The sequence below is a fragment of the Asterias rubens genome, chromosome 10 (genome assembly GCF_902459465.1).
Source record: "Asterias rubens chromosome 10, eAstRub1.3, whole genome shotgun sequence".
Lineage (NCBI taxonomy): Eukaryota > Metazoa > Echinodermata > Asteroidea > Forcipulatida > Asteriidae > Asterias > Asterias rubens.
In genome coordinates this window covers 10,161,356-10,390,488 of record NC_047071.1, presented here as the reverse complement: position 1 = coordinate 10,390,488, position 229,133 = coordinate 10,161,356, and the positions used below count along the sequence as shown (strand labels likewise).

The 229,133-nt window shown below is 41.4% G+C and overlaps 6 protein-coding genes across 11 annotated transcripts; 1 reads left to right on the top strand and 5 right to left on the bottom strand.

Annotated features, from left to right (window-relative positions):
* Positions 1–1,756: 1,756 nt before the first annotated feature.
* LOC117295660 (kelch-like protein diablo) lies at positions 1,757–5,200 on the bottom strand. The gene is made up of 4 exons (XM_033778371.1): positions 3,877–5,200; positions 3,320–3,505; positions 2,737–2,889; positions 1,757–2,193 (listed from the first exon to the last, which is right to left on the bottom strand). Exons 1-4 carry the CDS (start codon positions 5,198–5,200, stop codon positions 1,757–1,759), a joined length of 2,100 nt encoding a protein of 699 aa, XP_033634262.1.
* A 4,406-nt stretch (positions 5,201–9,606) lies between these two features.
* LOC117296166 (survival motor neuron protein-like) lies at positions 9,607–19,153 on the bottom strand. Of its 3 annotated transcripts, none has more exons than XM_033779051.1 (9): positions 19,083–19,153; positions 18,442–18,613; positions 16,453–16,533; positions 15,693–15,815; positions 14,708–14,914; positions 13,924–14,097; positions 13,007–13,075; positions 11,767–11,916; positions 9,607–11,294 (listed from the first exon to the last, which is right to left on the bottom strand). In XM_033779051.1, exons 2-9 carry the CDS (start codon positions 18,478–18,480, stop codon positions 11,181–11,183), a joined length of 957 nt encoding a protein of 318 aa, XP_033634942.1. In that variant the 5' UTR covers positions 18,481–18,613; positions 19,083–19,153; the 3' UTR covers positions 9,607–11,180. The 3 variants fall into 3 exon arrangements, with proteins under 3 accessions (XP_033634942.1, XP_033634944.1, XP_033634943.1); XM_033779053.1 differs by lacking the exon at positions 19,083–19,153 and adding an exon at positions 18,785–18,834; XM_033779052.1 differs by lacking the exon at positions 19,083–19,153 and having other exon boundaries at positions 18,442–18,746.
* LOC117296165 (SURP and G-patch domain-containing protein 1-like) lies at positions 18,932–27,332 on the top strand. The gene is made up of 12 exons (XM_033779050.1): positions 18,932–18,991; positions 19,876–20,126; positions 20,596–20,789; positions 21,119–21,364; positions 21,867–21,990; positions 22,694–22,800; positions 23,181–23,512; positions 24,073–24,256; positions 24,798–24,965; positions 25,317–25,401; positions 25,994–26,129; positions 26,819–27,332. Exons 2-12 carry the CDS (start codon positions 19,897–19,899, stop codon positions 26,843–26,845), a joined length of 1,833 nt encoding a protein of 610 aa, XP_033634941.1. The 5' UTR covers positions 18,932–18,991; positions 19,876–19,896; the 3' UTR covers positions 26,846–27,332.
* A 150-nt stretch (positions 27,333–27,482) lies between these two features.
* On the bottom strand, positions 27,483–76,586 carry LOC117296164 (tetratricopeptide repeat protein 37-like). Of its 2 annotated transcripts, none has more exons than XM_033779049.1 (44): positions 76,103–76,586; positions 74,170–74,337; positions 72,984–73,127; positions 70,071–70,238; positions 69,255–69,386; positions 66,848–66,931; positions 66,279–66,396; positions 64,937–65,077; positions 63,749–63,850; positions 62,983–63,119; positions 56,420–56,521; positions 55,128–55,231; positions 54,255–54,381; positions 53,258–53,337; positions 52,105–52,204; positions 51,466–51,590; positions 50,749–50,784; positions 49,477–49,561; positions 49,076–49,107; positions 48,306–48,406; positions 47,795–47,897; positions 47,140–47,232; positions 46,483–46,572; positions 45,854–45,986; positions 45,133–45,211; positions 44,290–44,351; positions 43,673–43,873; positions 42,588–42,732; positions 40,602–40,695; positions 40,200–40,277; positions 38,825–38,952; positions 38,227–38,350; positions 37,227–37,401; positions 36,410–36,456; positions 36,208–36,280; positions 35,033–35,083; positions 34,794–34,908; positions 34,293–34,424; positions 33,847–33,953; positions 33,410–33,565; positions 32,168–32,308; positions 29,988–30,115; positions 28,637–28,766; positions 27,483–28,250 (listed from the first exon to the last, which is right to left on the bottom strand). In XM_033779049.1, the coding sequence occupies exons 2-44, from the start codon at positions 74,266–74,268 to the stop codon at positions 28,173–28,175; spliced, it is 4,680 nt and encodes a 1,559-aa protein (XP_033634940.1). In that variant the 5' UTR covers positions 74,269–74,337; positions 76,103–76,586; the 3' UTR covers positions 27,483–28,172. The 2 variants fall into 2 exon arrangements, with proteins under 2 accessions (XP_033634940.1, XP_033634939.1); XM_033779048.1 differs by having other exon boundaries at positions 76,129–76,586.
* A 3,454-nt stretch (positions 76,587–80,040) lies between these two features.
* Positions 80,041–128,007, bottom strand: LOC117295722 (28S ribosomal protein S11, mitochondrial-like). Of its 3 annotated transcripts, none has more exons than XM_033778440.1 (7): positions 127,934–128,007; positions 103,618–103,957; positions 89,425–89,555; positions 87,769–87,794; positions 84,299–84,373; positions 83,570–83,635; positions 80,041–80,743 (listed from the first exon to the last, which is right to left on the bottom strand). In XM_033778440.1, exons 2-7 carry the CDS (start codon positions 103,947–103,949, stop codon positions 80,636–80,638), a joined length of 738 nt encoding a protein of 245 aa, XP_033634331.1. In that variant the 5' UTR covers positions 103,950–103,957; positions 127,934–128,007; the 3' UTR covers positions 80,041–80,635. The 3 variants fall into 3 exon arrangements, with proteins under 3 accessions (XP_033634331.1, XP_033634332.1, XP_033634330.1); XM_033778441.1 differs by lacking the exon at positions 127,934–128,007 and adding an exon at positions 123,100–123,127; XM_033778439.1 differs by lacking the exon at positions 127,934–128,007 and adding an exon at positions 118,836–119,225.
* A 3,956-nt stretch (positions 128,008–131,963) lies between these two features.
* On the bottom strand, positions 131,964–143,181 carry LOC117296187. Its single transcript, XM_033779078.1, has 7 exons — positions 143,101–143,181; positions 138,022–138,282; positions 137,288–137,470; positions 136,548–136,595; positions 134,587–136,209; positions 133,709–133,856; positions 131,964–132,286 (listed from the first exon to the last, which is right to left on the bottom strand). The coding sequence occupies exons 2-7, from the start codon at positions 138,257–138,259 to the stop codon at positions 132,271–132,273; spliced, it is 2,256 nt and encodes a 751-aa protein (XP_033634969.1). The 5' UTR covers positions 138,260–138,282; positions 143,101–143,181; the 3' UTR covers positions 131,964–132,270.
* Between the last annotated feature and the right edge of the window lie 85,952 nt (positions 143,182–229,133).

Here is a 229,133-nt window from a genome sequence, read left to right as displayed (position 1 = left end):
ATGACTTCTTTCGGCAGGCTCGGGGTCGAAACGTTGAGACCAACTTATCGTATTATAACGTCATGAACGCATGGTCCATTACATTTTTGGTAGGCCTAAATCTCTTACCGATATTGTTCAAAAATTACGTTTATTTATTTACATTAATTGTTCTTTCCTTCAATTAGTTTACATGTCAAGATGTATAGACAAATAATAGTACAGTAGGCCTGTCATCTTTCTCGTTGCAGCTAGTGTTTCAATTTAAAGACACGGACACTATTGGTAATTGTCAAATCCAGTCTTCTCACTTGGTGTCAACGTTATTATGCATAAAATAACGAACCTGTGACAAATTTGAGCTCAATGTTGTCGAAGTTGCGAGATAATAATGAGAGAAAGACACCCTTGTCACACGAAGTTGTGTGCTTTCAGATGCTTGATTTCGATACCTGAAAATCTAATTTTGAGGTCTCGAAATCAAATTCGTAGAAAATTACTTATCTCTCGAAAACTACGTTACTTCAGAGGGAGCCGTTTCTCACAATGGTTAATACTATCAAAAGCTCCCCATTACTCGTTAGCAAGTAAGGTTTTATGCTAATAACTATTTTGAGTAATTACCAATAGTATCCAAATTAATGACTACCAGTTATAATGCCTAGATATTTATTTGTATAGCGTGCATCGGCGTGCATTCTAAGGGGAATCAGTTTAGAAGGGAAAAGCCTTTTTCCCTTATACATTTTCTTGAAACAAATCTCGGCCACCAGTGTCAGCAACAGCAGAAGCATGCGACATGACTTTTGTTTTTACCCCATTTATTAATCCTCAACCAAAATAAAGCCAAGCACGTTTGTTTGAATCATGAAAAGGGAGCAGTGTCCTTTGGGACATTAATTTTACTTGGCGTAAACGACATTAAAATTGTCAGTGTTTGCAACAACAACAACACGTTTTTGAATTTTCGAAACAATCTGCGAACAAAAACCGATGCCGGTGTCGCATGCAATTATGTCCTCTATGCAATACTATCCGGAGGACATTATTGCATATGCAATAATGTTCGCCGGACGGTTTCGCATATGCAATCGTGTCCGCCCGGACGCTGCTGCATAATGCAATTGTGTCCGCCCGGACACATTTGCATATGCAGTTGTGTCCGCCCCGTGCAAAACTATCCTTGCGGTAAATTAAACGCCATTGATCAACGGAACACATTCGCCCTTCTTTTACAAGCTAAGTGCATGTTACGAATGACATGGGAAATGTTCGGCCGTTGGGTATTCGCTGCAATCATAAAATACGTGAATATTCATGCTGCATAATATACGTTCGTAGGTTCAGTGCATGCACGCTCTTGCTTACGCGCACACACAGTCATGTACATGTCCGGGGACGGATTTATAGCCCCGGACACGATTGCATATGCAGGGGAGTCCGGAGCGGACAGTATTGCATGGTGGACACAATTGCATCTGACACCGGCAATAAACTTTTTTCTTGCCCCTTTCATTGATTGGACTTCGCTCATCGGCGGATCCAGGGGTTCGTGAGTATGTCTCGATTTTCATATCAGAATTGTAGTCAATTACCGGTAATCAATTTTAGAAAACAAAACCAAGTTTTGAAGTCAGTTCGCAAACCTCCTTTCCCATAGTCCTGGACCCGTCAACGACGTAACCATCCCCATTGCCCCCAAATAGGCCTACCACATTAACTACCGTTGTGGCGGCATAATGGAGTTTCATTTTGTTCAAGAAATATTATTTAACTTTCAGGGAAGTTTATGAAGTGTTAAACAGCAGCAAGCCATTCCAGTGTAAGCGTTTGTGCAATCCTCAACGTCTGTCCATTCGTCCGCCTCTACATCGTAACACTCGGCAGACCGAAGCCAGGATTTCTTGTCCCAGCAATACCCCCCTATGACGTAGATGCGGGTACCCACTACGCAGCTTGCCGCCTCGGCCCGGGGCTGCCTCATAGCTCTCAGTTTGGTCCACGTGTCCTTGACAGGGTCGTAGCGTTGGATATGCGGGACACACCGAACTCCTCCCCCGGTAGGGTCGACTTCGGCACCGCCAGCCAGGTAGAGGTAATCCCCAACGGATGACAAGTGGGAGAAGAATCGTGGTGACTTCAAGTCTTTTTTCGTCTTCCATGTGTCGGAGCGGGGCAAGTAAACCTCAACCTTATTGGATATTTTCTTGTTTCCTGTGTTAAACATAATACAAAAGGCATAACTAATTGCATCTGATGAAATAGTTGTTGCTACGAAAGCCCATGAACTTTGTTATGTAATTAGTTTAAGTGCTACCTTCACCATCATATTTTAAGTATTGCAAATTACTAGTAGGCCTACAAATGGTATTGGATCACTCTATACACTCATCCCGGGTCAGAATTGACCCGGATTTTGGGTCCAAGCGTAGCTGACCCTTTCCTTGGTTGGGCTAACCCGGAAAATTGCTCGCGGATTAAAAACCAGCAAAGTGACGAGATTTGAAAAGGCCCGTGGTTATAAACCAGCTTAGTTTTTATAAAACCGGCATAGTGACGAGTAAAAAGGTGCGTGGTTTGAAACCGGCATAGTGACGAGATTTTAACGAGCCCTTGGTGTAAAACCAGCATAATAGTGACGATATTATTTCAAAAGGCCCGTGGTTTGAAAACCCTTGCTTTGAAAACCGTCAAAGTGACGAGTTTTAAAAAGTTTCTTTCAACATAAAAATAATTTTTTATTTTAGTTGTTGTCACCTGATCCACCCACGGCATACAACTTTCCATCATGCACAGCGACAGCAACACATCGTCTAGGAGTTGAAAGTGGTGCCCTGTCTTCCCATTGGTCGGTGTTTGGGTTGTATCTCTCCACGGCAGCCAATGACGAATCGCTATTCATACGTCCTCCTAAAATTGGTCCATAAATTCGTTGAGAAACTGGTATGAGTAAAAACAAAATAACACCACAAGGGGAGGAGACAAACCCGTGTCCCCCGTGTACAGTGGCGAAATTGACAAGCCACCCATGCCATCATCATACAAATCACACAGTGCTGAGTAAAAAACATTTTGGAAGATGGAAGTGGATTGGTCACGTTTAAAGGCCACTGCAGGAAAGCAATGACACTCATGAAGGCAAGAGGAAGGTAGGACGGCTGAGAACAACGTGAAGGCGTACTGCAGAGAAAATGGAAGTCATGGAATATTAATCCAAACTTGTAGTGTAAACTGGAGAGTCTCTGCAGCCCTACCACACTGCCCGAAGAGGAAAAGTGAGGTGCGGGGTTGAAAAATCAAAACATTGACAATGGAAATCTAAGAGACAATGACCACTCACCAACAGCATAGATCATTCCATCCACCACTCCCATCTGGAAGCTCTCCCTCGCGTTGCGCATGTCTGCAATTTGAATCCACGAGTCCGTACGTGGGTCGTATCTATGACCTGATTTCAACGGGGCGTCTGGGCTGTTAAGAACCTCCCTCCCACCAGCAACGTACAGAAATCCGCCCAGGACGGCAGCTGAAAATGGGGGACAATGGAATAATGATAACAGTCTCCGTCGGTTAAAGGCCGTATTGCACAATATGCTAGAGTTTGCAAGCATAAGTTGGCTGATCCGCCTGCACCCTCGCGTATTATAACTAAACTGTGCGTTTTAAATTAAGTTGTTCATCATTATGTATTGTAAGGTCGGGTAATCACCTTAAGTTATAGTCAACTTACAGTTTAACCACACATGTATGGTCTGTGTTTCTATTAAAGAAAATATATTACCAAAAGTTTACCCACCACCTTGCTCATAATTTTGTTTACCTTTAATTTGGTGGCATTTGGGTTGGGATCCCGTGTACATCGCTTGTACACATTCGGAAAAAGGTCAGATAACTTACCAGCATGATGATGTCTCGGGTGAATCATTTTGGAAAGCATTCTCCATTCATTTGTGTTGGAGTTGTAGTACATCAAGACATTCCCCACTGGTTGTTTAGCCAGACGAGGATGTCCACCCAGCGCCACCATGGTGGTAAGGTGTACTGTAGACCGAGGAGTAGTCCGCTTAGACTGCATAATGCTCTGCCGTAGAGGCAAGCAGTAATAGTGAAGTGCCTCCTTCACCAGAGCCTCACATTCGGGGAGTCTCATGAGGTACTCAACGCTTTCCACGTGGTCCACGAGGTCCGGAGGCTTGATCATCGGGAGACGGACATTCTCAAGGAGCAGGGAAGCGTGGTCCAGCCGTACCTCACGGTAAACGTCAATCCAACGTAGCATTGCTTGGAAGACACTCAGCTCGGTGTCCACGACCAAGTCATCCCGGGATATAAGAGTCATCAGAGTCTTCTCTGGTAACTCCAAGAAATCCGGAGTATCAGCAACCAGGGAGAAATTTCTGGACGCCATTTCAAATGCTTTATCAATCACTCGCGTCAAGCCGAATACAGTAGCCAACCCTAAAGTTCTCAAGCAGGTGTGCGTATTCAAGCTTCCGATCATGAAATCGCTACAAATTTTGAGTGCAAAGGACAGTTTGAGATAGACGGCTGCCGAGAGTATCTCCTCGAGTCGAGAAGAGTCTACGGAGAAGTGACCCGTGTACATCGCCTCCAGGAGCAGTTTGAGAGTCTCGAAGGAGATACCATGAAGCGTGTACAGGAACTCGTCATCGCTGTCTCCAACTCCGTCCTTCGTAAAGAGTTCCAGAAAGTATCCACTGCAAGCGGCAAGGATTAGTTTATGGGTTCCAATCCGGTGTGGTCCAATGGCCAGCACCACGTCGTTCAGTTGTTTCTTCTTCCACAGTGCGGCCATTGCCACGAGCACGTGCTCGGAGTGAAGAGCGTCGGACGATGGGAGTACAACATTTGGATGAGATACCTCCAGCAGCGTGCTAAGTTTCAATTGCAACTCTGGTGGCTCTGACAACACCATTCCTTTCGGTGGGTTCGATACTGGCGCCTTGTTGGGCTGGGATGGTCCCGACGTGAGATCATGTTCTAAAGATTCTACTTGCGGAAGACTCACAGACTCCTTGGTGTTGACAGAACCCTTCTTCAACTTGCTGACAGAACCCTTCTGCAGCTTGCTGACAGAGCCCTTCTGCAGCTGGGTAACAGAATCATTCGGCCGTTGGTTGGTGGTGGTAGAATTCTTCGTCTGTGCTGTGTTCCCTTGTTGTGTAGGGGCATTTCGTTTCCTGTTTTTCCACCTTCGCATTGCGGACAATAGGCTTCAAATTGGTAATGACCAGAGTACCGGCATTTAAGCTTGTCGCATCGTATTTTGCCACCATTATTATGGTGAATAAAGGTGTTGACATCGAATTCACATGTTACTAAACTTGTGTTTTGCTAAGATACCAAAACAAGAAATAACGTCATAGCAACAATGAGCTAGAGCATGTGCGCGTACAATCACTGCGCGTATATAGATCGTATAGATATAGATCCTGTAATGTACGTCACACGCGCGCGTACAATCTGCTGACGCAATAAATGGATTGCACATGACGTCATTAACCACAATGTTTGATGACAAACAATGAAAAAGTGCATGTGTATACAACACACCGCAACATTGTGATAGTTCAAGATCGATCTTGCTTAGGCGCGAATTTCTATAACAAGAAATGTGTTTTTTTATACAGCATAATAATAATATTGGACAGGGCTGAAAATCTCTTTAAAATTATGGCTATGCGTATTCACATCAACAGTGGCGCCAGGCAGGGCCGGGGATGTAGGCCTAGCTACCACTAAAATGAAGACGCTGAATAAGTTGAGAAATATTCAGCACTTCAATGTTTCCGCTTCAAAGTTTCCAATGGAGTGCTTTGGAAGTGGTCCTATTTCAGCCTCTTTTTACACGTTCTTATTTTTGCTATGGATATGGCAAAATAGATTGTACTTTACCTTTCTCAAAAATTCATTTTGACCTTTCTCAAAAATTCATCTGCGCTTACAGTGTTCACAAGCATTTGTTTGTATAGCCTACACGAAACTGACACAGAGTAACAATAAAATGCACTTATGATCGGCCGTATCTCCAAGAAAAAGGATTGGATCTTGGAACATTTAAAGGTCTTCCTAAAGGGCTCTCATCTGACAGTGCTTTAGTTTTGAGGATGTGAAATCTAATTTCGACCGCTCAGGAGGCTACCACTATTGTATGCATTGCTTAAACATGTCTGTGTATCCTCATATATGTTACTTATAACCTCTATTAATATCCATTGTTTTTACCGTTTTTATAAAAAGCCCTTATTTTAAGGGATTTTCAAGAAATCCCTTCTCAAGCCCCACTTTCCTCACAAAAAGGCTCATCATAGTCAGAATGACTCCCAGTCGTCACAAGCAATAATTAGTTTTTCACTTATGACTGGCGATGAGGGCGCCCTTTTACTATTTTAATCGTCTGGTACCCACTCTCCTCGGAAACACATACCACGTTAAAATTAAACCGAACAGTGAGGACAAGAGTTTCGGTACCATGCACTAAATATCAGATAGCAAATAATTGGCTATTGAAACGTCAGCGATATATGCAGTAAGCCCGGTTGAAATTGTCATTTTCCGGTGATATTGTGACATAAACTCATATCAGAATGACACGTAAGTAGACTCGGGGAGATTTCCGTATCCTGCCACCACTTTTTCGCTCATTTTTATCAAAAGATTATCTCATTTGATTAAATAACTGACAGGATCGGTATCGGACACGGAAATGTGTACTACGTACGGGTATTCATGTGTACACACACAGAGTTTACTTCACTAAACACTAAACATACAGTTACATAGTCCAGTGCACAGTTACACAAAATAAAATAGCACCGACTCATGGTTTTAAAACTGATTTTGTATAAATCTCGTGTTATCCCTGATAATTACTTTGTGTGTTATTTCACTCTGGAGTATAGCGCCATTTTTTGCAATTTTTTTGTATGGAATGTTTGCTTATTTGATTTAAATTATAATAAAAAAATCAAAAAATCAATATATAATAATTATAATGGTGTAATCACCAAGTCAAATCAATAAATAATCATCGATTGAATTGAATGAAATTGTAAATTTTGTTTGTAATTTACAAACAAATTTACAATTTCATTCAATCATTAATGAATAAAAAGTTATCGTATTTAATGTAAATACAATAACTTTATTCATTAATGATTGTTACTTGCACAATTATTGAATGCTTGTTTACAACTGAACAATTAATATTATATGAGTGACTGACAGTGACACAGCCACAGTTAAAAGTCATTTACTTATTTATGTTTGATCTGCCATCCTGGCATGCTGTAAAAAGTAATCTTGCCAAGCTTGGAGTTGGACTTGAATATCTCCATTGGCATCGCACTTTATGAATGCATTGTTATGATAATTAATGGTGGCAGTCAGTCAGTGTTGTACTCCATGGTTGTATCTAGACCAATTTTAGTGGTGGGTCTTAAATCCAATTTGGTACACCAAGTTAGATATCATATAACACTGTATAGGGCCATCATTGCTGTAACACTGAGTGACTGTAAGTGCAATCTGGGGGAAATCTGCGCTCTTGACAGCACAGCTTTTTTGCTCAGAGTGCTGTGCGAAATTTGTTAGTCCTGGGCAGGCTTGCCAAGCATTGCCCACCGTGGCTACAACACTGCCCGAGTGTCCATTCTTGTAAGCCGCCTTTGTATAAAAAGACAAAGGTCTGGAAGTTTTGGGATTACACAACGACCACCTGAAAAGGGAAATAATTGGAATGGGTGGGAGCATAAATTTCAGGACCTGCTGTCCCTCTGTGATTGGGTAAAACAAAGCATGGGAAATATATCAGCCATCCATATAACAAAGAAATTGAGGTCACTTCGAAGTGAAGTTATTCCAGGCCGAAAAAAAAATAAACCTCTGCTTTAACTTGTAAGCTAGTTTAGAAAAATTTGCAGATATATACATCATAAATTATGTGTAAGTGGTTTTGCAATGAGAAATGGTAAAGTTGTATTGCACACTGATTGAAAGCTCTTAGAAAGACTATCTTTCTATCTGTACTCATTACTTTTACACTGTGTGTATGTTTTGTTTGGTTAAATTCAGGTGGAAACCAGAGAGAACTTGCGAGGGCGAAAAATCAGAAGAAACAAGAACAAGGAAAGAAAAAAGGGGATGGGAAAAGCCTGGAGGACAGACGTCACAGGTAAACAAAAATTAAGATTCTTGTCACACTTTGTAGTTAAATAGTTACAGTGTAGGTTACAAATATTTTATTCCCATATTCTGCCGATTTCTTTCCCAAATCTTTCATCGCTTTGACTTGTCAGGATTTTTCCTGGGTTTTATATTTCATTGAGCTCCCTGCGCCATCAAATAGCAATATAACCAGTGTTATAAAGGTGTTATACAGGATTGGTGGTGAGCTGACCAATAGTTGCATACAGTATTCAAGTTTTGTGTGATCAAACATAAGAATACATGAATAACAGACCTGTGGAAGTTTGGGCTTAATCCATTGTGTGAGTCATGAGAAAATGGTGCAAAACCATGCACCATTTTTGTAAACATATTGTCAATAATATTGGTTGTAACAACCGATATCAGCTGCAAAATCTTATTTAGGTTTTCTGATACTTTTTTTTTAATATGACTTCATTTCACATACAAAACATGGTGTTTATATGAACAACAAAATAAACAGAAAGTTTTCAGACTAAAACTAATTTTTGTTTTAGTTTAAAGTCTGAAAGCTGTCTGATTGTTTCGTTGTGTTTCTTGTTCTTACCAATCCTGTGTAATACCTTGAAATAACATAATGCACTTTTTTGTTTGTTCTTTCAGAGATGCCGAGGCCATGCGTTTGAAGCAGCAGAAAGCAAATGAAAAAAAAGAGGAAGGGGCCAAACCCCCAAAGAAGTAAACGCTAAGCTCCTAGATGAAATCGGCAGAGAAAGGGCAGCAACAACAAATATCCCTGGCAAAACATTCACCCTTTGTCTACTGGGAGCATCTGGGTGCGACTATTGTACAAAGAAAGATGGGCAGACGAAATACTTTTATATCTCAACGGATGAACCAGATAAATTTGCTGTTATTAAGCTTCAAATAAATCCCTTTGATTTTCACGTTTACTTCTTGTACAAATATAGATAATTACTCTTCTATTTCAAGCCAATATTTGGTGCCTTGTGTTAGTTCTATGTCATGTATGTGTTTGTGTTTCTGATGCAAGTTCCCTTGTCCCTCATAATATGGTAATTCTGAGGTCAGTTGGGTATTTTGAAACAATAAAGCAAAACCTCAATCATGAATGCTTAGTATTAGTTATGAAAAAAACAATTGGATAAGTCAATTTGGAAAAAAAAAAGCACTGGGTATAAAACCTCAATCCATCCACACCTGAACGATGGCGATCACGGCACAAACTACAATCTGTTGGTTGAATCGCTCCACTAGAATACGTACGCACACACTCGGCCTTTACTCTAGCAATCTGTTTTATTTGAACATGTTGGACTGAAGACTGCTCTGAGTGGAAGTCTATGGTACCTGTTTGTATGAGGGTTAATGCCAGACATTTTTGGCAATGATCTGATCATTGAGTGTCCAAAATTGTTATGCATGTAAGTACTTTCATGTTCTACCAATTTCTTCTTTTTTTGCATAAAAAAAAAAGGTCCGTGGTGCTGGTTCATTATGGCTAAGGGTCAATCTCGTATTACAAGGGAAAACAATAATTTCTTGACAAATTCTGTAAATATTTTGCTTTTCATAACCGAGTTGTATTCATCTCTGCAATCAGATATGTAACTTGGTACAAAACATCACCGCAAGTAGCTTTTTGACTTCAGTTTATACCCCTGTACAGATTTAACACGAAATAAAAATAAACAAATCAATAATTTTTGTACCGTAGTTTTATTTCACACAAACGCTTATTAAAAATAGTATTAAGTTAAACATTACATGTAACTGGTTTTACAATGGTATGAAGTCCACAGGCCGATTTCACTAAGAGCTACGATTGATCTTAACTGCAAATCAATTGTAGTTGCTCACTGGCGATACTGACAACTTGTCTTACGATGAACCTTGGTGCTTTGCGAAATCGAGCCCAGGCCTCCTACCAAACTGAAACACTTGCCTCTATGCCCCTAATATCACTGCCTTTGTGCCCTTCACAAACATGTTCCAATGTTGTTCCCTTGCACTGCATGGAACGCACAACCGTACAGAGCGTAGTACCATTTTGGGAATCCAATTATTTTTGACTCGCAAATTGGTGGACAGGATAGCTGTGTGTAAGTGCGTTGTACAAACGGTCAAGAGATTTACACATCCCTCATAGAGGTGCCCTTACCAAGGAAAAACTGCCTTGCCCTCTCAAGCACAGAATTCAGGCCTGACACCGTGGGTCCACTATTTGAATTAACTTGTTACTAACTCGTCTCCAGTTGACAGCACAAATAAATGACCAGACAACAGCAGACCCCCCCTTCCTTCACAATATAGATAACAATGTGTGAGATATTAAGAAATATACATTCAACATAACGGGGGAAAGGCTTCCACGATCAGGGCGATTGTCAAACTAGCTCAACAGAACACGGAAAGATTTGCTTTTTTTTGGAATATTTTCTGCAGAATGAGGGAGAGTTGGTAGCTCTGATGGAGGGCTAATCTCGTCTTATTGTTGTTGCATAGGTTGCAAGTGGAAAATAATATAAGTGATGCGCTCGAGCAAAATAAGTCGCTTGTCGACTAAGAACATTCAATATCTTTCTTCAATACATTTGAAACGAGCATAATGATTTAATACCCTTAAAACCCCATGCTGATACCACCTTTAGTTCAAAAGTTACACATGTATGAGAGTAGAAACAACCAGAAAAGCTAATTTTAACCTGTTTTTGATATTATTTATCAGAAAGGAAGTTGAAAAAAGTAAAAACAAATTTTGCATTAAAATAAAATCATTTTTTTGATGATGACAATTTCACATCCATTTGCTTGTTTTGGCCTGTTTCTTCTCCAAGCTGATATTTTCACAGCCAGTGACTCATTTAGCTCGATCGCATCACATACAGTACTCTTTGCAATTCAGTTTTCTCTTCAAGATTTGCCTCTTGGGAGTATCTTTGAAGCTCCTGGTTAGAAAAACACTGTGAGATGAATGTCAGTAGATGAGACAAGATGAGATGAGGCCATTGCTATCTAGATTGAGCACCACTATTTCTTGGTCTTGACTGGCGCTCTGATTGTCTTCTACTTTCTGGCATTCTAGGAGAGGCGGAATGAAAGGATGATCTCCCTTGTTTCAATCCCTGGGGGAAAACAAAAAAAATTAACAATTGGGAAATTATAAACCAGCTGATCACCCATAGTCTTAACTTTGTTCTTCGTCATAAGTTCATTTAGAACCCTGCAGTGAGGGACACTGTCGGCACATGCTGACATATTTTAATGGTGGATAGATAAATAAATAGATAGATAAAATGGATTTTAAAACCTGTCCTCGCAGTACTAAGGCTGAATTACAAAAAATTTACATTTAAAAACATTACAAATATATAATATTTTTATTTATATTTCCATTGTCTTAATCACATCGTACACACTGGTTATCTCATTATGCCACCAAACTGGCCCCTCACTGGATGATTTTATAGGAACACTTTGGGAATACAAATTAACACCTTATTACTGAGAAAATGAAATAGGAGTATTTTTCATTTTAAAGATTTTCTGGAATTGGTTGCTAGTGAACTGCTGAGAATTCCACGAGTTCTAAATTACCTGGTAGTAACCGGTGTGATACCCACTCATATACCAAGACATTAGCATGGAATGGAGAGCCTCCTCATTACCCTCTTGGTGTACCTCGGGAGGTGTAGACATCGGTGGTGGAGGAGGTATCATGGAGGGTATATGAGGCATTCCAAAACCCTGTAAGGAGGAGACATAAAAACAGTGTATGTAGCAATTCATGGCTGTTTTAAAATGGAGAAGCCAGACATCATCAAGAAAGTAAAAAAATATGTTACTGCTGTTAAATAGGCCTAGGTGTTAAATTTAGTTGATGAACTAATTAAAGTCACCTGGAAATAAAATTGTTTTTCTTTCAAACATAAGAGTATATGCTTACGAACAATAAAACAATTTTTTTAGTAATTGTTTGTCACAATTTATATGTTTAAAAAATATATGAAGTTGTTTGGGGGGCTGACTCCGCCTACCCCTTTTGTGACGTCAATCGAGGCAGACTTTGCCTGCAATGCATATAGTAAACACACGTGCAAAGTACATGTACGTCCAAGTCGTGAGTTGGTACATTTCAAAAAGTGTTTTTCTGCATTCAGCAGCAATACACCTGGTCGGCATTGCCGAAAAAAACCCAATTTTTTTGTTGTTGAAACTTACAAACTCACGACTTGGTCCGTACATGTACTTTGCAATTGCGTTTACTCTACGCATTACAGGCAAAGTCTGCCTCGGTTGACGTCACAAACAGCGCCCTCTCGGGTCGGGGTCTACTCTTAAATTTGTAAATAACATAAGAACTGATTTTTTAAAACCTTAGTTAACTGTTTATTCACATTCCACTCATCAAAACACATATATTAGTGACAAAAGCTTTATTTTGAAAAAATACCACTTCCAGGTGACTTTAAGTGTGTGATTTCATACTCACAAAACCTTATGGAGAATGGAAGAAAAACAAGAAAAAAAAAACAGAAAAGGGAACACACAAAATCTCAATAGGGGGATGCTAAAGACGGGTCCCTCGCAATGAATTTGGGGACATACATTGTATCTATGGGAGTTTATCAACTACAGGGACAAATGAAAGAACAAAAGATGTCTCCACAGGGATGCAAAAATGCAAGTGTGCAGGCCTACATGTATGTGTGTTTCAAAAAACAGATAACTGTTATGCAAGTTCATCAAAAACAAGGCTAAAATGCTATAATTAATGCAAAACTTTTAACAAATGACTTATATGTTTGCTTGCAAAGAGTGAATTATGTTTATTTACCTGGGGCATAAACCCACTGCCAGGATAGTAAGGAAATGGAGGCATACTCGGTGGAGTGAAGCTAGGTTGCTGTGTGATTTAAAGGACAAAATGTTAGCTTTTAAAGTACAAGTAGTGTGTGAATCTGGTAATAAATGCTTTCTGCTGGCACAATATGTACACTGCTGGAATAATCCCCAAAATAACACATTTTTGTTATACTTTTTGATATGAAAACTGGTCTCACAATACTTTTATTTGTACGAGTTACAATAAAACGTTTAAGACCTTCCGCAACAATCAATAAGACCATCAACAATTTGGCATATGCCTGCCAGGAAGTGCCCTGGAATGCACAACATCACTCATTTTACAAGCAACGTGACAAGGGCCCAATTTCATGGCTCTGCTTACCACTGAATTCTTTGCTTACGATCCCTGTTATTTTTAATTTTATTTATATATTTCCAGGTATTTCCAAACAGTACACAGAAAAATAACACTAAAAATAAGACTACAGAGAACGGGCCTGCAGATAACCAAAACGCGAAATAATCACTATCTAAAGGTGATCCAGACAAAAACAACCTACAAAAGCACATACAAATACAAGAGATAACACAAACTTGAACATTACATAGAAAATATAAATAACAATTATATAATTTCTACTGGCAGGCAAGCGCAGAAGTTCTGCGCTAGCTGTGTAAGCGAGAATGCCTAGGAGTTCGCATATAATTTCTACTGGCAGGCAAGCGCAAAACTGGCAAGCGCAGAAGTTCTGCGCTAGCTGTGTAAGCAAGAATGCCTAGGAGTCTGCACGCCCACCAGCCAAAGTTCCCTGCTAACCCATGAAAAATGCTTGACGTGACGTAAGCGCAGAAAATAGGTCATGGTCAGTAGTACATTGTGCGTGTCTGACTGTAGAACAAACTCACCATTGGATGGGGCGGCCAATGCATCCGAGGGGGGCCAGGCGGAATGAATTGGGAGTGAGGTTGGTGCCAGGCCTGTGCACCTTGATACGAGTTGTAGTTTTGACCCCTGAACTCTGACCCAGAATGAGCGGGGCTTTGGGTGTGGTTAGGGTAGTCCATTGATTCATAGCCTGCCTGTTGAAGAAACAAAGAAAAGGTAGATTTCAAAGTTTTGTACACTCACAAAATTCTGGATGTCCTAAGTTTTTGTTGTGGTATTTTAAATAATAAATGCATGAATGGAGTTTCATCTAATAGACCGATCCATTAAGCTCCGCCCCATTGCATATTGACCAATTACAACGCAACAAAGGTCCGACAATAAGGTCCGACATGAGTGCGCGTATGCTTGGTGCGTGCGGCAGAGTTGTGCAGAAAGGCATTGGAGAACCCCACATGTTCTTGCTCACACGTGCGTCGTGGGTGGAGCCTACTGGATCAGTCTATTGAGAGGGCAAGGCCATTTCTTAAATCATCTCATCAGCTCTCTGAGGAGTGTGCAGCCTACGCAACAAATACATGTATGTGCAACTAATCACAATAACTATCTCTGCCATCACAGGTACCCATTTACTTGGAGAGAAACACAAATAGTTAAGTGTCTTGCTCAAGGACACAAGTGTGATGACCAGGACTCGAACCCACACTTTGCTTAACTGAAACGCCAGACCTTGAGTCCAGTGCTCTTATCCCCCCCATCCACGACACCCCATCTACAGTAAAGTCAAACTCATCCCGAACCTACCTCAAAGTCTCCATTAACTGGTCTCGATGGGGAGGCACTCTCCGATCCAGCAGACATGAGTTCACTCAGTTCTTTCTCCTCTTCATTGCCGTAGCCGATGTACGTCACCCAACAGGTAGACGTGTCACTGTCGATGAGCTTAATCACGGCGTCGTAAATGAACTCGTCCTCCGTGTATGTCGCACGGCAACGATCACCGACTTTCCACTGGTGATATTTTAATAAAAATCAACGTACCATGTAACGGGTTACAAGAAGAGCCATGGGCTTCCTGAAGGTTCAATTCGCACACAACTTAATGCAGAAAAACATCTTACATTTAACGTGGACAATAAAATAATTCTAATTCTAATTCTAATTCTAATTTAAGCGATGTTTGACATGTTTGAAGCTTTGCAAGGTGTGGATCATATGAATTTTTTTTTAGTAATTTGTCGCATTTACAGTTTTTCTTATGTATCTTAAATTGGATGAAAAATGCACGTTAATAATTTTATAACTTAAATGGGCCCATTCCATTAAATCCATACAAAATATTTAGTCAGTGATTAAAAAGCTACATGTTGTAACATCTGGTAAAAGCAAGAAAATACCACAATCCATAAAATAAATCACAAGATGCTTTTAATACAGGACTTCCCAAACAGTTAAAGCCAGAAGACACTAAAAATGCATCGATATCAAGATAGTAGATACAACATTGACATTAAAGAATGCATAAAGACAGTAGATAGAACAGTAAAAATACTGACAAAAATGCAGTAGCAGGCCTACAACAGTTAATTAAAATGCATTGACATAACGGTAAAAATGCATTGACATAAACAGCCCTGTAAAAATGCATTGACATAAGGACAATAGATACAAATATGTAATTAGGAGAGGAAAAATAGAAGCACATTTAGTAAAAAGCTTGTTTAAAATAATAAGTCTTTGTTGTTTTACAAACTGTTACATACAAACAAAACAAACAATCATAACCCACCCCTTGTTTCTTCCGGTTCATCTTGTGGTGTGAGTAATATTTCCTCTTGCGACGTCTGCTGGCATTACTGGCACTGCTTCTGCCATTCTCTACCTCACCACTTTCTTCATTGCTGCCTCTACCCTGTAAAGAATGAAAATTGTGTTGACATTAACCCTCCTACGCCTACTCTTAGTCATGTTTTTCATTTGAAATCATTCAAATTAATGGGTTGTGCATGGTGGCATAACTGTGCACAGGACTAATGCGCCTTATTTTTGACCGCGTGAGGGCGCTATAAATAGTATTTTGATCACTTCCGGGAGTAAACGCGATTCGCCCTGCACAGATTAATAGGCATTCTGTCAGTTTTGTTGTGCCGTTGTTTCAATTTGCTTTAGAGTTGGATTATAACAGCTCCTTTTAAAAGTCTTACTGTCCATGTTGGATTAGATGTCTGTGTTGGTAATGTGTAACAATCTTTAACAACTGTTTTGGGTATGAATGAATAAATATACCCCATTAATCTCCATTATACTGACGAGTTATAATGGCGATCAATGATATACCCCCGGAAGTGATTGAGAGCGCCCTCATGCGGTCAAAAATATGGCCCATTGTGCATGCACATATGCATTGACCACATGCAGCAGCCTGGCATTGTCTGTATCATTCAAAACTACAATGGATGATACTGAATGGACATACAGTAGGAGGGTTGACTGTGTACTCTGTATGCATTCACCACATGAATCTACTTTAACACTGGACATGGTCTTACCTGGATGGACTTAATGGCTTTGTCGTATGCTTTGATTAAGGCAGTGTCATCCCAGATATCAGATGCATCATTGTCATCACTCTGAAACAAAAAACAGAGACAAAGAAAATAATCAGCACCTGTCCAGTTTGCCCACCTACAAGCTCACTTCTTACCATGGTTCCTTCCTCAATGCTTCTACCAAGAATGCTTGGACTTAGACAGTTCTGTTGGGTTAATTGCAATTATTCATCATTTCAAACTCAACCACAATCAACTCATCAAGCACAAACGGAACTTATAAAGCATATGACTACTGTGTATGTGTAGGATGCCCTTGCATGGAAAGAGGTGGCTAAAGTTGATTAGTAAATGAGGCAAGCTAGAAAAGTGGATCTGTGGGGAGAAGGAGAAGTCATCTCCTTCTTGGATGTTCAGACCATGGGGTTGAATGGTCTGAAGGCGCCTTATCCACAGTTTCTCCCTACTCTAATGAACAGGTGGGCGTCTGTACGCAACTATGGGTTCTTCCTGTACCGCACCTTGATGAAGTCGATCGGATGTGTGAAGAATTTGATGTTTAGAACTGTTTATTCTTCGTATGGGAGGAAGTTCAGGGGTGGAAAGTCATAACAAAATTAACTTTCCCCTTGGAACTCTGTTGTTGCTTGGGTCCTTTGGAAAGTACTGACTCCCTAGAACGAGCCTTGACTTTCTGGATCGCTCGATGGACTGCTAGGGGGATATGACCCCTGGAAACAAAGCGCTTCTTAAGTTCCTGTGTGAGTGGTGGATAAAATAAGAATCATCAGAAAAGATTTGACGATGTCTGAGGTCCTAACTCCCTGAATTAGGCAATGAGGGTGACAGCTAGTTGAATGTAGAATTGATATTTATCTGTGTGTTTAACCAAGGAGGAATCTGTGATTAAGCTGGCACACCTTGGCATACTGTACTCCTTTTTTCAAAATTTTGTTATCGATTGTACCAAATGGTTGTATATTCTACCGATAAACAAAGTTTCGAAAAAAGTAAAAAAGTACAGCACGGCCGATAATGACAACATAATAAAAAAAAATAGGAGTACAGCGTCCCAGTTACTGGGCCTATGATTAAAGTGACTCGTTGCCTTAGATCGGACGAGTTGGTCTATAAAAATCGTTTGTTATAAAATGCATTGGTAAGATGTAAAAGTAGAGTGCTATGATCTGCACAAATATGCCTCAAAATTGTGGTTTCCTTTTTACTTTGCAAAATAACACGGTCAGCCATTTATGGGAGTCAAAAATTTGACTCCCATAAATGGACGACCGTGTTAGTCGACGATGTTAAATGAAAACCATGCAATTTCAAGGCGTATTTGTGTGGATCATTATATTTTACTTTAAGTTGTACAACATCTTTATGCATTTTGTAACAAACGGTTACAAACGCTTTTTTAGACCAACTCGTCCGATCCAAGGCAACGTGTCCCTTTAAACCATTATCTGTAGTGTTAACTCTGACACGGGTGGGTGGGTATCTTTGGTTGAGAGTCGCTCGTAAGCTTGAGGGTCCTGTGCCTGTGGAAGGAATTTATGAGATAAATGAACGCTGTGAAGTGTGAGGCTTGCATCATCACTGCACTGGTCCAGCAGATGAAAAAGATGTCATCCATGTACATGATGATGAGTGCCACTACACACAGTGACGGCACAGGGGCGGGGCTGACCAAATATTAGTTAGAATCTATCATTCAAAGGGTTCACAAATAACTATTTTTAGGAGATTTTGTTTGGTTAAAAAGTGGTGGCAGGATACTGAAATTTTTTCAAATAAATTAATAATGCTTAAATTCTCCTAAAATTTAATAAAATTGTTTAAAAAATAAATAGGGGCCTATAAAATGGTATAAATAAGGCGTTTATATAAAAAAGCAGTAACTTCCAATTGTTCAAAGAATAGTCGAAGAACAACAATGTCAATAATTCTCAAATGTAAAAAAGTATCAAAAACCATAATAATATGTACCTTTTCGGTACGAAAGACAAGTGCAGAAGCTTGGTTCATTTTCAACAATTTCAACTTCAAGAATTGCTGTGCAGAGAATTAAAGTGACTGCTGATCACCGCCTGAGCTGGTGCTGCTGAACACGTTTCTTCGACTTTGAGAGGTTTATGACGAAAACGTATCCGAAGTACGACTAAGAATGCATCAGTAAATTAACATAAAAATCCTGCCTTTAGTAAGTGACGAAAAACAGTTTTTTTAGCTTGATTGTTTTTTAAAATCTCGCAATCTTAAGCTGTGATTGATAAAGTAATGATCAAACTTGACTCGTGTTTGTTACAGTCAACAGTTTTTGAACACTTACTTGTAAAATCTGGCATTATTTTGTTATGATTTATGTGCAGCTAGCTTGCGATTGGAAATTCCGACAAACGCCCTCTAGCGGCAGTAGGTTGAAACAGTAATTTCTTCGGATACGAAGCGAAGAGCGACATAATAATGAGGCACGTAACACGCAATCGAGTAAACAGCGAAGGCTCTCGGATTTGAGTAACTAAAAAGTTCTTCCAAAGTAAGTAAAACGGCCATTTTCATCAAAAAGTAGACTTTCATTATTAATATAAGAAATGCCTGATAATATCAGTGATATGTGCAAATCAAACCTCAAACTTTATAGCAGGCGAAGATCAAAATTGCAAATGTCAACCCTTTTCAACTCACAATACAATCAACGCAATGCACAGCTAGCTAGCATAGCATGCATGGGGCATTGACTGCAGATGGCGGACGTGATAGGAGTGTACTGTGTGGTGGGCCCGGTGCATACAGCCAATGGCATAATATGTCCGCCAATGTTGGTGGTGTATGTAAACATTGCAATGTCCATGTGAGTGTGACATAGTGAAAGTGAAATAATGGATTGAAAAAAGAAAGAAGTCGATGCAGTGATGTTAATTTATTCAATTATTGATTAATTAAAATAAAAACTAAAGTTTGCATTGTTATAAAGTAGGCCTATACTGTGGCTAGATATAAACTAAACATACTTGGGTCTACTAGTAACTACTATCACTATTAATAAGTTAACTCATTTAATTTTCAGCAGGAAACCCCAACCCAACTTCACATTTTTATTTTTTTATTTATCTACATTCAAGTTTTTGACATGTGTGTGTTCAGTCTCTCAGCTCAGCAGAATCAATGATTCTGCTTCCCAAGTTTTTGCGCATCTTGTACATGCTTGCGTAATAAGCGCGTGAATGTATCTAGGAAAATAATATTTTGCTTTGAATGGAAATAGTACACAAAAAAACCTCTGGCTAAATTGACACTCACCCATATCCCTTCGCAAGAAGAATATTTCTACCACTCGTAAGAGAATGGTTTTATCTTTGTATTACAATAAAATAAATTGGCTAAAAAAATTATGATTTTTTCCCCTTACATGGTCTTTAGCTGTGACCAGATTCTTTCAGGATGTCATTCCGTAACACTGGAGGAGCTCGTTGGCATGGTTACCAGGCCCAGGGTAACCAGCAGCCAGATCTGAGCCAGTCTAAGGCGGTGTCGATCAGCGAACAAGAGCGTCTTATTGAGCAAAAGAAACAAGAGATTCAAAGAAAAATGGCAGAAAAGAAGAAACAGAAGGCTGAAGAGGCAGCCAAGGCTGGCACTACCAAGAAAACTTCAACAGGAAGCATAAAATTGTTAGTCTCTTGTACTTTCATTTATAAATTTTTGGTAATGAAGCCAAAGATGCCTCATAAGTGAACTTAATCACAGTACTAGATAAAAAGCCTGAGGAAACCTGTAAACAAGCGTGCTTGCTTTGTGAACCAGAAACACCAGGGTTAATCCCTACTCTTCGACGGTGTGTGCTCCGGGCACTTTCATATGAGCACAATCAATTCTATTACACAGGACCTATGGCTTAATTTCCAGTCCGAAGGACAAACCAGTTATAGGATACAAATTCCATGACGAGGAATTAAATCAACACTCTGGTGATCAGAAATGTCAGAGCTTGAGTCCCGAGCTCTAAACCGCTCAGCCACGGCACGCTGCAGAATAGTTGGTCTTTTCCTCAATTTATGGCACGCTGCATCTTTTTTTTTTTTTCTCAAGAATGACTTCTGATAATGGCAAATAACGTAAAAAATATAACTTTTTTTCCAGCAACATTGGGCAACCTAAACCTCCGGCTGCTGCACAACGTCCCCCAGCACCAGCTGTTCAATCACCAGCACCTCCGCCACGACCGGCAGCACCGCCCAGCGCCCCCGCGCCTGTACGCAATATTTTCTCCAATGACGGCAGTTTCTTGGAGCAGTTCCGCAAGATGCAAGAGCAGAGTGCAGGACAAACTAGAGGTTGGTGTAGAATGCTTGAAATGCTTCAAGGAATGGTTTGAAAATGTATAAAAAAAATTCTGAATGCTTAAATCTTTTGTCTAAAAATTTATGTCTGAAATACTGCCATGGATAAGAACACAGTTAAGCAACACACAGTTTATTGACTCTTATACATGTATTGTGCAATTATAAAGAAGGATCGTTATGTTTTTCGGACATTATTACATACCCCTTGTAACTGGGCCATATATTTCATTCCTTAAACCATCCCAGCTCCCTGGGACTATACATGTGGGGTTACCATCAAATTCATGTCATTTTTTCCCCTTATTTTTGTGTGTGTAAAGGATCCAGTATTTCTAGTGCACCAATGCTAAACCAAACTCTAGATCTAAAGGATATCCCACTGCCAGATTCCCCGCATCCAGCACCGGATACTTCTCCGCCCCCTTCCACATTGTATGCCCCAACCTCAGCCCAGCCTATAGCCTTCAGCGCAGCACCTACTCAAGCTCGCAAGATGCCGTTACCGGTGCCCAAACCAAGTGCCTTCAGAGATTCAGATGAGGAAGAGGAAGAAGGGCTTAATGCAAGTAAGTTGATTGTCCACTGCTGTGCCTTGAATGAAGACAACCCTGTTAACCAAAGTTTTTGTCAGATTTAGTAAAAAGGGTGTCAAAATTTGCTGTTAATTTTAAAACTGAGAAGCATTACTGTCTTAGATTGTGTATTCCAATTATGGATTATTCTTCCAGCGTGGACACAACCACTCCAGATTGTTAGTTTTATTGTAAACATCTGCATTTCGATATGATTAAAACAACCAAACGGTTCCAAAAACCAAAGGTAAACTTTTCCTTGAATGTTGGTTAATGGCAAAATCTATCAAGTCAAAACTAAAGATCTCTCCTTATTTTACCACTTGGCACTTAAGTCTTGAGACCAAAGTTAATTTGTTTTGGGTTCTTTGATAACCTATAAGTTACAATAAAGACATCAAGGTTAATGTGTTCAAATTGCAAGACTTTACGTACGGCTCTTCCTGCGGGCGTTTTCCCTCCCACCTCCAATGCCGATACTTATAGGAGCCTTTAGTCTTACCGCCAGAAGATCCTGAACTATTGCAAGCCATCAACATACTGGCTGAAGAGGTTGCAGAGGGAGGACTGACAGTTGAAGAGACAGCCAAGAAGAAGCACAAACGTGATCCTATGTTTGAGTAAGTTCATACCAAGGCAATCAGCAGCTTCGTCATTTTTGTTTTTTTACCTTAATTTCAGTAATTTCAATTTTCAATGTGGCTCCCACTTTTTCCGAATTATGGATCTCCTATTTCCAAGGTCATATCCATTGGTGCCCCTTCAAAAGTTTCTCATAGACTTTGAGATTTTCAAACGGAAGTGCCCTTTGCTTTTAAAAGAAACATTACAGAATTGTTTTATTGTTAAAACTGATAATATGTTTTGCATGACATCGTTTTACAAAAAATTAATAAAACGCTCACTGAGCGATAAACTCCAAACAGGAAATTCACTCACTCACTCAGGCGACCGAAGTTGTCACGTTGCCGCATGTTCGAGTCTGGCTTGATGTCTGACGCGCCAAACAACTCTATCCTGCATACAACTGATAAGCTCTTCCTTGTAAACAGGAAATTAGTTTTATTTATTTCTCATCAAATATTATGACAATTAGGGACAGAAATATTTCAAGGGATTTTTCTACTATCATCATTAGACCGTGTAAGTTTGATGTAAATCTGTGATCTTAGACGATACTTTTTCTTACCAGTTCTGTATGTTCCTTTAATAAAAAATAGCCTTGCCCCCTCAAAGATAAAATTCCAGGGCTGATAAGACGATAAGGTAACACATACTTTATTGTAACAGAAGAGTCTTTGTATGAATCTTGTTATTTTCTAGGTTCCTGTTTGACAGTGACAGTCTTGATCATAAGTACTACCAGAAGAGACTTGTTGAGCTGAGACTAGCTAAGAAGATACGCTTTGTTCAGGAAATGAGAAAATCAGGTAAATACTTTGAACAAGGGAGTGGTCTAAATCAAGAGATAGTCTCCAGTCAAGCCTGATAATAAAAATATTTGAACCCAAATGCCCTACTCTGAGAAGCTGAATTATGAAGTATGCAGCGACAAAGTGGTCAAGCTGCAAAAATTAAAAGGCACTTTTAGCAGCCAGCCACATCAACCAACATAGTATTTCACAGGTTAGCACTGAATTGCTGCTTGTGCGCAATGGAGGCCATGTTACGTTCTTTGCATGTACAGCTAGCACAGAAATTTGTCAATTGCCCGAGTAAGCGCAGAATGTTGATCACAAGCGCAGAATTCATGTGATGAAATTGGGCCCACTGTGATAACCTCACTTTTTGTGCGTGTTTGATGTTTCAGCCGGAGCCACGAGCCAGTCGCAGGGACGCAAACGTAAAAGTCGTTGGATAGACAGCGGACCCGGAGAGAGTCCAGCAATCCCTCCTCCGAAGATCACCATCATCGCTCCGAGCTCCGTCGGCGGAGGGGCAACACCATCCAAGCTCCCTGGGGTAGCTGGGGTAGGGGGTACAGGGACCGGACTAGAGGGGGTCGAGGATAATGATTGGGGGTTTGGGGCAAGTGGAGGGACGTCGACATCGAGCCTTGGGAGTGGAGTTAATTCCTTTGGGATGATCGGAACGACTGAGCTGAGTGCGGCACAGCTGAAGCAACTGAAGGAGCAACAAGAGGTTTGATATCATTCTGTTTCTCTTATTGCATTTTATTTTTTAGGCAATACAATCGGGTGGGATTCAAACCCAAGACCTTTGCATAGAGCAGATGTCTTACCACTAGACCACTGAGCATGGTCGATGGCTAAAAGCAGTACGAATCCTTAGCATTTCATAGATTTTGCATTAGGGGATAAAGCATACGATTTGGTTTTTCCCTTACACGGATGTGTATTAAGCTCTTTATTAGTTCTGGTTGTGAAGCCAAGGTCTCTCAGAAAGGTGAACTTAATCACTATACTAGACAAAAACCCTGTGGGGAGAAAGATAAAGAAGGAAGTGTCAGTTTTAGATGTGTAGGCCCAAGGTGATGCCAAAACCACGACTATGCCCGAAGGCAGGAAAAACCAGCTAGAGAATTACTCCAGGAAAAACCCATACAATATATGCAGTGTTATTTCATACTGATCTAACAGCCTGGCAATATCATGATAATATCGTCAGATTAGATATTGAAGAAAACATTGAAGTATAATAAACAGACTTTTTAATATTTCTATCTTCACTAAACACACAAGATGCAACGGATGGTAGACTCCATGGTAAAATACCACAACAAGATTGCGTCAACCGCGCCGAGACAGGAAACCACAGAGGGCAGCACGAAGAAGAAGAATAAGTATGCGTATGACAGTGATGAAGACACACATGGCGGAACGTGGGAGCATAAACAGCGTACACAAGAAATGACGGAAACCAGAGGTACGCATTTCTCCATGATACCATTAAGTTGTAGCAGCTCGTTTGAAATAGTTTTTAGATGAGAGTTCAACAATTTCTTTCTGTTAATGACACAAAAAGGTCATTAAAAGCAGTGAGCAGTGTGACCCTTAGACCTGAAGATACCCACGTAGAGAAGATGATGAAGAAATATCAGTTAAAGATGCTAAAGGAAAGCCCTAACCGGGGAAAATAGTGGCTTCTTGTATAGCACTCGTATTCCATCCGAAGGATGAAGCAATCATGGTTAAGTGCATTAAGTGCATGGTTAAGTGCAAGGACACAATAGTCTCAACTGGGACTCAAATCCACACTCTGCTGACCAGAAAATCAAAGCTCAAGTCTAGTGCTCTTCACCGCTAGACCATGACTTGCCACAGAATCTTGTAGGGACTCAATATCACAGCCTTTCCTTCCACGTTTCAAACAGTATGTGGTTGGCAAGGAGCGAGTCATCCCAACTTCATTGTATCAATTTCGCTATCATTTCTCATTGGCTTTTATTCTTTTTTTAAACCTACAGAGCGGGCAGAGATTTTGACTCAGATGGGACGTGGCAAGCACCATCTTGGTGACTTCCTCCCTCCAGATGAACTAGAGAAATTCCTTGAGACGCTTGAAGCATTGAAAGAAGGCAGGACCCCAGACTTCTCCGACTACCAGAAGTTCAAGATTCAAGCTGATAACATTGGTATGTATCAAAGGCCCACCTTGTTTTTATTTTAAAAAATTGAGAAAAACTTGCTTAACTAAAGGGAGGTTTGTAGTAACACCATGTGGATATCTCTTTTTCAGTAGTGTTGGTTCTGAAAAAAAACGGTGGTTAAAACGACTCAACGTTTCGATCAGTATGCTCTGATCGTCTTGGAGAAAAGCTTGAGCTGTGACCTGAAATAAAAATGTCTATGTCAAGTCTGGATCACCTTTAGATAGTTATTTCTTTTGCTTTTTGGTTATCCGCAGGCCTGTTTCTCTGTATGTACTGTTTGCCTGGAAATAAATAAATAAAAAATAAAATATATACGGTCTTGATCCTCAACAGGTTATCAGATGTTGAAGAAGCTTGGATGGGAGGAAGGCCAGGGACTTGGTACCGAGGGGCAAGGTATCACAACACCTGTCAATAAGTAAGTCATCTAACAACCAGGCAATAATCTACCTTTACAAAGTGGTTTTGAATAGATTATCTAGATATTGAGAAGGAACTACACCGCCTTCTTTGACCTCAGCCTTCTAGTTTTGGAGTTACACAGTCTTGGTACATGTAGGGTCCTTTCTGTATAAAAATCTTCACTGCAAAGGTCGAACATGTACTTTATTTTTTCCGAAAGCACCATTATCAAACATGTACGATACTTGTTCGAGTGTTGTACATGTACCCGACTCATTCTATTGATGTTTAAGTCGAGTGAATGCAGCTTCTCCGCTCAATCCCGTTTTCATGAAGACGGAGTGCCATAACCTTCAGGAAGACACCTCTTTGGGCAGACAGTAATGATGTGATCTGACGTCTTTAATTTGGCACCAGTCACATTTTTAAGACTCTTTCAGTCCCCGACAAAACATTATTTCCGGTGTGTATATTGTCCAGTTAACAATCTGTTCAGTCGACACCAATTTTTCCTTCGTAAATTGCCCCCTGTGGTAGTTGGATTGCAGGCGTACGCATTGAATCCTGATTCGTCACTTATCTCCATTCCTTCATTTTGATGTTCATAGAGGCAGTGCATCTACTTCAACGACAGGCCTGGGCATCGACAAAGCTTCCAATCTCACACAGGAAGATGCAGAGGACGAGTTCTCAGCATATCGCAAGAGGATGATGCTTGCTTATAGATTCAGACCAAACCCACTGGTGAGTTTAAATATCATTTTAAAACATGATCACATCAAGTTCAACACTATTTCGTTGAGGAGTTATAGGTTCCACATCTGGAAAAAAAGCAAACTGTGAAAGATTTAAACTTCATTGGGTCTGGCTCCTGTACACTTTCAGGACAATTTGACACAATCATAGAACTGGAACCAAAGGGGTTTTCAGTGATGATGAACTTTCATCTCAATTGACAGTGTCACAGTCAAAGCACTGTAACCAAAGCTAGTCTGGTCGACTGTTGGCAGTAGACATCCATGACGGTGTGTCGCAACCGTAGACCTGGAACCAAGTTGGGTCTATTGGACTGTAGACATTTATGACAATTGACAATGTGTCCCAGTTAAAGAATCAAAAGCAAAGCAGGTTTATGTGACGGAAGACTTTCTTGACAACTGACAATGTGTCACACTCGGTCAAAGAACTGGAACCATAGCGAGTCTGTAGGACTGTAGACATTTATGACAATGTGACACAATCATCAGATCATAGAACCGGAACCAATGCGGGTCTGTAGACATTCATGACAATGTGACATACTACTAGAACTGAAATCAAAGTGGTAAATTCAGCACACGACGACAAGCAAGCTCATTATACTTTAGATAACAGACTTCTCTTTGTTCAACCAAAAAAAATATTTAAAATGTTTGTTTGTTTGTTTTCTGCAGAACAACCCCAGAAGACCGTACTACTGAAGGAAAAGGAATATTAGTGACAAGTGGATATCAGTCAATAACATACAGGTTGTACAAATGGACTAATGTAAGATAAATCACTCCTTTGAATTGTGTATCACACCTTTTTTATTTCAAGACAATTCATTTATAAGTGTAATCATCACGTTATTTCTAGGCATGGCTAGTAATATTGTAAAGTTTTGAAAAAATGTTATCCACTAAAATTTTCTGGAAAATCATTTTTTTATTATTTGTATTCAAATGTAGATGGTATGTTAAAATGGGAAACCTTGTAAAATATCACCTCCATACATGACCTTTGCTTTGGAAATCTTGGTTGATTTGGCGGTCATTTGTGGCCCCAAAGGGTATTTGATACCAGTCACTTGCGGCCATGTGGTCTCTTGAAGGGAAGGTATGCTTTTGGTAATCATTCTTAAAATTAATGGCAACAAAAAAACGTTTGGTTAGAAGCCTACAGCAGCTTTCACCAGAATAAAGCATTTTGAGAAACAATTCACTTTGAAAGTAATGTGGTTATGTAAAAAGATGTTAGTTTTATGCCCCGAAGTTAGGAATTATTCTTCCTGCATGGATATTATTCGCTCCCAATTTTCAGTAATATCTCAAAAACATGGAGGAAAGTTTGCTTGTGGAGGAAGATTTAGTTTGACACAAACATGGAGTTATGCTGGCTCTAACATGTCTAAGGTTCTTAAGCTGTCAATGTACAGTGCTTACTATAGGAATGGAAATTTAAATCAGATTTTGTGTTCTTTACTTCACAAAATGAAAATATGATAATATCAAGTTATAGAAAGTTTATATGCATAATAGCCGTCATTGTTGAAGTTTAATACCACATTTTCACATTTACGTCACGTAGTTAGACTTGCCACGACTTAGACTTGCCAAAAGTGTACGTTTTCAAAATGACCAACAGAGCAAAGGTTGTGGCCATTGTCTCTACTTTAACTCCAAAAGTATTGTTGAGAAATATCCTGTCTCCCCCCCGCCCCCATTGAAAACCGCAAAGTTCTTGTTGGGAATTTCTTTCTTTCTTTCATAAACAACTTCCAACTGACCATTCAGTAACTTCATAGTATGTTTCTTATTTTGTACTTTTAAATAATCACTTTGTGGAAATAAAAATGGTAGTGAATGTCCGAAAACAGCAACCCAATTTCTTGCTTTCAAAAAGCAACCCCTTTGTCATTATTTTAAATCAATTGTGTGAGAACATTTTGAGGAAAAAACCGTTATGCCAACCCAACCACCCCACCAAGCTCTTTAAGATTCCTGTCGGACACAGATAAAGAGCTATATAAGAACTGTATATTTGTTATTACTGAGCAGTAGACATGAGATCTTGAAGCTGGTGAAGGTTGAGATCATTTTCTTGAGCAGCTTCGTCAACCAGAACCTGCGTAAAAACAGACAAGAATATCTCTTATTAAAGGTAGGGTTGTAGATTGGTTTTTCTCAACAAGTAATGCTGATTTATAGGACAATTTATCAAGAAAGATATAAGTTGCATAGTGAAAGTGTCAGCTAAATACAGTCGGTGTCTATTAGCTGAGAAAGCGGCAAAACTGTCGCAATATTTACACACGAACGTTGAATCCATCTAGTTGGCCAGGTGACAGCCATTACCAACTGCATCTCTGGTTGCAACATTCATAAACAGACGCCAACCCTCAGAAATCTGTGCCCCTTTAAAGTCAGTGGAAAACCTTTTTAAAGGGCACCAAGCACCAAGGGCCAAGACTAGGGCAATGGTGGCAATTCCAGGCCTACATTTGATCTCACCTGAGCTGAACTGAGATCTTTCTTGTCCAATAAGATCTGAATCATGTGAAATCTGGCCACAGATCTAGCGAGATTCATCTTATCATCCGAGGAGATGGCAAGAACTTGCTGAAAACATCTCTTGGAAGGCCTATTAAGACCAAAATATAAAAAAGATAGTTTAACCCCTCAAACACCAAGTGCCTTGTGCCTAAAATGCACATAGTGGCCGCAAGATTTATGGTTGGTTTATTGTAGTAAAAAAAAAAAAGACTTCAAATCAAGCAGGCAATAGGTCAAAACAAATGAAAATCTACAAATGTTAAAAACGCTATACACAATACAATATTGAACCAAATGTTTTCAGTGAGCGTCAAATATAATACAATACAACTGAAGTAAGGCAAAACTAAAGGCTAAGTAAGTTCTGCGTTGACACCATGTAAAATCTCCTTGTGAGTAGTGGTGGCTCTGAGGATAGCCAGTTTGTACTGCATTCTCCAGAAGACGGTCAGAGCACACTGACCAAAATGTTGAGCAGTACAACCGGCTCTTCTCAGAGCGACCATTACTCACCAAGAGATTTGACATGGTGTCACCGCAAACTTACTTACTAACTACAATTGAAGGTTCGAATCAAAAATTTAAAACAAAACGGACGATCTAAAGAGAAAGTTAACACAAAAATCAAGTGTAGAAAGAAAATATGCAAATTAGAAAGATACAACAACACTGAGGAGCACACAATAACAAATATCTACAGTGTATAACATTAAATTCAAAAAGACAATGGACACTATTGGTAATTGTCAAAGACCAGTCTTCTCACTTGGTGTATCTCAACATGTACATGAAAAAAAAAAAAAAAACTGTGTGAACATTTGAGCTCAATTGGTCATCGAAATTGCAAGATAATAATGAAAGAAGAAACACCCTTGTCACACGATATTGTGTGCTTTCAGATGCTTGATTTCGAAACCTCAAATTCTAAATCTGAGGTCTCAAAATAAAATTTGTGGAAAATTACTTCTTTCTAGAAAACTACGTTACTTCAGAGGGAGCCGTTTCTCACAATGTTTTATACTATCAACCTCTCCCCATAACTCGTTACCAAGTAAGGTTTTATGCTAATAATTATTTTGAGTAATTACCAATAGTGTCCACTGCCTTTAAGACAATATGTAAATTATTAAGTATCATGAACAGTGAGGGCACACTTGATACCCCTACAATAACACAATTATATATACAATTCAATTCATCTTCACTTAGAGATTAAACGAAGATGAGTCAACCGAATACTTTCATACAATATTTAAAAATGTAGAGGACAGGAAATTGTTTGTTCTTACAACCAACTGTATGGCCTTACCTTGTATTGCCTTTATGATGTTGTAGAAGTCCCTGTAGTAGCAGAGCTATAGCACAGTGTGGTATAATCTTCAAGACTTCAGTAGTTGCTTCCAGTCCAAGAAGTAACCATCGCTCATCACTGCTTACCTTGAATGCAAACACAATGTCAATAATACATTGTCGTTAACAACTTGAGCCAATAGTCAATAGTTTGTTTTATTGTACATTTATGACCAGTAAAAAGTGTTGAAACATGAGCGTGACACGCGAGCTTGCACCTGTGATTATAAGACAGTTTCTTCATTCCTATTGGTCGAGAGCAATGGCCGGGACAGTTGTGCCACATTACGCAATATGCGCGACGCGCACATCATTCCTTTATAAGGAGTTGTTTACCCTTTCGGGCCGAGGGCCTCACCATTTCGTAGCTCGAGGGGTGTTGTGTTGAAAGAAATCATTGAAAAATTATAATTTTGCATTTATTTTACTTTTTGACCAAAAAGTGTTGATGTTTTTTGACCGAAAAGGTATTTATGAATGGGAATCAAAGTGTGTTGAATCGGTTTTCAACTAGTGGTTTAAACCCGTCTCGGTAAAATTATCAAGAACCAGGCCTCATTGGGCTTAAACCACTAGTTGAAAACCTCTTCACCACACATTGATTCCCTTAATAATCATTCAATTACCTAATTGCACTGGGATAAAAACTGTTGTGAGTATGGTTAGAGTCACCTCTTTAGTTGATAATGAAAACAGCTGTTAAATATAAGCAAATTTGCTGCTTGTTGTTTGGGCTCGGCTGGTTTAAAAAGCTAGATGAGCCAATCTGAGAAACAGAACAACCTGCTGCCCAGGCTGTGAGTGTTAAATATTCTGTCTACTGCCTGTAGCCTGGACCTTACCTTAGCTGCTCTTAATGCTAGATGAGCCAATCTGAGAAACGGAACAACCTGCTGCCCAGGCTGTGAGTGTTAAATATTCTGTCTACTGCCTGTAGCCTGGACCCTTACCTCAGTTGCTCTTAATGCTAGATGAGCCAATCTGAGAAACGGAACCACCTGCTGCCCAGGCTGTGAGTGTTAAATATTCTTTCTACTGTCTGTAGCCTGGACCCTTACCTTAGCTGCTCTTAATGCTAGATGAGCCAATCTGAGAAACGGAACCACCTGCTGCCCAGGCTGTGAGTGTTAAATATTCTTTCTACTGTCTGTAGCCTGGACCCTTACCGTAGCTGCTCTTAAAGCCAGATGAGCCAATCTGAGAAACGGAACCACCTGCTGCCCAGGCTGTGAGTGTTAAATATTCTTTCTACTGTCTGTAGCCTGGACCTTACCTTAGCTGCTCTTAATGCTAGATGAGCCAATCTGAGAAACGGAACAACCTGCTGCCCAGGCTGTGAGTGTTAAATATTCTTTCTACTGTCTGTAGCCTGGACCTTACCTTAGCTGCTCTTAATGCTAGATGAGCCAATCTGAGAAACGAAACAACCTGCTGCCCAGGCTGTGAGTGTAAAAAATTCTGTCTATTGCTGTAGCCTGGACCCTTACCTCAGCTGCTCTTAATGCTAGATGAACCAATCTGAGAAATGGAACAACCTGCTGCCCAGGCTGTGAGTGTTAAATATTCTGTCTACTGCCTGTAGCCTGGACCCTTACCTCAGTTGCTCTTAAAGCTAGATGAGCCAATCTGAGAAACGGAACAACCTGCTGCCCAGGCTGTGAGTGTTAAATATTCTTTCTACTGTCTGTAGCCTGGACCCTTACCATAGCTGCTCTTAATGCTAGATGAGCCAATCTGAGAAACGGAACAACCTGCTGCCCAGGCTGTGAGTGTTAAATATTCTGTCTATTGCTGTACATGTAGCCTGGACCCTTACCTCAGCTGCTCTTAAAGCTAGATGAGCCAATCTGAGAAACGGAACAACTTGCTGCCCAGGCTGTGAGTTTAAAATATTCTGTCTACTGTCTGTAGCCTGGACCTTACCTTAGCTGCTCTTAATGCTAGATGAGCCAATCTGAGAAATGGAACAACCTCCTGCCCAGGCTGTGAGTGTTAAATATTCTTTCTACTGTCTGTAGCCTGGACCCTTACCTTAGCTGCTCTTAATGCTAGATGAGCCAATCTGAGAAACGGAACCACCTGCTGCCCAGGCTGTGAGTGTTAAATATTCTTTCTACTGTCTGTAGCCTGGACCCTTACCGTAGCTGCTCTTAAAGCCAGATGAGCCAATCTGAGAAACGGAACCACCTGCTGCCCAGGCTGTGAGTGTACTACACTTTGTTTGTAGGCTGACTCTGCTGCAGCCACCATGCCTTCTTTCTCATACAGCTTGGCTAATAACTGAAATCAAACGAAAACCAAAACAACTCAACATAGATATTCTCTATAAAAGTTAAGTTTTATACAACCCCCCATTTTTGTTTTTAGTTGAAAACTACTTTCTCATTTTATTGACAATAAAGAGTTCTAATTAAAGAACAGTTTGCACTGTTGTGGATACCTCACAGCATCCGCCACTCTAGCTCACTAGCAGCCTTCAAGAAATCTCTCAAAACCCACCTGTTCAACTGATTTGCTTGCTTTTATTTATTCTTTGCTCTTTGTTTATTTTGTGTGTACAGCGCTGTGGTACTTTCCCCTGTTAGTTAGAGCGCTTTATAAATACCTTGTATTATTATTATTATTATTATTATTATTATTATTATTATTATTATTATTATTATTATTATTACATGTATAAATACCAATAAGTTTTAGTAGCTAACAGGGCAAATTGGTGTCTACTACATGTAGCCCATAGCAGGTTTTAAATACATATTCATAAATAACTCAGACAGTTTCGCTATTCCTATTGGTGGAGAGCACGCCATGTGGTGGTGTTTAAACCGTTGATAATGACCAGTGTTTATAACCGATTGTCCGCGCTAGTCTTGATACAAGACGTTTCTTGTTACGGGCGATGCAGACACTGTCGGTGATTTGGCCGCCCTGTGTGTGAAAGGAAAACCAGCGAATATGCACCAAGACTATACGCGCATGCGCATGAACGGAACCGGAAAGCACACGCGTACGGACATCGTACATGTACATTCAACACACGCATACTGAACATACCATGGAGGTGGAAACATACAGAGCTCACGCACTCGGAAACGGATAAGTTTTACAGAGTTTCTTACTTTATAACGCCTTTTAACCAAAAAGGTATTTATGAATGGAAATCAAAGTGTGTTGAATCGGTTTTCAACTAGTGGTTTAAACCCGCCGAGGCCTGGTTCTTGATAATTTACCTCGACTTCGTCTCGGTAAAATTATCAAGAACCAAGCCTCATTGGGATTAAACCACTAGTTGAAAACCTCTTCACCACACATTGATTCCCTTATTGTACGATAAGTGTACGGATAGTGTTAAATGCAAGCCCTGAACTCTCTCATTTGTACCTGCCACGCTGCAGATGACTGATGAGAGGTCATCGTTATGACTCTCCTCAGGAACTCAATACTTTGATGTGAGTCATGCTGCATGCAGACTGCCTCTGCTTGTAGAAGCTGTAACGTTGACTTCATGATGGCATCTGACTGATACACAACCTCCAACTGTTGGACAAAATCAAAAGGAGGTCTTTATCTTGAAGGCAAAGTATACCTTTGGTTTTTGGAACCGTTCGGTTGTTTTAATACTATGTGTAGATGTATAAAATTAAACTATACATGTACATGTAACATGTGAAATTTTCATTTCAAAAAGCGTTTTCAAAATCTGTAAAATAGAGAAATAAGGTGAAAACTAAGGAGGAAGCTCTGATCAAATTCACTTTTCCAAGAGTCATTGGCTTCACAACCAGAATTAATGAATGAAATGAACCAAATGTGATTACCTTTCTGGTGAGTGCATCTGCTCTCTCTATCTTGCCTTCATGTAGTAGACTAACAACAATCTGTAATGCTGACCATTTCTGAATTGCAGCATTTTCACTCTCCTTACCTGAGGAGAAAACGAATAAGCAAAACCCAATCATACCAGATAGATAACTATTTGCAACTGGTGTATTAAAAGGCTTTCTTCAAGTGTTGTTTTCAAAACATTGTTTTACTCATTTCTCAAAAACTACAGCATCTAAGCAAGTAATATTTTAAGGGAATCTTTCTACTACCATTATCTTCAAAATGGGTAAGTTTAATGTAAATCGGTGGACGTTTGTGTTTTGTGTTGTACAAAAAGTACCCAAACCCTTGAAGTAAATCAGAAGGGAAACTGTAAAAGGAGGAAACTTTGCTAGCACATATCACTAGTGTGTCGGATGTTCGGATAGGACATTCTCACCCCAAGAATGCACAAATGTAGCCAGCTTGGACGCCATGTTGTTTTCCACGTGCTCAGAATGTGTCTGCGCTGAGTTCCATATTCCATGTAACAGATAGCTGGCACTCAGTGCAGCCCAGTTCTCCAGCGAGTCTGTGCAAAAGAGAGAAAATAAGTTTCCTCACACAAATAGCAATGGTACAGAGAACTATAGAAGTTTATTTGATGGACGTAGAAAAAGATATCTGTGTTTGAACAAATAATAAAACACGTTGATCCGGAGGTCGTTGGTTGGAATCCCACTCTAGTCAATTCTTTGTTCAACCCCAAAATAATAATACAAGACATTTATATTGTGGTTTTTTAAAAATGACCAAAGCGTAAACAGGGAGAGTTGTCAGCTCTGGGGGTGTCAGTAAGAAACCATTCTAAAATCTTTATCCAACCCCCACAAAACAAATCAATAATGTACAACAACAACAACAACAACAACAACAACAACAACAGAAAGCATAGTCTGACCTGGGTAGAGATGGACAGCTTTCTGAGCGGCATTCACACACCTCTGACTGGTGGGTGTAGACTTGCTGTGTAGACCCATCGCTAGAGTAGCCAAGGCATACACTGAAACTGAACCCTGGTGAAGAAGACATCATCAATATCATCACCAATAACACAGTATGTATGATTACAAATGGATAAGTTACACAGGCCTGACCTGTAAAGCTAAATGTATGTAAAACAAAATCAATGGTGCTTACCTTTGTAGCCTTTTTGTCTTGTATGGATGCATGACTGCATTTAACGGCTGCCTATAATAAAGAAACAAATCAAATACAATTCTTGCTCAATATTAACTCCTCTTTTTCCCGACCTAAATTATCACAGAGCATCTTGATCTGCAGTTGTAGGCTTTTTGCACTCCAAAACGGATCAATCAAAATGCAAAGATTTGAACCATCACAGCTCAAAAAGTAGTTATGCACAATAATATTATGATAAATTAATAAATACCTTGAACAGTTTACAGACTCTGATTTGTCAAAATCCAATCACGTGGGGATGTATTAACAAGTGCTAAAGGACTGGCTCTGGAAAACTAGCGAATAAATTGCTACTAAACCACCATACATTTTGTACCACTAGTGTTTGCGCTTTGCACTGTATCGCACGTGTATTCATCTTAGTTTCACTGGCACTTCGCGCACATGCTGAAAATGTATCTATAGACCCTTTGCATACTGTGACAAGCTACAGGAACGCTGTGCTCATGCGCACGTTTTACACACAAAAAATGTCTGTCTCCAATTTACAGCGGCCAGCCACCAACCCGGTCATTGCGGGTGAAGACCGGGTCCTCTCACAGTTAATCCCTACACAGTAGAGGAAGATGATGACGATGATGATGATGATGTATAAACATCATCAAAGTTAATATGATTTATGGCATTGCATGGTTACATGCAGGTATCAAATATATCTGTCAAGCTTAATTGCTCTAGTCATCCTCAGGAGACTGAAGTGATAAGAGAGAAGTGGGCCTATTTATAGGGGTTCAGAGGTTTCAGTGTTGAGACCAATTTCCGCAGTAGTGCAGTTACTAAAGTATTAGTCGCAGCCAATTTTCTACACCTTCCGCCCCTTCCGGTAGTAGTTAAAAAGCAGGACAGTTCTTTTCAGAAACACCTTCCGCCCAGGTAGTACATGTAGTTAAAAAGCAGGACAGTTCTTTTCAGAAACAAGAATTCTCTCGAACAATCCGAAAAAATCGACTCCGCGGTAGTAGAATATATAGCAAGACAGTTCTCTGAAGAACAAACTCTACCTGGCAAGAAGATACACACATGGTGTTACCGCAAACCAAATATAAATCATTAAAGTCATCAAAACCTCAGACAAGTTGGGGCTGGGGGGGGGGGGACATAGGGTAACCAACCTGAGCTTTCTCTGGTATAAGTTGAAGAATAATCTCAGCCATCAGTCTCCAGAGTTCAGGCAGTCCAGGATGTCTGATGGAGAAAAAAGGTGACAAGGATCAAATCAGAATTTACTTTCATGCAGCTTTTTACATACCCTAGATTTTAGGATGGACAAATTCGCCATGACACACAGAACAAAGATTCTATGTTTAAACATACCTTCTTATTGCCTTTGCAACCTGTCTGTACGCTAGGTGATATTGGCCCTGTACATGTAGATGAACCAAACATGATAAAATACATTAATAACAGGTTATTACAAGATAACATACAAAACGACTTATACAATTGAGACTAGTAACCTGTCATTGGCCGTTATATTAGCCGGTATTATTGTTGGGCGCAATCTTTCAAGATGGCCTTTTAAAAAATTCTGCAAGCCAATTTTATAATTTGAATTAAAGTTTGCGCTGCCAAAAGCTGGCAGCTTGCATGAATTGTTAAAAGGTCTGTCTTTAACGATTGCGCCCGAAATTGTTATTATTATTGCAGGCAACAGCATGGCCAGTAACTTTGTTTTTAGGTACGGTCGGTACGTTTTTTGCTTGTGTAAACTACAGAACACGAACAGGGTACATGTACAATTACCCTGGACGAAATAAAGGTATATTTTTACAGTGTAAATGTAAAATTTCACACAGTGATCATCAAAATGAACTCACACTGTGAACAGCCTGAAAGTGATTTTTCCACAAAAATGGTAGGATGTGATATTGGATCCCTACCAATATCACATCCAAGTGAGCCACCTTACCATTTTTGTAGAGAAATCATAGCCAGACAGTGTCCACAGTGTCAATTGGTATCTGATAAGGCGCATCGGTAGATGCAACGCCATGATTTTTTAAATCTTTGAAAGTCAGGTAAGACGCATCTTATGCGCAGGAAATTACGGTACCAGTACGCTAATCTGGAGGTCATCGGTTCAAATCCCACCCTAGTCAATGGATATGGATTATAAGCCAGTTGTAGATACCTTAAGAGCATGAATCACAGTCCCTGCAAAAGACACATCAGCAATGAAGCCTTGTTTGTCCTTGAACTTCTTGAGTTCCGTCACAGCTGCCTCTGCTAATGTGAAGTCGCTAAGGTGCACACCCAGCGCTAAGAGAGCTAAGAGACCTTCTGGAGACGGCTCAGACTCCTGAGAACTGTGCCATAGAAGAATCACGAGAAACAGGTCAGATTGAATGAATTTCATTTTGCTTGAACTTTAACACCAATCGACCGATCCATTAAGCTCCGCCCCATTGCGTATTGACCAATCACAACGCAATGAAGGTCCGACACAAAGGTCCGACATGCGTGCGCGTATCTTGGCGCGCGCGGCAGAGTTGTGCAGAAAGGCATTGGAGAGCCCCACGTGTTCTTGCTCACACGTGCATCGTGGGCGGAGCCTACTGGATCGGTCTACTGCCAATATAGACTTGTAATTTTTCCCATGTGGACTCAATCTGTTGGGAAAACGAGTGCAATACAAAATTCAATTTGAACTTGGAGCCCCTGTTTTTGTTCTTTTGTAAAAAAATTTGTTTTATGAGAGATCGCCTTACATCACAAGATCACTGACGGCCACGCCAACTTGGGGGGCTACACTTAACCGATTATGCAATCAGCTGGTTTGGGAACCAGGGGCAAGTTGCCACCTATTCTCCTGGGGCTGAAACAGGATTATCCCCTTCACAGCCCGTAAGGATGTAGACATGGGTATCATCCACTAGAAATAGAGCCTGGCTGGTAGAGCAGAATGCACTACCTTTTTACTGAGCAGTTATGGTTAATTAGGCTGCCCAAGAGCACAAGTGCCATGACCAGGATTTGAACCCACACTCTGCTGCTGACAACACCAGAGCTTGGGTTCGCTGACCTAGACTGCTCGGCCGTTAAACGCCACAAAACATACACCCTTAATAGAAAATCTCTGAAACATAAATATGTTGGAAACGTTTTGATGTAGACAATGGGTGTTGATTTACCTTTGGAAGAGTAACGTTTTGGTTCGGTCCTGGTCCCCACACTGGAATGCCACCATACCGAGACACGTCAACAGTTGAGACCGAATTAAACCATCAGTAGCCAATTGCAGAGCTTGCTCATAAGCTGCGTCACATAGAAATAACACATTCAGGTCAAAGATCAATCAAGAATCACTTCCAATGAAATAGAGTGCAGAGGTGAGAAAAATTGCTGACAAAAAGGGTTGAAACCTGGGCCAATTTCATACAGCTGCTTAAGCAGAAAATATTGCTTAATAGTTTTCTGCTAAGCACAAATGACCAAGATACCCGTCAATAATGGTGCATGTGACATGGAAGTTTGGCTGGTAACAACTCTGGTAACAGGCTCTCCACAACCAGAAATAACTGTTTTATGAAATTGGCTTCATGAAATTGCCATGATGTCAAAATGCTTGGGCCAGATGACAATAAACATACCCTCTCCCGTTCCACCACTTATTATTGTTAACCCCAGCTGGAGCGCAGACCGCACACCGAGAGCTAGCATTGAACGAGGGCCAAATAAGATTGAAGATAACAGAGAGCGTAATTAATCCAAGATGTTAGTAGTATTTACCCTGAAAGCTGGCCTGTAGGTTGCCCGTCTTGTAGAGAGACAGTGCTAAGCAGCAGATGTCCTCCAGTCTAATCAGAGGTGTCACTGACTGAAAATGCTTCACTGCTTCCTCGTACTGACCAACGGAGCTGGAGAAAAAATACAAGAAAATAGAATTAGCTGTTGCAAACTATACTCAACAACCAAAAGGACATGTGGTATAAATGCAAAAATAGTTAATGACTTGACGTGTCGACTCTAGCAGAGTCTTTCTCAAAGGCTAATATAATGACAACACAACAAACATACAATGAAGTGGAAATACATAAATAGAGAGAGAGAGGCAGAAAGGACACAGACAAAATCAAGGAGAAAAAACAACACAAACAGCATATGAAAATAACAGGGCTTGAAATTAACACTGGACCGCAGGCACAAAGCCAGTGACTTTAGCTTCGGGCCAGTAAAGATCAAAGCCAGACAAACCCGGTGGCATTGTGTTTTTTAATTGAACAATAATAGACTGCCTCATTGTGTTTTATCTTTGTGACAAAATGTTGACTTTATGAATCTGAAAAATATCTTTCAATTCTTTAAGAGTATCAAAGAAGGCTTTATACACATAAGACAAATTAGATCCAGTAGAAAAGACATAGAGGCTGGCTACAGACTTAAAGCCATTGGACCCTTTCGGTACAGAAAAAAAAAAAAAAAATCACAGATTTACAAATAACTTACAGGGTTTACAGAAGGTACTGGTGAAATACTTCTCTTGAAATATTATTCCATGAAATGCTTTACTTTTTGAGAAAACAGTAAAACAATATCAATTCTCGTTAACGAGAATTACGGATTTGTTTTAAACACATGTCATGAAACGGCGAAACGTGCGGATACAAGGGTGGGTTTTCCTGTTATTTTCTCCCGACTCCGATGACCGATTAAGCCCAAATTTTCACAGGTTTGTTATTTTATATATAAGTTGTGATACACGAAGTGTGGGCCTTGGACAATACTGTTTACCGAAAGGGTCCAATGGCTTTAAGATGAGAAAAAGGTTGCAATAGTGATCCCAATCCAACTCTTAGTCAACAAGATTAACAATACGCTGCACTCTATAAAATGTATTAAATTTAAGGATTTCAGAAACCGAATTTCAAATTTTACAATTAACAAGGAAAAGAGCTTTTATTATCTCCTTTACGGGCATGATACTTGGTTCTTGGAAAAAAATGTGGAATATTTTATCGAGTACAAGAGCTGAGCTACATATACACGTGGTGTGGACTTTAAAAGACTTTTCAGACTATTTAATCACAATTTTTCTGAATTTCCCAAGAAAACAAAATCGGAAAACAGACTCAAGTAGGAAGAATATCATGCCTGGTTGACTTACCATAGACTTCTTGCATAATTTGCCAATGCTATACTCATGACATCCTGGTTACGGTTGTTATTTACCAGCTCCAATGCCCTGTTTATATATGTAAAAATCAAAATGAATTTTAAACAAGAATTACTTATGGTGTTATCAAACATTCAATAAGGTTGTCACAGGCAGAGATACATTGAAATGACATTCAATAAATCAAATTAAAAAAGAAAAGTTGTTTGTTTTAGAAACTTAGATACTTTAACCTTAAAGGTACAGTAGGTATTAAAATGTTGTAGCCATTTGTGGCCGCTATGGGCATTTTGATACAAGCTGTTTCTGATCGCTATGGTTCCTTCTTAGTTGACTGCACCAGATTATCGAGTGGCATGTTTAAAGAAAACTCATGAGTCTATGAAACAGTACCTTGCAAATGCTTTGCAGGCACTTTTGTGCAGACCTTGCCTCTCCAGAAGTAATCCATGCATGGTATGTGCACAAGCATCAGTTTGAATCCGATCTGGAGGAAACAAAAAACTCCAGTAAGGCCCATATCAGGAATAAATTTCATGACTTAGCTTAAAGGCAGTGGACACTATTGGTAATTACTCAAAATAGTTATCAGCATAAAACCTCACTTGGTAACGAGTTATGGGGAGAGGTTGATAGTATAAAACATTGTGACAAACGGCTCCCTCTGAAGTGACATAGTTTTCTAGAAAGAAGTAATTTTCCACGAATTTGATTTCGAGACCTCAGATTTAGAATTTGAGGTCTCGAAATCAACCATCTAAACGCACACAACTTCGTGTGACAAGGTTTTTTTTCTTGCATTATTACCTCGCAACTTCGATGACCAATTGAGCTCAAATTTTCACAGGTTTGTTATTTTATGCATAATATGTTGAGATACACCAAGTGAGAAGACTGGTCTTTGACATTTACCAATAGTGTCCATTGTCTTTAAAGGTTATTACTCAAAATAATTGTAACTAGCAATAAAGAGCTGTTGATAGTACAAAACATTGTGAGAAACGGCTTCCTCTGAAGTAATGTAGTTTTTCTCAATAATAAAAGACTTCAGCAGAAGCCTTTTATTATGCATCTGAAAGCACACAAAGTAATGCAACAAGGGTCAAGGGTGTTTTTTTCTGTCGTTATTCTCTTGCAAATTCGATGACCAATTGAGCCAAGTTTTTCACAAATTTGTTATTTTATGCATATGTTGGGTTCAGCAAGTGAGAATACTGGTATTTGACAATAAGCCATTTGGGTGTTAGATTTGAATATTGTCTGGTACAATGATGTGCTTGATCACAGGTTACCACTTAAGATTGAACTCACCAGACTATAGAGATAGTTGCTACATGTACATGTGTGTCACATAATTTGGGGCACGCTTTTGTATAGCAACCTCCAGATGAGCAAATCCTGGTACCATTGTGTCATACACCTTTATTTAAAAAAATGGTATGGGTGTTCACTAGTGCTGGGCGAATAGTGAAATTTTGGTATTCGGATACCGCTGGCCAACTATTCAAAATTAACCGGATATTCGAATAGTTTTTTTCGCCGCTAAATTAAGGGCGCTATTTAAAAAAATATCAAAGTGTCACTCGGTTCATTCATAAAAATAACCGGATCTAATTTAAAGATAGATTTTGCTGTTTCTTTTGATCGTGATTGACTCTACGTGAAGGAAAACTTTCGTAATCTTTGAACAAATTACGTCAGAAATGTCATTGTTTTAACTCTTCAAGAAGGTGAGCATAGTTAAATACTTAATTTATGCTGTTTTATGCTGTCTTAATAGAAGTTTCATAAGGATTCAGACAAAACCTTCCTATCAGTTGTCGCCCGACGTCCGCGGATATTCGGATATTAAAGAATATCCCGTTACTTGGTTGTAATTACAGAACTATCCGGTTTATAAATAGCTATTCGCGCCCTATGCGGATATCCGGTTAAGAAAAAAAAGGCATTCGCGGTTACGGATAGGAAAACCTATTCGCCATTAACCAGATATTCGAATTATTCGCCCAGGCCTAGTGTTTACCGCCTCTTACGTGACTACGCAAAAGCTTGCCCCGAATCATGTGACAAAGCAACTGTCTCTATAGTCTGGTGAATTCAAATTTGAGTGGTAACTTGTGATCAAGCACGTCATCGTACCAGAAAAAATTAAAATCTAACACGCAAATGGCTTATAACCAAACATGTCCAGTGCCTTTAAGGAAAGTTTATTTTACAGGTTAGCAGGTACATGTAGTTTGAATTGGACACAGCATTATTTAATCTAAACACTCATCAATTTCTGAGTAATATCTGAAATCTTTTTGATAAGAACCATGGGTGGCTAGTGCATAATACACTCGCCTCTTAAGACTGCTTTTTCATACTTTTTTTGCTCACCTGTGACTTTATCAAGACCTACAGTTGCCAGGGAGACAGCGTTCATCTGAACGATGTTATAACGATACAGCTGTGATGTCATATCCAGAGATGAGTCCAGTAGTGTCTCGCATACCCAATGAGCATAGCCAACAGCGCCCTCGCTCTACAAAATGACACAAGGGAGAACATGAATCATGAATGTTTGTTGTTTGCTACTCTGATTATATGATGTCACACTTCGTGGCTCGTGATTTACACCAGAGATCTGCCGTTGAGCCCACGTACATATTCACCTTTGACCTCTTGTCATTTCTCATTGCCTGCATTATGGTTCTGGAGATTCGCACTTAAATCTGGCGTACATGTGTATGCATAAACTAATACCTGTCCTTATCCTTGAAGATAAAAGAGGAATCGGTAACCCTACTGTACATAACAAAATGAAACACAAGGGGCCATTCATAATTGTCGATGTTTTTTTTTTCAAATTAGAGGGTGGGTGGGTTGAGGTAAATAATTGAAAATCGAAATTCACTTTTCATAAACAAAATTAATAAATAAGAATAAAAAAGCGAAGTTTGACTTGCCTGCGTACCAGCGTCCGATGTTGAAGCGAGGCAGAATGTACGTACATGTACATGTACATACATGTACAAAATAATGTAAAAAATGCGCGACTAAAAAAAAACATGCGTGTGGCCGGCCCCACAGTGAAATACCATTGGGAGGACGAAATCCAAAAGAAACGGCCTTTTCAACTGCTCAGCAGCAATGGAAAGGTTTCCTGAAAGACTTGCCCGCTGTACAGCTAGCTACGCCATTGGGAAATTGTTTGGTCAAAAGTTTGCTGGCCCCGCACCGGGCACACATGTAAAAGTACATGCAAACAACGTGTAGTTTTATAATACTGCATAAACAAATCAATGTTTTTATAATCGAAATTGGGGGTGGGTGGGTGGGTCAAAAATCTTTGGAAAAGAAATCGAAATTTTAAAACATCGACAATTATGAACGGCCCCCAACACTAACCATAAAACTTGACTTAACAACCAAGGCTCAGAGAAAAGTGCCCTCTAGTGTTGATAATTACTACAATTACTTACATGGGTGGCCAGTTCAGTTGTATGGCGGAATAAGTCCATAGCCTCTTCACGTACAATAGTCTCAGCAACAAGAGCCTGCCCAATCCAACATTGTACATAGCTAGGCTCCAAAGACTGGGCTATCTTGAAGGCTTGGTGGGCTAGTTCTTGGTTGCCTTGGACGAGGTAAAGTGCTCCAAGATTGGTCCACGCCACAACATTCTAGACATGAAAAAGCAAGCTTAAATCCTTGAGTCTGATTGGTCGATCCATGACATGGCACACCTGGTGTATAGATGGATTGCAATGATGTCATGTGTAATCCATCTATCGTGTTGATGTAACTTCATGTCAACTCTTAAGATAAATCTTACAAAAAAAGATAAACTTGTCCCAAGTCCAACGTAGCCTTCGGCCTAATTGGACATGGGATGCAGAAGCGCTTATTTTCCTAGCATCCCACTCTAGCTTTTTTTTAAATTATAACTATAGCACTATAAAAAACTGAAACTTCACTAACAATAAATTCTCTCAAGGAGGGAGCCAATTTCTTTTTCACTTCATAACATGGAAAGTATATTTTATTCTGTTTACAAATAAATTACAAGTTTGAAGTGAGCATGCCAGTGACTTCTTACATTGGGTTCAACTTGAATAGATTTGATGAATGCGTGTTGTGCGAGTGCAGGATCATCCACACCTGAAATAAAACACCAGAAAAGTTCAGCACTACTTGATTTTTCTGCAAAGTTGTAAGTGATCAATTTCCCTTTTTTTGAATGAAAGGTTTGCAGAACTATGTTTGAATACTGGGGCATACATGTATTATGTTGTAGAGGGTTTACAAGTAAAGGGTAAAGTGTCGATGCGATGCAATCTACAGCCAACCATGCCAGAAAACACCAGTGCAAACCCCTTCTCTTAACAATAAGTGTACTGCAGTATACTGGGTTCTTTAAACCATAGAGATGCACAGCGGCCGCAAGCAGCTTTACTAAAATGCCAATAGTGGCCAAGAACAGCTACAGGATTTGACCTACATGTATTTCAGCTCAAACAAGAGGGTCAAAGAACAGGCATTGGACAGATTGACCATGTACAAAAACCACGTATTTCTGTTTCTTAATTATTTTTCTGATATTTTTGCCTGAAAATTTCAGGCAAAAAAAATTAGCAATGTCTGGCCATATGGTGAAGATCAGGTTGATCGTACTGATATGTGACAATCATACATAAATGAATGGTCAAGCATTACATGACAAATGGATTCTACGGCTGAACATCCAATTGTAAGGATGAAGCCATTTGCGGTCAAGCTTTGCTCAAGGACAGAAGTGCCACGACTGAGACCCAAAACCAAGCTCTGACAAAACCCGACCTTGCATCTGGTGCACTTAGACCACTCAGCCTGACATTCCATCCCGTCTAACAGGATTCACAATGTACACAAAGTTGACCACTGTTGGCTTTGACTTGCTCACCTTTGCCTGATGCAATAACACCCAGAGCTGTCCAGTGACTGTGGTTAGAGCTGTCCACAACTATGGCTTTCTTCAGACACTATAGATGTTGATGATAAAAACGAAAGAAGAAAACAAAGAGAACAAAAAGAATAATGAACAATCTGCAAAGAGGGATTTTATAATGCATTGTTGGTTTTTGAAACCCCAAATGTACTGATATCCTTAAAAAAAAAAAATCATTTTAAGTAAAACAAAAAGAGGAAAACAATAGTATACAAAAATTCAATTTAAAAAAAGGTATTTGTTTTTCATCTCACTGCTGTTTTCATGACTTTCACAGTAAGTGGCGCCCCATACCAAAGCACATCGGTTTCAGGCACTTCTCGGAAATGTTGAAACAGTATTTAAAGTGAAGACATCAGACATGATATTAATGTGGTGAGATGTCTTAAACATTCTATTGTTGAGAAACACTGGCCTTATAGACCCTAATTAGATGCTACTTGAGTGCTTATTCTTATCAATGGGTGAACAAACAAACACAGGTTTGTTTTAACAATAACATTACATGAAAAAAAAACAATCCGAGTAGAAATAGTGCCCCCACCCCCAAGAGTGATTTGAAACACGGTCCTAGAGGTGGATGGGGACGAAAGACACAGGGTACATGTGCCACTGTAGCAACCTGACTGCCCATATTATTATTTCAGATGTTACTATGTCTAGTGTGGATCCTTACCTGCAGAGCCTTGTCAGCAAGCTGAACGACGCTCGTTGCATCATCATTGCGAGACTGATGGTAGTAATTCATACCTAGATCATGCCATAGACTGGAACAACCACTCTGAAGGCGTAGTGCTCTCCCATAACACCTGCATTACATGGGAAAAGTCTTTCAACTTTACTATTTTATATTTATGGTAATGAAACCCAAGTTGCCTCTTAAGTGAACTTAATTCACTTCGGCACGCAAGCCTGAGGCAACCTGTAAACAAGGGTGCTTGCTATGTGAACCAGAAAAACCAGGGTTAATCCCTACTCTACGAAGAAAAGATTTCTGTTTTTTTTTTTAAAACTTGCAATACCAATCCTAGTACGCAGGATCTACGGTTTAATGTCACATCCGGAGGCCAAAGCAATTATGGTATTTAAGTATCTTGCTAAAGGATACAAGTGGCAAGACTGGAACTGGACTTTTCAAGAAATAAATCAAATTTAAACCATTATTTCTCATAGAAAATAAAGTCTTCATTCGAGTTGGTTTTCTCGTTTTTTCGATACGAGCGAGACTATACGCACAGTCTATAACAAGCAATCAAAGTTCAAACTAATTACTACAGCTGTCGGCAAAAGTTTTATTTTACTCACCGTGCTCCAATGGCAAGCAATTGCTTCTTACTCTGTGCCTTCTTCCCGCGTAGTGACTGGTCTACTATCAGGTTACTGGGCACTGTCACACTGTAACAGAAAAGCAATCTGCCTTTAGTTAAAAGCATTGGACACTATTGGTACTTACTCAAAATAATTGTTAGCATAAAAACTTTCTTGGTAACGAGCAATGGAGAGCTAATGATAGTATAAAACATTTTGAGAAGCAGTACCCTCTGAAGTAACTTAGTTTTTGAGAAAGAGGTTATTTCTCACTCAAATATAAAATTGAGACCTAAAGTCTTTTTAAGGCATCTAATCGGAAAGCAAACAAACTTGTGCAACAAGGGTGTTTTGTCTTTCATGACTCTCTTGCAAATTCGATGACCAATGAGAGACTTTGGGACGCTTTGCGCTTTGTGGCAGCAGACTTACCAGGTAAGTTTCCATTGGTTATATTGTTCTGAGCATGCGCACATTACCGTGAGCAATTAATGGATTTTACCTGGTAAGTTTGCTGCCACCAAGCGTCCCAAAAGTTCCCCATTGATTCCAAATTTTCAAATTGAGTCCTTCTTTCTAGAGAGAAGGCTCAAGAGGATTCTGAGAAAATTTCCTAAAATCGGAAAAAAACATCACACGTCTGATAAACCTAACCTGATGAGTGAGTCGCTGAGAGGATGTAGTAATGTGCAGGCATCACCTAACAGCTTCCACACACAGCTCAGATCAGGCCTCAATGACGACGCCCTATCAAAAGAAACACATGTACATCATCAACTTTAACATAAAAAGCAGGAATATTAGATTAGATTAGATTAGATTAGATTATAATTCTTTATTGTCCGCATAACATATACAGATAATTGTAGTATAGTAGTCATAATAACAATAGAACAATTGAATATTATTGTGGAAGTGTCGTTGCCGAACAGTTAAGACCAACGAATTCAAACTCTGGTGTTTCTGATCAGCAGAGTGTGAGTTTGAATCCCCCAGTGTCTTTAAGTGAGACACTTAATCATTGCTTCGTCCTTCGGATGGGACATAAAGCCGTTGGATGTGTTGTGTAAAATTGGGTCTCAGAATTCATCTCTACAATAACCTATCTTTCTGAAAGTTTGAGTACCTTGTTTGGTAGATACGTGCACTTTATAAGACTTTGGTATTATTATTATTATTACTTTTTCTGAAGAAACAACAATTGACAACAGTTATTAGCATCAATTTTTGCAACAGGCAACAAACCACAGGCTGAAGTTTTTCAATGGCTCAGAAAGAGTGAGCTGTCATGCCAGAATAGATTGCTCACCTCGCCAAGACCTGAATGGCTAGCTTGACATAGTCCACTGCTCTTCCATTGAAGTACTGCTGGAGCGAGGATTTAGCAAGACGGACGTACGTCTCCCCCTGACCTGAATATACAGTTAATTTAAAGGGAGCATTGGCCACCGAAGTTGCAAGAAAATAATGACAGAAAAAACACCCTTGTTGCACAAATTTGTGTGATTTCAGATGCCTAAAAAGGCTTCAGGCCCGAAGTCTTACAATATTTAAATGAGAAATTACCTCTTTCTCAAAAACTGTGTTACTTCAGGGGTAGCCGTTTAACAGCTCTCTATAGCATGTTACCAATTAAATTGTTATGCTAATTTTATGCTAAATTTATTTTGAGTATTACCAATAGTGTCCAATGCCTTTAATAAGTTTTTATAACAACTGAATCATTAATGTTTTATAGCACAAAAAATAGGTAGTGAATCACTCACAAATGGTACAAATGATAATGTATTTTGGTAGGTAACTTTTTTTTTGGTTTTTACCTTTTAATGCGGGGATATAGTCTGGGTCACTGTCTAAGATGAGTTGGTACTCCACCACAGCTTCGGAGTATACTTCAAGCATTTGCTTTATAGCCGCTATCCTAATTGAACAAAGAAAAAAGGAAACAGAATGCACTATTGGATTTGCAAATTCATTCTGATTCCTAAGAAAGTTTTCTTCATTCACTTCAAAAAATCATCCGAATACATAAGGCAAACTGAAAGTGGGGAAGAAATAGTTGCTTCAAAATTATAACTTAAATAACTTTTTTTTTTCTTTTTTTTTTCAGAAGGGAGCTGAGCTGCCTCACTTGCAACTCGGAAGCTGAATTGTTGAGGACCTGTCAAGAACAATTTTGAGCAACAGGCATGCAAGGGCACCATGCAGCCGACCATATCAACCCAAATATGACCACGGGGCACAGCCAGAGATTGCATTTGTTTGATTTTTCCGGAGGGTGGAAATTGGAGGTTCCAGAGAGAAACCCTCATGGCACAGGAGAGAACCCTACTCACAAATGGCCTAAGCCAGGAATCGGACCAGAGCCACAGTGGTGATAGGCAAGTGCTATACGCACTAGCCACCAATGCCACCCCAAAATCAAAAGTCAGAGTCACAATCAATCATGCGAAATCATTTTTAGAACAAATTTAGAATCAAGTGATTGGTGAGATTACAATTACAATAGTCATTGTGAATGGACGATTAGTAGGAGGGTTAATAAATTAACTCACAAACATCTTCAGCTTATTTAGAAATGTGTACTTACTGATACAAACAGTATGTTGCAGATGGATCAAGCTGTGTTCAAGAACAAGAACAAATTATAAGTTAGACCTGCATATATGCTCCCCAGGGAGTTGAGAAAGTTAGAGGAATGGTCCAGTATGCCTGATGAAGAGGAATAACAATACTAAAGACTTGTACTGTAATGCGCAACTATCCACTTTCCTGGGTTTTTAAGCAGAGGGCATACAAAAAAGACTTTCATATCAAACCCTGTGACATAAGATAAGTTTTAAGAAGAGATTTGAATGTTGTGGCCTAAGACTAAGTGGTAGAGAGTTCCACATGTGTGGCGCAGATGATGAAAAAGACTGTAATATAATGTATAATGTTGTAAACAGCCTTATAATTCTTCTTTCCAGATGAAGTTGAAGAAGTTCCTACCTCTACTCCTCTTGTAAATGCTTTGAGTGCTGCTGTATAGCTCCCTCTAATCATATACGCATCCCCAAGACATTCCCAACAATGCCTGCACATACAAAACACATCTTGTTAGTGAGTTCGTCAGGATATAAAAAAAGAACGTTGTACTGTAAAACCAAAAGCAAAAAAATAGCTAATGGGCTGATTGTTTTAATAATATAATAACGAGTTCTTATATATAGCGCATTTCACAATAAACCGTATCAATGCGCTTTACATTAGTCCCCTGGTCATTGGGCCAATGAACATCCCTTTTTAATCTTTCTCAGCTCCCATTAAGGAGTATACAGCCCCGAGCTGCCGCGGCGCTCCGAAAGCTTTTTCATTCACAATATCAACCTCTACCCTCACAGGTACCCATTTACACCCCTGAGTGAAGAGAAGCAGTTATAGTAAAGTATCTTGCTGAAGGACACCAAGTGTCACGACCGGGATTCGAACCCACACTCCGGTGAATCAGCACCAGAACTTGAATTTGATGCTCTTAACCACTCAGCCGCGACACTCTTTTGACCCTAGCAGAGTCTTTTTAGCCGTTGGGAAAGACTCTGCTAAGGTGAAAATGTCAGACCATTCATTATGTTTTGCGTTTATACCATATATCCTTTTGGTGCAGAAGCAATAAATATGTATTTCTATTTTCTCATGCTGTAAAAATCTGACAAATTTGACTTAAAACAACTTTGTGTATAACGAAGAAAACAACCTGTGACCTCCATATTAACTGGTGCTCTACCAACTAAGCTCTCTAGCCCTATGTTGCAGTCTCCCTATTTGGCGTTTGTCCCGTGTTTTGTGTAACGCATGTAAAACAACTCAGTGCACTTATCATAAAGAGAAGGGGTTAGCCCCGATGTTCCTGGTTTGATTGGCTGCATATTATATGCCACAGCCCCTTGTTAACCATTAGATGTTGCTACGTCTCATAAAAATTCAAACATACATGTACACATACATGTAGCCCCACTTACAGAAAATATTGTATGTTAAAGTGCCTTATCATCAATATCTTTGTTCAGGATACCAGTCAGTATAAGCCATTCAACATGTTAAACATGTAACAGCCATACATGTATAGCCAGGGAACACACCCAAGTAAACGATACAACATGGGAAGCAGCAGCCAGGGGATCAGTTTAATCTTGTTTTTACAAATAAGTTCCTAATTTAATTAACATATACCCTGTACATTGTAATTAATATTAATTGAATAAATAATCAATATCAACCCACCTGTCTTTAGGATCAGTTCGTAGTGCTGCCTGGAAGCTGTTATTATGAAAAACAAATGAAACAGGTGAACATTTTGTGTCAACAAAACTTCTCAAAAATCTTCCCCTTTTCTAGTTCTGTCATTAGAACTTCTGTTACAGATTCTACATGTAGGTGTCTGTGTCTTTTTTTGATCGCGCGTCAAGACCATTGCGCCACCGACTTTAAACCGGCCTTGGTCTACCTCATTGGGATAGTCTTGATAGTCATAGTAGTGCACCCTTAGTTTTTCCTCTCAGGGCGCTATTCTCAACAATAATCTGTCTTCAGCCTCATTAGAACTGTCTTTTGGGCATAGTAGTGCACCTTAAGACCACTCTCAAGGCACTATTTTCAACAATAGCCTCATTTTGACTGTTTTCTTTGGTAAAAGTAGTTCATCTTTAGTCTTAATCTGAAGGCGCTACTCTCAACAATTACCTGTCTATAGCCTCATTGTGACTGTCTTCATGATGAGCACTGCACTCTTGGTCTTACACTCAAGGCATTATTCTCAACAATTACCTGTCAATAGCCTTATGCCTATTTTTTGGTGATTAGTAGTGCACCCTTAGTCTCACTCTCAAGCCATTATTCTTAACAATTACCTGCCTTATGATTGTTTTTTTTTGGGGGGGGGGTGAAAGTAGTGCGCCCTTAGTCTCACTCTCAAGGCATTATTAATTCTCAAACGTTTACCTGTCTATAGCCTCATTGGGACTGCCTTCATGATGATAGTATAATCCCAGCCTCAGCCACGCCCACTTGACAGTTCCAGCAGCGGCAGTTTGGGTCACATTTCTGTATAACTGTACAGCAGATTCCTACGGAGAAGCAGATAACATTGAAACAGTCAGTTCTTAATGTCCAAACACCATAGAATGTAATACAAAAATAGTTTTTTTTCCTGCTAGACCAAGTTGAATCTCTTCTGGAAAATGGTAACTTTTTCACAACATTTTTGATACATTTGAAGAGAGTATGTCAACATCTCATACTGATAACTTCTTTGGCTCAAAAGTTGTGAAAGTAGAAACACCAAGAAATCCAATCGAGAGAAAAAAAAATTACAACAAAATAAGGGATTTAAGTAGAGTTGTTTATTGAACATGTACATGTACATTGGCACATTTTCATTCGATGCTAACTTTAACACCTTTGTGATGTTATTTACCAGAAAGAAAGTTGCCAGTTAATGTAATATCCAGGCACTTAATATTATGAAAAGAAATATTATTGAAAATTGCCTATTTTGGCTTCTTTCGCCATAAGAATATTTCTGACTAACTAATTTAACTTGATCGCATCACAAATTTGATAAGATGAAGTCATGCTTACCTTATCTCCCAAGTCAACGCAGGCATCTCCTAAAGACATCCCTGCTTCTTCGTTACTCGGCTTCAACTCAAACGCTTTCTGGTAGCATTTTCTCCCTTTGCTAATAAAACAAAGGAACAACAACATTACTGTTCTGAGCATGTGCACAGATTGAACATAAAAAACGCACATGGTATGAAGATGGTCATGGTGGAAAACTTCCCAAGAAATATTTTTGCCTTATAATAAACCTGTGAAAATTTGAGCTCAATCGGTCGTCAAAGTTGCGAGATAATAATGAATGAAAAAAAAAAAAAAAAAAAAACTATCACATGAAATTGTGTGCTTTCATATGCTTGATTTCGAGACCTCAAATTCTTAATCTGAGGTCTTGAAATCAAATTCGTGGAAAATTACTTCTTTCTCAAAAACTATATTACTTCAGAGGGAGCCGTTTCTCACAATGTTTTATACTATCAATACATGTAGCTCCCCATTACTCGTTACCAAGAAAGGTGTTATGCTAATAATTATTTTGAGTAATTACCAATAGTGTCCACTGCATTTAAAGCCATTGGACCCTTTCAGTAAACAGTATTGTCCAAGGCCCACACTTCGTGTATCACAACTTCTATATCAAATAACAAACCTGTGAAAATTTAGGCTCAATCGGTCATCGGAGTCTGGAGAAAATAACGGGAAAACCCACCCGTGTATCCGCGCGTTTCGCCGTGTCATGACATGTGTTTAAAATAAATCCGCAATTCTCGCTAACGAGAATTTATATTGTTTTACTGTTTTCTCAAAAAGTAAAGAATTTCATGGAATAATATTTCAAGGGAAGTCTTTCACCGCTACCTTCTGTAAACCCTGTAAGTTATTTGTAAATCTGTGAACTTTTTGTTTTGTTTCTGTACCGAAAGGATCCAATGGCTTTAAAGTGGTCCAAAATTTATCGTTTGAAAACATACATTCCCAATTTTCTTGTGTGTCTGATGACCACTTAAACTCTCACATGTTTGCTATTTCTTGTGTAGTAGGTGCCATTAAGAGTGGCTTCTGCATGGTCTTCGACAATACATACCAATTTTCTAAACCTTATCTTGAAAGAAATTAATCCAGGTATCTATGTCATGATATTACATGTAGCTTGTAGCACCTCAAAGTATTTTACCTTTTGTCACCGACAACTTTCCAGTAGAAGTGGCCAAGGAACAGAAACGTGTCTGAATAGTAAGGATCCAACTTTGCAGCCTGGATGAAAAGAAAACAATCATTAACTAGTTCACAGACACAAATCTGAAATATTTTTACTTGAGAAAAAAAATGCTCTAAGTCCAAAAGGTAATGTTCACCGAGATCACTGCTTTTTTTGTATTAAATTTCAGCTAAATTAATATTTTGTTATTACAGTTTTTGGGGTATAGCAACATTTCAACTACACTCTCGGCCATAACTCGTTGGGCCCCCACACCACGTCCCCCTTTCAGTGTTGTTTCTCATTGCGCGATCTTCGCTGCCATCAACATTGAGTGGGGGAAATGAGGGAATGTTTATAGTCATATTGCAAATGGGTGGTCCAAGCATTTTGGCCCGGATTGTAGCTTATTCTAGTCATGGTCATCGTCAGTCTTCCTGAAATGTTTTGACAGGTGAGGATTAGAGCAAGCTAATCAAAACATAGCGACCAATGAAGAACTAACTCCATGACAGTGGAGTGAATAACGAGAAGTCCCCTTGATCCACTAAAGCAAAAGCTACTTCCGCCTACATGTAGGTAGTAGCTAAAAAGCAGGACAGTTCTTTCCAGGACTACTTAGTCTCTTGAATTCCGAAATCTCTTCCGCAGCAGTAGCAATACCTACATCGTTTGTAGTACCCGCTGCTAAAACATAGGATTCGAACTGCCTCTAGCTATCGGGCAATCCCCGTGGTCTAGTTGGCATGACACTGCTCCAGAATTGCAAAGGTCGTGGGTTCGAATCCCACCTGATTAATATGCCTGTGATTTTTGTTCACAGAACTTTGGTAAGTTCTGAGTATACAGTGTTTAAACACATTGGTGTTTATGGGTAAAAACCAAACTGAATATACACATGGTGTATTAGCGAAAAACACAATATACAAAAAACAGTTTGTTCCCACTTTAAACTGAATGGTGTTACATGTACCTTCAACAGTGACGCCAGTATCTTTGACTTGTCACTCCTTGTTGTCTGTCCCATCTCCCAGTAAACCTTTCCCAGCCAGAAATGGTAAAGTCCACAGTCTGATGCAAGACTCAAAGTGTCAAGAAACCTTACCAAATTAAACAATCATATCATGGGTGTGTTACATGTACAATTAACTTCCAGAGAAAATATTAGTCAAGAGAAGACGTTTTTTCATGGAAGCCATTTTGATTTCTCAATAACTCTTAAGTCAGCAGCTGATTTCACAAAACGCTAGGATTAATCTTATCTCAAGTTAGGACGAGTAACTCAGGATGGGTTCAATGCGTCCTAACGTCTATGGTTTTGGAACGCCACTCATCCTATAAAAAGTCCCAAGATTAATCCTCAGTTAGGAGAATTTGGTGAAACCGACGACAGGTCCGAAAAAACTGGGTGTTTTTCTCATCAAATATACGATAAGAAGAGCTTTCAGATAACAAAAAAGTTAGACTTTTGTATATTACAAAAGCAAGTACATGTACTTCCCAACATATATAATGTTTATGACATTAATAAACCACAATGTCATAGCTGGTGTTGCAGCTTTGTAAATTCCTCAATTGACCCCAGGTCACATCATTTGCCTGCCATGGTTTGCCCAGAAATGCAGGCATGATATTTGGTCCTTGGAAAAAAAATATAGGAATGTGGTTGAGTACAATGGCTGACCTACAATAGAGAACATGAAGAAGCTTCTTAGAGTGACTTTTATCAAGCTACTTTATCACAAATTTACCGAAGAGCAAAAAAGTCATAATCGGAAATCAGACTTAAGTAGGGAGAATATCTATGCCTGAAAGATTATCTATAGTTGCAGTCGGCGATAATTACCTCTGTTCCGCCTGTTGGAATTGACCTTCAGCAATACAGATCCTTCCATGGAGAGCCAACACCTTGTCATCTTGACTGTTAACCACTTTTGCTTTCTCATAAAACTGGAAAATAAAACACATCAAAAGCAGCTGGATTTTGTTTAATTTAGTCTGGTGGGGAAGCCAAGGACTGTCCGAAAAATGAACGTAATCACCATGCTAGCCAAGAACTGAATGGAGAGAACTTCAGTCACGCTATTGATGGCAGGATTTCATTCAGTAATCACCATGCTAGCCAAGAACTGAATGGAGAGAACTTCCAGTCAGGCTATTGATGGCAGGATTTCATTCAGTAATCACCATGCTAGCCAAGAACTGAATGGAGAGAACTTCCAGTCAGGCTATTGATGGCAGGATTTCATTCAGTCGACAAAATGAACGTAATCACCATGCTAGCCAAGAACTGAATGGAGAGAACTTCAGTCACGCTATTGATGGCAGGATTTCATTCAGTAATCATCATGCTAGCCAAGAACTGAATGGAGAGAACTTCCAGTCAGGCTATTGATGGCAGGATTTCATTCAGTCGACAAAATGAACGTAATCACCATGCTAGCCAAGAACTGAATGGAGAGAACTTCAGTCACGCTATTGATGGCAGGATTTCATTCAGTAATCACCATGCTAGCCAAGAACTGAATGGAGAAAACTTCAGTCAGGCTATTGATGGCAGGATTTCATTCAGTAATCACCATGCTAGCCAAGAACTGAATGGAGAGAACTTCAGTCACGCTATTGATGGCAGGATTTCATTCAGTCGACAACATTCGGACTTCATGCCTTCAGATTGGAAAACTTTAGCCAGAAATTACCTCTTTCTCAAAAACTATGTTACTGCAGAGGGAGTCCTTTCCCACCTTGTTTATTCTATCAAAAGCTCTTTGATGCTCATTACCTATATCTTCTTAAACAATATGTATTTGTTTAGGATATACCAAGTGTCCAGTACCTTTTAGGGACGCTTAAACCCATTTGCTTCAATTTCTGTTGTTTTTCCTCATAACATCTTGATTTCTTTGGCAATGACATGATGCCCCTTTAAGTTCCAGTTATTATTCATTTGATTGATGTATTTATTTGTAAACAAAAATATCCACATTATTATTTAAAAATTGTAGTTTATTTACTCTGTGCATATTATGAGAGACAAGGAGTGTGTAGACATTTTCTGTTCGCTTGCAATAAACTTAGAAATCTCAAATCAAAGGTTTCTCTTTTAGGTATATAATTCATTTTAAGCTAGAACTTTACCTCTTTGGTCTTCTCAGCATTTCCCAGAATAAGATATGTTGAGCACAGTCCACAGAGGATGTCCAACTTATTGCCATCATCCTGCTGTTCGTCACAAAGTAACTGAAATAATAAACAAATTTTCATATTGGTGATGTAAAGATATAAATGCTCACAGAAGAGCCCTTTAAGTTTATAATAATATAGGTTTTATTCATTTTGGTTTCAAGTATGCTTCATCCCTGAGGCAAATTCGACATCTGTTAAATCATTGTAGTACTTGCTGCCAAAACATAGGGTCTAGCTCTAGATACCGGGAAATCTCGGGCAATCTCTAGTTGGTATGACAGTCTGCTCTAAAAATGCAAAGGTCATGGGTTTGAATACCACCTGAGTATTATGCCTGTGATATCTTCAGAGAACTCATGGAAAGTACTGAGTATACAGTGCTAACACACATCGGTGTATATGGGTAAAACCAAAATGAATATTTTTTATCCCTGATGCAAATTTAACACCTTTTTGTATATGTACATGTAGGTTGTCACCGCCAATTTTATCTTTCAAGGGGGGGGGGTTGGTTACCAAGACCAAGACTAGGACAAAAAAGGCTACTGCCTCCATGTTAATCCAATCCTGTGGTTTGGCTGATTAACAAAGATCATAATCAATTAATTGTTGCAGTCATTTTATAGTCCAGGCCTGTGGTCAGTGTTATATTATAGATACACAAATTTTATTGGTGGGCTCTAAATCCACCAAAGTCATGGAGATCAACAAAATTATTCATGTTTAGAAATGTGGCTTTCATTGCTGAAGTGCGATCCGATCCGGGGGCCATCATTGCTAAAGGGAAATCTGTGCTGGGCAGCAGAGTGTATTTTTGTTCAAATTTTGTATATTTGGACACCATAATCTCTGTTGATTTTGTAAATAAAAAAAACGCTGTTGAAAGAAAAAAAGAAAAAAAAAACAATTAGCAAAATCAAAATCCAGAATAAAAGAAAATTGACAAGACATGCTGGTGCTCTATACCACCTGAGCTATCTAGGCCTCGGTTATCGCTTATCGGTCACCCTATTTTGTCAACATCTTTGTTGATTAAAAGTGAACCTGGGTTGAATGTACATAAAGTGTTTAATCAAGGGTCAACAGTCAAGTTAAGTCGACCCTTATCATTTACGTACATGTAGGTGACCCTTAAAGCCCTTATACACTTTCGGAACAGAAAACAAAATAAAAGTTCACGGATTTACAAATAACTTACAGGGTTTACAGAAGGTAATGGTGAAAGACTTCTCTTGAAATAATATTCCATGAAAATGCTTTACTTTTCGAGAAAACATTAAAACAATTATCAATTCTCGATAGCGAGAATTACTGATTTATTTTAAACACATGTAATGACACTGCGAAACGTGCAGAAACAAGGGTGGGTTTTCCCCGTTATTTTCTCCCGACTATGACCGAATGAGCGTAATTTTTCACAGGTTTGTCGTTTTAATATGTAAAATGTGATACACGAAGTGTGGGCCTTTGGACAATACTGTTTACCGAAAGTGTCTTATGGCTTTAACCATCAACTAACACAAAGTTCCCCCACTCAACTCAAAGATCACTGGTTCCAGTTGAATGAGCTAAAGTAATGAAAACCTTAAATGTCATATCTTCATACTTGTCAATGTCCCCACCCCTTTGAGTATCAGTTTAACAAATGATGAGGTTTTTGGTCAGTCATTGGTTCTATCTGGTGATCAGCAGCTCGCCATGGCAGCTTTGCTGTTCTAGTTACATACACGTGTACTACCTGGGCAGCAGGTAGAAAATCGGCTGGGACTACTACTTAAGCTTTTCGGAGCGTATTTAACTGCACTAAGTGTTACTGAATTGAATTGAATTAGAATGGAAGCCTCTTTGAGTTTTATCTTTTCATATTATACATGTACATGTACATCTAAGCAGCAATAGTTATTTGATTAAAACTTTGCACTCTTCAGTGATGCACTCTTTGAGTTTTATCGTTTCATCATGCATCTTTATGTAAAAACTAATATATTTTGATTTAGGTTTCAAGTCAGTACATCATGGAAATAAGGAGTTATGCCTATTCAATTTGTTCATTGTTTTAGCTCATTCAAATAACCAGTGATTAATTCTTTAAGTTTTATCTCTTCATAATAATCTACATGTAAGAAGCAACATTTGACTTAAGTTTAAAGTCAGAACATCATTGCAATCAGGAGTTTAAGGTTTTCATTTAAGGTCTTCATTGTTTCAGCTCATTCAACTGGAACCAGTGAAATGCACAAAGAGAGGTTTATCTAATCTATAGGAAAAAAGCGATAGTTTGAAGTCAGTTCATCATTGAAATAAGGAGTTATGTCTATTTTAAATGTTTCAGTGCTTTAGATCATTCAACTGAAACCAGTGATTAAGTCTTTGAGTTTAAACTTTTCATATGAGTATACTTTTTAGACATGTTACAAGCAATGTTTGACTTCAGTTTCAAGCCAGTTCATCATTGCAATGACCATTTAATGTTTTTCATTGCTTTAGCTCATTCAACTGAAATCTGTGATTAATTAGTTGAGTTTTATCTTTTCGTATGAATCTAACTGTAAGAAGCAATGTTTGACTTTAGTTTCAAGTCAGTACATCATTGCAATAAGGAGTTATGACCATTTAATGGTTTTCATTGCTTTAGCTCATTCAACTGAAACCAGTGATTAATACTTTGAGTTATCCCTTTTCATATGAATCTACATGTAAGAAGTAATGTTTGACTTAAGTTTCAAGCCAGTACATGATTGCAATCAGGAGTTATGATCATTTATGTTTTCATTGTTTCAGTGCATTCAACTGGAACCAGTGACTGAGAGTTTGATTTTGGTTTTAACAAATTATTTCAAAACTTTAAGATTTTAATTTGAGTTTGTTTCTTTTAAACATGGTCAAGGGTATCAAATGCTATCGATAGGTCAGTGATAACAACAATGCTACATGGCCTTTATCTACATGTGTAAAGCAAACATTATATAATTTTTGTCCATATAAGTACAAATTAGGTACTTGAGTAGCGACCCCATCTTTCAATGTAACTACAGTACAAGTCGTGCCTTGACTTGATCACACTCTATCAGGATTCAGATACTTCAGGTTGTATAGACTGGAGGTTGACGCAGCAAAAGCTTTCAGACCCAGACACCGCTACTGAGATTGATAATCTTGCGTACAAGATTACACTTGGTTTGGGTTAACGACAAGCGAGGTAGGTCTCACAAGCATGAACTGTTTTTGTGTATTTTTTTTTTTTTTTTTTAAGCAAGTTTGCCCAAAAGAAGGATTAAAGCCCCTGGACACTTTCTGAACAGAACAATATTAAAAGTTCACAGATTTACAAATAACGTACAGGGTTTACAGAAGGTAATGGTGAAAGACTTCCCTAGAAATATTATTCCATTAAATGCTTTACCTTTTGAGAAAACAGTTAAAAAAAAATATCAATTCCCGATATCGAGAATTAAGGATTTATTTTAAACACATGTCATGTCACAGTAAAACCTGAGGAAACAAGGGTGGGTTTCACCGTTATTTTCTCCCGACTCCGATGACCGATAGATTCTAAATTTTCACAGGTTTGTTATTTTATATTAACTTGTGATACACGAAGTGTGGGCCTTTCGACAAATATTGTTTACCGATGTTGTGCGATTGCTTTAAAGGACTGGACACTATTGGTAATTGGCAAAGTCCAGTCTTCTCACTTGGTGTATCTCAACATGCATAAAATAACAAACCTGTAAAATTTTTATCTCAATTAGTATTTGCAAGATAATAATGAAAGAAAAAACACCCATGTCACACGAAGTTGTGTGCTTCCAGATGCTTGATTTCTCTTTCTTGAAAACTACGTTACTTCAGAGGGAGCCGTTTCTCACAATGTTTTATACTACCAACAATGACCAACAGCTCCCCATTACTCATTACCAAGTAAGGTTTTATGCTAATAATTATTTTAAGAATTACCAATAGTGTCCACTGCCTTTAAAAAGCTTAACACAACATTTGATTTGAAGCCACTCAGAGTCCATACTGAAATGCTTTTTGCTTTTTCAAAAATTTCTCCTTAGTTTGATTTTGATCATGATGAGTGAGCCAGTACCGACAATTATCTGGGCTGTCCCTAGATCACGCTCCAACGCCCTCACGAAGAGCCTGAGTGGGATCCAAAACTCTAAAATCTTTCATGAATTGTACACCACTGCTTTCTACTTTGGACCAGATAACCGCGTCGGTCCGGCCCCGCCAAAACTGTCCACAGAAGCCACTTCTGAAGTAGACGGAAAAATTGTTGATGGAGGCTGCGTATTCCCGAGCTCAGTCGCCTCATACGACTGGGTTAAAAACACCTTGGCTAGAGACTATCCCGGAAAAGTTGTCCTCTCCAAAGAGATGGCTTTTTGTTTGGATTACAAGTATGACAGTCTTCCCAAGGGTTACCGTCATGTCTTTCTGATAAGACATCCACGAGACGTCTTTCTGTCTTTTAAGAGAATAGAGTACGAGATCGCCCAAGCACAGTCAAACCAAGCACCAGTGCCCTTCAAAGATTATCAATTGGACAACGCAGAAACAATATCATACACAACAGTCTTCAAGCAATCTTACGAGTTGTACCAGTACCTTAAGGAGAATCATTTGGATGAAAACCCCGCTATCATTGATGGGGACGACCTAATGAATGACCCAGCAGGGATGCTGGCAGCTTTATGCGATAAATTGGGTCTTCCTTACTCTGATCGTCAGCTCACTTGGGACAAAGGTATCAGTGATACTTGGACGATAAACGATAAATTTAAGCTAATAATTGAAAACATTCCAGCCTTTGAAAGCTTTCGTGATAGCACAGGCTTCAAGAGGCGCTCGCCAGGCAAGGGAGCAAGTTCTGGTGATGCCGACATCACTGCAGATATCCAGCGCTGCATTGATCCCAACATGCCATTTTATCTGAAGATGTATGAGCAACGTCTTAAGGTTGAGCATGCTTGATTGAATGTCAACTAGCTATCATTTAATGCAAGTTTGCTTTACAATATTGAGATACTGGTGGTTGCTTTAAAAAAGTAGCAACTTTTTTATTTATTTTTTACTTTAACTCATTCAGTAAATGTTGAACATTTTGAACTTCATATGAACAGTTTATTTTGCAGTTCCAACTGCTAACCCTTCTGGTCTGATCCAGTGACAACCGGTTTGCGCCAGTTCTCATTTTGTCACTTGCCATATTTGTTTCATTTATTTGTAGTCTAAACATTACGATGGTATTGCTTAGTTTTTCTTTTGTTTTTCCGCATGTACAGAGTCACTCAATTTCTTTGTTTGCTTTGCTACATGTATGTTATATATTGCGCTTTTAGAATACCTAGTCACATGTAAACATGTATACCCATTTTTGAATTCCTTTACCTTGTACTCCGTCGATTTAATATTAGTGCCACATTTAATATTCTTCAGTGGCTCCCTGTCGGCCTCAATTATGTTCATATTTTGATTTATCTAGATGATTACATTTTTTTGTTTCACTAATTTCTTTATGCCTCAGTAACCAGCGCTTAAAAATCACTGAGGCCAACTTCTCCCAAAAGTAAAGCCCTTGTTTGTACTAATTAAAAAATGAAATTAATCATTATTGTGTCATGGAAAAAATTGTCTTTGTTAAACAGGTAGTTGAGGGAATTTTTTTTGACGGGAATGCTATTTAATCTTGTTTAAAACGTGTTTGTTTACCATTTAAATGTAATTTCGATACTATTTTGTACACTTCTGATTTTTTTGTATTTATAAAATAAAAAATCAGGCCCCAACCTCAAGGTTTTGAAAAACTAAAAACACTGCGTGCATCAAAATGACAATGCTTTGACGTCATGTCTGGGAGGTTTCTTAGTTATACCAAGCGGCTACATGTATACCAATTGGAGCTCCCAGCTATGACATAACATGAGCAATGAGTGATGGCGCAACAGAGCTTTTCCCGAACCTTTCGGAATACCACTGGAAAAGGGTATTCGAAATGACTGGTTTTTTTTTACACAATTAAAATCTACTTGAACCATTTTAAATGAATTTCAGCTATGTACATTGCTATGTACTCAAATGCCATGCACACAATTTCATTTTCTATGCCATTTGCTTTTTTTTCGTATTGCCACGCATACATTACAGTTCTAAAAGAAGTTAGTTTTACCACTAATTTGTGTAGATTTTATATTAAAGTTTTTAAATTCAAGTAGTTTGAATAAAGTTCCTCCTCCAGAAAAAAAAAAAAACTCTCGTCGGTATCCTTATGTAGTCCTTTGATAAAGTGCCTTGCTCAAAGAATGAAGGAAAACATGTGTCACAAATTGACCAGGCGAGGGTTTGAACTTAGGTCAACTGCTCTAGACAGTTGGACCATGACATCCCACTTGTGAGAGCAGCTTGAAACTTTACTAGAAAAACTAAAGACGATAGGCGATTGATGAAAAAAATCAGAAGTCATGAAAAATCCTGATAAATAACAGGCCTGAAATAAAGAAGAAACTTACCTTTTTGTAGATCTGTAAAGCTTCCTCCGCTTCACCCACAGAGGCTCCATCTAAAAGTGCTTTGGCTTGTACAATCAAGAGAGCCCTCTTGAGTTGAGATGATGCCAGGTTCTTTTTTACTTTCAATATCTTGATACCTTTAAATATCGAAAAGAGGAGAAAGCAAAAGCCATGTGAGCCTTCTTCTTGACTCTGTCAGCGCATCGTATTCTGGAAATGATTTCAGCAGTCTATTCAGGGATTTCGTGCATGTTTCTAAATGATGAGGCTTACAACAATTGGCAGCGCACTGCGTCAATACATGTTAGGCCAAATAACAAAAAAATATCAGTTGATCGTCCCCTCCCACATCCTTTTTCGAGGCCGCGTCTTATTTTTTTGCTTTTTTTTATTTAATTTATTTCTTAAAAAAGACAAATTTTCTTTGTATTTCTCATTTGAAATAATAATCTTTAGGAACTTGTAACTACATAAAGTAAGATGTGGACTTCAACTGATGAATTGGTGACCAATTTGAATTAAAGTGCTTTGCGGACACCTTTGAAATAAATGAAAAATAAAACATAAAAAGGACCTCATCCTCCTCTTTTTGGAAACATCCAGGCGATCAACCATTTCAACCATGACAACTGGTATTTTTTAACTTGGCCTTATCACTGAGTTTACTATTGATGCTTGTTATCATATCGAAACAATAAAGGTTATTCAACCCCACAGTGAACGGTATTGATTGGTGGGAGGGTTAATATGCAATTTTGTCTCGTACCTGTTTTCGTTGAGTCCACTGATGCTTGACTGTCATGCGTATACAATTGGGTTCTAGCTAAGTAGAGCCAGCCATGTACATTATCTCTGCAGGTCTGAAGACCTATGTGAAGAACACATACAGTTAACATTCTTTATCTCTGATGCAAATTTCAGCATCTATCGAATTGTTAAGATTCAAACTGCCTCTAGCTGTATGTCTAGCTACATGTACTGCACAATCTCCGGGCTAAAACAAAACATACGTGTACCGGGCTATCTCGGTGGTCTAGTGGTAAGACACCTGGGCCCAAATTCATGGCTCTGCTTACCGCAAGCACAGAATCGGCGCTTACGGAAGCAGGGAATTCTGTGCTTACGGCAAGCGTGTTTCACGAGTTATCAGCGATTTTTAACTTCTGCGCATGCGTACTCCACGTCACTAGGCATTCTACGCTTACAAGGCTAGCGCAGAAATTTGGCGCTTGCACGTTAGCGAGGAATTGTGATCATAAGCGCAGAATTCTGAGGTAATTGGGCCCAGCTCTAGAAAGGCAAAGGTTATATGGGGTTCCAAGATCAAATTAGGTTTTACTTTTCCAATATGTTAAGCCCGTGAAAGCAAATTACCAAGTCTCAAACCTCAAGTTAAAATGGAGTCCAAAAACTACTTCAGTACTTTCATGAGGACTCCTTCTGTTGGAAATGAGTGGAGCACACAACTCAATTTGACCTTGGAGCCCCTCTTTAAAGGCACTGGACACCAATTGGCAATTATACTCAAACTAATTTTCAGCATAAAAACTTACATGGAAACGATCAATGGTGAGCTGTTCATACATGTAGTATAAAACACTGTGGGAAACGGCTCCCTCTCAAGTATCATAGTTTTTCGAGAACGAGGTAATTTCTCATTCAAATGTAAAATGACTTCAGGCCCGAGGCCTTTTTAAGGCATCTGAAACCACAGAAATTTGTGCTACTGCACATGTACATGTATGTACATTGTACGTGGGTGTTTTTTCTTTCACTATATCTCTTGCAACCTCGATGATCAATTGAGTCCAAATTTTGACAGATTTGTTAACTTATGCATATGTTCGGATGACACCAAGTGGACATACTGGCCTTTTGAAATTACCAAAGGTGTCCGTTGCTTTTAACAACTACGGAAAGGAAGTAAACAGGATGACAGAAAAAAAAAACTCACCTCTTTGAAGACTGTCTCTCGCAGTGGTGTATTCCTTCCGTGCTAGAAACACCTGTCCAAGACCGAGTGATGCAATGCCGGATGCTCCATCCAGTTCTTGCAGCTTGGTGTAAATTTGCAACGCTTCATCCTCCAATGTTTCTGTCACAAAGAGTAACACACACATTGTCAAATTTTTTAATTGATTTATAAATTACTTTATTCAGCACCATTAGGCGTGACATTTGGCCCTAAGTTGAACATCCATGTACATGTATAGACTGCTATACAGTAGTTGTTATGCTGTTTAAAAATACCACCATTTTGCTGACATTTATGAGAGAAAAAAAGAAATCCCAAACAGACTAAAATTAAAAATTATTGTGCTCGAAGCTTACAAGTTTTTTCCCTAGTTAACTTAGACTAAGTGCGAATTGGTCGCTACAGCTACGGCTATGGCTAGATTTCCACGTCACCATGCGTTAAGGTATAGGACGTCCTTAGCAACATCCTTGGCAACAGCCGTAGCCGTAGCCGCCAATTCGAATTCAGCCTTACTTCCTGACAAGTGTACCTTTGACCTCACATTAATTTCACAAGGAGATTCTCAGTCAATTAACAAATGTACATGTACACATACATGTATAACAAAGTGAATAAAACAGCGTGATGTACACAACATTATGCACATGTACGCTGCATGCAGACGGTCAAAAGTTCAAGCTGATCGCTACATCACCTCAGACCAACCATAACACAGATATGGAAAGTTTACGACACAGCACAACAAAATCATTGTCTCCAATAAAATCACTAGGCCTGTAAGACTAGGGCCCCATTTCATAGAGCTGCTTATAGCACAAAAAGGAAATAGGCTCAACAAAAATATGCTTTCCAGATCAGGTTTACCAGCTAAAATACCATGTCACATGTACAAATTGTGACTGGTATCCTGCTCATTTCTGCTAAGCAGAAAATTGTTAAGCAATACTTTTGGCTTAAGCAGCTGTATGAAATTGGGCCCAGTGCCTGTCTTTATCCTTGCGGATGCAGATAAAGACAGGGGACCAGTTAGTCTAGGTTCCAAGACCATGTAATGCACGGTCACATACAACCAACGTTCCGATCTATCAGCATAGCAAAAAACTGTACACGCTTGTAAAGAACGAACGTAGCGGGCACTCTGTTTCTCTGATTTCCGTATCTGGAAATCAGAGAAACAGAGCGCCAGCTCCTACTTTCGTTCTTTGCAAGCGTGTACAGTTTGCCATGCATAGATCGGAACGTTGGTTGTATTGTGTGTGACCGTGCAACACCAATGGTCTTGGAACCAAGACTAGGGACCAGTCCACATAATACCCACCTGGCTGATGCGTCAAGAATAACTCTGAGATGACTGTGAGGGGGTAAGGGTCGAGTGGAAACCGGTCATGCATCTTCAGACATTCTGATTGGACAATGTCGCTGGTGATGTCATCTCGCTATTAAAAGGCAAGGAAAAACACCACCAAATTAGATTCAGTTTTATTATTGATATTTGAGTGAGAAATATTAACATTTAAGTAAAAAATTACCTCTTTTTATTTTAAACTATGTTACTTCAGAGGGAGCCCTTTCTTACAATGTTTTATAATAGTAATATCTACTAACAAGGTACTTAAAGGCGCTGAGTATAAACTTTCAGAAAGAACGGTTATTGATGTGATGAATTATGTAGCACCTTACAAGGGGCTACGGCGCGTTAAGCAGCCACAGCCAGGAACACAGGGGCGAACCCCTTTTCGATAAGTGAACATATATCATGTATATCATGTATATTATCGACAGCTCTCCATAGCTCCTTACCAAGTACATTGTAAGTCTTTATGCTAACAATTATTTTAAGTAATTACCAATAGTTTCCAGTGCCTTTAATAAGTATGAATTTTTTACCTTCTTCAAAAATTTGATGTAGCCACTGAAATGCTGTGGTTCTGACGCTTCAGTTTCAAGAATAACTTTGTAGGCTTTGTCCAACTATGAAGCAAAAATAAATAAATTATACAGGGTGGGGAATGAATATTTGATGATGAACCAGAAGCAGCCAATTCAAAGAGACTACATTATGTAAATGCACTGACTCATTTCAAACTCGTTCAACCAGACAACAATTAAGTGCAAAGAAATTAATTGCACAGAAGTTTGTCTGTTGTCAGTGTCTCAAGTTGGGACATCTAGCATCTTGGAAAAACTAGTTAATGGCCCGATGTATCAACCCTAACAGAGTCTTTCTCAAACCCATGAGGAAGGCCCTTTTTTTGCATCATGTCCTTTTGGTTGGTAAGTAGTTTGCAACAGCCAACTCTATTTTCTCAATTTTGGTATGTCGTGGCCGAGCAAATTGTAGTTCACTGAGCCCAAGCTCTGGCGTTGTCGTCACCATGCTGGCAACAGCCAATCTCTTTCATACAAACATTGGTTTAACATCTACGATAGAAATGCACAAATCAAGAGATTGCGATTCAGTAACTAGACGACAATACATATTTTAGTCATTGTGAAATCAGCGGTTAGCTTGATAAGATTCGAACCAACAACCTTGTGAGGGCAAGTACATGTACTGCAGTCTAACCACTGGACCTAAAAAATAGAAACGTGTGTGTAGCACACAACACGAGCGCGCAGCGACAAGTCTGTCTTTTGTTATGTTTTCAACTCGAAAATGAGAGGCTTTAAAGCACAGATATTGTATAGGTGATCGACGTCCACTATACATTATTAAATTCTATAAAATGTTTATGGGTCAATATTAGGCCAGTTCAAAGCAGTTACTTGGACCATGGAGCTGCGCTTGGACCCATTTAGCCTGAAATGATTCAAACGCGATCAAATAATGCAGTACAAGTTTACTGTCAACAAAATATTCTTTGGGCATGTGTTACTCTTGATACAAATTTTTGCTTAACGACTACAAAAAAATGAGGAGGTATTGAAGAAATTAAGAGTTATCATTTACTAATGTAAATTTTCTATCCATTCTTGTCCATTCGATTTCAGAACTATAGGCCTAAGGTCAAGAAGCTGATAATAGTTGTTGTATTTATTTTAAACAAATCAATTAATTAATGTAAAATAATGATTCACACAAATATTTGCAACCAACCAAAATGCCAAGAGTGATTAACATGTACATGTACCATAATTGTTTGCTTAATTTAAACTGACTGATCATGGTAATTTATATTTTCCTTAGTATTTGTTAAGTTTTCATCACGTTTAAGTCTTATAGGTTGTTTAATTGTTGAAACTGGGTCAAAGGCAATTTGTAAACATTCTGCGGAGAATAAATAACAGACAGTTAAGAAAGACAGTGCCATTTAAGTAGTTCCACTGGGCAAAAAAACGTACCATGCATTGACAAATAAATTTGGGAGGTCTACAGCAAAACCGACTTGAGATTTGAAAAGAAACATGAACCAGTTTTTGAACCTTTCGAGCGGAAAATAAACATCGTTTTGTCAACTGCATCATGGAGGTATGACTGCATTACCACCCAAGAGATGCAAACATTGAAATCCAAAAAAGTCTTGATGTTTCAAACAAACTCTACAACGAACAAACGATGTGAAAAAAGGAAAAAAGATTGTCATGTTTGCCGCCGTCGAGTTGGGAAAAACTGCGGAACCAATCTACAAAGCAAATGCAGATTGATGCGGTAAAAGGTGCACTGTGCCGCGTGTCACTCAATTACCGATACTGACGTCATAGTAGACAAATCCGGAGCGCGGTGGTTTGTAGGATCGTGGAGATGAGATTGGTACCTAAAATAATCTGAACGAAAACGCGTGTGAATTCGCCTCTATCATACCACGCGTGCACGGAGTTCATGCTGCCAGCTGATGACGGTCGATGATGACGATTGACTGTTAAAACGAAGTCTGCGTGTCTCGCTTGCGTTGTGTAATTTGCACGTGCGTTGTATATGTATTGTGTGGTTTGTGCATTGTTTTGTGTGGTCGCAATGTGGTCAACGTTTTCGAGGCAACTTCGAGTGATTGTTTTATGGTTGCGTCGTTGAAATTTTGATTCAAAAAGAAGAAGGAAATCTGGTAAAACCAAATCTAATTTTACTCACTGCTGTTCTTAAACAAAATAATAAAAGAAGTTAAGTAATTTTCACTGAAATTATTAGACAGCACGGCTTCACCCAAGCCGTGCATCAAATTTTTGTCTGTGTTTTCAGCACAACTGGCCATGCTAACACGGCGTGCACGGCTCGCTAGCTAGGTTTACAGAAAGTGTCCAATTACTTTAAATGACTTTGAAATTTATGCGAACTATGAACTAGACTACAACTTACCAGGAAGACGTCATCCTTTGATAACACCTTGACTCCAGCCAAGAGTTCAGTAATCTGTATCCAGGATCTCAAACAAGCTGCTGGGTCCGATGTTTCTCCTGACTTTATGATGGCCTTCAGCACTTGAATTGCCTGGAAAATTAGTGTGATTTAACCCACTTTTAATTCCATTATAACATGGCCACAATGTAAAGTGTAAATGCAGTTTATTTTCCTTAATTGTTGAATGGAAGTTGTGGCTTCCTGTTAACTGTTTTAACCATGTGGCGTGGTTGGCGCAGTGCCTAAAGTGCTCGCCTCTCACCAATAAGGCAATGGTTTGATTCCCAGCTAAGGACGTTTATGGGAGTAGAGGCGTGCTTTGATTCTCACCTATGTCAAATTCACCTATGGTAAATTTTAAATGGGTTGAACAAAGAAAATTTACTAGAGTGCGACTCGAACCAACGACCTCCAGATTAACATGCCGACGCTCCACCAAATTAGGGAGACCGCCAACATAGGACTAGATAGCTCAGTTGGTAGAGCGCCGGCACGTTAATCCAGAGGTGGTTGGTTCCATTCCCACTCTAGTCAATTTTCTTTGTTCAACCCCAAATCTTTTTATCTCTGGGGGTAATCCGTGTTCAAATATGGGTTTATGTGGCTGACTGCATGCAACTTGGAGATGGATTTTAACATTGTTTTACAATTAAACCGGGTAACCGGGTAAACCGGTAAACGTTCCAGCCCTATCATGTGCACGTTGTATTTGCTGTGGTACACGTTTGAGTTTATTTACGTGAAACAGAGAGAGAGAGGTACCCCTTGGCTTACCTCTTGAGTCTTGCCAAGTTGACAGTGGAGTTTGGCAAGTTTCTCCGATACATCAAGCCATTTCTTGTTGTCTTTTGTAACCAGCAGCTCTCCCAGGTGACTGTAAACATCAACCAGTTCTGTCTTAAGGTCGGGGTTCTCACTTTTCTCACAGAAGCCTGCAAGGCCCTGAAGGAATGTAAAAATAATAATAACAATAATATTGAAGTCTTGTTTAGCACACGTATCTACCAAACAAGGTACTCAAGGCGCTGAGTAAATACAAACTTTCAGAAAGATAGGTTATTGAAGTGATACATTTTATGAGAACCAATTATGGGCATTTCCACGGTAACTCGTGCTACAGTTTATGGTGTCCTTTTTCATAATCCAGGCTCCAGTTATTAAACAATATTTGATTTGAATCTTAATGTTTTGTATTTTGAAAGCCAACATCCAAGGCTAGATCCTCATAGTAATTTGACGAGAAAAAAATTAATTGTTGTATGCATGAGACAGCTCTGAATATCGGTAACTCGTACTACGAGCAGAGGACATGCTAAAAAATTACCCATTTTTATTTTGATCGTGTCCTAAAACAAAAACCAATCAAGTCTAATTGATTATATGATGAGTAACTACATGTACTATGCCAAAGTTTATTATGGTATACCTTAGAAAGATGTGCTCTTCTTAATTTCACATTGACATGCAAAAAACATCGTAACTCATGCTACGGTAACTCGTGCTACAGTTTGTCCGGCCATTAACGAAGTACTATTGTTTCACAAAATGTAAAAGTTTGTTAAACAGAATTCCTCAGCAACTTGTAAAATGATCAAAAAAAATCTTTTTTAAGTAAAAATAAACAATTTATAACACAAAAACAGTGTATTTGTGAATATCGGTAACTCGTGCTAAGAGCAGAGGACATGCTAAAAAAATTACCCATTTTTTATTTTGATCGTGTCCAAAAACAAAAACCAATCAAGTCTTATTGATTATATGATGAGTAACTACTATGCCAAAGTTTATTATGGTATACCTTAGAAAGTATGTGCTCTTCTTAATTTCACATTGACATGCAAAAACATGGTAACTCGTGCTACGGTAACTCATGCTACAGTTTGTCCGGCCATTAACAACTTACTATTATTTCAAAAAATGTCCAAGTTTCTTAAATAGCATTCCTCAGCAACTTGTAAAATAATTTTGCCCAATTTGCACAACTTCACCGGGAAAGTGGTCTCCTTTTATAAAGCTTCATATTCAACCACAATATTTACAAACCATCGACCATCACAAATCTCAGTGTTTAGGTCTTTAGTAGTTTGCCTGCCACTGCCTACCATAGACCCCAGGCTTTACTATTGCATTTATGCATATCATTATATGCAGAAGAGAGCTCTCAGTTGTTGCCAAGTAATACTTGGTAAAACTAACTGAATCCTCCTGCTGGTTTAGGGGAGAGTGAATTGCGGTAACTCGTGCTACATCGGTAACTCGTGCTACCGGTAACTCGTGCAACAGTTTTTAACGGATCATTATAATGTAGTAGATAATGCTTGACAGTTCAATTTCTTATAAATACTTGAGGCACCAATGGTAGAAGATAGATATTCATTGGCATCAATTAAAGTGTCACCATTTTGTAGTAAAGTTAAAAAATGTGTGTTTCGGTAACTCGTGCTACACTATATCTAAAGTATCTGAAGGTAAGCGATGAAAGGAAAAGTGGAGGGTGATGTTTAAACATGGATGAATATTTCTTGTACACCATATTTCATGGATATAAAATGTAATGACTTTTATTGAAAACTGCTTATGCTGAAAACATTGGACCCATTTGAAGTTTTTTAAGTTTTCCCACGGAAAAATACACTTTCCGAACAAATGATATTTTAATAATCAAACTGTGAAGCAAATCCTAAAAAAAGTTTTGAAGTTGATCCTGGCATGTGTTTGGAATAATAAGAAAGTGTAAAGAAACATGTAGGCACAATTTGATTTTTTTTGTGTCATGTCCACTTTGGCTTGGAAATGCCCTTATGTACATGTGTAGCACCTTAAACAATAACAATAATAGTGGCTTCTTATATAGTGCTCATAGCCCTCACTCAGTGACACTCATGGCGCTTCAACATTAAGTATTTTCCTGCATTAAGATATGTGGGACTACATGCATGTTTGAATTATAAGAACTACTCCTTTTACATAGCACCATGTAATGGTTTACAAGGTGCACAACACACGGGACCAACGGCTTTAATTCCATCCGAAGGTCGAAGCATCATGGTTAAGTGTCTTGCTTAATAAGGATACTGGAGTCACGATTGGGACTCGAACCCACCTTCTGCAGATCAGAAATATCACAGCTCGAGTCCGGTGCTGTTAACCGCTAGGCCATGACACGCCACAAAAGGGTGTTTGAAGTCTTGTAAGTAGGAGTGTTGGGAGTATAATCAGGCGAGGTTTGCGGTACAACCAAGTGAAACTCTCTTGTACATTTAGTAATGATTGACAACTGAACGTTTCAATCAGTATGCTCCGATCGTCTTCATACTGATCGAAACATTGAGTTGTCAACAACCGATTCTTTTCAGAACCAATCCTACTCAAAAGATTTACACATGGTGCTACCGCAAATCTCACCTGAAGGAACAGGGTGTTATGCTGGTTCTGACCTGCCAAATAACTGCACTGCAGCATGAACTAAGGCCCTGTCACACCGACCTCGATAAAGAGAATGCTAACAATGCACACCCTCGATTGGTTGAATAAGCGTGGGCATATTCTGCGTGTAAGCAATTCAACCAATAGAATCCGTTCTCTTTGCGCCGTAATCTTTATCGTTTTCGTTATCGCTGCAGTGTGACTCGGCCTTTAGGCCCTTGTGCTGTTAGGGTTAAATTCCCTTTGCATCAATTTAGTTACCTGCCAAGCTAGGAGTTGTTGCGAGTCCAACTTGATAGCCTTCCTGTAAGCAGCCAGTGCCTTGTCTGGCTGGTCCGACTCAGCTGCAGCCACACCAACAAACACAAGAGCATTGTAGTTATTCTTGTCCAACTTAAGCACTGACTGTAAGCAAAAAGGCACATGAGTTTGTGAGTTTTTAAATCTTGAGTAAAATTCATCATTCGGTATTAAGCTTTTGGGTAAAATACCCCCTACAACTACATGTAACCCTTACAAATTACATCACAACCAGGGCCCAATTTCATAGAGCTTCTAAAGTACAAAAAGTAGCTAAGCACGATATTGTTGTGCTTATCAGCCAAAATACCATGTCACATGTACCATTTGAGACTTGTATCAAGCTCATGTCTGCTTAGCAAATACTTTCTAAGCAACATTTTCTGCTTAAAGGCACTGGACACCTTTGGTAATTGTCAAAGACCTGTCCACTCACTTTGAGTATCTCAATATATGCATAAAATAACAAACCTGTGAAAATATGAGTGGTTGTTGAAGAGAGAATAACGGAAGAAAAAAACACCCTTGTCCCACAAGTTGTGTGTTTTCAGATGCACTTGAATTTGAGACCTCAGCTGAGGTACAAAACACTACATGTAGGGTGGGGGTTTCTTTGAGACAGAGAGGAGAGGGGGAAAATGCATGTGGGTTGTCTTTTTTTTTAGTCCATACCTACATGTAGCTGGGTGGGTTTTCAAAAACTGAAATTTCTTCTTCATTGTATTTTTGTGACGTTTCCATTACATGAGCACATGTAGGATGCTTTGCCGAATATAATTCAGATTCAGAAACCGAATCAGATTTCTTTCTTTTTCCAAGTTAAAAAATAAAAATATATGGGTGGGGGAAGGGGATGTTTCTAAAATCTTACATTACTCCCCTCCCCTTTCCCCCCAAATGCAGCCTCAAAATCTGATACTATAATATCATTTGGGAAACAAATCTGTGGCCTCTCTCAAAGCAATCCCCTTGTTGCAACCCCCTTGCTGCAGCTACAGCTGCCCTTTTCACTCATTTGTACCACAAGGATCTCGTTTGACTAAATGAGATACATAATTTCATAACAAATGAAAAAGTGGTGGTAGTATACGCAAATTTTTCGAGGCCTCTCCCACCTGCATCCCTCCCCCACTCTACTTTCAATTACCTCGCAGTGTTCCAGGGCTTCTTTGTAGTCTTTAGCTTTGATCGCATCTCTGGCATTCCTCAAGGTCTGCTTGACTTCCTTGCTGCTCCCACTTGCCATCCTGATGCTTTTAGACTCCAGGCGATCTCTTTAAGGAACCTTTTAACTGTCTCAAGAGCTGGCAGAAACCTTGTGAGTTAAGAAGTTTTGATTTATTGTTTACCCTTTGCTTTTGTCTGTGTGCTTTCCGACTCTCTTTCTCTATACTCATGTACATGCACCACTTTACTGCATAAATGTTATACTTGATGTATGTTTGTTGTGTTAGCCTTCATGTGTTTTACAAGTATACCACGAGTTGAAAGAAAAGTTTTACATTCTTTCGCGTCATTGAATGGAATATTCAGTCTTTTAGGGAATAAAAAAATCATCTCCATTGCACGAATGCAAACTATTTATTATGTTTTATATTTATACCAAGAAGGTCTTATGTCATTTGGAGGAAAAAAGCCACCGAATCCTAACCCTCAATTTTTGCCCATGATAATTTGCGGTCCTACTTCTTGCCGTCAACGCGCCGACTTGCCGTCAACTCGCCGTCAACTCATTTTCGTGCCGTCAACTCATTAAATTTACATGAAAAATCTATAAAAGGGGCACGGAAGTGTTAAGTCTGGGCTAAACTACATATTTCTCATGGTTTTCGGTAAAAATTCATTCACAAAAACGACTTTGTGCTGATAAAAAAAAAAGTACCAATCATTGACATCTTGGGCCACGACTAATCAATGTGAAAAAGCAAGATGGTGGCCAACGGTTTTGCTGCTTCGAGATAATTTTTTCACGAGAAAAAAACTCAATTTTTATTCCAAAATATGACCTTAAACTAACGCCAATGCTCTTTGAGCTGATACTTTACAGTTCTATGCTTCTTTTGTGGATTTTAAATGTATATTGGAGGAGTTGACGGCGAGTTGACGGCGCAAGTGAGTTGACGGCGAGTTGACGGCAAGTAGTAGGACCCATAATTTGGGATGATGTTCGTTCTGTTCTATCGTCTCCCCCTCGTGGAGACGATAGCGGAACAAACCTCTCATAAGTAAATCTTAGGAGACGATTTGCTCGAACTCATAGAAGTACAAGAAGGTTCAATTTGCTCGTACATGTGATCGTTCTTGTTGATCCACACTTCGTAGATATTGCTTAACTCATGGATGGTTAAGCCCACATCACCTGGGCCCAATTTCATTGCTCTGCTTACCGCAGATTTCTGCGCTTACGATCAAGAATCCCCACTTCAAGCAAGTGCCAAATTTCTACGCTAGCCTCAAGCGTAGAATGCCTAGTAACGTGGCGTGCGCACGCGCAGAAGCCAAAATTTGCTGCTAACCTGTGATATGCTTGCCGTAAGCTCAGAATTCCTTGCTTCCGTAAGCGTCAATTCTGTACTTACGGGTGACAGTAAGTAGAGCAATGTAACCCCTGCCTCACTCATCCAGATCATAAATCTGGATCCACCCTCAGATGGTTATCATAACTACTGCCAAACATGCCAATTCATTACGAAATAAAATAAAATAGATTATTAATCATTATATCATTTGGAACCTATCATTTTTACCTAACTAAACCAAATGAAATAATCCTTTATGTAAAAATAAGTTCAGTGGCAGGATACAGAAAGTTTTTCAAATTGTTTATTTGTTTACCTGCAAAGCAAATAATTATGAACGACCCCCCGTATGACGCCACCACTTTTTCATTCGATATGAAATAATATAGTATCTTATTTACCTCAATGATATATCCCTTTTTGTAAAAATGAGTGAACAAGTGGTGGCGCCGTACGGAAAGTTATCCGAATATAAAATTGAAAACTTAGTTTCCGTGTGGCTTGGGCGCCACCACCTTTTCACCCCATTCGATATGAAATATATGATTGATAGTAGCCTACCTAATTCCCCACGTTTATTTGATTACCTGCAAGCAAATGGGAGAAATGTACATCCCCGATCAAAAGTCTGGCTATCAACTTCGAACTTCACTGGAAATACACTGCTGCTGTCACTAGTGTCAGTGTCAACTTCACAGAGCAATGGACACGTGAATAATGGCTGTGTTCTATTTTGTGATGGCGCCCTCTCTAGGTGAAGCTAAGCCAACGTAATTATGAAGTGAACAAGTTCTACATCGATATTTTATTTGTTTTCTTTGTGCAAAATAATATATTACACAGATATCAACAACTCTGAGATAATAGTTTACTTAAGAAACTTTTCAGTGTTTTGTGTAAGTAAATGGGGGAGCTGAACGTAAGAGAAATAATCATGATCCATAGCACATTGGATGCATGGCAAAATAATGGCAAACCAACCAAGTGATGAACAATGGAGGTAGAATTCTACCTCGCATGAACACAACTACTTCCAGGCTTTCACTCTCGGGGCCGCTAACAACTGTGTACAAACTTATCATGTATAGCGCCCTCTTTTGAATCCTCCTCCTCCAACAGCCAATGTTAAATTTCCTTAATTTTTGGTTTTTATGGGGAACCGAACCTCCCGGCGGACAAAATTCCCTAGGACACCCCTAAAACTGCCCTTGACCACCAAAGTTGTCATCTTTGGGTTACACCAGCCAACTCCTGTCTATCCCTCCCCCGAGTCCCCGTCTCCTGCTACCCCTCCGCGGCTCCTACTACCCCTCCCTAAACCTACCACCCCCTAAACCTACCACCCCCTAAACCTACCACCTCTCTTTAGAATAGTGATTAATTTTGCTCTAACCTGTTAGTTCTGTTCTTCTTTCCTTTGTGTTCCATCTGATAAGGGCTACATTGTATATAGCTGATTAGCCCACCTTGTTGAGCTGTTAATGGCTCCGCTTTTAACATCGGTCTCATCACTGTCACCATTAAAGTGATGAGACCGATGTTAAAAGCGGAGCCATTACAGCTCAACAAGGTGGGCTAATAGCTGATCTGTTGTACTACTTCAGTTGTATGCAGTGTAACCACAGTTGCTATGGCGGGGAGGGGTAGGTTTTTTTGGGGGAAATTAGAAACTTTTTTGGGGGGAGGGATCGAGGGTGGCGGTTTTAACCTTGGATGAGGATGGATGTGGCAAGATTTGGTTTCTCCGAGGGCCAAAATATCAATTGGAGGGAAAAGGGAGAGGGCCAATTAATACAATGTCTGTGTTGTTATTCTAGACTTTCAGAAGGTGTTGGATCAAAGTGACAGGCATATTATAAACAATTGAAAAAAAACCCAAATAAAACAAGTCCTTTTTCGGAACCAATTAAAAATAAATGGCAACCACAACTGTTTAGTGTTTAATAGCCTATTGATGCCATTATGGTGTGTTTTGTAAACATCTAGAAAATGGCAACCAATGTACTTTTCCCAATATGGAAATCTTTACCCCAGATTTGTTTTCAACATCTGACAGTATTCTAAAGGCGGTTGAATCTTCCTGGTGATCCGATGAAGTGGTTGAGATGTGAACCCCAGTCTCCAGTCAATCTCCTCTGAAGTCTTTGGCTAGCCCAAGAATGTGCCACTAACTCTTTATGCTCAGATTACTTTCAGCATGGTTAAGTGGTGACTGCAGGACTTGCAATCACAAGGTTGTGGGTTTGAATCCTTCCAAGCTAATTGCTGATTTCACAATGCCTAGAACAAGCATTGTCATCTAGCTACTGAATCACAATTTTGTTTTAATTGTGCAAATTTGTATGCAAGAGATTGGCTGTTTTGTCAGCTTGGTGTTTTGCATCCAGTTGTGGGAGTTTGCCGAGTTCCCTAGCTTAGAAGATCATTTACAAAATAAACTATTTACTGACAGGCAACTTTATAGGGGACCACTTTGCATCCATCATGTTGTAATTTTTTCAATGATTGAAAAATTAGGTCTAAGCCCCGAAACCAACCCCCAAAAGTTCCGCACATAAATGAACATTGTACTGAAAATAATTTGACTAGCGTTAATTGTAAACAACATATACAAAATAAATAAAAATGGGTTGAACAAAATTATTTAGGGCTGGACTTGAGCCTGCAACCTTCGGATCGAACACGCGCCGGAGGTCGCAAGTTCAAGTAGTACCTCTCTAATCAATTTGTTCAAGCTATAATTATATAAATTTTACCCATTCATCTTCCCTCTCTGGTTGTTAAAAAACCGCCCCCCACATTTCCATAAAGAATCTGGTAATTTTGTTCATAATTTGTTTTCAACTCAAACTGTTTTTCGTAAAATCCTTAGCCTGCTTGTCTATACAAAATATGTTAAAATACTTTGGGTTGGTTTCAGGTACTTCAAAAAAACTGATATCATTGGAAAAACTGCGACATGTATTGTGTAGGTAAGTGTACAATTTATTTTGTTTTCGTGCCACTGGAAGTTGAAGATTGATCACCTGACAGAGATTTTGGTACTATTTTGTCAGAGTTAAGCACCAAAGGCCCGTTCAGACTTCCTTAGCGTATAAGCGTAATATGGCTGTTTTCGCTGCGAATGTTTCACAGCAGTTCTGCACATTCAACCGATGCGAACTATTTGTTGCGATTTTGCGAACTATGTGTTGCGAATTTGTGATGTCAGAATACATAAACATTCGCAGGAAGTATGAACCGGCTTTATGCTTCACACAACAAGCAATGTAGACAACAACTTCCTTTGGCTCTGGCCATTGCCTTGGTGCCCCTAGAATGGTTCCAGTAGAAATTTAAGTTTCCCTATTGAGCCCTTGCATGCGCGTCACACGCAGCGAACTTGCAAACGCCACGTCGCCTAAAATGCGCACTTCACTGAATAACACATGTTGACATCGACCACCAAAATGGCGCATCCAAGATATTCTGATGATGGCGTCAGGTGAATTGGGTCAACAGAGGTTCCCTTAATCAATGGGAGACTTTGGAGCGCTAGGTGGCAGCAGACTTACACAGTACCAGGTAGATTTCCATTGTTTAAGAAGTTCTGAGCATATGCGCACATAACTTAAACAATTGATTTACCTGGTATGAATTATTAGGCCAACTAATAAACTGCAAGTCTGTGGCGAGCACCAGGGCCAAATTACATAGAGCTGCTTAAGCACAACAATTGGCTAAGCACAACAAAATTATACTTACCAGAATAAATTAACCAGCCATACTACCATGTCACATGAACAACTTGTGACTGGTATCCTGCTCATTTCTGCTTAAAAGACAAGTTGTGAGCAATATTGTCTGCTTAAGCAACTCTATGAAATTGGGTCCTAATGTTGTGTTTTTTCCTGGTGCCTTGAAGCAGTACCAGCCGAATCGTGTTGTATTGACTTAGATACCAAACTTCCTGTGGTTGTGTGTGAGGGTTTTATCATCTGCCTTACACTACGACCACAGAAAGACTGGTGCCAAGACTAACTTCAGCAGTCCGATGGCCTTCATCCGTCAATGTCTTTGTCCACTGAGAAGCTTTGGAGTCGGACATCTTCATACTGGTTAGGGTCCAAGCTCACAAGTTCATGCATGAAGGCACAGCAGGGGGTAACCCCAGGAGCTAAAAGCTAAAAATAACAATAAATTTGACAAACCCACCCAACCACCCCCCCCCCCCCCCCAAAAAAAAAAAAAATCAATGAAAAAACAAATTGAGGATTGAGGGAATGGAGTTATTGAGGAGAAATAAGATTCCCTGAGCTTGTAGAAGAGAAAAAAACACAAAAACCTACAATCCAGATTCCAATTTTCAAATTCACCAGTTCATCATTTTCAATCAAGTTCAAAACGAAACAAGCTTAAGTCATCTTGAGAACGGACACTCATTAAACTTGAGGAGGTTCATACATCTACAAACTGAGACGACAGTACAAAACAAAAGAAAAACACGTCAAGACTCAGAATTAGAAATGATTCTTTTTATTCCGATATTCTTTTGTTTATTTACAGATGAGTACAAACCAATGCACACTTGTTCTCTTTCACACATGATTGCTAGTTGACAACAGAATGCCTGTTCTATCATTGAGAAAAGATTTTATGTTTTAGCAAAAGATCTGTGGTCTAATGGTAAGACATCTGCTCAAGAATGGCAAGGGGTCAAGTAGTTTGACTATTGAATTGTGTCTGCAGGACACCGGGCAAAGTACAGAGAGTATCCAGTGCTTATCACACATCAGTGTAGGGGTAAAAACTAAAAGAATATTTTTGTTATCCCAGATGGAAGTGCATGTATGACACCTGGTCAACGTTCACAGTGTTCAGCGTTTTTACAGATAGTGGTTGACATAAAATTATGATCAAACTAAAGCTTTACAATGTTGTTTCATCTTTATCTTTGTCTAGTGCAATATTAAATTTCAAATTAGAAATTTGCGCGAGGAACTTTTAAACAATGCAATTCACAACCCGAAACACAAGAAGTCGTGTGTTTCATTCACTGGAGTAAAAAAAAAAAAAAAAAAACTATGGTGGTTAGAGTGCCTACAAATTGTACGTTTATAATCTTCTAGCTTTGCGTGGCCGGCAGCCATTGTGCGGTGTTGGTGTAACATCGGTGATAGAGACGATATCGAGACCACCCATCTGAAGACCCTTGATGGATGCCTGAAGAAGAGACAAAGGTAGAGAAAAAGAAAAATGATGAATGCTGAGCATCATTTTCAAAGAGTTGTTTTAATATTGAAAAGATTGTGTAATTACCAATATGGGCCATTGCCTTTAACAGGACATTTTGAAACCTTCCGTTATCTAACTCCAATAGATGTGGATACATACAATAAAACTAAGCCACGAAAATCTCATTTCAAACGGTGGTAGAGTTTTCAAGATGTCGCCTACAACGTATAATCCAGAGCGGTTACACAAATGTATGTCCACGCAGGAAGAATAATTTGTGAAAGGAATACACTATCTGAGACACATATCTGACAGAAACACTTCTCAGATTCAATTTTTTTGTGATAAAAACTGATATTTATATATTTTTTCATACCCACATTACACGTACTATGAAGTGAAATGTTTCTCAAAATGATCTACTGTATAGCCTACTGTCAAAAGCTCTTGTACTTCTAACCACATGAGCCAAGTAAGTTTTTATTGCCACTCATTTTAAGAGTAATTACTAAAAGTATACGTTCCCTTTAAACAACATAGTAACCAAATTTCTCTAACCCAGAAAGTTATGTACAATAAAGTTCCCTTACTTCAAAGAAGATTTCAATTAAAAAACAATGTGAGAAACTAAACTTGTACAAATAATCTCTTTGAAAGAAAACATAACTTAAAAAAAAAAAAAATCCTCCCATTAATAAGCGTTTTGCCAATCCAACCAGAAAATGCTACCAACAAAATGAAAACTTTCTTGAGTGAAAAGCTTCTGGAATAAACAAAAATAAAAAATAAGCAACTGGAAAAACCATCAATTCAGATGAGTTTCTGTCAGTAAATTATGACAGATGTTTTCCTGGATAAAGACTTGATACTCGAGACACATTTTATGTATTTGAAACTTTATACATGAAACCTTAAGACTACCCACTCTGGATTTTTAGTTGTAATGGAAAGATCCTTTACTGCTTCCTTGTCTACATGTTACTTATTTATTTCATTTTTTTTATTTGGGGGTGGCTGAGTGGTGTAATTTATCCGTTATTGAAAGATGTATATGCTCTTGCCGTAGAATGATGATCTTTCCATCAACATATCAGGTTATGGTCAGAGTTTCCAATCAGGTGCTGTTTACGAACAAAAAGTAGCTTAGTGCAACGAACTATGCTTACTGAAATATAGCTACCAGCCAAAATAGCATGTCACGGGTACAATCATAAGCAATCAGTGACTGGTATCCTGCTAACTTTTGCTCAGCAGAAAATTGCTTAGCAGAAAAAGATTTTGGTTGGAAGCCTTTTACTATGCATCTGAAAACGCACATATTTGCGCAACAAGGGTGTTTTTCTTCCATTACTTTCTTGCAACTCGATGACCAGTTGACATGGTCGAGCCACATTTTCACAGGTTTGTTATTTTATGCAATGTTGGGATACACCAAGATAAGTCTTTTACAATTATGAAACGTGTTCCATGCTTATAATTTTTAATAGTTTTAAAACACGTTGAGGTCATGCTCTGGAGGAAGTTCTTGACATTATTACTGTTTACAACCGCTTATGTACACATTACTCCATGAACCAAACTATTAGCCGATACCATTGGTGTCACATGACTTGGCACCGAGCCAGAATTATCTTGGACTTCAGCCAAAAAACAGATGATAAATCAAGTTTCAATAGGCCAAGCGTTATCAGTATTTTCATAATTGCATTGACACACGGCACTCAAAAAGGAACAAATACATACTACAGCATTGGGGTTAGATAATCTAACAATGGCACTTCCCTTTCAATGTGTTACAAACAGGACATTGTCAAATAGCAGCATTCATTCTCAATTATTATCAATTTATGAAATAAATAAAAAATAAATTATATAAATACCATACACGACACAAAAATAGCGAGGGCATGGTTATGCCCAATCAACTTTATACACCATTTCATATATATGGCACTATATTTAAAGTAGAAAAAAAAACCTGTCTGCTTAGGATTATAAGATAGTAAGTGTAGATTGTATGGATTTGATAATATTGTCTTTGTACGGTTTTTATTTCCTGGTAAACGTAGTTTAAGGGACTGTATATTTTTGGTAGTCACCTCTTAAAACTGATGGCAATAAAAACCTTCGGTTAGAAGCATATCAGCCTTGTTGGGGTATGGCAGACGTGATAGGAGTGTACTGTTTGGTTTGGGTGTATACATACAAATTTACCCAAACCTTATAGTGTTGTAGCATTGTGTCCACCATATCTCAAAAAGGCTTATAGCAGCTCTCGATAGTATAAAATTATTTTGAGAAACATTTCACTACAAAATAATGTGGTTATAATGTGAAAAGATATCAGTTTTTATGCCCCAAAATTTGAAGCTGAGAAAGTAACGCTTCTCAGATTGTGTATTCCTATTAGAGATTATTCTTCCTGTGTGGACATATCCGCTCCAGATTTTTTGCAATATATCTTGAAAGAAACTCAAACACCTTTTGAAATTCCGTTTTCACATGTTAGTTTCATTGTATACAATGCTCATCTTCAATTCTGACATGATTAAACCAATCGAATGATTCCATAAACCAAGGTTATTCTTTGCCTTTAAGCGCAAGGCCCAAATCCAGATTTTTCTTGACCTGCCCAAAATCCTCCGCCCTCTACACACACACGCAAGTGTGTAAACACCTGCGATCGAGGACCCTCCTTTGTTTAACTCTTTGTGATAGCAACCGTGGACCCATTGTCCCTTTTGTTTTAGGTCCCCGGTTTGAACAAGGATACAAACCGTACCCACACAGACCCCTTGTACCCTTCAAACTCACCTGTCTACCTGGACCAATACCCTTCACCATGATTCTCACTGTGTTCAGACCCTTGTCTTTTGCTTTCTGAAAAGAAAAAAAAAATAACATTAGAATAAAGAAAAAGAAATAAGAAAGATAAAGACAAAATTTGGTAAACGGGCGACACCAAAAACTCTATTTGAAAGAACTCTGGTTTTCAAAACATTTTCTGTTTTGCGAGAAGTTTTTCAATTCAAATCAACGGTTCTCTACTACGTGTACATACAGCAAAAACATAACCAGTACAGTTAACATAATGACAATTATGATCAAGTGGTTAGACTGAAGGACTTGCAATCATGATGTTCTGGGTTCGAATCCTACTAAACTAATTGCACGTTGACTAGAACCAATATTTTCAAGTGCAGTTTTGGAATCACAATTTATTTATTTGTGCAACATAATCAAATATGCAAACCCAAGTTTGTATGAGAGAGATTGGCTGTTGGCATCTTGGTGTTTATATATCCCATCCCATTGTGTGAGTTTGCCGAGTTCCCTTGAGGGGAAGATCATCTAAAAAAAAACACTTAAAAAAAAACAACAGTGGGTATACAAAGTACAAAAAGTGAAAACATGCCCAATCTTTTCTACTTTCTGACCCTTTTACAAGAACTTTATATCGGTAAAAACAAACTTATGAGAAAGATAACTTTGAAAGTTTTCTTGTGGCGAAATATCGAGTGAAGCTAGTTTGAATGTACTCACAGCAGCTATTGCAATGCCTACGGTCTGAGCAGCTATTGTTGTTCCTTTCTTTGCATTCTTGAAGCCTTCAGCTCCCTGAAAATAAAAGTAAAAAGAGAAAAAAATGATAAATCAATTGAAAACAGACAATATTTAAGACACACATCACTTTCATGTCAAGGATGATGTTTCAGTTGTCTAGTATTTTTGAGAGGTGTCAGATTATGGCGTCACACATACACATGTATTTCACACCATTTTATTTTACTCCAGATAATAGGTTTTTTATTTGAACTCTGATTTATGTCCCTAACTTTTTTGCCCACATAGTGCATGGCTTCTACTTGCACTCTTTTGAGAAATGCATAGAAATGTTGTTGAATGGAAAAAGAAAACACGAGATGAATGAAGGAGGCTTTTAACTCAAGAGTTATTGGTGAATCTATGAAACTAGAAACTAGTACTGACGTGCATGCATGCATGCATGGGTTGGTGCGTGTATGTTGGGGGGGGGGGAAGGTGGTAGGAACGAGGTGCTGGTTTGATATTGGCATTGGAGAGAAGGAAGGAAAACAAAAATCAGTCAAGCAATTAAGCCACATTCAAATCTCATCAGGTATAAAGTATTTAAACAAATAATAAGATTTGGGTTTGAGGGTATGGGATGATTTAAGTCCAAATTTGTTTCGGTTATTTATTTTTTTTTTCAAGGAGGAAATTGAACCAGGTCGAGCGAAAAAGCCACATAGTGATTTCATCATGAAGAGTCCCTTTCAGGCATGATGATTCAAAAACATAATATGAGGAAAGGTGGGGTGGGGGGATAGAAAATGGCTGTCATAAATTTAATATGGGTTGATCGGCTACAGATTGATGGGCTTTGCCTTTCAAATCTGAAAGGTTAGTAATTGCGATTTACACCTTCTGGTCACACTTTCCTCCTTGCCAAGAATTCCCAAGGGGGGGCTACCTGATTGATAACAACTCTTCACAACCATTTTTCCAAATAGGACGGACGATGAAGACGATCCTGTAATACTAAAATATTCTCATAATTCTTCTTCCCTCCCCACTCCTTTTTTTTTTTTTTTCCTACTGGCGACTATATTTTATTCAACCATAGCTGACAAAGGAAGCGTAAAATGATTGTCGTTCTTCAAATGAAACTTTAACTGATTGAAAGAAGCTGGTCGGGGGATTTAAAAACGAAGATAAAAAAAATATCAAAATCTGACCACCCGTCACAAATTAATTTCTAACATTATCCCCAGATGAATTACCCCTCTTTTAATTTTTTTGTAATATTGTTTTTTTTTTTTTTTTTTGGGGGGGGACAGGGGACCAGGGGGTTGGGGGGGGGGGGGGGGCGTTATTAAGAGCTTCAGCGTAGGTCAGGGATGTGATCCCAACACTATGCTGTTACTGAGATGGCAATTATTTCTATGAGTAAGCAGTCGCTGACAGTAAAAGATCCACCCACCATAAATTGCACTGGCTGGCCAACACAGCCATATAGTTCTTGGCTGGTGTATCATCGCGTCATCGGTTTTTAACACTGGCCCCAAGAAGCCAATTATATTAACTAGGTCATGGGATGTACTCTCTCAACAACCCCCCCCCCCCCCCCCGACCACCCTCCTGACATTAGATGTTCCGACATTCTTTTCATGATTCTGACGCCATTTCTTTGATGTACTGTGCAGCTATTTGTGGTGTATTTCAGAGCGGGCGGAGTGTGAGAATTCTTTGTGTAAATTTAAATGTGGCAGCGTATTGCTTGCCTGATATGATCTCTCTGTTGTTCATTTATAAATTATTTCAATTTCTCATTTTGCTTCGGTTATTTTCATCTCATCTCATTCTATGTTTTCATTAATTTACTTTTTAGAATTGGCTTAAAAACCCACCATTTTTTGACTTTTTAAAATCTATTTATTTGTTTGGCCCTTTAAAAATAATTTTGTTTTTGTTATTACAAGTGCCATTAATTTGAAGTATTTTTTCCAGTTTTGATAATTTATGCTTGTATCTAAGTTTATTTCAATTAAATTTTCTTTGTTAAACAACTTTTTGGAATTTCCTTTTTTAAATTTTATTTGTATCAATTTTTAGGGGGTTCTGACATGTCGGACATGTTTGGGTCAAACGTAAACATCCTATTTCTTTTGACTTTTTTTAAAACAAAAACTCATCATTCTATTGTAATATATCATTTAGTAAATTTGCTTATAACTTTTTAAACATTAAATTTGTTTATAATATATTTCTGAATTTTTAGTTGTATTTTAGTTATTCATTTTGCTTGTATTTATTTTATATAACAAAATATTATTTACAATGAATTTTTGTATTTCTTGAATTAAGTTTTTTTTGTAATCTTCATCTACATACATTGTTTACAGAATACACGTACTTTTGGGGTTGCACTTATTTATTTATTTATTTATTTATTTATTTATTTACCTATATAATAAGGGGGGTCAGGATTTGACATGATATGGTCATACCAAGTGATTACAGAAATACCCAATCCAATATGAGCTGTATCCACTTCCAACAAGCAAGAGTGCCAAGTGTAAAATCCAATTTGGTTGGGTGATTTGCCGTGAATATGAGTGAACCAAAAATGAACTCCGCTAAGCTGGAAGCAAACCAACTTGACCTCCTGGGTGTACTATGTATGTGTAAATTCAAGAACACTTTACCAACTCTGATCGGCTTAGGGTGTGGGTGGTTGTTTGAGGATAGCCGAGGGGGTGGGGGGGATTGTTAACAAATATTGACACAGATACATATTCATGAATTAGTAATGAGGATTATGTCATGGTGTATTTTACTTGGTTCTATTTTTGTTGTTGTGTTCTCAACAATAGGGCTTTTAAATTAATTTTAATTTTATATCTCATGAATAGGACTATATATACACGAAGGGGTCTTTTACCATGTTAACTAATACTGTCAATTTTTGCACTTTATGATTTGTTTTTAATGGATCTTCGGCATAAAATACTACCTTAACCTACAAAAATATATCTAAAGCAAGATAAGCAAATTGGCTTATTGTTTCTTGATTGGTTAATTTTGAATGTTTCTTGCTTCTTGATTGGTTAATTTTGGAAGATTCATGCTTCTTGAGTGGTTAGTTTTGAACAACACTTGTACGGCACTTGTGACATTTGCGCCTAATGTCCAAGCTCTGAGAGTCCACGTAGCACCAACCTTAACAGTGGACAGTGTTTGACCTCAGCGAACATGGCCAAAGTCTCTCAAAATAGCCACAATGAACATAAGTGAGTAGACCCTTACAATGGCCGCCTTTGCTAAAGACAAACATTGAAAAAAGTGAAACAATGCAAGGGTGCGCACATGTTTCAGCCACTGATACTATGAAAGTCTTCTTTCAACCTCGGTATAAGGGCGCTGCTTGATGGGCTTGTTACGCACCATACGCAAGGAGTCTAATAAGATGGAAAACTTAATATAATACTTACACATGTACTTCTTGTAAAGCTCCGCCCTGTTTGTTGGGGGGGGGGGGAGAAGAAAGGAGAAACAGAAAGAGATGAATTGATGACAGCTGGTCTGTGTTATTGTATATCGACTCCCCACGTCAGCTCATCATTCCAACATCGCTCTAATGCGTTCTGACATTTGAATCTTTGACCTGGGTATTCTGGGGTTTTTGTTTTCAGACGCAGGCAACATATGTTACACATTTCCAGTTGCGGGGTTGGTACAAGTAAATGTGATATCGGCCAGGGAATGGAAGAGGAGTAGGTTGGTAGGGGGGAGGGAGAGGGAATTGTAGAATGTAATTACCTTTGCTATGACGTCAACATAATTGAGCGGGAAAATTTATTATGGGAGTGTATGCTGAATGTTTATTGTAGAGGTTTAGAATGGTTGGAATGAATACTGTGGCATTTTTGGAATTCTTCCTAAAGGGAGGGGGAGCTCTACATGTATGTGTATACAATTTTGATTTAAAGCAGACGAAAGAAATGAAAAAACCAAACAATGACAGACAACCAATTACAAATATGAAGCAAAGTATGACAGCGTTCATCCTGCAGACAATATTATGTTAAGAATCAATATGGATAGAAAGAAATTTTAAAAGTAGAATATAACGATCCACACGAACATACCTCGAAATTTCATGGTTTTCCTTTACTTTTCGAACTAACACGGTCACAGCAATTTTATGGAGTCAAAAGCTTTCCTCCAAAAAATGCTGTGCCATGTTAGATGTATAAGGAAAACCATGCAATTTCGATGCATATTTGTGTGGATTGTTATGTTCTACTTTTAAAACATCTTTCTGACCATATGCATTTTATAACAAACGGTTTCAATGCTTAGTAGACAAACTCGCCCAACATGTCCTTTTAAAGGGAAGAAACACGTTTGGTAATTACTCAAAACAAATATGAACTTAAAAACTGACTCAGTAACGAGCAGTGGCGAGCTGCTGGTACATAAAACATTGTGGGAAATGACCCAGCCTGAAGTAACGTAGTTTTTGAGAAAGAGGTAATTTCTCACTAAAATAATAAAAGACTTCTAGCTAGAAGTCTCTTATTCTTATCTGAAAGCACACAAATTCGTCCAACAAGGGTGCTTTTTCTTTCACCATTTTTTCGCAACTTCGATGATCAGTTGAGCCCAAATTTTCACATGCTTGTTATTCTATGCTTATGATGGGATACACCAAGTTAGGACACTGGTCTTTGACAATTACCAAATGTGTACAGTGCCTTTAAGTAAAGATTACCAGCCGCATAAGGATTCTAAAAAAGTTTTAAAGTTTACGTTTAATCAAAATTTTGTTTCCAAAGATATGATGGATATCACAAACAAAGCGCTTTACTAATATCACTTTTGAAAGTTAGTGTAGTTCAAACTTGTATAGCTATTTTATCTTAAGCGATGACTAACTCTTTTAAGTTTAAATTTAATAGTCTGCAATGTGGAGGGGAGGGGGGGGGGGGAGTGAAATGCCGTTAAAAAAAAATAATCAATCCAGAACAGCATGAGAACAGATGTTCATATAGTTATGTCCATGACAGACGGACATGTACATGTTTGTTTATGTTATTGAATGATAGCTTTAAATAAACAAACAGGGGAGTATTTCCTAAACTCACGTCCTGTATGATCCGTCACATTGATGTGCGTGTTGTTGTAGGTCGCCTTTATATGAATCACGGGCAACTCGTAGAAAGGGATTCCCCCAAATATCAGGCTGTCTGTCGATGACGGTTGAATGTAGGTTTTCCTGCAAATTAGAAAAACAAAAACAAAAACATTTGAAACAGTTGTGTGGTTTTTTTGGTGTCCTCCGGATAAAAGGAAAAAGAAAATAATTATGCATTTATTCCGGTAGACAGTAGCAATCGTTACCATCTGTGCTAGAAAGAAAAAAAAGTGAATAACTGAATGAAAGACACATGGGATTTTGGGGTAGGCTGTTGTACCATGGCACTATAAATACTATATAGCTACTATTTGAGACACCCAACACCTAAAGCAGGCGCCTTTTGGCGATATAAACATGGTGAGGAGTGTTCGCAATCTTGCCAATCGTGAAACAGAACCCAAAGACATGATAGGCATTGTTGAATTTTTACAGCTTTTTCAAACTTATTTTGATTTTTAAAATAAAAATGGCATAATGACTGAGAATAAAAGATTTTAAAACCCTGCAGGTCCATGGTTGTGCAATAAAAGAACCTTGCCTTCAGCTCGATCAGTCCTATTACATGTATCACACCACCACAACCCGGCTTTAAAAACAATTTCAAGACCTTGCCGCCACTCTTTTATTCTCTCATTAAATATTCCTGAAACCAGGCTATTAAATGCTTTGTTTACTTCACACATGGCCAGTGCAGTGTGCATTTTTCAAGCTTTAGTTAATAATTAACTTTATAATAGCAGGGTACCAGCACCAAACCTGTTTTCATAAAATTGTATGAAAATGGGCAAAAAAAACAAGCGAGGAACAACCGAGTGGTGTGCAACTTTTTGTTCCACAATGAATTTTGTTTGTTTAAAGTACCGTAAAAATTCTCGTCATGTTTTTAAAGTTACATTTTTTCACAAACATGTAGATCTGTCTTTATGAAAAAAAAAAACGAAAAAACATGCAACCCCCTACCCCACAAAATAAGTACTTATTAAAAAAACCTTGAATAAATCTTTATGTTAGGCCAGACAATACATTTTCTTTCCAACCTAAAATTCAACTACGCTGAATAGAAACCTAAAATCATCAGTCTTGAAAAACAAAATACGTCCATCGTGCAGTTTTATTCAAGATCTTGTTTGAACTCAACTAAAAAAATGCGGGGCGCAATTACAAGAAGCCCACAAGAAAACTGAGAAAAAGCCCCAAACCATGCGTCAGCTGACATTTTGAGCCTTTGCAGATAAAATGTCAACCGACCGCACTTGTGGGTGTTCACACCCCCAGTTTGCTTTCTTTGTAACACTAGAGAATTACACTGTGTGCGGAAGGCAAAACCCAAGAAACAAGTGGATTAAAGAAAAAGGACTTGTAAAAAATAAACATGGTTGGTGTAAAAACATGTTCTATAACGAAAGTTATGAAATGAAATTAGTTATTTTTGACAGCTTGAATCATGTCTAGTTATATTTAGACCAGTGCTTTAGTTGCTAATAAGCCTGAATGCCGACATGTAGCTCAACATGTTGATTTAATTTTTTTCCTTTAACTAAAATTTTATTTGCAAATGTATTTTTATTGTACTTTGTGCAATGGCAAAAAAATGACAATAGTAACAACGACAAAACTGGGGGAGGGGTTGTCAAAGGCTGTGAATGACTTAAGCCCGGTTCATACTTTCTGCAAGTGTTTTGTTCGAAACGAATTTGACGTCACATCTCTGTTTTGCTGCAAATGTTTTGGCAGAACTCTTCCCTATTGTTCGCTGCGAATTTGTGATCGAACTTGCATCGCATTCACATACGCAGGAAATATGAACCAAGCTTTAAGAAGTGTTGGTTTTAAAATGTTGTCATCTCCATTGGAATCAACATTTTTTTTGGGGGGGTGGAGATACTTAATTCAGCAATCACTTATGATTATGATAATTTGTTTATTTTGATTTTTGTACAGAAATAAATGTTGAAGAGGGGGTTGTTCTTACTGCACGTTGCATCTCATCAAAGGATGTCGCTAGATACACTGTGAACGTAGGATTCGTACTGACACTAGCTACTATGCAGTCTTGGTGGTCCAGTGGTAACTGGTAAAGACATCTACAATATACGGGTAAATGTCCCGAGTTTAAATCCTACCCAAGTACGTAATACAAATGTATGCCTGTGAATTGTTCTTCACGTGACTCATGGACAATTCTGAGTATACAGTGCTTTACACCATGGGTATAAAACCTAATAATATAGCATTTGATAAACACATAAATGTTGATAATACTACTTAAGGCTGAGGGACTAATGGGCTGAGGAGTGGGTTACTTAAAATGTAGCCCTTTACCATGTTAACTAAAACAAAACTTCTGCAACCCCTTATCAATAAAACAACACTGTAGGCAACATTCTGGTTCAGCTGTCAAGTATGTCATGTGCATAAACTGGGAGGGGGGCGGGAAGGAGGGAAGCTAACCTCATTAACCTCAATATCGGTCGCAGATACATGAGTAAATCTATCATCAATGCACAGAACGGGGTTGATGAGCTGCCGTTGTGACTGAACGCTCCTTTCAGCAGGCAGCGAGTTGCTGCTTTTAAGACAGGCTTGATGATTGGGGGGGGGGGGGGGGGGTAAAGCGTGGCGCCTGTGGACCCAGGAGTCCTTATTGACAGTTCTTTAATGCATCTTGTGCAAACAAAAGGCCTGATTTTCTTTTCAAAGCACTCTCTTAGAGGCGCATTCTCTGAGGGATTATTACCCCAGGTTACAAAAAAATTAAATAAAAATATTGGAATATGTAATGTTTGATCCTGGAATGATTAGACTGATCGACTAACATCGTAAAATGGTTAATAATTTCATTTTCATAAACTAAACCTAAAGCCTACGTATTTGCGTTGGAGTGTACTTATTACGCAAAACTACGCAAACATCAAGGTTCCACATGGTCTGGTTTCCACGCTCCATATGGTTGATAACAAACAGTAGTTCATAATTATAATGAAGCAACATCCCGATGGCGCTTTTCAATTACTCCATTTTGTGCACGTGCATTAAACAAGGCTCGATGTAATCCTACAGCAGCCTTCGCCAAAGAAAAACACATCAACCCTTCCAAAAGAACTCCCTCATCCAAAATTCATAGAGTATATTAAAACCAGGCCATCTGGTAAAATGCATACATAAATAAAACGAATGGGTAGGTTCATCAACTTTGCCAGGCTGCACTATGGCAACGTCTGTGTACATGTTGGTCTACAAAACAAAACACTTTCTTTTTCTAAGTGGAGACCGATATTTTACAAACATGAATTTTAAAAGAATAGCAGCTCTATAAAACTGGGCTGTGGTTCTTTAAAAATTGATTTTTTTTTTAAATAGAGCTACAGTGTAATAACAAGAACAAAGATAAAACAGCTCTTTTTTTCTTGAGGGTTTAACACCAAACTAGTATTCAATGATCCTTTTAAAGGCATAAATTCTTACTTGGTGACAAGTAATGGGGAGAGGTTGATGGTATAAAACATTGTGAGAAACGGCTCCCTCTGAAGTGCCATAGTTATAGAGAAAGACGTATTTTGCCACGAATTTGATTTAGAGACCTCAGATTTAGAACTTGAGGTCTCGAAATCAACCGTCTAAACGCACACAACTTCGTGTGACAAGGGTGTTTTTTTCTTTCATTATTATCTCACAAGTTCGATGACCGATTGAGCTCAAATTTTCACAGGTTTGTTATTTTATGCATATGGTGAGATACACCAACTATTACCAATAGTGTCCACTGCCTTTAAAACGATTTAACCCCCCAAAAAGAGTACGGAAATTGTAAATTAAAGATACATGCTGACACTAAGACAGTCTATGTGGCTGACCAAACAGGGGAAAAGAGTTCCACACGTGCAAACTTGACACCTTGTTACAAATGTTTAGCCTCATTTGTGGGTAAATTGATTGCCTTAGTTTGGTCAGGAGGTTGTTATAAACAAAGGTTGTCAGACACTCAGCAGTTGGTTTGTTGTGGTTTTACTGGCATATGACTGGCGACATTAGAGTAAATTGAATGTGAAAAATAGGCCGCCTACTTAACAAGAACGTGCTTGGACCAGGTAGACTATTTTTTCACAGTGAATAATCTGGAGCATGAAAAAGATACGATTTCCACAGGTATTCATGGGGTTTGTTAGCTGTTCATCAGCCATAGTTTTACTTGTTGATGTTGTAGGCCTACTGGCCTATTGAATATTTTCCAATACGTGCAAGTAGTATCTCTGATTTTACAAATATTGTGAAGGTATTTTAATTTTTAATTCAAAATACATACATGAAGTACACATAATGAGCGTAATATTAATGCTTCGACCATCACATGGTAAATGTTGTATCGATGAACTATTCTTGTGATAGACCATCACGTTGAATAGGTTCATGCAGCTGGATGGGATGGGTTTTATTGTCATTTATTAGCAAACAAGTGTTAGTATAATGTTTGACATCACAACCAACATTAGCTTTGAACTTCATTGTCAATATCAAAAACATGTGTGTCCACAGCGCTGACATTTCAGCGAGATCATCAATCTGTTTTATAAACACTGTATGGTGCTTGCATACATGAACATGTCTGAAACACCCAAAAGAAAAAAGTCTCTGACTTGAACTGGTCTGTGTGTCTTCCTGCAAAATAACAAAAAATCATTTCCCTTTGGGATATCTTGCACTAATTAAAGATGAAGTCTGGTACTAGCCTCCCGAAAGAATAAAAACATTCCAGTGGTGCTTGTCTAATATCCTTGGAGAGCCTAACTGTAAAAAAAAAAAAAAAAGAAGGGAAAAAAAACGCTCAAAGTATTTGGGTATTTTTTAAAACCATTAACCGTTTAACGATAATGATAGTAAAAAGCTAAACCTTCAAATAGTAGTTGCTGAGGTGCTGTAGTTATAGAGAAATGAGTAAAACAATGTTATTAAAATTTGTTTTATATGCTGAAATAATCTATGTGACTTGTTTTACTCATTTCTCAAAAACTACAGCACCTCAGCAAGTAATATCTTAAGGGAAGCTTTATAATATCATCTCTTCAAATTGTGTGAGTTTAATGTAAATCTGTGGACATTGTGTTTTGTGTCCTACACAAAAAAATATCTATACATAAGTATGCAGACCCTTTAAAAGTCGGGATCATACTGTATCCGCATCGCATTCTGTATGACAGCTGTAACATGAATACATGTTGCATCTTTCCCATAACCTCAGACCACAGTGGAGCTTCCTTAGGGAGCAGGTTAAATATTCTAAAAACCCCAAACTTCTGTTCAAGCAATCAGTGAGACTTGCCCTTTGACCCGACCCCTTTGACCCCTTAGAACATCAGCGAGCCTGGAGTATTTTTTGTGGGCCGCACTCTTTTACAACATCCTATGGGGCGCCGTCTGTCAATTAATTGTTTGGCACTTTTAAGGCATGTTTTTACCATGGTTTATAGCAATTAGATGTAAACCATAGAAAGTGTTGCCAAATCCTTTTTATGGTTTATATACCAGTAGTATTTGTTGTGTGTAGGTTTATGGTTTACAAACCATGAACATGCAATGTACATTTATAAATTATGGTTCATAAACCATGGAAATTTACGCATCTTGAAAACATAGTTTATAGACCAGAAAATTGAAGCATCAAATTCATGGTTTACAAATCATGGTTTATAAACCATGAAAATTGGGTCATCTTAAAAACATGGTTCATAAAACATGAAAATTGAAGCATGAAAATCATGGTTTATAAACCATAAAAATAGGAGCACGAAAATCATGGTTTAAAAATTATGGTTTATAAACCATAAAAATTGAGGCATTTAAAAAACATGGTTTATAAACCATGAAAATTGAAACATGAAAATCATGGTTTACAAATCATGGTTTATAAACCATAAAAATCGTAGCATGAAAAATGTGGTTTACAAATCATGGCTTATAAACCATGAAAGTTGAGTCATCTTGATAACATGGTTTATAAACCATGAAAATTGAACATGAAACTATGGTTTATAAACCATGAAATCGTGGAGGCATTGTAAAAACATGGTTTGTAAACCATGAAAACTGAAGCATCAAATTCATGGTTTATAAACCATGAAAATTGAGGCATCAAATACAGTTTACAAATCATGGTTTATAAACCATAAAAAAATGTGCACTCACGCCCCATAACATCCTGGTGTATTCACAGAGGGATCCTTGTTGAAGACGGATGAATAACAACATCGCTTGGCAAAGGAATGAGGACAAAGATTGAGGAAAGTCCTGTTCTATTTGGCTATAAATCTTCTTCCTTTAAAAACAGTTAAAGGGGAAATGTTGGTTTTTGAGGTGGGGGGTTTCAATTCTGTCCAATGCTTCAAATTTTTAGTCTGACCTACACATACATGTACACACCATAAAACAGGGAACCTTTTAAAGTAAATACGTGTGGGATTTTTCTCACTTGAAATATTGGCTACATGTATACACTAAGTACATGTAAGCTATATTTATATCTATTTCAGTCATAATTAATTGAATTTGGGTTTAGAAGGTTTGGCTCTTTGCATATATGTGAATAAACTGTTCGATTTCAATAAGATTTGTAGTTGGGCATCTTGCTTTGCCAAGCAATCGCATTCTCTTTAAAATGAAAATGGAATCATCAAAAGCAACCCAATGTGTTGTACGTTGTATAGAAACTGAACATTATCAGAAACACATGTTTTTGTAACAACAAAACAGAACAAACAAAACATCAGGAGACCTTGACATTGTGAGGTAATAACAAAATATCGTTTCTTTTAAAAGCCTCATAAAAATATGGATGTGATATTTTTGTTTCTAGATAAAGTACTGCCGCAACTACGTATGTGTAGTTCTTTGGCTATACTACCTAATAGCTAACTGTGTATGCTTTTAATCTACACAGTGTTTTTTACTGTGTTGAAGTTTCAGTATTAAGTTTTATGGTTTATGCAAAATGGAGCGCAAACTCACAATTTGTTCAGTGGCGTTTCACCACACCCTCTAGCTAGTGGCTTCATCAGACTGGAAACTCATCACAGCTGGTTTTCTCCTTTATAGTTGCTAGATTTGTGTTTAAAGTTCTTTGTAATTATGATTTATGAACATCATTATACAAAGGAATGTCTGCAAAGTATCTGCAGCACAGAGCTGTGCTTGTATATTTGTGTGTACGTTCACATGTGTTTCCTCAATCCTACAACTGTTTAAAAACTTACGTTTGTTGAATTTGATCCCCCCCCCCCAGACAAAAAATAGTGGATCCACATAAACTAAGTGTAATAACCAATCACAACGGAGTCTTCAACCATGCAACAATATGAATGCTATCTTAAGTTATTCCATACATAATGTAAATAAACACCATGTTCTATTTTTGTCATCAAGGCCCAGAGTTCTAACCAACTTCACTTCCGCACGGCCCAAAACTCAAGGACAGAAAGAAAAAATAAATAGGTCAGCTCCTGTTTGAATCCATTGACATATTTACAAGATATCAGACATTTGCAGACATTTTTTTGCTCTTAAAAAAAACTGGAGAAACTCTCAACATAGTCTCCCGTCTACAGTACACATGTACCTGTATCTCCCAAGAGGTATTGGTCAGGCCTGGAATTTCGTTCTTTGAGAGGGCAAGGCCGATTTCATTCTGCAAAGGGCACTGTCAAATGTTAAAGTTTATGGGAAACTTCTAAAGGGGCACCAAGGCCAAGACCAGGGGCACCAAGGCCAAGACCAGGGGCAACAAAGGCCATCGCCTCCCTGGCCTCTGTGTATTACATGTACAAGGCTTGATTGCTTACTTCACTGAAATGAACAAGGTTTCTATACCGGTACATTCTTTTTTTAAAACAAGTTTGTTGTTTATTTCTCAGCAAAAGAAAGAAAAAGAGAAAGGGAACAAATGGATGTTCCACAAGTTAAATACATTTAGAAAACACGATTTTGGTATGAGAGTTTGCCCAATTGGATTGCAGTGTAAGATACTGTTAGAGTGCCTTTTCTTGTTTTTACTTTTATTATTAGGGACTTTTCGTTTTCGACGACGGATGGTTCTGCGACGGTTGTTCAGCTAAACGTTGTCGTTTTCAGCACAACGAAGATTCATCCAAAGTACTGTCGTAGAAATTGAGGGACGACCGTCCTCAAAGCCGACGCATGCGCAGATTACGCCAAATGTCATCTTACCCGTCGCAGAACCATCCGTCGTCGAAAACGAAAAGTCCCTATTATCTTCAGTACTACGACGAGGGCTAACAAACTCACTGAAGTTACTCTGGGTTTGTAACCTATATGAATGCATATACAATGTACATAAACATGGGTGAGTAGGCCTACTTGTTTGTTAAAGTTTTGGTTTCAGCGAAGCAAATCTGTATTATAAATACTTCTTCTTAATTTTTGTATGCGAATCGAAGGCAGAAATGTGCGTGTATTGGCATGCAGAAATGTGCGTGTATTGGCATGCAATTCGGGACAGCTCAATATGCTATGTGTTAGCATTGGGGGAACCCAGCTACGTATACATGTAGGTTACATAATGTAACCATAGAATAGTGGGGGGGGGGGGGATATAGACACTCATGTAATTGTAATGGTACTACCATTCATTTCTTGAAAAGAAATACTAATGGATTTGTGATTGTTGGCTAAAAAAAAACTAAACAATATTTTTTACACACCATGTACATGTACATGTATGGCCAGTCGGACTTGACTAATTTTATCATTTTGTAGTACACAACAATCTCCAGTCACATGATACCCAGGGTTGTCTATTTATAGCCAGGTACCATTACCTTCCCTCACATGACTTGGTTTGTTTTGATGATCTGTTGTGTTGTGTCACACAACTGCAGTAGGCCAATTAAAGTTCATACTTAGGACCCAATTTCATAAAGCATGTAGTGTAAAAGCACAAAAACTTGCTAAGCACAGAATAGTATTGCTTAGCAGAAACAGGCTACCAGCTCAAATTACAGTCAGTTTGCATTGTTGTGGCTGGTGCCTGACTAAAATTTAGCTTAGTATAGAAATGTTGTCAAGCAGTCAAGGCTGCAAAATTTTAAATGTAAAATGACAACCTCTTTAAAGCAGCGCTACAAACTTTTCCAGGGTCAACTAAGGTCATTGAAATCTTACACTGATGGGAATATACAGTGTACAATGTTTTCATTCTGCTAGTGGCATGTGAGAGGTTGGCTAGGGCCAAATAGCCCACAGTGGGTGAGGCTGATGCTAGACCTTGCTATGAAATGCCAATGGAAGGTCAAGGATTCTCCAGGTTTACTCTTACATCTAGAATTGCTCAACAAATCTTTCAGAATGTAAAGCAGACTATCACTTTCACATTGGGGTCAAGATGTTTTTTTGGCATACATTGTACTGTATTGTACATTACATGTACTACGTATGCATGTACTATGTACATATGACACACTTTACCAACTTGGGGGCCTAAGATGGCACAACCAATTCTTTGGTTTCATGTTGTCAGAAAACAGAATAACATGTTTTTGTTTTTGTCAGTTTACACTGCCTGATGACAGACTTGTATTTTTGTTTGGATGTTTGTTTCCCCCTTCGAAGATCAACTTATAAACAATGTTCTAACCTTAAACCATCCTTGTGGTCAAAATAATTGCCAAGGAATAAATGATGGATACCTTGACATTGATGTATACATGTAATGTATGTGAACACAGAGGTCATAGCCTCCATTGCCCATTGTCTTGGCCTAGGTGCACCTTCAAAAGTTTCCCAATCCCATTGACATTCACTTCAGATTTTCCAATGGCTGAAAAATATCGATGGATCAAACAAACTTCAGTTATGAATGAGCGTATCCCAGGTTAATGATCGGTAACAAATTTGCAAAGCGCTGACAAATGTTGACCATTTCTTCAAAAGAAGACACATTCTTACAAATATTCTTTATACCCGATGCAAATTTAACATCTGCAAAATGTACTAAGACACATTATTTTTTCCCCTAACTTCAACCCAAGAAAAAACCTACTTAAATCAAAATGTGATAACTATAATTATTGCTCTTATAAAAGGTCACTGTGCAAAAGGTAGCTAGCGTGGGCCACTGTACGATGTAGGGCCTATGTGAATGCACTCAGCCAAAATCAAACCTTTTATTGGATTCTTTGATTAATGATGACACGATGATTAATAACATTGGAAGCGAGAAGAGGGGAAAACAAGTCCCACGGATGCAAATTGCCAAATCCAATTCTCTATTTTTTGTAATACTCCCTGAGCTTTGGGAACAGTAGTCGGCACATTCATAGAGAAAACGAGAACACGCAAAGTACGGGACAACCATTAACCAAATGCAATTTGAATCTTTTTTGATGAACTACACGTGCCTCGTACACGTATGCTATGTACACGATGTGACAGCCACCATGATAAATTGGGAGCTCCTCTCTGAATGTAGTGCAGCAGCATCACAAAAAAACCACACCATTACACACTCTCTCTGCTGCAAGGATGGAAATGGCTGAGAACACTGCCCAAATTGTTGTGCTAACTGTTGCAGGAAAATTTGCTTTAAAAGCGTATTCCACAGGTTCCAAGAAAATTAGGCTGCCGTCTCCCACGTTCAACACTGATTTGCATTATTTTCGTGCAGTAATCACTGGAAGCTTAGCAGGCCTTTTTGTGTACTTACGGTAAGCAGCACTATGAAATTGGAATCGTGCAGTTAGCACAACATCGGCCGTTATCAGCTCTATGATATTTGACCCATTTCACAAGGAGTGACACAAACAGTTACTAATGGTCAAATATAGCTGCACTGGAAAAACAACATTTTAAGAAAGGATTACCATCTAAGTAAACATGGATAACTTTTCACACCCCAAAACACTTAAATCTGATAAGCAATTCATGCATTAAATAGTTCACCAATTTCTTAGGGCTAGTATTTGTTCACCAATACTGCAGCCAGAGATGCAGTTGGTACCCCCAGTGTCATATCACACTTCATGTACATGTACATGTAGATAAATTGGACCTTTCGTGTGAGAATGCTCCGACAGTTTTTTGCTGTCTTCTCAGTAAGATTCAGTACGATCAGCTTTTACATGTACGTTGATAACAATAATGAACATACATTAAAATGTACATTTACAGACCTTGTGGGAACATTAAGGAACACATTTTAATGCATCACTTATTTAGCACATGAACAGAATACCAGCTGACAACTCTCTTGAAATTGGAAAAAACATCATCAGGCCCAACCGGTCTTCAGTCACGCAGATGCTTCGAACATGTCTGCAGCAGAGACAATTTTTACAGTCAACGCGGAGGCGGCCAACTGTACAACAAGCAGCAAAACTGGAATTCCTAAGATCTACTTTTCTAAACAGTGTCTCCAACAATCGTCTGGAAAATGAAATCAACTTAACATGCTTAAAGGAGAATACGTTCCTTCTTGGAGATTGCCAGGATCAAGCCATGTCACGTCCTTTGTGTGTTTCGGAATAAAGATGAATAAGGTCCATACTACGTGTACATACATGTATGACTTGCTGTAGTCACAACTGCTTTAAATTTGAATTGCTCAGACTACAGAAACAGTTGCTACACTGTACATCATGTTCACGTGTACACCATGCCTCATGGAGCAGGGCAGTCCTTTGTAACAAGTCTAAAAAAATATTTTATTTAATACTATCTAGCAACTCATCAATCGGAAAGCAGGTCTGATGGCGCCAGCCTCCCCCCCCCCCCCACACACACATCTACATGTAGGCACCAGTTAGATCAAAAAGGAAGAAAACAATCCCAAAGTATTCAGGGAGGGCATTCACAAACGACCCACTTATCCCTGACCTTTAATATTTTCCTTCCCAAATTGTCTAGTGGTATCCTGCGTCCTGTAATGAACGGCTCGGATGGAGTCGTGGCCTCAAACTCAGCTGTTAAAAGAAAGGGAAGATGGCCCTCCCTTGACTTCTGCAGGCACCTTCCTATTTACCCCGGTGTATCTCATTAGGCATCTTCCTTGGGATGAACATCTCATCTCCTGTTTTGCTGGAATGGAATTCTCTCCTCGCTTGTTGGCGCTTGCATGCCCTGGTGAAAGTTTTAGGATTCTACATGTAGGTCTGAGGGTTTTAAAGGAGCTTTAACACATCAAAGGTCACATTGCCTTAAAATTAGGTCTTTACAGGTCAATCTGGGGACAGCTACACATGTGGGTGCATACCTTGTCAAAAAATGGATTTCAGTAACATTATTCTTTTATACCTGGTGGGTGGCATTGAGGTTTTAGGGTTGAGGAGCGAAAGGGGAAAATCTGCAAAATATACATTCCGTTGCGCATTTACGTAGGTGTGCCAGCATTTTGGGCATTCTAACTCTTGGAATCAATTCCTTCCCTAATGTAAACACCACTCTACAGTGTATGCCCCTCCCTGCTCCAGGTTGAACAGCAAAATATTTGTAAAAAATTGCAGTTACATGTATTGCAACCAACTTGAAAGAGCTATGTACGCTCCACTTCTTGGGTCAAACTTTACAGAATGTTTTTCAGCTTTTGGAAGACTGGTTTCAGCCAACCTACATGTACAATACATTGTACAATGTACATCCCCAGACTGTACAATGGGGTGCAAGTACAATAAACTATTTGAAAGACATTTTATGTAACATTTTAAAAGATGAACTAAACTCTGCCAGCACTATTGTACATTGTCATGTATGGATGAAAAAATGTTTTACAATACCAACCGCAAATTTACATACACCTGTACACTGTTATAGTGCTCTACGCTCATTGAAAAGTACCAGTTTATAGCTTTGGTCCCAGAAAGGCGTTTTACACTACAGTGTGTATGTTTATGTGTTTGAGTACGGTTGAGCACTGTATCTGCCTTGTGCTCATGTTACATAGTGTTAGCATTTTCCATACGCTGTGGAATAATTTATCACTGAATCAATTTAAATCTGTCAAAATATAATTTATATTACCTCAGGTGTGCTTACTTGGCTTTATATTAGCAAGAAAATTAATTTTCTTGTTCATATATTATTTTAATTATCTTTTAACATTATTTTCCTTAGGCCTGTCAATCTGTCATGATTTCATGTCTGTCCATTATTTTATCAACTTCATCAATCAAGTGAATGATTTCATTTGTAAAAATAAAGCACAGTAACATTTTGCACAAAATGTATCAGTTACGAATTGTATTAAGGATTTATGCAATTATGAAAGCATTCAATATATTATCAGCAATCAGAGTGCACATAAGTTCAATTTATGTATAATTTATGAAAAATTGCTTGACAAAATTGCTGTAATGAAATGAGTACATACACTCAGAATTTTATAGAAGATCTTGATCAAGGCAAAAATGATAATGTCCTGCATTATGTGTTCAACAGGTAAGACGGTCAGAAGATAGTCAGAGCATGGAGGTTGAAGAGCAGCCTATACTAATCCAAACGTCGAGCAAAAATAGACACTTCTCAGAACAGAACTTCTCAAAACAGATTCAATTACATGGTACCACCACGAAACCTTAATACACATTATGTACACACAATTATATTAAACATTCAGCAGTAAAATTTATGTAGGGAAAAGGTTTCCATAATCAGAGAGATTTTCAAGTTCATCAGAACATCTTTTATAGACAGATTTGTTTATTTTCAGGGAACTTTCTGCAGAATCAGTGAGAGATGGCAGCTCTGCAGTACATTAGTTTTATATTTAACATTTTATAAGTTTCTTTAATTCTAAAGAACGCTCAGTAATTAGGATTTCTTTCTCAAGATTCTACAAGACACGGCTTGTGCAAAGTTTACCATTACCACTCCATCATCAAAAATTAATTCTTTTTTGCTTTGTTTTTTAAGTGAAATCAAATTTCAAACAAAAAAGACAAACACCTACGTGTAGGAAAGAGAACAGCCAACTGCTGATGTCAAAAGCTGGAGCAATTTCAAATCCAAACTGTATGGGACATTTGTGTTTACATCAAGCCCTTTAAACCAAACAACAAGATGCTATTTCTGTTTTTGTTTTTACGGACCATTACGTGGAGAATTCCTACAACGCACACACATCAACAACAATCATACTGCTTACCCAATGTCCAGGTCTGCCAGCATACTTCCATCTTGATCTGTTTCTGCCGTTCCCTGAGGGCCATCTGACACCGAGGGCCCCTCGACACTCAACCTCTCCTCTGCACCTGGCGAGGAGGAGCTGGAACCGCTAGCTTCAAGACACTGCCATTCCCAACGCTGGAATAATCGCACTGACAGCTGGTACCAGCCTGCACGTAGAACATCAAGCCTGGCGGGGCTCGGGCACTGGTGATTGGATGCAAGCAGCTGTAGCTTCTGATTGGCTAGTAGGGACGGTGATGTCATCCGCCTCCATGATGCACCGAGGAGACGTGGTACGATGCGACTCATTGCACACTCTGGGGGAATGAAGCAAGAGGATAATAATGACATAATCTACAAAGCTGAACTTGAAGGAATTTAATCTTAATTACAGCTTCCTCCTCCGAAGAAAAAATAAGAGTAACACCATCATCTTGTCAAAGTCACTCATTCGTGTCTCATTTTAAATGTTCATAGTTTTTCTTCTTAAAACACAGGGTTCTTCAACGTTATAATGGCATTGACACCAGCCAGAAGATATCTCAACAAACACTGTACGCACATTTATGTATAAACAAAAATTTGAGCTAATGTATCTATTTTTTTTAATATTGCCCATCAATTAAATAATGTATTTAACTTATAAAATGCCTACATGTTCAAGTTCAAGGAATTGTACCAATGCCATACAATAATGAGAAGAGTACATTATTTAAAGAATATTATTGGATTTGTACCCTTACACCATGTGTGTAAGGCACTGTATTCTCAGTGCTTAGATGACTCATGTAAAAAATATATACAAAAATGGTTACAAAGTAAATGCAAACAGACAATCCTTTCAATGATTGCTGAAGACAACATGACAAGAAGCGTTTCAGATGGAAACATGGAGGACATTCCAACACCAAGAACCGTTAACAGAGAAGGCTTTATCGTTAACAACTCTGTTTACATACTTTATAGACAAAAACTGAATGTTGTTTCTCCATCTGTGCCATATTTAGTGTGCATACAGTTTTGCTTCATGCGTACTATGCAATCTACTGTATAGTACTAAAATTACTGTACATAAGAAAATCTACAAAACTCAAGCCAACCGTGTTTTACATTTGACAATGAACTCTTCCTTTAAGACATCGACCTTGCCCCAGCGCCTTTGAATGTTTCTCCTTTTCAGTAAAGTGTGCCTTATAAATGCTGTAGTTTATTATTATTATTATTATTAAATACCCACTCACCTCCCCAAAGATACCCACCCACGTTCCTGTTTATTAAATCACTCGAAACTGTTTCTGGTTTGTTTCAACTTTCCAGTTAGTTCGGAGAAAAGGAGAGATAAATTAATCCAAAGTATTTAATAAAAATAAAAACACCCACTCAGATCGGAGCAAATGAAATTATTAGGAACGAACTACAAAAAGTCAGTGAATATATTTCACCCACACAAGAATTATTGACGAGTCGCCACAGACAGCTGGACTGGTAGAAGCTCATACTGGTACATGTACCAGTATGACATCCTCACCCAAATTATGACACAAGCGGCAATGATATTTGATTTGTGACATTGCAACTTCCATAATTGCCCTTTTCCCAAGAAATGGTCCATCGCTGCGAAATTGGATTAGTTAGAACGTTTTTTTGTTGTCCTGCATTATGTGAACGGAGAAGAGGACAGGGTGACAGCACACTGACCTTTCGCGCTAAATATATCTTTGGATTTTTGAAACTGTTCTCCAGATTGTTTTTATCCTTATAATATACCATAGAACCTGTGAATAAATTTAATTTCAAAATAAGGTAAAGGTTTTGAGATAGTTCCGAAAATCTGGAGCGGTTATGCCTAGATGCAGAAAAAAAAGAAATCAAAAGTCACCAATACTGTGGATAACCCAACCCCACTTCTTAAACTTTAATAACAGGTTTAACATTGTGTTTCTGGGGAAAGCACCCCCTCCCCGAACTCACCCCGCCCCACTAGTCAGATTATACAGGGCATCAGCCAGCTTTGAATCTACCCATGTGTACAGAAGAACACTGATCTTAGTTGTCATATCACTTAGGTTGATGGTCACTATCATCAAAACTCAATTTACGGCAAACCAATAGCCCCCGCCGCCCCCCCCCCCCCCCTCTCCAGCCCCAGGTTATAACTTAAACCTCAAAACATTGGGCCCCATTAAGTGCTATGGCAAACTAATTTGTCAGGACCAGTTTTGGAGGGAAAACAAGGGAGATAAAAACCAATCACTCTAAATTTTTAATGCTATGATTCACTTGGCCTAAATTATGTACAAGTATCCACTAGAGGCTGGCACTTAATAAAACTCATTTTGAACAATTAAATTGAAATCTTACAGGTATATCTTGCCAATCTGAAACAAAGTCGCTGTACAATAATGTCTACGTACTTAAAAAAAAAAACTTCATTTAAAACAAATTACTCTCCTTCATTAAAAATCTGTAATATTAAAAGTTTGTTTTCCCTGTAATGGTGTCGCGGCTGAATAGGCAGTGAGAAACCCAAGCATGCTATTGACAGTGACCTCTAGAGTACACATGATTTATCATCCCTTTCCCAACCCAATCTAATCGCAGCTACTGTCCGTCGGCATATTGCTTTTTCATTATTGAACTAAACCCTCCTACTGTCTGACCATTCAATATAAATCCATTGTGGTTTTGAATGATAGACTTCACCAGCATGCAATCATGTGGTGAATGCATCTACACAGTACACAGTCAACCCTCCTACTACCTTACCATTCAAGATTATCTACTGTGGTTTTTAATTCCAACTAATGCCAGCCTGCAATATGATATCACTCGGTAAAGGCATACCGTACCAAAACCAACCCTCCTACTGTCCAACCATTCAATTTCATCCACTGTGGTTTGAACGAACCATGCCAGCCTGAAAGGCAATATCGTGGTGAATGGGATACACACAGTATTATACAAATGTAAAGTCTACAAAGTGGTTCTTGGCAAAGTTGTTGCATCATACAAAACCCATGCGGTTGAATAGTTATAAATTGTTGGTCAACTCACGCAGGTGAATTATTACCAAGAGTCGAATTGGGTAATCCCAATTTTTAATAATAAAAATATTAACACAAAAATTATTATAAAAGAATTAAAAATGGGCGGCAGAGTGTGTGATAATCGCACGTACACCAAGGACATTTCTTTGCCCCAGTGAATTTTTCAGATGACTCACAAAAAAAGCACACATATGGTCAGGTCTTCAGTGCTGTTTTAATTACGCCACTATCATTACTTGTTTCTGTAGGTTTTTTTGTCTTTTTTTTTTTGGTATGATTTGTCAGGTATTGCGTGGGGGGAGAGAGAGACTTAGTGCTTACAGACCGTGTCCAGAAAATGAAATACTACAGAGATGGATACTTTGTTTGTACCATATGGCCAAAGGATCCAGGATCCATCCCATGCTGGGTTGGGTTTTTATTAAGAGGAAAAAATATGAAATGGAAAACGATTTTTTTTTTTAAGGCGGGGGGGGGGGGGGGGGAGCAAAACAGGGACATTGAAACAGTTATCTAACTACTGATGTTTAAAAAAAAAAATCTTCTCTTCCGTGTCTCCAATTAAGGGGTAAAATGTCACAATGAAGACGCCTCTGTAATTAAAAACCAGCGATACGGCAGAATCAATACCACTGATGGTCTATAGATTTTTATATTAAAAAACATTTTCGGTTGTTCCAGGCCAGTAATTTTCACTGGAAGACTGCCCATCAAATTTAAAGACCAACCACCTCTAAAAGGAAATTCAAACGTGACCCGAAGAAGAACTGTCACTAAAGGCATTACAATTACATTGTCACACACAATTTGTACACACACACACACGATAGAAAGTAAAATGTTTTTTTTTACAAACTTGATAACCACCTACATGTATAAAAATGTTTGTATAAATTTCACTTCTGATTATAAACAGAAGTGGGAAAAACAGGGTTCTCCAAGGATTGTTCAAAACTGTATGACATTCTTGAACCAAATTTTGTACCAGATGATGCCCAAGGACCAAACAAAAAAGGAAAAACAAAAGGACTCCATAGGGGAATTCCTAAACACTGGGGTGCTTTCCACAAGAAAATATTGTGTACAAAGTCACTATGAAACTGTTTAGTGCACGGACAAACTTCAAAGGAAAGAACAAACAAAATGTTCCACAAGGATGCATTGTTGAGAATGCATGGTCCTTAGAATGTGTTTCACTTTGTTCGTACCTTTGATTTTAATAGCCCAATTGTGCATTCTCAACGGTTTCTTTGTGATTTTTTTAAATTTGATCTACAGTCCCCCCCCCCCCCTAAAGAGATAAACTTGTGTTCTATTTTTGGCGAAATGGCTGCAATTCGCGCAATTGACTCGATACGCTAGCTTTTGCATGGGGGAATGTCAACAGAGTAGGGGGCCTATAGTTTCAGTAAAGATGTAAGACCCGCTTATCCATGTCAAAATGTCGTCTACAATGTGTACATGTGTATGGAGGACCCCGGATTAGATACAGTGCTTCAAGATCATCTGTCACCCGCATAATAACAGGATACCAGCTGTTATAAGACGAGAGTACAATTCCGCTTGCTAATTGCGAAGGAAGTATTACCAGCTAAAGAACAAGCTCCCATTTCCACATTTTCCTCCTAGATTTTAACTTCAGTTTGTTCCCTGGATGCCATAAAAAAGAGAGAGATTTATTTTCATATTTTGATAAAAATTCTGATTCAATTGGGAAATTTATGAACAGGTCAAATATTTTTAATAGATTCTTATTTAAAAAAAGGACGATGCCATGGTTTCAAGCCAATTTGTTATAGCTTTTAAGGTAACAAGTGACCTACATTTGGGTGGGTAGAATTTTCTTGACGATTGAACACTTTTCTAGCCTTTAAAACATATTGGTTTAGAAACAAGAAACCTGGATGGCTCGGGAAGAGTGCATGTTTTTAAAAATTTGTTATAAATACATTCTTGTTTAACAAGATTTAAACAATATTTGCGCCACTCAGCGTTCTCCCTTTAACAAGACCAGTCAGATTTCTCTCTAATTAAGTGGTCCGGCTGACTAGTCCAGTGTTGAAAAGCATCCCTAGACCATTTCAAATACTGACCAGTAAAAAAGCCGACAGACTCATTAAACAAAAAGCTAACTGATCCTGCTGGTAAGTGAAATTCACTAAACAAAGTTAAGAGCTACATGTACATGTAGATTAACCCTGTCACTACAGGCCAGATACTCGGTAAATATCAAGAGTGAAAAACACCACTCTTTACATTTTAAGCTGTCCCTCATATTTTATGGCTCTTTAAAAAGAGTGGTGGTTATTTCACTCGTTAAGACAGAGTGAAAAATCACTCAAAAAAGATGCAAACTTCAATCTAAAAGAGTTGAAGACCACTCCAAAAAGAGTTGTCCTACACACTCATGGCTCTTCAAAGAATGTTTTTTTTACTCCTTTACTTTTAGAGAGTACTTCACAGAAGCAACAGAGGTGATTCCCTCCATGAAATGCTCCAGTAGAAATTTACAATGTCCTCACAGGGTGCCCTTTACCAAGGGAAAAATGCCTTCTTGGTGCCCTTGCCCTTTCAAAACTAAAACATACAGGCCTGTGTAGCCTTTCATACTTTGCTCATTAACACCTCGACTAGGTTGACGTTGCGAAATCTTAATTATTAGCCGGCACAATTGCTTGCATCCTGCATCCTCTTGGAAAAATAACAAAAACACTTGGACATTATAAGCGAGAGACATAGTGGGTGCGGCTGCCAACTCAAACACTATTTATTTTTTCAGTCATTTCCTTGGTTTGTTTTATTTCAGGGTGGCTATACGAGCCAAGTCCTAATTGATGGAAAGCAACATCCTGGTGCAAGGTCTTATTGTTTCTCATAAAAAAAAGAGCTACATGTATTATTACAGTAAATTGTCATTAGAAAAAGGTGTCATGAAAAAACAAACGTTGGCATAAACATTAAGGCGTCAATTGATGATAAAATCAATGTAGGTCACCGAAAGAACGTGCAAAGAGAATTCGCCAGAAAGTAAATCATATGGCGAGTGATATCATGAGTAATGATAACATTGACAGGAATTTAATTGAGTTGGCAAGACTCATCCCGTATAAATTCCATTCCGCACAGACTACTCACTTGACCTGACCAGCCCCCTCCCCACCCCCACAAACACAATAAATCAATAAAATAAAATAAAATAGTAATAATAATTAAATAAAAAGCAAAAAAAAAAATAATAATAATATTTATACCACTCTGTTTGTAAGCCTCTATTTTAACACTGCACAGTCCAGAAGAATTTGAAGCTTTGTCGTATATTTTTTTAAAAAGTGTTTAAACAAGTACTGTGTACAGTGTATGTAATGTACACATTGATACACGTTGCAAGTAGACACATTTTTTTTTCAAATCAAGGCCCCCACAAAAAAAAACCCAAACCCACATACAAATACCCCTTTTTTGTACAATGTTTATTTGAGGAAGGGTACCCATGGATGCATAATCTTTCATTAAGAAATATAGTAAGTGAGGCAGGCCTGTATGATTCGTTTTTGAAATAATTATAATAACAACCGTATTTTATAGAGCACCAAGGCTTTATGAAGAAATTGTACATTTCTACTGTTAACATTTTGAGGGCGTCAAGGCAATGACCAGCGGGCATGTACGATACGCAATTGCCTTTGTTACCTCCTTTAAGTATCTGATAGGCCTGGGAGGGGGGGGGGGAGGACGACAGGGGTTCACTCTACCATGTATCTCTCCCAGCCCTTTCATTTTCCAAACAATGATGAAACCTATCTTTTTTTTAAAATAATGTAACTCAGCTATACATCAGCACTTTTATACAAAGGCAGATTCATCCATGTCAAAGCCTCATTTTATTAGTAAGATGTGATCATCCCCGGAGCGCATAACTAAGGAGGTCCTCATCCCAAGGGTAATAAGGAGGCAGGAGAGCTAGTGTGTCTACAGATATAGGGAGATGGTAGAATTTATTGCCTAATTTATCAAGACCATGATATCGGACGCTGTCAACAGGCAGCCCACAAAGACAGACAACTAGTTGTGCTTTTTTCGTTTCTTGTTGATTGCAAACATGATGGTATCTGCCATATTTGCCATGATCCTCTGGCAGCGCCCGATGGTTAAAGAAATAATTCTGATCTTTCTCCTCAAAGGAAGGAAGGAAACAGCAAAGAAACAGGAATCATAATTTCAATTGGCTCATAATATGTTGCATTTCCTTTTCCTCTTTATACATGTCCATATAGCGGGCATAGATTCAAAGCATCTCATATTTAAAACTAAACAAAGGTACACAATGTATGTAGCTGAAATTTGTCATTTGTAATAATGAGGATTGATTTTGGTGATGAACAAATGGAAGTGCAAAATGAAAATACCTTCCCATCTTAAAGATGAAATTCAAGTACTACCAAAGGCCAACACACAATTAAAAAGGTGATTTATTTTTTTAAATTCATTTTCAATTCAAAACAGTTTCGTTGCGTAGGAGTGTAAAGTTAAAACCCAAGTAAAACAGAGGCTTGCTCAAGATATTTAAAACGTATGGCTAGTCCTAAGTTACCGACACGTAACTTGCCTTATCCAAGATAAGACTCTTAACTCTTTGTGAAATCCTGGACACAACTGTGGGGCATTCTTGAAACAAACGTTGGAAGTTTGAACCTTAGCACGCTGAAGGTCCTCAGATCATTAACTGGGTGTTTATCTTTGACTTTAAAAGGTGTACCATGCAATCTGGGGCATTCTACAAGTTATAATTCAAAAAAAAAAAAATTATGAGTTTCAAGTCAAACATCCGAGGGCACTTTTGCCCTGTGCGATGTTCCTGTCCAAATTTACATTGTCCTCATAAAGGTGCCCTTTACAAGACGGAAATTGCTGTGCCCCTTCAAGAACAAAGTTCGAGGCCTGCAACATAATGAAGGCTTGAATATTTCTAAAAAACCCAGAGCCCCTCGATCCACTTCTTCAACAACACAAATGTCCTCACTCCTCGGTCTACTATAAGCCAAGCATCCTTCTCCTTAAACTAGGGAGACAACTCTTATGTTTTCTTGACCCATTTAGAAAAGGGGGCTTCATGTACTTAGCAAGTATGAGGACAGTGCCAAGACAAGCAGAGTTCAGCGGATATGATCCAAATGACTTTTTACTTCAGTCGATATTTTTCTCCATCGCTCATGGAGATGACTGGGGGTTAGGAGGAGTACATGTACATGTAGCCAATCCTGACGTAGCTACATTAAGGCAACGTGTGCATACACAGGATTGGCAAACATCAAAAACATTTTGAATGTTTTGAATGTTTATCGATCGATTACATGGCTCATACGAGTACACAAATCCTGTTTTAAATGCGGCCAAATGTTGAGAAAATAGAATATGAAGATCACACCCACCCAAACTGAAACTCCAAATCACTTTGCTACACACATGTTAGGCCTACCATGTACATGTACACCTGGGCCCAATTTAATAAAGCTGTTGAGCAGAAAATACTGCTTTAAAGACTCAACAAATATAGGCTGATATTTGATCCTGGATGAATCACAAACAGCAAATGGATAATGGTCATGATTGTGGACAATACTTAAATAAATTTGAACAATATTTCCCCCACACAGCCACACAAACAAAGTAGTAATTGTGTGTGAGTGTCAGTATGCATATGATGTCCCCAACTCCAGACAAAAAAATACCCCAAACAAACAATAACAACCCAACCAGCATAATTAACCTTAAAGCCTGCTAGACTTGCATACAATAGTTGTCCTCAATTACTTGCACTATGTTGGTTCCAACTGCAGTAAATACCATTTTCAAAGTTGTACCGTGTTTTCCCTCCTCCGATGCACTTTTGACTGTCCGACTGTGAAAATATTGACAACTTTGGACTTGTAATTTTCGACATGGGGGCTAAAAATAATAACCGTTAGTGACAGGTAAGATTTTCCCAGTTATAAAACTAAAGATCCTTCAGTACACATTTCAATGCACACTTTGTTTTTTATACAAAACAAGGAGCTAAAAATATTGTTGTCTGGTGTTTTTCATCCATCACTCATTTGGCGGATTTACTCGCATCTCACCGAGTTCTCAAATGTCTCCGTCGCAAGGGGACATCTTAAGACCAAGAACTTCTAGCAAACATCTTCTCGACACCCCACATACATGTACACAATCTTGAAAAAAAGATTGGCGCCTCACTGGAGACACACTCGTTCTGACATCTTAAGAGATAATCTGCAACAAAATAAATGCCACCTCCAGGATATCATCCAGAATTGGATTAAGTGCCAGGCAGCGGGTTTTTTTAACAATGTAATAAATCGTTGTCGCCGTCCAGGGAACTTCATAAGATGATGGTGTGGGGGGGGGGGGGGGGGGTGTTCGGAGTTGTCACATGAGCAACGCTGATATTATGATGTGCAGTAGTGCGTGCAGCTGTCGCTTTATTACCAGAGTGCTTGATTGTCTCTGAAGCAAGGAGGAAAGAGATGGGGGGGGGGGGGTAAAAATCCAGTGATAGCCAGGGACGTGTGAAAGAAACCCAATCTACCACAGCTTGGGAAGTAATACTTGCCCCGCATGACGACAAAGATGGATGAAGCCAGCCTACCGCAGCAGGATCCGGACTCTGTTATTAGACACTCAGCATCATGTTGCCCAACAGTGCATTTCTTACCGATTGACTGTTTTTCCAGATGTTCTGTGTTTTCGGGGGACGCATCAGTACAAAATATTTGGAAGCAAAGTTCTGTGTCTAATAAAAAGTAAGAGTTCTTTATTTTCTCGACAAGCGTGGTATTTTGAACGATCTGATTAGGACAGGGTTTGACTTGAGGGTGATGAGCGGCTCCGCTTTGTTATTATCAGGGCCTAAATATTGGGTCTCATCTTTAGTGAAATAAATTACTGCTTTTAACTGAATGCAAATATTTTAATTCAGAATAGGGCCTTACAAAAAAAATGATACATTTGCAGGGCTTGTCCTTAATGGACCCTCCCCATGAAATATGCTAATTACATTCACGCATGCGTACAGACCCTGTTGGTTGGCAAACGCCATAGAGTTGTGCACTAAGCAGACGCGCCATCGCGTCTGCGTGACGCACCCATTACCTGTGTGCAAAACAGCGCGATGTTCCCTCAATTTGCCAACCAAAACATTACTGAGCACGCGCTATGTGCAATTTACATATTTCATGGGAAGGGTCTATTATTTCAGTGGCTAGCCAGCAGGCCCAGTTAGCTTGTCATGTGATCAGTCCGCCAGCTTTTCCACAAGTCCATGTTTCTAAATCCAAGCTGCACCCAAAGCAAACGTTCGATTCACAAAAAAACTTTATTTTTGTGCCAAAGTGGAATAAAACAGTACTTAATAGTATGCTTCTACAACAATTTCAAATCAAGCCGGGCAACTTGCAACTTCTGTTTGATGTTTATAGGTGCAGGCCTGGAATTACACATGGGCCATGGCCTCTATTGCCCCAGGTCTTGGCCTTAGTGCCCCTTCAAAAGTGTCCCATCTACATATATCATAGTGCCCTTTTGCAAAATGAAAATGGCCTTGCCCTCTCAAAGTTGAAATTCTTGGCCCAGCAGACTGGTAGATGGCAATATTAAGGACCTCAATGGATTTAAAACCTCAGCCATAAAAGTGTGAATATTGTGTATTCTTCTTTGAGATACATCCTCGGAAGAATAGACCTCTTTATGCTGCCTCGTTCTTGGTCATGTTCCTAGTGTATCGAATTACAATAATGAATGCTAATAATCATTTTGCGAACAGGAACCAGATTATTTTGTTCTTCAAGTCTCAGTTTGGTAACATTGATATCAATGGAAAAAAGTCAAGACGGCTGCAGCATCATAAAGGTCTATTGAGGCAATGTTCTTGTTTTCCCTTCTTCTTGCTACATAAATACAGTCTCCTGTCATTTTTTCATTTGAACCTACTCTATCAATCAACTTATGCCTTCCTGATATGTCTTTATAGTGGTTTTGTACAACGAGTTAATACCCGGCAATCATTTTGTTCGACTTCGCTGTACATGCACTACCCAAGGAAGTAGGCCAGGAGACAAATAGGTTATTCATAGACATGAGGTAATGGTTGTCATGTGAATTCTATGTAATGTGGTAATCATATGATACCGCAGAGCCAACTTTTCAAGACAAACACAGCCTGATTTCCTTTCACTTTCAGTCACATGAGACTCCAGTGCCTAAACAGACATTGGTAGACCATTACACTTTTCATTCTCTCACATAACAATGTTCAAAATATGAAAAGGTACCGTTTTATGTGTGTCAGTACTGAGTGATCACACAAAACTTTCAATGAAATATAGAAAGGGTTTTGGTACCTTTTGTACATGTAGCCTATATCTTGGTTTTAATCATGAAACCAATCCCTACTCACTGTGAATGAAGATGTATTAAATATAATTTACCTGCAGAAGTTTCAACTTCATTACTTGACAAGTTTTGAGAAAAAAAGTGAAAATCACAGAGCAATGTTTTGAATGAGATTCGCTAAAATCATGTACATGTACATGCAAAAATAGTTTTTTGTTCCACCAAAATTATTTAGGTGAGATTGTTTCACTCGTTTCTCAAAAACTGCTGCACCTCAGCAAATAATATTTTTAAAGGGGAGTTTTCTACCATCATTCTTATCTAAAACAGTGTAAGTTTTATGTAACTCTGTGAACTGTGTTTTCTGTCGTACAAAAAGTACCCAAACCCTTTACAGTGGCACCTCTATGAAGGAGACATTGAAGGAGGCACCAAGGCCAGAGGAGGCAGATGCATCCTTTGTCTCCTGGAAGTACTGTGTTCTCCCTTAACACCTTCAGTGGCCCACTGGCCAAAGGCTAGTTAAAATATCCCAGACACTGTAGTCCCCAGCTGATTCAAACATGTGAGGACCAGTCAAAATCCACCTCCATGTAAGTGGTCCAGCTGTCTAGTCCAGCGTTGAAAAACATCCCTATTAAAATATGGAATACAATGTAAGGACAGGTGACAAAGTTGGCGGACTTGTGTAATGAGAAGCTATAACGGCTTCTGCTGACCAGTCACTGAAAACCTCCTGGGACAGCCAGTAAATATTTTCTCAAAGTGGTCTACAGAGTTTAAAAACATCCCCATAGAAAAAAGGACTAGTTAAAAAAAAAAAAAAAAAATGTTTGACAAGTGAAATGAAAAGCTACTGCCCCACTCGCTAGTCACTGATAAAGTTTAAGAGCAAATACTTCAAGTATTTCGCATGTTTTTTTAATAAGGCCTAAAGTACTGATGAAAACAAATTGACCATTAAATGAATTTGCACCTTTTTTTTTTTCATATCACAATTCAAGTGATCAAACAGGCCACATGCACATGAGCACTCAATCATTCCTAAAGTAACTTAAAATAAATGCACATTGAAAAAGCTTAATATATTCATGTTGATTTTTAAACTATTATCTTTCACTGTTTTGGACAAACATTACAAATAAAAAAGTGGCATCTTAACAGAGCACATAGTACATCTGTGTAGACACAACTAAACACAACACAGGACTTAAGTGCCCAACCCAAAGACATCCACATGTGTCTATATAAAAGTTGGTTTCCGGAAACTGTGTTGAAACTCAGAACTGCCAACATTGACAAGCCCTAACTGTAAACTGTGACATCAAACTAAGAGTATTAGTACATGTAGTAGATAGATCAGCATGCCCTTTGACCTGACCTTAGGTTCAGGTCACCGTTTGACAGCTGTGGAATAACTACTGCTATCAATCAAACATGCAATCAACTGAACTCAGGGAAATTAGTACAAAGGAGAAGGCCTGGCACCTCCGCTAACAAAGACCAACCAGGGCTACATAAAAATACAAAATGATTTATAAGGCCTATAATGCAATGAAACTTAACATCTAGGCCCACAATGTGCACAATGTCTTAACAAAAATATCCCTACATGTACGTACATGAGATTAGTTTGGACTTCATTTGAATGACACGTGGAACCAAACTCGTGGGGTTACAAAATAACCGTCAACTTTTGAGAGAACCATCGCATCAAGCAAACTTTGCATGGGAAAAATAGACTGAACATTTCTTGTGGTACACTGAATCTCTTAATATCAAAGTTGCAAAAGGCAGCTTTCTTTGGAAACTCTTAAAGTATATATAGGAAACTTTTGAAGGACACCAATGCCAAGACCATGGGCAGTAAAGGCCATGGCCTTGCAATTCCACATAACCAGGCCTGTGAATGGATAATTTACCAAATCTCGTTTTAAAAGTTTGTTGACCTACTCACGGTAGTGCATCTTTAATACCCACAGATCTAAATAGAAAGTCAATTTTTTTCACCCGCTCTCATGTTGAAATTGACCTCCAATGGAATGTTAGTCGTTATTTATAATGTCAAGCCCTCAAATGTATTTACAGAGGCACCTGAACTTGTAATATGTCCTTTGTGTTGCTCGGAGCAGGTCAGCACACGTAAACCACCACTATGGCTACGCATGCAGTGGTAGAAGTAGCCACAGGGGTTTTTCAATAATATATGCTGGTACTAGTATAGCACCAGGAAATGTGTAAGCAAAAAATACATTTTGCAGTTTTCCAACAAAAAAGCAACAGCAAAACTATAAAGAGTTAAAGGCAAGAACACAAAACTATTTGTGTACAATCATGCAGTTCAGGCATTAATATTCGGTCTTTGTAAAAAGGTAGGAATATTTTATCAAGAACTGTACATGAGCTGACCTAAATGATCGGGGCAGGCAACAGACTTTTCAAGCTATTAATCACAGTTTTTTATTTTATTTTTTTTTATCCAATGGGAAAACAAAAATTCAAAATCAAAATAAAGTAGGCAGAATATCATGCTTTGGTGTAGTTTTACCGTGCATTTTTTTATTTTATTTATATTTGAAACGGAAAAAACCTTTTATGAAACTAAGAACATATGAAAAAAGTGTTCACAGCACTGTGTGAACATCATCCTTGCCCTCTCTTTGTTTAACCCAGTTCATCTTTGAGAAAGTCAAATGAAAGTGTGTCCACACAAGGTATCTTAGAATTGTGACTACATGTACAGGTGTGATTTTTAACACATCTCAGAGTGCATTTTCCGATCAAACTAAACATACACACCATAAGAGCCATAAGAGTGCATCTCAATTTTTTTATTTTCTCACTTGATATTTTTTTTTTAACCACTATACATACATGTGTACATCACCGAAGACACAAATCTCAATCAGAACGAGACCCAACAACTCATGAGGGATAAACCAACCTGGAACCATTTCATCAAAGCTGCTTCTTCTATTCCGTCCAAGGACGAAGGATGATGACAATGATACACACTCTACAGCTATTTATGTTTTTCAATTAAACTCTGAATTCTAAAACACAACTTTATAGTGAATCACTGCTCCACGACAAACACTGGTTAAACCATGGAGGATTCACGTTTACAAGCACTGGTGTATAAAATCAAGCAAATGAGAAACTGTACACAATAAAACCCCAATTGTACAATGAAACCAACAAAAATAGACTGAATATAAACACCCTACACAAGGAAAAACATTCCAAGTATCCGACACATTCATGGTGTATGCTTTTCACAATTATAATCAACGTTTCCAAGTCTGAACTCAGATGCACCAAATAATGATTAATTGATGACCTAATTTCGATCGACAACAAAATCTCATGAAAGGATTCAATTTGCTTACCAACTTGACCAAAAAAATCACTCCATTGCAATCAGCTTTAAAGTGCACAGCTCGTCGCCAGCATAAATGAATAGATTTACAGCACACACGCTCTTAATCAGATCATATCCGGATGCCGTAATGGAGTCAATATTATCAAATAAATTGACGGCTACAAAGTACGTTGTCCGTGAATCCCTAATCTTTAAGCCACATCTCTCTGACTGAATCATATTGTATTGCTCCGTGGCGAGAGCCCCCCAAAAAAGACAGTACTAACAAACAAAATATCTTTTGGAGACTGTAACCCCTCCTGTCTCCTACGCACCCCACTGAACCATATGGAACTGGAACACAAACAAAGAGGATTCAGCGTTTACTATACTGACCTTGTGATGATGTCCTCAAACACAGTCATTCAGTTTCCTCTTCTTCTTCATTCCAAGGGATGATCCAAACCACACTATGCCAGCCACACAAAGAGCTCACACCATACACAACAGAGGCAACATGCTGCATTTAGCAGGCACCATCATCAAGAATCCCTTTGTTGTGTCTTTCCCCCCTGTCCACATTATCAGAGATAAACATAGCAAAAAGCCCCCCCAAACTCTGGCCTGACTGGGAGTACAAAATGTTGTCGAAGGAGAACAGAAGCCAAGTGGTGCGGCAGGAACAAGGGCAGCCCCACAGAAACCCTCAAAACGAGCGAGGCAGGTGCAATGCTAGTCAAGCGCCAAAGCCCATAGAGAGCCAAGTGTGTGTGCATTCAGCCTGAGAGAGAAGGCTGGCCAGCCCCCACGCTCTCCAGATAACACTGCCCAATCGGGTGCGTGCAAAATACATCCAAGCATTTGGCACGGTGCCAACAGCATAAGAGCTGGGCAATTACGGCTCTGGTCCGGCAATCAAGTTCACATCCATCTGCCTGTGTATTGGGTTGCACACAAGCCTTGTGTGTGGCGGCTTGGACGGTCGGGACCGCCCCTGTGCTGTGTGTTCAGGAGGGGGATTCGACCGCCAAACCAGGGAGGGCTTAAGGATATGTAGAAAAACAACTAGAGTTGCGACACAACGGCTCCTGATTAATTGTAATGAGAGGAGGCTATGAAAAATAAATTGTATTTCCTTTTTTTTCTCTTTTTTTTTCTTTTTTTAATTAGTGGCGACCTAGAAGTGGGTTTGCTTGGAGCAGGGTTGTTGGATTCGTGAATCTGTTCAAGAGGAACTCTTGGTACTGGGGAAGATGAAATTTAACGAGCGGAATGCAAATTATGTGACTGTTGTTTACATTATTATAATGTTAATCATAGTGTGGGGAGGGAGGTTTGAGTACATTTACTTTTCGGTCTCGCACACGTACTAATGATCGCAATGCTTTACAAATTGGATTTACCTTTTGGTTTTTTGATCGAAGCAAGTGTGCAAACAATGATTGTTGTGTTAGCAAAACAATTTGTTGACTTATGTGGGTAAACATTAAAGAGCAAGCTTGTTTACATACTTTTACGTGCAGTTGGGTGTACAGTACATGGGTAGTTTGTCAGCAACATCATTATGAAGAAACAAGCCAAAACAGGCCTTTAAAAAAATAGTAAAAACATTTTTGGCAGAAAGTTATGTCAGCATTAAAAGGGATTGCCTCAACTAAAGAAAACAAATTCATTATTTGATCCCAAACAACACTTCTGTTAAAAGCAATTGTAAAGAAAACACTGTTGGTGAAAAATTAAAAGCACTTAAAAGGATTGCCAGTAATACACAGACCTTTAATTGCACACTCTCCCTGGGAAAAGTTACACAAAATACTGGCAAATCTTCAACTACATAGTTTCTTCAAAGAACACAACATCAAACAAATGGTATCATACAACTTATGTACATGTACATGATCTACATACGTACATCAGCTTACATGTACAATCTTCTTACATTGTATTTGTTCTGCATATTATTAATCTTTACAGATATTAACATTTCATTAAAACAGTCACCTTGAAGCTAGAAATGGTCACTGAATTATAAACTATGTTTACTTAAAACAGAACAAATATGTATTTTCCTTTAATTCATTTATTATTATTTTGTTTCAAGTACTATGTAACTTACTGACCTTTTGAGAGAAGGCTAATGTATAATCTGCGAACCTCTCACCAACAAATTATTTAGACAAAAACGTGTGCCATGTACAATGCAACTTTACTAATGATATTAGTTTGTGATAGGCGGAAGGAGGGTTATGCTATAATAATATATTGGACTGATACTAAAATTTAATAGCTTTAAAGGTCTGGGTACGCAAAACACAATGTACACTAAACTTAAACAGTTTGATGATAATGGTAGTATGTAGGCCTATAAAGGTTCCCTAAAAATCACTTGCTGGGGTGCAGTAGTTTTTGAGAAATTAGTTAAAAACAATGTCGCAAAAATTATTTTAGTCTCAGTTTTGCTTTAGTCTCAGTTTTACTTTAGGTAAAATGTATTTACCAATATAATGAAATTTCACCATAACTGGTTAATATGTTTAAATTACATGCTAAAATATTTACGTCTCTCTGAGACGAAAAATATATATATATTTTTTTACTCATTTCTCAAAAACTATAGCATCTCAGCAAGTAATATTTTTAAGGGAAGCTTTCTACCATCATTACGTTCTTCCAACTGAGGAAGTTTAATGTACCTGTTTTTTTTTACAAAAAGTACAAAATTCTTTAAAATTAGCTATACAATACATGTACAGCCCAATACACAAACAGCCCTGATGTATCCTACTATTGTAATACAATGTGGGTGTGTACTAACAGCTACATGTAGACTGCAAGATTTACGAGCCTACGGTCCACTGAGCATTTGAAACCAAGTTTACAACCATATTTTGTCAAAACGCTTTAAATGAATTTTTAATGCTAACGAATGGTCACTTTAAAGGGCAAGGGTAAGGTTTTCAGATCCATTCAATTTTTTTAATCCTATTACCGGTAAACAGTATGATGTAATAAAACCAACGTTTCAAAAATCTAGAGCTGTACTGTCCTTACGAAGAACAATCCCCATCAGAAAACCGTCAATTGGAATACACATTTTCATAAAGAAATATTTCTCAGATCAAATGCACTTTAATCTGTCTCTTAAACCACATTCCTTTGAAGGGAATCAGTTCTCAAAATATTCTAATATCAACAGCTGAAGTGCTTCTTGCCAAATAAGTTCTAAAATAAATGGTATTTAAACTTTGACGTAATTACCAAAGGTACATGTAGAACCTCTCTTTAAATAGGCCTTTCTAACTCCACCAGATAAGTGCCCACGTTATCAGCAAAGCAAGCCACTAAAGCGCAAAAACAAGAGTCGACGAACTCTGCACTCACAGCAGCATACAAACACCCCACTTCCGTAAAAATACAACCCGCAAAGAAGGAAAAAAATGAACACAATACATCTATTATAGAGCAATCCTATTGCCCCTTTGCACCTAGAAACCCAGCAAGTTTCAATTAGGCCAAATAAAAAATAATAACAGTTAATCGTCCCTTCTCACATCTTTTTTTTTTTTTTTTTTTTTATCAAGGAGGTAGAAATATATGTTTTTCCTTTTTTTTCAAGAACAAGACAAATTTTCTCTACTTCAAAGAACTTGTAACTACACAAAGTAAGCGGTGACTTTAACCAGAAAAAGGTGGCCAATGTGAGTAAAATTCTTGGCTAGCGGCCATCTTTGAAAGAAATAAAAAACAAATAAAATGGTCCTCATCCTTTTTTTTTAAACACCTGGACGACCAACTGGTATATTTTGTTACTCGGCCTTATGGGTTCATTATCAGAAGGGTTGCCCAGGATGTTTAGCTTACTTGACCTATTTCCTAAGGTGGGATTATATTTCGTGTGTGGTATTATTCAACATTCTGCAGGGGTTATTAATCGGCTGGGTATGAATGGGGTGGTGCAGTGTAACTTACCACCGTCCAAGGTTACTCTTATGGCTGCCACACAAGAGTGCACTTGACATTGTGTAATTTGGGGGGATCTGCTATTTGCTTGATTGCTGGAACAGAAAAGGAAGCTACAAAGATACCCATTAATAAGCTTTTTATCTGATTTTTTTAAATACAAAATCACTTAGACAGGGCTAGGCAGTGAGTGAGGTGAATTGGGTTTAAGAACCTGTTGAAATCACCATACGAAAAGAATTGTTCACCTACATGTAGAAGCACCTGCAGTAACTAAACACTGCAGTAAAATGCTAATAATTCAAAACTATGTACAGTATCATTTCTTGTGACAGAGCTATCAACCTGTATGGTGTATTGAATCTTGCAATCAAGGAGATTACAGTACATGTATATTCTACACAATCAGGAAGATACAATTATTCCACATAATTCAGGGGAAGGCTTCCAGAATCAGGGAATTTGACAAAGATCAGGCATCAGTTGTGAGCTCTTTAATTTTGTCGGTTAGCAGGCTGTGCATTTTTTTGCTTCAATCATCACTTATTTTTTACCACCTCACTTAGTTCATCCACCACTTAATGTTTAGGGCCTACTATCAGGAAACACTGCCTTCAAGGGAAAGTAATTCCTTTGGTTTTTGGAACTGTCCGATTGGTTTACTGTACAAATTTGTAGAAATTAAAACAACAAAACTAACCTGTGAAAATTTCATTTCAAAAGGTGGTCAAGTTGTGGAGATATCGCCGAAAATCCGGAGGGGTTAATGTCAACGCTGGAAGAATAACGATTCTCAGATTCAAATTTCAGGGATAAAAACTGGCATATTATTTATCCACATTACTTGAAAGTTAAAAAAAGAAATCTCCAAATTCTTTGTTGCTTGTATAGGCCTATTATCCAAGTTAATAAGCTTTCATCGACATTAATTTTAAGAGTGATTACCAAGCGTATTTTAAAAGTATTCCATATGTTTTTGAAAATTACATTATTAAAATCTTTTTATTTTCATTTAAAGAACTGCGAGACATTCGCTAAACTGAATGGCTGTTTCTTCAATTGCGAGAGTGCTTTACGAAATGAAATAATTCTCAAAATGCTTTATATACTATCGAAAGGCACTGGTATACTTTTAACCAAGTAAGATTTTGTTGGCATTAGTTTTAAGATTGATAGCCAAACGTATACCTTCCCTTTAAGTGTTCCATATGTTTTTGATAGAAGTAAGATGATTAAAATCTAAAAAATTAACTCTCTTTCATATATCTCAAATAGAGCACAACAGCAATAAAAAAGGTTAGCCGTTTGAAGAAACGCGAGATAAGCACCAACTGCATGGCTGCTTAAACATGAGAACTGTTTCTTCAATTGCAGGAGTGCTGCACCAATGGGCTGCATCTTTCCCTTATCATCCTTGATTGCTCGGATGGTGCAGGGTTAAAAAGAAGAGCGCCGTCGTCTCTCTTTCCGGAGTTTCGTAATTAGAGATTACCAGAGCATGACCGGACATAGCCAGGGATCCCATCTTGGGCACTAATGAGAAAGCGCTGAGTGATGGTGGATGAGGCGCAGTGGTGACGCGCATAACAATTACATATGATTGCGTGTGTGATGCAAAAACCAGATGCTTTGGTCAATGCTAATGAGCAGTGACAGCGGAGATGCTGTTTATTATTACGGTATTATTATATTTTTATCTTTCATTTAATTCCCAAATTTCCGCAACAGCTCAAGTGGAGAATATCTATAAAATTCCATTTTGATATCTAATCATAATAGTCTTGGCTCAAGACGTTTTCACAGTAATTTTTAATATTGTATTTTAAAATCTCTAAGTAATCAGAGCATACAAAATATACTAAACGTAATTTACAAAAACTCAAAGTACACATAAAATGTGTAAGTCACCAGAACCAGTTGCAGATTGAAACTTCTGTTAAGGATATTTTTAACAGGCGGAAATGTTTTATAGAGTGATCATTATGCAAACAGACGTAAGACCGAAAACTGCTGAGATGATTTTAAAAAGAGAAAAAATAAGAAGATTAGAAACCTGCGTTTAGCACTTTGTAATTCATTATGCCTCAACGTATACATTTAGTTACTTTGATTATTTAAAAAATTGTATTCACATGAATGTATTTCTTTAAGAGGCCGAATGATGTTTCTATTTATAAGCCTATTAATCCCCCACTGGGACAAACTGTAAACCTCAACCCACCAGAAATCCAAACTTGTTTTGTTAAATTATTTTGCTTTATGGGATCCGGCGTAATACTGCAATGTAGGCCTCATCATTACAATCATGTATTTATCCAACAGTCAAACAGCTTGGATGTTGAGTTACACAGGGGTGTTACATGGTGTAGGATTTTGTTAGAGTGAGGAAAAATCCTACTTTCATGAAAATCACTCATCGGGATCAGGCATATTATCAAAAATCAGAGTCTAACAGTTTTGGTGTTATGTTTAGTTTCCTCAAATCCAACTTAGTAAATCTGTTTTTAGCGTGCGATTGAGCCATTGTTGTCCCTTTCTGAAGGGTACTTTAAATTTTCAACCATAGCGGCGATATTTACTTGACGATATATCGCCAGTCAAAATTTTCAATATCGTCCAGGGTAAGTATCATGTAGACTGAGGTTGGATACTACATAGTAAATCACTGTAGGGGGTTAGGGTTGATGTCGCCTGCCTTTAATCACTTATTGATCTGATTTGAGTTTCATACTATTTTTGTATTATATATTTCCATTATCAAATAGTTGAACCGTAATAACCCAGCTGGATGCTGGATAAACCGCACACACTATCACAGTCACTGTACTTTATACTTGTACCTGTACCATGTATGTAGGCCTACAAACTCTAACAAAAAAAATGAATGAGAATGACTTCATTTAAAATTATGTCAGCAAAGTCCTAGGAACAAAGATTGGTGGTTACTAGTTATTTTTAAATTTTATTTTTTGTTACCAAAATCAAAAAGTAGACAAGAAACATTATTATTATTTTTGAAAATCATCGTTATTCTACTTATTGCTTGTCGGAGTATAGACACATACACTTAATGTTTTCAGCATCCAGCTGAATTTTGTTTTCATTTGTTTTAGGAGACACAGGCATCTATTTCTTACGCTTCCAAATGGAAGAAAAAACAGCTCTCTTACATTTCTTCGAGGCTATGCATTATTAGAACTTGTATTGCATTTTGCTTCTGATTTTATTTAGCTTAAATTCTGTTGGCGTGTTCATACAACTGTACATGTACAGTATCTCACTGATGGCCTAAATGCAGAGCAGAAATCTTTTTAATTTGTAGCCATTTCGTTCTTTTTGGTCCCAGTAGATCCCTTAAATGTTAACAAAATATATGAGCTGAGGTAAAGGGAATTTCTTGGATGATTTGACCTGGAATGAAGCATTGAAGCTCCTTTATTTAGTTCACCAAAATTCTATATTTGGTCAAAAGCCTTCAACGGTTTGTTGTTTTTAAAGCATACATACATGTAAACCATGGAAAAATGAACATAAGCCCAAACAAAAATATCGAAATTTAATATACATTACAAGTTGCCCCAAACCAAACAAAAGAGGGCGCCATTCATATTACACACAGACTCTTGTCAATTTACATGCCAGGTACTAGAAAAACAACCATTTCCACACAAAAGTATTTAAGTCTAATGAAGGGTAATTGAAACCTATGGAGCTTGTTATTATTGGGAAAAAAAACACATTGTGAATCAGGTTCCGACAGTATTTGCATCCATACAATTTGTGTAGAATAAATTAGAAGTAGTTAGAACTTTCATATATTTATTCACAAATCTAAGGGTGTACTTTTTGCAACACATAATTCAATGTCCACTTACACTTAAACCGTTTGAAGATCCCTCTCTTGACTTCTAAATTAAAAAATATACTCTCATCTATTGAGTTTGACAGAGAGAGGTTCAGAAAGATTGTAATTGCTTTTTTTCTGATAACTTTCTGTACCACACCACCACTTATTCACTCCTTTCTACAACTCATTGAGGTAAAATTAGATACCATATTATTTCATTAACAAAGTGGTGGCGTGATACAGAAACTTTTCCCTCTTTTCTGTGTTCGAATCGGTGAAGATAAACGATTTTTATGTATTTTTCTTTATCAATCTTCGGCGAGATTGTTACTAAGTTTCCGATTAAATTTTAAGGAAACTAAATGTATATATACATACATTCAGCGACGGTGGGGTATGCTGCCAATATATCAGTCAAATCCTTGTCCATTTTTTATTAAGAAAAGTTGGGTTTTGTTCCTGGTCGCGCATGGAATTTCTGGAGGTTTTATAATTAAACCAAACAAGTACTCTGTAAAATCTCATTTGTGAACCTTTCAGCATATTAAATGCACAATATTAGGGTGGCAAGCTTACATATAGTTGCGATAACATAACCCTCCTCCCGACGGTGAAGCCGGCAGGGTTTACAACCCAGGTTTTGAAACGAACAGGGCAAATGGTCAAACACGTACAATTTTGACAGCTGGTCAACAGATCAACAGGTTGGAAAAGTTTCCGTATAGTGCCACCACTTTTTCAATCGATATGAAATTATCTAACTTACTCTCAATGAGAATCCCTTTTTTTTGTAAAAATGAGTGAAAAAGTGGTGGTGCCATACGGAAAGTGGATAACTTTCCGTATGGCGCCACCACTTTTGGAAAGTGGATAACTTTCCGTATGGCGCCACCACTTTTTCACTCATTTTTACAAAAAGGGATATCTCATTGAGGTAAATTAGATACTATATTATTTCATATCGAATGAAAAAGTGGTGGCGCCATACGGACACTTTTCCCGGAAAGTTATCCGACAGGTTTGCTCCATTTTACCCACTTTCGAAATTATCTAGTTGAAATAGACAGGGATGGGCAAGGGATGGGTATTTTTCAAAATGCGTATTTTTTTTATTTAATGCAGGTTTAACTTTTAAGATGTAAGCAACAATATTCTGATAAATTTTGATGGGCACTCTTACACTTACTTACATGTATACTACAGTTGTTATGATTTTTTGAACATTGGCTATCAATTAATAAATTTGGCTAATAATAATAATACTAATAGGATAACATTTCACTCATTTTCACAAAAAAGGATATCTCATTATTGAGGTAAATTAGATACTATCTTATCCCATATCGAATGAAAAAGTGGTGGCGCCAAACGGAAACTTTCCCGACCATGACAAACAGTAAGCACAGCTAGAAGTACAGCGCCCCAGTTGTACTGGGTCTTGTCACACTGGTCACACACACACACAAGCCCACAGGGGGGGGGGGGGGGGGCACAGCACAGGACACAGATCACGGACGGTCGGTGGGAATCGAACCGGGGCCGGGGACGCGGCGCGGCGTCCCCTACTACTACTAGACAGAGGTAGTACTATATAGTGAAATGACAGAAACCACTGAGCCAACCTGAATGCCCACTAAGACCTAAATTAAGCTTACTAAAAGAAAAATAAAGAAAATTAATTTCTTACCATGTGAAGAATCAAGGAACTAAACTATCAAAATGTGCCGCCACCACACGATGATTTTACGAAGAAAAACCCACACAGTTTTAGAGCAGTCTGGTCCCCAAGTTTAGACACGCAATTATCCTTACACTAGCACAGTCAGAAGAGGGAAACCAATCTTTTGCGCAAAGTTGAATCTCTCGGCAAAAGGTGGCGCCCTTCACAACAAAGTTTGACATAAATTAGTTTTCTTTACCCAAAAGGCAAAAGGGGATCGTAGGCCTAATACACTAGAACAGTGCGAGCTCAATGTTTGTTTGTGTGCCCTCAAAATACTATCTATACGAGTGAGATTTGAGAGCCCCCAGGATGTGTAAAAATATTGCCCAATTGTGACCTGGGGTCATCCTTGGGGCTATTTGTGGTTAAATATGAGATGTGATAATAATTCACTTTTTATTGTCCTATTTAGCTGTAAAACTAAAATTTTGGGGAGTGCCTCATGAAAAATCACAGCAGCAAGTCGGTCTGGTAAAAAAATCTTAGTTTCGGTACTAATAATTTATTGCAAGCATTCAAAAAGGCTGACCTGCAAAAAACTTGGTCAAGAAATGTTAAGGTTTTTCAAGAGGCCGAGACTTTTTGAGAACTTTTAGATTGATTCCTATGCGAGTCTAGCTCTTTTTCGATATCTTTAGTGTGGTGTCTTTAGTGTAAATGAAAAACTTTGAAGATAATCCAAACCCAACTCTTACCCTAACCCTATAACACTAACCTCTACCCTAACTGATGCAACCCATATCCCCTCTAATCCCAACTGAACTTTTAACATAATCCTAACCCTAACCCTATTACCCCTACCCTAACTGCAACCCCTATCCCCTCTAACCCTAACTATAACCCTTACTTTACAATTGATAATAATCCTAACCTTAGTCCTTACTTTGAACCTACCATAACCCCAACACTTACCCATACCCTAACTGCAACCCCTATAATCCCCTCTAACCCTAACTCTACACCCTTACTTTGATCATGTTTTTATATCACAATCCTGACAATCCCCTTGTCCAGATGCTGTATTGGCTTTGACAAGTAGCTGATTACAGATGTAGATCCTAGCCCTTACTCTAACCAGCACTAACCCCTACCCTAACTGGAACCATCCCCTCCAACCATAATTATAACCCTTACTTTGATCATTATCACAACACCAACCCTCTCCCCTTACCCCTCTGACCCTAGCCAAACCATGAACCCTTACCCTAACCCTAAACTTTAACCTGTTTTTCTGCCCCAGACATAACATAAAAAGTCTACATCACCTGTAGTTCAGCCCTTGCGCTCAATGAAAACTGTTTCCCAAGGGGTGTTTGTCTATATTATAGAAATTTTCAAAATTATAATAGCAACAAATACTATTATATTATAGTAGGCCAACAAGTCTGTGGAAACTTCCAGTTAGCTTTTGGATGATGAAAAATCACAAACCCCTTTACTCACACAAGTGTAATATTTTGATAATTACCTTTAACGTGACTTTACAGCTAGGTAGCCAATAATATTTGATGAGGGACTGTATATCACAGAACCATTAGACATTTTGCATTAATTCTTCAAAGATAGACTTTTTATTTTAATTTGGATCATTTTTTACACAGATAATCATAAACAAAATTTAGGAAAGAAACTTTTTATTTATTTTTTAGTCTTTTAAGTGAAATATTTTCCTTTAAGCACACATCTCACTACTTTGAGCTTTACACACAAGGAAATTCTCAATTGGGACGCATTGCCATTTGATGATTTGTTAGGACTAAGCATGTTATGACTTAATACCATGATGCCTATTTTAATAGGATTAAAAAGGATTGGGGTACTTTTTGTAACACAAAACACAATCACAGATTTAAATTAAACTTATACAGTTTAAAGATAATTATGTTAGAAGGCTTCCCTTAAAAAGGCAGTGGACACTTTTTGTAATTACTCCAAAATAATTATTAGCATAAAACCTTACTCGGTAATTGTGGAAAGGGTGAGGTTGATACGTGTAGTATAAAACATTTTGAGGAACGGCTCCCTCTAAAGTGATGTAAAGGAGTAATTTCCCACAAATTTGATTTCGATACCTCAGATTTAGAATTTTGAGGTCCCGAAATCAAGCATCTGACAGCACACAACTGTGTGTGACAAAGGTGTTTTTTCTTTCACTATTATTTCGCAATTTTGATGACCAATTGAGCTCAAATTTTCACAAGTTTGTTATTTCATGCATGTGTTGAGAAACAGCAAGTGAGAAGACTGGTCTTTGAAAATTAGTGTCCAGTGTCTTTAACATAGGGGAGATGCGGGAGAGTTGCGCAATTTTTTACATTTTGCACGATTCTGCAGAAATGAAATGTAGGATCCCCTAACTATAAGTTTTAAGTAGCTTTAGAGTGTTGACTTTACTAAGTATAACATAATAATTGAACCAACTGCTATTGTTTATAGCCTATATATTTGACACATTTTCACTAAATTCATTGCTAAACAAGTAAGAAGAGAAAGGGTCTTATCTCGAGTTCCAAATTTCACTTTTTAGTGGAATTTAGATTTTCTTTTCACTCCCACTTTGAGCACTGACCTCTCACATTCTCTGTTGTAGCCAAAAAGACAGTTTGGTTAGACACAACCAACAGAGGGCATAGGGACTCGACCACTCTATGGGAACGTGGTGTTTTGGGGGGTGGCTCATCAACTCTCCGTATGGCTTAACTCTCCTGCATCTCCCCTATTGCTTGCCGAGATGCAGTAGTTTTTGAGAAATGAGTAAAACAATGTCACAAAAAATACGTCTTACATGCTAAAATAATTGTTGTGACTTGTTTTACTAATTTCTCAAAAACTTTAGCACCTCAGCAAGAAAGCTTTCTACCATCATAATTATCAAACCTTGTTAATCTGTGGACATTGTGTTTTGTGTCCAACAAAAAGTACCAGACCCTTTAAAGGCACTGGACAGGACACCTTTGGTAATATTGTCAAAGACCATTATTCTCATTTTGTGTACCCAACATAATGCATCAAATAACATATCTTTAAACATTTTTGACTCACTTGGTCATCAAAGTTGCAAGAGAATAATGAAGAACATCATCGTTGCACAAATCTATGGGCTTTCAGATGTCTAAATAAAGGCTTCAGGCCTGAAGTCTTTCGAGTGAGCTAGAGTTACCTCTTTCCCCAAAACTACATTACTTTAGAGGGAGGCGTTTCTCACAATGTTTGATACTTTCAACAGCTCTCTACTGATTGTTATCAAGCAAGTTTTTATGCTAAACAATATTTGTGAGTGTTTACCAATAGTGTCCAGTGCTCTTTACAATTCATAATTTGTCAATGAAACACTCTTGTCATTATAAATGCGTAAACAGAATTTGTTTATACAAAAAGCTAAATAATTATACCCAATAGGTGAATAACTCTTGATCTGGGCACTGTGTACAATAATTTATAACAAGTAATAAACCTGACATGGTAAATTTGAAAAACATTATTTTGGGATAGAACGAAAACATCCTATTTACTAGAGCGAGATTTGAACCAAAAACTCTTGATTATTGTGCCGGTTCTCCACCACCTTAGCTAGCTAGCCTTGACGGTAGCCGTCTCCCTATTGTAAATAACTTTGTTCAGGTGCCATTCTGACACCATACAACCATTAACTACTGTGTAGCCAGGGATCACACACAAGGGAAGCAGCAGTCAGTGGATCACCTTCGGAGGATGTGACTTGTTGTTTCAAATATAAAATAAACTACAAAGGAAAACTGAATGGGTAAATTTTAAAACAATTTGTAATATTGTGATGTCACACATACATGGAATGGAGAGCTCTAGATTGACAGCAACATCTCTGATCTTGTATTTAATCAGTTGCAGAAGGAAATGTTCATAACATTTTAAAGACATCCTTTGGTGGATAATTTGACTATATTTGGCGGATGCTCATCACTTTGTACATGTAGATAGTAGGAAAAATTCTCCTTCCGTCGCCCTGACTCCAGTTTGTGCATTACAGGCCCGTAGCCGATTTCCCGAAACTTTATGAAGCAACTTGCGCAAGTCGATCTACGCAGTTGCGTAAAGTTTCGTGAAATCGGCTGCAGGTCCCAATTTTTTGCACAAAAAAAAACAAAAAACAAGCAAAAAAAAAAAACCTTTCTAAAAATGAAATTCCGGGGCCTGCATTATACGTTTTATCTGTCAAGAAATAGTTTAATCAGATGGTCCAATGTTCAGTTCCTGGCAACTACTGAATCTGCACTGTGACTACACGAATCCTGCAGTATTTAGGAAGCTTGCAGTCCTCCTCATCACTCTTTCTTCAGCCTAAAATTAATTGAAATATGAAATTGTTTACTATATAACATGCCTCTCAATAATAAGTACATCTTCAAAACTTACCCCACAGTTGAACTTATTTTATGCAGGCATGATAGTTGGAGAAAAATAAGTAGGAAAAATATATTGAGCATCAGTAAGAGGGATAACCTACACACATACGTACACATGGTCAGATAGTGTAGGCTTTAATAGACTTTTCAGGCTGTGTGGTGGTCACAATTTGTTGCCTTTTCCCAAGAGTTAAAACATGGAAATCAGACTAAAGTAGTCCGAATATCATGCCTGTTTATGGGAAAAATCAAAGGTGATTTGGCTCAAAGTGGAAAAATAATAATGGGGCATGACGCTACTTGAAAAGCAAATATCCCTGTGGGTGCCTTTATAATAGACCACTCATGGTCAATGCCCTCCCCAGGAGGCCCACTCTGGAGGCCCACAGGCGTGGCCAGAAGGAAACATTTAAATGATCTTTTCTCGTTGAATACAGCCCTCGGTAGTCCTCAGGATATTTTTACCCCACATATACCCAGTGTGCTTTCACATAGCCTTGCTCAAGGCAGTCGCATTATTCGCTCCGAAAATACGCCGCTGTAAACCCACCCGTATACCCTGTGCGTGGTGCGTGCGATCACACCGCATGACCCACTCGTATACACACTGTCACATCGTACGACTACTGTGCACACAAGTCATCCGCACTCGTACCACTAACCGCATGCGGAGGCCGTCAGGCCGACAGCCTTGTCGGGTCTGTAACTTCCGGGTTTAATGTGTTGTATTGAAAAATTTCCACAAGCGGAAAAAAATGGGGGGGCTCTCGGATATGCTAGTACGCAGTCCATGAATATGTATATCTTTCGTCAGACCTATCAGACAACACAGGATGTGAGGCAAATGAATTATTCATTTTGACGTCCAATCACGCACTTCCCTTATCACGACCTTTGGACCCTATCATGCGTCCGTGGTGGTGGTGTGTGATGTAAACATGTCTCGTCTTTCGCGGGCATTATGGTAATGAGCTGACTGTGTGAACTCTTCGCTTATTATAGTAATGAGGTCAGTGGCTTCAACACAGACCCTACAAGGCTGTCGGCCTGACGGCCTCCGCATGCGGATAGTGTACGGGGGCATCGTGTCGTGCGATGTCACGCACAGTGAATACAGGTGGGTTTTTGTACAGCGGCGGTCTTTTTTCGGAGTGAATAATTTCACTGCCTTGAGCAAGGCTAGCTTTCACACTGTCCCCGCCTACACACTGTAGGTCAAGACTCCCAGGGTTAGGGTTGCATGTTTCAAGAACACCCCAGGGTTTTACAACTTACACCTACTCTAAAGCAGGGGTGGCTGTGCCCCAGGGTATGCATCAGGGAAGCAAAGCTTACACATACAATCTGTCTACTTTACCTTTTTGCTTTGTTGCGGCGGGCAGTGGTTGTTCTGGTTTTGGCTTGTGGCGGTGAGTCCTGTTCCAAGGAGTTTAGGTGGTTTCCCTGCTCCCTCCCAGCGTGATCCGTCTCTCCATCGTAATTCGGCCTTCTCAAAGCATTCGAAACTGATAAAAAGAAAAGAAAATCAAATAACCTTTTGAAAGGAACTGGACACTATTGGTAATTACTTCAAAACAATTGGTAGCATAATTTAACGTACTTCGTACAGGCAATGGAGAGCGGTTCACAGTACAACCATGATTAGAACCAGGCTTTACTTCTAATGATTGATAAGCTATATTATTTACTTATCTTCCAACATTTTTTAAAACAATGTTTTCGGTTGTTAAAGGCACTTGACACTTTGGGTAATCACTCAAAATATTATTGTTGGCATAAAAAGTTGGAGAACTGCTGATAGTACAAAACATTGTGAGAACAGCACACTCTGAAGTAACATATATACATACATACTTTTGTATGTAGCTTATGAGGAAGAGGTAATTTCTCACTCAAATATTAAAAGAATTCAGGCCTGAAGCCCTTTTTAGGCATCTGAAAACACACAAATTTGTGCCACTAGTTGTTTTTTTCTGTTATTATTCTCTTGCAACTTCGATGACTAATAATTGAGTCCAAATGTTCAGAGATTTGTAGTTTTATGCATACATGTACATGTACGTTGGGATACACCAAGTGAAAACGCTGGTCTGTCCAGTACCTTTAATAACAAATCAATTTACTAATTTCCCCCTCTTTTGCCCTATTGTCCCCCCCCCGACATATATTCTAAACATACTCTTCCGGCAGCACTTTTTGCATCTCACCGTTATAATTGTCAGAATAAATACTCACGTGATGCCAGCTGATACTCTCTGATTCTGCCGTGTAAACTGTCCGCCATTGTTTGGATGATCTGCCCCAGTCGCAGTCTCTTCTCATCGTGTTCGATCTCTCTCTCGAAAGTCCGAAACCAGTCCGTCACCGGTGCATTGGTCGTAGGCGGCGCCGCATCAATAATGCCTGTCCACAGTGGAGCGATTGCCATGAATGTTTTCAGGAAGTATCGTACAAACGCTGGCGCATAGTAGGGATTCTTGTCAGTAGACCGACCCCACTTGCCCTCATTGGTAATCTGAATGGCTTTGTAGTGTCTGTAGTATGGAGATGTCTTCAGCCACGAGCAGTCATCACTTTCCTCTGGGAATACCGACTCTTTGTACACATCTCGCTCTGGATCGTACTCAAACGGTGTTTCGGACTCTAACTGTTGCAGTGTCTCTGCTTTAGGAGGAACTTTAGACAGCAGTACTTTACACATCAACCCAAAGATGGTGTCTACGTCGTCTTTTGATGATGTATTTATCATCTGTGACACACATTGCAAGATAAATGTTTTCAGATTGGTCTCGGTGTCCGCAAGATGTCTCGAGACGACGTGCATGAGGTGTGCACTGCAGATGTACACCTTGCAGGCCGGGAGGCTTCCGTCCCAAACTTTTTGGAGGTAACCCTCTGTTCCGAAAACATTGAATGATTTAATGACCGCTGTTATGGCATCCCACCTGCAGTCCACGATGACCCTATGAGGCACGCTGTACCTCTCATCAAGCTGCTGTACAGCGTATTCAAATCGCATGAGGAAGTTCATAAACTCTGGATACGAATGCGTATGCGATATATACTCGGCCAACGGAAGTGGTGGATCGTTGCCGTGTCCGCTAACAACTAGAGCCCAGTACTGCATTCTGAAGGTTTGATTGGAAGAGTCTTTGACTTGCAATACCGTCTCGCCAAGATGAAGTGTCACTAACTCATCTTTAATCTTTTCAATCAAGATCTTCAATTGTGCATCAGTGAAGACGATGATCCCAACAATGGGGATCATGGACAGACCCTGGACATATCCAATGCTTCCCATCTCTTCGGTTTTGTCTCTCACCTTCAGTAGCTCTTTAATGTTGTCCCAAGTATTGAAAGTTGCCTGGTTTGCCGACGACGATGGGCTTGGAAAGCCGTTCTGTTTCTCAACATGACTACTGCTCTCCGCAACCAACTGTTTTAGGCTTAGTTTTGCTTTCTTAGACTTATTATTTCTGTGCGAGTCGCCGATGACAAGACGCAGGAGCTGGAAATCCCTTCCATGAATAATGTCTCCAGTAATTCTAACCTTGACCTTGAGATCTTTACCTGCCACTTGGGCCTTCTTGATGACAAAGTCGTACTCCGTGCACCCGTCAAATTTACAGACTGCCTTTCCGTGGAAAAAGGGAGCTCTCCTTTTGCGGCTTCCGAACTTCTTCACCCGGTTGAATTTGAAGACCAAGACGCAGTAAGGGTTGACCTCGGACACCTTCTTGGCAAAGATGTTGATGTGACCCTTGAGAGAGTTGTTGTGACGGCCCTTGTACACCCAGATCATTCCCTGCTCCTCGGGTGAAAGATTAAACTTCCACTTACGCCTTTCTAAAGTTGGAGCTGCAAAAATAAAACAAATATAGTGTCAATACAGTTTGCAGTAACTCCATGGGTTTATCTACTTGCAGGGTAGATTATGCTGTTTTGAAAACTCAATCATGATATGATGTTCTACTGTGCAGCTGATTTTAAAGAATTCTGGAAATGTTTCTACTGAGACAAAACTTTATTTGTTTGGTGACTTGTTTTACTCATTTCTCAAAAGCTACAGCACCTCAGCAAGTGTTTATAACATGTAAGAGAAGCTTTCTACCATCACTATCTTCAAACTGTTTGTGTTGCTGTTCTACAACAAGTACCGAGACCTTTTAATGCCAACTTTAGAATTTGAGACTTACCACTTAAGTTGTCATCCAATCCATCAAAGTGTTGACCATCAGCCGAACCTGAAATGAAAATAATTCACACGATTAGAACCAGGCTTGGCGTTTAAGTACTTCCAATGATTGATAGCGATAATATTTATTTAACCCTGTTCAGCCCCAAGTTCTTTTTATAAAATCAACCACTGGAGCTCACATTGTTCGGACCAAAAGCATGAAACGCACATTCTAACACATTATAAAGCTAATATTACCTATTTAAGATTTCTTTTTTATAACATATAGGTGTTAAAATTGTCTTTTACATAATAAATGTTCTTTTGCGATTTGTCTTCCTTATTTTTTCCTCATCTTCAACTAATATTCTGACAAATTGTCCTACATAGTTTGATTTCACAAGTTAATCATTATTACCTTTAAGATTTCTTTTTAGAGCATAATAGGTAATAAAATTGTCTAACTTAATTAATTTTCTTTTGCGATCTCTCTTTCTAGTGTTTGTCTCATCTTCAACTGATATTTTGACAAATTGTCCTACATAGACCATATTGAATAACCCCTTTGTTGCTATAAGTTACCATCTTGTAGGGCAAACCATATGCGCGTCTAAACACAATACATCAATGAAGCACGCAGCGTTCACGGGTTTATTTCTACGGCACATGCACGCTTACACAGGCCATGTTGTAGGGCAGATATGTGAATGGTGACGTCATTTTCAATTCGGTCTATTTTGAATGTCATATTCTTCTCACCTGCCAGCATTGCCAATACATCTACTATTTGTCGTCGTGTGTACTTGAGATTCTTGGTCAAGTAACCGTTAAGTTCAAGTACAAGACCCTTCTTTAATGAAGCTTGAACAGGCAAGTTAACTGTGTCATCTTGGGTGAAATGATCTTGAGTTATTCCAGCTTGGGTGCAGTATGGTCCAATAGCTGTGGTTTTTGAAAAAAATTTAAAGAAATATTATGGTGATTAAAAGACAAATTATAAGATCTCCAAAGCTATTCATTGTAGGGTATTAATGGCGGCGCGATTTAGAGCAAGGAATTCAAGTTCTGGTGGTGAGGTCATCTGGGGAGTGAGTTCAAATACTGGTTTTGACACTTGTGTCCTTGAGCAAGATTCTTCACTATACTGTAGACCTTGCTTCTCTTCACCCAGGGGATAAATGGTACCGGTACTCTGGTTTCATTGGCTGCATACTGCGCCACAGTACCTTGTACATGTAAAACATTACATGGTGCTATGTATAAGGAGAAGGTCTCATCATTCAAAACGTACACGTAGTCCCATTTAGCGGCCATAGCCAGGATCAACGAGGCGAACACCTTCTATTTTGATAAGTGCACTGGGTTCTTTTACATGCGTTACACAACACATGGGACCAAGGGCCTTTCGTCCCATCGAAAGGACCAAGCAATGGTTAAGTGTCTTGCTTATTAGCCACGACACTTACACTATTTATTTTAGAATCTATTTGTACCTCTACTGAATCCAGGTTCGTCTAGAAGTTCTAATGCTGAAGGACGGGGCTGTGCATCGCGGGGTGTTATAACAACTTCAATCTCGTCTACAGCATCATGCCCAGTCTGTTCCGCAACCTTCTCACGTATAACATAAGTACACTGCCCAGGAACAGAAGTTGGGTATGATGAGCATCCTGGTTGCTGAGAATCTACAGGAGCTGATGCTACATGATCGGCAGGTCTGAGATGTTCCATGTCTGCAACACGCCACGTTGAAACTGGGTTTGAAATCAAGAGACACTTATGACAATTTTATCAAACAGAATATTAGGATAGTGGTCAAATCGGACAAATTGATGAACCCTTCCCATGAGCAGTTGCGATAACGTAACCCTCCTCCCGACGACGAAGCCGGAGCTAACCCTCCTCCCAATGGCCCTCTGGCTTCGTCGTTGGGAGGAGGGTTATGTTATCGAAACAATAATGATAATAATCAAAGCAATAAAACATGGATTTATAATGCCCATTTCTGCAGAAAACCGATCAAGGAGCCTACACAAAATGAAAAAACTAATACAATAGAAAATGAAGAATAAACATAATTTAACTTAAATGAAACCCAATGAAAGTGAACAAGTGTGTTTTTAGTTCCCCATTGAAGTTGTTGAGTGATGTTGTTTGGCCAAGTGAGACAGGGAGCTTATTCCATAGGGCAGGAGCAGCTTTGGCGAAAGCACGGTCTCCGTAACGAATTGTTCTAGACCTTGGCTCTACCAGCAAATGAGATCCAGCAGACAGTAGAGCACGACTGCTGTGCTAATAGTGGAGATTAGTTCACAAAGATACTGTGGGGCTTGTCCATGCAGAGCTTTGATTCAAACACAAGGATGCAGATTTAGAAGGTGATCCTCTTCTTTGCAATGGGAGCCATTGTAGGCTTCATAGGACGGGCGAAATATGGTCGTATTTTCTGGCTTGGACAACGACTCGAGCGACATTGCTGTGTACAAGTTGCAGACGAGAAATAGATGCAGCTAGAAGCCCAACCAAGAGCGAGTTGCAATAACAATCCAAGCTGGAGGAGACCAGAGCATGGATGACTTTCTCAGCTGTATCCAGAGACAAGTATTAGCAAATTTTTGCTATGTTATGAAGATGAAGACGATGTTGAACAGTTTGTCGAACACAACTCCAAGATTGCGGCACTATACATCATGTACATGTAGATTTTTGTTGAAGTAGAATACAATGATCTACACAAATATGCCTAAAAACTGTGTGGTTTTCCTTTTACCTGTATGGCCGACCTTGTTTGTTCGCAAAGTGAAACAAAACCATGCAATTTCGAAGCAAATTTGTGTAGATCATTGTATTCTACGTGTACGTACGTACTTTTACAACATCTTTCTAATCTAACCATGCATTTTATAATAAACGGTTACAAACGCTTTTCGAAGACCAACTCAACCGATCCAAGGCAGCGTGTTCCTTTATTTATTTGGCAAATGCCATAAAGAGGTGTGCACACAGTGATCCTCATCTTGTTGTTGGTACTCTCTTTGTTATGAGACTGATGTTGGTGAAGGAGAGCCATCCAGCCAGCTCAACAAGGTGGGCTACACACAACAGCCAGCACCATTTTCCGGAATACCGTACACTTTGGCACCTCGCAAACTCGACACCTACAAACTCGGCACCTTGCAAACTCGGCACCCACTCAGCACCAAGAATGAAGGCACCATACAAACTTTGGCACCTGCCTTTTATTGACTAACATACTCGATTTGAAGAGTCAAGTGGTTAAAAATAAAGTAACGTACGAGTAATTACAGTTACACAATAAAACAATTAACTGTTGTAAATGCTCTAAATGGAAAAATACCCAAGATACTAGTTATGGGAGTTTCAAGATAATAATTCCGTACTTTCAAGAAAATTTGGGCCGCCAGGAAATTTACGGTCCGCCCGCACCGTGTTCAGCCGACAAGTTTTTAAAACGATGTTTAGGCTAAAACGGATACGGGCCTACCTGAAATTGCGTCCATGTTGGTGAAAGTGCAGTGCCATTTTTAAGGTCTGGGCTTTGAAAAATTTTAATGTTAAAGGGTTTGTTAAGTTTGGTTGAGGGTATTTAAAGGCAGTGGACACTATTGGTATGCCTAATAACTCAAAATAATAGCACAAAACCTTACTTGGTATGAGTAATGGGGAGAGGTTGATAGTATAAAACATTGTGAGAAACGGCTCCCTGTGAAGTAATGTAGTTTTCGAGAAAGAAGTAAATTTCCACAAATTTTGATTTTGAGACCTCAGATTTAGAATTTGAGGTCTCGAAATCAAGCATCTGAAAGCACACAACTTCGTGTGACAAGGGTGTTTTTTCTTTCATTATTATCTTGCAACTTCGATGACTGATTGAGCTCAAATGTTCACAGAATTTTTATTTTATGCACGTTGACATACACCAACAGTGAAGGCTACACGTAGTCTATGACAATTACTAATAGTGTCCATTGTCTTTAATGGATTGTTGCTTTTTTAAAGCCATTATACACTTTCGGTGAACAGTATTGTCCAAGTCCCACACTTCGTGTATCACAACTTATATATAAAATAACAAACCTGTGAAAAATTAGGTTCAATCGGTCATCGGAGTCGGGAGAAAATAACCGGAAAACCCATTCTTGTTTCCGCGCGTTTCGCCGTGTCATGACGTGTTTAAAATAAATCCGTAATTCTCAAAAAGTAAAGCATTTCATGGAACAATATTTAAAGAGAAGTCTTCAACCATTACCTTCTGTACACCCTGTAAATTATTTGTTAATCTGTGAATTATTATTTTTTTTTCTGTACCGAAAATGTGTAATGGCTTTAACAGAGCATGATTTGCCGAAAGGCACCGGCCCTGATGGGGATCAATGGTAAGATTGAACTTTTACATTCAAAATGAGTGTAAAAATTAAACTTTTTCAACTGGGTGCCGAGTTTGTATATTTTTTGTACATTGTGCCGTGTGTTACCCGGGTGCAGAGTTTGCAAGGTGCAGAGGTTGTAGGTGCTGAAATTGCAAGGTGCCGAGTTTGCAAGGTGTCGAATGAAGTCACCGGTACCCATTTTCCGAATCAAAACAAATACCGGACACTTCGGCACCTTGCAAACTCGGCATCCACTCGGCACCAAGAAAGCCTACACCACACAAACTCGGCAGCGGCCTTTTTTTCGACTGACAAACTCGGCACCAAGCAACATCATTCGAAGAGTCAAGTGGTTAAAAATAATCATAAGAATCAATCGTTTCCGAACTTGTAAAAAATTGGGGTGATGCCACCTGGGGAAGTTTACTGTCCGCACTAACCGTGTCGCTTCATCAGTCAACAAGTTTTGTTTTTTATAGACTTGGCCTAGCTATGAATTGAATTACCTGTGAAATTGCGGCGCCGTTTTTCAATAGATTGGGCTTTGGAAAATGTTACAAGCGTCCTGTTAATATTATTAATAGGGTTTTTAATGGATTTTTCTTTTAAAACTATGAAGCGTGAATAGCCTAAAGGCGCCGGCCGTAATGGAGACCAATTTTCTGACGGCTCGGCGACTCCGTGCGTGCACTGAATTAAGTTACGTGGTAACGTCGCTTCTATTTTCTGAAAATAATTATATTCAATAATAGTTTGTAATTTTATTTCCAACAACTTTACAGGATCAAGCTTTTTATGGTCGTGTGGTGCTTCACAATAATTACATACTGAGGCCACTCCACGCAGTGTGAACATCGATCATTTTTTTTCAACGTGGGTGCCGAGTTTGTATTATTTTGTGCATGTGCTGAGTTTATGGGTGCCGAGTTTGCAAGGTGCCGAAGTGACCGGTACCCTACCTTAGAGTTATATACAAGAACTAGATGGCCCACTGGTGATGCGCGACGGGACTGCAAGGCGCAAGGAAACACGCGCGCCATTCTGCACACGCGTTGAATATGACGTACCTGATGGAGTTTGTGTTTATTGAACGCTGACACGATGCTGTTTTGTCAACAACCCCCTCGACGTCCGCCCCATGTTCGACGGCCGAGTAAGAATCAAGTCCCCCGATTTACACATGTAGAACTCACAGTGTGTAATCCGCGACCAACGCAACTTCCTTCCACGAGACCGAGTGTGATCCGCGACCAACGCAACTTCCTTCCACGAGACCGAGACTTATCTGCATCAGCCACAGAGAATTGGGAGTATTTTACTCTCCACTTCCGCACGTCACGTGCACACCAATTGGGGACCCCAAAACACGTGTGGGCCAATTGGTCGGTTTTTGGTCAGTTCATTCAGCTTCCCTGGGTAAACCCCGGTGTGCGATTTGATTTTTTTAAAGACGAACGTGGGTTTTTATCTGCACATGTTCTGGAAAAAAAAACCCGCCACACACCGGGGTCGACCTGGGGAAGCTAAACGAACGCACCCTATGTACCTAGCCTGAACGTCTGACGCCATTCTTCGGGGCTCACGAATAACGCCACAGACCGGCTTCAAAAAATTGCAGAACCGGCGTGTAGTTTGACCTCTGACCTTGGTCATTTCACATTATAGATACGCAGTCAACTCAAAGGTAAAAAAATCCATTGCAGACTTGAGAGCAGTGACTATTTGGGCATCTATTTCACTGCACGTATCCAATGATATCATTGTATCCAATTAGAATCACTGGATCTAGCAGCGGCATATAGCCCCACTTGTGTGGCCAAGGATAGCTGTAAATATTTAAAATAAGGATTCAGCTATCCTTGGCCACACAAGAGGGGCTAGCGGCGGCAGCGACCTGTCTTTATCCTTGAGGATAAAGACAGGGGCGCAGTCTATTAATATGATATGTACCCTACTCAGCATGCTCAGCGCTAGCCCTTCTTGTGTGGCCAAGGTTGTGTGGCCACGGATAGCAGAATCTATCCTTGGCCACAAAAGTGGGGCTACTCAGCGCGATGGCCGATGCTCCCTTTTTTATTTTTCCAACCAAACTGTTACTGCGCTCAATCTAGCTATGCATTGAATCTAGCACTAAATCAAACTTTCATATTATGAAAAAAATGCAATAGAACGCCAAATTACCTTGAAAATCGTTTATTTCAGTTAGGATTTTTAGCACAATCTCCCCTCACTCCATGCTTCAACAGTCCGTCTCCATTCATGCCATCGTGAAGTGTGTGGCCATAGCCCCCTCTCTAGTCGGCCGCTGACCAGTTTGTTGTTTCGCGCGATCCGACATCCGAGGCCGACTGTGAGCTGATTATCCGTGTAAAACTTCTCAACTTTACACAGTTGGAAAGAAATATATCTTTACCTTTCATCCGCTCTACTGCACCATGTTTGTATTCTTGCAGCAGTTTGCATAGTTGTTTTGTTTAAGTGATCCATATCTCATGGACCTCTTGGTGAACAAGGTACATTTTTTATTGTAACTTGATGACACAAGCCACAGACAATGAAACTGTATTGGGATTCAGGTACATGTTTTTTAAATTCTTTCAGTCAGGGGCGTCAATCCGTCTTGAAAGGTGAGGGGGGGGGGGACACATAACATTTACGGCGTGGGGTCCGGGGCCCGCTTTAGGGCCCCGGGATTTTGTTTAGCCCGTAGATGCTCTCTGGTGCAATTTAGTGAATATGAGGGGTGATGTTCCCTCCTCTCAGATTTTGGAATTTAATGCCTATTTCAAGGTATGATGCACCTATTCTTGCTATCATGGTTATTGTACCTAAAAAGCAACTCAATGGGAGACTTTCTGGGACGATAGAGGGCAGCAGACTTACCGGGTAAATCCATTGTTCTCAGAATTATGCGCATGTTCAGAACTACGTAAACAATGGAAATTTACCCGGTATGTCTGCTGCCACCTAGCGTTGGAAAGTCTCCTATTATAGCTTCGTTATATCAATACTGTTTCTGCATTCTAATGCTCAGACGGCGTTTCATCCCTATCATCATCAGACCTAAGACACATTTTTTATATTGGGCAAATCTGTCAGAATGGAACAGAACATCTGTAAAATGTGAGCAGCAGTAGAACCTTTTGGGTTGACAGCATCTTCAAGTGTGGATCTATGAACTAAGTTTTAGGGGGAAATCTGTCGAAGAGTGAGCTCACGAGTGCGAAATTTCGACGGCATGGGTCCGGGCCCGCTTAAGGGCCCGGGAAAATTTTGCATTCTAGATGCTCTGTGGTGCAATCTCAGGCCAATAAGAGGCATACAGAACGGAACAGAACATCTGTAAAATGTGAGCAGCAGTAGAACCTTTTGGGTTGACAGCATCTTCAAGTGCGGATCTATGAACCAAGTCTTAGGGGGAAACACTGTCAAAGAGTGAGCCCGTGAGTGTGACACCTTTACGGCATGGGTCCGGGCCCGCTCAAGGGCCTGGAGAATTTTGTATTTTTAGATGCTCTGTGGTGCAATCTTTAGGCCATTTAGCGGCCAAATGGCAAACGAAACAGAACAATGAGCTGTGTGAATAGTTCCAGTGCTCCACATTTCCACAGTGCAAAACACGATTTTGATGATAAAGGTGGTCAAACGACACGGGAACATTACTTGATACTGTGTCCCCCACCCTTTGAAAATTGGGTGGGGTGGGGTGGGGTGGGGTACACGTCCCTTCCACTCTTTCAAGGGGGAGGTGCAAATCTGTCAACGATGGGGCATGTGTGTGAGAAGCCTTTACGGCTCGGGGTGCGTGCCCAATTAAGGGCCCGGGAAAATTTTGCATTTTAGACGCTCTTTGATGCAAGCTAGGGCCAATTTTTAGGTGGATATTGCGTCATCCTTTGCCCACAGGATTAATGCCCAAATAGGGACACATGGTTTCGTCTTACACAATGCATGATAAAGGTGGTCAAAAAGGTGAAGGGGGGGGGGGGGACATTTGATATTGTGCTGTTCATTCAGAAACTAACAATAAACCATATAAACTTAAAGACAAAACAAGAGTCGCTCCTATAATTTAAAATTCGAGTAGGCCTATGCAAACTAAGATTAGAGTGAGAACTACATAGTCGCTAAAATCGAGGGAAAAGGACAAGAAAGATAAAAACACAATACAATGTGATAATTTATTGAAAGTTGCCTCCATTAACGAATTTAAACTTTTTATTGTTAAGCTTCTACCCATTGAAAAACAATCCCAAAAACAAAACTTCCATAACCTTTGTTACTGTTTCGCCCAAAACAAATACCTTTATTTCGGTCACAAATACCGAAGCCGGCTATTTCTGAGACGACTGATCCTCTCAACGAACTTCTAATGTTTGTACCGTCTTAAATGCTACATATTCGTATACTTGTCGCTTTCCCGAATCTTTGAATTATCGATGTTATGACAAACACCTTGTTGGATCCCGGGCTTCCCGTCCTCGTCGATTCCAGAAAACCATCTGGCGCCATAAGCAAATGAGAACTTGGCGCTTGCGGAAGCAGTGATTTTAGAGCTTACGTCAAGCGTATTCCACGGATAAGCAGGGATTTTTGTAGCCCCATATACGACTCTTCCTCTGTACACAGATACAGAGTCATATCTTATAAGGCCCATTTTTCAAAGCTTTATAACTGGCGGCATACATTTTTCTGCGGTGGGTTTTGGTTCTCATAATTCCACACAAATCCGTCATTTTCGTGAAATAATGCAGCTACCAACGCTTACAAAACTCGTCGTTTTCTTACAGTGTTGTCTATTGCCGCCGGCGCCGGGCACGCACGCGTATACATTCAAATAACGAGCTAAATGTCACGTGCTAACGGCAAAAAGTCACGTGCTGACGGCAACGCACAGAAACTGAACATGAGGGTATAGGCCATGGCGGCCCCCATGCAAGAACCCGCGTATGTACGCGCGGCCAATCTAGTTATTATACAAATGATTTTATTGAGTGACTCGGAGTGGAATGGGAGGAATGTTATCACAAGGTAAAATTTGGACTGTTCCATTTCACGAGGCGAATAGCACAGTCCAAATTAGTCTGGTCCCCTGACCAAAGATTCCTTGACGTCTCTTGTTAAAAATCTTAGGTCAGGTATCACCCACGGTTAAAAATAGAGCATGACGCAACCTGTCAGGGTCGGGGGTCATCTCCAGGGAAACCATGTTTGCACTAGTTGCGATAACGTAACCCTCCTCCCGACGGCCGCCAGGCCGGATGGTTACGATATTATTTTGATCGGCAATTAATTACAATCTGGTTTAACACGTGTAATTTCGACAGCTAGTCACCAGATTTGCCCCATTTTTACCACTTTCAAAAATCATTTAACTTAATCCTCAATCAATTTCTAATTGAACACTCAAGTAAAAAAACCTTTGAAGAAAAAGGACAAAAACTTACCCGATCCCGGAGCGATTTCCCAGGTTTATGTATTTTGAGCTTGTCGCATCGCTTTGCAAACGCTTTATTTAGGCACAACGCCTGCATTGGCTTTAAATAACAATAGCTGGCATAAAAACTCCTGGATCTACGGCCGACAGGACTGACATTATAATTCCATACCGAACATCAACGATACTGTCCGAATGTTGACGACAACACGTTCGGAACATTTCGGATAACTTCGAAAAAGGAGGAATTCCTTCTTTTTGGTCACGTGATTTTGGGTGATACCGGACCCTAAATCCGACAGAGCCTAGTCGGAGATTTTTGGGTCTGGGAACCAGACTAAGTCCAAATTTTACCAAGCGATAATATTCCTTCCATTCCACGAATTAAAGCCACACAATATGTTTTATACATCTGACATTTAGATCCTTGTCATTTTTTATGTATTTTAAAAGTATACCATTATGAAAAATCACACAACCACAAATTATATAGCGCCGCGTAGCTGCAACAATGGACACATTTAATAGCAATCGGATCACAACCTTTTGCACAGGTGCTCCTTTGTTTTAGCAGCGGCGCGGCGGCGCTGTTCTGCTTAAAAACATTGGGAACAAGGATGATCTTAATGCTATGACGATTTTTAAAGCGAGGCCAGAAGCGAGGGAGTGGACACGCACCCCCTTCAAAATTGGCGAACACACTGTATACAGTGTATACAAACACACGGTGCTGTCAAGAATAGAACCAACAATAAAAATCGTTCAAAAATTGGCTCGGAAAAATATAATTATTGACCAATGCTCTGGAATAACTCTGGAACTAAAATGCTAGAGAGATGCAGTTTGTACCTGAGTCATTCCTGCATGTCCCTGCATCCGATTTTCAAAGGTTTAGGTAGGGCGACTTGCACACTTCTTAAAAGCGAAAAGCTCAAGTAAGCGGGGTTAGTTGCTCAAAAACAATAACCACCAGCGGATGCCATTTGGAAGGGCTTTCCTCTCGTACAAAACTTAATGCTCTGACGATTTTTAAGGCGGGTCTAGAAGCGACGGCGCGAGCAGGCACCCATTAGATATTGACGTAGACTGTGCGTGTATACAACGTATACAAAGACACGGTGCAGTCAGGATTCCAACCAACAATAAAGGGGTCATTCAAAAAATAGGCCCGGACAATTGAAAACTTTCAGCAACGCTCTGGAATAACTCTGGAACATAAAATGCTAGGGAGATGCAGTTTGTACCTTAGTCATCCTGGCATGTTCCTGCGTCTATTTTTTAAAGGTTTAGGGCGACTTGCACACTTCTTGATAGAAAAAAGCTCAAGTAGGCGGGGTTGCTCAGAAACCATTTCAACAACCTCCACTATGGGAGTTTTGTGCACAGAGCTGTCGGAGAGAAAAACAAAATGTACAACGGGTAATTTCGATCCCAGTATCATGCTCGATCTTCAAAATGTTACCACCACAGGGTTGCCATGTTCAAGGGCTTTCCTCTCGTACAAAACATAATGCTCTGACGATTTTTAAGGCGGGGCCCGATGCGACGGCGCGAGCCGGCACCCATTATAAATTGACGTAGACTGTGCGTGTATACAACGAATACAAAGACACGGCGCAGTCAGGATTCCAACCAACAATAAAGGGGTCATTCAAAAAATAGGCCCGGACAATTAAAAACTTTCAGCAACGCTCTGGAATAACTCTGGAACAAAAAATGCTAGGGAGATGCAGTTTGTACCTTAGTCATCCTGGCATGTTCCTGCGTCTATTTTTTAAAGGTTTAGGGCGACTTGCACACTTCTTGATAGAAAAAAGCTCAAGTAGGCGGGGTTGCTCAGAAACCATTTCAACAACCTCCACTATTGGAGTTTTGTGCACAGAGCTGTCGGAGAGAAAAACAAAATGTACAACGGGTAATTTCGATCCCAGTATCATGCTCAATCTTCGAAGTTTTACTACCACAGGATTGCCATGTTCAAGGGCTTTCCTCTCGTACAAAACTTAATGCTCTGACGATTTGTAAGGCGGGGCCAGATGCGACGGCGCGAGCAGGCACCCATTAGAAATTGACGTAGACTGTGCGTGTATACAACGTATACAAAGACACGGTGCAGTCAGGATTCCAACCAACAATAAAGGGGTCATTCAAAAAATAGGCCCGGACAATTAAAAACTTTCAGCAACGCTCTGGAATAACTCTGGAACAAAAAATGCTAGGGAGATGCAGTTTGTACCTTAGTCATCCTGGCATGTTCCTGCGTCTATTGTTTAAAGGTTTAGGGCGACTTGCACACTTCTTGATAGAAAAAAGCTCAAGTAGGCGGGGTTGCTCAGAAACCATTTCAACAACCTCCACTATGGGAGTTTTGTGCACAGAGCTGTCGGAGAGAAAAACAAAATGTACAACCGGGTAATTTCTATCCCAGTATCATGCTCAATCTTCAAAACTTTACCACCACAGGATTGCCATGTTCAAGGGCTTTCCTCTCGTACAAAACATAATGCTCTGACGATTTTTAAGGCGGGGCCAGATGCGACGGCGCGAGCAGGCACCCATTAGAAATTGACATAGACTGTGCGTGTATACAACGTATACAAAGACACGGCGCAGTCAGGATTCCAACCAACAAAGGGGTCATTCAAAAAATAGGCCCGGACAATTAAAAACTTTCAGCAACGCTCTGGAATAACTCTGGAACAAAAAATGCTAGGGAGATGCAGTTTGTACCTTAGTCATCCTGGCATGTTCCTGCGTCCATTTCTTAAAGATTTAGGGCGACTTGCACACTTCTTGATAGAAAAAAGCTAAAGTAGGCGGGGTTGCTCAGAAACGATTTCAACAACCTCCACTATGGGAGTTTTGTGCACAGAGCTGTCGGAGAGAAAAACGAAATATACAACCGGGTAATTTCGATCCCAGTATCATGCTCAATCTTCAAAACTTTACCACCACAGGATTGCCATGTTCAAGGGCTTTCCTCTCGTACAAAACATAATGCTCTGACGATTTTTAAGGCGGGGCCAGATGCGACGGCGCGAGCAGGCACCCATTAGAAATTGACATAGACTGTGCGTGTATACAACGTATACAAAGACACGGCGCAGTCAGGATTCCAACCAACAAAGGGGTCATTCAAAAAATAGGCCCAGACAATTAAAAACTTTCAGCAACGCTCTGGAATAACTCTGGAACAAAAAATGCTAGGGAGATGCAGTTTGTACCTTAATCATCCTGGCATGTTCCTGCGTCCATCCCTTAAAGATTTAGGGCGACTTGCACACTTCTTGATAGAAAAAAAGCTCAAGTAGGCGGGGTTGCTCAGAAACGATTTCAACAACCTCCACTATGGGAGTTTTGTGCACAGAGCTGTCGGAGAGAAAAACAAAATGTACAACGGGTAATTTCGATCCAAGTATCATGCTCAATCTTCAAAGTTTTACCACCACAGGATTGCCATGTTCAAGGGCTTTCCTCTCGTACAAAACTTAATGCTCTGACGATTTTTAAGGCGGGGCCAGATGCGACGGCGCGAGCAGGCACCCATAAGAAATTGACGTAGACTGTGCGTGTATACAACGTATACAAAGACACGGCGCAGTCAGGATTCCAACCAACAATAAAGGGGTCATTCAAAAAATAGGCCCGGACAATTAAAAACTTTCAGCAACGCTCTGGAATAACTCTGGACCAATAAACGCTAGGGAGATGCAGTTTGTACCTTAGTCATCCTGGCATGTTCCTGCGTCCATTTCTTAAAGGTTTAGGGCGACTTGCACACTTCTTGATAGAAAAAAGCTCAAGTAGGCGGGTTTGCTCATTAACGATTTCAACAACCTCCACTATGGGAGTTTTGTGCACAGAGATGTCGGAGGGAAAAACAAAATGTACAACCGGGTAATTTCGATCCCAGTATCATGCTCAATCTTCAAAACTTTACCACCACAGGATTGCCATGTTCAAGGGCTTTTCTCTCGTACAAAACATAATGCTCTGACGATTTTTAAAGCGGGGCCAGATGCGACGGCGCGAGCAGGCACCCATTAGAAATTGACGTAGACTGTGCGTGTATACAACGTATACAAAGACACGGCGCAGTCAGGATTCCAACCAACAATAAAGGGGTCATTCAAAAAATAGGCCCGGACATTAAAAACTTCCAGCAACGCTCTGGTATAACTCTGGAACAAAAAATGCTAGGGAGATGCAGTTTGTACCTTAGTCATCCTGGCATGTTCCTGCGCTATTTTGTAAAGGTTTAGAGCGACTTGCACACTTCTTGATAGAAAAAAGCTCAAGTAGGCGGGGGTGCTCAGAAACCATTTCAACAACCTCCACTATGGGAGTTTTGTGCACAGAGCTGTCGGAGAGAAAAACAAAATGTATGTCACGGCCAGGTGTTCATAAAATAACACCCCCGTTTAATTTTGGTTAATTCCTGTTTTGCGTAACGCCCCCTACGTTCTCATTTGTATTTCCCGCCGTTAGCGTCATTCTTAAATTGGCCGAACTATCATCAACATCTCTGTTCATCCAATTTACAGGTATGATTCTTATTTATTTTATTATATCTTTATGCATTAAATCTTAAACTTTCAAGTCTTACCTATTTATCAATAGAATGCATGAGAATTGATTGTTTCTTTAAATCAACATATATTTGTGTTATTTAGTGTATTTTTAATCAACGTTCTTTTGGTAAACATGAGATATGTGAATCGCCAAGATGGTGACCGGGATTTAGTTTTATTTATTTTCCATTTAAGCTATTCGTAATTATTGTTTAACTATTATTGTTTAACTGTTATTGTTTAACTATTTTGCTTTATGTAATTCTTAAATTGGCCGAACTATCATCAACATCTCTGTTCATCCAATTTACAGATTCGATCTGACAATAAACCATATTCAAGAGATCTGCAAGTCCAGTTTCCCCGTGCCTTATTAAACAGTGACTTCTAACAATATCTCTATGGTCACATGTACAACGGGTAATTTCGATCCCAGTTTCATGCTCGATCTTTAAAATTTTACCACCACAGGATTGCCATGTTCAAGGGCTTTCCTCTCGTACAAAACTTAATGCTCTGACGATTTTTAAGGCGGGGCCAGATGCGACGGCGCGAGCAGGCACCCATCAGAAATTGACGTAGACTGTGCGTGTATACAACGTATACAAAGACACGGCGCAGTCAGGATTCCAACCAACAATAAAGGGGTCATTCCAAAAATAGGCCCGGACATTAAAAACTTCCAGCAACGCTCTGGAATAACTCTGGAACAAAAAATGCTAGGGAGATGCAGTTTGTACCTTAGTCATCCTGGCATGTTCCTGCGTCCATTTTGTAAAGGTTAAGAGCGACTTGCACACTTCTTGATAGAACAAAAGCTCAAGTAGGCGGGGTTGCTCAGAAACGATTACAACAACCTCCACTATGGGAGTTTTGTGCACAGAGCTGTCGGAGAGAAAAACAAAATGTACAACCGGGTAATTTCGATACCAGTATCATGCTCAATCTTCAAAACTTTACCACCACAGGATTGCTATGTTCAAGGGCTTTCCTCTCGTACAAAACATAATGCTCTGACGATTTTTAAAGCGGGGCCAGATGCGACGGCGCGAGCAGGCACCCATTAGAAATTGACGTAGACTGTGCGTGTATACAACGTATACAAAGACACGGCGCAGTCAGGATTCCAACCAACAATAAAGGGGTCATTCAAAAAATAGGCCCGGACAATTAAAAACTTTCAGCAACGCTCTGGAATAACTCTGGAACAAAAAATGCTAGGGAGATGCAGTTTGTACCTTAGTCATCCTGGCATGTTCCTGCGTCCATTTCTTAAAGATTTAGGGCGACTTGCACACTTCTTGATAGAAAAAAGCTCAAGTAGGCGGGGTTGCTCAGAAACGATTTCAACAATCTCCACTATGTTGGCACGAAGAGTGTTTTCCGGACGTCAATATTAGCCATTCTGGAGAGAAATTTAAAGTACAAAGGTTATTTTGAACCCCAAGAAATATTTTCATCCACACATACTAAACACCAGAGGAAAGCCCTATTCAATGGCTAAACGTTTATAATTATTTCGTGACTGTGCATAAATCTGCGCAACAAGGGCGGCGAAAAAGCTTCCCCTCACCCTAAGGGAGAAAAAGGCTAAAAAAGTAAGTTTTTCTTCACATAATGACACTACACGGAGGCCCATATCATATCCAAGATATTATTGGATTCGCACATACTAAACACCAACGGAAAGCCCTTATCATGGGCTACAGTTTCTTGTTTTTATTTTGTGTGTGTGGCTTCGATCTAAGCGTTGCAAGCCGACAAAGGAGGGAGCCATTTTCGGCAATTTTGGGCAAGTTTGAAAACGCCAGGAAACGGGGTGCCGAAAATGGTTGGCATACAAGTTCGCTCAGAGTCTGTGAACTTGACCATTATTCCTGAACTTGTTAGGCTAGAGAAATAATCTGGGTACCTGTGTGTGGCTTGAAAAATACCGCATCCGATGATCAACTTGCGGAAACCCTGCATCAACTCCGCGGTCCTCAAAAAAACGTTTAAGCAAGCCTACTCAGAATGGTTGGCACGAAGAGTGTCTTCCGGACGTCAATATTAGCCATTCTGGAGAGAAATTGAAAGTACAAAGGTTATTTTGAACCCCAAGAAATGTTTTGATCCACACATACTATACACCAGAGGAAAGCCCTATTCAAGGGCTACACGTTTATAATTATTTCGTGACTGTGGCATAAATCTGCGCAACAAGGGCGGCGAAAAAGCTACCCCTCACCCTAAGGGAGACAAAGGCTAAAAAAGTAAGTTTCTCTTCAAATAATGACACTACACGGAGGCCCATATCATATCCAAGACATTAATGGATTCGCACATACTTTACACCAACGGAAAGCGCTAATCATGGGCTACAGTTTCGTATTTTTGTTTTGTGTCTGTGGCTTGGATCTAAGCGATGCAAGCCGACAAAGGAGGGAGCCATTTTCGGCAATTTTGGGCAAGTTTGAAAACGCCAGGAGACGGGGTGCCGAAAATGGTTGGCATACAAGTTCGCTCAGAGTCTGTGAACTTGACCATTATTCCTGAACTTAGGTAGGCTAGAGAAATAATCTGGGTACCTGTGTTGTGGCGTGAAAATTTCCGCATCCGATGATTAACCTGCCAAGAACCTGCTTCAACTCCGTGGTTCTCAAAAAAACGTTTAAGCAAGCCTACTCCGAATGGTTGGCACGAACAGTGTTTTCCGGACGTCAATATTAGCCATTCTGGAGAGAAATTTAAAGTACAAAGGTTATTTTGAACCCCAAGAAATGTTTTCATCCACACATACTAAACACCAGAGGAAAGCCCTATTCAATGGCTAAACGTTTATAATTATTTCGTGACTGTGCATAAATCTGCGCAACAAGGGCGGCGAAAAAGCTACCCCTCACCCTAAGGGAGAAAAAGGCTAAAAAAGTAAGTTTCTCTTCACATAATGACACTACACGGAGGCCCATATCATATCCAAGACATTATTGGATTCGCACATACTATACACCAACGGAAAGCGCTAATCATGGGCTACAGTTTCGTATTTTTGTTTGTGTCTGTGGCTTGGATCTAAGCGATGCAAGCCGACAAAGGAGGGAGCCATTTTCGGCAATTTTGGGCAAGTTTGAAAACGCCAGGAGACGGGGTGCCGAAAATGGTTGGCATACAAGTTCGCTCAGAGTCTGTGAACTTGACCATTATTCCTGAACTTGGTAGGCTAGAGAAATAATCTGGGTACCTGTGTGTGGCTTGAAAAATACCGCATCCGATGATCAACTTGCGGAGACCCTGCATCAACTCCGTGGTCCTCAAAAAAACGTTTAAGCAAGCCTACTCCGAATGGTTGGCACGAAGAGTGTTTTCCGGACGTCAATATTAGCCATTCTGGAGAGAAATTCAAAGTACAAAGGTTATTTTGAACCCCAAGAAATGTTTTGATCCACACATACTATACACCAGAGGAAAGCCCTATTCAAGGGCTACACGTTTATAATTATTTCGTGACTGTGGCATAAATCTGCGCAACAAGGGCGGCGAAAAAGCTACCCCTCACCCTAAGGGAGAAAAAGGCTAAAAAAGTAAGTTTCTCTTCAAATAATGACACTACACGGAGGCCCATATCATATCCAAGACATTAATGGATTCGCACATACTATACACCAACGGAAAGCGCTAATCATGGGCTACAGTTTCGTATTTTTGTTTTGTGTCTGTGGCTTGGATCTAAGCGTTGTAAGCCGACAAAGGAGGGAGCCATTTTCGGCAATTTTGGGCAAGTTTGAAAACGCCACGAGACGGGGTGCCAAAAATGGTTGGCATACAAGTTCGCTCAGAGTCTGTGAACTTGGCCATTATTCCTGAACTTGGTAGGCTAGAGAAATAATCTGGGTACCTGTGTTGTGGCGTGAAAATTTCCGCATCCGATGATTAACCTGCCAAGAACCTGCTTCAACTCCGTGGTTGTAAAAAAAACGTTTAAGCAAGCCTACTCCGAATGGTTGGCACGAACAGTGTTTTCCGGACGTCAATATTAGCCATTCTGGAGAGAAATTGAAAGTACAAAGGTTATTTTGAACCCCAATAAATTTGTTGATCCACACATACTATACACCAGAGGAAAGCCATATTCAAGGGCTACCCGTGTATAATTGTTTCGTGTCTGTGGCATAAATCTGCGCAACAAGGGCGGCGAAAAAGCTACCCCTCACCCTAAGGGAGAAAAAGGCTAAACAAGCAAGTTTCTCTTCAAATAATGACACTATACGGAGGCCCATATCATATCCAAGACATTAATGGATTCGCAAATGCTATACACCAACGGAAAGCGCTAATCATGGGCTACAGTTTCGTATTTTTGTTTGTGTCTGTGGCTTGGATCTAAGCGTTGCAAGCCGACAAAGGAGGGAGCCATTTTCGGCAATTTTGGGCAAGTTTGAAAACGCCGGGAGACGGGGTGCCGAAAATGGTTGGCATACAAGTTCGCTCAGAGTCTGTGAACTTGACCATTATTCCTGAATTAGGTAGGCTAGAGAAATAATCTGGTACCTGTGTGTAGCTTGAAAATTACCGCATCCGATGATTAACTTGCCGAGAACCTGCTTCAACTCCGTGATCCTCAAAAAAACGTTAAAGCAAGCCTACTCCGAATGGTTGGCACGAAGAGTGTTTTCCGGACGTCAATATTAGCCATTCTGGATAAATTGAAAGTACAAAGGTTATTTTGAACCCCAAGAAATTTGTTGATCCACACATACTATACACCAGAGGAAAGCCATATTCAAGGGCTACCCTAGTATAATTGTTTCGTGTCTGTGGCATAAATCTGCGCAACAAGGGCGGCGAAATAGCTACCCCTCACCCTAAGGGAGAAAAAGGCTAAAAAAGTAAGTTTCTCTTCAAATAATGACATTACACGGAGGCCCATATCATATCCAAGACATTATTGGATTCGCACATACTATACACCAACGGCACGCGCTAATCATGGGCTACAGTTTCGTATTTTTGTTTTGTGTCTGTGGCTTGGATCTAAGCGATGCAAGCCGACAAAGGAGGGAGCCATTTTCGGCAATTTTGGGCAAGTTTGAAAACGCCGGGAGACGGGGTGCCGAAAATGGTTGGCATACAAGTTCGCTCAGAGTCTGTGAACTTGACCATTATTCCTGAACTTGGTAGGCTAGAGAAATAATCTTGGTACCTGTGTGCGGCTTGAAATTTATCGCATCCGATGATCAACTTGCGGAGACCCTGCATCAACTCCGTGATCCTCAAAAAAACGTTTAAGCAAGCCTACTCCGAATGGTTGGCACGAAGAGTGTTTTCCGGACGTCAATATTAGCCATTCTGGAGATAAATTGAAAGTACAAAGGTTATTTTGAACCCCAAGAAATGTTTTGATCCACACATTCTATACACCAGAGGAAAGCCCTATTCAAGGGCTACACGTTTATAATTATTTCGTGACTGTGGCATAAATCTGCGCAACAAGGGCGGCGAAAAAGCTACCCCTCACCCTAAGGGAGAAAAAGGCTAAAAAAGTAAGTTTCTCTTCAAATAATGACACTACACGGTGGCCCATATCATATCCAAGACATTAATGGATTCGCACATACTATACACCAACGGAAAGCGCTAATCATGGGCTACAGTTTCGTATTTTTGTTTGTGTCTGTGGCTTGGATCTAAGCGATGCAAGCCGACAAAGGAGGGAGCCATTTTCGGCAATTTTGGGCAAGTTTGAAAACGCCGGGAGACGGGGTGCCGAAAATGGTTGGCATACAAGTTCGCTCAGAGTCTGTGAACTTGACCATTATTCCTGAACTTGGTAGGCTAGAGAAATAATCTTGGTACCTGTGTGCGGCTTGAAATTTATCGCATCCGATGATCAACTTGCGGAGACCCTGCATCAACTCCGTGATCCTCAAAAAAACGTTAAAGCAAGCCTACTCCGAATGGTTGGCACGAAGAGTGTTTTCCGGACGTCAATATTAGCCATTCTGGAGAGAAATTGAAAGTACAAAGGTTATTTTGAACCCCAAGAAATGTTTTGATCCTTACATACTATACACCAGAGGAAAGCCATATTCAAGGGCTACCCGTGTATAATTGTTTCGTGTCTGTGGCATAAATCTGCGCAACAAGGGCGGCGAAATAGCTACCCCTCACCCTAAGGGAGAAAAAGGCTAAAAAAGTAAGTTTCTCTTCAAATAATGACATTACACGGAGGCCCATATCATATCCAAGACATTATTGGATTCGCACATACTATACACCAACGGAAAGCGCTAATCATGGGCTACAGTTTCGTATTTTTGTTTGTGTCTGTGGCTTGGATCTAAGCGATTGCAAGCCGACAAAGGAGGGAGCCATTTTCGGCAATTTTGGGCAAGTTTGAAAACGCCAGGAGACGGGGTGCCGAAAATGGTTGGCATACAAGTTCGCTCAGAGTCTGTGAACTTGACCATTATTCCTGAACTTGGTAGGCTAGAGAAATAATCTGGGTACCTGTGTGTAGCTTGAAAATTACCGCATCCGATGATTAACTTGCCGAGAACCTGCTTCAACTCCGTGATCCTCAAAAAAAACGTTAAAGCAAGCCTACTCCGAATGGTTGGCACGAAGAGTGTTTTCCGGACGTCAATATTAGCCATTCTGGAGAAATTGAAAGTACAAAGGTTATTTTGAACCCCAAGAAATTTGTTGATCCACACATACTATACACCAGAGGAAAGCCCTATTCAAGGGCTACCCTAGTATAATTGTTTCGTGTCTGTGGCATAAATCTGCGCAACAAGGGCGGCGAAATAGCTACCCCTCACCCTAAGGGAGAAAAAGGCTAAAAAAGTAAGTTTCTCTTCAAATAATGACACTACACGGAGGCCCATATCATATCCAAGACATTATTGGATTCGCACATACTATACACCAACGGAAAGCGCTAATCATGGGCTACAGTTTCGTATTTTTGTTTGTGTCTGTGGCTTGGATCTAAGCGATGCAAGCCGACAAAGGAGGGAGCCATTTTCGGCAATTTTGGGCAAGTTTGAAAACGCCGGGAGACGGGGTGCCGAAAATGGTTGGCATACAAGTTCGCTCAGAGTCTGTGAACTTGACCATTATTCCTGAACTTGGTAGGCTAGAGAATAATCTTGGTACCTGTGTGCGGCTTGAAATTTATCGCATCCGATGATCAACTTGCGGAGACCCTGCATCAACTCCGTGGTCCTCAAAAAAACGTTTAAGCAAGCCTACTCCGATTGGTTGGCACTAAGAGTGTTTTCCGGACGTCAATATTAGCCAATCTGGAGATAAATTGAAAGTACAAAGGTTATTTTGAACCCCAAGAAATGTTTTGATCCACACATTCTATACACCAGAGGAAAGCCCTATTCAAGGGCTACACGTTTATAATTATTTCGTGACTGTGGCATAAATCTGCGCAACAAGGGCGGCGAAAAAGCTACCCCTCACCCTAAGGGAGAAAAAGGCTAAAAAAGTAAGTTTCTCTTCAAATAATGACACTACACGGTGGCCCATATCATATCAAAGACATTAATGGATTCGCACATACTTTACACCAACGGAAAGCGCTAATCATGGGCTACAGTTTCGTATTTTTGTTTGGTGTCTGTGGCTTGGATCTAAGCGATGCAAGCCGACAAAGGAGGGAGCCATTTTCGGCAATTTTGGGCAAGTTTGAAAACGCCGGGAGACGGGGTGCCGAAAATGGTTGGCATACAAGTTCGCTCAGAGTCTGTGAACTTGACCATTATTCCTGAACTTGGTAGGCTAGAGAAATAATCTTGGTACCTGTGTGACGGCTTGAAATTTATCGCATCCGATGATCAACTTGCGGAGAACCCTGCATCAACTCCGTGATCCTCAAAAAAACGTTAAAGCAAGCCTACTCCGAATGGTTGGCACGAAGAGTGTTTTCCGGACGTCAATATTAGCCATTCTGGAGAAAAATTGAAAGTACAAAGGTTATTTTGAACCCCAAGAAATGTTTTGATCCTTACATACTATACACCAGAGGAAAGCCATATTCAAGGGCTACCCGTGTATAATTGTTTCGTGTCTGTTATTTGTTTGGTGTCTGTGGCTTGGATCTAAGCGATGCAAGCCGACAAAGGAGGGAGCCATTTTCGGCAATTTTGGGCAAGTTTGAAAACGCCGGGAGACGGGGTGCCGAAAATGGTTGGCATACAAGTTCGCTCAGAGTCTGTGAACTTGACCATTATTTCTGAACTTGGTATGCTAGAGAAATAATCTTGGTACCTGTGTGCGGCTTGAAATTTATCGCATCCGATGATCAACTTGCGGAGACCCTGCATCAACTCCGTGGTCCTCAAAAAAACGTTTAAGCAAGCCTACTCCGAATGGTTGGCACGAAGAGTGTTTTCCGGACGTCAATATTAGCCATTCTGGAGATAAATTGAAAGTACAAAGGTTATTTTGAACCCCAAGAAATGTTATACACCAACGGAAAGCGCTAATCATGGGCTACAGTTTCGTATTTTTGTTGTGTGTCTGTGGCTTGGATCCTAGCGTTGCAAGCCGACAAAGGAGGGAGCCATTTTCGGCAATTTTGGGCAAGTTTGAAAACGCCGGGAGACGGGGTGCCGAAAATGGTTGGCATACAAGTTCGCTCAGAGTCTGTGAACTTGACCATTATTCCTGAACTTGGTAGGCTAGAGAAATAATCTTGGTACCTGTGTGCGGCTTGAAATTTATCGCATCCGATGATCAACTTGCGGAGACCCTGCATCAACTCCGTGGTCCTCAAAAAAACGTTTAAGCAAGCCTACTCCGATTGGTTGGCACGAAGAGTGTTTTCCGGACGTCAATATTAGCCATTCTGGAGATAAATTGAAAGTACAAAGGTTATTTTGAACCCCAAGAAATGTTTTGATCCACACATTCTATACACCAGAGGAAAGCCCTATTCAAGGGCTACACGTTTATAATTATTTCGTGACTGTGGCATAAATCTGCGCAACAAGGGCGGCGAAAAAGCTACCCCTCACCCTAAGGGAGAAAAAGGCTAAAAAGTAAGTTTCTCTTCAAATAATGACACTACACGGTGGCCCATATCATATCAAAGACATTAATGGATTCGCACATACTTTACACCAACGGAAAGCGCTAATCATGGGCTACAGTTTCGTATTTTTGTTTGGTGTCTGTGGCTTGGATCTAAGCGATGCAAGCCGACAAAGGAGGGAGCCATTTTCGGCAATTTTGGGCAAGTTTGAAAACGCTTGGAGACGGGGTGCCGAAAATGGTTGGCATACAAGTTCGCTCAGAGTCTGTGAACTTGACCATTATTCCTGAACTTGGTAGGCTAGAGAAATAATCTTGGTACCTGTGTGCGGCTTGAAATTTATCGCATCCGATGATTAACTTGCGGAGACCCTGCATCAACTCCGTGGTCTTCAAAAAAACGTTTAAGCAAGCCTACTCCGATTGGTTGGCACTAAGAGTGTTTTCCGGACGTCAATATTAGCCAATCTGGAGATAAATTAAAAGTACAAAGGTTATTTTGAACCCCAAGAAATGTTTTGATCCACACATTCTATACACCAGAGGAAAGCCATATTCAAGGGCTACACGTTTATAATTATTTCGTGACTGTGGCATAAATCTGCGCAACAAGGGAGGCGAAAAAGGTACCCCTCACCCTAAGGGAGAAAAAGGCTAAAACAGTAAGTTTCTCTTCAAATAATGACACTACACGGTGGCCCATATCATATCCAAGACATTAATGGATTCGCACATACTATACACCAACGGCACGCGCTAATCATGGGCTACAGTTTCGTATTTTTGTTTTGTGTCTGTGGCTTGGATCTAAGCGATGCAAGCCGACAAAGGAGGGAGCCATTTTCGGCAATTTTGGGCAAGTTTGAAAACGCCGGGAGACGGGGTGCCGAAAATGGTTGGCATACAAGTTCGCTCAGAGTCTGTGAACTTGACCATTATTCCTGAACTTGGTAGGCTAGAGAAATAATCTTGGTACCTGTGTGCGGCTTGAAATTTATCGCATCCGATGATTAACTTGCGGAGACCCTGCATCAACTCCGTGGTCCTCAAAAAAACGTTTAAGCAAGCCTACTCCGATTGGTTGGCACGAAGAGTGTTTTCCGGACGTCAATATTAGCCATTCTGGAGATAAATTGAAAGTACAAAGGTTATTTTGAACCCCAAGAAATGTTTTGATCCACACATACTATACACCAGAGGAAAGCCCTATTCAAGGGCTACACGTTTATAATTATTTCGTGACTGTGGCATAAATCTGCGCAACAAGGGCGGCGAAAAAGCTACCCCTCACCCTAAGGGAGAAAAAGGCTAAAAAAGTAAGTTTCTCTTCAAATAATGACACTACACGGTGGCCCATATCATATCCAAGACATTAATGGATTCGCACATACTATACACCAACGGAAAGCGCTAATCATGGGCTACAGTTTCGTATTTTTGTTTGGTGTCTGTGGCTTGGATCTAAGCGATGCAAGCCGACAAAGGAGGGAGCCATTTTCGGCAATTTTGGGCAAGTTTGAAAACGCCGGGAGACGGGGTGCCGAAAATGGTTGGCATACAAGTTCGCTCAGAGTCTGTGAACTTGACCATTATTCCTGAACTTGGTAGGCTAGAGAAATAATCTTGGTACCTGTGTGCGGCTTGAAATTTATCGCATCCGATGATTAACTTGCGGAGACCCTGCATCAACTCCGTGGTCCTCAAAAAAACGTTTAAGCAAGCCTACTCCGATTGGTTGGCACTAAGAGTGTTTTCCGGACGTCAATATTAGCCAATCTGGAGATAAATTAAAGTACAAAGGTTATTTTGAACCCCAAGAAATGTTTTGATCCACACATTCTATACACCAGAGGAAAGCCATATTCAAGGGCTACACGTTTATAATTATTTCGTGACTGTGGCATAAATCTGCGCAACAAGGGAGGCGAAAAAGCTACCCCTCACCCTAAGGGAGAAAAAGGCTAAAACAGTAAGTTTCTCTTCAAATAATGACACTACACGGTGGCCCATATCATATCCAAGACATTAATGGATTCGCACATACTATACACCAACGGCACGCGCTAATCATGGGCTACAGTTTCGTATTTTTGTTTTGTGTCTGTGGCTTGGATCTAAGCGATGCAAGCCGACAAAGGAGGGAGCCATTTTCGGCAATTTTGGGCAAGTTTGAAAACGCTGGGAGACGGGGTGCCGAAAATGGTTGGCATACAAGTTCGCTCAGAGTCTGTGAACTTGACCATTATTCCTGAACTTGGTAGGCTAGAGAAATAATCTTGGTACCTGTGTGCGGCTTGAAATTTATCGCATCCGATGATTAACTTGCGGAGACCCTGCATCAACTCCGTGGTCCTCAAAAAAACGTTTAAGCAAGCCTACTCCGATTGGTTGGCACTAAGAGTGTTTTCCGGACGTCAATATTAGCCAATCTGGAGATAAATTAAAAGTACAAAGGTTATTTTGAACCCCAAGAAATGTTTTGATCCACACATTCTATACACCAGAGGAAAGCCATATTCAAGGGCTATACGTTTATAATTATTTCGTGACTGTGGCATAAATCTGCGCAACAAGGGAGGCGAAAAAGCTACCCCTCACCCTAAGGGAGAAAAAGGCTAAAACAGTAAGTTTCTCTTCAAATAATGACACTACACGGTGGCCCATATCATATCCAAGACATTAATGGATTCGCACATACTATAAACCAACGGCACGCGCTAATCAAGGGCTGAACATTTATAATTATTTCGTGACTGTGGCATAAATCTGCGCAACAAGGGCGGCGAAAAAGGTACCCCTCACCCTAAGGGAGAAAAGGGCTAAAAAGTAAGTTTCTCTTCAAATAATGACACTACACGGTGGCCCATATCATATCAAAGACATTAATGGATTCGCACATACTTTACACCAACGGAAAGCGCTAATCATGGGCTACAGTTTCGTATTTTTGTTTGGTGTCTGTGGCTTGGATCTAAGCGATGCAAGCCGACAAAGGAGGGAGCCATTTTCGGCAATTTTGGGCAAGTTTGAAAACGCCAGGAAACGGAATGACGAAAATGATTGGCATACAAGTTCGCTCAGAGTCTGTGAACTTGACCATTATTCCTGAACTAGGTAAGCTAGAGAAATAATCTTGGGGCTTGTGTGCGGCTTGAAATTTATCGCATCCGATGATCAACTTGCGGAGACCATGCATCAACTCCGTGGTCCTCAAAAAAACGTTTAAGCAAGCCTACTCCGATTGGTTGGCACGAAGAGTGTTTTCCGGACGTCAATATTAGCCATTCTGGAGATAAATTGAAAGTACAAAGGTTATTTTGAACCCCAAGAAATGTTTTGATCCACACATTCTATACACCAGAGGAAAGCCCTATTCAAGGGCTACACGTTTATAATTATTTCGTGACTGTGGCATAAATCTGCGCAACAAGGGCGGCGAAAAAGCTACCCCTCACCCTAAGGGAGAAAAAGGCTAAAAAAGTAAGTTTCTCTTCAAATAATGACACTACACGGTGGCCCATATCATATCAAAGACATTAATGGATTCGCACATACTTTACACCAACGGAAAGCGCTAATCATGGGCTACAGTTTCGTATTTTTGTTTGGTGTCTGTGGCTTGGATCTAAGCGATGCAAGCCGACAAAGGAGGGAGCCATTTTCGGCAATTTTGGGCAAGTTTGAAAACGCCGGGAGACGGGGTGCCGAAAATGGTTGGCATACAAGTTCGCTCAGAGTCTGTGAACTTGACCATTATTCCTGAACTTGGTAGGCTAGAGAAATAATCTTGGTAACTGTGTGCGGCTTGAAATTTATCGCATCCGATGATCAACTTGCGGAGACCCTGCATCAACTCCGTGATCCTCAAAAAAACGTTAAAGCAAGCCTACTCCGAATGGTTGGCACGAAGAGTGTTTTCCGGACGTCAATATTAGCCATTCTGGAGAAAAATTGAAAGTACAAAGGTTATTTTGAACCCCAAGAAATTTTTTGATCCTTACATACTATACACCAGAGGAAAGCCATATTCAAGGGCTACCCGTGTATAATTGTTTCGTGTCTGTGGCATAAATCTGCGCAACAAGGGCGGCGAAATAGCTACCCCTCACCCTAAGGGAGAAAAAGGCTAAAAAAGTAAGTTTCTCTTCAAATAATGACATTACACGGAGGCCCATATCATATCCAAGACATTATTGGATTCGCACATACTATACACCAACGGCACGCGCTAATCATGGGCTACAGTTTCGTATTTTTGTTTTGTGTCTGTGGCTTGGATCTAAGCGATGCAAGCCGACACAGGAGGGAGCCATTTTCGGCAATTTGGGCAAGTTTGAAAACGCCAGGAAACGGAATGACGAAAATGATTGGCATACAAGTTCGCTCAGAGTCTGTGAACTTGACCATTATTCCTGAATTAGGTAGGCTAGAGAAATAATCTGGGTACCTGTGTGTAGCTTGAAAATTACCGCATCCGATGATTAACTTGCCGAGAACCTGCTTCAACTCCGTGATCCTCAAAAAAACGTTAAAGCAAGCCTACTCCGAATGGTTGGCACGAAGAGTGTTTTCCGGACGTCAATATTAGCCATTCTGGAGAAATTGAAAGTACAAAGGTTATTTTGAACCCCAAGAATTTGTTGATCCACACATACTATACACCAGAGGAAAGCCATATTCAAGGGCTACCCGTGTATAATTGTTTCGTGTCTGTGGCATAAATCTGCGCAACAAGGGCGGCGAAATAGCTACCCCTCACCCTAAGGGAGAAAAAGGCTAAAAAAGTAAGTTTCTCTTCAAATAATGACACTACACGGTGGCCCATATCATATCCAAGACATTAATGGATTCGCACATACTTTACACCAACGGAAAGCGCTAATCATGGGCTACAGTTTCGTATTTTTGTTTTGTGTCTGTGGCTTGGATCTAAGCGATGCAAGCCGACAAAGGAGGGAGCCATTTTCGGCAATTTTGGGCAAGTTTGAAAACGCCGGGAGACGGGGTGCCGAAAATGGTTGGCATACAAGTTCGCTCAGAGTCTGTGAACTTGACCATTATTCCTGAACTTGGTAGGCTAGAGAATAATCTTGGTACCTGTGTGCGGCTTGAAATTTATCGCATCCGATGATCAACTTGCGGAGACCCTGCATCAACTCCGTGGTCCTCAAAAAAACGTTTAAGCAAGCCTACTCCGATTGGTTGGCACTAAGAGTGTTTTCCGGACGTCAATATTAGCCAATCTGGAGATAAATTGAAAGTACAAAGGTTATTTTGAACCCCAAGAAATGTTTTGATCCACACATTCTATACACCAGAGGAAAGCCCTATTTAAGGGCTACACGTTTTAGTTATTTCATGACTGTGGCATAAATCTGCGCAACAAGGGCGGCGAAAAAGCTACCCCTCACCCTAAGGGAGAAAAAGGCTAAAAAAGTAAGTTTCTCTTCAAATAATGACACTACACGGTGGCCCATATCATATCAAAGATATTAATGGATTCGCACATACTTTACACCAACGGAAAGCGCTAATCATGGGCTACAGTTTCGTATTTTTGTTTGGTGTCTGTGGCTTGGATCTAAGCGATGCAAGCCGACAAAGGAGGGAGCCATTTTTGGCAATTTTGGGCAAGTTTGAAAACGCCGGGAGACGGGGTGCCGAAAATGGTTGGCATACAAGTTCGCTCAGAGTCTGTGAACTTGACCATTATTCCTGAACTTGGTAGGCTAGAGAAACAATCTTGGTACCTGTGTGCGGCTTGAAATTTATCGCATCCAATGATCAACTTGCGGAGACCCTGCATCAACTCCGTGGTCCTCAAATTTTTTTTTAAGCAAGCCTACTCCGAATGGTTGGCACGAACAGTGTTTTCCGGACGTCAATATTAGCCATTCTGGAGATAAATTGAAAGTACAAAGGTTATTTTGAACCACAAGAAATGTTTTGATCCACACATACTATACACCAGAGGAAAGCCCTATTCAAGGGCTACACGTTTATAATTGTCAAGCATCTGAAAGCACACAACTTTTTGTGACAAGGGTAGTTTTTTCTTTCATAGTTATCTCGCAACTCCGACGACCAATCGAGCTCAAATGTTCACATGTTTGTTATTATATGCATATGTTGAGATACAGCAAGTGGGAAGACTGGTCTTTGACAATTACCAATAGTTTCCAATGGCTTTAACAGAAACTGGCCACCCCAAAATTTAATGTAAGAAGCGTCACTGCGGTAATGCTTCTCTGATTGTGTTTCTATATGAACTATTCTTCCTATTATGACAATGAAACTCTGAAAATCTAATGTCAAAAAAATTTAAGTGGTAAGAAGTACAACAGCTTTGGAAATACATTGCATCGTTTGAGAAGTACACACGTCCGAGTATGGAAAACGGGGTACCACTTTTTATTACCCTCAAATTGAGTATAAAAGCATTACCGCAGTAACGCTTCTCAGATTGTATACCTATTGTATCCTATTTTGACTAAATTCTTTACAGTTGGACCATATTGAACTCTGGAATGCCATAAAACTTTATACATGCGGTGAGGAGTAGGGCCTACAGCAGTTGGATAGTAGACCATATAATGCAAATTTTAGAAGAACAAAATTATACTTCGCTTCTTGGTACAAATGCTTGACCCCCCCCCCCCCGATCATAACACGCATTACCGCGGTAATGCTTCTTAGATTATATTCCTATATGGATTATCCTTCCTATTTTTTATTCTCCCAAAAAAATTAAAATGAGAAGCGTTAAAGGGAAGGTACACGTTTGGTAGTTACTCAAAACAATTAACTTAAAAACTGACTTGGTATTACGAGCATTGGAGAGCTGTTGTTGGTATAAAAATTGTGGGAAACGACTCCCTCTGAAGTAACGTAGTTTTTGAGTAAGGGGTAATTTATAACTAAAATATTAAAAGACTTCTAGCTAAAAGTATTTTATTCCTATCTGAAAGCACACAAAATCGTTCAACAGAGTGTTTTTTCTTCATCGTTTTCTCGCAACTTCGATGACCAATTGAGCCCAAATTTTCAAAGGCTTGTTATTTTATGCTTATAATGGGATACACCAAGTGAGAATACTGGGCTTTGGCAATTACCAAACGTGAACAGTGCCTTTATAAAAAAAATGCCTCCCAGATTGTATTCCTATAGATAATATTCAACTTTCAAATAATGGGTCAGTAAAAACTTATAACTGCGGTGAAGCTTAGTACACAGCTTTAGATAATATTGCATTTTGAGAAACATTTCACCTTTTTTGTACATATGGGGATAAAAAAGGGGCAACAGTTTTGAACCCCACTCACAAACTGAACATAAGAATCGTTACAGCGGTAATGCTTTCCAGCTTGTATTCCTATATATAGGGAAAATTCTTCCAATGTTGAGACAAATGACACAGGTTTTTAAAAACGCAATCACTTTTTGAAATGATTTTTTTGCAGATTAATTCTACAGGTTTGAAGTTCTGGAATAAAGAGTCGTTAACCAACGGTCTTTAAAACAAACACTTCTCAAAACAGATGTTTTACTGTGTACTATCTCTTTAATAAAACTTCCACCGTGCGAAGTTTCAAATCATATCAAGGGAAATTACTGACTGGGCAAATTGTAAATGACTTTGGGGTGAACAAAGACAAATTCACTGGAGTGGGATACAAACCAAAGAACTTAAGGTTTTGCTGGATTTTTTATAGGTTAACAAATCATAATTCACACAGGCCCCTTTTCATTTGACATTTTGACAAAACAATGCACGGTTGTTTGACAGGGCGGGGTATTTCTATATATATATATTTTTTTTTTACAATGATCAGTCTACATCACACAGTTGTTTCCTGTTTCACATGACCAATGCATTTATTTTACTAAAAAGCCATACTTGTACACTGAATGTTAAACTCTATTTTCTCTGCCTCAATAAATGGCTTTGTTTATTGGTTATCCTTTAAAAAAACAATTGTTTGTACTTGATTTCATGAAGATAAATGTAAAATTGAATGAATAAAAACCTGGCAACATAAATTGAACATATTTAAAACTTACTATAGCTTTATTAGACCCAATGGCAAAAGAAAACACTTCAAAGTAAAGTGATTGATAATTATGTTAATGAGCATTACTAGCAATGACATACGGATACTAAAAATAACATATATGCCAGGGAGCTGATACACAGTTGAGTTACGATAATTCATTAAAGTTCATAAACGGCAAAGAAAGCTTAGACGGAAGTTTTACTGAAAATTCATGAAGTTTTACTAGCTAGGCTTTTAAGCGTAGAATGCCTAGAAACGTGGAGTACGCACGCAATAGCCAATCGCCGCTAACCCATGAAATACGCTTGCCCTATACACAGAATTACCTGCTTCCGTAAGCGCTGATTCTCTGCTTACGGTAAGCAGTGCCATGAAATTGGGCCCAGCTGGAGCTGTTTATAACCGGCTTTCTGTGCTAGCCTTTAAGCGTAGAATGCCTAGAAACGTGGAGTAGGCACGCGCAAAAGCCAAAATTCGCCGCTAACCCATGAAATACGCTTGCCGTATACACAGAATTCCCTGCTTCCGCAAGCGCTGATTCTTTGCTTACGGTAAGCAGTGCAATGAAATTAGGCCCAGCTGGAGCTGTTTATAACCGGCTTTCTGAGCTAGCCTTTTAAGCGTAGAATGCCTAGAAACGTGGAGTAGGCACGCGCAAAAGACAAAATTCGCCGCTAACCCATGAAATACGCTTGCCGTAGACACAAAATTCCCTGCTTCCGTAAGCACTGATTTTTTGCTTACGGTAAGCAGAGCCATGAAATTGGGCCCAGCTGGAGCTGTTTATAACCGGCTGGCTTCCGCGTGTCAGGCTTACGTACGCCAATATACTCATGCCGAACGCGCAATTCATAGCTTTTAGTAACAGGGCAATATCTATTTCTAAGCGCGCGCGAATATCTATTTCTAAGCGCGCTTTTTAACAAAAGGGCATTTATGAATGGGAATAAAAGAGTAGTGACTTGTTTTTAAACGTATGTTACCGTGCGATAAAGGCCCTCGCCTTCTGCTCGGGCCTTTATCACCTGGCAACGACCCTGCTGGTTTTAAACGGCCAATAAAGAACTCGTCGCTTCCCTTTTGTTCCCCTATCAAATGTCCATCAATTGAACAGATAAACAGTTCTTGAACTTGGTTCATGAACTGATCTAATGAACATGTTATGAACTGTTTAAGGCATGTTCATGGACTGATCATGAACATTCGGGAAAGTTCATCGAGTCAAATTCCATCTTACCTGATGGGGTAGATTGGTTAGATGCATATAGCTATATATACATACGTATATACAGCTGTATTGTTTGATGACAATTAGTTAACAACAGGGTGGACCACGTGAAGGTTGTCATCTCCCACCCCACAAAAGGGATCGTAATACATCTGTGTGTAACCATTACAACAATTGCTTCTTTGTAATGTTACCCCTCTCTGATTATTATTTATTATTATTATTAATTTATGTTATTATTATATTATAAAACCTTGTTCATGAGTACTCTATACAACTAAGACAATGGCATGACCTTTGTAATTATAAAACCTTGTTAATGAGTACTCTATACAGCTAAGACAATGTCATGACCTTTGTTATTATAAAACCTTGTTAATGAGTACTCTTTACAGCTAAGACAATGTCATGGCCTTGTATTTATAAAACCTTGTTAATGAGTACTCTATACAGCTACGACAATGTCATGACCTTTGTAATTATAAAACCTTGTTAATGAGTACTCTATACAGCTAAGACATTGTCATGACCTTTGTAATTATAAAACCTTGTTAATGAGTACTCTATACAGCTAAGACAATGTCATGACCTTTGTAATTATAAAACCTTGTTAATGAGTACTCTATACAGCTAAGACAATGTCAAGACCTTTGTAATTAAATCACCTCATTAATGAGTGCTCTATGACATTGTCATGACCTTTATAATTGAAATAACCTCGTTAATGAGTACTCTGACATTGTCATGAACTTTGTAATTAAATCACCTCGTTAATGAGTACTCTATGACATGTTCTTGACCTTTGTAATTAAATCACCTCGTTAATGAGGACTCTATGACATTGTCATGACCTTTGTAATTAAATAACCTCATTAATGAGTACTCTATGACATTGTCATGACCCTTGTAATTAAACAAACTCGTTAAATGAGTACTCTTAAACAACCTCCATAGTCACACAACACAATGTCATGACCTTTCACATTAAAAGCTTTATTAAGAGTTACCAACAAAACATGGTGGCCACCATGTAAGCTACCCCAGAACAAATACCATGTAAACAATTAGACTAATAAATAATTGAAAGACAAATTAAGTAGTAACAATACAAAACTTAATGTCTAATAAACACTTGAACACACTCCTTAAAAAAATTGTTCCCTTTTTATTTGTTATGAACTTACTACAAATAAACTTATGTTGTTTCGTATTTTGTAATGAGCAAACTGCATTACAAATTAACTTAACTTGTTTCACGGTTGTAATGCGGTACTTCATTGCGCACATGAAAAGTTTACATACTTGCAATAAGGTACTTCATTGCAAGCATGTTATAATTACATGATTGTAATGAAGTACCTCATTACAAACATGCAGTTTTTGTATGTGAATACATGAACTTGTATAGTACCTCGATACAAGTTTAACATGTATTCTGTCTACATACTTGTAATGAAGTACCTCATTTCAAGTATGTTGACAATAATTCGAAAAGCACATATACTTCGAAGAATTAATTAAACGAAATGTGAAATCTTCACAAATCTTGTTGTGTGTTTTTTTAAGTGACATAATATCTAGCCTATGTGGCTCCATACTGCAGAAGGAAGGCCTCTTCATCACCATTCCACCTTGATCTTTCTTGTGCTTGTTGCATCCGAGTGACGCTTGTAAATTCTCTGATGTCATCCATCTATCGCCAACCTGGTCTGTCTCTTCGTCTCATTCTTGTTCTTGGGGTTCATTCTGTTGACAATGTGTCCATCTGTTGTCATGACGCCTTAGATGAGGTGGTGATGATGATGTTGTATGCTATGCTGATTTTTAATGGTACTGCATAAGGTGGCTCAGCATATTGATGTGTCCAACTCAAAGTTGTTCGACTGTGTTAGTTCTGTATTATGATCAAAAAACGAAAGAAACTACAGTTAGATTGCGACTTGGATTTAAAGATCGAAGATTTGTGCATAATAGTAACAATAATGGCTTTTTATAAAGCATGCATATCCCTCACTCAATGACGCTCCTGGCGCTTTAACATGCAGTATTCGTGCAAGGTAAATGGGACTAACTTTAATTATGAGACCCAAGAAATGTCTATTTTATGCACTTCAATGGATTTCTAAACTTTCAACTCAAGCTTAACTAAAAGACATCTTACCTTCAAATTCCATTTGGGACCCTGGTATGTAGCTGCCTCAAGCCATGATGTATCTCTCTCTCTGTACTGTGATGTCACATCTTCATGGTCCATGTTGACGGGATGGCTGGAAAGCAGTTGTCACAATCATCTGAAAGAAAATTACAATGTACTACATCAGTACAAACCATATAAAGACATAGATCATCAGGGGCAAATTTCATAGAGCTGCTTATAGGCACAAAAAGGATCCAAGCATAAAAAAATAGAAAACTGTTTTAGCAATATTTTCTGCCTAAACAGCTCAATAAAATTGGTACCAGATGATCATCACAGTACTGCTTAAAAGGAAAAAAATGCTTAAACTGACATAAAACTCTTCATAGATCCACAAAAAAAACTTGGCTAGGACAAGCACTTTGAAAGGCATTTATCGAAGGAAAGGAACCTTGTAGGGGATGGGACTTCCAACACCATTTGGGGGTCTAAACCAACATGTTTTCTAAGAGGGACCAAGTGTTAAACCGAGACCCCTTGAATTAACAAGATCATTTTCTAGCCATCTACCAATGTTTGATGTGCTTCAATCATATGGGATGATGTCCTCTAGGCAGGCACCCTCTGGGATGTGGCTTGTAGTCAGGCACCCTCTGGGATGTGGCTTGTAGTCAGGCACCCTCTGGGATGTGGCTTGTTGTCAGGCACCCTCTGGGATGTGGCTTGTAGTCAGGCACCCTCTGGGATGTGGCTTGTAGTCAGGCACCCTCTGGGATGTGGCTTGTAGTCAGGCACCCTCTGGGATGTGGCTCGTGGTCAGGCACCCTCTGGGATGTGGCTTCTAGTCAGGCACCCTCTGGGATGTGGCTTGTAGTCAGGCAGATGGTTCCAGTTCACCGTCGCCGTGGAAAATAAAAGACAAACATAAACAGTGAGAAAAGTGCACTTCGAAACAGAGTTGTTCATGTTAAGTTTATGACTGTCAGGTGTACAAAAATGGTGTGCGTGGTTGTTACATGACGTGTAAACAATGACGGATGGTGTAGAGTTAGAGATTAAGATGTCACATGCAAGCATGCTGGGATATGAGCTTAGTAGATTTAGGTTAGTGTGCAACGCTGCGCAAGCAGTAGTTGGGTAGGACGTGCAAGTTTGGTTAGTATAGCAGAGTTATAAATAAATTAGTGATGGTAAGGATGTGGCTTGTAGTCAGGCACCCTCTGGGATGTGGCTTGTAGTCAGGCACCCTCAGGGATTTGGCTTGTAGTCAGGCACCCTCTGGGACGTGACTTGTAGTCAGGCACCCTCTGGGATGTGGCTTGTAGTCAGGCACCCTCTGGGATGTGGCTTGTAGTCAGGCACCCTCTGGGATGTGGCTTGTAGTCAGGCACCCTCTGGGATGTAGCTTGTAGTCAGGCTCCCTCTGGGATGTGGCTTGTAGTCAGGCACCCTCTGGGATGTGGCTTGTAGTCAGGCACCCTCTGGGATGTGGCTTGTAGTCAGGCACCCTCTGGGATGTGGCTTGTAGTCAGGCACCCTCTGGGATGTGGCTTGTAGTCAGGCACCCTCTGGGATGTGGCTTGTAGTCAGGCACCCTCTGGGATGTGGCTTGTAGTCAGGCACCCTCTGGGATGTGGCTTGTAGTCAGGCACCCTCTGGGATGTGGCTTGTAGTCAGGCACCCTCTGGGATGTGGCTTGTAGTCAGGCTGGAAAGCAGTCGTCATAATCATCTGAAAGAAAATTACAATGTACTACATCAGTACAAACCATAAAAAGATATAGATCACCAGGGGGAAATTTCATAGAGCTGCTTATAGGCACAAAAAGGATCCAAGCATAAAATAATAGAGAACTGTTTTAGCAATATTTTCTGCCTAAACAGCTCAATAAAATTGGTCCCAGATAATCATCACAGGACTACTGCTTAAAAGAAAAAAAATGCTTAGACTGACATAAAACTCCTCATAGATCCACAAAAAAAAACTTGGCTAGGACAAGCACTTTTAAAGGCATTTATCGAAGGAAAGGATCCTTGTAGGGGATTGGACTTCCAACACCATTTGGGGGTCTAAACCAACATGTTTTCTAAGAGGGACCAAGTGTTAAACTGAGACCCCTTGAATTAACAAGATCATTTTCTAGCCATCTACCAATGTTTGATGTGCTTCAATCACATGGGATGATGTCCTCTAGGCAGGCACCCTCTGGGATGTGGCTTGTAGTCAGGCACCCTCTGGGATGTGGCTTGTAGTCAGGCACCCTCTGGGATGTGGCTTGTTGTCAGGCACCTTCTGGGATGTGGCTTGTAGTCAGGCACCCTCTGGGATGTGGCTTGTAGTCAGGCACCCTCTGGGATGTGGCTCGTAGTCAGGCACCCTCTGGGATGTGGCTTCTAGTCAGGCACCCTCTGGGATGTGGCTTGTAGTCAGGCAGATGGTTCCAGTTCACCGTCGCCGTAGAAAATAAAAGACAAACATAAACAGTGAGAAAAGTGCACTTCGAAACAGAGTTGTTCATGTTAAGTTTATGACTGTCAGGTGTACAAAAATGGTGTGCGTGGTTGTTACATGACATGTAAACAATGACGGATGGTGTAGAGTTAGAGATTAAGATGTCACATGCAAGCATGCTGGGATATGAGCTTAGTAGATTTAGGTTAGTGTGCAACGCTGCGCAAGCAGTAGTTGGGTAGGACGTGCAAGTTTGGTTAGTATAGCAGAGTTATAAATAAATTAGTGATGGTAAGGATGTGGCTTGTAGTCAGGCACCCTCTGGGATGTGGCTTGTAGTCAGGCACCCTCTGGGATGTGGCTTGTAGTCAGGCACCCTCTGGGATGTAGCTTGTAGTCAGGCTCCCTCTGGGATGTGGCTTGTAGTCAGGCACCCTCTGGGATGTGGCTTGTAGTCAGGCTTGAAAGCAGTCGTCACAATCATCTGAAAGAAAATTACAATGTATTACATCAGTACAAACCATATAAAGACATAGATCATCAGGGGCAAATTTCATAGAGCTGCTTATAGGCACAAAAAGGATCCAAGCATAAAACAATAGAGAACTGTTTTAGCAATATTTTCTGCCTAAACAGCTCAATCAAATTGGTCCAAGATGATCATCACAGGACCACTGCTTCAAAGAAAAAATGCTTAAACTGACATAAAACTCCTCATAGATCCACAAAAAAAAACTTGGCCAGGACAAGCATTTTTAAAGGCATTTATCAAAGGAAAGGAACCTTGTAGGGGATGGAACTTCCAACACCATTTGGGGGTCTAAACCAACATGTTTTCTAAGAGGGACCAAGTGTTAAACCGAGACCCCTTGAATTAACAAGATCATTTTCTAGCCATCTACCAATGTTTGATGTGCTTCAATCACATGGGATGATGTCCTCTAGGCAGGCACCCTCTGGGATGTGGCTTGTAGGCAGGCACCCTCTGGGATGTGGCTTGTAGTCAGGCACCCTCTGGGATGTGGCTTGTAGTCAGGCACCCTCTGGGATGTGGCTCGTAGTCAGGCACCCTCTGGGATGTGGCTCGTAGTCAGGCACCCTCTGGGATGTGGCTTGTAGTCAGGCACCCTCTGGGATGTGGCTTGTAGTCAGGCAGATGGTTCCAGTTCACCGTCGCCAGAGAAAATAAAAGACAAACATAAACAGTGAGAAAAGTGCACTTCGAAACAGAGTTATTCATGTTAAGTTTATGACTGTCGTGTACAAAAATGGTGTGCGTGGTTGTTACATGACATGTAAACAATGACGGATGGTGTAGAGTTAGAGATTAAGATGTCACATGCAAGCATGCTGGGATATGAGCTGAGTAGATTTAGGTTAGTGTGCAACGCTGCGCAAGCAGTAACTGGGTAGGACGTGCAAGTTTGGTTAGTATAGCAGAGTTATAAATAAATAAGTGATGGTAAGGTTGTGGCTTGTAGTCAGGCACCCTCTGGGATGTGGCTTGTAGTCAGGCACCCTCTGGGATGTAGCTTGTAGTCAGGCTCCCTCTGGGATGTGGCTTGTAGTCAGGCACCCTCTGGGATGTGGCTCCTAGTCAGGCACCCTCTGGGATGTGGCTCGTAGTCAGGCACCCTCTGGGATGTGGCTTGTAGTCAGGCACCCTCTGGGATGTGGCTTGTAGTCAGGCAGCCTCCGGGATGTGGTTTGTAGTCAGGCACCCTCTGGGTTGTGGCTTGTAGTCAGGCACCCTCTGGGATGTGGCTCGTAGTCAGGCACCCTCTGGGATGTGGCTTGTAGTCACGCACCCTCTGGGATGTGGCTTGTAGTTAGGCACCCTCTGGGATATGGCTTGTAGCCAGGCTGGAAAGCAGTCGTCACAAACATCTGAAAGAAAATTACAATGTACTACATCAGTACAAACCATATAAAGACATAGATCATCAGGGACAAATTTCATAGAGCTGCTGATAGGCACAAAAAGGATCCAAGCATAAAATAATAGAGAACTGTTTTAGCAATATTTTCTGCCTTAACAGCTCAATAAAATTGGTCCCAGATGATCATCACAGGACTACTGCTTAAAAGAAAAAAAATGCTTAGACTGACATAAAACTCCTCATAGATCCACAAAAAAAAACTTGGCTAGGACAAGCACTTTTAAAGGCATTTATCGAAGGAAAGGAGCCTTGTAGGGGATTGGACAAGTGTTAAACCGAGACCACTTGAATTAACAAAATCATTTTCTAGCCATCTACCAATGTTTGATGTGCTTCAATCACATGGGATGATGTCCTCTAGGCAGGCACCCTCTGGGATGTGGCTTGTAGGCAGGCACCCTCTGGGATGTGGCTTGTAGTCAGGCACCCTCTGGGATGTGGCTTGTAGTTAGGCACCCTCTGGGATATGGCTTGTAGCCAGGCTGGAAAGCAGTCGTCACAATCATCTGAAAGAAAATTACAATGTACTACATCAGTACAAACCATATAAAGACATAGATCATCAGGGGCAAGTTTCATAGAGCTGCTGATAGGCACAAAAAGGATCCAAGCATAAAATAATAGAGAACTGTTTTAGCAATATTTTCTGCCTAAACAGCTCAATAAAATTGGTCCCAGATGATCATCACAGGACTACTGCTTAAAAGAAAAAAATGCTTAAACTGACACAAAACTCTTCATAGATCCACAAAAACAAACTTGGCTAGGACAAGCACTTTTAAAGGCATTTATCGAAGGAAAGGAACCTTGTAGGGGATGGAACTTCCAACACCATTTGGGGGTCTAAACCAACATGTTTTCTAAGAGGGACCAAGTGTTAAACCGAGACCCCTTGAATTAACAAGATCATTTTCTAGCCATCTACCAATGTTTGATGTGCTTCAATCACATGGGATGATGTCCTCTAGGCAGGCACTCTCTGGGATGTGGCTTGTAGTCAGGCACCCTCTGGGATGTGGCTTGTAGTCAGGCACCCTCTGGGATGTGGCTTGTAGTCAGGCACCCTCTGGGATGTGGCTCGTAGTCAGGCACCCTCTGGGATGTGGCTCGTAGTCAGGCACCCTCTGGATGTGGCTTGTAGTCAGGCACCCTCTGGGATGTGGCTTGTAGTCAGGCACCTCTGGGATGTGGCTCGTAGTCAGGCACCCTCTGGGATGTGGCTGCGTAGTCAGGCACCATCTGGGTTGTGGCTTGTAGTCAGGCACCCTCTGGGATGTGGCTTGTAGTCAGGCACCCTCTGGGATGTGGCTCGTAGTCAGGCACCCTCTGGGATGTGGCTCGTAGTCAGGCACCCTCTGGGATGTGGCTTGTAGTCAGGCACCCTCTTGGATGTGGCTTGTAGTCAGGCAGATGGTTCCAGTTCACCGTCGCCAGAGAAAATAAAAGACAAACATAAACAGTGAGAAAAGTGCACTTCGAAACAGAGTTATTCATGTTAAGTTTATGACTGTCGTGTACAAAAATGTGTGCGTGGTTTGTTACATGACATGTAACAATGACGGATGGGTGTAGAGTTAGAGATTAAGATGTCACATGCAAGCATGCTGGGATATGAGCTGAGTAGATTTAGGTTAGTGTGCAACGCTGCGCAAGCAGTAACTGGGTAGGACGTGCAAGTTTTGGTTAGTATAGCAGAGTTATATAATAAGTGATAGTCAGGCACCCTCTGGGATGTGGCTTGTAGTCAGGCACCCTCTGGGATGTGGCTTGTAGTCAGGCACCCTCCGGGATGTGGTTTGTAGTCAGGCACCCTCTGGGTTGTGGCTTGTAGTCAGGCACCCTCTGGGATGTGGCTCGTAGTCAGGCTCCCTCTGGGATGTGGCTTGTAGTCAGGCACCCTCTGGGATGTGGCTTGTAGTCAGGCTTGAAAGCAGTCGTCACAATCATCTGAAAGAAAATTACAATGTACTACATCAGTACAAACCATATAAAGACATAGATCATCAGGGGCAAATTTCATAGAGCTGCTTATAGGCACAAAAAGGATCCAAGCATAAAATAATAGAGAACTGTTTTAGCAATATTTTCTGCCTAAACAGCTCAATAAAATTGGTCCCAGATGATCATAACAGGACTACTGCTTAAAAGAAAAAAAATGCTTAAACTGACATAAAACTCTCCATAGATCCACAAGAACAAACTTGGCTAGGACAAGCACTTTTAAAGGCATTTATCGAAGGAAAGGAACCTTGTAGGGGATTGGACTTCCAACACCATTTGGGGGTCTAAACCAACAAGTTTTCTAAAAGGGACCAAGTGTTAAACCGAGACCACTTGAATTAACAAGATCATTTCCTAGCCATCTACGAATTTTTGATGTGCTTCAATCACATGGGATGATGTCCTCTAGGCAGGCACCCTCTGGGATGTGGCTTGTAGTCAGGCACCCTCTGGGATGTGGCTTGTAGTCAGGCACCCTCTGGGATGTGGCTTGTAGTCAGGCACCCTCTGGGATGTGGCTTGTAGTAAGGCACCCTCTGGGATGTGGCTCGTAGTCAGGCACCCTCTTGGATGTGGCTCGTAGTCAGGCACCCTCTGGGATGTGGCTTGTAGTAAGGCACCCTCTGGGATGTGGCTCGTAGTCAGGCACCCTCTTGGATGTGGCTCGTAGTCAGGCACCCTCTGGGATGTGGCTTGTAGTCAGGCACCCTCTGGGATGTGGCTTGTAGTCAGGCAGATGGTTCCAGTTCACCGTCGCCAGAGAAAATAAAAGACAAACATAAACAGTGAGAAAAGTGCACTTCGAAACAGATTTATTCATGTTAAGTTTATGACTGTCGTGTACAAAAATGGTGTGCGTGGTTGTTACATGACATGTAAACAATGACGGATGGTGTAGAGTTAGAGATTAAGATGTCACATGCAAGCATGCTGGGATATGAGCTGAGTAGATTTAGGTTAGTGTGCAACGCTGCGCAAGCAGTAACTGGGTAGGACGTGCAAGTTTGGTTAGTATAGCAAAGTTATAAATAAATTAGTGATGGTAAGGTTGTGGCTTGTAGTCAGGCACCCTCTGGGATGTGGCTTGTAGTCAGGCACCCTCTGTGATGTGGCTTGTAGTCAGGCACCCTCTGGGATCTGGCTTGTAGTCAGGCTTGAAAGCAGTCGTCACGATCATCTGAAAGAAAATTACAATGTACTCCATCAGTCCAAACCATATAAAGACATAGATCATCAGGGGCAAATTTCATAGAGCTGCTTATAGGCACAACAAGGATCCAAGCATAAAATAATAGAGAACTGTTTTAGCAATATTTTCTGCCTAAACAGCTCAATAAAATTGGTCCCAGATGATCATCACAGGACTACTGCTTAAAAGAAAAAAAATGCTTAAACTGACATAAAACTCCTCATAGATCCACAAACAAAAACTTGGCTAGGACAAGCACTTTTAAAGGCATTTATCGAAGGAAAGGAACCTTGTAGGGGATGGAACTTCCAATACCATTTGGGGGTCTAAACCAACATGTTTTCTAAGAGGGACCAAGTGTTAAACCGAGACCCCTTGAATTAACAAGATCATTTCCTAGCCATCTACCAATGTTTGATGTGCTTCAATCACATGGGATGATGTCCTCTAGGCAGGCTACCTCTGAGATGTGGCTTGTAGTCAGGCACCCTCTGGGATGTGGCTTGTAGTCAGTCACCCTCTGGGATGTGGCTCGTAGTCAGGCACCCTCTGGGATGTGGCTCGTAGTCAGGCACCCTCTGGGATGTGGCTCGTAGTCAGGCACCCTCTGGGATGTGGCTCGTAGTCAGGCACCCTCTGGGATGTGGCTCGTAGTCAGTCACCCTCTGGGATGTGGCTCGTAGTCAGGCACCCTCTGGGATGTGGCTCGTAGTCAGGCACCCTCTGGGATGTGGCTCGTAGTCAGGCACCCTCTGGGATGTGGCTCGTAGTCAGGCACCCTCTGGGATGTGGCTCGTAGTCAGGCACCCTCTGGGATGTGGCTTGTAGTCAGGCACCCTCTGGGATATGGCTTGTAGTCAGGCACCCTCTGGGATGTGGCTTGTAGTCAGGCACCCTCTGGGATGTGGCTTGTAGTCAGGCACCCTCCGGGATGTGGTTTGTAGTCAGGCACCCTCTGGGTTGTGGCTTGTAGTCAGGCACCCTCTGGGATGTGGCTCGTAGTCAGGCTCCCTCTGGGATGTGGCTTGTAGTCAGGCACCCTCTGGGATGTGGCTTGTAGTCAGGCTTGAAAGCAGTCGTCACAATCATCTGAAAGAAAATTACAATGTACTACATCAGTACAAACCATATAAAGACATAGATCATCAGGGGCAAATTTCATAGAGCTGCTTATAGGCACAAAAAGGATCCAAGCATAAAATAATAGAGAACTGTTTTAGCAATATTTTCTGCCTAAACAGCTCAATAAAATTGGTCCCAGATGATCATCACAGGACTACTGCTTAAAAGAAAAAAAAATGCTTAAACTGACATAAAACTCTTCATAGATCCACAAAAACAAACTTGGCTAGGACAAGCACTTTTAAAGGCATTTATCGAAGGAAAGGAACCTTGTAGGGGATTGGACTTCCAACACCATTGGGGGGTCTAAACCAACAAGTTTTCTAAGAGGGACCAAGTGTTAAACCGAGACCACTTGAATTAACAAGATCATTTCCTAGCCATCTACGAATTTTTGATGTGCTTCAATCACATGGGATGATGTCCTCTAGGCAGGCACCCTCTGGGATGTGGCTTGTAGTCAGGTACCCTCTGGGATGTGGCTTGTAGTCAGGCACCCTCTGGGATGTGGCTTGTAGTCAGGCACCCTCTGGGATGTGGCTTGTAGTAAGGCACCCTCTGGGATGTGGCTCGTAGTCAGGCACCCTCTTGGATGTGGCTCGTAGTCAGGCACCCTCTGGGATGTGGCTTGTAGTCAGGCACCCTCTGGGATGTGGCTTGTAGTCAGGCAGATGGTTCCAGTTCACCGTCGCCAGAGAAAATAAAAGACAAACATAAACAGTGAGAAAAGTGCACTTCGAAACAGATTTATTCATGTTAAGTTTATGACTGTCGTGTACAAAAATGGTGTGCGTGGTTGTTACATGACATGTAAACAATGACGGATGGTGTAGAGTTAGAGATTAAGATGTCACATGCAAGCATGCTGGGATATGAGCTGAGTAGATTTAGGTTAGTGTGCAACGCTGCGCAAGCAGTAACTGGGTAGGACGTGCAAGTTTGGTTAGTATAGCAAAGTTATAAATAAATTAGTGATGGTAAGGTTGTGGCTTGTAGTCAGGCACCCTCTGGGATGTGGCTTGTAGTCAGGCACCCTCTGGGATGTGGCTTGTAGTCAGGCACCCTCTGGGATCTGGCTTGTAGTCAGGCTTGAAAGCAGTCGTCACGATCATCTGAAAGAAAATTACAATGTACTCCATCAGTCCAAACCATATAAAGACATAGATCATCAGGGGCAAATTTCATAGAGCTGCTTATAGGCACAAGGATCCAAGCATAAAATAATAGAGAACTGTTTTAGCAATATTTTCTGCCTAAACAGCTCAATAAAATTGGTCCCAGATGATCATCACAGGACTACTGCTTAAAAAAAAAAAATGCTTAAACTGACAAAAAACTCCTCATAGATCCACAAACAAAAACTTGGCTACGACAAGCACCTTTAAAGGCATTTATCGAAGGAAAGGAACCTTGTAGGGGATGGAACTTCGAACACCATTTGGGGGTCTAAACCAACATGTTTTCTAAGAGGGACCAAGTGTTAAACCGAGACCCCTTGAATTAACAAGATAATTTTCTAGCCATCTACCAATGTTTGATGTGCTTCAATCACATGGGATGATGTCCTCTAGGCAGGCTACCTCTGAGATGTGGCTTGTAGTCAGGCACCCTCTGGGATGTGGCTTGTAGTCAGTCACCCTCTGGGATGTGGCTCGTAGTCAGGCACCCTCTGGGATGTGGCTCGTAGTCAGGCACCCTCTGGGATGTGGCTCGTAGTCAGGCACCCTCTGGGATGTGGCTCGTAGTCAGGCACCCTCTGGGATGTGGCTCCTAGTCAGGCACCCTCTGGGATGTGGCTTGTAGTCAGGCACCCTCCGGGATGTGGTTTGTAGTCAGGCACCCTCTGGGATGTGGCTTGTAGTCAAGCAGATGGTTCCAGTTCACCGTCGCCGTAGAAAACAAAAGACAAACATAAACAGTGAGAAAAGTGCACTTCGAAACAGAGTTATTCATGTTAAGTTCATGACTGTCGTGTACAAAAATGGTGTGCGTGGTTGTTACATGACGTGTAAACAATGACGGATGGTGTAGAGTTAGAGATTAAGATGTCACATGCAAGCATGCTGGGATATGAGCTTAGTAGATTTAGGTTAGTGTGCAACGCTGTGCAAGCAGTAACTCGGTAGGACGTGCAAGTTTGGTTAGTATAGCAGAGTTATAAATAAATTAGTGATGGTAAGGATGTGGCTTGTAGTCAGGCACCCTCTGGGATGTGGCTTGTAGTCAGGCACCCTCTGGGATGTGGCTTGTAGTCAGGCACCCTCTGGGATGTAGCTTGTAGTCAGGCTCCCGTCTGGGATGTGGCTTGTAGTCAGGCACCCTCTGGGATGTGGCTTGTAGTAAGGCTTGAAAGCAGTCGTCACAATCATCTGAAAGAAAATTACAATGTACTACATCAGTACAAACCATATAAAGACATAGATCATCAGGGGCAAATTTCATAGAGCTGCTTATAGGCACGAAAAGGATCCAAGCATAAAATAATAGAGAACTGTTTTAGCAATATTTTCTGCCTAAACAGCTCAATAAAAATGGTCCCAGATGATCATCACAGGACTACTGCTTAAAAGAAAAAAAATGCTTAAACTGACATAAAACTCCTCATAGATCCACAAACAAAAACTTGACTAGGAGAAGCACTTTTAAAGGCATTTATCGAAGGAAAGGAACCTTGTAGGGGATGGAACTTCCAATACCATTTGGGGGTCTAAACCAACATGTTTTCTAAGAGGGACCAAGTGTTAAACCGAGACCCCTTGAATTAACAAGATCATTTCCTAGCCATCTACCAATGTTTGATGTGCTTCAATCACATGGGATGATGTCCTCTAGGCAGGCTACCTCTGAGATGTGGCTTGTAGTCAGGCACCCTCTGGGATGTGGCTTGTAGTCAGTCACCCTCTGGGATGTGGCTCATAGTCAGGCACCCTCTGGGATGTGGCTCGTAGTCAGGCACCCTCTGGGATGTGGCTCGTAGTCAGGCACCCTCTGGGATGTGGCTTGTAGTCAGCAAGCCTCTGGGATGTGGCTCGTAGTCAGGCACCCTCTGGGATGTGGCTCGTAGTCAGGCACCCTCTGGGATGTGGCTCGTAGTCAGGCACCCTCTGGGATGTGGCTCGTAGTCAGGCACCCTCTGGGATGTGGCTCGTAGTCAGGCACCCTCTGGGATGTGGCTTGTAGTCAGGCACCCTCTGGGATATGGCTTGTAGTCAGGCACCCTCTGGGATGTGGCTTGTAGTCAGGCACCCTCTGGGTTGTGGCTTGTAGTCAGGCACCCTCTGGGATGTGGCTCGTAGTCAGGCACCCTCTGGGATGTGGCTCGTAGTCAGGCACCCTCTGGGATGTGGCTTGTAGTCACGCACCCTCTGGGATGTGGCTTGTAGTCAGGCACCCTCTGGGATGTAGCTTGTAGTCAGGCTCCCTCTGGGATGTGGCTTGTAGTCAGGCACCCTCTGGGATCTGGCTTGTAGTCAGGCTTGAAAGCAGTCGTCACAATCATCTGAAAGAAAATTACAATGTACTACATCAGTACAAACCAAATAAAGACATAGATCATCAGGGGCAAATTTCATAGAGCTGATTATAGGCACAAGGATCCAAGCATAAAATAATAGAGAACTGTTTTAGCAATATTTTCTGCCTAAACAGCTCAATAAAAATGGTCCCAGATGATCATCACAGGACTACTGCTTAAAAGAAAAAAAATGCTTAAACTGACATAAAACTCCTCATAGATCCACAAACAAAAACTTGGCTAGGACAAGCACTTTTAAAGGCATTTATCGAAGGAAAGGAACCTTGTAGGGGATGGAACTTCCAATACCATTTGGGGGTCTAAACCAACATGTTTTCTAAGAGGGACCAAGTGTTAAACCGAGACCCCTTGAATTAACAAGATCATTTCCTAGCCATCTACCAATGTTGGATGTGCTTCAATCACATGGGATGATGTCCTCTAGGCAGGCTACCTCTGAGATGTGGCTTGTAGTCAGGCACCCTCTGGGATGTGGCTTGTAGTCAGTCACCCTCTGGGATGTGGCTCGTAGTCAGGCACCCTCTGGGATGTGGCTTGTAGTCAGGCACCCTCTGGGATGTGGCTTGTAGTCAGGCACCCTCTGGGATGTGGCTCGTAGTCAGGCACCCTCTGGGATGTGGCTCGTAGTCAGGCACCCTCTGGGATGTGGCTCGTAGTCAGGCACCCTCTGGGATGTGGCTCGTAGTCAGGCACCCTCTGGGATGTGGCTCGTAGTCAGGCACCCTCTGGGATGTGGCTTGTAGTCAGGTACCCTCTGGGATGTAGCTTGTAGTCATGCACCCTCTGGGATGTTGCTTGTAGTCAGGCACCCTCTGGGATGTGGCTTGTAGTCAGGCACCCTCTGGGATGTGGCTTGTAGTCAGGCACCCTCTGGGATGTGGCTCGTAGTCAGGCACCCTCTGGGATGTGGCTTGTAGTCAGGCACCCTCTTGGATGTGGCTTGTAGTCAGGCAGATGGTTCCAGTTCACCGTCGCCGTAGAAAATAAAAGACAAACATAAACAGTGAGAAAAGTGCACTTCGAAACAGAGTTATTCATGTTAAGTTTATGACTGTCGTGTACAAAAATGGTGTGCGTGGTTGTTACATGACGTGTAAACAATGACGGATGGTGTAGAGTTAGAGATTAAGATGTCACATGCAAGCATGCTGGGATATGAGCTTAGTAGATTTAGGTTAGTGTGCAACGCTGTGCAAGCAGTAACTCGGTAGGACGTGCAAGTTTGGTTAGTATAGCAGAGTTATAAATAAATTAGTGATGGTAAGGATGTGGCTTGTAGTCAGGCACCCTCTGGGATGTGGCTTGTAGTCAGGCACCCTCTGGGATGTGGCTTGTAGTCAGGCACCCTCTGGGATGTAGCTTGTAGTCAGGCTCCCTCTGGGATGTGGCTTGTAGTCAGGCACCCTCTGGGATCTGGCTTGTAGTCAGGCTTGAAAGCAGTCGTCACAATCATCTGAAAGAAAATTACAATGTACTACATCAGTACAAACCATATAAAGACATAGATCATCAGGGGCAAATTTCATAGAGCTGCTTATAGGCACGAAAAGGATCCAAGCATAAAATAATAGAGAACTGTTTTAGCAATATTTTCTGCCTAAACAGCTCAATAAAATTGGTCCCAGACGATCATCACAGGACTACTGCTTAAAAGAAAAAAAATGCTTAAACTGACATAAAACTCTTCATAGATCCACAAAAAAAAAATTGGCTAGGACAAGCACTTTTAAAGGCATTTTTTTGAAGGAAAGGAACCTTGTAGGGGATGGGACTTCCAACACCATTTGGGGGATGTGGCTCCTAGTCAGGCACCCTCTGGGATGTGGCTTGTAGTCAGGTACCCTCTGGGATGTAGCTTGTAGTCATGCACCCTCTGGGATGTTGCTTGTAGTCAGGCACCCTCTGGGATGTGGCTTGTAGTAAGGCACCCTCTGGGATGTTGCTTGTAGTCAGGCACCCTCTGGGATGTGGCTCGTAGTCAGGCACCCTCTGGGATGTGGCTCGTAGTCAGGCACCCTCTGGGATGTGGCTTGTAGTCACGCACCCTCTGGGATGTGGCTTGTAGTTAGGCACCCTCTGGGATATGGCTTGTAGTCAGGCAGATGGTTCCAGTTCACCGTCGCATGAGAAAATAAAAGACAAACATAAACAGTGAGAAAAGTGCACTTCGAAACAGAGTTATTCATGTTAAGTTTATGACTGTCGTGTACAAAAATGGTGTGCGTGGTTGTTACATGACATGTAAACAATGACGGATGGTGTAGAGTTAGAGATTAAGATGTCACATGCAAGCATGCTGGGATATGAGCTGAGTAGATTTAGGTTAGTGTGCAACGCTGCGCAAGCAGTAACTGGGTAGGACGTGCAAGTTTGGTTAGTATAGCAGAGTTATAAATAAATAAGTGATGGTAAGGTTGTGGCTTGTAGTCAGGCACCCTCTGGGATGTGGCTTGTAGTCAGGCACCCTCTGGGATGTGGCTTGTAGTCAGGCACCCTCTGGGATGTAGCTTGTAGTCAGGCTCCCTCTGGGATGTGGCTTGTAGTCAGGCACCCTCTGGGATCTGGCTTGTAGTCAGGCTTGAAAGCAGTCGTCACAATCATCTGAAAGAAAATTACAATGTACTACATCAGTACAAACCATATAAAGACATAGATCATCAGGGGCAAATTTCATAGAGCTGCTTATAGGCACGAAAAGGATCCAAGCATAAAATAATAGAGAACTGTTTTAGCAATATTTTCTGCCTAAACAGCTCAATAAAAATGGTCCCAGATGATCATCACAGGACTACTGCTTAAAAGAAAAAAAATGCTTAAACTGACATAAAACTCCTCATAGATCCACAAACAAAAACTTGGCTAGGACAAGCACTTTTAAAGGCATTTATCGAAGGAAAGGAACCTTGTAGGGGATGGAACTTCCAATACCATTTGGGGGTCTAAACCAACATGTTTTCTAAGAGGGACCAAGTGTTAAACCGAGACCACTTGAATTAACAAGATCATTTTCTAGCCATCTACCAATGTTTGATGTGCTTCAATCACATGGGATGATGTCCTCTAGGCAGGCACCCTCTGGGATGTGGCTTGTAGGCAGGCACCCTCTGGGATGTGGCTTGTAGTCAGGCACCCTCTGGGATGTGGCTCGTAGTCAGGCACCCTCTGGGATGTGGCTCGTAGTCAGGCACCCTCTGGGATGTGGCTTGTAGTCAGGCAGATGGTTCCAGTTCACCGTCGCATGAGACAATAAAAGACAAACATAAACAGTGAGAAAAGTGCACTTCGAAACAGAGTTATTCATGTTAAGTTTATGACTGTCGTGTACAAAAATGGTGTGCGTGGTTGTTACATGACATGTAAACAATGACGGATGGTGTAGAGTTAGAGATTAAGATGTCACATGCAAGCATGCTGGGATATGAGCTGAGTAGATTTAGGTTAGTGTGCAACGCTGCGCAAGCAGCAACTGGGTAGGACGTGCAAGTTTGGTTAGCATAGCAGAGTTATGAATAAATAAGTGATGGTAAGGTTGTGGCTTGTAGTCAGGCACCCTCTGGGATGTGGCTTGTAGTCAGGCACCCTCTGGGATGTGGCTTGTAGTCAGGCACCCTCTGGGATGTAGCTTGTAGTCAGGCTCCCTCTGGGATGTGGCTTGTAGTCAGGCACCCTCTGGGATCTGGCTTGTAGTCAGGCTTGAAAGCAGTCGTCACAATCATCTGAAAGAAAATTACAATGTACTACATCAGTACAAACCATATAAAGACATAGATCATCAGGGGCAAATTTCATAGAGCTGCTTATAGGCACAACAAGGATCCAAGCATAAAATAATAGAGAACTGTTTTAGCAATATTTTCTGCCTAAACAGCTCAATAAAAATGGTCCCAGATGATCATCACAGGACTACTGCTTAAAAGAAAAAAAATGCTTAAACTGACATAAAACTCCTCATAGATCCACAAACAAAAACTTGGCTAGGACAAGCACTTTTAAAGGCATTTATCGAAGGAAAGGAACCTTGTAGGGGATGGAACTTCCAATACCATTTGGGGGTCTAAACCAACATGTTTTCTAAGAGGGACCAAGTGTTAAACCGAGACCCCTTGAATTAACAAGATCATTTCCTAGCCATCTACCAATGTTTGATGTGCTTCAATCACATGGGATGATGTCCTCTAGGCAGGCTACCTCTGAGATGTGGCTTGTAGTCAGGCACCCTCTGGGATGTGGCTTGTAGTCAGTCACCCTCTGGGATGTGGCTCGTAGTCAGGCACCCTCTGGAATGTGGCTAGTAGTCAGGCACCCTATGGGATGTGGCTTGTAGTCAGGCACCCTCTGGGATGTGGCTCGTAGTCAGGCACCCTCTGGGATGTGGCTCGTAGTCAGGCACCCTCTGGGATGTGGCTCGTAGTCAGGCACCCTCTGGGATGTGGCTCGTAGTCAGGCACCCTCTGGGATGTGGCTTGTAGTCAGGCACCCTCTGGGATATGGCTTGTAGTCAGGCACCCTCTGGGATGTGGCTTGTAGTCAGGCACCCTCTGGGTTGTGGCTTGTAGTTAGGCACCCTCCGGGATGTGGTTTGTAGTCAGGCACCCTCTGGGTTGTGGCTTGTAGTCAGGCACCCTCTGGGATGTGGCTCGTAGTCAGGCACCCTCTGGGATGTGGCTCGTAGTCAGGCACCCTCTGGGATGTGGCTTGTAGTCACGCACCCTCTGGGATGTGGCTTGTAGTTAGGCACCCTCTGGGATATGGCTTGTAGCCAGGCTGGAAAGCAGTCGTCACAATCATCTGAAAGAAAATTACAATGTACTACATCAGTACAAACCATATAAAGACATAGATCATCAGGGGCAAATTTCATAGAGCTGCTGATAGGCACAAAAAGGATCCAAGCATAAAATAATAGAGAACTGTTTTAGCAATATTTTCTGCCTAAACAGCTCAATAAAATTGGTCCCAGATGATCATCACAGGACAACTGCTTAAAAGAAAAAAAATGCTTAAACTGACATAAAACTCTTCATAGATCCACAAAAACAAACTTGGCTAGGACAAGCACTTTTAAAGGCATTTAGCGAAGGAAAGGAACCTTGTAGGGGATTGGACTTCCAACACCATTTGGGGGTCTAAACCAACATGTTTTCTAAGAGGGACCAAGTGTTAAACCGAGACCACTTGAATTAACAAGATCATTTTCTAGCCATCTACCAATGTTTGATGTGCTTCAATCACATGGGATGATGTCCTCTAGGCAGGCACCCTCTGGGATGTGGCTTGTAGGCAGGCACCCTCTGGGATGTGGCTTGTAGTCAGGCACCCTCTGGGATGTGGCTTGTAGTCAGGCACCCTCTGGGATGTGGCTCGTAGTCAGGCTCCCTCTGGGATGTGGCTCGTAGTCAGGCACCCTCTGGGATGTGGCTTGTAGTCAGGCACCCTCTGGGATGTGGCTTGTAGTCCGGCAGATGGTTCCAGTTCACCGTCGCATGAGACAATAAAAGACAAACATAAACAGTGAGAAAAGTGCACTTCGAAACAGAGTTATTCATGTTAAGTTTATGACTGTCGTGTACAAAAATGGTGTGCGTGGTTGTTACATGACATGTAAACAATGACGGATGGTGTAGAGTTAGAGATTAAGATGTCACATGCAAGCATGCTGGGATATGAGCTGAGTAGATTTAGGTTAGTGTGCAACGCTGCGCAAGCAGTAACTGGGTAGGACGTGCAAGTTTGGTTAGTATAGCAGAGTTATCAATAAATAAGTAATGGTAAGGTTGTGGCTTGTAGTCAGGCACCCTCTGGGATGTGGCTTGTAGTCAGGCACCCTCTGGGATGTGGCTTGTAGTCAGGCACCCTCTGGGATGTAGCTTGTAGTCGGGCTCCCTCTGGGATGTGGCTTGTAGTCAGGCACCCTCTGGGATCTGGCTTGTAGTCAGGCTTGAAAGCAGTCGTCACAATCATCTGAAAGAAAATTACAATGTACTACATCAGTACAAACCATATAAAGACATAGATCATCAGGGGCAAATTTCATAGAGCTGCTTATAGGCACAACAAGGATCCAAGCATAAAATAATAGAGAACTGTTTTAGCAATATTTTCTGCCTAAACAGCTCAATAAAATGGTCCCAGATGATCATCACAGGACTACTGCTTAAAAGAAAAAAAATGCTTAAACTGACATAAAACTCCTCATAGATCCACAAACAAAAACTTGGCTAGGACAAGCACTTTTAAAGGCATTTATCGAAGGAAAGGAACCTTGTAGGGGATGGAACTTCCAATACCATTTGGGGGTCTAAACAAACATGTTTTCTAAAAGGGACCAAGTGTTAAACCGAGACCCCTTGAATTAACAAGATCATTTCCTAGCCATCTACCAATGTTGGATGTGCTTCAATCACATGGGATGATGTCCTCTAGGCAGGCTACCTCTGAGATGTGGCTTGTAGTCAGGCACCCTCTGGGATGTGGCTTGTAGTCAGTCACCCTCTGGGATGTGGCTCGTAGTCAGGCACCCTCTGGGATGTGGCTTGTAGTCAGGCACCCTCTGGGATGTGGCTTGTAGTCAGGCACCCTCTGGGATGTGGCTCGTAGTCAGGCACCCTCTGGGATGTGGCTCGTAGTAAGGCACCCTCTGGGATGTGGCTCGTAGTCAGGCACCCTCTGGGATGTGGCTCGTAGTCAGGCACCCTCTGGGATGTGGCTTGTAGTCAGGCACCCTCTGGAATATGTCTTGTAGTCAGGCACCCTCTGGGATGTGGCTTGTAGTCAGGCACCCTCTGGGATGTGGCTTGTAGTCAGGCACCCTCCGGGATGTGGTTTGTAGTCAGGCACCCTCTGGGTTGTGGCTTGTAGTCAGGCACCCTCTGGGATGTGGCTCGTAGTCAGGCACCCTCTGGGATGTGGCTCGTAGTCAGACACCCTCTGGGATGTGGCTTGTAGTTAGGCACCCTCTGGGTCAGGCTTGTAGCCAGGCTGGAAAGCAGTCGTCACAATCATCTGAAAGAAAATTACAATGTACTACATCAGTACAAACCATATAAAGACATAGATCATCAGGGGCAAGTTTCATAGAGCTGCTGATAGGCACAAAAAGGATCCAAGCATAAAATAATAGAGAACTGTTTTAGCAATATTTTCTGCCTAAACAGCTCAATAAAATTGGTCCCAGATGATCATCACAGGACTACTGCTTAAAAGAAAAAAAATGCTTAAACTGACACAAAACTCTTCATAGATCCACAAAAACAAACTTGGCTAGGACAAGCACTTTTAAAGGCATTTATCGAAGGAAAGGAACCTTGTAGGGGATTGGACTTCCAACACCATTTGGGGGTCTAAACCAACATGTTTTCTAAGAGGGACCAAGTGTTAAACCGAGACCACTTGAATTAACAAGATCATTTTCTAGCCATCTACCAATGTTGGATGTGCTTCAATCACATGGGATGATGTCCTCTAGGCAGGCTACCTCTGAGATGTGGCTTGTAGTCAGGCACCCTCTGGAATGTGGCTAGTAGTCAGGCACCCTATGGGATGTGGCTTGTAGTCAGGCACCCTCTGGGATGTGGCTCGTAGTCAGGCACCCTCTGGGATGTGGCTCGTAGTCAGGCACCCTCTGGGATGTGGCTCGTAGTCAGGCACCCTCTGGGATGTGGCTCGTAGTCAGGCACCCTCTGGGATGTGGCTTGTAGTCAGGCACCCTCTGGGATATGGCTTGTAGTCAGGCACCCTCTGGGATGTGGCTTGTAGTCAGGCACCCTCTGGGTTGTGGCTTGTAGTTAGGCACCCTCCGGGATGTGGTTTGTAGTCAGGCACCCTCTGGGTTGTGGCTTGTAGTCAGGCACCCTCTGGGATGTGGCTCGTAGTCAGGCACCCTCTGGGATGTGGCTCGTAGTCAGGCACCCTCTGGGATGTGGCTTGTAGTCACGCACCCTCTGGGATGTGGCTTGTAGTTAGGCACCCTCTGGGATATGGCTTGTAGCCAGGCTGGAAAGCAGTCGTCACAATCATCTGAAAGAAAATTACAATGTACTACATCAGTACAAACCATATAAAGACATAGATCATCAGGGGCAAATTTCATAGAGCTGCTGATAGGCACAAAAAGGATCCAAGCATAAAATAATAGAGAACTGTTTTAGCAATATTTTCTGCCTAAACAGCTCAATAAAATTGGTCCCAGATGATCATCACAGGACAACTGCTTAAAAGAAAAAAAATGCTTAAACTGACATAAAACTCTTCATAGATCCACAAAAACAAACTTGGCTAGGACAAGCACTTTTAAAGGCATTTAGCGAAGGAAAGGAACCTTGTAGGGGATTGGACTTCCAACACCATTTGGGGGTCTAAACCAACATGTTTTCTAAGAGGGACCAAGTGTTAAACCGAGACCACTTGAATTAACAAGATCATTTTCTAGCCATCTACCAATGTTTGATGTGCTTCAATCACATGGGATGATGTCCTCTAGGCAGGCACCCTCTGGGATGTGGCTTGTAGGCAGGCACCCTCTGGGATGTGGCTTGTAGTCAGGCACCCTCTGGGATGTGGCTTGTAGTCAGGCACCCTCTGGGATGTGGCTCGTAGTCAGGCACCCTCTGGGATGTGGCTCGTAGTCAGGCACCCTCTGGGATGTGGCTTGTAGTCAGGCACCCTCTGGGATGTGGCTTGTAGTCAGGCAGATGGTTCCAGTTCACCGTCGCATGAGACAATAAAAGACAAACATAAACAGTGAGAAAAGTGCACTTCGAAACAGAGTTATTCATGTTAAGTTTATGACTGTCGTGTACAAAAATGGTGTGCGTGGTTGTTACATGACATGTAAACAATGACGGATGGTGTAGAGTTAGAGATTAAGATGTCACATGCAAGCATGCTGGGATATGAGCTGAGTAGATTTAGGTTAGTGTGCAACGCTGCGCAAGCAGTAACTGGGTAGGACGTGCAAGTTTGGTTAGTATAGCAGAGTTATCAATAAATAAGTAATGGTAAGGTTGTGGCTTGTAGTCAGGCACCCTCTGGGATGTGGCTTGTAGTCAGGCACCCTCTGGGATGTGGCTTGTAGTCAGGCACCCTCTGGGATGTAGCTTGTAGTCGGGCTCCCTCTGGGATGTGGCTTGTAGTCAGGCACCCTCTGGGATCTGGCTTGTAGTCAGGCTTGAAAGCAGTCGTCACAATCATCTGAAAGAAAATTACAATGTACTACATCAGTACAAACCATATAAAGACATAGATCATCAGGGGCAAATTTCATAGAGCTGCTTATAGGCACAACAAGGATCCAAGCATAAAATAATAGAGAACTGTTTTAGCAATATTTTCTGCCTAAACAGCTCAATAAAAATGGTCCCAGATGATCATCACAGGACTACTGCTTAAAAGAAAAAAAATGCTTAAACTGACATAAAACTCCTCATAGATCCACAAACAAAAACTTGGCTAGGACAAGCACTTTTAAAGGCATTTATCGAAGGAAAGGAACCTTGTAGGGGATGGAACTTCCAATACCATTTGGGGGTCTAAACAAACATGTTTTCTAAAAGGGACCAAGTGTTAAACCGAGACCCCTTGAATTAACAAGATCATTTCCTAGCCATCTACCAATGTTGGATGTGCTTCAATCACATGGGATGATGTCCTCTAGGCAGGCTACCTCTGAGATGTGGCTTGTAGTCAGGCACCCTCTGGGATGTGGCTTGTAGTCAGTCACCCTCTGGGATGTGGCTCGTAGTCAGGCACCCTCTGGGATGTGGCTTGTAGTCAGGCACCCTCTGGGATGTGGCTTGTAGTCAGGCACCCTCTGGGATGTGGCTCGTAGTCAGGCACCCTCTGGGATGTGGCTCGTAGTAAGGCACCCTCTGGGATGTGGCTCGTAGTCAGGCACCCTCTGGGATGTGGCTCGTAGTCAGGCACCCTCTGGGATGTGGCTTGTAGTCAGGCACCCTCTGGAATATGTCTTGTAGTCAGGCACCCTCTGGGATGTGGCTTGTAGTCAGGCACCCTCTGGGATGTGGCTTGTAGTCAGGCACCCTCCGGGATGTGGTTTGTAGTCAGGCACCCTCTGGGTTGTGGCTTGTAGTCAGGCACCCTCTGGGATGTGGCTCGTAGTCAGGCACCCTCTGGGATGTGGCTCGTAGTCAGACACCCTCTGGGATGTGGCTTGTAGTTAGGCACCCTCTGGGATATGGCTTGTAGCCAGGCTGGAAAGCAGTCGTCACAATCATCTGAAAGAAAATTACAATGTACTACATCAGTACAAACCATATAAAGACATAGATCATCAGGGGCAAGTTTCATAGAGCTGCTGATAGGCACAAAAAGGATCCAAGCATAAAATAATAGAGAACTGTTTTAGCAATATTTTCTGCCTAAACAGCTCAATAAAATTGGTCCCAGATGATCATCACAGGACTACTGCTTAAAAGAAAAAAAATGCTTAAACTGACACAAAACTCTTCATAGATCCACAAAAACAAACTTGGCTAGGACAAGCACTTTTAAAGGCATTTATCGAAGGAAAGGAACCTTGTAGGGGATTGGACTTCCAACACCATTTGGGGGTCTAAACCAACATGTTTTCTAAGAGGGACCAAGTGTTAAACCGAGACCACTTGAATTAACAAGATCATTTTCTAGCCATCTACCAATGTTGGATGTGCTTCAATCACATGGGATGATGTCCTCTAGGCAGGCTACCTCTGAGATGTGGCTTGTAGTCAGGCACCCTCTGGGATGTGGCTTGTAGTCAGTCACCCTCTGGGATGTGGCTCGTAGTCAGGCACCCTCTGGGATGTGGCTTGTAGTCAGGCACCCTCTGGGATGTGGCTTGTAGTCAGGCACCCTCTGGGATGTGGCTCGTAGTCAGGCACCCTCTGGGATGTGGCTCGTAGTCAGGCACCCTCTGGGATGTGGCTCGTAGTCAGGCACCCTCTGGGATGTGGCTCGTAGTCAGGCACCCTCTGGGATGTGGCTTGTAGTCAGGCACCCTCTGGGATATGGCTTGTAGTCAGGCACCCTCTGGGATGTGGCTTGTAGTCAGGCACCCTCTGGGATGTGGCTTGTAGTCAGGCACCCTCCGGGATGTGGTTTGTAGTTAGGCACCCTCTGGGATATGGCTTGTAGCCAGGCTTGAAAGCAGTCGTCACAATCATCTGAAAGAAAATTACAATGTACTACATCAGTACAAACCATATAAAGACATAGATCATCAGGGGCAAATTTCATAGAGCTGCTTATAGGCACAACAAGGATCCAAGCATAAAATAATAGAGAACTGTTTTAGCAATATTTTCTGCCTAAACAGCTCAATAAAAATGGTCCAAGATGATCATCACAGGACTACTGCTTAAAAGAAAAAAATGCTTAAACTGACATAAAACTCCTCATAGATCCACAAACAAAAACTTGGCTAGGAGATGCACTTTTAAAGGCATTTATCGAAGGAAAGGAACCTTGTAGGGGATGGAACTTCCAACACCATTTGGGGGTCTAAACCAACATGTTTTCTAAGAGGGACCAAGTGTTAAACCGAGACCCCTTGAATGAACAAGATCATTTCCTAGCCATCTACCAATGTTTGATGTGCTTCAATCACATGGGATGATGTCCTCTAGGCAGGCTACTTCTGAGATGTGGCTTGTAGTCAGGCACCCTCTGGGATGTGGCTTGTAGTCAGTCACCCTCTGGGATGTGGCTCGTAGTCAGGCACCCTCTGGGATGTGGCTCGTAGTCAGGCACCCTCTGGGATGTGGCTCGTAGTCAGGCACCCTCTGGGATGTGGCTTGTAGTCAGTCACCCTCTGGGATGTGGCTCGTAGTCAGGCACCCTCTGGGATGTGGCTCGTAGTCAGGCACCCTCTGGGATGTGGCTCGTAGTCAGGCACCCTCTGGGATGTGGCTTGTAGTCAGGCACCCTCTGGGATATGGCTTGTAGTCAGGCACCCTCTGGGATGTGGCTTGTAGTCAGGCACCCTCTGGGATGTGGCTTGTAGTCAGGCACCCTCCGGGATGTGGTTTGTAGTCAGGCACCCTCTGGGTTGTGGCTTGTAGTCAGGCACCCTCTGGGATGTGGCTCGTAGTCAGGCACCCTCTGGGATGTGGCTCGTAGTCAGGCACCCTCTGGGATGTGGCTTGTAGTTAGGCACCCTCTGGGATGTGGCTCGTAGTCAGGCACCCTCTGGGATGTGGCTCGTAGTCAGGCACCCTCTGGGATGTGGCTTGTAGTCAGTCACCCTCTGGGATGTGGCTCGTAGTCAGGCACCCTCTGGGATGTGGCTCGTAGTCAGGCACCCTCTGGGATGTGGCTCGTAGTCAGGCACCCTCTGGGATGTGGCTCGTAGTCAGGCACCCTCTGGGATGTGGCTCGTAGTCAGGCACCCTCTGGGATGTGGCTTGTAGTCAGGCACCCTCTGGGATATGGCTTGTAGTCAGGCACCCTCTGGGATGTGGCTTGTAGTCAGGCACCCTCTGGGATGTGGCTTGTAGTCAGGCACCCTCCGGGATGTGGTTTGTAGTCAGGCACCCTCTGGGTTGTGGCTTGTAGTCAGGCACCCTCTGGGATGTGGCTCGTAGTCAGGCTCCCTCTGGGATGTGGCTTGTAGTCAGGCACCCTCTGGGATGTGGCTTGTAGTCAGGCTTGAAAGCAGTCGTCACAATCATCTGAAAGAAAATTACAATGTACTACATCAGTACAAACCATATAAAGACATAGATCATCAGGGGCAAATTTCATAGAGCTGCTTATAGGCACAAAAAGGATCCAAGCATAAAATAATAGAGAACTGTTTTAGCAATATTTTCTGCCTAAACAGCTCAATAAAATTGGTCCCAGATGATCATAACAGGACTACTGCTTAAAAGAAAAAAAATGCTTAAACTGACATAAAACTCTTCATAGATCCACAAGAACAAACTTGGCTAGGACAAGCACTTTTAAAGGCATTTATCGAAGGAAAGGAACCTTGTAGGGGATTGGACTTCCAACACCATTTGGGGGTCTAAACCAACAAGTTTTCTAAAAGGGACCAAGTGTTAAACCGAGACCACTTGAATTAACAAGATCATTTCCTAGCCATCTACGAATTTTTGATGTGCTTCAATCACATGGGATGATGTCCTCTAGGCAGGCACCCTCTGGGATGTGGCTTGTAGTCAGGCACCCTCTGGGATGTGGCTTGTAGTCAGGCACCCTCTGGGATGTGGCTTGTAGTCAGGCACCCTCTGGGATGTGGCTTGTAGTAAGGCACCCTCTGGGATGTGGCTCGTAGTCAGGCACCCTCTTGGATGTGGCTCGTAGTCAGGCACCCTCTGGGATGTGGCTTGTAGTCAGGCACCCTCTGGGATGTGGCTTGTAGTCAGGCAGATGGTTCCAGTTCACCGTCGCCAGAGAAAATAAAAGACAAACATAAACAGTGAGAAAAGTGCACTTCGAAACAGATTTATTCATGTTAAGTTTATGACTGTCGTGTACAAAAATGGTGTGCGTGGTTGTTACATGACATGTAAACAATGACGGATGGTGTAGAGTTAGAGATTAAGATGTCACATGCAAGCATGCTGGGATATGAGCTGAGTAGATTTAGGTTAGTGTGCAACGCTGCGCAAGCAGTAACTGGGTAGGACGTGCAAGTTTGGTTAGTATAGCAAAGTTATAAATAAATTAGTGATGGTAAGGTTGTGGCTTGTAGTCAGGCACCCTCTGGGATGTGGCTTGTAGTCAGGCACCCTCTGGGATGTGGCTTGTAGTCAGGCACCCTCTGGGATCTGGCTTGTAGTCAGGCTTGAAAGCAGTCGTCACGATCATCTGAAAGAAAATTACAATGTACTCCATCAGTCCAAACCATATAAAGACATAGATCATCAGGGGCAAATTTCATAGAGCTGCTTATAGGCACAAGGATCCAAGCATAAAATAATAGAGAACTGTTTTAGCAATATTTTCTGCCTAAACAGCTCAATAAAATTGGTCCCAGATGATCATCACAGGACTACTGCTTAAAAAAAAAAAATGCTTAAACTGACAAAAAACTCCTCATAGATCCACAAACAAAAACTTGGCTAGGACATGCACTTTTAAAGGCATTTATCGAAGGAAAGGAACCTTTTAGGGGATGGAACTTCCAACACCATTTGGGGGTCTAAACCAACATGTTTTCTAAGAGGGACCAAGTGTTAAACCGAGACCCCTTGAATGAACAAGATCATTTCCTAGCCATCTACCAATGTTTGATGTGCTTCAATCACATGGGATGATGTCCTCTAGGCAGGCTACTTCTGAGATGTGGCTTGTAGTCAGGCACCCTCTGGGATGTGGCTTGTAGTCAGTCACCCTCTGGGATGTGGCTCGTAGTCAGGCACCCTCTGGGATGTGGCTCGTAGTCAGGCACCCTCTGGGATGTGGCTCGTAGTCAGGCACCCTCTGGGATGTGGCTTGTAGTCAGGCACCCTCTGGGATGTGGCTCGTAGTCAGGCACCCTCTGGGATGTGGCTCGTAGTCAGGCACCCTCTGGGATGTGGCTCGTAGTCAGGCACCCTCTGGGATGTGGCTCGTAGTCAGGCACCCTCTGGGATGTGGCTCGTAGTCAGGCACCCTCTGGGATGTGGCTTGTAGTCAGGCACCCTCTGGGATATGGCTTGTAGTCAGGCACCCTCTGGGATGTGGCTTGTAGTCAGGCACCCTCTGGGATGTGGCTTGTAGTCAGGCACCCTCCGGGATGTGGTTTGTAGTCAGGCACCCTCTGGGTTGTGGCTTGTAGTCAGGCACCCTCTGGGATGTGGCTCGTAGTCAGGCTCCCTCTGGGATGTGGCTTGTAGTCAGGCACCCTCTGGGATGTGGCTTGTAGTCAGGCTTGAAAGCAGTCGTCACAATCATCTGAAAGAAAATTACAATGTACTACATCAGTACAAACCATATAAAGACATAGATCATCAGGGGCAAATTTCATAGAGCTGCTTATAGGCACAAAAAGGATCCAAGCATAAAATAATAGAGAACTGTTTTAGCAATATTTTCTGCCTAAACAGCTCAATAAAATTGGTCCCAGATGATCATCACAGGACTACTGCTTAAAAGAAAAAAAATGCTTAAACTGACATAAAACTCTTCATAGATCCACAAAAACAAACTTGGCTAGGACAAGCACTTTTAAAGGCATTTATCGAAGGAAAGGAACCTTGTAGGGGATTGGACTTCCAACACCATTTGGGGGTCTAAACCAACAAGTTTTCTAAAAGGGACCAAGTGTTAAACCGAGACCACTTGAATTAACAAGATCATTTCCTAGCCATCTACGAATTTTTGATGTGCTTCAATCACATGGGATGATGTCCTCTAGGCAGGCACCCTCTGGGATGTGGCTTGTAGTCAGGCACCCTCTGGGATGTGGCTTGTAGTCAGGCACCCTCTGGGATGTGGCTCCTAGTCAGGCACCCTCTGGGATGTGGCTTGTAGTCAGGCACCCTCCGGGATGTGGTTTGTAGTCAGGCACCCTCTGGGATGTGGCTTGTAGTCAGTCACCCTCCGGGATGTGGTTTGTAGTCAGGCACCCTCTGGGTTGTGGCTTGTAGTCAGGCACCCTCTGGGATGTGGCTCGTAGTCAGGCACCCTCTGGGATGTGGCTCGTAGTCAGGCACCCTCTGGGATGTGGCTTGTAGTCACGCACCCTCTGAGATGTGGCTTGTAGTTAGGCACCCTCTGGGATATGGCTTGTAGCCAGGCTGGAAAGCAGTCGTCACAATCATCTGAAAGAAAATTACAATGTACTACATCAGTACAAACCATATAAAGACATAGATCATCAGGGGCAAATTTCATAGAGCTGCTGATAGGCACAAAAAGGATCCAAGCATAAAATAATAGAGAACTGTTTTAGCAATATTTTCTGCCTAAACAGCTCAATAAAATTGGTCCCAGATGATCATCACAGGACTACTGCTTAAAAGAAAAAAAATGCTTAAACTGACATAAAACTCTTTATAGATCCACAAAAACAAACTTGGCTAGGACAAGCACTTTTAAAGGCATTTATCGAAGGAAAGGAACCTTGTAGGGGATTGGACTTCCAACACCATTTGGGGGTCTAAACCAACATGTTTTCTAAGAGGGACCAAGTGTTAAACCGAGACCACTTCAATTAACAAGATCATTTTCTAGCCATCTACCAATGTTTGATGTGCTTCAATCACATGGGATGATGTCCTCTAGGCAGGCACCCTCTGGGATGTGGCTTGTAGGCAGGCACCCTCTGGGATGTGGCTTGTAGTCAGGCACCCTCTGGGATGTGGCTCGTAGTCAGGCACCCTCTGGGATGTGGCTCGTAGTCAGGCACCCTCTGGGATGTGGCTTGTAGTCAGGCACCCTCTGGGATGTGGCTTGTAGTCAGGCAGATGGTTCCAGTTCACCGTCGCCGTAGAAAATAAAAGACAAACATAAACAGTGAGAAAAGTGCACTTCGAAACAGAGTTATTCATGTTAAGTTTATGACTGTCGTGTACAAAAATGGTGTGCGTGGTTGTTACATGACGTGTAAACGAAGACGGATGGTGTAGAGTTAGAGATTAAGATGTCACATGCAAGCATGCTGGGATATGAGCTTAGTAGATTTAGGTTAGTGTGCAACGCTGTGCAAGCAGTAACTCGGTAGGACGTGCAAGTTTGGTTAGTATAGCAGAGTTATAAATAAATTAGTGATGGTAAGGATGTGGCTTGTAGTCAGGCACCCTCTGGGATGTGGCTTGTAGTCAGGCACCCTCTGGGATGTGGCTTGTAGTCAGGCACCCTCTGGGATGTGGCTTGTAGTAAGGCTTGAAAGCAGTCGTCACAATCATCTGAAAGAAAATTACAATGTACTACATCAGTACAAACCATATAAAGACATAGATCATCAGGGGCAAATTTCATAGAGCTGCTTATAGGCACGAAAAGGATCCAAGCATAAAATAATAGAGAACTGTTTTTGCAATATTTTCTGCCTAAACAGCTCAATAAAATTGGTCCCAGACGATCATCACAGGACTACTGCTTGAAAGAAAAAAAATGCTTAAACTGACATAAAACTCTTCATAGATCCACAAAAAAAAAATTGGCTAGGACAAGCACTTTTAAAGGCATTTTTTTGAAGGAAAGGAACCTTGTAGGGGATGGGACTTCCAACACCATTTGGGGGATGTGGCTTGTAGTCAGGCACCCTCTGGGATGTGGCTCCTAGTCAGGCACCCTCTGGGATGTGGCTCGTAGTCAGGCACCCTCTGGGATGTGGCTTGTAGTCAGGTACCCTCTGGGATGTAGCTTGTAGTCATGCACCCTCTGGGATGTGGCTTGTAGTCAGGCACCCTCTGGGATGTGGCTTGTAGTCAGGCACCCTCTGGGATGTGGCTTGTTGTCAGGCACCTTCTGGGATGTGGCTTGTAGTCAGGCACCCTCTGGGATGTGGCTCCTAGTCAGGCACCCTCTGGGATGTGGCTCGTAGTCAGGCACCCTCTGGGATGTGGCTTGTAGTCAGGCACCCTCTGGGATGTTGCTTGTAGTCAGGCACCCTCTGGGATGTGGCTCGTAGTCAGGCACCCTCTGGGATGTGGCTCGTAGTCAGGCACCCTCTGGGATGTGGCTTGTAGTCAGGCACCCTCTGGGATGTGGCTTGTAGTTAGGCACCCTCTGGGATATGGCTTGTAGTCAGGCAGATGGTTCCAGTTCACCGTCGCATGAGAAAATAAAAGACAAACATAAACAGTGAGAAAAGTGCACTTCGAAACAGAGTTATTCATGTTAAGTTTATGACTGTCGTGTACAAAAATGGTGTGCGTGGTTGTTACATGACATGTAAACAATGACGGATGGTGTAGAGTTAGAGATTAAGATGTCACATGCAAGCATGCTGGGATATGAGCTGAGTAGATTTAGGTTAGTGTGCAACGCTGCGCAAGCAGTAACTGGGTAGGACGTGCAAGTTTGGTTAGTATAGCAGAGTTATAAATAAATAAGTGATGGTAAGGTAGTGGCTTGTAGTCAGGCACCCTCTGGGATGTGGCTTGTAGTCAGGCACCCTCTGGGATGTGGCTTGTAGTCAGGCACCCTCTGGGATGTAGCTTGTAGTCAGGCTCCCTCTGGGATGTGGCTTGTAGTCAGGCACCCTCTGGGATCTGGCTTGTAGTCAGGCTTGAAAGCAGTCGTCACAATCATCTGAAAGAAAATTACAATGTACTACATCAGTACAAACCATATAAAGACATAGATCATCAGGGGCAAATTTCATAGAGCTGCTTATAGGCACAACAAGGATCCAAGCATAAAATAATAGAGAACTGTTTTAGCAATATTTTCTGCCTAAACAGCTCAATAAAAATGGTCCCAGATGATCATCACAGGACTACTGCTTAAAAGAAAAAAAATGCTTAAACTGACATAAAACTCCTCATAGATCCACAAACAAAAACTTGGCTAGGACAAGCACTTTTAAAGGCATTTATCGAAGGAAAGGAACCTTGTAGGGGATGGAACTTCCAATACCATTTGGGGGTCTAAACCAACATGTTTTCTAAGAGGGACCAAGTGTTAAACCGAGACCCCTTGAATTAACAAGATCATTTCCTAGCCATCTACCAATGTTTGATGTGCTTCAATCACATGGGATGATGTCCTCTAGGCAGGCTACCTCTGAGATGTGGCTTGTAGTCAGGCACCCTCTGGGATGTGGCTCGTAGTCAGGCACCCTCTGGGATGGGGCTCGTAGTCAGGCACCCTCTGGGATGTGGCTCGTAGTCAGGCACCCTCTGGGATGTGGCTCGTAGTCAGTCAGCCTCTGGGATGTGGCTCGTAGTCAGGCACCCTCTGGGATGTGGCTCGTAGTCAGGCACCCTCTGGGATGTGGCTCGTAGTCAGGCACCCTCTGGGATGTGGCTCGTAGTCAGGCACCCTCTGGGATGGGGCTCGTAGTCAGGCACCCTCTGGGATGTGGCTTGTAGTCAGGCACCCTCTGGGATATGGCTTGTAGTCAGGCACCCTCTGGGATGTGGCTTGTAGTCAGGCACCCTCTGGGATGTGGCTTGTAGTCAGGCACCCTCTGGGTTGTGGCTTGTAGTCAGGCACCCTCTGGGATGTGGCTCGTAGTCAGGCACCCTCTGGGATGTGGCTCGTAGTCAGGCACCCTCTGGGATGTGGCTTGTAGTCACGCACCCTCTGGGATGTGGCTTGTAGTCAGGCACCCTCTGGGATGTAGCTTGTAGTCAGGCTCCCTCTGGGATGTGGCTTGTAGTCAGGCACCCTCTGGGATCTGGCTTGTAGTCAGGCTTGAAAGCAGTCGTCACAATCATCTGAAAGAAAATTACAATGTACTACATCAGTACAAACCATATAAAGACATAGATCATCAGGGGCAAATTTCATAGAGCTGATTATAGGCACAAGGATCCAAGCATAAAATAATAGAGAACTGTTTTAGCAATATTTTCTGCCTAAACAGCTCAATAAAAATGATCCCAGATGATCATCACAGGACTACTGCTTAAAAGAAAAAAAATGCTTAAACTGACATAAAACTCCTCATAGATCCACAAACAAAAACTTGGCTAGGACAAGCACTTTTAAAGGCATTTATCGAAGGAAAGGAACCTTGTAGGGGATGGAACTTCCAATACCATTTGGGGGTCTAAACCAACATGTTTTCTAAGAGGGACCAAGTGTTAAACCGAGACCCCTTGAATTAACAAGATCATTTCCTAGCCATCTACCAATGTTTGATGTGCTTCAATCACATGGGATGATGTCCTCTAGGCAGGCTACCTCTGAGATGTGGCTTGTAGTCAGGCACCCTCTGGGATGTGGCTTGTAGTCAGTCACCCTCTGGGATGTGGCTCGTAGTCAGGCACCCTCTGGGATGTGGCTCGTAGTCAGGCACCCTCTGGGATGTGGCTCGTAGTCAGGCACCCTCTGGGATGTGGCTTGTAGTCAGTCAGCCTCTGGGATGTGGCTCGTAGTCAGGCACCCTCTGGGATGTGGCTCGTAGTCAGGCACCCTCTGGGATGTGGCTCGTAGTCAGGCACCCTCTGGGATGTGGCTCGTAGTCAGGCACCCTCTGGGATGTGGCTCGTAGTCAGGCACCCTCTGGGATGTGGCTTGCAGTCAGGCACCCTCTGGGATATGGCTTGTAGTCAGGCACCCTCTGGGACGTGGCTTGTAGTCAGGCACCCTCTGGGATGTGGCTTGTAGTCAGGCACCCTCCGGGATGTGGTTTGTAGTCAGGCACCCTCTGGGTTGTGGCTTGTAGTCAGGCACCCTCTGGGATGTGGCTCGTAGTCAGGCACCCTCTGGGATGTGGCTCGTAGTCAGGCACCCTCTGGGATGTGGCTTGTAGTCACGCACCCTCTGAGATGTGGCTTGTAGTTAGGCACCCTCTGGGATATGGCTTGTAGCCAGGCTGGAAAGCAGTCGTCACAATCATCTGAAAGAAAATTACAATGTACTACATCAGTACAAACCATATAAAGACATAGATCATCAAGGGCAAATTTCATAGAGCTGCTGATAGGCACAAAAAGGATCCAAGCATAAAATAATAGAGAACTGTTTTAGCAATATTTTCTGCCTAAACAGCTCAATAAAATTGGTCCCAGATGATCATCACAGGACTACTGCTTAAAAGAAAAAAAATGCTTAAACTGACATAAAACTCTTCATAGATCCACAAAAACAAACTTGGCTAGGACAAGCACTTTTAAAGGCATTTATCGAAGGAAAGGAACCTTGTAGGGGATTGGACTTCCAACACCATTTGGGGGTCTAAACCAACATGTTTTCTAAGAGGGACCAAGTGTTAAACCGAGACCACTTCAATTAACAAGATCATTTTCTAGCCATCTACCAATGTTTGATGTGCTTCAATCACATGGGATGATGTCCTCTAGGCAGGCACCCTCTGGGATGTGGCTTGTAGGCAGGCACCCTCTGGGATGTGGCTTGTAGTCAGGCACCCTCTGGGATGTGGCTCGTAGTCAGGCACCCTCTGGGATGTGGCTCGTAGTCAGGCACCCTCTGGGATGTGGCTTGTAGTCAGGCACCCTCTGGGATGTGGCTTGTAGTCAGGCAGATGGTTCCAGTTCACCGTCGCCGTAGAAAATAAAAGACAAACATAAACAGTGAGAAAAGTGCACTTCGAAACAGAGTTATTCATGTTAAGTTTATGACTGTCGTGTACAAAAATGGTGTGCGTGGTTGTTACATGACGTGTAAACAATGACGGATGGTGTAGAGTTAGAGATTAAGATGTCACATGCAAGCATGCTGGGATATGAGCTTAGAAGATTTAGGTTAGTGTGCAACGCTGTGCAAGCAGTAACTCGGTAGGATGTGCAAGTTTGGTTAGTATAGCAGAGTTATAAATAAATTAGTGATGGTAAGGATGTGGCTTGTAGTCAGGCACCCTCTGGGATGTGGCTTGTAGTCAGGCACCCTCTGGGATGTGGCTTGTAGTCAGGCACCCTCTGGGATGTAGCTTGTAGTCAGGCTCCCGTCTGGGATGTGGCTTGTAGTCAGGCACCCTCTGGGATGTGGCTTGTAGTAAGGCTTGAAAGCAGTCGTCACAATCATCTGAAAGAAAATTACAATGTACTACATCAGTACAAACCATATAAAGACATAGATCATCAGGGGCAAATTTCATAGAGCTGCTTATAGGCACGAAAAGGATCCAAGCATAAAATAATAGAGAACTGTTTTAGCAATATTTTCTGCCTAAACAGGTCAATAAAATTGGTCCCAGACGATCATCACAGGACTACTGCTTAAAAGAAAAAAAATGCTTAAGCTGACATAAAACTCTTCATAGATCCACAAAAAAAAAATTGGCTAGGACAAGCACTTTTAAAGGCATTTTTTTGAAGGAAAGGAACCTTGTAGGGGATGGGACTTCCAACACCATTTGGGGGTCTAAACCAACATGTTTTCTAAGAGGGACCAAGTGTTAAACCGAGACCCCTTGAATTAACAAGATCATTTTCTAGCCATATACCAATGTTTGATGTGCTTCAATCACATGGGATGATGTCCCCTAGGCAGGCACCCTCTGGGATGTGGCTTGTAGTCAGGCACCCTCTGGGATGTGGCTTGTAGTCAGGTACCCTCTGGGATGTGGCTTGTAGTCAGGCACCCTCTGGGATGTGGCTTGTAGTCAGGCACCCTCTGGGATGTGGCTTGTAGTCAGGCACCCTCTGGGATGTGGCTTGTTGTCAGGCACCTTCTGGGATGTGGCTCGTAGTCAGGCACCCTCTGGGATGTGGCTTGTAGTCAGGCACCCTCTGGGATGTTGCTTGTAGTCAGGCACCCTCTGGGATGTGGCTCGTAGTCAGGCACCCTCTGGGATGTGGCTCCTAGTCAGGCACCCTCTGGGATGTGGCTTGTAGTCACGCACCCTCTGGGATGTGGCTTGTAGTTAGGCACCCTCTGGGATATGGCTTGTAGTCAGGCAGATGGTTCCAGTTCACCGTCGCATGAGAAAATAAAAGACAAACATAAACAGTGAGAAAAGTGCACTTCGAAACAGAGTTATTCATGTTAAGTTTATGACTGTCGTGTACAAAAATGGTGTGCGTGGTTGTTACATGACATGTAAACAATGACGGATGGTGTAGAGTTAGAGATTAAGATGTCACATGCAAGCATGCTGGGATATGAGCTGAGTAGATTTAGGTTAGTGTGCAACGCTGCGCAAGCAGTAACTGGGTAGGACGTGCAAGTTTGGTTAGTATAGCAGAGTTATAAATAAATAAGTGATGGTAAGGTTGTGGCTTGTAGTCAGGCACCCTCTGGCATGTGGCTTGTAGTCAGGCACCCTCTGGGATGTGGCTTGTAGTCAGGCACCCTCTGGGATGTAGCTTGTAGTCAGGCTCCCTCTGGGATGTGGCTTGTAGTCAGGCACCCTCTGGGATCTGGCTTGTAGTCAGGCTTGAAAGCAGTCGTCACAATCATCTGAAAGAAAATTACAATGTACTACATCAGTACAAACCATATAAAGACATAGATCATCAGGGGCAAATTTCATAGAGCTGCTTATAGGCACAACAAGGATCCAAGCATAAAATAATAGAGAACTGTTTTAGCAATATTTTCTGCCTAAACAGCTCAATAAAAATGGTCCCAGATGATCATCACAGGACTACTGCTTAAAAGAAAAAAAATGCTTAAACTGACATAAAACTCCTCATAGATCCACAAACAAAAACTTGGCTAGGACAAGCACTTTTAAAGGCATTTATCGAAGGAAAGGAACCTTGTAGGGGATGGAACTTCCAATACCATTTGGGGGTCTAAACCAACATGTTTTCTAAGAGGGACCAAGTGTTAAACCGAGACCCCTTGAATTAACAAGATCATTTCCTAGCCATCTACCAATGTTTGATGTGCTTCAATCACATGGGATGATGTCCTCTAGGCAGGCTACCTCTGAGATGTGGCTTGTAGTCAGGCACCCTCTGGGATGTGGCTTGTAGTCAGTCACCCTCTGGGATGTGGCTCGTAGTCAGGCACCCTCTGGGATGTGGCTCGTAGTCAGGCACCCTCTGGGATGTGGCTCGTAGTCAGGCACCCTCTGGGATGTGGCTTGTAGTCAGTCAGCCTCTGGGATGTGGCTCGTAGTCAGGCACCCTCTGGGATGTGGCTCGTAGTCAGGCACCCTCTGGGATGTGGCTCGTAGTCAGGCACCCTCTGGGATGTGGCTCGTAGTCAGGCACCCTCTGGGATGTGGCTAGTAGTCAGGCACCCTCTGGGATGTGGCTTGTAGTCAGGCACCCTCTGGGATATGGCTTGTAGTCAGGCACCCTCTGGGATGTGGCTTGAAGTCAGGCACCCTCTGGGATGTGGCTTGTAGTCAGGCACCCTCCGGGATGTGGTTTGTAGTCAGGCACCCTCTGGGTTGTGGCTTGTAGTCAGGCACCCTCTGGGATGTGGCTCGTAGTCAGGCACCCTCTGGGATGTGGCTCGTAGTCAGGCACCCTCTGGGATGTGGCTTGTAGTCACGCACCCTCTGGGATGTGGCTTGTAGTCAGGCACCCTCTGGGATGTAGCTTGTAGTCAGGCTCCCTCTGGGATGTGGCTTGTAGTCAGGCACCCTCTGGGATCTGGCTTGTAGTCAGGCTTGAAAGCAGTCGACACAATCATCTGAAAGAAAATTACAATGTACTACATCAGTACAAACCATATAAAGACATAGATCATCAGGGGCAAATTTCATAGAGCTGCTTATAGGCACAACAAGGATCCAAGCATAAAATAATAGAGAACTGTTTTAGCAATATTTTCTGCCTAAACAGCTCAATAAAAATGGTCCCAGATGATCATCACAGGACTACTGCTTAAAAGAAAAAAAATGCTTAAACTGACATAAAACTCCTCATAGATCCACAAACAAAAACTTGGCTAGGACAAGCACTTTTGAAGGCATTTATCGAAGGAAAGGAACCTTGTAGGGGATGGAACTTCCAATACCATTTGGGGGTCTAAACCAACATGTTTTCTAAGAGGGACCAAGTGTTAAACCGAGACCCCTTGAATTAACAAGATCATTTCCTAGCCATCTACCAATGTTTGATGTGCTTCAATCACATGGGATGATGTCCTCTAGGCAGGCTACCTCTGAGATGTGGCTTGTAGTCAGGCACCCTCTGGGATGTGGCTTGTAGTCAGTCACCCTCTGGGATGTGGCTCGTAGTCAGGCACCCTCTGGGATGTGGCTCGTAGTCAGGCACCCTCTGGGATGTGGCTCGTAGTCAGGCACCCTCTGGGATGTGGCTTGTAGTCAGTCAGCCTCTGGGATGTGGCTCGTAGTCAGGCACCCTCTGGGATGTGGCTCGTAGTCAGGCACCCTCTGGGATGTGGCTCGTAGTCAGGCACCCTCTGGGATGTGGCTCGTAGTCAGGCACCCTCTGGGATGTGGCTCGTAGTCAGGCACCCTCTGGGATGTGGCTTGTAGTCAGGCACCCTCTGGGATATGGCTTGTAGTCAGGCACCCTCTGGGATGTGGCTTGTAGTCAGGCACCCTCTGGGATGTGGCTTGTAGTCAGGCATCCTCCGTGATGTGGTTTGTAGTCAGGCACCCTCTGGGTTGTGGCTTGTAGTCAGGCAACCTCTGGGATGTGGCTCGTAGTCAGGCACCCTCTGGGATGTGGCTCGTAGTCAGGCACCCTCTGGGATGTGGCTTGTAGTCACGCACCCTCTGGGATGTGGCTTGTAGTTAGGCACCCTCTGGGATATGGCTTGTAGCCAGGCTGGAAAGCAGTCGTCACAATCATCTGAAAGAAAATTACAATGTACTACATCAGTACAAACCATATAAAGACATAGATCATCAGGGGCAAATTTCATAGAGCTGCTGATAGGCACAAAAAGGATCCAAGCATAAAATAATAGAGAACTGTTTTAGCAATATTTTCTGCCTAAACAGCTCAATAAAATTGGTCCCAGATGATCATCACAGGACTACTGCTTAAAAGAAAAAAAATGCTTAAACTGACATAAAACTCTTCATAGATCCATAAAAACAAACTTGGCTAGGACAAGCACTTTTAAAGGCATTTATCGAAGGAAAGGAACCTTGTAGGGGATTGGACTTCCAACACCATTTGGGGGTCTAAACCAACATGTTTTCTAAGAGGGACCAAGTGTTAAACCGAGACCACTTCAATTAACAAGATCATTTTCTAGCCATCTACCAATGTTTGATGTGCTTCAATCACATGGGATGATGTCCTCTAGGCAGGCACCCTCTGGGATGTGGCTTGTAGGCAGGCACCCTCTGGGATGTGGCTTGTAGTCAGGCACCCTCTGGGATGTGGCTCGTAGTCAGGCACCCTCTGGGATGTGGCTCGTAGTCAGGCACCCTCTGGGATGTGGCTTGTAGTCAGGCAGATGGTTCCAGTTCACCGTCGCATGAGACAATAAAAGACAAACATAAACAGTGAGAAAAGTGCACTTCGAAACAGAGTTATTCATGTTAAGTTTATGACTGTCGTGTACAAAAATGGTGTGCGTGGTTGTTACATGACATGTAAACAATGACGGATGGTGTAGAGTTAGAGATTAAGATGTCACATGCAAGCATGCTGGGATATGAGCTGAGTAGATTTAGGTTAGTGTGCAACGCTGCGCAAGCAGCAACTGGGTAGGACGTGCAAGTTTGGTTAGCATAGCAGAGTTATGAATAAATAAGTGATGGTAAGGTTGTGGCTTGTAGTCAGGCACCCTCTGGGATGTGGCTTGTAGTCAGTCACCCTCTGGGATGTGGCTCGTAGTCAGGCACCCTCTGGGATGTGGCTCGTAGTCAGGCACCCTCTGGGATGTGGCTCGTAGTCAGGCACCCTCTGGGATGTGGCTTGTAGTCAGTCACCCTCTGGGATGTGGCTCGTAGTCAGGCACCCTCTGGGATGTGGCTCGTAGTCAGGCACCCTCTGGGATGTGGCTCGTAGTCAGGCACCCTCTGGGATGTGGCTCGTAGTCAGGCACCCTCTGGGATGTGGCTTGTAGTCAGGCACCCTCTGGGATGTGGCTTGTAGTCAGGCACCCTCTGGGATGTAGCTCGTAGTCAGGCTCCCTCTGGGATGTGGCTTGTAGTCAGGCACCCTCTGGGATCTGGCTTGTAGTCAGGCTTGAAAGCAGTCGTCACAATCATCTGAAAGAAAATTACAATGTACTACATCAGTACAAACCATATAAAGACATAGATCATCAGGGGCAAATTTCATAGAGCTGCTTATAGGCACAAAAAGGATCCAAGCATAAAACAATAGAGAACTGTTTTAGCAATATTTTCTGCCTAAACAGCTCAATAAAAATGGTCCCAGATGATCATCACAGGACTACTGCTTAAAAGAAAAAAAATGCTTAAACTGACATAAAACTCCTCATAGATCCACAAACAAAAACTTGGCTAGGACAAGCACTTTTAAAGGCATTTATCGAAGGAAAGGAACCTTGTAGGGGATGGAACTTCCAATACCATTTGGGGGTCTAAACCAACATGTTTTCTAAGAGGGACCAAGTGTTAAACCGAGACCCCTTGAATTAACAAGATCATTTCCTAGCCATCTACCAATGTTTGATGTGCTTCAATCACATGGGATGATGTCCTCTAGGCAGGCTACCTCTGAGATGTGGCTTGTAGTCAGGCACCCTCTGGGATGTGGCTTGTAGTCAGTCACCCTCTGGGATGTGGCTCGTAGTCAGGCACCCTCTGGAATGTGGCTTGTAGTCAGACACCCTATGGGATGTGGCTTGTAGTCAGGCACCCTCTGGGATGTGGCTCGTAGTCAGGCACCCTCTGGGATGTGGCTCGTAGTCAGGCACCCTCTGGGATGTGGCTCGTAGTCAGGCACCCTCTGGGATGTGGCTCGTAGTCAGGCACCCTCTGGGATGTGGCTTGTAGTCAGGCACCCTCTGGGATATGGCTTGTAGTCAGGCACCCTCTGGGATGTGGCTTGTAGTCAGGCACCCTCTGGGATGTGGCTTGTAGTCAGGCACCCTCCGGGATGTGGTTTGTAGTCAGGCACCCTCTGGGTTGTGGCTTGTAGTCAGGCACCCTCTGGGATGTGGCTCGTAGTCAGGCACCCTCTGGGATGTGGCTCGTAGTCAGGCACCCTCTGGGATGTGGCTTGTAGTCACGCACCCTCTGGGATGTGGCTTGTAGTTAGGCACCCTCTGGGATATGGCTTGTAGCCAGGCTGGAAAGCAGTCGTCACAATCATCTGAAAGAAAATTACAATGTACTACATCAGTACAAACCATATAAAGACATAGATCATCAGGGGCAAATTTCATAGAGCTGCTGATAGGCACAAAAAGGATCCAAGCATAAAATAATAGAGAACTGTTTTAGCAATATTTTCTGCCTAAACAGCTCAATAAAATTGGTCCCAGATGATCATCACAGGACAACTGCTTAAAAGAAAAAAAATGCTTAAACTGACATAAAACTCTTCATAGATCCACAAAAACAAACTTGGCTAGGACAAGCACTTTTAAAGGCATTTAGCGAAGGAAAGGAACCTTGTAGGGGATTGGACTTCCAACACCATTTGGGGGTCTAAACCAACATGTTTTCTAAGAGGGACCAAGTGTTAAACCGAGACCACTTGAATTAACAAGATCATTTTCTAGCCATCTACCAATGTTTGATGTGCTTCAATCACATGGGATGATGTCCTCTAGGCAGGCACCCTCTGGGATGTGGCTTGTAGGCAGGCACCCTCTGGGATGTGGCTTGTAGTCAGGCACCCTCTGGGATGTGGCTTGTAGTCAGGCACCCTCTGGGATGTGGCTCGTAGTCAGGCACCCTCTGGGATGTGGCTCGTAGTCAGGCACCCTCTGGGATGTGGCTTGTAGTCAGGCACCCTCTGGGATGTGGCTTGTAGTCAGGCAGATGGTTCCAGTTCACCGTCGCATGAGACAATAAAAGACAAACATAAACAGTGAGAAAAGTGCACTTCGAAACAGAGTTATTCATGTTAAGTTTATGACTGTCGTGTACAAAAATGGTGTGCGTGGTTGTTACATGACATGTAAACAATGACGGATGGTGTAGAGCTAGAGATTAAGATGTCACATGCAAGCATGCTGGGATATGAGCTGAGTAGATTTAGGTTAGTGTGCAACGCTGCGCAAGCAGTAACTGGGTAGGACGTGCAAGTTTGGTTAGTATAGCAGAGTTATAAATAAATAAGTGATGGTAAGGTTGTGGCTTGTAGTCAGGCACCCTCTGGGATGTGGCTTGTAGTCAGTCACCCTCTGGGATGTGGCTCGTAGTCAGGCACCCTCTGGGATGTGGCTCGTAGTCAGGCACCCTCTGGGATGTGGCTCGTAGTCAGGCACCCTCTGGGATGTGGCTTGTAGTCAGTCACCCTCTGGGATGTGGCTCGTAGTCAGGCACCCTCTGGGATGTGGCTCGTAGTCAGGCACCCTCTGGGATGTGGCTCGTAGTCAGGCACCCTCTGGGATGTGGCTCGTAGTCAGGCACCCTCTGGGATGTGGCTCGTAGTCAGGCACCCTCTGGGTTGTGGCTTGTAGTCAGGCACCCTCTGGGATGTGGCTCGTAGTCAGGCTCCCTCTGGGATGTGGCTTGTAGTCAGGCACCCTCTGGGATGTGGCTTGTAGTCAGGCTTGAAAGCAGTCGTCACAATCATCTGAAAGAAAATTACAATGTACTACATCAGTACAAACCATATAAAGACATAGATCATCAGGGGCAAATTTCATAGAGCTGCTTATAGGCACAAAAAGGATCCAAGCATAAAACAATAGAGAACTGTTTTAGCAATATTTTCTGCCTAAACAGCTCAATAAAAATGGTCCCAGATGATCATCACAGGACTACTGCTTAAAAGAAAAAAAATGCTTAAACTGACATAAAACTCCTCATAGACCCACAAACAAAAACTTGGCTAGGACAAGCACTTTTAAAGGCATTTACCGAAGGAAAGGAACCTTGTAGGGGATGGAACTTCCAATACCATTTGGGGGTCTAAAACCAACATGTTTTCTAAGAGGGACCAAGTGTTAAACCGAGACCCCTTGAATTAACAAGATCATTTCCTAGCCATCTACCAATGTTTGATGTGCTTCAATCACATGGGATGATGTCCTCTAGGCAGGCTACCTCTGAGATGTGGCTTGTAGTCAGGCACCCTCTGGGATGTGGCTTGTAGTCAGTCACCCTCTGGGATGTGGCTCGTAGTCAGGCACCCTCTGGAATGTGGCTTGTAGTCAGGCACCCTCTGGGATGTGGCTTGTAGTCAGGCACCCTCTGGGATGTGGCTCGTAGTCAGGCACCCTCTGGGATGTGGCTCGTAGTCAGGCACCCTCCGGGATGTGGCTCGTAGTCAGGCACCCTCTGGGATGAGGCTCGTAGTCAGGCACCCTCTGGGATGTGGCTCGTAGTCAGGCACCCTCTGGGATATGGCTTGTAGTCAGGCACCCTCTGGGATGTGGCTTGTAGTCAGGCACCCTCTGGGATGTGGCTTGTAGTCAGGCACCCTCCGGGATGTGGTTTGTAGTCAGGCACCCTCTGGGTTGTGGCTTGTAGTCAGGCACCCTCTGGGATGTGGCTCGTAGTCAGGCACCCTCTGGGATGTGGCTCGTAGTCAGGCACCCTCTGGGATGTGGCTTGTAGTCACGCACCCTCTGGGATGTGGCTTGTAGTTAGGCACCCTCTGGGATATGGCTTGTAGCCAGGCTGGAAAGCAGTCGTCACAATCATCTGAAAGAAAATTACAATGTACTACATCAGTACACACCATATAAAGACATAGATCATCAGGGGCAAATTTAATAGAGCTGCTGAGAGGCACAAAAAGGATCCAAGCATAAAATAATAGAGAACTGTTTTAGCAATATTTTCTGCCTAAACAGCTCAATAAAATTGGTCCCAGATGATCATCACAGGACTACTGCTTAAAAGAAAAAAAATGCTTAAACTGACATAAAACTCTTCATAGATCCACAAAAACAAACTTGGCTAGGACAAGCATTTTTAAAGGCATTTAGCGAAGGAAAGGAACCTTGTAGGGGATGGAACTTCCAATACCATTTGGGGGTCTAAACCAACATGTTTTCTAAGAGGGACCAAGTGTTAAACCGAGACCACTTGAATTAACAAGATCATTTTCTAGCCATCTACCAATGTTTGATGTGCTTCAATCACATGGGATGATGTCCTCTAGGCAGGCACCCTCTGGGATGTGGCTTGTAGGCAGGCACCCTCTGGGATGTGGCTTGTAGTCAGGCACCCTCTGGGATGTGGCTTGTAGTCAGGCACCCTCTGGGATGTGGCTCGTAGTCAGGCACCCTCTGGGATGTGGCTCGTAGTCAGGCACCCTCTGGGATGTGGCTTGTAGTCAGGCACCCTCTGGGATGTGGCTTGTAGTCAGGCAGATGGTTCCAGTTCACCGTCGCCAGAGAAAATAAAAGACAAACATAAACAGTGAGAAAAGTGCACTTCGAAACAGAGTTATTCATGTTAAGTTTATGACTGTCGTGTACAAAAATGGTGTGCGTGGTTATTACATGACATGTAAACAATGACGGATGGTGTAGAGTTAGAGATTAAGATGTCACATGCAAGCATGCTGGGATATGAGCTGAGTAGATTTAGGTTAGTGTGCAACACTGCGCAAGCAGTAACTGGGTAGGACGTGCAAGTTTGGTTAGTATAGCAGAGTTATAAATAAATAAGTGATGGTAAGGTTGTGGCTTGTAGTCAGGCACCCTCTGGGATGTGGCTTGTAGTCAGGCACCCTCTGGGATGTGGCTTGTAGTCAGGCACCCTCTGGGATGTAGCTTGTAGTCAGGCTCCCTCTGGGATGTGGCTTGTAGTCAGTCACCCTCTGGGATGTGGCTTGTAGTCAGGCACCCTCTGGGATGTGGCTTGTAGTCAGGCACCCTCTGGGATGTGGCTTGTAGTCAGGCACCCTCTGGGATGTGGCTCGTAGTCAGGCACCCTCTGGGATGTGGCTTGTAGTCAGGCTCCCTCTGGGATGTGGCTTGTAGTCAGTCACCCTCTGGGATGTGGCTCGTAGTCAGGCACCCTCTGGGATGTGGCTCGTAGTCAGGCACCCTCTGGGATGTGGCTCGTAGTCAGGCACCCTCTGGGATGTGGCTTGTAGTCAGTCACCCTCTGGGATGTGGCTCGTAGTCAGGCACCCTCTGGGATGTGGCTCGTAGTCAGGCACCCTCTGGAATGTGGCTCGTAGTCAGGCACCCTCTGGGATGTGGCTCGTAGTCAGGCACCCTCTGGGATGTGGCTCGTAGTCAGGCACCCTCTGGGATGTGGCTTGTAGTCAGGCACCCTCTGGGATATGGCTTGTAGTCAGGCACCCTCTGGGATGTGGCTTGTAGTCAGGCACCCTCTGGGATGTGGCTTGTAGTCAGGCACCCTCCGGGATGTGGTTTGTAGTCAGGCACCCTCTGGGTTGTGGCTTGTAGTCAGGCACCCTCTGGGATGTGGCTCGTAGTCAGGCTCCCACTGGGATGTGGCTTGTAGTCAGGCACCCTCTGGGATGTGGCTTGTAGTCAGTCACCCTCTGGGATGTGGCTCGTAGTCAGGCACCCTCTGGGATGTGGCTCGTAGTCAGGCACCCTCTGGGATGTGGCTCGTAGTCAGGCACCCTCTGGGATGTGGCTTGTAGTCAGTCACCCTCTGGGATGTGGCTCGTAGTCAGGCACCCTCTGGGATGTGGCTCGTAGTCAGGCACCCTCTGGGATGTGGCTCGTATTCAGGCACCCTCTGGGATGTGGCTCGTAGTCAGGCACCCTCTGGGATGTGGCTCGTAGTCAGGCACCCTCTGGGATGTGGCTTGTAGTCAGGCACCCTCTGGGACATGGCTTGTAGTCAGGCACCCTCTGGGATGTGGCTTGTAGTCAGGCACCCTCTGGGATGTGGCTTGTAGTCAGGCACCCTCCGGGATGTGGTTTGTAGTCAGGCACCCTCTGGGTTGTGGCTTGTAGTCAGGCACCCTCTGGGATGTGGCTCGTAGTCAGGCTCCCTCTGGGATGTGGATTGTAGTCAGGCACCCTCTGGGATGTGGCTTGTAGTCAGGCTTGAAAGCAGTCGTCACAATCATCTGAAAGAAAATTACAATGTACTACATCAGTACAAACCATATAAAGACATAGATCATCAGGGGCAAATTTCATAGAGCTGCTTATAGGCACAAAAAGGATCCAAGCATAAAACAATAGAGAACTGTTTTAGCAATATTTTCTGCCTAAACAGCTCAATAAAAATGGTCCCAGATGATCATCACAGGACTACTGCTTAAAAGAAAAAAAATGCTTAAACTGACATAAAACTCCTCATAGATCCACAAACAAAAACTTGGCTAGGACAAGCACTTTTAAAGGCATTTATCGAAGGAAAGGAACCTTGTAGGGGATGGAACTTCCAATACCATTTGGGGGTCTAAACCAACATGTTTTCTAAGAGGGACCAAGTGTTAAACCGAGACCCCTTGAATTAACAAGATCATTTCCTAGCCATCTACCAATGTTTGATGTGCTTCAATCACATGGGATGATGTCCTCTAGGCAGGCTACCTCTGAGATGTGGCTTGTAGTCAGGCACCCTCTGGGATGTGGCTTGTAGTCAGTCACCCTCTGGGATGTGGCTCGTAGTCAGGCACCCTCTGGAATGTGGCTTGTAGTCAGGCACCCTCTGGGATGTGGCTTGTAGTCAGGCACCCTCTGGGATGTGGCTCGTAGTCAGGCACCCTCTGGGATGTGGCTCGTAGTCAGGCACCCTCTGGGATGTGGCTCCTAGTCAGGCACCCTCTGGGATGTGGCTCGTAGTCAGGCACCCTCTGGGATGTGGCTTGTAGTCAGGCACCCTCTGGGATATGGCTTGTAGTCAGGCACCCTCTGGGATGTGGCTTGTAGTCAGGCACCCTCTGGGATGTGGCTTGTAGTCAGGCACCCTCCGGGATGTGGTTTGTAGTCAGGCACCCTCTGGGATGTGGCTTGTAGTCAGGCACCCTCTGGGATGTGGCTCGTAGTCAGGCACCCTCTGGGATGTGGCTCGTAGTCAGGCACCCTCTGGGATGTGGCTTGTAGTCACGCACCCTCTGGGATGTGGCTTGTAGTTAGGCACCCTCTGGGATATGGCTTGTAGCCAGGCTGGAAAGCAGTCGTCACAATCATCTGAAAGAAAATTACAATGTACTACATCAGTACAAACCATATAAAGACATAGATCATCAGGGGCAAATTTCATAGACCTGCTGATAGGCACAAAAAGGATCCAAGCATAAAATAATAGAGAACTGTTTTAGCAATATTTTCTGCCTAAACAGCTCAATAAAATTGGTCCCAGATGATCATCACAGGACTACTGCTTAAAAGAAAAAAAATGCTTAAACTGACATAAAACTCTTCATAGATCCACAAAAACAAACTTGGCTAGGACAAGCACTTTTAAAGGCATTTAGCGAAGGAAAGGAACCTTGTAGGGGATTGGACTTCCAACACCATTTGGGGGTATAAACCAACATGTTTTCTAAGAGGGACCAAGTGTTAAACCGAGACCACTTGAATTAACAAGATCATTTTCTAGCCATCTACCAATGTTTGATGTGCTTCAATCACATGGGATGATGTCCTCTAGGCAGGCACCCTCTGGGATGTGGCTTGTAGGCAGGCACCCTCTGGGATGTGGCTTGTAGTCAGGCACCCTCTGGGATGTGGCTTGTAGTCAGGCACCCTCTGGGATGTGGCTTGTAGTCAGGCACCCTCTGGGATGTGGCTCGTAGTCAGGCACCCTCTGGGATGTGGCTCGTAGTCAGGCACCCTCTGGGATGTGGCTTGTAGTCAGGCACCCTCTGGGATGTGGCTTGTAGTCAGGCAGATGGTTCCAGTTCACCGTCGCCAGAGAAAATAAAAGACAAACATAAACAGTGAGAAAAGTGCACTTCGAAACAGAGTTATTCATGTTAAGTTTATGACTGTCGTGTACAAAAATGGTGTGCGTGGTTGTTACATGACGTGTAAACAATGACGGATGGTGTAGAGTTAGAGATTAAGATGTCACATGCAAGCATGCTGGGATATGAGCTGAGTAGATTTAGATTAGTGTGCAACGCTGCGCAAGCAGTAACTGGGTAGGACGTGCAAGTTTGGTTAGTATAGCAGAGTTATAAATAAATTAGTGATGGGAAGGTTGTGGCTTGTAGTCAGGCACCCTCTGGGATGTGGCTTGTAGTCAGGCACCCTCTGGGATGTGGCTTGTAGTCAGGCACCCTCTGGGATGTAGCTTGTAGTCAGGCTCCCTCTGGGATGTGGCTTGTAGTCAGGCACCCTCTGGGATCTGGCTTGTAGTCAGGCTTGAAAGCAGTCGTCACAATCATCTGAAAGAAAATTACAATGTACTACATCAGTACAAACCATATAAAGACATAGATCATCAGGGGCAAATTTCATAGAGCTGCTTATAGGCACAACAAGGATCCAAGCATAAAATAATAAAGAACTGTTTTAGCAATATTTTCTGCCTAAACAGCTCAATAAAATTGGTCCCAGATGATCATCACAGGACTACTGCTAAAAAGAAAAAAAATGCTTAAACTGACATAAAACTCCTCATAGATCCACAAACAAAAACTTGGCTAGGACAAGCACTTTTAAAGGCATTACTCGAAGGAAAGGAACCTTGTAGGGGATGGAACTTCCAACACCATTTGGGGGTCTAAACCAACATGTTTTCTAAGAGGGACCAAGTGTTAAACCGAGACCACTTGAATTAACAAGATCATTTTCTAGCCATCTACCAATGTTTGATGTGCTTCAATCACATGGGATGATGTCCTCTAGGCAGGCACCCTCTGGGATGTGGCTTGTAGTCAGGCACCCTCTGGGATGTGGCTTGTAGTCAGGCACCCTCTGGGATGTGGCTCGTAGTCAGGCACCCTCTGGGATGTGGCTTGTAGTCAGGCACCCTCTGGGATGTGGCTCGTAGTCAGGCACCCTCTGGGATGTGGCTCGTAGTCAGGCACCCTCTGGGATGTGGCTCGTAGTCAGGCACCCTCTGGGATGTGGCTCGTAGTCAGGCACCCTCTGGGATGTGGCACGTAGTCAGGCACCCTCTGGGATGTGGCTTGTAGTCAGGCACCCTCTGGGATGTGGCTTGTAGTCAGGCACCCTCTGGGATGTGGCTCGTAGTCAGGCACCCTCTGGGATGTGGCTTGTAGTCAGGCACCCTCTGGGATGTGGCTCGTAGTCAGGCACCCTCTGGGATGTGGCTCGTAGTCAGGCACCCTCTGGGATGTGGCTCGTAGTCAGGCACCCTCTGGGATGTGGCACGTAGTCAGGCACCCTCTGGGATGTGGCTTGTAGTCAGGCACCCTCTGGGATGTGGCTTGTAGTCAGGCACCGTCTGGGATGTGGCTTGTAGTCAGGCACCCTCTGGGATGTGGCTTGTAGTCAGGCACCCTCCGGGATGTGGTTTGTAGTCAGGCACCCTCTGGGTTGTGGCTTGTAGTCAGGCACCCTCTGGGATGTGGCTCGTAGTCAGGCACCCTCTGGGATGTGGCTCGTAGTCAGGCACCCTCTGGAGTGTGGCTTGTAGTCAGGCACCCTCTGGGATGTGGCTTGTAGTTAGGCACCCTCTGGGACATAGCTTGTAGCCAGTCTGGAAAGCAGTCGTTACAATCATCTGAAAGAAAATTACAATGTACTACATCAGTACAAACCATATAAAGACATAGATCATCAGGGGCAAATTTCATAGAGCTGCTGATAGGCACAAAAAGGATCCAAGCATAAAATAATAGAGAACTGTTTTAGCAATATTTTCTGCCTAAACAGCTCAATAAAATTGGTCCAAGATGATCATCACAGGACCACTGCTTAAAAGAAAAAATGCTTAAACTGACAAAAAACTCCTCATAGATCCACAAAAAAAAACTTGGCTAGGACAAGCATTTTTAAAGGCATTTATCAAAGGAAAGGAACCTTGTAGGGGATGGAAATTCCAACACCATTTGGGGGTCTTAACCAACATGTTTTCTAAGAGGGACCAAGTGTTAAACCGAGACCCCTTGAATTAACAAGATCATTTTCTAGCCATCTACCAATGTTTGATGTGCTTCAATAACATGGGATGATGTCCTCTAGGCAGGCACTCTCTGGGATGTGGCTTGTAGTCAGGCACCCTCTGGGATGTGGCTTGTAGTCAGGCACCCTCTGGGATGTGGCTTGTAGTCAGGCACCCTCTGGGATGTGGCTTGTAGTCAGGCACCCTCTGGGATGTGGCTTGTAGTCAGGCACCCTCTGGGATGTGGCTCGTAGTCAGGCACCCTCTGGGATGTGGCTCGTAGTCAGGCACCCTCTGGGATGTGACTTGTAGTCAGGCACCCTCTGGGATGTGGCTTGTAGTCAGGCAGATGGTTCCAGTTCACCGTCGCCAGAGAAAAATAAAAGACAAACATAAACAGTGAGAAAAGTGCACTTCGAAACAGAGTTATTCATGTTAAGTTTATGACTGTCGTGTACAAAAATGGTGTGCGTGGTTGTTACATGACATGTAAACAAAGACGGATGGTGTAGAGTTAGAGATTAAGATGTCACATGCAAGCATGCTGGGATATGAGCTGAGTAGATTTAGGTTAGTGTGCAACGCTGCGCAAGCAGTAACTGGGTAGGACGTGCAAGTTTGGTTAGTATAGCAGAGTTATAAATAAATTAGTGATGGTAAGGTTGTGGCTTGTAGTCAGGCACCCTCTGGGATGTGGCTTGTAGTCAGGCACCCTCTGGGATGTGGCTTGTAGTCAGGCACCCTCTGGGATGTAGCTTGTAGTCAGGCTCCCTCTGGGATGTGGCTTGTAGTCAGGCACTCTCTGGGATCTGGCTTGTAGTCAGGCTTGAAAGCAGTCGTCACAATCATCTGAAAGAAAATTACAATGTACTACATCAGTACAAACCATATAAAGACATAGATCATCAGGGGCAAATTTCATAGAGCTGCTTATAGGCACAACAAGGATCCAAGCATAAAATAATAGAGAACTGTTTTAGCAATATTTTCTGCCTAAACAGCTCAATAAAATTGGTCCCAGATGATCATCACAGGACACTGCTTAAAAGAAAAAAAATGCTTAAACTGACATAAAACTCCTCATAGATCCACAAACAAAAACTTGGCTAGGACAAGCACTTTTAAAGGCATTTATCGAAGGAAAGGAACCTTGTAGGGGATGGAACTTCCAACACCATTTGGGGGTCTAAACCAACATGTTTTCTAAGAGGGACCAAGTGTTAAACCGAGACCCCTTGAATTAACAAGATCATTTTCTAGCCATCTACCAATGTTTGATGTGCTTCAATCACATGGGATGATGTCCTCTAAGCAGGCTACCTCTGAGATGTGGCTTGTAGTCAGGCACCCTCTGGGATGTGGCTTGTAGTCAGTCACCCTCTGGGATGTGGCTCAGTCAGGCACCCTCTGGGATGTGGCTCGTAGTCAGGCACCCTCTGGGATGTGGCTCGTAGTCAGGCACCCTCTGGGATGTGGCTTGTAGTCAGTCACCCTCTGGGATGTGGCTGGTAGTCAGGCACCCTCTGGGATGTGGCTCGTAGTCAGGCACCCTCTGGGATGTGGCTCGTAGTCAGGCACCCTCTGGGATGTGGCTTGTAGTCAGGCACCCTCTGGGATGTGGCTCGTAGTCAGGCACCCTCTGGGATGTGGCTTGTAGTCAGGCACCCTCTGGGATATGGCTTGTAGTCAGGCACCCTCTGGGATGTGGCTTGTAGTCAGGCACCCTCTGGGATGTGGCTTGTAGTCAGGCACCCTCCGGGATGCGGTTTGTAGTCAGGCACCCTCTGGGTTGTGGCTTGTAGTCAGGCACCCTCTGGGATGTGGCTCGTAGTCAGGCACCCTCTGGGATGTGGCTCGTAGTCAGGCACCCTCTGGGATGTAGCTTGTAGTCACGCACCCTCTGGGATGTGGCTTGTAGTTAGGCACCCTCTGGGATATGGCTTGTAGCCAGGCTGGAAAGCAGTCGTCACAATCATCTGAAAGAAAATTACAATGTACTACATCAGTTCAAACCATATAAAGACATAGATCATCAGGGGCAAATTTCATAGAGCTGCTGATAGGCACAAAAAGGATCCAAGCATAAAATAATAGAGAACTGTTTTAGCAATATTTTCTGCCTAAACAGCTCAATAAAATTGGTCCCAGATGATCATCACAGGACTACTGCTTAAAAGAAAATCTATGCTTAAACTGACATTAAACTCCTCATAGATCCACAAAAAAAAACTTGGCTAGGACAAGCATTTTTAAAGGCATTTATCGAAGGAAAGGAACCTTGTAGGGGATTGGACTTCCAACACCATTTGGGGGTCTAAACTAACATGTTTTCTAAGAGGGACCAAGTGTTAAACCGAGACAACTTGAATTAACAAGATCATTTTCTAGCCATCTACCAGTGTTTGATGTGCTTCAATCACATGGGATGATGTCCTCTAGGCAGGCACCCTCTGGGATGTGGCTTGTAGTCAGGCACCCTCTGGGATGTGGCTTGTAGTCAGGCACCCTCTGGGATGTGGCTTGTAGTCAGGCAACCTCTGGGATGTGGCTTGTAGTCAGGCACCCTCTGGGATGTGGCTTGTAGTCAGGCACTCTCTGGGGTGTGGCTTGTTGTCAGGCACCTCCTGGGATGTGGCTTGTAGTGAGGCACCCTCTGGGATGTGGCTCGTAGTCAGGCACCCTCTGGGATGTGGCTTGTAGTGAGGCACCCTCTGGGATGTGGCTTGTAGTCAGGCAGATGGTTCCAGTTCACCGTCGCCAGAGAAAATAAAAGATAAACATAAACAGTGAGAAAAGTGCACTTCGAAACAGAGTTATTCATGTTAAGTTTATGACTGTCGTGTACAAAAATGGTGTGCGTGGTTGTTACATGACGTGTAAACAATGACGGATGGTGTAGAGTTAGAGATTAAGATGTCACATGCAAGCATGCAGGGATATGAGCTTAGTAGATTTAGGTTAGTGTGCAACGCTGCGCAAGCAGTAACTGGGTATGACGTGCAAGTTTGGTTAGTATAGCAGAGTTATAAATAAATTAGTGATGGTAAGGATGTGGCTTGTAGTCAGGCACCCTATGGGATGTGGCTTGTAGTCAGGCACCCTCTGGGATGTGGCTTTTAGTCAGGCACCCTCTGGGATGTAGCTTGTAGTCAGGCTCCCTCTGGGATGTGGCTTGTAGTCAGGCACCCTCTGGGATGTGGCTTGTAATCAGGCTTGAAAGCAGTCGTCACAATCATCTGAAAGAAAATTACAATGTACTACATCAGTACAAACCATATAAAGACATAGATCATCAGGGGCAAATTTCATAGAGCTGCTTATAGGCACAAAAAGGATCCAAGCATAAAATAATAGAGAACTGTTTTAGCAATATTTTCTGCCTAAACAGCTCAATAAAATTGGTCCCAGATGATCATCACAGGACTACTGCTTAAAAGAACAAAAATGCTTAAACTGACATAAAACTCTTCATAGATCCACAAAAACAAACTTGGCTAGGACAAGCACTTTTAAAGGCATTTATCGAAGGAAAGGAACCTTGTAGGGGATGGAACTTCCAACATCATTTGGGGGTCTAAACCAACATGTTTTCTAAGAGGGACCAAGTGTTAAACCGAGACCACTTGAATTAACAAGATCATTTTCTAGCCATCTACCAATGTTTGATGTGCTTCAATCACATGGGATGATGTCCTCTAGGCAGGCACCCTCTGGGATGTGGCTTGTAGTCAGGCACCCTCTGGGATGTGGCTTGTAGTCAGGCACCCTCTGGGATGTGGCTTGTAGTCAGGCACCCTCTGGGATGTGGCTTGTAGTCAGGCACCCTCTGGGATGTGGCTCGTAGTCAGGCACCCTCTGGGATGTGGCTCGTAGTCAGGCACCCTCTGGGATGTGACTTGTAGTCAGGCACCCTCTGGGATGTGGCTTGTAGTCAGGCAGATGGTTCCAGTTCACCGTCGCCAGAGAAAATAAAAGACAAACATAAACAGTGAGAAAAGTGCACTTCGAAACAGAGTTATTCATGTTAAGTTTATGACTGTCGTGTACAAAAATGGTGTGCGTGGTTGTTACATGACATGTAAACAAAGACGGATGGTGTAGAGTTAGAGATTAAGATGTCACATGCAAGCATGCTGGGATATGAGCTGAGTAGATTTAGGTTAGTGTGCAACGCTGCGCAAGCAGTAACTGGGTAGGACGTGCAAGTTTGGTTAGTATAGCAGAGTTATAAATAAATTAGTGATGGTAAGGTTGTGGCTTGTAGTCAGGCACCCTCTGGGATGTGGCTTGTAGTCAGGCACCCTCTGGGATGTAGCTTGTAGTCAGGCTCCCTCTGGGATGTGGCTTGTAGTCAGGCACTCTCTGGGATATGGCTTGTAGTCAGGCTTGAAAGCAGTCGTCACAATCATCTGAAAGAAAATTACAATGTACTACATCAGTACAAACCATATAAAGACATAGATCATCAGGGGCAAATTTCATAGAGCTGCTTATAGGCACAACAAGGATCCAAGCATAAAATAATAGAGAACTGTTTTAGCAATATTTTCTGCCTAAACAGCTCAATAAAATTGGTCCCAGATGATCATCACAGGACTACTGCTTAAAAGAAAAAAAATGCTTAAACTGACATAAAACTCCTCATAGATCCACAAACAAAAACTTGGCTAGGACAAGCACTTTTAAAGGCATTTATCGAAGGAAAGGAACCTTGTAGGGGATGGAACTTCCAACACCATTTGGGGGTCTAAACCAACATGTTTTCTAAGAGGGACCAAGTGTTAAACCGAGACCCCTTGAATTAACAAGATCATTTCCTAGCCATCTACCAATGTTTGAGGTGCTTCAATCATATGGGATGATGTCCTCTAGTCAGGCACCCTCTGGGATGTGGCTTGTAGTCAGGCACCGTCTGGGATGTGGCTTGTAGTCAGGCACCCTCTGGGATGTGGCTTGTAGTCAGGCACCCTCCGGGATGTGGTTTGTAGTCAGGCACCCTCTGGGTTGTGGCTTGTAGTCAGGCACCCTCTGGGATGTGGCTCGTAGTCAGGCACCCTCTGGGATGTGGCTGGTAGTCAGGCACCCTCTTGGATGTGGCTTGTAGTCACGCACCCTCTGGGATGTGGCTTGTAGTTAAGCACCCTCTGGGATATGGCTTGTAGCCTGGCTGGAAAGCAGTCGTCACAATCATCTGAAAGAAAATTACAATGTACTACATCAGTACAAACCATATAAAGACATAGATCATCAAGGGCAAATTTCATAGAGCTGCTGATAGGCACAAAAAGGATCCAAGCATAAAATAATAGAGAACTGTTTTAGCAATATTTTCTGCCTAAACAGCTCAATAAAATTGGTCCCAGATGATCATCACAGGACTACTGCTTAAAAGAAAAAAAATGCTTAAACTGACATTAAACTCCTCATAGATCCACAAAAAAAAACTTGGCTAGGACAAGCATTTTTAAAGGCATTTATCGAAGGAAAGGAACCTTGTAGGGGATTGGACTTCCAACACCATTTGGGGGTCTAAACTAACATGTTTTCTAAGAGGGACCAAGTGTTAAACCGAGACCACTTGAATTAACAAGATCATTTTCTAGCCATCTACCAGTGTTTGATGTGCTTCAATCACATGGGAGATGTCCACTAGGCAGGCACCCTCTGGGATGTGGCTTGTAGTCAGGCACCCTCTGGGATGTGGCTCGTAGTCAGGCACCCTCTGGGATGTGGCTCGTAGTCAGGCACCCTCTGGGATGTGGCTCGTAGTCAGGCACCCTCTGGGATTTGGCTCGTAGTCAGGCACCCTCTGGGATGTGGCACATAGTCAGGCACCCTCTGGGATGTGGCTTGTAGTCAGGCACCCTCTGGGATGTGGCTTGTAGTCAGCCACCCTCTGGGATGTGGCTTGTAGTCAGGCACCCTCTGGGATGTGGCTTGTAGTCAGGCACCCTCTGGGATGTGGCTTGTAGTCAGGCACCTTCTGGGATGTGGCTTGTAGTCAGGCACCCTCTGGGATGTGGCTGGTAGTCAGGCACCCTCTGGGATGTGGCTTGTAGTCAGGCACCCTCTGGGATGTGGCTTGTAGTCAGGCAACCTCTGGGATGTGGCTCGTAGTCAGGCACCCTCTGGGATGTGGCTCGTAGTCAGGCACCCTCTGGGATGTGGCTTGTAGTCAGGCACCCTCTGGGATGTGGCTTGTAGTCAGGCAGATGGTTCCAGTTCACCGTCGCCAGAGAAAATAAAAGACAAACATACACAGTGAGAAAAGTGCACTTCGAAACAGAGTTATTCATGTTAACTTTATGACTGTCGTGTACAAAAATGGTGTGCGTTGTTGTTACATGACGTGTAAACAATGACGGATGGTGTAGAGTTACAGATTAAGATGTCACATGCAAGCATGCTGGGATATGAGCTGAGTAGATTTAGGTTAGTGTGCAACGCTGCGCAAGCAGTAACTGGGTAGGACGTGCAAGTTTGGTTAGTATAGCAGAGTTATAAATAAATTAGTGATGGTAAGGTTGTGGCTTGTAGTCAGGCACACTCTGGGATGTGGCTTGTAGTCAGGCACCCTCTGGGATGTGGCAACGCTGCGCAAGCAGTAACTGGGTAGGACGTGCAAGTTTGGTTAGTATAGCAGAGTTATAAATAAATTAGTGATGGTAAGGATGTGGCTTTTAGTCAGGCACCCTCTGGGATGTAGCTTGTAGTCAGGCTCCCCCTGGGATGTGGCTTGTAGTCAGGCACCCTCAGGGATGTGGCTTGTAGTCAGGCTTGAAAGCAGTCGTCACATTCATCTGAAAGAAAATTACAATGTACTACATCAGTACAAACCATATAAAGACATAGATCATCAGGGGCAAATTTCATAGAGCTGCTTATAGGCACAAAAAGGATCCAAGCATAAAATAATAGAGAACTGTTTTAGCAATATTTTCTGCCTAAACAGCTCAATAAAATTGGTCCCAGATGATCATCACAGGACTACTGCTTAAAAGAAAAAAAAAGCTTAAACTGACATAAAACTCTTCATAGATCCACAAACACAAACTTGGCTAGGACAAGCACTTTTAAAGGCATTTATCGAAGGAAAGGAACCTTGTAGGGGATTGGACTTCCAACACCATTTGGGGGTCTAAACTAACATGTTTTCTAAGAGGGACCAAGTGTTAAACCGAGACCACTTGAATTAACAAGATCATTTTCTAGCCATCTACCAGTGTTTGATGTGCTTCAATCACATGGGATGATGTCCTCTAGGCAGGCACCCTCTGGGATGTGGCTTGTAGTCAGGCACCCTCTGGAATGTGGCTCGTAGTCAGGGACCCTCTGGGATGTGGCTCGTAGTCAGGCACCCTTTGGGATGTGGCTCGTAGTCAGGCACCCTCTGGGATGTGGCTCGTAGTCAGGCACCCTCTGGGATGTGGCTTGTAGTCAGGCACCCTCAGGGATGTGGCTTGTAGTCAGGCACCCTCTGGGATGTGGCTTGTAGTCAGGCACCCTCTGGGATGTGGCTTGTAGTCAGGCACCCTCTGGGATGTGGCTTGTAGTCAGGCACCCTCTGGGATGTGGCTTGTAGTCAGGCACCCTCTGGGATGTGGCTTGTAGTCAGGCACCTTCTGGGATGTGGCTGGTAGTCAGGCACCCTCTGGGATGTGGCTTGTAGTCAAGCAGATGGTTCCAGTTCACCGTCGCCGTAGACAATAAAAGACAAACATAAACAGTGAGAAGAGTGCACTTCGAAACAGAGTTATTCATGTTAAGTTCATGACTGTCGTATACAAAAATGGTGTGCGTGGTTGTTACATGTTGTGTAAACAATGACGGATGGTGTAGAGTTAGAGATTAAGATGTCACATGCAAGCATGCTGGGATATGAGCTTAGTAGATTTAGGTTAGTGTGCAACGCTGCGCAAGCAGTAACTGGGTAGGACGTGCAAGTTTGGTTAGTATAGCAGAGTTATAAATAAATTAGTGATGGTAAGTATGTGGCTTGTAGTCAAGCACCCTCTGGGATGTGGCTTGTAGTCAGGCACCCTCTGGGATGTGGCTTGTAGTCAGGCACCCTCAGGGATGTGGCTTGTAGTCAGGCACCCTCTGGGATGTGGCTTGTAGTCAGGCACCCTCTGGGATGTGGCTTGTAGTCAGGCACCCTCTGGGATGTGGCTTGTAGTCAGGCACCCTCTGGGATGTGGCTTGTAGTCAGGCACCCTCTGGGATGTGGCTTGTAGTCAGGCACCTTCTGGGATGTGGCTGGTAGTCAGGCACCCTCTGGGATGTGGCTTGTAGTCAAGCAGATGGTTCCAGTTCACCGTCGCCGTAGACAATAAAAGACAAACATAAACAGTGAGAAGAGTGCACTTCGAAACAGAGTTATTCATGTTAAGTTCATGACTGTCGTGTACAAAAATGGTGTGCGTGGTTGTTACATGTTGTGTAAACAATGACGGATGGTGTAGAGTTAGAGATTAAGATGTCACATGCAAGCATGCTGGGATATGAGCTTAGTAGATTTAGGTTAGTGTGCAACGCTGCGCAAGCAGTAACTGGGTAGGACGTGCAAGTTTGGTTAGTATAGCAGAGTTATAAATAAATTAGTGATGGTAAGGATGTGGCTTGTAGTCAAGCACCCTCTGGGATGTGGCTTGTAGTCAGGCACCCTCTGGGATGTGGCTTTTAGTCAGGCACCCTCTGGGATGTAGCTTGTAGTCAGGCTCCCTCTGGGATGTGGCTTGTAGTCAGGCACCCTCTGGGATGTGGCTTGTAGTCAGGCTTGAAAGCAGTCGTCACAATCATCTGAAAGAAAATTACAATGTACTACATCAGTACAAACCATATAAAGACATAGATCATCAGGGGCAAATTTCATAGAGCTGCTTATAGGCACAAAAAGGATCCAAGCATAAAATAATAGAGAACTGTTTTAGCAATATTTTCTGCCTAAACAGCTCAATAAAATTGGTCCC

Bases quoted from the DNA above. Each gene is read 5' to 3' on its own strand.
- LOC117295660 (XM_033778371.1), bottom strand. From the start codon at position 5,200: ATGCGAAGGTGGAAAAACAGGAAACGAAATGCCCCTACACAACAAGGG. The intron at 3,506-3,876 runs GTAAGTTATCTG...CCCCATTTTCAG, and splicing joins CCCGAGACATCATCATGCTG to CTGCCGTCCTGGGCGGATTT. The intron at 2,194-2,736 runs GTGACAACAACT...TGTTTAACACAG, and splicing joins GTATGCCGTGGGTGGATCAG to GAAACAAGAAAATATCCAAT.
- LOC117296166 (XM_033779051.1), bottom strand. From the start codon at position 18,480: ATGAACCAAGCTTCTGCACTTGTCTTTCGTACCGAAAAG. The intron at 14,915-15,692 runs GTGGGTTATGAT...AAATATCACCAG, and splicing joins TGAACCGGAAGAAACAAGGG to TGGAAAGTCGGTGATCGTTG. The intron at 14,098-14,707 runs GTAGGTTCGGGA...TTTCTTCAACAG, and splicing joins CAGTTAATGGAGACTTTGAG to GCAGGCTATGAATCAATGGA.
- LOC117296165 (XM_033779050.1), top strand. From the start codon at position 19,897: ATGTCATTCCGTAACACTGGAGGAGCTCGTTGGCATGGTTACCAGGCC. The intron at 20,790-21,118 runs GTTGGTGTAGAA...GTGTGTGTAAAG, and splicing joins GAGTGCAGGACAAACTAGAG to GATCCAGTATTTCTAGTGCA. The intron at 25,402-25,993 runs GTAAGTCATCTA...TGATGTTCATAG, and splicing joins ATCACAACACCTGTCAATAA to AGGCAGTGCATCTACTTCAA.
- LOC117296164 (XM_033779049.1), bottom strand. From the start codon at position 74,268: ATGGCAAGTGGGAGCAGCAAGGAAGTCAAGCAGACCTTGAGGAATGCC. The intron at 65,078-66,278 runs GTGGGTATTATG...TCTTTGTGACAG, and splicing joins ATTCTTGACGCATCAGCCAG to AAACATTGGAGGATGAAGCG. The intron at 52,205-53,257 runs GTAAAATACTTT...TTGTTTTATTAG, and splicing joins AAAGTTGTCGGTGACAAAAG to CAAAGGGAGAAAATGCTACC.
- LOC117295722 (XM_033778440.1), bottom strand. From the start codon at position 103,949: ATGAGTCGCATCGTACCACGTCTCCTCGGTGCATCATGGAGGCGGATG. The intron at 87,795-89,424 runs GTGAGTTTAGGA...CCCAACAAACAG, and splicing joins TGTGACGGATCATACAGGAC to GGCGGAGCTTTACAAGAAGT. The intron at 80,744-83,569 runs GTGAGTTTGAAG...TCTCTTCTTCAG, and splicing joins GTATTGGTCCAGGTAGACAG to GCATCCATCAAGGGTCTTCA.
- LOC117296187 (XM_033779078.1), bottom strand. From the start codon at position 138,259: ATGGAACATCTCAGACCTGCCGATCATGTAGCATCAGCTCCTGTAGAT. The intron at 136,596-137,287 runs GTGAGAAGAATA...TTTTCATTTCAG, and splicing joins TGTATTGGCAATGCTGGCAG to GTTCGGCTGATGGTCAACAC. The intron at 136,210-136,547 runs GTAAGTCTCAAA...TTATTTTTGCAG, and splicing joins ATTGGATGACAACTTAAGTG to CTCCAACTTTAGAAAGGCGT.